This window comes from Daphnia magna, linkage group LG7 (assembly GCF_020631705.1).
Source record: "Daphnia magna isolate NIES linkage group LG7, ASM2063170v1.1, whole genome shotgun sequence".
Lineage (NCBI taxonomy): Eukaryota > Metazoa > Arthropoda > Branchiopoda > Diplostraca > Daphniidae > Daphnia > Daphnia magna.
The window spans coordinates 11,438,830-11,704,327 of record NC_059188.1 but is presented as its reverse complement, the minus strand read 5'-3'; the positions used below and the strand labels follow the sequence as shown (position 1 = coordinate 11,704,327).

General features: G+C 40.7%; 38 protein-coding genes, 8 long non-coding RNA genes and 1 other non-coding gene across 111 annotated transcripts in view; 24 read left to right on the top strand and 23 right to left on the bottom strand.

Annotated features, from left to right (window-relative positions):
• The window catches only part of LOC116926385 (MAP kinase-activating death domain protein), a 12,082-nt gene extending 2,725 nt beyond the window's left edge, over nt 1–9,357 (bottom strand). Inside the window, exons 1-23 of one of the 2 annotated variants that reach the window (XM_045176138.1) lie at nt 9,172–9,357; nt 8,016–8,529; nt 7,814–7,946; nt 7,514–7,724; nt 7,278–7,435; nt 6,235–7,207; nt 5,981–6,167; nt 5,795–5,896; nt 5,477–5,727; nt 5,273–5,410; nt 4,996–5,196; nt 4,666–4,920; nt 4,293–4,599; nt 4,112–4,228; nt 3,894–4,036; nt 3,666–3,824; nt 3,387–3,602; nt 3,074–3,316; nt 2,850–2,996; nt 2,512–2,786; nt 2,241–2,457; nt 1,904–2,176; nt 1,663–1,842 (exon numbers count right to left, since the gene is read on the bottom strand). In XM_045176138.1, the coding sequence (XP_045032073.1) occupies nt 1,663–1,842; nt 1,904–2,176; nt 2,241–2,457; nt 2,512–2,786; nt 2,850–2,996; nt 3,074–3,316; nt 3,387–3,602; nt 3,666–3,824; nt 3,894–4,036; nt 4,112–4,228; nt 4,293–4,599; nt 4,666–4,920; nt 4,996–5,196; nt 5,273–5,410; nt 5,477–5,727; nt 5,795–5,896; nt 5,981–6,167; nt 6,235–7,207; nt 7,278–7,435; nt 7,514–7,724; nt 7,814–7,946; nt 8,016–8,403 (5,274 nt within the window). In that variant the 5' untranslated portion in view covers nt 8,404–8,529; nt 9,172–9,357. Of the gene's footprint in view, nt 1–1,662; nt 1,843–1,903; nt 2,177–2,240; nt 2,458–2,511; nt 2,787–2,849; nt 2,997–3,073; nt 3,317–3,386; nt 3,603–3,665; nt 3,825–3,893; nt 4,037–4,111; nt 4,229–4,292; nt 4,600–4,665; nt 4,921–4,995; nt 5,197–5,272; nt 5,411–5,476; nt 5,728–5,794; nt 5,897–5,956; nt 6,168–6,234; nt 7,208–7,277; nt 7,436–7,513; nt 7,725–7,813; nt 7,947–8,015; nt 8,530–9,171 lie in introns of both variants that reach the window. The other variant, XM_045176137.1, reaches the window with a different exon arrangement.
• An 825-nt stretch (nt 9,358–10,182) lies between these two features.
• LOC116926396 (helicase domino) lies at nt 10,183–14,877 on the top strand. Of its 2 annotated transcripts, none has more exons than XM_032933278.2 (12): nt 10,183–10,557; nt 10,631–10,960; nt 11,022–11,348; nt 11,421–11,716; nt 11,781–12,108; nt 12,175–12,327; nt 12,402–12,710; nt 12,773–13,079; nt 13,172–13,425; nt 13,509–13,706; nt 13,779–13,937; nt 14,049–14,877. In XM_032933278.2, the coding sequence occupies exons 1-12, from the start codon at nt 10,447–10,449 to the stop codon at nt 14,133–14,135; spliced, it is 2,859 nt and encodes a 952-aa protein (XP_032789169.2). In that variant the 5' UTR covers nt 10,183–10,446; the 3' UTR covers nt 14,136–14,877. The 2 variants fall into 2 exon arrangements, with proteins under 2 accessions (XP_032789169.2, XP_032789170.2); XM_032933279.2 differs by having other exon boundaries at nt 10,184–10,557; nt 13,509–13,691.
• On the bottom strand, nt 14,749–17,656 carry LOC116926448. Of its 2 annotated transcripts, XR_004396094.2 has the most exons (3): nt 16,959–17,305; nt 16,227–16,398; nt 14,749–15,314 (listed from the first exon to the last, which is right to left on the bottom strand). It is a non-coding gene; the product is annotated as an uncharacterized LOC116926448 (long non-coding RNA). The 2 variants fall into 2 exon arrangements; XR_004396093.2 differs by having other exon boundaries at nt 14,749–16,398; nt 16,959–17,656.
• Nucleotides 17,657–17,970: 314 nt separating this feature from the next.
• On the bottom strand, nt 17,971–28,244 carry LOC116926414 (thyrotropin-releasing hormone receptor). Its single transcript, XM_032933301.2, has 5 exons — nt 27,395–28,244; nt 20,015–20,318; nt 19,461–19,566; nt 18,981–19,074; nt 17,971–18,915 (listed from the first exon to the last, which is right to left on the bottom strand). Exons 1-5 carry the CDS (start codon nt 28,160–28,162, stop codon nt 18,745–18,747), a joined length of 1,443 nt encoding a protein of 480 aa, XP_032789192.1. The 5' UTR covers nt 28,163–28,244; the 3' UTR covers nt 17,971–18,744.
• A 4,306-nt stretch (nt 28,245–32,550) lies between these two features.
• On the top strand, nt 32,551–33,624 carry LOC123474314. Its single transcript, XR_006648935.1, has 4 exons — nt 32,551–32,715; nt 32,785–32,954; nt 33,022–33,284; nt 33,359–33,624. It is a non-coding gene; the product is annotated as an uncharacterized LOC123474314 (long non-coding RNA).
• Nucleotides 33,625–37,698: 4,074 nt separating this feature from the next.
• LOC116926418 (leucine-rich repeat-containing protein 15) lies at nt 37,699–44,537 on the top strand. The gene is made up of 7 exons (XM_032933305.2): nt 37,699–38,221; nt 39,999–40,217; nt 40,754–41,156; nt 42,067–42,123; nt 42,302–42,402; nt 42,507–42,714; nt 42,991–44,537. The coding sequence occupies exons 2-7, from the start codon at nt 40,068–40,070 to the stop codon at nt 43,335–43,337; spliced, it is 1,266 nt and encodes a 421-aa protein (XP_032789196.1). The 5' UTR covers nt 37,699–38,221; nt 39,999–40,067; the 3' UTR covers nt 43,338–44,537.
• Nucleotides 43,285–46,693, bottom strand: LOC116926401 (sodium-dependent serotonin transporter). Its single transcript, XM_032933285.2, has 10 exons — nt 46,551–46,693; nt 46,380–46,476; nt 45,996–46,301; nt 45,800–45,936; nt 45,497–45,741; nt 45,238–45,428; nt 44,935–45,062; nt 44,636–44,848; nt 44,140–44,292; nt 43,285–43,633 (listed from the first exon to the last, which is right to left on the bottom strand). The coding sequence occupies exons 1-10, from the start codon at nt 46,647–46,649 to the stop codon at nt 43,430–43,432; spliced, it is 1,773 nt and encodes a 590-aa protein (XP_032789176.2). The 5' UTR covers nt 46,650–46,693; the 3' UTR covers nt 43,285–43,429.
• A 274-nt stretch (nt 46,694–46,967) lies between these two features.
• On the bottom strand, nt 46,968–48,840 carry LOC123474750 (N-acetylgalactosamine kinase-like). Its single transcript, XM_045177298.1, has 7 exons — nt 48,706–48,840; nt 48,470–48,637; nt 48,107–48,414; nt 47,878–48,035; nt 47,564–47,819; nt 47,318–47,510; nt 46,968–47,249 (listed from the first exon to the last, which is right to left on the bottom strand). The coding sequence occupies exons 1-7, from the start codon at nt 48,834–48,836 to the stop codon at nt 47,081–47,083; spliced, it is 1,383 nt and encodes a 460-aa protein (XP_045033233.1). The 5' UTR covers nt 48,837–48,840; the 3' UTR covers nt 46,968–47,080.
• A 149-nt stretch (nt 48,841–48,989) lies between these two features.
• LOC116926425 (carbonic anhydrase-related protein 10) lies at nt 48,990–67,487 on the top strand. 22 transcript variants are annotated; one of them, XM_045177314.1, is made up of 20 exons: nt 48,990–49,130; nt 49,197–49,240; nt 49,383–49,763; nt 49,833–49,902; nt 49,967–50,023; nt 53,755–53,924; nt 54,183–54,492; nt 57,218–57,268; nt 58,681–58,817; nt 60,407–60,604; nt 61,165–61,260; nt 61,327–61,393; nt 61,473–61,627; nt 61,916–62,047; nt 62,226–65,275; nt 65,352–65,913; nt 66,006–66,139; nt 66,210–67,119; nt 67,174–67,317; nt 67,382–67,487. In XM_045177314.1, the coding sequence occupies exons 7-15, from the start codon at nt 54,450–54,452 to the stop codon at nt 62,295–62,297; spliced, it is 951 nt and encodes a 316-aa protein (XP_045033249.1). In that variant the 5' UTR covers nt 48,990–49,130; nt 49,197–49,240; nt 49,383–49,763; nt 49,833–49,902; nt 49,967–50,023; nt 53,755–53,924; nt 54,183–54,449; the 3' UTR covers nt 62,298–65,275; nt 65,352–65,913; nt 66,006–66,139; nt 66,210–67,119; nt 67,174–67,317; nt 67,382–67,487. The 22 variants fall into 22 exon arrangements, with proteins under 22 accessions (XP_045033249.1, XP_045033253.1, XP_045033248.1 ...); XM_045177318.1 differs by having other exon boundaries at nt 49,383–49,767; nt 57,221–57,268; XM_045177313.1 differs by having other exon boundaries at nt 49,383–49,767.
• Nucleotides 67,488–67,929: 442 nt separating this feature from the next.
• On the bottom strand, nt 67,930–69,679 carry LOC116926433. Its single transcript, XM_045176782.1, has 4 exons — nt 69,671–69,679; nt 69,599–69,623; nt 69,511–69,543; nt 67,930–68,745 (listed from the first exon to the last, which is right to left on the bottom strand). The coding sequence occupies exons 1-4, from the start codon at nt 69,677–69,679 to the stop codon at nt 68,084–68,086; spliced, it is 729 nt and encodes a 242-aa protein (XP_045032717.1). The 3' UTR covers nt 67,930–68,083.
• A 536-nt stretch (nt 69,680–70,215) lies between these two features.
• On the bottom strand, nt 70,216–85,479 carry LOC116926391 (ATP-dependent DNA helicase Q5). Of its 14 annotated transcripts, XM_045177284.1 has the most exons (28): nt 84,767–85,479; nt 84,486–84,679; nt 84,280–84,404; nt 84,059–84,223; nt 83,819–83,995; nt 83,568–83,750; nt 83,255–83,472; nt 82,946–83,191; nt 82,688–82,888; nt 82,417–82,627; nt 80,920–82,342; nt 80,281–80,854; nt 78,095–80,219; nt 77,760–78,022; nt 77,528–77,656; nt 77,304–77,437; nt 76,230–76,430; nt 74,718–74,964; nt 74,470–74,635; nt 73,961–74,399; nt 73,357–73,625; nt 73,155–73,268; nt 72,857–73,062; nt 72,586–72,753; nt 72,274–72,484; nt 71,915–72,177; nt 70,529–70,599; nt 70,216–70,398 (listed from the first exon to the last, which is right to left on the bottom strand). In XM_045177284.1, exons 2-12 carry the CDS (start codon nt 84,592–84,594, stop codon nt 80,772–80,774), a joined length of 3,141 nt encoding a protein of 1,046 aa, XP_045033219.1. In that variant the 5' UTR covers nt 84,595–84,679; nt 84,767–85,479; the 3' UTR covers nt 70,216–70,398; nt 70,529–70,599; nt 71,915–72,177; nt 72,274–72,484; nt 72,586–72,753; nt 72,857–73,062; nt 73,155–73,268; nt 73,357–73,625; nt 73,961–74,399; nt 74,470–74,635; nt 74,718–74,964; nt 76,230–76,430; nt 77,304–77,437; nt 77,528–77,656; nt 77,760–78,022; nt 78,095–80,219; nt 80,281–80,771. The 14 variants fall into 14 exon arrangements, with proteins under 14 accessions (XP_045033219.1, XP_045033212.1, XP_045033211.1 ...); XM_045177277.1 differs by having other exon boundaries at nt 77,760–80,230; XM_045177276.1 differs by having other exon boundaries at nt 76,230–76,436; nt 77,760–80,219.
• LOC116926415 lies at nt 71,583–77,841 on the top strand. Its single transcript, XM_045177297.1, is given in 23 exon segments — nt 71,583–71,725; nt 71,826–72,219; nt 72,280–72,530; nt 72,601–72,718; nt 72,794–72,889; nt 72,948–73,096; nt 73,168–73,336; nt 73,404–73,511; nt 73,567–73,718; nt 73,787–73,928; nt 73,998–74,143; nt 75,117–75,400; nt 75,403–75,533; nt 75,593–75,840; nt 75,907–76,024; nt 76,113–76,208; nt 76,272–76,420; nt 76,503–76,671; nt 76,736–76,843; nt 76,900–77,048; nt 77,117–77,258; nt 77,335–77,445; nt 77,519–77,841. Coding segments are annotated over 23 exon segments (3,669 nt in total). The 5' UTR covers nt 71,583–71,606; the 3' UTR covers nt 77,639–77,841.
• Nucleotides 78,385–80,774, top strand: LOC116926420 (palmitoyltransferase ZDHHC15B). Of its 2 annotated transcripts, XM_032933307.2 has the most exons (10): nt 78,385–78,520; nt 78,592–78,618; nt 78,689–78,783; nt 78,850–78,970; nt 79,036–79,262; nt 79,335–79,464; nt 79,521–79,647; nt 79,990–80,157; nt 80,297–80,427; nt 80,510–80,774. In XM_032933307.2, the coding sequence occupies exons 1-10, from the start codon at nt 78,391–78,393 to the stop codon at nt 80,545–80,547; spliced, it is 1,194 nt and encodes a 397-aa protein (XP_032789198.1). In that variant the 5' UTR covers nt 78,385–78,390; the 3' UTR covers nt 80,548–80,774. The 2 variants fall into 2 exon arrangements, with proteins under 2 accessions (XP_032789198.1, XP_032789199.1); XM_032933308.2 differs by lacking the exon at nt 79,990–80,157.
• A 151-nt stretch (nt 85,480–85,630) lies between the features above and the next one.
• Nucleotides 85,631–88,085, top strand: LOC116926411 (heparan sulfate 2-O-sulfotransferase 1). The gene is made up of 8 exons (XM_032933300.2): nt 85,631–85,989; nt 86,070–86,318; nt 86,402–86,521; nt 86,589–86,699; nt 86,761–86,909; nt 86,969–87,098; nt 87,183–87,343; nt 87,404–88,085. Exons 1-8 carry the CDS (start codon nt 85,631–85,633, stop codon nt 87,565–87,567), a joined length of 1,443 nt encoding a protein of 480 aa, XP_032789191.1. The 3' UTR covers nt 87,568–88,085.
• On the bottom strand, nt 87,514–92,502 carry LOC116926405 (5'-nucleotidase domain-containing protein 3). 4 transcript variants are annotated; one of them, XM_045177291.1, is made up of 14 exons: nt 92,434–92,502; nt 92,193–92,312; nt 92,003–92,117; nt 91,743–91,912; nt 91,494–91,661; nt 89,881–91,428; nt 89,569–89,744; nt 89,270–89,503; nt 89,052–89,183; nt 88,826–88,983; nt 88,550–88,736; nt 88,343–88,483; nt 88,096–88,247; nt 87,514–87,987 (listed from the first exon to the last, which is right to left on the bottom strand). In XM_045177291.1, exons 6-14 carry the CDS (start codon nt 90,032–90,034, stop codon nt 87,783–87,785), a joined length of 1,539 nt encoding a protein of 512 aa, XP_045033226.1. In that variant the 5' UTR covers nt 90,035–91,428; nt 91,494–91,661; nt 91,743–91,912; nt 92,003–92,117; nt 92,193–92,312; nt 92,434–92,502; the 3' UTR covers nt 87,514–87,782. The 4 variants fall into 4 exon arrangements, with proteins under 4 accessions (XP_045033226.1, XP_045033228.1, XP_032789180.1 ...); XM_045177293.1 differs by lacking the exons at nt 92,193–92,312; nt 92,434–92,502 and having other exon boundaries at nt 92,003–92,121; XM_032933289.2 differs by lacking the exons at nt 91,743–91,912; nt 92,003–92,117; nt 92,193–92,312; nt 92,434–92,502 and having other exon boundaries at nt 91,494–91,666.
• A 4,302-nt stretch (nt 92,503–96,804) lies between these two features.
• LOC116926459 (cytochrome P450 4C1) lies at nt 96,805–99,710 on the top strand. Its single transcript, XM_032933348.2, has 11 exons — nt 96,805–97,110; nt 97,181–97,290; nt 97,362–97,452; nt 97,527–97,724; nt 97,859–97,925; nt 98,164–98,381; nt 98,455–98,558; nt 98,626–98,694; nt 98,762–98,930; nt 98,996–99,175; nt 99,239–99,710. The coding sequence occupies exons 1-11, from the start codon at nt 96,897–96,899 to the stop codon at nt 99,418–99,420; spliced, it is 1,602 nt and encodes a 533-aa protein (XP_032789239.2). The 5' UTR covers nt 96,805–96,896; the 3' UTR covers nt 99,421–99,710.
• Nucleotides 99,711–101,462: 1,752 nt separating this feature from the next.
• LOC116926461 (cytochrome P450 4c3) lies at nt 101,463–104,017 on the bottom strand. The gene is made up of 11 exons (XM_032933349.2): nt 103,729–104,017; nt 103,549–103,658; nt 103,190–103,475; nt 103,053–103,119; nt 102,861–102,987; nt 102,684–102,795; nt 102,505–102,608; nt 102,373–102,441; nt 102,132–102,303; nt 101,885–102,064; nt 101,463–101,814 (listed from the first exon to the last, which is right to left on the bottom strand). The coding sequence occupies exons 1-11, from the start codon at nt 103,925–103,927 to the stop codon at nt 101,654–101,656; spliced, it is 1,587 nt and encodes a 528-aa protein (XP_032789240.2). The 5' UTR covers nt 103,928–104,017; the 3' UTR covers nt 101,463–101,653.
• Nucleotides 104,018–107,523: 3,506 nt separating this feature from the next.
• On the bottom strand, nt 107,524–110,307 carry LOC116926463 (cytochrome P450 4c3). Its single transcript, XM_032933350.2, is given in 14 exon segments — nt 107,524–107,612; nt 107,734–107,902; nt 107,973–108,126; nt 108,128–108,153; nt 108,210–108,378; nt 108,439–108,507; nt 108,567–108,670; nt 108,741–108,858; nt 108,918–109,044; nt 109,137–109,203; nt 109,291–109,479; nt 109,546–109,636; nt 109,707–109,816; nt 109,877–110,307. Coding segments are annotated over 14 exon segments (1,605 nt in total). The 5' UTR covers nt 110,058–110,307; the 3' UTR covers nt 107,524–107,581.
• A 913-nt stretch (nt 110,308–111,220) lies between these two features.
• Nucleotides 111,221–118,570, top strand: LOC116926464. 13 transcript variants are annotated; one of them, XR_006649780.1, is made up of 17 exons: nt 111,224–111,365; nt 111,567–111,675; nt 111,861–111,950; nt 112,026–112,070; nt 112,143–112,285; nt 113,164–113,347; nt 113,414–113,687; nt 113,843–113,913; nt 114,363–114,444; nt 114,729–114,825; nt 114,957–115,072; nt 115,197–115,291; nt 115,355–117,376; nt 117,469–117,634; nt 117,712–117,793; nt 117,911–118,198; nt 118,276–118,570. It is a non-coding gene; the product is annotated as an uncharacterized LOC116926464 (long non-coding RNA). The 13 variants fall into 13 exon arrangements; XR_006649778.1 differs by having other exon boundaries at nt 117,869–118,198; XR_006649781.1 differs by having other exon boundaries at nt 117,469–117,793; nt 117,911–117,994; nt 118,073–118,198.
• Nucleotides 111,353–115,408, bottom strand: LOC123466539 (cytochrome P450 4c3-like). Its single transcript, XM_045177288.1, has 15 exons — nt 115,186–115,408; nt 115,016–115,125; nt 114,846–114,936; nt 114,747–114,785; nt 114,465–114,620; nt 114,322–114,388; nt 114,137–114,263; nt 113,965–114,061; nt 113,795–113,898; nt 113,661–113,729; nt 113,423–113,594; nt 113,183–113,362; nt 112,965–113,118; nt 111,794–112,883; nt 111,353–111,666 (listed from the first exon to the last, which is right to left on the bottom strand). Exons 1-14 carry the CDS (start codon nt 115,406–115,408, stop codon nt 112,829–112,831), a joined length of 1,644 nt encoding a protein of 547 aa, XP_045033223.1. The 3' UTR covers nt 111,353–111,666; nt 111,794–112,828.
• Nucleotides 118,571–122,988: 4,418 nt separating the features above from the next.
• Nucleotides 122,989–125,970, bottom strand: LOC116926402 (cytochrome P450 4c3). Its single transcript, XM_045177289.1, has 14 exons — nt 125,813–125,970; nt 125,449–125,714; nt 125,278–125,387; nt 125,098–125,188; nt 124,989–125,027; nt 124,665–124,820; nt 124,523–124,589; nt 124,325–124,450; nt 124,150–124,247; nt 123,980–124,083; nt 123,835–123,903; nt 123,590–123,761; nt 123,350–123,529; nt 122,989–123,287 (listed from the first exon to the last, which is right to left on the bottom strand). The coding sequence occupies exons 2-14, from the start codon at nt 125,645–125,647 to the stop codon at nt 123,118–123,120; spliced, it is 1,581 nt and encodes a 526-aa protein (XP_045033224.1). The 5' UTR covers nt 125,648–125,714; nt 125,813–125,970; the 3' UTR covers nt 122,989–123,117.
• Nucleotides 125,971–126,427: 457 nt separating this feature from the next.
• Nucleotides 126,428–129,500, top strand: LOC116934248 (cytochrome P450 4c3). The gene is made up of 14 exons (XM_045177290.1): nt 126,428–126,545; nt 126,624–126,696; nt 126,926–127,114; nt 127,265–127,374; nt 127,572–127,662; nt 127,730–127,930; nt 127,997–128,063; nt 128,127–128,253; nt 128,310–128,382; nt 128,448–128,551; nt 128,606–128,674; nt 128,760–128,928; nt 128,984–129,163; nt 129,230–129,500. The coding sequence occupies exons 2-14, from the start codon at nt 126,669–126,671 to the stop codon at nt 129,382–129,384; spliced, it is 1,563 nt and encodes a 520-aa protein (XP_045033225.1). The 5' UTR covers nt 126,428–126,545; nt 126,624–126,668; the 3' UTR covers nt 129,385–129,500.
• Nucleotides 129,501–130,026: 526 nt separating this feature from the next.
• Nucleotides 130,027–130,656, bottom strand: LOC116926455. Its single transcript, XR_004396106.2, has 2 exons — nt 130,544–130,656; nt 130,027–130,455 (listed from the first exon to the last, which is right to left on the bottom strand). It is a non-coding gene; the product is annotated as an uncharacterized LOC116926455 (long non-coding RNA).
• A 367-nt stretch (nt 130,657–131,023) lies between these two features.
• LOC116934506 (cytochrome P450 4c3) lies at nt 131,024–134,850 on the top strand. The gene is given in 17 exon segments (XM_045177295.1): nt 131,024–131,231; nt 131,625–131,821; nt 131,900–131,969; nt 131,971–132,001; nt 132,173–132,263; nt 132,343–132,507; nt 132,510–132,542; nt 132,607–132,673; nt 132,734–132,860; nt 132,921–132,990; nt 133,063–133,169; nt 133,230–133,298; nt 133,393–133,562; nt 133,666–133,844; nt 133,916–134,187; nt 134,264–134,468; nt 134,536–134,850. Coding segments are annotated over 14 exon segments (1,467 nt in total). The 5' UTR covers nt 131,024–131,231; nt 131,625–131,637; the 3' UTR covers nt 134,020–134,187; nt 134,264–134,468; nt 134,536–134,850.
• Nucleotides 134,851–134,874: 24 nt separating this feature from the next.
• LOC116926406 (cytochrome P450 4C1) lies at nt 134,875–137,858 on the top strand. Of its 3 annotated transcripts, none has more exons than XM_045177294.1 (13): nt 134,875–135,044; nt 135,228–135,368; nt 135,481–135,601; nt 135,798–135,888; nt 135,946–136,146; nt 136,209–136,275; nt 136,337–136,463; nt 136,524–136,596; nt 136,659–136,762; nt 136,821–136,889; nt 136,945–137,113; nt 137,168–137,347; nt 137,413–137,858. In XM_045177294.1, exons 3-13 carry the CDS (start codon nt 135,506–135,508, stop codon nt 137,568–137,570), a joined length of 1,335 nt encoding a protein of 444 aa, XP_045033229.1. In that variant the 5' UTR covers nt 134,875–135,044; nt 135,228–135,368; nt 135,481–135,505; the 3' UTR covers nt 137,571–137,858. The 3 variants fall into 3 exon arrangements, with proteins under 3 accessions (XP_045033229.1, XP_032789183.2, XP_032789182.2); XM_032933292.2 differs by lacking the exon at nt 134,875–135,044 and adding an exon at nt 135,078–135,138 and having other exon boundaries at nt 135,481–135,590; XM_032933291.2 differs by lacking the exon at nt 134,875–135,044 and having other exon boundaries at nt 135,165–135,368; nt 135,481–135,590.
• A 372-nt stretch (nt 137,859–138,230) lies between these two features.
• LOC116926407 (cytochrome P450 4C1) lies at nt 138,231–140,716 on the top strand. Its single transcript, XM_032933294.2, has 12 exons — nt 138,231–138,434; nt 138,565–138,674; nt 138,883–138,973; nt 139,042–139,242; nt 139,305–139,371; nt 139,437–139,563; nt 139,619–139,691; nt 139,754–139,857; nt 139,919–139,987; nt 140,043–140,211; nt 140,267–140,446; nt 140,513–140,716. Exons 1-12 carry the CDS (start codon nt 138,254–138,256, stop codon nt 140,668–140,670), a joined length of 1,530 nt encoding a protein of 509 aa, XP_032789185.2. The 5' UTR covers nt 138,231–138,253; the 3' UTR covers nt 140,671–140,716.
• A 73-nt stretch (nt 140,717–140,789) lies between these two features.
• On the top strand, nt 140,790–145,581 carry LOC116926409 (protein RRNAD1). Of its 3 annotated transcripts, XM_032933298.2 has the most exons (10): nt 140,790–141,033; nt 141,114–141,922; nt 141,989–142,139; nt 142,209–142,332; nt 142,392–142,565; nt 142,636–142,825; nt 144,119–144,314; nt 144,377–145,133; nt 145,192–145,293; nt 145,363–145,581. In XM_032933298.2, exons 1-6 carry the CDS (start codon nt 140,929–140,931, stop codon nt 142,728–142,730), a joined length of 1,458 nt encoding a protein of 485 aa, XP_032789189.2. In that variant the 5' UTR covers nt 140,790–140,928; the 3' UTR covers nt 142,731–142,825; nt 144,119–144,314; nt 144,377–145,133; nt 145,192–145,293; nt 145,363–145,581. The 3 variants fall into 3 exon arrangements, with proteins under 3 accessions (XP_032789189.2, XP_045033231.1, XP_032789187.2); XM_045177296.1 differs by lacking the exon at nt 142,636–142,825; XM_032933296.2 differs by lacking the exons at nt 144,119–144,314; nt 144,377–145,133; nt 145,192–145,293; nt 145,363–145,581 and having other exon boundaries at nt 142,636–142,930.
• On the bottom strand, nt 142,571–144,596 carry LOC116926410 (tRNA-dihydrouridine(16/17) synthase [NAD(P)(+)]-like). The gene is made up of 8 exons (XM_032933299.2): nt 144,363–144,596; nt 144,196–144,304; nt 144,085–144,135; nt 143,823–144,018; nt 143,503–143,751; nt 143,250–143,436; nt 142,964–143,191; nt 142,571–142,893 (listed from the first exon to the last, which is right to left on the bottom strand). The coding sequence occupies exons 1-8, from the start codon at nt 144,594–144,596 to the stop codon at nt 142,705–142,707; spliced, it is 1,443 nt and encodes a 480-aa protein (XP_032789190.1). The 3' UTR covers nt 142,571–142,704.
• Nucleotides 144,744–145,865, bottom strand: LOC116926422 (palmitoyltransferase ZDHHC1). The gene has a single exon (XM_032933309.2). It carries the CDS (start codon nt 145,863–145,865, stop codon nt 144,744–144,746), a length of 1,122 nt encoding a protein of 373 aa, XP_032789200.2.
• A 642-nt stretch (nt 145,866–146,507) lies between these two features.
• On the bottom strand, nt 146,508–147,987 carry LOC116926429 (cytosolic Fe-S cluster assembly factor NUBP2 homolog). Its single transcript, XM_032933330.2, has 6 exons — nt 147,695–147,987; nt 147,506–147,621; nt 147,348–147,436; nt 147,175–147,284; nt 146,993–147,104; nt 146,508–146,920 (listed from the first exon to the last, which is right to left on the bottom strand). The coding sequence occupies exons 1-6, from the start codon at nt 147,708–147,710 to the stop codon at nt 146,542–146,544; spliced, it is 822 nt and encodes a 273-aa protein (XP_032789221.1). The 5' UTR covers nt 147,711–147,987; the 3' UTR covers nt 146,508–146,541.
• A 165-nt stretch (nt 147,988–148,152) lies between these two features.
• LOC116926424 lies at nt 148,153–149,867 on the bottom strand. 2 transcript variants are annotated; one of them, XM_032933313.2, is made up of 3 exons: nt 149,544–149,867; nt 149,357–149,459; nt 148,153–149,248 (listed from the first exon to the last, which is right to left on the bottom strand). In XM_032933313.2, the coding sequence occupies exons 1-3, from the start codon at nt 149,632–149,634 to the stop codon at nt 148,399–148,401; spliced, it is 1,044 nt and encodes a 347-aa protein (XP_032789204.2). In that variant the 5' UTR covers nt 149,635–149,867; the 3' UTR covers nt 148,153–148,398. The 2 variants fall into 2 exon arrangements, with proteins under 2 accessions (XP_032789204.2, XP_032789203.2); XM_032933312.2 differs by having other exon boundaries at nt 149,357–149,462; nt 149,544–149,865.
• A 937-nt stretch (nt 149,868–150,804) lies between these two features.
• LOC116926387 (mucin-5AC) lies at nt 150,805–155,381 on the bottom strand. Its single transcript, XM_032933260.2, has 4 exons — nt 155,217–155,381; nt 154,838–154,946; nt 154,633–154,768; nt 150,805–154,563 (listed from the first exon to the last, which is right to left on the bottom strand). Exons 1-4 carry the CDS (start codon nt 155,265–155,267, stop codon nt 151,038–151,040), a joined length of 3,822 nt encoding a protein of 1,273 aa, XP_032789151.2. The 5' UTR covers nt 155,268–155,381; the 3' UTR covers nt 150,805–151,037.
• A 122-nt stretch (nt 155,382–155,503) lies between these two features.
• Nucleotides 155,504–157,822, top strand: LOC116926452. Its single transcript, XR_006649769.1, has 7 exons — nt 155,504–155,970; nt 156,054–156,155; nt 156,219–156,739; nt 156,811–156,951; nt 157,015–157,086; nt 157,156–157,493; nt 157,636–157,822. It is a non-coding gene; the product is annotated as an uncharacterized LOC116926452 (long non-coding RNA).
• Nucleotides 157,823–158,013: 191 nt separating this feature from the next.
• On the bottom strand, nt 158,014–167,057 carry LOC116926384 (mucin-3A). Of its 4 annotated transcripts, none has more exons than XM_045177263.1 (6): nt 166,912–167,057; nt 166,757–166,844; nt 165,155–165,242; nt 164,945–165,050; nt 164,314–164,836; nt 158,014–164,283 (listed from the first exon to the last, which is right to left on the bottom strand). In XM_045177263.1, exons 2-6 carry the CDS (start codon nt 166,775–166,777, stop codon nt 158,272–158,274), a joined length of 6,750 nt encoding a protein of 2,249 aa, XP_045033198.1. In that variant the 5' UTR covers nt 166,778–166,844; nt 166,912–167,057; the 3' UTR covers nt 158,014–158,271. The 4 variants fall into 4 exon arrangements, with proteins under 4 accessions (XP_045033198.1, XP_045033199.1, XP_045033196.1 ...); XM_045177264.1 differs by having other exon boundaries at nt 158,014–164,268; XM_045177261.1 differs by having other exon boundaries at nt 158,014–164,836.
• LOC116926445 lies at nt 165,028–191,302 on the top strand. The gene is made up of 23 exons (XR_006649768.1): nt 165,028–165,260; nt 165,360–165,468; nt 165,565–165,731; nt 165,793–166,108; nt 166,179–166,294; nt 166,403–166,577; nt 166,690–166,995; nt 167,054–167,356; nt 167,419–167,526; nt 168,632–169,241; nt 169,305–170,180; nt 170,237–183,334; nt 183,393–185,058; nt 185,136–185,347; nt 185,444–185,681; nt 186,058–186,183; nt 186,282–186,573; nt 186,644–186,908; nt 187,090–187,244; nt 189,325–189,416; nt 189,803–190,554; nt 190,614–190,878; nt 190,954–191,302. It is a non-coding gene; the product is annotated as an uncharacterized LOC116926445 (long non-coding RNA).
• Nucleotides 187,032–188,746, bottom strand: LOC116926427. Its single transcript, XR_006649765.1, has one exon. It is a non-coding gene; the product is annotated as an uncharacterized LOC116926427 (transcript).
• A 5,760-nt stretch (nt 191,303–197,062) lies between the features above and the next one.
• LOC116926383 (unconventional myosin-XV) lies at nt 197,063–228,730 on the top strand. Its single transcript, XM_045177271.1, is given in 48 exon segments — nt 197,063–197,715; nt 198,159–198,278; nt 204,723–204,811; nt 204,945–205,008; nt 205,153–205,262; nt 205,782–206,117; nt 206,238–206,415; nt 206,691–206,814; nt 207,016–207,170; nt 207,313–207,398; nt 207,489–207,594; nt 207,668–207,802; nt 207,900–208,097; nt 208,171–208,260; nt 208,325–208,482; nt 208,550–209,486; nt 209,559–209,917; nt 210,022–210,191; nt 210,292–210,599; nt 210,983–211,156; nt 211,410–211,549; nt 211,632–211,721; nt 211,814–211,915; nt 211,983–212,165; nt 212,167–212,302; nt 212,374–212,794; nt 213,023–213,175; nt 213,673–213,854; nt 214,169–214,351; nt 214,534–214,722; nt 214,976–215,047; nt 215,187–215,402; nt 215,474–215,863; nt 216,338–216,424; nt 216,504–216,635; nt 216,723–216,851; nt 216,921–217,036; nt 218,743–218,887; nt 221,632–221,749; nt 222,544–222,662; nt 226,269–226,322; nt 226,324–226,445; nt 226,524–226,848; nt 226,926–227,139; nt 227,211–227,710; nt 227,793–227,997; nt 228,082–228,215; nt 228,273–228,730. Coding segments are annotated over 48 exon segments (9,600 nt in total). The 5' UTR covers nt 197,063–197,103; the 3' UTR covers nt 228,507–228,730.
• Nucleotides 228,731–229,345: 615 nt separating this feature from the next.
• Nucleotides 229,346–229,889, top strand: LOC123474748. Its single transcript, XR_006649766.1, has 3 exons — nt 229,346–229,524; nt 229,579–229,722; nt 229,784–229,889. It is a non-coding gene; the product is annotated as an uncharacterized LOC123474748 (long non-coding RNA).
• A 4,188-nt stretch (nt 229,890–234,077) lies between these two features.
• On the top strand, nt 234,078–237,033 carry LOC116926416 (medium-chain acyl-CoA ligase ACSF2, mitochondrial). Its single transcript, XM_045177273.1, is given in 13 exon segments — nt 234,078–234,238; nt 234,363–234,549; nt 234,604–234,732; nt 234,794–235,044; nt 235,115–235,236; nt 235,314–235,405; nt 235,464–235,612; nt 235,681–235,849; nt 235,917–236,024; nt 236,080–236,231; nt 236,300–236,441; nt 236,512–236,622; nt 236,693–237,033. Coding segments are annotated over 13 exon segments (1,857 nt in total). The 5' UTR covers nt 234,078–234,119; the 3' UTR covers nt 236,819–237,033.
• On the bottom strand, nt 235,436–242,423 carry LOC116926368. Its single transcript, XR_006649767.1, has 12 exons — nt 242,265–242,423; nt 241,992–242,087; nt 241,820–241,906; nt 240,264–241,541; nt 240,032–240,160; nt 239,808–239,941; nt 238,734–238,934; nt 236,673–237,144; nt 236,475–236,609; nt 235,870–236,138; nt 235,668–235,781; nt 235,436–235,578 (listed from the first exon to the last, which is right to left on the bottom strand). It is a non-coding gene; the product is annotated as an uncharacterized LOC116926368 (long non-coding RNA).
• Nucleotides 237,398–240,347, top strand: LOC116926441 (medium-chain acyl-CoA ligase ACSF2, mitochondrial-like). 4 transcript variants are annotated; one of them, XR_006649762.1, is made up of 14 exons: nt 237,398–237,557; nt 237,668–237,854; nt 237,914–238,042; nt 238,102–238,349; nt 238,416–238,533; nt 238,620–238,715; nt 238,776–238,924; nt 239,007–239,175; nt 239,240–239,347; nt 239,404–239,552; nt 239,621–239,762; nt 239,839–239,949; nt 240,023–240,210; nt 240,316–240,347. XR_006649762.1 is itself a non-coding variant. In XM_045177266.1 (13 exons), the coding sequence occupies exons 1-13, from the start codon at nt 237,436–237,438 to the stop codon at nt 240,140–240,142; spliced, it is 1,848 nt and encodes a 615-aa protein (XP_045033201.1). In that variant the 5' UTR covers nt 237,398–237,435; the 3' UTR covers nt 240,143–240,347. The 4 variants fall into 4 exon arrangements, 2 of the variants coding, with proteins under 2 accessions (XP_045033201.1, XP_045033202.1); XM_045177266.1 differs by having other exon boundaries at nt 240,023–240,347; XM_045177267.1 differs by having other exon boundaries at nt 237,401–237,557; nt 237,677–237,854; nt 240,023–240,347.
• A 1,093-nt stretch (nt 242,424–243,516) lies between the features above and the next one.
• Nucleotides 243,517–244,951, top strand: LOC116926337 (telomere length and silencing protein 1 homolog). Its single transcript, XM_032933192.2, has 6 exons — nt 243,517–243,797; nt 243,862–243,976; nt 244,043–244,197; nt 244,269–244,472; nt 244,529–244,662; nt 244,726–244,951. The coding sequence occupies exons 1-6, from the start codon at nt 243,652–243,654 to the stop codon at nt 244,902–244,904; spliced, it is 933 nt and encodes a 310-aa protein (XP_032789083.1). The 5' UTR covers nt 243,517–243,651; the 3' UTR covers nt 244,905–244,951.
• On the bottom strand, nt 244,850–247,518 carry LOC116926307 (zinc finger CCHC domain-containing protein 8 homolog). The gene is made up of 6 exons (XM_032933150.2): nt 246,850–247,518; nt 246,645–246,779; nt 246,357–246,538; nt 245,976–246,285; nt 245,782–245,904; nt 244,850–245,477 (listed from the first exon to the last, which is right to left on the bottom strand). Exons 1-6 carry the CDS (start codon nt 247,273–247,275, stop codon nt 244,971–244,973), a joined length of 1,683 nt encoding a protein of 560 aa, XP_032789041.2. The 5' UTR covers nt 247,276–247,518; the 3' UTR covers nt 244,850–244,970.
• Nucleotides 247,519–247,675: 157 nt separating this feature from the next.
• LOC116926288 (insulin-degrading enzyme) lies at nt 247,676–252,544 on the top strand. The gene is made up of 17 exons (XM_032933124.2): nt 247,676–247,835; nt 247,958–248,042; nt 248,100–248,287; nt 248,360–248,479; nt 248,564–248,944; nt 249,011–249,213; nt 249,276–249,476; nt 249,551–249,792; nt 249,858–250,053; nt 250,115–250,224; nt 250,300–250,444; nt 250,512–250,648; nt 250,716–250,902; nt 250,988–251,099; nt 251,183–251,428; nt 251,499–251,545; nt 251,683–252,544. The coding sequence occupies exons 1-17, from the start codon at nt 247,691–247,693 to the stop codon at nt 252,148–252,150; spliced, it is 3,213 nt and encodes a 1,070-aa protein (XP_032789015.2). The 5' UTR covers nt 247,676–247,690; the 3' UTR covers nt 252,151–252,544.
• A 1,028-nt stretch (nt 252,545–253,572) lies between these two features.
• LOC116926347 (ferritin heavy chain) lies at nt 253,573–254,791 on the top strand. Its single transcript, XM_032933206.2, has 4 exons — nt 253,573–253,754; nt 253,904–254,187; nt 254,279–254,395; nt 254,522–254,791. Exons 1-4 carry the CDS (start codon nt 253,604–253,606, stop codon nt 254,669–254,671), a joined length of 702 nt encoding a protein of 233 aa, XP_032789097.2. The 5' UTR covers nt 253,573–253,603; the 3' UTR covers nt 254,672–254,791.
• A 1,343-nt stretch (nt 254,792–256,134) lies between these two features.
• Nucleotides 256,135–257,674, bottom strand: LOC116926355 (ferritin subunit). Its single transcript, XM_032933213.2, has 5 exons — nt 257,513–257,674; nt 257,328–257,437; nt 257,029–257,181; nt 256,779–256,910; nt 256,135–256,517 (listed from the first exon to the last, which is right to left on the bottom strand). Exons 1-5 carry the CDS (start codon nt 257,580–257,582, stop codon nt 256,359–256,361), a joined length of 624 nt encoding a protein of 207 aa, XP_032789104.1. The 5' UTR covers nt 257,583–257,674; the 3' UTR covers nt 256,135–256,358.
• Nucleotides 257,675–258,235: 561 nt separating this feature from the next.
• On the top strand, nt 258,236–260,208 carry LOC116926352 (ferritin heavy chain). Its single transcript, XM_032933210.2, is given in 7 exon segments — nt 258,236–258,396; nt 258,471–258,629; nt 258,693–258,799; nt 259,295–259,351; nt 259,353–259,463; nt 259,592–259,708; nt 259,827–260,208. Coding segments are annotated over 6 exon segments (672 nt in total). The 5' UTR covers nt 258,236–258,396; nt 258,471–258,499; the 3' UTR covers nt 259,977–260,208.
• The last annotated feature ends 5,290 nt before the right edge of the window (nt 260,209–265,498 follow it).

The window sequence follows — 265,498 nt, the reverse complement described above, 5'->3', positions numbered from 1 at the left end:
CTTTTGACGTTCGTACCACCGAAACCGCAGGTCAACAAAGCGCATCCTGCTGTTTAGTTGAGGAAATACTGTACGTATTTCCGGTTATCAAAATAGTCAACTACACAAAACAAATGATGCATGTAGCAACGCTCCGATTCGCTATGCCATCGGGGGAAAAAAAAAATGCCATAAATAACCACTTCCGGACCCAGTTTTCTCGTGGTTAAATGGCAAGTGGGCGCAAACAAACAAAAATAGAGAGGGAGATGCAAAACAAAAATAATAAAAAAAAAAAAGTAGACAAAGGACAGCGAGGTTTTTTGAAAATTAATTCAGCGTAGGAATGTCGTCCTCGCGTTGCACGTCAACGGGCATAGCTCATAAAATCTCATTGAATTACTCATTTTCATTAATTTTGTGAACGACAATAGCGAAATATGAATACGTTAAAATATTGTAGAACAGACGAATTCAAATATAGTAAGAAGAGAGCCAAATACAAAAGACTCAACATATCCAAGTTGAGTTTGAGCAAACTAATAATCATCATCTTGCCATTTAAAGAGAGAAAGAGAAACGTGTTGCAAGATTAAAGACGAGACAGAGAGAAATAAAGAGGAGAGAGGGAGATGGAGGAAAAGACTGAACAAACGGCTACGAGCAAAACATCAGTGATTATTTACTTGCTGATTTTTTTCTGAAAGAAAAAGAGAGAAAGGTTTTCGAACTCTTTGTCGTCAAAATCAACCCAAAAAAATAAAAAATTAAGAATAATAATTAAAAAAAAAACCCAAAAAAAAACGCAGCGACGTAGAATCATAAACTATTGATATCCATAAACAGTAGAATCAGAGTAAAGTAGAATGAAAAAGAAAATGGACAGACATTGTTTTACCTATCATATAATAAATATGTAAGAAATGGTAAAAGATTTTTTTTTTTTATGTTCCAAAAGAAATAATGTATCATGCAACTTGTGTGTTCACGTCGAAATCGAAATAAATGATGATTATTTCGTCGATAGGAAAACAAAGGAGGGGGAAAAAAAAACGAGAAAAGATAATTCAATTTAACGTTAGACTCCCGCAAGTATTTCAACTATCCAACTCGTTAAAAAATGGAAAAATGGAAAAACAAAATACAACGGCGGAATTGATAGATTAATGGTTGGTCATGTGGATATTATTGGACTTCACCATACGGAAACATGTTCGAATGGCAAGAACGGCGACATTTTATCATCGTTGCGATGTCTACGTTTTGAAGATATGTTTTACTACTTTAGAAACATCAGTCAATTTTGAGAGGGTCCTTACTGTCTAAGTTTGTTGATAATATGAGCACAGCAGCAATAATAATGACGACGGTCGAGCGAGGCATTGACTTGAATTGACTTCATGATATCGAGCTCACAAATTCTGTAATCTATTGCATCATGCTTGACTTTTTTCAATTTTTTTAAACTGCCAATTCCTCGCCGACATAAAAACAGACGGAAAAACGAATGAACATATCTCACAGCTGAGCTGGCAAGTAAGAATTTTGCAATATCTGGCAATCTCACAGAAGATATCAAGACGCGATTCGAAATGCTCAGCGAAAAAAAAAAAAATAATAATAATAATAAAAAAAACAGACAAAAGATGGAAAAAGACAAAAGAATTAGAGATAGACACTTACTTTGCTGTTGGCGAAGAGGAGACCGACACCTTCGATGCACACTTGTAGGAGACCACCTTCACCTGTCCGTAAATCTTGAATGGGGAATTCTCCACCGAGTTCCATACCAGGTAAAGCTCCAGCGCCTCTAGCAGCAGCTCTTTCCATTGCCTCTTTGATGCAGTAATACAATGCCTTGCACTGCGATGAAAAAGGGGAGAATTAGAGAAACGAACGGATACGATATCAAAAGATGCCATACCTTTTTCGTATAATACTTGTGAAGTTGGGTTTGCCCGCCATTGCGTCGCCAAAGACAGAGGATCTTCGTTTTGGGACTGTAGGTCATGTTAACGATACGTTCAAACCACCAGCGTTCCATAATGGCGCCGCTGACAGCCCGCAGAATGAGTCCGTCATCTCGAACTTCCAGGAAGCGCAAATCACCTGAAGCATCGGTCCCTACCTGAACGGTGAAACTATGCCTGTGCATTTGACGTGAAGCAAACGGCTTCAAGTCGATGTCATTGCCTCTCTGCATTCGGCCAATAGTCATGATTATCATTGGTTTTTCGAAGACGGAATGAAAGTGATATTACCAAATGTTCAACTTGATCCAAGAGCTGATGCACTTCGTGGCTATAAGCCAGTCCGATATGAGATTTGCCTAGCAGTCGCCTCACTTTGCGTTTCAGCTCCGTTTTATCGACATCGACCATCACCATAAAAGCCACCAAGTTATAAAGCAACGTTGAAAGCAATCGATCTTCTTCGTGTTCCAATCTCTTCCGTTCCGTTTCGCTCAGCGATTTATACCTAATGAACAGTTATGAAATGCTTGGTGTGCAAATGGAAGATGATTTGTAATACCTTTCCATCATTTCACCAGGTCCTTGATCCATCCCGACTAAATCCCTTTCCTGGGACACTGCATCAAGGAAAGCATCTTCCCAAAATTGACTCTGATCCCACAAACTGGATCTATCCTTGCCAAGAAGGCCCTCGAAAATATACATTCGCACGGATTCGGGACTTGGAGTGCCGGCTGTCGTTACCATATTGCCAGCATGATAGCGGTAGCCTGTCGTAATGGAAGATTTCGATGACCAACCAGCCGCATTCTGCCGGACGAAACCGCGAACAACCTAATAAATCAATTGCTTAATAAATAAAAGAATTTTAAAAATATTTTCAATTTGTGTTTTCACCTGTTGTTGATCTGGCTCTCCATCCGACATGGTGCTTCTAAATGATTGATGGGAGAGTTTCTGACGGTAAAAGGCCGGATTGGTAATGATACTCCCAGCCTCAGAAGCACTGCACGATCCTTGCCCGTCGCCGCTTGCAAGGCTAGTCTGAAACGTTTTCATTAAACACGTGTACCATTAAATGCTGCACGGAAAGAGGGAATTGATTTTTTTTTTATTTTTACTTGAGATTCCCCTTGTAAAGAGAGCAACATAAGGTTTCGTTTGCGCTCCAACAGTTCACGCAGTATGTCTGGATTGCCTGGCTCTGGGCTGGACGCGTCACTTCGTGACATTCGAGATGGAACTGGTGTTCCAGCTGCTTCCGGTGAATTGCTGTAACTTCTGTCTGACTCTGTAGCCAAAACACTAGTCCGTGGACTATGAGGTGACGGTAGGTTTTCTCGACTGCCCATCGGACTGCCACGCTAAAAACATTTCAAAAATTCACAATCATGTGCAACACTGCGATATTCCACCACGTAAAATCCGTTTTACCAATGACGCTTGCGCAGTGCTGAGGCTGGTTGAAGCGAAATCCGAAAACTTGCCATCACTCACGTCTTTTGTCCAATAATGGGTGTGAGCGATTTCCAGCAACTGGAAGGAGGATGCCATACCTCCAGAGCCGTGATTGATGTACGTCTGCTCCAGACCTGCGGTGACAGCTATCAACATTTTCAGCATTCCCTTCCACACAGCACGACTGACGCACTGTTCAAACAAACCAATTTTAATGGAAGTGTCGGAAAGAATTTGTAGAGATTCGTGCATTACCACATCGTCAATGTGTTCATCAGGACCAATCTTTTGATCGAGCGTCTTGTTGAGTCTACTGACGACGAGATTACGATAGTTTTCATCTTCCATCAATTTCCGGATTCGGTTCAGCTTCAACCAACCCACACCTTCTCCTTCTATTACTTGATTCACCGCCTGTACGTGAAATCATCGTGTTTAATAGGGGCCGTTTGATAACCATTTAAAGAATGATAAATTACGTACATCTTTCAGTAGCGTCTGGCTATCAATGGCGTTGGCTGAGCGATCACCAATCTGCGATGGCTGGGCATTGTCGGGTCGTTTGGGCTTGGCTGACGAAGTGTGTCGTATCAAAGAGGATTTCTCCACTAAGCCACGTCTACTAGCTGATATAGTATGAAATGTAAACACATTATTCATAAAATGTAATAGTTTAACCGGTTACAAAACCTGAAACTTACTTCTGGGGAATGGGCCAAATGGTGGCTGTCGCTCTTTAGACCGTCGAGATGAATCTTGCGGATGTAGACGGAAAGGTTGGGGAGCATTTTGTTGGCTACGATTGGAACCTTTTGAACCTAGAATTTGGAAGTTAATTAGAATGAGATAAAAGAAATCCTGGTTTTGAGGATAATTTTTTACCAAATAAACCGCTAAACATGCTTGTCGTTTGCGCCGCTAATCCATTGAGTTCGCTACTGACGCTCGAAAGGAAATCTCGTCCACCTGACAGACCATCACGCTGACTACTGACACTGTCGCTGCGAACGAGTTTACCGGCATGGCTGACTGGTTGAGGCTGTTGAATCTCTTGTTGTTGCTGCTGCAATTGAGCCAGTGGTGGTTCAGAAAGAGTAATGGAACTACGCGATGTGAGTGAACCTAATGATCCTAAAGAGCGTAATCCAGCTGAGAGATTGCTAGACGATTCTCGAGAGCTTCCCAGTGCCTATTGGGACGATTAGAATCGAAAATCACCTTTGAATTGTGCACCGACTAGTTCATTGACATTTACCTTTAACAACCCTCCTTTAGCTGCAGCGTGCTTTGCACTTTTAGTAAAATCTCCGATTGTATTCTTACTAACAGCCGTTATGTCTTCTGAAGCTTCTTTAAGAGTTCGTGACGCTTCCTGGACACTTCGGCTGGCCTCCTCTGCCGCCCTGCGAGCTCCAGCAGTAAATTGTTCTAAAGTAGATGGATTGAAAAACCCATCTTCGCTTGTTTGGCGTGCAGCATCTGAAATCTTCTCTTTGGCTTGAATCCGAAACTAAGGTTGAATGAAGCAGAAAATAAAATTTAAGTCGTCATATTCTAAAGTAAATGGTAATGCACTGGTCATTACTTTGTCCATTTGGGCCAATAGCTTTTCTTGGCTACTTTGTCTTGTACTCTCACGAACAAGATCCTTAGCTTGGGACGCCAGCTGTTCAAATAACGAAGTCTGGCTGCTTTGGCGATTGGCGTTCCCGGAATTGTTGGAGCCACTGGAACCTGTACTCAAAGATCGATCGGTCATCACGCTGATGCTAGATGGCCTCGTAATCTTGAAAATGTAAAAAAACAAACAAAACAGATGTTTTAATCGTCGTTACGTAAAAGTGGCGATTACAAAAACATACTATTTTCGAAGGGGTAATCTCATTTTCCAAAGCAGGGACGCTATCAAGCGACAAGTTCCTGTTGGTCGTTGACTCCTGACTAGCGCTCGGTACCACAGTGTCAGAGTCGGAGGCGTTAAAGACATCGTCAGTCTTATCCTGTTCGTTAATGAACCCATTAAAATAATAAAGAAAAAGATTTGAACAAATTTCATTATCTCATACCTCTGAGATATTACGAGGTTGGGGGGCGACGGTCTCGCTCTCGGCGGCCAACTCAGTCTGGATGCCGTGAGATGATCCGATAGAACTTTGCGATGATGACGAAGACATAGACTCAGGCTGGGAAAAGGCTGATTCGTTTAACTCTAACCCTGGTCCACCACCCGGAAGCTGTAAGGTAGATGGAGGGCGATAGATTGATTTGAGATCAATTCCACTTGACAGCGTCATGGGGACCGCTTGAAGTGCAGGGCCTGACACAATACATCGCAGTTAGAGGTTTGTCTTTTAATCATACTTAAATCATGTATTCGGACTAACCAGGAGACGCATCGGGTGTTCGTTGTTCAGACACGAGATCACTTAAGGATGAATAAGATGAAGTCGAACTCCCTCCACCTTCAGAATCCGACCCACTTTCGTCTATAAAATGAAATTGATGAGAGATATAATTATCTCTCTGATTAGAGTTCCCAAGAATACCGGTTTGAATTTGATCGTGTTTGCCTAGAGAGCGGAGAGCGCTGTCCATTGAACTGGCCTCGTCCCAAACGACAAACTGCAGCGGTTCGTATTGTTCGCTGAACCATTTGAGTTTATCTCCGATAATGGCCGGATCGAAAACGCCCGTTTGAACACGGAGAAAGGCCACGTTGGTCGGCGACAGACTCCATTCTGCCAAAAATTCGACAGCCTGTCAAGAATGTATCACCGTTATTCACTGCAATCCCATAGAACAACGAAGACAAACAAAAACTTACCTGAGTTCTAGCAAACTTGTGGAGGTACGGCCCAGCTCTCGGTCGTGATCGGAGGAAGCTGTTAATCTGGAAGGCTACCACAGGTCGTGGATACAACCGTAGGGTTCGAGTGTGTTCAGCGAAATTGGCCAGCAGATTCTGAGAGTTGAAGAAACGTACCATTGCCACTCTAGTGGCAATATCCACCGAATCGACATCGTTGCCATAAATAAACGGACTAAAGTGGCCTTGGCCCATTTCCGATGACGCAGAGAAATCATGACTTCCACGATGATGCTGTTGCTGTTGATTGGCCACATTTCCGCCAGGTCGAATGGTTTCACCGCTCATGCTTGCTAATGCTTGACGCAAATGATTACGTAAAATGCTGCATTCGGGTTCGGGTAGCGGTGGAACATCATCTGCCCTTGAGGGGACGCTGATGCGGTTCGAGTCTAGATCGATAAGCCAGACGTCGTCGGGCAATTTGAAATGTTTCTTGTGCTGGAAAAACGTTCCCGAAATGCCGATGATGTAAGGCGTTGGGGCTAGCAAAAGCTGTTCGGCACAGCTCATGCAGGTTGGCAAGAGTGGTATGACGGGAAACATATACTCGAGTGGATAGAGCATGGTAACAAAGGCCAGCACGGACATGGAGAGGGCATTGTAGTCGCGTGACTGCATAATCACCTTATGCTCGAGCATGATGAGAGACAAAACCTTGAGACAGGTATCGACGCCTAACAACTCCAAAGGGAGATGCAACGGGAAATCGACCATGGGGAAACGGGTGTGGTCGGGTAGGGCAAACACCAAAGGTGTTGGTTGGAGAGAACGAGGCAAAATTTCAAGTTCCACTCGCGTTTTGCCAGGTATAGGCACCGGAGCGCTAAGAAGACGAAGGATCCATGTCTCAATGTCACGAACGTCATGAAGCACTATAGATGATGAAGCTTCCGTTGTTTGGCCCGTTAACAACCCCCATACCGAGTCCCTGATTAAAATTTGACATAAAATCATTACCATTTTATGTTTTGCGAAATTTGCGCAATGAGGAAAGATACCTGGATGTTAAACGAGAGGCTCCGAGTCGTTTCGGGGACGAGTTTTCGTGACAGGCGTCAATCAGTTTTTTAAGGACGACAAGGCACTCACGGAAGAGGGTAAAGAAAGGATGGTGAGACAGGAGGCAGATGGAGGTCAAATATTGATTACGTGAGCGCTATAAACACACACACACACCCGTAAAGAGATAAAAAAATTTTAAAACGAAAAGATTAGTTTTATTTAACAATTTTACCTGTCTCCTCCGGTTGGCTCTTGGCGAAGGTGGTTGAGATCCCCCACTTTCAGAGTCTTGACCTTGATTGGGACCCGTCGGTCCAGCTGAATGAGGAGGCCATTTGACACCCACAGATACACCCCCAGAAACCGGATCAGCCGGGTGATAGCGATGGGCACTAGAGCAATCTCGATCCGAATCGCTCGGCGCCATCGTACTCCGCTGGTCGCTTTATCGTACCAAAATATTTTCATTGACTTTTTATGGTTTGCAAAAGCTATTTTTATAAGCTCCCAGCTTTTATGATTTGCAATTTACCTGGAAAAGGCGGAGTCGGAACTTCTGTGAATGGAATCCCTCCATGAATCACGCCTTGATGAGACGGACGTTGTGGACGGAAGACGTTCTACAGGCCGGAAGAAATTAATGCACACGCCATACCTCGTCTTTCCTGTTGTTAGCGAAAAGATGACGAGAGAAACCTTTAGAAATTGAAAGTGGAGAACATTCAATTACATACCGGAATCCTTATCGGTGAGAGTGAAGACGAAGGAATCAATATCCCTTCGGTGGTCTCCAGGACGTCGGTTGCCTAGGGAGAGGCAACCTTCCGGCTGGCAGAAATAGACCATATCGAGCGGTAGAGGAAAATCGGCGTGGTCATCGATCGGATATCGACGCAAAAGCTCGGGTGTCACCGACGTTGCATGTCCTCCGCGTGCAGATGCATTTAATGGAGTTGCTGACCCAATAGTTCCACCAGAAGGAGGAGGAGCTTTGCTACGTGATCCAGCAGAGTAGCTGGCAGGGCGTCGTGATCCAACAATGGCCAAATAGTCGATCAATCGTGGGCAAAAGTACTTCTTGGTGGCGTCGCAGCCACCACTGCCTCCAGCCGACGACGCCATTACTTTGACCCACTTGACTTGGTCTTCTTGTTTTCCTCTCCTTTCTGCTCAATTATTTGCAACTTTGGCTGCAAATGTCGCGCAAATAGTGCACTTGCTTTGGCAGCAACGTTGTCTATCGATTACCTGAATCCCAGACCAGCCAAGTTTTTTACATTACAAAGTTAAAATCAGAAATTGAACCTGTGTGCATGCAACACACATTATGTGGATCACAAATTCATCGTAAAACTTCTCGTTCTCATAAAACAAACACAACGACAAATAATAGAATTCTTTTTGGTTTTTAACATGTCATTTGTTTCACGCGTAAAGGGGTAGAGAAAAAAAATGGCGGTTGATCTCGTTTTGCGGATAAGCAATCATCACCGGATGCTGAACAATGACGAAGAAAGGAAAAACAGTTTGGGTGAACGTAGTTTACTAGTGATATGCCTTGTTACTGAGTCTGTACGCGTGTGTGTGAAACAAATGGCCAGGCATACAAACGGCTGTACGATGAGGGGAGGGAATGGTGGTAGCCATGTTGGCGCTCGTTTATTGATCGGTTACCCCTGCTCTATCTAGACCAACACGTCATCGCCATGCATAGAGTCACTTACACAGACAAGTTATGATGAGAAAATGTACACAATAATGATATAGTTTTCACAATTTACAACTCCCCTAACTGGTACTTGCTTCAAACATTAAAGGAAACGTAAACGATGAACGACTAATAGCCCCATCAATATGCAGGCTTTTAACGACTGAAATGACACAACTTACCTTGGTTTGATGGCTGCCATCTCCACTGATGATGGTGTTGAGGATTTCAGTCTCACATGAATCGAGGATTTGGATATTCAGAGTCTAAATTGTCAACTGTTCGTAATATGTCGAACCGATTCACATCTGGCTCGTTGCTCAGAATGCCCGCCCGAAGACTGCAACCTGCTTTCTCGTCATCTTTCCTTTATGAGCCACAGGGCGGCGCGCGCAGGCGCCTTGCAAAGCCCCATATTCGTCTGAAAGTTGAAAGGAGTCGTAGTCGTTATTATAACATTTAGAACATTTTATGAAAGCCAATGTAAAAGAAAAAAGATTTAAAGAAAAGGCCAGCGTCTAAAGGTCCTTCGACTTACCAACAATGGTATCCAGTTTACTTCATTAAAGATTTATATGGATCGTACTAAAAAAACGTGGGAGGAGACAATATTGTTAAATTCTGTTCACGTTGTTGACATTTCCGGAGAGCACAACGTCGATCTTCAGAGAACTTGATGACGTCAATTCAGCTAGTGTGTCATTAACGTCAACTGCGGGGATGGACTGTTGGCTAGTCGACGAAGATTTATGTCAACGAGAAATCTTCGGCTGTTTATACCAAGATGGAACGTCGTAGCAGAACCCAATCGATGTAAGATCGATAGCATAAGCACCAGGCTAAATGAAAAACGATGTATGAACCGAGGCGCTCAGTTTCTATCGAGTTTGTAATTTTGTAGTTTGATATTAAACCACCAAAATGTCAATTCGTCGCTCTTAAAATTCATTTTTAATATTACCATAAAAATCAGGATAGTTAAATGCAATCAATCTTTTTCGTACATCTTTAAAGAAGGCAAACGCAAGTAAACCAGGAGATGGACTATGCGTATCGATGAAACCTTAAATAAGCATTTTGTTTTTTTAAACAAGTAATAATCGCCAAAAAAAGCAGATGGTTTATTTTTATTTTTACTGTCGGCGTGGTGCGTGACTGCCAGTTTGACAGCCGATTTGGCATCGCTGGGATGGACTATTTACTCCATCTAGTAGTACATAGGTATCTAAATGCAGGTTTCAGAGTTTCTCTGATGAAAAAGAAAAAAAAGAAAACAAAAAAAAAAACAACAAAACCATAAATAGATAACGTTTCTGGTTTAAAGTTAATTTAGATTCATCCTGTGGTTTGAAAGCTTCGTTTGTTTTTCAATGTAAAAAGCAGCGTGTAGTGTTGTGTTGCGCGGACGTGGTCGAGCTTGGAACCGGATTTCGGATGTGTTAGAGGATTCGTTGAGCATGGAAAATACCATCACCAAGCTCAAAAATGACAAGTCCTCTTTTTCTAGTGTTTTGGATAAATATTCACGGCTTCAGAACGAAAGGACACGATCTGACAATGCCTACAAGGTAAATATTCATAGTAGTCACTGTTTTTGTTGTTTCCCGGAATGTATTACATCCATGTTTTGGTTTATTTCAGGATGTCAGGTTATCTGTCAACCTGTTGGAACGATTTGTACATGGGGAATCCCTAAATCAAGTAGTTATCACACTATACCCAGGGAATGAAGGCTATACACTAGCCTTGAAGATACATAATACTTTGGAGAATGAAACTGCACGAATTCCTTATGAAGAAGATGAGCTCCTAAATTGTATAGAAAGCCAACAACTTCCACCTGTCTTAGTTGAGCTTCTTGAGGAGGCAGAAGCTGATGTTTTCTATGAAGGTTGTGTATTTGTAGAAGTGAAAGACCTTCGAAATGGTTTGAAGCAATCTTGGAATGTACTACTTAAACCTTCCCCTCAGGTTTGTTCCCCAAAATAAGTTCTTGCATTTCCACCTGATAAATGTTTACCTTCTTTTTTAGACTATTTTAGCTGATGCACAGCAGATCTGCCAGGAACAAGGTTGGGGTTCAGAAGAACTGATCCAATTGGAAAGCATACTGTGCATGGCTATGGCTGAACCATTGTGCTTGAACCCCAATCCTTCAATAGGAGAACTGGCTGTGAACAGAGACAGCACATCTAAGCAATTACATAGTACAGCCTTACGTCGCAATAGAAGGAAATGGTGTGAAGGAAGGAAGCGGAAGCAGATCGAGAGTAGCCCAAGTTCTAATAACGATTTTAAACTTCACGATTTTCTCAAAAAGAAATCTCTGCTGGGACGAGGCATACCTCCAATACTTCAGGTATTCCAACCGTGAAAAAAAATCTATCTATGCGCTTCCGTTTTCATATTTGTATTGGAACCCTTCCTTTAGCAACCACAACAAGATAAACACGGTATGCCGTCATCATCCTCCTCAACTCCTTCCGTCCAACTGGATGTTTCGGATGTCTTAAGATTAGCGAAACCTCTGGAACGACCCAAAGAAACTGGCGATTGTTCCATGATACCCTGTGAAGAGTACTTGTACGAGACGGATCGGGTAAATGGTCGAGTATATCTAGTTCGTCTAACGATATTCCAGCGGCCAGCCATTGAGGAGTTCCTCGGTCAACTTTATGTTGATCGAGATTTCCGGGACGGCAAATTGACGGGCGGTGCATCTTGCATGTAAGTTTTCACCTCAAGTGACGCAAATATCGATAGTGCTCTAACAAAGTTTTGGCGCGAACAGGTTTACCTTGGGTTCAAGAATACACGTCAATCGTTACATTCAACAGTTCACGGAAATCTTTACGGAGGAAGGCCGCAAGTCCGTCAAGATTACTCATCAAGTTCAAGGCCATCCACCTCGGGTCATGTATACTCAAAGCATGCGAGAGAAGGAACGACTTAGGGAAAAAGAAGAAAAACAGCAACAGCTGTTACTACTACAACAACAACAGCAGCAGCAGCAGCAACAACAGCAACAGCAACAGCAACCTACAGTCGTCCAGCAATTACCTGTTAATAAAGATGCAACAGAGACTCAACCAGCGAACACAGCGCCAATTCCGAACAAGGTTTGTTGGAAATTGATGGATCGCAATTACATTTTGTGATTTATACTTGATTGGCTTTCGCAACAGACGGAGAACCACCAAACCTCGGGCACCATTACCAAAACGGCCTTACTAGAAAGTCTCAAGTCTGGCCAGGTCTCACCAGCCATAGCTACTTTAGTTTCCACCCTCCTTTCTTCGAATCCTCAGCAGCAGCAGCAGCAACAACAACAAATAAGGGTATAATTATTTTGAAGCATTCCAGTTCATCGAGTACTTCAATAATAGTTTTTTTTTTCCTTATTAAACAACAGCCTGCTGCTGCAGCAGTTGGCCTCAACGCCAATGTTGTGATGGCCAACGGTCATCACCATCAGGTCCATCAGCAGCAACAAAGTTTGCTTAGAACCCCGGCTGCTGTAAGACCTGCAACAGCCGTTACAGTGGCGTCTGGGCCCGCTGGATCGGGACCCAATGTCCAGTTGGTTACCCAGTCATTTAGCCTACAGCAAGGCCAGCAACCGCAGTTGAGGCCCAATACTAATGTGCGTCCCACCGCATTAGCCGCCCTCTTGACAAATTCAAAAGTGACGACATTACCTCCTAACATATCTCCAGGAAAGGTAAATCAACAAGTTTTCATTTGACCAAAAAACACAAACCTATCCTCTTTGATTGATTACAGGGGAAATTCGTGGCTATTGATGGTGGCGTTAACGGCTCAGCTGGCGCCAGCGGAGGGAATACTATTTTAATGGGTCAAATTGTCCGACCGATCGCCAGCGGAGGGGCAACTCCTGTTTTACCTTCGTACAGCCAAGCCATTGGTCAGACAACTGCCGGAGCGACGGTTGTCCGAACTATCCGACCTGCTATCCCTGCGTCAACGGCCGGAGTAGTAAGGCGTACCACGGAAGCCGTCCTAGTAAATGGATCAGGGGGTACGCAGAGGTTTAGTTTGACTGTACCTGCCCTTTCGGCATTACTAGCAGGTATTGTCATTTTGTTTTAATTAGAAAAAAAAAAAAAATAAACAGTTAGATAAGAATTTTTTTTTTTTATTTGTTCTTTTCTTAACTTACAGGAACGCCTTCGGCCGATAGTCCCGGTGCTAATAATGTGGCTTCTAGCCAGAATTCTCCTACCCTGCTTGAACGACTGCAACAGCAGTCTTCTCCCAGTAAACCGATGGTCCATGCCTTAAATAATAATCATCATCAAATGCACACTATCAAGCCAGGCCTGAACATGAGCAATAACAACCTGAACGTGCAAAGTATTAACCTAACTGGCGTGCAAGGTGCTGTTGCCAACCTCCCCACTCTACAAAGCATACAGGTACAATAGGAAAACAAGATGATGTGTCCCGCGTAAGCGTAAAAAGAAGAAAATAATTCATTCCTTTGAATTTGCTGTACTAGGTATCAATTCCAGGATTGGCCGTCCCTCTCTCACTCTCCCTAGCTGTTAGTTCCAGTTCGGGTACGACGGGAAGTACAACCGTGACAACTGCTGGGATGGTGGGAAATGTGAGACTGACGACTACGGGAAGTCTCGCTGGTACTGGCCAACCCATTAGCATCCCACTATCCGTCCTCCAGCAGGTGCTCAACCGCTCAGTTACAACACAATTTGCTGTCGATGTTTCACGGATAGTTTGTTAATAATTCGCATGATTTAATTCTAATCAGATTCCGAACACTAGTGGAAGCACGGGCGTACAATTAATGAGCAGCGTTGCTAACAAGGATGGAACTCAACCTCTTAAGGTTGCAGTTACAACTGGTGCTAGCGTGGCTCAACTGTCTTCCGGTGGACAAAGTTCAGGGTCCTTATTGGCCCATCAGCAGGTATGTAAAAAAAAAAAAGAGTTGCTTATTTTTGTTTGTTCGCCAGTTTAGCGGGAATCTCATACTTTTGCCTGTTTCATGTTTTTGCTTCCACACTCATAATCGCCACAGTTGCAAATGGCTCTACAACGCCAAGTGCAGGTGCAATTGCAGCAAAAAATGGCCGCCAAACAGAAGAGTAAACCGCCCAACAGCTAACCCTGCGCCCCTTTGTTTGGCAGCTTGCCTTTCCACTCTCCTTCTGTTTATTTTCTCTCTTTGGTCTATCCTCTTTTGTTTTTCTTCTCTTCCTGACAGTTTGACCACTTTTGCTCTTTCGCAATGATAAAATCCCGGTCGTGCCGTAACCGGATAAAGAAGCCGTCACATAAAGAAAAAATGCTCCTTATTTATATTGAAGATGAAAGAGAGAGAAAAAAAGAAACAAAAACCGTTGTATATTGTTTTTATCGTAAAACTGGGGGGAAAAAAGGAATAAGCCGACCTTTTTTCCCCCCTAAATTCAATATCTTTCTCTGTATCCGTATAGGATGGATCCTACTTTTAAACTTCCCAGTTCTGCTGCAAAAAAATAGAAGGAGAAGCTTTAAAAGTAGAGACGTAATGTAGAGATAATGATTGAATATCCCACCAATTGCATTGTTGAGTCGGATGTTACAAATTTATATGAACCGTACCTCATCATTTTTGCCCTTCACATTTTTTTTTTCACTCATTTTCAGTTACATTTTTTCTCTCTCTTTTCTTGTGCTGTCCTTCCAACGTATTTCATGTACTGTAATATCGTTTGGGTTTTTGATTTGATGCCATCCCTGTTTCCAACTCTCCCTTTTTTTTTTTTGTTCATTGTTACACACAAACAGACGCAAACGTACATAACCATGGTTTTTTTTCTTAGGGCCTTACAAATAAAAAGAAAACTTGATGAACGAACAGTAAAGGAAAACCATATCAAACTTTAATGTCTAACACTTTCCGAGCGACTCATAGGTTAAAATGTCCCCCCAAAAACATTGCAGGCGAATCAATCAAGTGCAAATTATATTTAGCTAATCCTAGGGGGGTACGTAGCAACAGATAATTGGTTAGCTAGGGGGGGAGCAGTGTATATACAAACAGCTGGCAAACGAACAGTTCCCGCAGTCAGATTGGATGCAATGACGGGTTTATATCTACGTTAAGATTCGCACAGCTGGCGACAGTTAATTCGTTTAACGATTGGATCAAGCACAAACAATCTAGAAAAGCTTTTTAAAAGAAAAGTAAATGAAAGAAAACAATCTCTGATCTCTGTAGGTACTCCGTTGTGTATAGAGGCCGTAGGGGTCCCCGTATGCCTGAAAACATGTGTTCGTCTCGGTCCCATTCCGTAGAAACCTATCGACAATTGGAACCCGAAAACAAATGGTTAATTTATTTCGTGTCCCACCCTTCAGGAAGAGCAAAACTTTCTACTTCCTCCGCTACTAATTAAGGGCTGTGTGTTTGAAGTTATGGTTGATAAACTGTTCACTGACTGTGTCTCACGTCTGTGTATGTACAATATCTCTGCTTGTATTCCAAAGATGTAATATTAGCAAAGGATATGAGGTCTTTTATTGTTTGTTAACGGGCCATGTCTTGCATCTTTTGTATTTTTAAACAATCCGGGTCATGGAAGTTGTAAAAGCAACGCAATTTGTATAGTACAGCCTTGACAAGAGCGCAGTATTGCGTCATAGCTCTTCTGTTTACGCCTTTTTTTTTCTCGTGTAATCAAACGCGTGATTACGTGTAATACACTAGAAGCTTTGTAGACATTTCACCGGATTAATTACTTCTAGTGACCCGGTTAACTGCACGTTGCAAGCCACGGGTTTTATGCATGACACTCTCGAAATGAACAAAAATGCAGCGGAAATATAGATTTCCCTACGAATCAAAACGATGCGGATGAATCATTTACGAACGTTTCATAACGAGCACATTCTTTCCTCAACGAACTATAGAGTCATCGTCATTGCAATTTGGCCAAGTTGGCCAAATTCCAATGAAGACAAACCCACTGATCTCGCGCTGTCGGGATTTATTCGTCTGCTTTTTCTTATTAGTTTCTGGAAAACATGGGGATTGTCGTTTTTATGTAATCCTTACATAATGTTTGGATATACACTTAAAAAAAAAACAGCCATCTAATAGATATTGGAAAAGGGTTGCGCAAACAAATCGAATGATACACCAACTGGGATCTGGGATTTGTTGCCCCACCCCCGTTTTTTGAAGTGGATTCGATAACACGAGATACATCACCTAGGGAGCTTGCTCGCAAAGAACTTGTGACATGTAACAACAGCAATCTCCTGGTCAATTCTTTTGGACAGAATGTCGGCATCGATTTTCTCAGTTGTCTGGATTTGCATCGACCGAGTTTCCCGATTTTCCACGTCGACGACAAGATGGTCGTCAACAATTCAGCATTCTTCTAATTTAAAAAAAAGGTGAATTCAGTCTGCGAATTCTAAAATAGAAAGTTCATTCAATGACTTCCTGTTGGCGAACCAGCGTGAAATTCCTGAACACACTGAAAACATAAACGAGCAAAGTTTTCGTACTCTACAACACACGATGGTCTTGAACTAAAAGAGCTCAAGACCATCGTGTTTACATTTCGGTCTCTTTTGTGTATACCTCTTCACGATCATCACACACACACACACACACAAAAAGAGTTTGGCCAACGCTAACAGAGAAAAACAAAACTCGTTGATCCCTGCCCAACTTTTTTTAGTTCGTTTACGTCACGTTTTTCTTTTTTTATTGCAAAGTGTTTCGTGTGGAACTTAACGTTGAGTGACAAATCTAGTAATTTGTTCTGCAAAAAATGTGCAGTAGCACTAGAAGTGAGTCACTTGGGGACACACATGTCAAGGGTTATGCAATTTGTTTTCATTGTTCTAATTACACGTCACGTTTTGTTTGTCAAACTACTTGGAATATCATTACAGTTAACTTGGAATGACAGAAAGAAAACGACTTGCTTACCTTGAAATCTTGTCTGCTGAATTTCATCTTAGATTTAAAGTTGATTTGACACAACACTGAGCGAGAAAGGTAAATGACTTTTTGTGAGATGTTTATTGGGATTTTTGCCAAAGTTTTGAATCATCCACCATAATTTTCTTGGTGACACCATCACTCACAATGGCCGACACGAGAAAGACTTAAGACTCACTGAAAATGTATTCCATCGGTATTTCCTCACCCCACCTTTTCTTTTTTTTTGTGGAGAAAACCAAGGTGATGATTTACATCTCCTATCCTTTCATTTTGTTTACTTCTCCTCCATTTTTTATGTTTGATTTACCCAACACATTTTCAGCTTTTCTCGAGGCAATTATACCGATGCCTAATGACATTCAGGAATAATATGGACTGCCTAGTTGTATATTGTTGAACTAAAATATCATTTCAAAGAATTTAAATGTTTGTTTCTTTGTAAGACGATGCAAGTCGGCCTCATTACCCATTTCATAAATTTGCATAAAAAGGTTTCTTCACCTTTGTTTCACCTCGATCAGGAGCACTGCCTCATTTGCATCGAGAGAAAAAGGATCTTTTTCTCGATCAAAGTTTCGTATCGTTTCATGAAATTGCAAAAAGGAAATCATTCTACGTCGTTGGCTTGCTGCATATTTAATTTTTATGATTATTCAAATCGATGATCGAAGCAACCCACGCATCAAGTAGAGTGCCAATCGATTAGGCCTCGTAGTACTCAGGTTATAAGACACGTTTTCGTTCAGTATACACGAAACTCGAATCTCGGAAACCAATGGCAGCCATTTTGTTTCTCTGTACATTCTGATTTTTATTCGACTTGCCATCAATGGTCGGCCCCTTTTTCTCAAATAGTTTCTGCTTCATTTTTCTTGCTTAAAAAAGAAAACAATCCGAGAAAATCTATGCCTTTTGGCCAATCATTCGATCCCTTTCTGAGCGTGGGTTTTCTATCAAGTGTTGCCATGGTGAATCTGCACACACAAATAGAACAATCGAAACTGACACAACGTGTATTTTCGCTTCTTTTATTCGTATCTCTTTGATGAGCTTTTCCCTGCCTGGATTATACATTCAGGGGGGGGGCTTTGAGGAACATTCAACATGAAAGCTGTTGATACACACCAGATAATATGGCTCTTGCCAAGCAAGGAATTGTCGCATATTTTTGGCAATCAAACATATAAAATCACGCTTTATAGCTCAACAATGTGGCGTGAGGTAGCAAAAGACCATTGGCTCTTGAAAGGAACATTACAAAGATTTTAAGGTTGTATTTTACCTATGGACTATATGCCGACAAGGAGGAATGGTTTCTTTGTCGGATGCGGTTTTTGGGGCAGCATTTTTAACATACGCCATCAATGGGGAAGATGGGTGGGGCAGTTACGTAACAATAGGGACTACGAACATTACATAACTTAAAAACGTCGTGTGTGAAAATTGAAAGAACACATAAGAAAATAATTTGTTCTCGAATTTGTTTTTCTTCTTTCTTTCTAGGATCGCAGAGACATTTATCACATTGTCGCTTTAAATCATGCCCATTTTTTTGTTTTTTGCAGCAAAAGAAATGAACCATAACTTTAACTGGATGAACAAAAGACAATTTGCACATGACTTTTGTATTGGGGACCAGCTGGCCATGGAGGATAAGAATAACTCACCACCGGAAATGTGTCGCTTCCGTACGAGTTTTCTGTTGTGTCCTCCCTCCTCTTAACGACTTGCCAGTTAGTTTTCTATATAACCGTACAATGTGTGTCTTTTTTCACGGATATGGTGGATGGTTAGAACCCGTGTAACGATATCGTATCCCGATGATGGAGCGTCGCATAGCGTCGCGTTTGTCTCGTATCAGACGACACAAACAATGCCGGAACGTCGTACCGCAGGTGGAATAAAGAAGAAAATTGATGGAGAAATTGGTGTAGTAGAGTAGCTATTATTATTTTTTTTAAATTCAAATTTTTAATCGTTGTATTGAATTTGTTTTGATTTGTTTACCATAAAGAATTGTTGAAGCAGCCAGGCCGTGGAACTCACTTCCGAATTGGAGCCGGAAACTTCGCTGATAAACACTTGCAGTCGAACGACGTAACTGACGTGCGTGAGACGATTAAGTTCTGATTAGATTCTGATGTTTGCTAACAAGTCGGAGATTGAATGGCAATTTTGAAAAAAAAAAAAAAGAGGCGTGGCAAGATAAAAAGAAAAAAGAAAGAGAGTAACAGAACACGGGCTTGAAAGTGGACTCTGATGGTTTGTCGCCGTGGACCATGTCCGAGTACATGACTTTGATTTATCGTCCGTGTCTTTTATAGGAAAAAATATAGGGGAGCAGAAATATAAATAAAAGATTTCGGGCGTGGCATTGAATAATGGCTATTTGGTCGCAGGATCCATTAACTGCGGATCATTTCACGTTGATTGCCAAACTACAATTCGACAACACGAACTGTCTTTAATCATAGAAGTAGAACTTACCTGGGAAGATTAAGCATGATGAACACGGTCGAAATGAGTAGCAACATCTTCGTTATCGAATATTGGATGCGTATGGATAAAATGTTGCGGTACTGCAATTTTTCTTCTGCAATTCAATGAAATTTTTAAAAGTTTAGTTTTTTTTTCAACGAATGATCACATGCCTTAACATAAAAATTGAAAGAAGAAAACTTTTGAAATTAAAGTTTGTTGCCAATGCCGTGCGGATATGAATCCGTCGGCGGATCAAAAGACCATTGTAGCAAAATTCCTTCATCTCCTTTTTATTTTTTGATTTAAAAAAAATAGGAACTCGATATTATTGAAAAGCTCGCCACAAGGTTCAATAAGAAAATTCCAATCTACTTCGAAGCCCATCTTTTTTTAAAATGCACTCTAAAAACTAGTTCAATCCCGCCCCCACTGAAATGCATGACACGGTGCGACATATAGACCGTACGGATTTAGAGATGTGCAATCAAGCCAAAATACGCGGCCGAATTCAAAAGAAAAATATTTGTGCAAGGTGCGGATTGATTCCGGTAAAAGCTTACGCGTGCAGATTTGACTGTCGTGACTGGCTTCGTGAGCCGCTTGCTGATGGATAGCTACTTGATTGACCGTGACTTTGTTGACGGAAGCACATCCGCCGGCCACGGCGGCATTGGCTGTCGATCGTTCCAAATGTCCAGGGCTACTGACGCTAGTCGATGCCGCTTCAACCGGCACCGAATTGGCCAGTTGTTGGGCGTGTAAATTGCCATTACTGTTGTTGTTGCTGTGATGCGATGGATTGGACACGGATCCCTGGCCACTGTCACGCTCTTGCCAATGCTCCGTCATTCGTATCGTTTTCATCTGTCAATCAATCAGTAACGTTAGTCATCGCCGCAAATATTTGGGATGCCCAGTCAATCAATAAAAACTCTTGAGTTTATAGAGAGTCTAGATCAACGAGACTCTTTTTAGATTTATACTATACCCATTTGCAAAACAAAAAATCGAGCTGTTGCTGGGAGGGCAATCTAACCGATTTTGCTGTCACAAGTTGGTAGAAATATAATTGGACGTGTTTGTCTGTGAAGGAGGTCTAATTATAGTACGGTGATGTCGTTTGAAATAGACTTTTGAAACGTTGAAATCATAAAAAATCAGCAAGTGGGGGGGAGTTTGAAAACGCTGGCTTCGTATACATCGCGTTTCACGCTTGGTTATCTCTTGGATGCGGTTAAATCAATGCTTCAAAGATATGTCGTCCCAGAGTGTTCAGTAGCTCTTGAACACAATCAGGAAACGACTGATCTTTCCGAAATTGAGGGACGCAAGTCGATGGAATATACGAATTTAATTAACGAAACGTTAACGTTGACAAATGAAAAACAACACATCTGTGCAGTGTGAGATAACTATTGATTTTCCATGAATATCGATGCGAAAGTTTATATTGAAATTCCTAGAAAACCAACATTCATAAATTTTCATTTTCCATTTAACTTTCTACTTTCCCTATAAAATACGTTCATGTATAAACGAATGGTCCTTTTATTCCACAACAAAGGATCGTAAAATAAAAGAACGTTTGGCTTTTGAAATCAATTTATTTCGCGAAATCGAATCATTCTTTTAAGAGATTCGCGATTCTATTCAAGACTTTTAAATGTCAATGTTATTTATGAAAACTTTGCTGCGCACAATTCAATGTTTCCCATCAATAAATAAAAATGCGGAAAAGATGGCGCGTTTTAGTTGAACTCGAATGCTTCCGTTTGACTGAACGATGGGATTCTCCCGGCTCCTACGCAATCGATCGGCCTCCGTGTAGAATGACGACAATCCTTACCGTTGGATTCCCATTCCGTTGTTCAACGTGAGGGGAGATTATGTCCACTATATACCCTGCGCGTCTCGCTTAATTAAGCTCTCGAAATTTGCTGTTGACGCCAATGACTTATGAAACTATAGATCCCAACACAATCAGAGCCCATAGGTCCCGCTTGTATAGGGATGTGTCTTATTTAATCTATCGCGATGGGACAAGTCCCGAAATAGAAATGCCATTCTCCGACTCGTCGTATATATACAAAGTATGTTGTTCGCAAGAAACATTGATTATGTCCATTATTGGGTGGCCTGGAGTTTTGCTCGTAGAATTTTTGAATTTGATTGGATTGTTTTATTGATAATCAAACTGGTTCGATGGCGAGTTTGATATATTGAATAGATCTAGTTATCACCAAGGTGATGGCTTTTTTATTTTTTAAAAGGACAATATCTTCGTCAAGCTGCAGACTATACAGAAGGTTACACTTGAAATGGTGATCATCCCATTGCCGGAGACGATGTTGCCAAATTGGACCCTATTGTAAATAGAAAATTGACCCCACCAAAAATCACGATTTTTTCCCCCTTCAATTCTTTTATTTTTTTTTTTCGCAACCAAAATTTAAAGAAATCAATTTAAAGCTGTCGTTTTGCAACCTAAAAAGAAGGATGTGGGCGAGCGGAAGAAGACGTGCACAAAAAAAAAAAGGCTGAACACGCAAAGTCACCAACTTTCTTTCTGCGCCAAAGTGTTGCGAATGTCCTTCTGTTATTTACAAAGGGGGAAAAAAAATGGCAGGATTTGGGTGAAAGTGTCGAAAAAAATCAGCAACGTGTCCGCTCATCTGAAATCTGCCAATGGTTATTTATTTAAAAGGAAAAAAATCAAGAGCGATAGAATCCAGCTTCGTGAAAAACGACAAACGCAGCAGCTGATTCTATTTAAATATGTCATCCACACACACACACACACACAGAGTGATGCAATATGCAAAAAATTCCACTTTTTCCTACTGAAAAACGTCTCACTTGCAATTCGTTATTGACATGAACAGATCAACTTTTATGTAGAGCATAAGAATATCGTGAAAGTATGAAGCTCTGCTGACAGGAATTCCGGAAGGCATCAGACAAAAAAATAAAAATAAATCTAAATGATGAGAGCAAATGATAGGAAATATTCAAGCCGCAGAACGATGTCACGCAAAAGGAAAAAGTGGGGGGGAGGAACGGAACTGTTCGATCGATGACAAAAAAAAGAAATTCCTTGTCGTCTATCCGGGGTCCGCCTTTGATATCGGCCAAGATGGCGTCTTAGGTATTTAAAAAAAAAAAATAATTATTATTTTTTTTATTTTATTTCTTCATCTATCACAAGGTTATATAGGAGAGACCAATAAACTTGTGATCGTCTATAGCCTTTAGCTATTGGACTGCCATCAATTCCCCCCCCCCCTTTTTTTTATCTTCATTACATTTGATTGGTTTATTTAAAAGTGCATTTTCATCGCTTTATTTTTTTTTCGGGGCAGGGGATGGCGATCAATAAAAATACGACAGGGGAGGGAAAGTAATCTGGAACTGTTCCAATATGTCGGGCCAAAACCAAAAAGGTCATTGCGAATCGGATAAATCTTTTTCATGTTTATGTGGGGGTTATGAGGTCATTTGAAAAAATAAGAATACAAATCTTTGATTTTCAATCAATTATCAAGAAAAGAAAACGGGAATAGAACCATGTCCGTGAAGCATTTCGAGACACAGTTACAGTGGCCTTCTTATGAATATTCAAACGTGACTGAGCGTGAAATAGTAAATAGGGTCGCGGTCCATATCCCTTGAATATACGATAAACAGTCCAGCTAAAAGTTTAGTCCGTCTGTGATCCGCTGCGTACAAACTTTTGTGGTGGCGTTCGATGTACGCAGTTGCATCGAATATAATTTAGACAATGGTAACCGAGAATACACAAAAGCCGTTTAGCATTGCAAGGCCGTGCATTTTAATCATGTCGAGAATTTCAACAAGAAACAAGACGGGGGAGGACAAAGGCGTATGCAAATCCGTTGTGGGATTCAATTGTCCAAAAATTCATAGAGTTACGAAGAGAGACTAATGATGTCCGGACTATATGCCATTTATAGTGTGACGGAAATGAGCGGAAAATGATTCGAGCAACGTTGCCAGACGCTTCTGTTTTTGACTGCCTCATCATTTGTCACTTTGAAAATGTGTATCAAATATGCAGCAGATGACTTATGAGGACTGCATTTCATTTTGCATTAATCATTTTTTTTTCGGGGTTCAATTAAATTTGTTGGCAACGGCGTGTGGGCGTCTTGAAATAAAACGGATACAAGTTTTCTTTCATCGCCCAGCAAAGTTTGCCCACTTCATCGCCCCCCCCCCTTTTTTTCTCTCTCTCTTCCTGCACAGCTTTGTAACACAAAATATTTATCGGAAATCTTATTTACCTGTCGCGCACAGCTAACTCAACACGTTGCCCGAGGCAACAACTTGCGAGAGACGCCATTAAACGTCAAGTAACAACATTATTGTTTCGCTTTCGGATTTAAACTCGCAAATTTAAAGAAAATGTGAATCCGATTGAAAGGAATCGCTTGAATTTTTCATAGTTAAATCGCGATGGTCGTGTTGCGTTCTGATGGAATGGGTCACGTGTAATCCCCCAACGAGCGGGACTCGTGCTCACGTTGCTCTTGAAAAAACTTGCACGAGTAAAACTAGTGAACTGTTTCTTAGGAATATGACGGGGGGTAGGAACATTTCTGCCGAAAAAGAACAAAAAAAAAAAATTCAGGATCAATGGCAAAAATAAAAGGATTTTGGAATTGAAACGAAAATGTTTGATTAAAAAAAAAACAAAGAACAATAGGAAATTATTTCTTTCTATGAAATTGAATTGTGATATTTTTGGCGTGTACGGGTATGTTACGAAAGGATTATAGAGCGGGACTTATTTTCCCGAGCAGATGGCTTATGGGATTTCGATGCGGGCCTTAGGCGATGCATTCATCATCTTTAAGGCTATTAGATTTTTAATGATTATTGAATGCCGAAGAGCTTTCTCCCCGATTAAAAAGAAATGATTTTCAACTGGCCAAAATCGTTCCTTTTTTGCACAATTTTCGCAACAAATATAGAACGGGCCGAACTAACTGACTATAGGCTCTTGTAATGACATGTGCCGTTTCTCTATGATGCACCCGAAATTTAAAAAAAAAAGGGAGGGGCATTGACCTTCCAGGTCTGCAAGTCAAGCGCGCAAAAGAAAAACGAGTTGCACTGCATTCTCGTTTCACTGGGGACTACGTCTTACGAACATTATACGTTCCGCAATGCCTTTAGATAGAAAAGTCCGCAAGGACGTAAAAAGCCGCGATAAATTCCCAAGCAATTTTCGAGAAAAACATTTATTGACAGTCTCTATACGGTTGACATTCTGCACAAGAGTCTTCAATTATGCATAGAGCGTCGCGGGAGATCGGATGCTATTAGTCACGTTCCCGCAAGGAGCATACGCCTATTGTATAAGGAATGAGAGGCTCGTTCTTGTTCAATATGGCAGCCGCGTGGAACGCTGGGTGAAACCGCACACTGACTAAAATTCACGCGCTTATTTAAAGACTATAAAGATATATAGTCTATTTCATTTCAATCCTCGTTGCACGCATATTGACGGCAATGGACGGCGGCCTTGCACGCGGTTAATCAATTTAAAATTGGATCGCGCTGGGACCAAATTTTTGTTTTCAACAATGTTAATTGAAATGAATGGGTGAATGTGTTGTTGTGAAAAAAAGGGGGGATCTCCGGTGTATAAGCTGATTGAAATAAGGAACTTTTCTCATGCAGGTTGTTGCTACTTCTACGCTGGACGACAAGAGGTTAAAAATAAATCAGTTTTTTTTAAAGAAATTAAAAGAGTTGCTCGGTGACGTAAATTTGTTGTTGCTGTGGTAATGTTTGATTCTAAAAATTTATTTACTTTTTTCATCTTTCTTATCGAGATGGAAATAACTGGGGTGCACCACACAGCGGTTTGTTTGTTGCTTGTAGATCCAACATGAATTTCTGTTTGGCTTTACAGCAACAGAATGAGAAAACCCAAAGGATCACATTTTTTGAATTATTCCCATGGACTCTACGGCAAAATTGAAATGTTTTTTTCACGTAAAAGATGAAAGACATGACCGTATTGGCAGTCAATGTTCCAGATATACGCATCCCGTGTTCAATGGCGCATTGAAGCTGGACAAACACAAAAACGGGGGCACAGTGCACTGGTTACCATGTCCAGCACAGGAATTGATTAGACCAATAGAAACGTGGCGTGTGTATTTGAGAGAATCGTCATTCTTACTAGGATTTATAGTAATCCAGCGTTTTGAATGTCATGGAGGAGAAGCTGGACTTCTCTCTCAACCAAATGCTAAGTGGAATGTGAACATTTTTGGAATTAAAATGATCTTTCCGAATTGGATGTAATTGCCCGCTGGACCAACAATACGATGAGTGGTGTGCTTGAAAAGAGATGTTCCATATCCATCCCGACATACTAATGACGGGACCAACAAACCACTCGCGGATGCTGTGCGTTATTGTCTTTTCTATTCTTTTAGCCAAACGACATATATATTTTCTTTTGATCATTTTGATGACAGTCCGTTTCTCAGACATCAAGCGGCGAAAAAAAAAACACTAACAGCTGGGATCCTGATCGATTACATCTTCTCTCTTTATGTTTAGACCGAGATTTGGTACGCCAAACGTAACGAATCGTATAAGCATTTGAAATCTCTTTTTATTTTTTAAAACCAAGAGACGTTGACAAAATACTAATGACACGTGTCTAGTGTTTCACTTCAGCCACAGGAGGTTAATGAGGCTCATTGCTGTATATGACACACACACACACACAAAATAGAGTGTCTTGTTTTACGCGGGATCGAGTTCGAATGACATTTGTTTTGAAAGTAAGGGTGGAAATAAAGAAGCTCTTACGTCACTGAAGATGTCCTCGGGGAAGTGCCAAATTTAACATTTGAATTTAAATGAACTGTCCGCGCAATCTTTTTCTTTTGTCTATCGTCGGTAAGCCCTTTCATTCGTTTGATCTTTATCTTTTTTCTTTTTTTAAAAATCTACGTTTCCAGGGAAACAAGGAACACATTATTTTTTTTTTTCTATTGCAATCGATCGTTAACAAAAGCCAAACTGTCAACTTTCAGCTGCTAAACAAAAAACAATGATATCGTTGGTTTAAAACGATGTTGGCAAGCGCTACGATCGCATGAGTATCAAGTTTGACTTAAGTTACGCAGCTTGATGTTGATGACTATTCAACTTATGTTCTCTCAATGCTGCCAATTAGGCCCGAAGACGTCGTGGGCGTCGATAGAGATGCAAACGTTGTCGGGGCACATTGTTAGCAACGATTTCCGAGAAAAACGCAAACCATATCCTGTGTAAAACAAAAGGACGTTCACCGTTTTTATTAGAGAAAGGGAAAAAAAATCTTATTTAAACTGTTGATTATTAAAAATTGCATTTCTCTCTCTCTAGAGGGAGCCTCATCCCTAAATAAAAGAAGGAGGATGTCCTGGAACGACAAATCCAGTTTTCTGGGCAAACGAGACATCCAGCACATCAATCGAATCAACAACTTTGTTTCGGAGCGGGCCACTGGAAAGAAGACGAGCAAATAAAGTAGAAGAACAAGATTGAAAAAAGTCAGTGTCTGAAAGCATTTCGTTTGAATCACAGATTTTGAATATAAATTTAAAAACTAAACAAAAACGTGTACAATTTTTTTTTTCGGGAGAAATGCGGCCTGTTATGAAAGTGCGCAGTAAAGAAAAAAAAAAAACAGGATCAGATTGACGTTCGGGGGGGGGGGCGTCTCTAAAAGTTATGAACGAATTCGTTGGCTGTGACTTCAATGCGATCGTACCTCGTTTCCATTTTGATGATTCTCAGAACTCTATTCAGAACGATGGGCTACTTGAAATATTATTCATAGGCAAAAAAAAAAAAAACACGCCCTGCTCCATGCAAACAACTTAACCAGAAGATAATCAAAGTGAACTGACTTGGATGTGTTGGGCCGATGAATTGTTGGATCGTGATTTCTTGCGGTTGAACGTCCGGCTGAAGACGATCAGATTCTTGGCGATGAGCGTGTTCATGACAACGATCAGAATGAAGGGGATGACGAGCGTGAGGATCGTGTCCAGTAGATTGACGACGTGCATGAATCGGTAATAGGCCGGAAGCAGATCGCAAATAGATTTGCCTTCCGGGCCATCCGTTATTCCGGCCGTAAAGAGCGAATAAATGTGGCCAGAGAGTGTGGTGAATGACAAGACAGAGATGATGATCTTGGCTCTGCGTACCGTGCACATGTACGGCCGTTGCAGCGGATATTGGACGGCGATGAGACGTTCGATCGTGAACGCCACCGTCAACCACACGCTCAGACACGAACAGACGCTGCTCGTGTAGACCAAGGCCTGGCAAAAGCCCTGCCGATTAAACAAGTCAACACCGACGTGATTGAGCCAAACGACTAACAGGGTCAACAAAAATCCCAGGTCGGCCAGGGCCAGCGCTGCTAAATAATAGCTGGAACTGCGCAACTTGAGATGGGTGCGCGTGAAGACGAGGAAGTTCAACGTGTTGCCAACTACACCGAAGATGATGATCACGGCCAAATAATAAAAATTGAAAAAATCCAAACATTTCAGTGCCAACGCGAAGCTGGTGGACACGTTTAACGCGGACGTTGACGAATCAACGACCGTTACATTGTCGCTGGAATTAAACACGAGAGGCGGCCCACTGTCCGTCGCTGACTCCATGTTTCGTTACTTCCTTGTGAAAGCCACAGCGTCCCAATATGAACTGGCAAGGTGTTTGCCAGTCTCAGATTTTTTTTTTAACGACATGACCAGCTCCACCCACTTTGCGCACGCATGCGCAATCAACGTGTTGATTTGAGCGCCTATATGGTTAACACACTGTTGATGGAATAGATCGCCTTTCTATCGGGGCATAATCAATGAAAAAAAAATTTTTTTTTTATATCGATCGGGAACTGCGTGAGTGGATTTCTATTCCGGAATTTTTTTAAAAAGGGGGAGGGGACAATTGAGCGATTACGCGTGTGGGGGGATTCAGTTGTCCTGTGTAGGTCTGCAATCCAGATGAGAAGGAAATAACGTTGAAATGCGAGAACGTGTAAGCCAACAGCTGTTTCCATTTTGATTGTTAGCTTCTACGCATTTGATGCACGTTTGGGGATTTATCCGAATCAGCGGTTTGTCAATGATCTGTGCAAAACGATCCTTGTGTTGTCCGATGTCTGATGCTTCTAAATGTTTTTGGTTTTGTTTTCTGTGAAAGCTTACTTTACTCGGCATTCGACTCGTCTAGACAGCGTTGAAAAAAGAACGTTTGATTCTTTTTGCTGATGACACGAAATGAATTTTTTAAAAGGGATCTTTGTTTGGCAGAAAAATGGGCGGAAAGTTAGAGAGAATCTGCATAAAAACGTTCCATAATTTAAAATCGACTGGCTTTTCTCCATTATTCCGCACTAACGGAATATTGAAATGATACTTTCGAAACGCATGAAAAAGAAATGAAAGTCTCGACATTTCAAGGATTGTAGACCTTTTTTTTTTTTAAAGAAGGGATTCAATGACATTTTCATCCGCATTCGGGGGTCCACGTGAGTTGAAATTCAGATGCAAATCACATTAAATGTTACAGTTTTGTCGCTTAAGTACCCTTTGCCCACCATTGGACGGCAATTTTTGTTTCATTTTTAAATGGAAAAAAATGTGTCGGCATTCATCAAATGTCGCCCTTAACTCTTCCCGGGGGAGGCAGTGGTTGAAAAATGAGCCGACAAGGCAGTGGGAAAACAAAAACGTTTCGCAATTCTCCAGGGCAAACAGGTGTGAAATGATAACGCAATACAAAATAAAAGGGGGGATTCAAGGACGATCGATTTTTGCAGTCAAAGTTTAGGGAAAAGTGAATCGTGGGAAATAAAAAAAACAAAACAAAACACCCCCAAAAAAAAAAAATAAATTTTTTTAAATTCTACAGTTTGAAAAACGCAATAGCCGAGTGTGAAGCCGTATGCAAAATTTGTGGCAACATTTACAGGTAGGAACCCTCCCATTTTCCAGTAATAATTGTCTACGCACTTGCACGTTCTTCGTTATATTTTCATTTTAAAAAACAAAAAAACTTTATATCGCAGCCATGTCTGAACATCCATTTAAAAAAAATAAAACAGCCTTTTGCTTTTAAATTATGACGTAAGGACACTCCTTTTTTAAGCATCGTCGCGCGCTAAATGTCTGTCGAGCAATGTGTCGCGACGCCAAACAAGGCGCAAGTGTCGACTTGCTTTTTACCTACCTCTGCCAGCTCGAGAATTTCAAGGCAAAATAATAAAACAAATCCTTAATTACTTTGAGCTCGTAAAAGCACAAACACGTCTGCAGCATTTCTTAAATTTTCATAGCGAAACTCTTGAGGGATTTTGTCGAGTTACGGCCCTACCTTACACAGAGCAAGTTAAGTCTTTTCACTAATTGTTATAACGAGCAAAGAAAGCGCGGCCTCGTGTACATCATTTTTTTTTTTTGTTTTGTCTTAAAAAAAAACAAAAACAATGCTAGTCGCTGAGTTCGCATTTTCAAACATAAGGCTATGTCTATACATTGTGTGTTATGTGTATATGTAGCTACTAATATTTATGTTTGCCTAACCTTCTACTTGCAGTCCGGGCTGAAACAAACAAACGGGCGGAGTAGGAACGCTGTGCAAATAATGAAAAAAGGGGGGGGGGGAAGACATGGAAGACATGCAAAATTAGTGGATTAAATGCAGACGTAGAACAGGGAGACTAAGAAACAAAAAGGCAACTTGTCAACGTCCAGTGAAATAAAAAAAAACACAACAAATTGCACTGGAAGTAAAAAGACGATACGCGTCATTGCGCTTTTTTTGTTGAGGCAGTCGGAACGGAGTCACGGACCGGCAATTTTAGCTTATCTAAATGGCATCAAAGAATCATCTATTATGATCAAGTCTCTTTCGATTATTCAGATGGATATGGGGGGGGGGGGTGGTGGTAACTTTCGTTTTCCTCACTTCCTCCTTCTCCGGATGTATAAATGAACAAAGTTTCAGGATCATTTTCTTTATTTATGTTGTGTCGGGGACAGCTAAAAGGAATAATTAGATAGCATTTTTTAATAGTCCTTTAGAAGAAGGGCATCATTTGATCTCGTTATCTTTCCTATATACAGAAATTGATGTTTAACGATGTAGCCATTTGAGGTCTACGATTTTCCTTTTTGCACAAGTTCGTTTCAAGGTCCCTGGGAATCTTCTTTGAATTAAGAGGCATCACGTGAAACAAGTTGGTTAGCAATCATTTGAACTCAAAAAGACCTGCACGTCTCGTGTGGATCTTTAGAACTTGTTATTCACAAAAGGGGAAGCTACGGATTACGGTCATTGTCGATTAACGTGCATAAGAAAAAGATGCAAAAATGACTCTCATTTGTGATACATAAGTACATTAAAATCAGCGTTTTTCTTTTTCAATGGAACGTAATTTTGTTTGATTTGATCAATAAACTTCTTCTTTATTTCGGGACACGAAAACAACAACAACATGGAAACTCACTTTCGGTCCGAGACCTGAGGACCTGGGCACCCACCGACATCTTAGAGCAAAAAGCAATATAGCAATTTACTGGAAAATTGGGTGGTTCGATAAAAGGTCATTAGTTCAAATTTACATTGAAAGAATGGGAGGATCCATTAGGGCCGCAATTGTGTGGACAAGAGCCAAACATCGGATGTGATAATGTCCGCGTTATACGTGCACGACTGTGTTGATATTGCGATTTTTGCCGGCCAATTTCCGGGTCGATAACAGCAGCGTGCAGCTGTCAAATGAAAAAAAAAAACAAAAGACAGAAATCAAAGAGTGTTTATACTCAATTGAAATGAATGAATGAAGTGCATCCATTTCGGGAAACAAAAGTTTCACGCGGCATTTTGTTGAAATTCTAAATCGTCGTTAGCGTTTGATGGAAAAGTTCCTCTTTTCTCTCGGACAAAGTGTTCCATTAATTTAGTAGTTTAAATCAATAAAGTAATGTATATATGGCTCATGTGAATTGTGATTCACGTTTTAAAGGCGTTCGCTCGTTTGATTCCGTTGCGTTCAACATTAAATTCCCATTAAAAGTGAAAGCCAACTGCTTCTTTTTTTTTTAAACCATCAGATTAACAATGTATTGGTATGAATCTCGTTCGGATTCTTTTGGCCGCCATGTTTTGCATATCGAGAATAATTGAAGCCCTTTTCTTTTGGTGTTTTGCTATTTGCTTCTGACAATTCACGCAATTTTGACACGACCTTTAGGCTTTGCATTTATGTTCGTGTATTTTCCCAGACGTTTGGCATTATGGCTCTTCTCCGAACAATCCCAACAACGAAAATAGAGGTTGATTTTTCTTTTTTTTTTTCCGCCGCCTGTTCGTGCACGAAATTGGATGAAGATGTTCTCTTGATGTTAACGTACGTGACTTGTCGTAGCCTTGCGCCTTCTTATTGCCTCTGGATTACAATTGTTATGATATTGCTTTCTTTTTCTACTTGGAGGTGCCGCACGTGTCGACTCCTCCCATTGCGCCAACCCATCGTGTTTATTTGACTTTCACGCCGCTAGATGGCATCCTCGATCAATTCACGAACGCAAAACTCATCGTTTCGAATTGTTTGCTTTCGTTTAGAATTTCCCTAAATTTTTAGACGATTTGAGAGACAGTCGAGTACTCAGTTGAGTTTTGTTTGATCACGCGGGTTATGATTCTGCAATTCCACGAATTTTGTTAAACGTAGTTAATTACATTTCCAGTGAATCGACTAGAAATTTGCGTTTCACGTTTATATTAAGAAACTTAACGATCTATCATTTAATTAGAGAAATTAATTCTTCCGGCGGAATTCAATGATCCCTCCACAATCACCTACGTCCTACAGTTGTCAACAGATGGAGTTCAGATCGCTAAAAAATAAGGAAATGTTTTTCTTTTCTTGATCCTGCGGGACATCCATACGTATGGCAACCGGTTTTACCAACATTTATTTTTTCTTTTTCCAAAAAAAAAAAAAAAATCTCTACTCTTTCGCCATCTAGCGGTCGATCTTGAACTCGGTTTCTCCCTTTATTATTTCCCAAGTGATTTATTCCCTTTATTATGTGCAGTCGAAGTGCTCGCGTTGCTGAATCCCTAAAACAGTGCTCCTGCAGTCCGGCTGATGTCGGTCAAATTGAATTCAACATGGGGAAACCTAATGAAAAGGGGAAGAACGGTAATTAGAAGAGTGTTAACTTGGTTGTTTTACTTTCTAAAATGGAGTCTGCTTTTTATTATGTGTTAGGTTTGCGTTTACGAGAGATAACAATAGTTGTTACGAAGATCGGGATGTTGGAAGGAACGAGAAGCAATTCTATTCTTTCCAATCTGTTCCAGATGTTTTGTCTTTGAAACCGTCATCCCTAACTGAACGTGAAGAAGAACTTTCGAGGGGTTTTCATCAGTATAAAAAGGGTAAATCATTCTTAATCAAGGTCCCCCTCTGCTTTAAAGTCTAACTAGACATGTTTTGTTTCCGTAGGAGACTATTAATTGATGGTGAAAAGTGAGAATGTTTTCTCCTTTCGTCAGCAAGAAGACCCTAATAATCTGGACAATTGTTCCATTGAAAATACACCACCAATTCAAACTGCTTTTCCTGTAGCAAAACAAAATCTAGTTCTGATGGTTGTGCACCCATAAAACCTAAAGCTGTGGAACACGAGCCATCAGTCTGTGACTTCCTCCACTTCAACGAACTGAAATTTTGGCATCCAACGCCAACAATCCACTATGTATTCCTCTGTGAGTTATTCAATTCTAATTTGAAGCAAAGAAAATCTAAAGAAACTAACAGAACCACATTTGATTTGCTCTAGATTGCTATTTTATTGCTGACATAGTACGTCACGTTAGGGACGTCAGCAAGACCAATTGATTACATCGGCGATGTACCCACTGCTCCATGCGCCTCTCCTTACGGCAAAGATTGTTTCAGCATCATGTCCTACGGTCCCTCGTCACTACAATGTCACTCAAGTTTTCGGCTGTTTTAGGATGAATGGGACTTGCCAGTCCCTACTTTGTTGTGTAAAATGGTTGAATTGGACCCTGGAATGAAAAAATACACCTATTCAATCAACAATTCTTTTTGAGATTCTCCTTTGCTGGTGCTTTTTGAAATAGATACAGTCAATCACGTCATGTTAATTGGAACAACTCCGTTTAATTTAATAAAGGCGACGCATGTGAATTCCTTTTCCGTGATTGTTTAGCTTTTAAGCGTTTTAAGAATTTGACTGTCGACAAAATGCTTTCATTGTATTTTAAGTATCATCGCAAATCTTTGGGTAGGTAGGCGCACACCTCTGGACAGAATATCTGCGTGCCCTATCATATGTATATCATCTATCGTGGAACGTAAATTTAAATGAGTCCCACGTGCACGTTGCAATATGAGCGGGAGGAACCAAAGTTTTTTAAAACCTGTGAATGAATTTTTAAAAACCGGTTTTAACGAGTCAATCACGCATCGCATCTTCCGAACATGATTTTTGTTCAAATGCGTTAAAAGTTCTTATTGCTGCTGTCTTGTGGTTTGATTCATAATTGGCACATTACTTTCATAGTAAAGTAATATGGTCCTGCCTTGAATTAAGCTGAAGTTTACGTATATTTACACATTTTCTCTTAGTACTCGTTGGAATTCGCAGGCGCACTAGGTAAAAAAACCGAAGTTCAAGATCGACCGCTAGATGGCGAAAGAGTAGAGATTTTTTTTTTTTTTTTGGAAAAAGAAAAAATAAATGTTGGTAAAACCGGTTGCCATACATACGTGATGTCCTTTTGTTTACGTCTTTGCCGTCATAATAAATACATTACCACATTGTGGTAATAATCTCGAGACACATGGTGCCCTCTCCAGCAATTTTTTGTTTTCAACGTCAGACAAGAGGAAAAACAAAACAAAACAAAATGAAGTGCTGAGATAAGAAAACAGACGCACGGGCGACAACTCCATCATTTACGATCGAAATTATTTAGCTGAAAACATCTTCTCGCCAAGGGTCCGTTATTTTGTGTGTGTGTGTGTTCAGCTATTTACGTGCTGATATGCTAGACATGGATAAACTAGCTGCTGTCATAATTCACCGTGAGTGTGCGTACACACTCACGCTATTCCAGAAGGAAGAGCATAATATAGTGACAGGTTTACGGTCACGAACTAAGAAAGAAAGAAAGAAAAAATAAAAAATTGCTGTAGTGTTTATTATTCGTGTGTTCCAGCGCGCTGTTCCTGGTTCCGGTATAATATGCACTAAAATTTTATTAGTTATTTCCTCTCAGCTTTTCTTTCCGTTTTTTGCAATTTATTTTGTTTCTATTCATTTCGCCAATTCTCGGATTAACTTCCGAATTCATCCCTTTTTTTCAAGTGTTGATGACAGCTGTTCTCTTAAAGCACTTTAAAAAAAGAAGGCGCTTATAACCTGCGCTCAGCTTTCCCACTAAACACAAAGAGCGGCTTCGTAGGGTAACAAAAAGAAGGGGGGTGGATTTAAAAAAAATAAATAAACAGTTGACGATCGTAGCGTTTCATTCACCCTCCTGCCGAAAATCTATTAATAATCGTTACGCGTATGAATAGCGACATTGTTTGCACTGGTCCGCCCTTCCAAAAGAGAATAACAATGCGGATGCATATAGTAGCACCTTTGAACTTTTTAACGCACTCGTATGGTAAGGATGAAAAAAAAAAAAACATTTTTCTAGATGATGTGGGTCCTTTGTGTGTCTACATAAAAGAGTGCACATACTTTGCAAAGTATAAAAGAAATTCGAAAAAAAAAAATTATAATCGATCATTTATCGTAGACAATCAGCTGAGCTTTTTTGCATATAGACGCGTGCGCTCATCAATAAATAATAATAAAAAAAAAAACGGGGATGATGATGCTTGTTGTCCCTTGATCGTCATCCATCAACTGATTATCGAACTGTTTTGTTCAATCACAATCTGTTTTGTTCAAATGAAGGGAAGTTTAAGTTTCGTTTTTGATCTAGTTTATCTTATTAACATCATCAAGAAAGGGACACGTATATATAACATTCCGCTATTATAGAATGTTTTCGGGTAGGGGGGGATGAAGCTATGCGACGGTCACATCATCACGGCAATCGCGTTCGGGAAATCAGTCGGCCGCAGATAACGTGACAGCGCCACTGCTGATCTATAAGTCGTTTACCCTCTGCCGCCTTTTTTCTCGCCGCTTTGGTATATAGTTATGCGTCATTTCTATAAATATATCCATTTTTTTAAAAAGAAAAAAAGCCCTAACTTGGGAATGCTAAAAATATGTGGAGCTGCTGCGTCCTGCATTTCCCATTTAAATGTTTTTTTTTTAATTTTATTTTTCACGTTGATTGCATAAAAGAACGTTTTTATTTTTTGAAATTTAGGGAATAACAATTGAAATGCGAATGATGCATTTATAATTAAAGCGAGGGAGTTTAGTTGACAATCTCAATCATTGATTTTCAATGATCTATACAAAAGAGCGCAGTTTAGGGAGAGTAGGAAGAAAGAAGGGCGTTAACTGACGGGAAGAAGGCGGTTGTACACGGTAGTTTGGGGCCGGCTGTTGATGTGTTACGTCATTATCATCGCCCTCGCGGTTAATGTCGTTAAACAAAACAAAAATGATAAACTTTTTTTTTTCCCATTGAAAAAGTGGACTGTGGTAGAGTCAGTAATCTCGGCCGAGTCGTATAACTCATCACCATAATCGTAGTAATATACACACACTGCTGCGTGATGAATAACTCATTCGCCTCTATATACCCATCGGCCGCATATATTTTAGAACCCCCCCTTCCCCTCTATTTTTATGAGTAATTTGTCTCCCTTTTTGCTGCTGGATGGCCTTCCGGTATAAGGTGAAAGGGTTAGATCCATACCAGTCTTATTCATTATTATTCACGTATTGTCTGAAATAAAGCCCTTTATGCTAATCACACACACACACACACAAAATTCATTAATATTCATGTCATCAGTGATCTTCCGGAGAGAAAAAAAAACAAAAACAAATTAGACAGGATAATGAATTCACTATAAATTATTCTATCGCTTAGCCCTTTAAGCCAGAAAAATATCCTTGAATTTTAATTAGGCATATAATACGTACGTTTCTTATTCATTTTTAGACGATGCGCTTCAGCTGGATGATGTCAACGCCACTGAGATTCTATAATCTTCCGCTGTCTTGCGCAAGCGGTGTATACAACAAAAGATGCCCTATACAGTTGCATGTCTTAAAATGAAGGAAACATGCCGCCATTAACCTTTTACGCATGAACCCTCGTCCTTCTGGCCAACGAAACAAAACAGGGTGTGTCCGTTAAAGCCGCCCAAATTGATGATCAAGTGCGCGGGCAACCCTCTCTCGATATATATTTATTCCCTGATAAGTGGAGAGGGGAGGACGACCAACAGCATCGCCAAAGCTTGTGTTAGCAAGCATCAGAACGAAGGAAAACAAAAAAACACATCTGCCAAATGCCACGCCTTTAAGGCTGTTGATGACCTCACACACGATCATTTTCCTCGCACGAATTATGAATAGACAGCATTTTCTTGAATGCAATCAAGAATGATTTGATATGGCGTTCTTCAGCGCGTGTGTACATTATTTATTTTTATTGTGTGTGTGTGTGTATTTGCAAAAGGTTTTCAAATTAGAAATCGTCGTCATATTGCAGCCTCGTCATCATCGCTGTCAAATAAACAGCCCTTTATGAAAAGGAGACGGGAGGGGGGTGGGGGGTGGAGGCTATTCACAAAGGTAAATAGAACGCGATAGCTGTAGAGTATTGACAGTTTTTGAAAGTACAAAGGCAAAGTCCGCCAGTCATTCGACCCACCAAGTTTTCTGACGTCAACTTTTCCTCCCGGCTATCGAAAAAAAAAAAAAACTCTTTTTATTTTATTTTATTTTTTTTTTGCCATTTAAAAAAATAATCGTGAATTTTATGTAAATGTCCCACTGTGTAGTAGCTATAGTATATAGTAGCTGGATACGATAGCCCCGTTGGCGGAGTGCGATGCGCAGGCGCAAAAGAAGAAAGTCCCCACAGCTATTCAGCATATACGGCTGGGCTTCAGGACCTTTTTTTTTTAAAAATAAAAAAGGAGGGGAGAAGGGCCGATCGGTCCCGTCAAACTGCCAGAAGGTCAGACGACTCCGTAGCTATCGCAAGCGTGTTGCGTCTCTGTTGTCCCGAAACAAAAAGCTGTTTTTGTTTTTTTGAATATTGTTTTGGAAGGGAGAGAGAGAGAGAAAACTCGTATTGAAATTAGGAGAAAATTATTTAAATTTCAAAAGAAGACGGACGACATCCAAAAGAAAAGGCCCTCAATGTTGTGATGTGTTTTTGAATTCCCGCCAAGTTTCAAGTGTTCGTTTTTTACACCGAAACGCGTTTAGTTTTTTAAAAAATACTGAAACAAAAGAAAAACGGAAATTTGTTCGACATTTAACCTCCACCATCAAATTTGATTTGTTTTTTCTCTTCTTGTTTTCCCGTTTTGTGTGTGTGTGTGTGTGCACGCGTGCCGTCACCAGCTGTCAACCTGTTGGCCCCCACCCCATCGAAGCCTTCAAGTCATCCCGAGAACGTTTAAGTGCTTTTACGTCATCAACAGCTGATCGTCTTCAAACAAAAGACTGGACAAATGAACGGTAAAGATATTTAAATCAGAATTCTTGTCATAAATTAGAATACAAGTCTTTCATCGTGATTAGACGTCGATATACTTCAGACACATAAAAAAGAAGAAAAAGGCCTAACTTTTGTTGTTGTGGTTGTCGAAACGGCCCGTAGCGGAAATACAGAATGTATGGTGGTATAACAATCAAACAAAGTTGATGGGGAATGAAAGAAAAAAAGAAAGAAGAACTTTGGGGAATGTTGCCATACATATTTGTCTTTGAATGGGAAAGTGGCAAGAGGCTCCCCGCCATATAGTGGAGGGTCTCTGTCTACCAAATAAGGCCTGCGCTTGGCCAAATATCAAATTTTGTAAATACCCCCCGACGCTTTCTAAAGCGTGTTCGACGAGTTGCATTTGAAAAATATTTCAGACTAAAGCTTGTTATACACTTCATAACGTGACTCGAATTCCAGTTAAATGGCGGTTAAGAAAAAAGAAGAAAAATCTCAAACAGTCGAGATGTAGATCTTCATTTGTTTTCAGGTCTGGCGAATCGCCAATAAACAATCGATTTTTTTGTTGTTGTTTTCGCTAATTATAAACAATGCGATTGTTTATCGCACTATCCCTACACGCTGCCCTACAAAGTGAATTTCCGTGTTGATGGCCAACACGCAGCGGATCGATAAAGTAAACACCTTCTACGTTTGTTGTGTTTGACAGCCCAACTATATTTCTAGGAATGCCACTATTTTTTATTAGTACGGCCTAAATAGAATCAATTTTCAATCTTAAGAAAAAAGAAAGAAAAAACAGTGAAGAAGCCATTCGAATTACGAGCGCGTGCCGACCTACTTGATTTTTTTTCTTTTTCTGATTGATTCAACAGACGACCATGCCCATATCGTTCACGAATTTCTCTTTTTTGAAACCACCATTCCAAGAAACGATGATGTAAATTTCTCCTCATGTGTCGAATGACTTTATAGAGTTGCCACACATAATCAAAACAAATGTATACTGACCCCTTCTTTTCATTGTTGCTGCTTCGAACCATCGCATCCGATTTGGAGATGCGTCCATCCGTTAAATTATTCATGTCACAGCGGATGAAACTTTGCTTCAATGCGAGACACAGTTGCCCCCTTTTATGTGACAATCGAAAGCGGGGGGAATTAAAACGTCAGTAGAAGGGGAAGTCGAAATAACAAACACAATTTTTTTGGCATCGATTTATAGACGCCGCTATCGAATTGCTGATTTTAAAAACAACTTTCAAAAAAAATGATTATGAATATTTAAAAAAATATATCGTTAATAATATGCGCGGCATTTTTTGTGCTCAACTTAGCGTGTGATTATGTATGTATCTGATTGCTTATTCCCCCCATGGGCACATTATTTAATTTCATCCTTTTCCTTTTCGTCACCCATTTGCAACTGTCCGCACGCACAGCAACGAAATTGATCACGAAAACGAATCAATGGTCCTTTTTTTTTTTAAATAAAGAGAAATGTATACACGATGTTCTTATATAGGGACACTCTTTTTGTTGTTGTTGTAACACTAGACATATCGAAATTGATGGTGGGAGATTATGGCTTCACCGATGATTCGGTTTCATTCTAACAAGCGCCTTTTGTTTTTACTTGACCCCTCACATTCAACGGCTTCCACTTGCTCCCAATACCAACCCCTCAAAGGTCGAGCCTCTCCAATAATAAACAAACTGCTGTGTTAACAAGGCTCGTTTGTGCTCGTTAGTGTAGGCAAGACTAATGATTGACACGTGTGATTCATGCAGGGCGCAACGGTTAAACGTGGATACGTTGGATCACCTTTAAAAAAACGAAACAAAAAATTGGGGAAAAGGATGCGGCTTGTCGCGAGCAACGGCCGCATTATTTTGGCCGTTTTGCTGCTTGTTCAGCGCTGCTGTGACGCAATGCAAGAATTACAAAAACAGCAAACGCAGCAACCTTACAACTGCCCGAAGGAATGCATCTGTTTGTCATCGACGCAAGTGAGTCCACCTTTTTTAAAATTAAATGCTGTTTATCGGTAAGACGTTCTATACATTTTTTGGTTTAACTAGCAAAACAATTGACAACTGACAAAATAGGGGCAAAAATAAAAGTTGCTTTTTTACGGCTTACTCACGCGTGAGCGCTCTTGCGGATACAAAAGAAAACTTTTTCTAAAATTTAGTCATGACATAAGGCTGTCACTGTCTCAGGATCGAGCGGTTTTTTGAATGCTAATTTTTGTTTTCCCCATTTCTCGGCATTTAATAATAATAATAAAAAAAAAGAGATTCTTTGAAGTCTTAAAAAATAAAAAAGGATAGTTGAAAGGAAACTTAAACAAACAGAAGAAGAAGAAAAAAAAAGATAGTGAAACTTGGTGAATGTTCTCTCAACCAGCCACCAGACATTTGATATAGGATATCCGTTTTGGTGAAGAAAATTTGCATCAATAACACATGCAGTGTGTGAAAGAGGACGCGTTTTTCGTTTCTAAACATTTACATTGGTGAAATCCCCATTTGAAAAACAAAAGGTGTTGTGTAACGGCGGAGGACTGAGCCAAATTCCCGACGATCTACCGCCGTACGTGGAACACCTTTCGCTCATCAAGAACAACATCCGCCAGTTGAAGACGGACGCTTTCCAGCGCTACAAGACGTTGCGTAAACTCTATTTGGACGGCAACGCCATCAATCAAGTGCAGGCGTTCGCATTCCGCGGCCTCGGCCGTCTTCAGGAGCTGTCCATGCAAAATACTCCGCTCGACAGGCTCGGACAGTTCACCTTCTCCGGCTTGCATAATTTGAGCCACCTCTACTTGGCCAACAATCAAATACGGCGCATAGAGAGCTACGCCTTCGCTGGCACTTCGTCCATCCGCCTTTTGGTGCTCACCAACAATCCGACGGTCCGCATCGATTCATCCGCTTTTGCTGGTAAAGAAAGATCCGCTTTCAGTCTTTGTTTATACACGTCAATGTCTTGATTCCCAAAACAAAACAAACAAAAAAAAATGGGATGGAAAAGTTTGGCTGTGCGACGGGGATATCGCCACGAAGGTCTCATTATTCAATTATCAAAGAGACGCCCCCTGCCTTCGATAGTTTGTAATTGTTTTTTTCTTATATACGAACGAAGGTTGAGTGCAATCTTCTCTGTCGTAACACTACAGGGCATATCGTCTGAAAATAGGGGGTGGCAACCATCCGTCAAAATGACAAAGGCCACTATATTCTATAACCTCCCCCCCACCTTATCTTTTTTTTTTTGTTGTGTTGTTGTTGTTTGAAAGGCCCCTGTCCGTGTATAAGTATAGCTTGTAAATAACAAGGTACTCTGCACAGTGAAAAAAGTTAAACAAAAGTGGTGCTGGTGGAGAGTTGGATCAAACGGATCAGATTAAGAACAGACACACGGAACCCTTTTCCGGGGAGGGGCAGAGTAATAATCCTTTGCGTAATCAGGCGTATCTAATCCTAATAGCATCGTAATGAAGCTGTTTTAGCGAATGAGTCGATTGATTCGTTCATTTTTTTGTTTTCGAACGCTGGAAAAATTCAAAATAAAAAGATGTTGGAAAAAAAAGGAGGGCATGACGGATGATATAAACAATGGCTTTTCTATTTGTTACATGTTTACATCTAAACTACGTAGGTAAACTTGACTTCTAATAGGGTTGTATTTGGTGGGCAAAGAATTTTTCTTTTCTATTAAAAAGAAAAAAAAAAGCTGATGGATTAGCAAAGACCTGACTGTGTGAAAGCTTTTCTTTTTCGTATAGGAATAAGAAAACAAAACAAAAAACAATTCGATCTATCCGGCTTTTATCTCTTTTTATTTATGCAGGACTGAGTGATGTTCAAATGATTTATTTGCCTGCCGGCGTCCGCCACCTGGAACAAGGTAAATAATGCTGCACCACTGATTCGTTCCATTGAATTTATACTTAAGGCACACAAAAGGAATGTCTATAACATTCGAATGATTTCCACCATGTTTTTTTTTTACGTTTACCTGTTTCCTTTGATGGCTTTAACATTTTGCCGCTTGCCGCTGATTTTTCCTTTTTCAAATGTTATAGATGCTTTCAACGGACTGTCGATGATCGGACATTTAAAACTGGCCCATTTGGATCTGCAGTCTCTCAATAGTTTCGTCTTTCGAGGCTTGAGGCATGTACAGGTAACAATCCCCTAAATCCACACCAATAAAATCAAATCAAATAAAACCGTTTCTAACTTGGGCTCTTAAAAAAAACCCCAAAAAATCACATTTGATTTGGACAGCTGTTGAGTATTCAAGAAAGCGATTTGGGCGTGATCCGACCGGGCGTTTTTACGAATATGAGCAATATCGGCCGTCTGAGTTTGACCAACAATAAAATCGACGCCATCGAATCGTTTGAATTGACGGCCGATAACCGCGTCCGCCAATTCCATTTTATCGGCAATCACGTCCTGGATTTGCCTCACGGCCGCGCTATCCACATCCAAGGTATTTATTTTCTTCTTTTCGAATGCCCTTTTTACACAAGAGAAGGTTGTACGGGACATAAATTCTCGTTCGGGAGGAGGCCCCATTTTTGTTGATCCCATCGGTTGGGAGGCGGAAATAAAAAAAAAAGGGACGTAATCCTCCATGGGCTTGTTCTTGAATGTGTCAAAGTGATGTTCCACTATTTAGTAGATTACGTTGGAACGCCAGCAAAGTCATTTCTTTTTATTATAATTATTTTTTTTTGTGGGGGGGATTGGGAAAAAAAAAAAAAAGGTGTGCCAATTGTAAACGCATCCAACAATCATTTCCCTTGTGATTGCCACATCGTCAGCTGGATGAAATCAGCCATGTTCGCTAATCAGAGTCGCGAGCGCATGATGGCCAATAATTATTGCATTTCACCGTACGAAGTGCACGGCAAATCCATCCAATCTGCTGCGGAAGAAGCTCACCTCTTTGGCGGATGTGCGGACGACGATCCGCCGGAACGTACCGTCGCGTTGGAAACGACCAAACCATCGACTTTGTTTAGCAGCAGCAGCTGTTCATCAATGAACGGACAATCGATGACTATTTTAATCGCATTGTATTTATTGTTCCAACAGTTTGTACAGTTGTAAATAATTCCATCGGTGAAAACTTTGGATTTGAATATCCCCGATGTGGCCAACAATCAGGGAAAGAAGTGAAACCAACAAAAGAAGGAAAGTGATCAATAATAAGCGGAATAGACAGCCGAGTCGCTGGCTAGTATAGTGGCGCTTGAATAGTAAGTGGAAACGGGTCGGCTGCTGGACACGCGTTCCGGCAATTCGTAGATGGAATTGCAGTCGTCGTCGGATGCGCCAACCGGAAGCTGCGGACGCCGATACAGCCAGTCCTCATAGTCTGACTTTTGCCATAACTCTCGCCACTTCTGTACAAAAACAAAAAAAAACAAACAAATCACACGATTGGCTTTTGTTTTTTTCCGTCTGCCAATAGAAGACACGCACTGGAAAAAAAACAAAAACTTTGGCTTGGAATAAAAACTTAAGTTCGATCGGGTTCAGTGAATCATTCATCCCTTCTCTGTGTCTGTTGTCTCTATTGCTCTTTTCCGTTCTTCTCTCTTATTGTCAAAGAAGAACAGTTGGTAGAGGGCAGGGGGGTGTATAAAGTTGTCCAGTCAACTGACCTCTACCCTCCTTTATTTTTATTTTTCGTCTACTGTTGTTGTTATACCAACGGATACTAGCCACGATATCCCCCTTCACATCGGCGACAATTCATTTATGATGCTGGATAGAGTTTTTATAGAGATGGCCTTTTCGTGCTTCTTTTGTTTTTCTCTCTTTTTTTATGGCACGCTTCGTCCACAAGTTTTGTGTCTGCCTGAAAAAAGAGCTACTAGAGTCATACATATAGATTGGTGTATAGTACCTTGGTGCTGGACAAGTGGCCGTAATGACGGGCGACCAAGTAGAACGGAGTCAGCAGGATCGAAACCCAGGGGAAGCATAACAGCAATTGGCCCACGATGGCCATTACGTTGGTGTTGTCGGCTATTCGCACGCCAGCGTCAACGATGCACATCTGTTGCAAGGCATTTCTCTTTTTCAATATTATGCGATAAAGCTACAAGATACACTATACATACAAATCATGTTTACAAAATACATTTCGAGAAATTTACTTTCCGTACTCTTTCGCATTTCTTGTTTGCTCCCCCCCTCCTTCCCTTGTAAAGTTTTATGCATTTCCCGCTATTTATGTATACGTGTGTGTGTGTGTGTATACAACCGTGTGCTGTACAGCAATAAATCTATCGACTAATCCCATTGTTGCGGGCAATAGAACTTTGGGTGCCCATATCGAAGGAGAAACACGAGGATCATCGTCGAAAATAGACGGGGAAAAAAAAAGGAAATCGACTTACGAGCAACATCAGCGGTAGGACTGCGTTGTATGCGACAAAGACGTAACTTTGACCTCGGAAGGCTAGCTTGCATTGGCCAGCAAATTCGACCATGTCTACCATGCTGCTCGGTCTCATGCTGGACACGGTGGCCACCAGGACGAGGAAGATACCTGCCAACGGTAGTGTGCAGCCGGTGAAGGTCTCAATCGTGGCTATGTATAACTCTCTGCTCTGTGTTTTTTGGGGTGGGGGGGATCATAAAATATGAATGAAAACTAAAAAAAATTATGTTGATGAATGAGTCGATGATGACGTACTTGCGTGGCCATGGGTAAGCAAATGACGTAGAGGAAAGCGCCAACCATAACAGCCAACACTGGTCGCCAGCTCAAATTAGAAAAGGAAGTGGCCAGCATGTTGCAGATAAAAATCAAGGCGTCTAAATCTGTCGACGCACAGCGTGCAGGATTTCGTTTAAGGGAAAAGGATTTTGAATGATAGAAAAATAAAGCTTTATTATTGTAATGATTCACAGATGGCTCTGCCAACTTGTCGGCAGCTGTTTAAATATTGAGAAAGCGCGCGCGGCTTTTCTCCTGGGGTGTGTTACAATAACTCACTCAACAGAAAAACAGCAACCAAAAAGATAATCGTCCATCCTTCACCGGGCGGATGTTGTTCACTGACTCCAGTAGAAATCGCTTCTAGAATAATTTCTGATCGATTAGATAACAGAAAGACGGTTGAGCAGCTCAGCACTAACATCAGTCCAAGGGTAACAGTGTGACATGTCACCAGAACTATGCTTGACCTATTGTAACAAAGTCAACCGTAATTTTAGATCCTCAAAAGAACAGGTAAAGTATTAATATGTAATACTTAAGACAGTCCAGTTTATGTGTGTTCAGACTTGCCAGGAATGTAATGACACCAAAGCCCAAATTCAGTGAAAGTGCAGTATCAGCAATGGCTGTTATCCACAAGGGGACTGAAAGCAACTTTTGCCATGATGGTGCAAGTATGACTGCCAATCCTGTATACATTTGTGATGGATCTGAATAGATGGCCCTAACCACAAGGATGGCGACAAGTGTCACAGGTACTACAGAAGTAATGTAAGAAACCTGTAAAAAGGGTTAATTATTTTGAAAAACATTTGAATTTCTAGGAGAATCTTAGTACCTTGCTAATGAATTTTACTCCACAAATGACTGCAAGGACTGCAAACACCCAGGTAATTGATAAACTAATAACTGTCAAGGCATCCAACTGAGTAAAACCATACATATCTTCTTGCAGGTCAAAAGTACTGTTAATGCCTGAATGGGAACTGAGGTTCATAAAATGCCTACTGTCAATGAGTCTTAATGAGACAAACCTTTGACATCGTCACCCAACATCAGGATGATTGTTTTGGATATTGGCCACATTCCTGATGCAGTAGCACTTATAGCTTTGTAAACACTGCTACACATGAGGAAAAATCCAATGCCAGAAAAAACTGGTCTCAGATTGTTGATGCCAAAAAATTTGAGTGGGCCCATGCCACTGAGTTGGCCAATGCTTATCTCAAAAAAGAGAAGTGGTAAGCCCACAAAAACAATGGAAATCATTCTGGCCAATAAATATGCGGCTCCACCATGCTGGATGCATGATGATGTCAGTCGCGTCCAACTAGCCGAATCTATGTTACACATGGACAATCAAAAGAAAATTCAACCTGTAACTTGGAACTTTTTCAGTTTAAATCTTTAAACATTACCTAAAGCAAAACTGAAGATGGCGACGTAAAAATCCCATTTGCATCTCCAATGCACTCTACATCTTGCGGGATTTTTCACAGGTGACTCCCATTGATTCTACAGCAATAAAAAAAAAACACATTCAAGAATGATTCACTCGTAATATGCGTCATCAACATTGAGTAAAGTACCAGTCTACTAATATTCGAACGCCTAGGGAGTGACACAGGTGCAGCGAGCGTCAACGTTGAGGTATTGCGCTCGGCAGCCAGACGCGCCCTTGGCAACATATCAGGAGCCTAGAAGAAACTGCAATGAAATATTGAGAGATCTATCAAAGAGGCTGTGAGACAAATTCACCGACCACCCATGACCTCGCAGCAACCCTACCCTTCAGGCAATAGTGATAGACGTTAATGTGATTTTTTTTTAACCAATCGCTACATTGTATTTAAAAGGTATTCCCCATGGCATATGGGGGACAAGAAAATCCCAACACCACCCAACAGAATAGCTGTGCATGTGAAAAGGTAAAGGTGAACACGTTTATCAAAGGATGAATAGAAACGTCTGAAAAACACATGAAATTAATTGTGATGCTGGAATGGTAAAGGGGAATAAGGAAATTGTACTTTTTTAGTGACAAACTTGTTAGAATTTCAAGGCAAAACAGCGTAAATGGAGACGAATAAACTCTAAAAATATTAACTTCGTGATGCATCTAGAGATTGAAAATAGCTGCTCCGGAACCAGGTTGGGTGGCAAACACGATCTCATCCAAGTCGCGACCACGAGCAGTCGGCAAGTTTTTGTAATAATTTTCTTTCAAATGATCAATAAAAGACTTTACTTCATTTTCAGGCACCAATGCGACCATACAGCCGCCCCATCTAAAACGACCAACAAATATTATGGCTCGATGCAAATTTTTCTTTTATAAAAGAAATAAAGGAAATACCCTGCTCCCGTCAATCTTGCTCCCAAGCAATGATTACGAGATACTTCTACGAGATTATCGAGCTGCGGGTGACTGCATTCGTACAGATCGCGACAGCTGCTATGCGAATCAAACATCAGCTGTCCTAACTCTTGCAATGCTGTCACCGAACCGCTGTTGCATATGTCGCGGAACTGCCACACTCTATGGGCTTCTAAAATTTAAAGATGTGTTATTTTGATCACATGACCACGTGAAACGTTCAACCTTGAAAGACGTGAAGCGCCCTTTGCCGTAGTTTGAAAACGTTGACGTCTTTCGTATTTTCAGACAGGATTTTACTTTCCAGTTGCGATTCTGTCATTTCGAGTAACTTGGACACCTCTTCCTTGCTGTAGGGATCGTCATGAAGGTAAAGCCCTGCGAGAGAAGCCATTTCCGGTAACGTCTTATTGAGCAAAAACTGGACATCGGCCAAGCGCGTCACCGAATCTGGATTTATTCCATGTATTCGTGCCAGCACCTGTACAGATTACTTTGATTTCCTAGTTGCCCTTTGATCTTTGAGGCCTTTCGTTTACCTTGGCTGCCAAACGACATTCCATGACTCGGCAGTTGAAAAGCGACGAAGCTGCTTTGTTTACCTCAGCTAAACTGTGAGCGATGACAAACACCGCTCCCGATGGTAGTTTTGTATCGTGAGCTCTGAGCGGATTAAATTCAATTAGTTTGGCAGTACCTAATTGAATGATGTACACAAAAATGTATTAACTGGGCATTGAATTTTGCTGTATTCTACTACGAAAGTACCTTGCGTGGCTAACATGGCAATTGCTTGGTCCATACCTCCACCCTCAGTGCCAATGTATCTTTCACTCCGTGCGCAATAATCTGCCAATTCTTGTTTCTTGTAGACGAGACCATTGACATGCGCAAATGCTAACGCAGCTGCACAGACTACTGCGCTGGAACTGGACAATCCAGCACCAGGAGATATCAACCCATGAATTCTAGCACTTAAACCCTTAAGCTTGTTTTTTGATTTGGAAGAATTCTCCATGATGCCTTTGACTCCGCACAAACAGTATTTGAACCAATGGGGTACACCTTTATCAATGCTGCAAGAAAAGCTATTAGTTTCTTATTGGCTTAGGTTAGTGCTTGTTGTCTTACTCAAAGTTCATTATTTCACAGCTGTAATCTTCATATGCTGGGTTGACATTTGAAAGCTCCAAATGTTGATCCTGTCGGGGTTTAACTGCCATCAGGATTTCTTGATCAATTGCCATGGGGAACACAGCATAACCACAATAATCAATGTGTTCTCCAATCAAATTTACTCTGAATTGTTTTGATGAAAAAAATCATAGGACTTCTACACTGACAAAATGAACTTTTCTTTTCTATACCTTCCAGGCACTCTTGCAATAAATTCGGGTGGAAAACCATACTTCTTTTCAAAGTCTTTGGTGAGTAAGTTGATCTTTTCTATAAGTGAGCCTTCCAAACTATCTACTGGGACAACTGGAGGTGTATCCATTTTCCTACGAGCTAAGAGAAACCTTTCGAAACATGAATGAAATAGTTTTAAAGAGACAACAAACGAGTCACTTTATTACCTCAGAAGTTCCTGGGAGGGTAGTAGACCGTTTCCTCCAATACAGAGTTTAAATTAAAAGTGAAACATTCTTTTGGTGACGTGTTTTTTATATAATCTAGTTGTCAACAAACTCACGAGGAGACATTGTTGCCAAATCAAAAACAGTGTCAAAAACGGCCGCTAGATGACATTGGAAATACATTCGCGTCTTTTGGAAGTTCCTGAACGAAAAAGGTAAAATGGTTTTAACTATGCTTGTTGAATGCGAAGCTTCCACGACTAAAGTTTAACCCTTTTTAGCGTTTTTGAAGAAACATCTCATAAATCACCATTCGTAAATTGAGGTATTCACGCAATTCATGATTTCGTCAGGAGTTGTTTAGTATTTTCTACCAAAGAAAATTCTGCACTTTTAATTTTTAATTTAATTTAGTTTTTTAATTGTTTATTATTTGCCTATTAGTAAGTATTAATTATTTTTTTAAGTCTAGGGTTTTGGTACCCCGAATTGGCAATGTCCCGGTCATTCCCATCCTTCTGGAATGGAAGCACTGGTTGCATGGAAGTCGTAGATGCAAGTCTCATAATATATGCTCATTAACTCGAAGCTAAGCTACTGTCATACGTGGTTCAAAGAATATTTTTGCTCATATAATTCTATCTTCAAATAGTGCAAATGGTTTGTGATAATTATGGAAGGGATTTAAGAAAAGATGGTTTGAGAAAACAGCAAAAATCTCCATTGCACTTCGTGATGGCGAACACGTGTTCGGTGTTCGATTCCTCGGTCATTACTCGTCTTTCCAAGTATCAACGAAAATTAGATGCTTCTTCATTCTCATTATCCGAGGACATCGCAATCATATTGTAGGTATGAAAGGTCATAGGTTTTTTGTTTTTTTATTTTCAATAGATACGACTGTTTTCGTTTATCAGTGCGTGACGGAGAATGGAACCAGGAAATGTGGTGACACCATTGACCTTTTCCAATCCGCTGAAACACTGCGTAAGCTATGGACTTGAGATCAAATGACATAGTAGTTTGAGTTTAATTATTCTAATTCATATAGATACCTTGGTGACAAAAATGAACTGCATGAATGTTGGAAAAGGAACGCTGTCTAAAGGTAGGCAATCTAAAAATACCTACAGCTTTTGAACAATCTTCTACCTTTAACCTTCCGTTGCAATGTGAGTGTCACAAAACTTGTGTTTTTTAAAATTTTGTTGCTAAGTTGGATAGTGTGTAATCGCGTCATCTTCCCTTTTAAAAATTAAGGCACAGTACCGACTAAAGAGGGGGAAAAGACGCGTGCTTTAAAATCAAATTAAAGATGAAAAGGGAAACGTGTAAAAAAATCCTGCAATGTGTCGAGTATCGATGATGAAAAGGCAAAAAAAAAAAATCAAGGGTAGCTGAAAAAATCCTTTTCCAGTGTCTCGTATAACAACAGATTAGCTCCATCAACAAAAGCCCGGCTGCCGCTGGAACCTTTGAAATCTTTGATTAGAAACTTTTCTCCCCTGGAAAAAAAAAAAAATGAAGGGAAGCTGGGATAGAAAAACTCTTTCTTTGTCTATGCCAGTAACACACGTTCGATGTAAATCACCAAGCGTAGGGTTCTTTTTTCTTCATCTTCTATGATTCACTGACTTTGATCAAGCGCCGCCCTTTTTTTTTTCTACCCTAAAAAAAGAAAAATCTTTTCTTCCCTGTCGTCTCCTGCCAGCCTTTTTTCGCTAGCGACGATGTCTCGCTGGCCGTTCCTCCGCTACACTGGGTGACCGTAACTGAATCAGGAAAAAATGTCTGAAAAAAAAGGGACAAGAAAAAGCGTCGAGTAGCGCCGAGCCACATAACGAATCGTGTCTAGTAGACTTCATCACTTATTCATGTACCGAATCCACTCGCCTTCCCATTTTCGTCCTTGTGATTTGCTCGTCTCCCTCTTTTTTTATTTTCCAATTTCTTTTCTCTTTCGCCCGTTTGACAGAAAAGGCACAATTTTCGTGTGACCCAACAAAATTGGAGATGATTTGTCCCTTGATTGGTTGCCCTTCCAGTTTGGTCGTAGACTATAGGTATTTCTCTGCATTCGTTAAAATGCAATACGGTTTTCACTGTGCGTGTGGGCAACGATCGAACGAGCGCGACGCAAGCAGTTGTAGATAGAATCTTCCATTTAATTCTTAAAATGATTAGTGCTGAACACACTCCATCCTCATCGTTTGCTGCATTGACTCTATGTATACCGAACATGGAGCAAGGGGAAGGCAACGGGTAATAATTGATGGAACTCGAGGACCGCCAACCGTGCCACGGTGTTTAATGATTCAACGAGGATTTAAGTTGCCTTCCAATCAATATATTGGCAGGCCATCTCTTATATCTTTTCTCTCGTTTGTCCCGCGTTCTCCGAGTACGTGTGCGTCTTTTTTGCTGTTTTCATCCCCGGGCAGCGCGGCCAATCATCGATTATTGACGCACCAATTATTCGGTTTACCGACTATGGACGTCACTCTCACCGCACAGATATGCATAACACATCGCTCGGCAGCAATGGCCAACATAACGCAGCGTCCCCACTCAGATGATCTAATGTTATGCCCAATAGCGTAACGACCGTTTTGATTCTATTCCAACTTAAAATTCGTTCAAAGAAAAATGCAAATACTTTTTTTTTTCTAAATTTCCCTCTGCTGGGATCCGTTATGATTAGCGCTCCGTTCTCCCTTACCTTCCACCAAAAGTTTGGGTTGTGTGTAACATAGAGTAGAGAGCCAAAGCTTGTCAATTAAAGTCGACGATCGCCATTTTCACGTTCGAATATAGAGATTTCGCCTCACTGTGCAGATCTGCGCACAGAGTATCTACTTGACTCTTAAACTTGTTTTTTTCCTTTTATAGACTCTCGCTGGCATTATCAAAGCCACTTTTTGTTGTCGCGGGAGAAGGGTCGCATCTTATTCCCCAAAGGCAACAGAAATGGTGACGCATCTAACGAGAGGAAAGAGCTTTCTTCTCAATACACACACATGTGTGTGTGCGGATCCGGTAGATACCTATAGATAATTTACGCAAGTAGTAAAGGAAAGGTGTGCGCGCGGGTGTCTTTGCCACCTATTCGTAAAGTTGCCTAAATGGATCGTTCGTCAGGAAAGCAAAGAGAGATGGGTGAGGGGGGGGGGTAGATAGTTTCCGGAATCGAATTCGCTCCGCGCACTCTTGACGTTTCCTTTTCTTTCTATTCGGTTGGTGGCATTTTGCTCCGTCACACGATCCCCCGCGGCCCTCTCGTAACTAATAACCGATGATTTGCCCTTTTTTTTTCGGCTTTTCTTTATTTACAGTTTGTGTCCGTGAGGAATAAATAACACTTGAAAAAAAAAAGGAATTTAAGTTGGGAAACCCCGTAGAGTTGGCCTCGAAGTGTCAGTCCGTTGCGTATAGAGTGAGCATACACACAATCGGTGCCGGCCTCCGTTCCAGTCACGTGATCTCCCCTCACCTGCCGAATAATTTTTATTTTTACTTGGGGGAAGGCAAAGATATTTTTATTTATTTTATTTTATGTTGTCTTATGACAAAACACAGCGGGTGATCTCCGTGATGTAGCAAACACACGTCGATCTGTACACACCGTTATGTGTTTTAACAGCTGTTCCGTTTTTCACCGGTGTGGCTTTCTTTCTTTCCATCTCATTTGTTATGCAAATTCTTTCCAAGTTTCTCTGTTGTCTTCGCACGTTGTTCTAAAACGTTTTTCTAATTTCATAGTCGCAGGTTAGAATTGTTGACGGATAGCTAGGCCAATGTAAACACGTCGTGAAGTTATCCTCTTTTTTTTCGTTTTAAGAACTTAACTGAAGAATAGTGTTATGTATAAGAAACTATGGACTTTGATTTGTTTGCGCCTTCTTGTGTTATTGTAATCCCATTGACGCCAGGCGCATCGAGAAGCTTGCCTTTTGATTAAAAATGTCTGGGACCTTTTGATTGCTTAGTCCGCTCCTTAATGGGTCGTAAGGGTTTGGCATCCATCAAACTCTGAAAAATCTCTCTTTTTATATATATCTATATATTTTGTCTCGGCACAACGTTGCGTAGTTGAGAGGGGAAAAAAAGAGCTCTATTGGGAGCACTTTGCTTTGAATCTCAAATCGAAAGAAAATCAGACACAACAAAAAGATAAAAAAATACGGTCCCAAGTCATTAGCTATACGCCGGTAGTTTCGGCCCACAGCAACCAACTGTAGTATTTTATTGTTGCAAGTCGGCACGCCCAAATATTGCGGCGGGTCGCCATTTGATCAACTTTTTGTCTCTCAATCTCCTAAACTATATTTATGTATACAGTCGTGTGTGTGTGTATATATATATTGTTATGGTGTAGACGTGATGAACGTACAGAATCGCGGATGTTCTTGTTTCTTTCCGCCGTTGAGTCTGTCTATTCTTTCAGATATTTTGTTTTGCCTCTATTTCCGATAGAAAAAGCAAAGGGGATAACTTATTGATGATGTGCGTGTCGCTTCCAACTTTGATTCGCGATCGGTAGCTAAAGATTAGAAAACACGACAGTCATCTGCAGATTCGTTTGTTTGTTTTTTTCAAATTAGAGGTCAATGAAACAAATATTGTTTCTTGGTGATCTCTTCTGTTTTTCTAATTGATTATCGTAATCGTTGTATTGTTTACTTGGATGGCTATTAATCCTCTTTGGTATCCTACCCAAAAAAATCGCTATGAATCATAAATGTGTATGATGGCTACACGTACCTAATAATTTAGTCTTTCTGCCCAGCCATCATTATCCATGCTTGGTTTTTGTTTTACTTTTCCTTTCTGGATGAATAGCGAACCACGACCCCCGAGGTTGAGTCTCAAACACCGGAACCTGCGTGTCAGTTTTCTATGGAACCACCTCACCGCCATAGACTTCTTTTTGGCTGCCGCGTACTAGCGAGGGTCTATAGAACTTGCATCTTGCATGGTGGGCCATCAGTATCCTCGACGTCGTCGACAAGGTAGCACACAACGCGCTCCACCTTTTTTTGTTTTCTATTTCCCTCGTAATCTTTCTTCAGTCGATTACATTTGTTGTTCTTTTTGCGAGGTACTTTTCTCTTTTAAGTAAATGATTTCCCCTGTGTGCCGCCTTCGATGAAGTTGATTCCAGATTACCTGCGTTTTCAACACACGTCCAATAATTGTTTTTAGAATATTACTTTTTCTCCCTTTTTATTGTTATTGGACATTAGATTGCTCCTTTTTTCTGTTTGCAGAAATTGCCCAAAATGGGTCAGTTTGAATAGTGATCGGCCACTTAAGTGCGTGCGTGCGTGAGCACCAGGTGTAGCGAATCTTCTCGCTTTATTGGTCGACATTTTTGTGTGTGTGTGTTTTGTTTTTACGTGTCCTTTTTCTGGAGATCGCCTTGCTTGTCCCTGCGTGTCTTGTGTGTCGGCGCGGCAAAGGGAAGAAGAGCACGTGTGATTTTTCCCGCGTGATCGTGCCGTATCATTTCCCCCTTGCTCGAAAAAGAACCTGCCATGAAATCTCTGACAGCGTTCGTCTGTTTCGTCGTTTTACCAGGTGAGTTGTTTGAACGTCACGTCTAACTGACGGCACTCCATCGATCGTGTCGTGTTTTTATTGGAAGATTCTTATTGAATGTCATCCATTTACCTGGTTGATGTGTACGTCTTAGCCGTTTATTCGGAGAATAGTTGACATTTTGCAAGTTGCATGAAACTTTAACTCGATGTCGAAACCTCCTAGTACTAAAGAATTATTGACGTAATCTTCGTAATCTTTCATCATTCGTGGGGGTTCATATCTTGCAAAGCAAATCCTCTTTTTTTTTTTTTTAGTCATACATTTTAAAAGCTTTCACCGATGCAAGAGGTAGTGCTACTAGATTAGCTTGCTGGCCTATCATTTTTTGTTCTTTTTTGTATCATCCCTTTGTGTTTGATGTCTGTGCAAGAGGATGGGGTTGGGAGGAAATCTTATTTATTCTTCTGTCTATAAAAGATTCAATCATCGATCGTAGGTAAGCGCAAGTACGACGAGCTCTACCTTTTCTTTTTTTTTAAATGCACAGTATTTCTGTGGTATCTCGTAATGATGATGATCGGATAGGTTTTCTCCATATCATTGACCGAAGTGGTACAACTTTCTTGCCCCACTTAATCAACGTTTGTTTCACGTCATTAAGAAACGGATGCGTCCATACAGCCGTTGTTGTTGTACCCAATAGCGGCAAGGAAATCAACACCGTCCATCAAGGGCGTCGGCTAGTGCGATATTTTGGCTTCCTCCTCGTTCATCTTCAATTAAAGTGACTACCTGCCACACGACTATCCTTTTTTTTGTTTGTTTATGTTTCGGGAGGAGTATCGGTACACCTAAAAGTGGAGGAATAATAACAAAAAGTCGATGGATTATAGATGAAAGCGCATCTACCATTTGATATAGATCGTACGTGTAAAAAAAAAGGGGGGGGGGGCGACGATTATTCACCGCGAAATGGGAGAGAGCCTCATCGTTTTTCATCATTAACAATTGTTCTTTCCTTGCGGTTGGTGGGCGTGTGTATGCGCTCTTTTTACCGTCCCCTAATAAAATAAAGAGATGCGCTAGTGTTGTATATCTTCCGCCGTATTACCTCCCCCTCCCCTTTTTTTTAATGCCCTGGCAGATTGGCATGCGTACAATCACATTAACGTGTGTTTTCCTCTCCCCTCCTTTTTTTTTATTGGTTGAAATAAGCAACAGCCGTTGTTTTCCTTCTGCGAAATCCTGTCTCCCGTGTGCGGAGGACTCTTGTCGAGTTTCCATTCTCATTCGTCAATGATGTCGAGTTAGGAATGGGGGGGGAGGGGGATTTCGTGTGTGTTACGGGAGTGGTACGGCAGGAAGATGGAGAACAAAAAGTCCGGGATTGAATACCGAGACAATCAAACGCAGAACCGGTTGAAACAACAGAACAAGGTGAACGTGCATCCGCCACACATCCGATCGAAGGGGTACCGCGAATCCGATTAAGAGCTTTTCGTTATAAGTAACTTTTTTTTTCTTCTTGTTCTCTTTTGGGAAGATAAAATATCGTCCCTGGTCTTGCAGGAAATCAAAGGTATCGCACACGGGGAAAAAAAAAAAAGAGACAAAGAGTGAGCGAGATGGAAAGACCGGTGGGTATTGCATTTTGTGCCCGTCTATTGACGGCATCGCCAGAAGAAGGCCGCAGGAGCTGTAGAGTCACTGGCCGTATTCGCTTGGGGAATCAAATGGAAATGGGAGTCCCGACCCGCCCCGAACGTCCGAAGTAAAACGGAAGACGTTTTCGTTGTAATGCACTTGGAAAAAAAAAAAATCTACTAGTACTAGTACTACTGCAAAAGTGTTATGCTATTACTCTCTACACTACTGCTGGTGATGTGTGGAAAGAAAAAAAAAACTTTTATTTATTTTTTTTTGGGGGGGGGCGTCGGGGTAGTGCAGATAGTTCTTGTGTGCCATTTGCTGCCGGCGAGTGTCTGTGAAAAGTCGTTTGATCTTTTACCCACGTAGAAACTACTGGCACTAGTACTACATTTATATATAGTCTAGTGTATCACCTTCTATGCGCTTACATGCGGGCAGGGAGCAAGATGGACAGAATAGAGTATTATAGCAATACACACAGGGAGGGGTAGCGAGTCCGTGTATGGATTTATCCCGAATAAATCCCTATATCTCTCAATGCTTGTTCGTAAACTTCTCGTCGAACCTATTTCTCTCTTTAGATCATGGAAATCCAGTTCGCTCTCTGCAGTATTATTGCCATGGTAGTTTTATAGGTTGGAGCCAAAGCAGTTTCAGCAAACACAGTTGCTGATTGGTATTTATCCCTCGAGTATTTTGAGAGCATCTTTATTTTTCTTCTTCTTTTACTCTTACCGATAGCTTCAAACTTTTTGACACGTTCGTAGGAGGGAATGAATAATGTAGCCTTTTTTTCCCCCTCTAATGTTTGATTGGATCAAGAAGGGGGGAGTATACCTTTAACAATCCAGGACAATCAAATGATTCGCCTCCTGGTGATTGTTTATCCCTTCTACTCGCTATCGCCAACTGCTGTTTGTCTATTCTCGTCTTGTTCGTCTCTGTTGGCCCCGGTACTTAGTCGCACCCCGAGGATTTAATTATTAAATTAATCCACCCCGTGTTTCTCCTCGTTGCTGTAACCGTGTTACACGGCTTTCGTCTGCCTGAGCACATCTGAACCGTTTCTTCAATGATTTTTTTTTCTTTTCTTTCTCCATTCGATTCTCAGCAGGATCGCTGGCCAGTTGGGAGGAATGGTGGACTTATGACGGCATTTCAGGTAAACATTTTCAAAAGTTTTCTTTTCCATTTTTTTGGGGTTTTTTAAAGTCATTTACAATTCATCCGTGTGTGACGTGTTCAAAGGGCAAAAAAGTGTTTAATGTCAAAGACACGTCAGCCTTAGTTTTAAGTTAAGAAAAAGCAACCAAACAGCAAAAGATTATGATTAAAACTTTTCATGTTTTTCTTAATCATAAACAAGACACACACACACACACAAAAAAAGAGAGAAAGGACTTGTATCAGATAGTGCTGGTGTCATGGCTCCGTTGTCGTTATTGACACATCAAACATGCTTTCTATTGTTTGCCACGTATACCCCCTTTTTGTGTGTGTGTGTGTGTTTTTATTTTTCACGAGTGAATATTTTATTTATTTTTTGTTCTTGTCGTCTTTGGTCTTTTTCACGACCCGATGCTGTTGGCAAGGGTATTGTTCCCTTGGTTGTTCAGTCTTGGTTGACAATTGCGAAAGAGATGGTTTAAAAAAAATAATAATAATAAAAGACATGGGTGGGGGATTCGCACGTGACTATACACGTAAGAGGCCCTCCCTAAATCCCTCTTTTTTTTATTCATTTCTTTTGATGATGATGCTGCAAAAGCAGATGCTGCCAACACAAAATTCTCTCTCCCTTTTTTTTTTTTTAATTCCCTACCGTTTTGGCTCACAAAAGCTTTTCTGCTCACCTTCTTTTTTTCTTTTTTTTTTTTGGTGGGTGGCCTTACACAAAAGAGGAGGAGTAGTTGAAAGAAGAAGAACCTTTTGAAAAAACGAAAAGATTTGCGTACTGGCTTTGACTCAATGATGGCTTTCTCGATCATCATCATCACAGGCTATAGGGATCGTTATATTATACGCTATGGATAGAGGGGGAAAAGAAAATTGTTTTGATTTTGAAATGTTCCTCTTTTTATTTTTGCTTGAAAAAAGAAAATGAAGCGGATTCATAACGTCCAAAACTCTCAACGTAAAATCTCTATAATATCCTCCTCGCCCCATCTTTGCCCCTCCTCCCAGACGTGTATACATGTTTGCATAATAACGTGGGGCAATATTCGCTATGCAAAATAAAAGGGCGGATGGCGGATGTTCAAATATTTCCTCTTCGATTCTTCTTGTAGAGATCGAAGATGGGGGGAAAAAAAAGTTTTAAGGATATAAATCCCTACTTTGCGTATCCCTTTTACTTTTACCCGCCCTGGACCTCTGGATCTTTGCGCATTAATAGTCCTCACAAAACTTGATGAAATATTTGAAGAACGCAGTGGGTGGGCGTGTTTTAATAACTTTATTCAAAGGAATCTTTAAAAAGAAATATGCCCGTCCCCCCCTCCCCAAAGTGCTTGTGGTTTCTTTTTGCTACATTTTACAATAAAGATAAACAAATTTTTTTTTTAATAAACGCAGGTCCGTCATTTTGGGGTTTGATCAACCCGCAGTGGATGTTATGTAACAAAGGCAGGAGGCAATCACCCATCGATATTGAACCTGCCAAAATGCTTTACGATCCGAATTTACGGCCACTCAGCGTCGACAAGCACAAGGTACGCCTTTTTTCAACACACAGCCGTAATGAATAATTTTATTTCTAAATATTCGGAAGCGGGGAGGGAAAAAAAAATCCTAGCCCACCCCCCGCGTGAACAGAATTTACCTTACGAGTCACGCGCCCCTTTTTTTCTTTGTTAGGGTTAAAAGGCCGACTAGTTCAAGTGATTTGAATATCTCGGGGAGTGACAGAGATTTGGTTGTACTAAAAAATATATTTTTCTGCTTGTGGGTTAGATAATCTTGTATTAAAATTCCCTGACGTGGCACCAGCCTCAGACACTCGAACAAATAACAAAAAAAAAGGGGGGGGGGAATCAATAATCGACACTTTCGATAGCTGAAGGACGAAGGTTTGATGCGGATGAAGAGACAGAGAGAGTGAGAAAAAAAAAGGGAATAATTTTTTCTCAAAAGCGAGGGGAAACGTAAAAGAAAGAGACGCTCTGACCTTTGAAATCTTTTTGAGAGATCACGATTTCTTTTCCCTCTACGCAAGCGTTTCAAAATAAAATGGAGCAACAAAAAAAACGATGGAGGAGTGCAAGAATGAAAATTCGATTTCTCGTCAGTTTCCTTGGTGTCGTTCTTGGCAAACGGAACACAAAGCGAGACACGGTAGGCTCTCTTTCACGAAATCTGGATCTGAATCTTCTAGTCTAATGCCAAAAGAAAATCGGGGCAGAACGTTTTCAAAAAATACGAATGGCCTCGCAGCTGCGGGGTCACGATCCCATTCAAAATGAGATCGCGCTGGGCGATGGTATGACCTGGAATGGGGGTTATCTTTCTCCATTTAGCGGTGGGACAAACTTTTAGAATCAAGCCGATTGCACCGTTGTTTTCTTTTTTAAATAAAGCGATTGGATGGGCTTTTTTTTTTAATGTATTTTTTTTTCTTCTTCTTGTGAGGATGGTCGTTCACTTATAACTATCCTATCAACTAGGATTTATCACCTGGTTCGCTTATCAGCTCTCGAGAATCCAATATCTGCTGATACGTAGACTTAAGATTTTTTTTAAATCTTTATCTTTGCCGCGTCAACGTTTTTTTTTTCCCGAGTTTTTCTTACATTTCTTGTCTTTTTATTATTTCGAAAAAAAGAAAAATGGCGTTGCGGAATAATTCAATAAGAAAAATTGTGTCTACTTTGCTGTTGCTGCCGAATGTTGATTTATTGTTGTAGTCCGAGGGTTCTCAAACAGCCGCACTCGATCACAAGAGGTGAGACATTAGGGACGTTGGGCACGTACTTTATACGTACACACGCACATTTTTCTCCTACAGGAACTAGTGAGGATGTCCGTGCGTGAAGGGACGCGGGAAATGAAAATAATTTAATGAAAAGAAAAGAAAAGAAAAGATGGAGGGACAGGGGTAGGAAAGGACGTGAGGAACGTGTGGAAAATGTTCACACACACACACACACAGGGGCATGGGACTTGTCCAGCAAGGTCTGAGTCAATCAGTCTTATATTTAGCAATCTCGTTGTAACGAAAAAGAAAGGAAAATAATGGATACTTTAATATTTTCTTCTTATTTTGATGATGTAATTCGTTTATGGATGATGACGTCCGTATTAGGTCTCTGGAGTCCTGCACAACACGGGCCAATCGCTCGTTTTCCGTCCAGAAACCGGACCCAAGCATTCGCTGGCCGTCAACGTTTCTAGCGGACCGTTGGCCTACCGCTACCAAATCGAAGAAGTCTTTCTGCACTATGGCACGGATAATTCGCACGGTTCTGAGCATCGCATCCAGGGCAGCGCATTTCCGGCCGAGGTAAAAATTATTATTATTATTTATTTTTATATACTCATCCACGCCTACGTGTTGTATTCCCCGCATTGTAATTCTAGAATTTTCAATGTTTTAAAATGCCATTAAATATTTTTAACGCCCTTAAATGGGAAAATCAATTCGATCCTTCACGCGCTCATTTCCCTATTCCTTAATTAATGAAAGAGCAAGGTGTCTGAGTACCTTACGCCTTGTGTGTGTGTGTAGAAGAACGTGCTTAGGTATCCAGCAAAGGCGAAACGTTGAAAGGGAAGTAGAAAGTGACGCGTAATCAACTCGAGAATTTTATTTATTTCTTGCGTTCCAGTCTGTTTGAAGAAGGGCGGCAGTGGTAAAAGGTACGATGCGTTTAAAGATGGAGTGCCACTAACGATAGCACGTAAAGCGAGCAGGAAAAGCGGAATGCTGGTCTGAACAATATCTGAAATTTATGGACGTAGATTTTTGTTTAAACCCTACGTGGAATTGTTGAAGGCCCTTGACGTGTTTTGTTTTTTGTTTGTTTAATGAATTGCTTATTATTGTTCTGTCCGTTTGAATAGATTCAATTCTACGGCTACAATGCGGAATTATACGCCAACGCGTCCGAGGCCCGGCATAAATCGCAAGGGCTTGTCGCCATCGCAGTCATGGTCCAGGTATTCTTTCGCTTTTCAACTGTTCGATTGTGTCTGCAAAATATCATCAGTTGATTTTTATTTCAGATCGGCGAGACTCCGAATTCAGAATTGCGTTCGTTATCGTCTCTTTTCGGCCAAGTCATCTATCGAGGTTTGTTTTTTTTTCTTTCTGAATTTCAGAACGATGAACACGTAAATTTCCATGGTTTGATGATGTTTTGCATAATTAGGGCAATCGGCCGAATTGCGGCATGTCTCTCTTCACGCCCTTTTGCCCGAGACGGACCATTATATGACTTACGAGGGTTCTACCACGCACCCCGGCTGCTGGGAAACCACATCCTGGATTATTTACAACAAACCCATTTACATTACACGCCAAGAGGTAAGGAAAGGTTTTTCTGCGGATGCAAAAGGGAAAAGGGATATAGGATTTTCTTTTTTTTTTTTTTTTTCCTATCTATTTTATGTTTTATTCACGTATTCAACTAATCAGGTTGAATATGTGTCAGTCCAAAAAGGCGCATTGCAGCCATTCATCTGTCATATTAACACGAAAACTTTTTTCTTTTCACTTTACTACGTGTTTCTTTTTTTCCTTTTTTATATCGGGTTAACGCCGTTCTCTTTCGTGAAACGAATCATGATTTTCAACTCGGGAAATAAATAAAAGTTGTACGCCCTTCGTCGTTTGGTGCAAGGAGACAGTGAAACGCCTAAGGGCGCACTAGGCAACAATGTCCGGGCACTCCAGCCGCTCCATCACCGCACCGTCAGAACCAACATTGATTTCACCAATTCCATGGTACGTATCTATTTATGTATAGTTTTCTATAGTGTGCAGCATATCTACTTAAAAAAAAAAATGCAATAGTCTGATCTATTCAAAATTTCCAGTTTTAGACATTTTTCTTGCATTTTTTTTTTGTGTTGTTGTGGGTTGGAACATGGGATATGAAATTGTTTTGTTGTGTTGTTGCCAGGAAAGGGGCTGCGTTACGATGAAATCTGACTTGTCGTACAAGGCCAATTCGTGGAACATCGCCACAACGTGATCTTATTTATTTATACAGCACGGACGCTAAACTGTTAGGGGAGTCGTGGTTCCCCTATCAGAAGTAAACGTCATCTTCTTTCGTTGAACTCGTGACTCAGACAAGGGGGAAATACTATGATCAATTATAGGTCAATTTAATTGCGCTGAAATTGTCTTTTGTTGGCTGGTACCTGGTATGTACTTTTTCCTTTTTTATTTTATTCAATGGGAATCGATAATTTGCAATAATACGATGACGTCATCCCCTTCTATTTCCTCTTCTCCGAAAAAAAAAAAGAATCTTTTATTTGTCTAACTGTGTGCACTTTCCTTCCTCTAATTCTGTTTGTACATATCTACAATACATACACTCACTCACTCACTTTCACGATGCGTATATTATCAAATTCTCCGTATTCCTTGCGTGTGTGTGTGTGTCAAGTATTTGCTTTCCATATATCCACACTATACTACATTTATTCTAGATATCGATTGGTTGACAGGTGCCGGGAAGTTTCAATCAACACCTGGCGTCTTCCACCTCGGGTCATCACCGCGAAGGAAAAAGGTAAGGACCCAATTGATACCCTACGTACCGTGGCTTAGAAAAATCTCGAAATTGAATTCGCGTTAGGCTCGACTATACGAGGCCGTACAACTGGCGAGTTAGTAACAAACTGTGTAGGATGAGGAAAGGTTGAGAGGGAATCCATTATTCTAATGCTCGAAACTTTTACGCTGCGTACGGTGTCGAGTTATGATGGCAACATTTCGAAATCAATGGACTGTTCGTGATGCGTCTCTCATTCGTGTATAGCGTGTGATGTTGTGACATTAGAAACAAAAGTAGGAAAGAACCGTCCGACGCGTCCGTTTTTTTTTTTGCTCAACCAGAAGACACGGCGATAAAAAAAAGAAAAAGGTGATGAGGTGGGGGTTATCAAAAACTTTCTTTCCCTTTTTTCCGTGTCTTGTTTTTCTTTTATTTTGATGTAATATTTGCCCGACTCCCGCACGATCCTTCTTGGTCGCAAAGGAGGAGGAGAAATGTTAAAAGAAAAAACTTTTGTTTTCAATGAGAAAAAACGTGATGAAGTATTTTATCATTTCTAAATATACATCTAAAAACATGAGTTCGTCGACAGTGGCCCTGTAGAAAGAGAAAACTTCTGTTCCGAACACGCCACAAACACTTTGAGGTAGCACGAAAAAGCGGATTGAATTAAGAAGAAGAGTCACGCAGATAATAGTTAAAAAAACTGAATAACCTCCACCCACCCACCCCTTTTTTTTTTAAAGGGGAAAGGATCTCTTTAAAAAGTGGGGGGCCTCGTATGCAGAATTATTTATACGATGGGAAAGGAATTCCCGCGGTACACACAGTGTCGAAACGGCTTAAAACGGTTTTAGCATGTTTGGCTTGTTGACGACATTTATTATTGACTTGAGTAGTGAAAAAAAAACATAGTAGGACTCGTGGAACAAAAGGCCATTATTGGTGTCCAGTCTTTTAAAAACTGAAGTTTTTAGCTGAATTTTATTTTATTTTTTCCTACGCGTAGGAGTATAACGCGTGTATGGAAAGTTATCGATTTCTATAATACCTGGCGAACGGAATAAAAACAAAAAGCTTAACTTGCTACCGGTTTTTCTGCGCTTGTGAGGTTTAGCTTGTCTTTCTATTTAGGTTATGTCTATTTGTTTTTCCCTCTACCCGTGTGCGTGTTGTTTTTTTTTTTTGGTTTTTTTCCAAAAATGAAAGCACTGGCAGTTGCACATTTTGAGGCGACGTGAATGAAATGAACAAGTTTATCATCGGGTGCGCGTCGGATGGAGCGCGGCTTTTGTTTCCGGTCGAGTCGCAACCCAATTGCCTAACATGTTGAATTTATTCCTTTTATCTTTTCGTGTTTCAACCGAATACCTTTTTTTTTTTTTCCCTCCCGCTTCCTCTTTTAAAATGTATCGACATATCGATGGGATCTTCTTCCTACTTCCATTTTACTAAAGAAGAAAAAGAAACAAAACATAACAAGAAAAACCTCTTGAAAAGTTTGTGTTCCCGATGGCAGTTGACTTGTGACGTGACCGGCATTTTCAACTTTTGTCTCGTCGTTGCTGATCGTCGCGAACAAAAACTTTTCTTCTTTCACGCACTTCCTCCCCTTTTATATATATATATGTAGTATATATATATTAAAGCACACATACTGTGCGTCCATATCTTCAGGGAAAAAATAAGAGATGGACTGCCAGCAGTTATAGGGTTTTGATGGATTAACAGGCCAACTGTTATTGTGTCGCATTCTATCGCATTTATATGTAAGATGTCATCTGTGTCCGTATAGAAAGTGAACACTTTTCTCGATTGCTTTTATTCTGTGCGATCGAATCAACGTCTCTTAAAGTTGTCTTTCCATCTCGAGCCAAAAAAAAAAAAAAGAGAATTCTTTTCTACAGCCTCAATCTATCGGATGAGCGCATTTGATGTGCACGCCAATCATCCTTTATCACGGCAATTGATAACGTCAATCTTCGTGGACCTTTTCTTTTTGCGTGTGTCTTTCGTAACATCACCTTCGTTAAATTTGTTCATCGATGCGTCGTCATGATGGACCGCATCGATGTACATGTGTGCGACGATAAAAAGCAATGGCGTACGAAAATAATGCATAGAGACAGTATAGCACCTATCGAGTTCACCTTTTTATGCATACACATAGTTTCAGCGAAATGGAAACGCAAGATTTTTGGAGATGATGCGTCTATTCAATTTGTCCTCGGCATCCCCACTAGCGATGGTATGGTAAGATTTTCTCTCTTGTGCCTTTTTGTATTACTGATTTTTACATCACTCTCTTCAATTGTGCATCTTTGCCGTGCTGTATAGGTATTCATAGATGTGGATTCGAAAATGTCTACCCCGAAATCTGGAGATAGCCCACGTTCACATGAAGAGGCATACGATAGATTGAATCACGCCTCCTTTGCAAAGAGGTAAAGATTATTCAAGATGAAGAGCCATCGTCACGTGGAATTGGAACTAAAGTCTTTCTCTCTTTTTTTTTTCCAGGAACACTCTGACACCTTGAAGTCAGTCTAACATTGTGTGACTAAAGTTTTTGGATGAACATGGCAGTGTGGACGGAAAAACTCAAATTGCCGCTTGTAAAAGAGAAAAACGTGTGTCGATGTGGTAGGTTCGTGCTGGCGAGCGGGTAACCATGTCCATCGCATGGTTTCAAAGTTCATTTGACTTAGTTGTACCAGGTTCTCTAATTTAATAATTCAACTAATCTTGCGTAAACTCGGGATAGTTATTTGACGTTGGACGAAGTTGCGAAGAGAAAAGCACAAGTTTAATCCCAAAAGTTTGGGTTTATCTTCTGAGGATGAACTGCTGCGAAGCAAAGACTTTCGCGTGTGGGAGCTGATGACATCTAGCGTAGGAAGAAATGCTTTTTTACGACATTTAGAAGTTTTCCGAGTTACGATTTTGTTTCCTATATCTTCTACAGTTTTTGCTATGACCTAAGCTGCTAATCTAATGCTCTTCAAGTTTACTGAATCGCAAATTCTTGGCAAATCAGACAGTACCAAAGCTCTAGTGATGACGATTTTGCCTGTTTTATCAGGTAAGTCGAACTAAAATAACAATAACATAAAAAGCACATCCCCACATTAATGTTCTTTTAAATTCAATCTGATTGCTATTCGGGAGCTTTAGGTGTTCCAGTTATGCGAAGAGAATCAGCCATAGATTATGCGAAATTTGTTTACTGTGACGAGAACTTCAATACAAAACTGGCGGCCCATCATTTTATCGAAACCGTACAAGATTAAAACATTAGACCGTGACTAGTAAGTAGTTAATAAGTCTCATCACGGTCAAATTTAACCTCAGTATTGCTTTTCTTTATGCATTATACAGAGGATTCGACGTTACTGTTTCTTTGTTTTTGCCATTTTAAGTGGGAATAGATACACTTTGGAAATAATATTGATAAAAGGATAGAATGAGTCAACGGTACCACACATGGTCGGAAGACGAAGGTTAAAGTAACAAAAATGAAACATTCGCCTTAGTTACAATGTCTAAACCCATCTTTGAATGGCTCCTGCAAGTCCAGCATCGCCAGTAGAGTGCAGTTCAGCAACGATATCAGCTTGTCGCGTTGCAGGGACGCTTTTTATTTGATTGACTATACCATGAAGGAGGAAAGGAGGAGGGGCGACTCTCATAAGGCCCTGCAGACAAAAGTGTCGAGATGCTGTAATTGCCGTTGGCAATAGATTAGTTCTTTTTTTCGTCAATAGATGCGTAAGAGTGTTTAGCATATCTGATATTGACACTGATCGCCGTCTAGCGGAAAATCTGTTAGAAAAATAAACCCGACTTTTACTTTTTTTCAATTACGTGTACATAACTATAAAACTACATGATTTGTATTCGAAATTCAACGACAATGTGGAAAATTTTGTTCAATTTGACTTGGAAGAAACAGTATGAGTTATTTTTTTACAAGAAAGTCGGGCTTACTTCGCTTATGGAAAGGTGGGAAGGGTTTCAAGTTTCGTTTCAAAGTGGGTGGCGCCTTGACCATATTTTCTAGACATCTAGGGGAGAAATAACTAACTCCATAGGCATGGACATGTCAGCTATCCCGTCATAAGTTTCATTTCGCGTGGCTTCGGACTGAGGCTGGATGCTTAAATGTACGTGTCTCCTCTTGAAATTCAGGATGGATGCTTAAACAGCCGCCTCTCTTCTTGAAATTCACCACCGATTCCGTGTTTTTTGAGTTGCATCTTTGAATTCAATCAATGCAGAGTTGTCACAGGTATTATGGCAAAAATTCATGTCAAAGAAACATTGTACCACATTTATTTTAAAGTTTTAAAGGAGGAGCATGGCTTGGCTTTGCTAACACGTTTTCATTCCGTTAGTCTAATACACCCATTTTGTACTAAAGGTGATAAGTAAAGAAAGTAGTTCTATATAATCTTTTTCCCTATCTAGATCTCGTAGATTCTTGGAGGTGACATTATGTAATGTTAGAATTTATTGTTAACAGATAAAAGTTTTTGTAATTTTACTTTCAGGTCTTCGGGATGTACCTGATGTGCTGTGGTGGCTGCAGAATCATTCAGTGACAGAGAGGAATGCTATTGTTGTTCTGTTAGTTAAATACAAGATTTCCAGTATTAATCTTGCATTGGTGGATTATTAGCTCACACACAAGAAACAAAGACAAGTTCAAGATGAATTTGGTCTTGACATTGTTCTTTACTGGCTAGTTGAGTTTGTCACATCTGTCACAATCATCATCTGATGATTCGACGATCGATTCCGTCGTTTCGATTCTGTCACAATCTCACGTCACATACATTGCAAGTCAAGGAAACCTTTAGTCTGGAAGATTCTTTAACAGTTGTTGTTTGATGGTTCTTTGGGGGGTTTTTTAAAGACAAAAAGTGAATGTCTTAGTTGGATTGTAAAAATCGACGGTTTGAGATTTAGTAAAATCGATTGATAAAACGATTTATCAAATTATAAATATCTATAATTTTAAAATATTTTATATCGTTAAATGAAATACAAAACGAAGTAAATTAAATTTGAATTGTTTTTATTGTCCCACCTCCACCCAACAATTCCGCCACTATTTTACATAATTTACATTACATACATTATTACATACATATAAACACATACAAATATACATAAATATACAATTAACAAGTTAACCCGTTGGCTGCCAGGCCATGCAACCCGTAGGTTGCTTAAACTACTATTGCTACGCATCACGTCAGAAGGATCGCGAACAAGATGGGACTTGTCCGAAGACAAGTCCGGGCTGGCACGGTGATAGAAACCATTCCGGGAATGCACACCCCTGGAAATCTATCACCGCGCCGACAAAGAGAAGTCCCTACTGGTGCATTGCCTACGGCGCCAAAAGGCGCGGCGACTGTTCCCCCCATGGCCATGGGGCAGAACAGCGCCCGGTCCCTACAAGCTACAAAAAAAATGGGACGCAAACGGGGTGGCAGCCAACGGGTTAACTTACACATAACAATACAAATACAAAACAAAATAATACCAAGCCGACGATCCACGATGAACTCCTTCCATCGCCGTGGGCTGTCTGCTAAGCTGCATCCTTTTTCGATGGACTTTTCCGTGAAGGGCGAATGCGAAGACGGCGATAGGGCAATGGCGAAGGTAAAGGCGAAGACGGCGGCAATGGCGAAAACGGCGATGAGAGGATGGAGAAGGCAAAAGCGAAGACGGCGATGAGATGATGGAGAAGGCAAAGGTGAAGACGGCGATGAGACGCTGGAGATGGCAAAGGCGAAGACGGCGATGAGACGATGGCCAAGGCAAAGGCGAAGACGGCGATAAGACGATGGCCAAGGCAAAGGCGACGATGAGGCGGCTACCAGGACTGTCTTTTTTATTGACCCTGTGTAATAGATGTAAAGAAATAAGATAAAATAACAACACAAGAATAGATAAAAAAGAGATCAAAGTATGATTATGGTTTGCTAGGATTTTAAAAATGACAAAACTTAAAACAAAAACTAGCTTGAGTTGTTTCCTAGAATTACTGGGAGCATAATGATGAAACTGAATGAAGGCAGGGAATGCTACTTCTGTAAAAAAAGAATCTTTTGCTAAATGATTATCAAACATTCCATATCTTCAATCTCCTTTCAACAAGTATGTCACAAACAGTTGTCATAAAACTATGCTAGTTGAATGAAGATTCAAGAAGTTCAAAACAGGGAATCTAGTACAACTGAAGTATCACAATATTGAATACAAAGATGAAAAAGGTTATTAAGCCATTTAGTTCTCTAGATATAGATAAAAAAGGCAGATATGTTAAATAGTAATAGCTCAGCTAGGAGGCTCGAGCATGAAACAGTTCAGCCAATCCTTTTAAGTCTATTCATGATTCTATGCGAGAGACTCACTGCCAAGTAATACTCTAGCATAAAATTTGCCAATAATATTTCTGCTATGCTCTGAAGAAGAACTGGGGGACATTAAACCTTTGAAGAATCAGAAGATTGCATTTTCAAAGCACCAGCTGAGCATTGGCTTGCTTGCTACCTGCATTCAACTTATCATTGCTGGTTAACATAAGAGGCTTCCACCTTCTTAACTCTAAAAGTAAAGCAAAATAGTAACGCCTGGATAAAAATAATGATTACAGGTTACTTACTCGTTAGTATAGATGCACAAAACAAGGGAAAAACTTGAAAAAACAACAGAGCGAAAATGTTTACATGTCTACGTAGCTAATGGCGGACATGACAGACGACGGTAGCGTTCAATCTTTGAGGTTTTAATGCGAAGCAACAAAGGTTTTAAAAACCTTATACAATAGGCATTCTGGAATATGGAACACACTCGTATATGATCAACTTGATTTTTAACTTAGGGTGCCTTACTGTCTTTTATGCACGGAATTGTATTTTCGAAAGTGTACCGGAAGTAACGAAGAACTTCAGAACTACAAAGCACACAACGAAACGAATCAGAGACTTGTAATCTCCACACAATTTGGGACACAGCGAAAAATTTTTATTACCAAAATAAAAATACTGAATTTTGGCCAGATATGCAAACTTTTTGGTATGTGATCCTAACACACGAACTCTACTCCAGATTGTGTGAGAATCCCAAAAATGCGGTTCTTTTTTATTGCAGAGACTGGTTAGTATGGCACAGAGAAGAAGTTCCCTTTCATCTCTGGTGTGGCATGTAAATCTGTTTGTTTGGGTTTCAATATGGACTGAATTACAACTTTGTAAAATTTGTTGTCTTTAACTGATGGATATAGCCATGGTGAAATGTTAATTGTGATATTACATTAAAACAAGCAATGAAAAGATGTTTAACAGTTAGCGAGATTAACGTCATTAGATGTTGTTTGATGCTGTATTGGCATTTGACCATTCTCTACATGTTTTCTTTTTTTGCAATTACCACTGTAGGGAGGGAGCGGGGATACATTTTATCACGAAGGAACAATCCAACGTGGTTGTCTGTCATTGGTTTATGATCCCTGGCGTCTTGCTGTCAATCTTGGTATCCTGCGATTCTTCTTCTAATTATATCCAAATGAGAAATGAATGAAAAGGGTAAAAAAAGGAAAAACAGACAAATAAATGAAAAAGGTTGAATTTGGACGGAAAGACCAACATCTACTTAATATAGCAGATCCGAATTTACTATACCAAAGATGGAAGATGGGATGAATTCACGACAAATTATCGGATCGCTCGAAGTGGGATTGGCATATTTCGAACTAGAGATCAAATAAAACGATTAGTAAGACTTGTTTTCCGAATTGTTTGCTTTAAATATTTTGTTAAAAACAAATAATAAAATATTGCAAGACGATTTGTTCTTAACTTTCAAAAGATTTCCATATGAAATTATATATATTCCAAGTTTGTTATTATAATATAACTTGTTGTAATGAGAGATCTGACATGATTCCTTTTCACTTTAAGACAAAATGTTTTAGTACATGACACATTCATCACAGACTACGAAGTATTCTGTGCTTTCATCATGCCATACGGTACCATGCTGTTTACATGACAACACATACAATGTTCTAGCGAAACAGAATTGCAACTATTATAGCTAGTTCAGAAGAAAAATTATAAATACATTTACTATAACGCATTCTAAACAACTCCACCATAATAACTAGCGCTACTCATCATACTGATGTTTGCACATATTGATTTCAACGGCATTTCGAACCTTAGGTTATCATTCCCTTTTCTTTACGTTAAGGTGCTTCAATCAGGAAATTAGTAGCAAAATCAATTCAGTATCGAAATCTTTCTTGTAAGTTAAAGTCCGGTGTTCTTCGTTTTTAGTGGCATGGGTATTTCCTTTTCATACTAATGATCTTACTAATGTCTTAACACGGAATGAATCTAGCGTATTACATACATGGTTCTAAGCTTCTGTTGAGGAGCGGAATTTCTGTGTTGGGGGGGGGGATACAGCCATTTAACTTTGAACCGGATGCCAGAACATTTGAACATTCCCAGATGCCAGAATTAAATACTCCGCATGATCTTGGCATCTGAGAATTTTGACTTAAACAGAAGGAAAACGTGAACTTTGGATTGTTTGAAACACCATTGAAATCAATACGAGCGAACGTGGATTCTGATAAACAGTGCCAGATAACGGCTCAGAGGAGGGGCTTAGAATATAAGATAGTAAACACACTTAATCCATTTTTTTTTACAACTCGCTATAGTAGCTGCAAAGCTGTCCCACTGTAACATCATGATTATGTGTGGTCATGCAAATAGTATGGTAATGTCCGCGGTGATAAAACTGGGCCAAACCAACATTTTACGTCGTCAATTGAAAAGAAATCATATTAGATTTTTCTTCACATCAAGGTTTGATTTGCATTTCAAATACGATACGATTTTAAGTTCACTTCCTTTAGACATTAACAACTTTCCCTCATCTATCTGGGGAATATTGTTAACAACGTAGAGATGACTTTGCATTTTTCTCAAGGGTATTCGGATGTCAAATAAAAGAAAAACTCAAAACCAGTTATTTAAGTGGACCACGAGATGTACCTTTGCTCAGGCTAACTTTGGGTCAATTGTTGCAACAAGCTGCGGATCGGTTTGGAGACCGAACAGCTGCCGTATTTGTTCACCAAGACATCAGAACTACGTTCCATCAAGTGCTGATTGATGTAAGAATAAGTGAATATTCGAACTTGACTAGAAGTAAGCACTGTTCCATTCAGGCAGATAAGGCAGCTGCTGGACTTCTCTCATTAGGATTAAACCGTGGCGATCGGATTGGCATTTGGGGACCTAATTCGTATGAATGGCTGCTGACACAATGGGCGGCAGCAAGAACAGGATTAATACTTGTAATCCTGCGTATTGCATTTTTTAAATCTATAATACATAACATTTTCACTTACTATCAGGTGAATATAAATCCGGCGTACCAGGCTGGAGAACTACAGTATGCGTTAAACAAAGTTGGAGTCAAAGCCTTGGTTGTGGCAAAGACGTTTCGAAAAACGAATCTCATGGACATCTTACGTCAGATAGTTCCACAGCTTTATACATCCTGCACCAATAATCAACAAGAACTTGTCGATGAATTACTAATCTCAAGCCCTCTGGTACCTACTCTAACAAGAGTGATTGTTTTATCAGATCATGTACAAAATAGGTCAGTGATAAGTTCTTATCATAATCTGAATCGATTATAATTCACTATATCTTACTTAACTTGTTTATAGTGGAGCTTTACGATGGCAGGATTTGATGGATTTGGCCACTCCAGCTCTGATCGCTGAAGTCAATAATCTCCAGCGAAAGATTCAGGTGGATGAACCGGCTAACATTCAGTTCACTTCGGTAGACCACCATTTTTTTTTTTATCATTTTGCCTACTATCAATTACCATGATAAACTCATTCTTTTTTATGTCAGGGCACGACGGGAAATCCCAAAGGAGCAACGCTTTCACACTCAAATATTGTCAATAATTCCTACCTTGTTGGAATGAGAGTCGGGTATCACCAAAAGGTATAAATGCTTGCGAGATTGATTGGCAGTAGTTTTCAACCGTAGTTTCCTTGGTCAGCCGCACACCATCTGTGTTCCTGTTCCACTCTATCACTGTTTTGGATGCGGTCTCGGGGTGCTGGCTGCTGCTTCACATGGGGCTACTTGTGTTTTTCCCAGTCCTGTCTTCAGCGCTAGAGAGGCAGTCAAAGCAGTTCATAATGAGAGGTTCAAAATTAAATATATTTTGTAAAAAAAAAAAAAAAAGGGCAGAGTAATAACATACTATTTCATTGAAGATGCACATCTCTGTACGGAACTCCGACCATGTTTGTCGACATCCTAAGCTTGCCGGATTTGAAACAATACGACCTGAAAAGCCTGTCCACAGGTATTATGGCTGGAGCACCATGTCCGGAAGAAATAGCCAAAGGAGCCATAAATGATTTATATATGAAGGATTTTGCGGTATCTTATTAAATACCTACATTTAATGGTCGTAGATAATGATTAATTGCTTAAATTTCCCACAAAGATTTTGTACGGAATGACGGAATGCAGCCCAGGTACGTTTGTTACGTTACCGACAGACAGTTTTGAGGTACGGTGCTCCACTGTTGGCTATCCTTGCGAACACGTCGAGGTAACGTGCTTGTTTTACATCCAACTTGCTTCATAGATAACGGTTGAATTTGAAGGTAAAAGTCGTCGATCCTGCGACCAATGAAATCCTACCTATCAACACTCCAGGCGAAATCTGTACAAGGGGGTACAATACTATGTTAGGTTATTGGAATCAACCAGACAAGACCAAAGAAATTATCAGCGAGGACGGATGGATAAGATCCGGGTGGGAAGTGCCATTCTTGGCATAACTATCTCACCCCTTTTAACTGATTTTGTTTTGGGCAATATTAGAGATATAGGAGTTCTTGACGAGAATGGGTACGGTAAAATTGTTGGAAGGATTAAGGATATGATTATACGTGGAGGAGAGAACGTTTACCCACGCGAAATTGAGGAAATCCTTCACACCCACCCTTCAGTCCAAGAAGCCCAGGTAACAAAGTGAAAAGCAAACATTAGTCCTACCTTAAATAAACATTGAAATTTTGAATTTATGAAATAGGTTGTAGGAGTTCCTGATGAAAGACTGGGTGAGGAAATCTGTGTTTGGATCCGTTGCAAGTCTCAGACTACTGCCGATGCTATCGAGTTGAAGAACTTCTGTGCAGAAAGGGTAATTATTAGTTACTTCCATAAATTATATCACAAGTTTATAACTAATATGTTTGTGTTGAAAATGACAGATGGCCTATTTTAAAGTTCCTAGATATTGGATGTTTAAAAAGGAATTTCCCCTTACGGTGACTGGAAAAGTACAAAAATTCGTTATGAGAGAGCTTTCTATAAAAGAATTAGATCTTAAAACATAAAGAGCGGATCTTCTAAATGGTGCAAAGAATTTTGTAGCTTGTCATATGGTCACATTGAATCGTCCCAAGCGACTTCTAACATAAAATGACGAAACCTAACAAAAATATATATATATATTGAATTATTTAGCATGGAAAGGAATAATTTTTGCTTCAGTCTCTTACCCTATTCACCCCCTTCCGAACCAATAAAATCTATAGTTCGGTATTCTCACATTGTTGTCACCTGTTCTTTTATTTCACTTCTGATACATCTTTTGATCCACGATGCAATGCGTCCTTGTTTCTGCTTTGATCGCAAATAAATTTCGTTTCCTCCATAGTTAGGCATCTATTAAAATACAAAGAATAAAACAAAAAGATTAAGTATTAGAAAATTACGGAAACAAACAAACAACTTTGTGATTTCATACTCAAAAGTTATTGCACCCTTCACGACGGTAGCGTTGCGGAGAGTCGACCGAAGGTTAAGCAACTACCACTCAGTGCTACCAGCATAGGCATTTAAAAATAGAAGTAAAGTTGCAAAACCATACTGTTAGTATCACTGTGCCTTGAGAGAAAAGCTGTTTGTAAACACGAAATTCAACCAGTTGCTGCAAACGCAGTCACCGCAGACGCCATGCTGACGGGTTATCTTCGAGGTATTGATAGGTTTCTCTATTTAAGGAAAACAGCAAGTTCAATTCCTTTAAGGATTGCATTAGAAGGAAATAAACGCAGATCTATCTACACAAATGAAAGGTACACGTAAAACCTTTTATTCCAGACCCATATTTAACTATTGATTGAAAACAAACGATTCCAAAGAGTTCTAATACGTATTGGGAACTGACTTTGCCCTTTATTCCAAGGACATCTAGCCGCCAGCAACACGAAAAACTTAAAACGAGCTATTTGAGTGGACCACGCCATATTCCTTTGCTTAGGTTAACCTTGGGCCAGTTGCTTCAGCAAGCTGCGGATCGATTTGGAGACCGGACAGCTGCTGTGTTTGTCCATCAAAACATAAGAAAGACATTTCATCAAGTGCTGATTGAAGTGGGATCGGATTTTTTGAATATGAAAAAAGTTCAGCGATTATTATTATTATCTTTAAGGCCGATAAAGTAGCCGCTGGACTGCGCTCATTAGGTTTGAAACGTGGCGATCGGATCGGAATCTGGGGTCCTAATTCTTATGAATGGCTACTGACGCAATGGGCAGCGGCAAGAGCAGGACTGATTCTTGTAAATACGTGCTGTTTTCCTTTTCCTGAGCTAAGTCTAATTCTTTTGGAAAATCAAAGGTGAACGTGAATCCCGCATATCAAGCTGGAGAACTACGCTACGCGCTAGAAAAAGTTGAAGTTAAAGCTTTGGTAGCGGCCAAAACTTTTCGTAACACGGACCTCATAGATATCTTAAGCAAGCTGGTTCCGCAACTGGATCGACAAGGTGCCACCGATAACGTTTCCAATGGTGAACTCCGCGTTACTAGCGATGCGGTACCAAGCCTCGAACGAGTGGTTGTGCTATCAGATGAACCCCAAAACAGGTTATTTTCTAACAAGTAAATCGACAAATGGGCCTAATAAACGAATAGAAATTGGCTTTTTACTAGTGGGGCGATAATTTGGCAAGATTTAATGAACATGGCGACTCCAGCTCAGGTGGCTGAAGTTCACAATCTTCAGCGAGAAATTCAGGTTGATGAAGCGGCTAACATCCAATTCACTTCGGTAAGATTTTTTCTTCTCTTGGCTTTCAAATAGATACGCTTTGTTTGTTTACTTAAAAAGATTTTTTTTTTTTTTTTTTTTACCTAAGGGAACAACAGGAAATCCTAAAGGAGCAACACTTTCCCATTACAACATTGTCAACAATTCTTATTTTGTTGGACTGAGATTAGGCTATGACAAAAAGGTAAAAAAAATATATATTTACCAGATAAACTAATTAACTGGAACAAGGTGATGTTGATTACAGCTCCAAACGATTTGTGTCCCTGTTCCACTGTACCATTGCGCTGGATGTGTGGTTGGCGTATTAACCGCAGCTTCACATGGAGCAACCTGCGTTTTTCCAAGTTCTGTCTTCAGCGCAAAGGAGGCAATCAAAGCAATCCATCACGAAAGGTTGGTATTCCTGAAACTCAAACACAATCAATTATTTGAATAAAAAGGTAGAATTTGCAAATTTGAAAAATCAACAACAAAGATGTACAGCCTTGTATGGCACCCCTACAATGTTTGTCGACATCCTCAATCTACCTAACTTGAAAGAATACGATCTAAAAAGCCTGTCTACGGGTATTATGGCTGGAGCACCGTGTCCAGAAGAAATAGCCAAAGGAACCGTAACTGACTTGAACATGAAGGATTTTGCGGTACCTTGTTAAATAAGCTATGCTTCCATGTTTCAGAATAATGATTAGTGCATTTTAAACGAAGATTTTATACGGAATGACGGAATGCAGCCCGACGACATTCATGACATTACCTACGGACAGCTTCGAATTGCGCTGTTCTACAGTTGGCTACCCTTGCGAACACGTCGAAGTAAAATGCAGGTTTTAACACTCAATTAACTTGATCAATATGGATTCAATTTTCAGGTGAAAATCGTCGATCCACAAACAAATGAAATTCTGCCTATCAACACCCCAGGAGAAATCTGTACAAGAGGATACAACACTATGTTAGGGTATTGGAATCAACCAGACAAAACTATCGAAGTTATCAAGGACGGATGGATACACTCCGGGTATGATATGCAATTGTTGCCAAAAGAAATTCGCCATTTTAAACTAATTTCGTTTTGAACGAACCTAGAGATATTGGAGTACTCGACGAGAACGGCTATGGTAAAATTGTTGGAAGGATTAAGGATATGATTATACGTGGAGGAGAGAACGTTTATCCACGCGAAATTGAGGAGATCCTTCACACCCACCCTTCCGTCCAAGAGGCACAGGTTAACAAAATTCAGCCTCAACATAATATGACTTTGAAATCTTACCTCTGCTTGCACATTTTTTTTAATGAGTTAGGTTATAGGGGTGCCTGATGAAAGACTAGGTGAAGAAATTTGTGCTTGGGTTCGAATTAAGTCCCAGGCTACTGTAGATCCTCTTGAACTGAAGAATTTTTGTTCTGAAAGGGTAAACATTGAATTATTTAATTGCTGAATTTGTATAGCAGCTTAATAATCAAACATAACTGTGTGAAACACAGATGGCTTACTTCAAAATTCCTCGATACTGGGTGTTTAAAGACAAATTTCCCCTCACTGTGACTGGAAAAGTGCAGAAGTTTATCATGAAAGACATCTCCATTAAAGAGCTAGGTCTTTAATAATGGGAAATTTGCAATCTAAAACAGTGGAAAAGGAGTAAAGACATCATCACCTTACATCGATGGCGGTAAAAAATTACTGAATTATCAAACATACGACGAGAACACGACAATAACTTACCTTTTGACAATTTTCACTTTCGATTTTGAATACTCTAATTGCCGTTACAAAGCTTGGTAATAAACGAAAGAAACTTAAAAAAGACAACTGTGACCACACCACGGAGCGCGCCGAAAAAATATTTCACACCACGTGTTCAGAAGAAAAAGTATCCATGAAGCAGGTTAGGACTGTTATTCATAATCGTCCTGAATCCTACACATCGCTCGCTACAACCAGCCTTTCCTTCGAAAATCACAACTTCATCATGATTTAAAAAGTTTCTAACAGGTTAACGATCATTTTAATTCTTTTCATCAGTCGAAGGTCTTAGATCTTGAGATAATCTTCCTTACCAGACAGGGGACACAGAGCACAGACACAGGTGTGAACTCGTAGAACGCAGACTACCTTATGAAATTTTGTGTTCATCGGGCGAATTTCCTTTGATTTTGTCATCTGGCAACTATGCCGCTTTCATTCAGGTATTATTGGGAGTTTGGGACTAGTGTTAGAGACTTAGGGGAGCACTAAAATGAACTGTCAGTTTTCTGTTTGTATTCATTAACTGGAAAATATTGATATCAATGTGTCCATCTTCATCACGTTTTTCATCTATAAGTATTTGTATTAGTATTAGAATTCGCAAAAAATGGCTGGAGTGAACAAGTTCGTCAATAGTTGTGTGGCGTGTGGTAATGCCCTAAAATGGATTCCGGTTGTTTTTATAGTTACTGTCATAGTATGGAGTTACTACGCGTATGTTGTTCAACTTTGCTTCAGTAAGTATATTCTCAAAAGTCCCGGAACTTAATTGGTACATTAAACTTTTCTCTGATTTGTTTTAATGCAGATTTTTCTGTATCAGTTGTCCAGCAAGGTAATAGTTTATCTTATATTACAGACTTTCTCATACATGTGCAATAAATTTCACTTTTTTATTTTCCCAGTTTTTTACCTCGTGATATACCATGTTTTATTGGTGATGCTTGGTTGGTCATATTGGCAAACCATATTTACCCCAGTTGGGACAGTTCCCAAACAAGTAAACACCCATTTCACACTATATTGAAATAAAAGACGTTTGTTCAAAATTATCATTGATAAATAGTTTAGGCTGTCAGCTGCAGACCTAGAAAGGTTTGAACAAGCAGAAGGTTTAGAAGCACATCAGCAAATACTTGAACAAATTGCAAGAAATTTGCCGGCATTGACAAGAACACCGATTGGACGTAAGTTCTTTCTGGTTATAGATGAGTTAGTCTTACGAAAGTAACAATGTTCAAATATTTATTAGCAAGGTACTGTGAAAAGTGTGTCCATATCAAGCCCGATCGGTGTCACCATTGCAGTGTTTGTGGTGTGTGTGTTACAAAAATGGATCACCACTGTCCATGGGTTAACAATTGTGTTGGATTCAAGAATTACAAATTTTTCATCCTTTTCTTGGGATATGCATTCATCTACTGTATTTTTGTTGCATTTACGTCACTGCCCTACTTTATCCAGTTCTGGAAAGTACCGGTAATGCTTGCCATAAAAGGTCATCGAAACGACATTTCGAATTTTAATTTTCAATTTTTTTTTTTTTTACAGAATGAAGTTTCGGGCACCGGCAGATTCCACGTTCTTTTTCTTTTTTTCGTATCGATAATGTTTTCCATTTCTCTCGTTTCCCTATGGGGTTATCATATCTACCTTGTATTGCACAATCGGTCAACACTCGGTACGTTGTTTTCAGCACCGTTTACAATGAAGGTTGACTAATTACTACTTTTTCAGAGGCTTTCCGTGCGCCCATATTTCGCAGTGGCCCTGATAAGGACGGCTTCAACCTAGGAAAGTATAACAACTTCGTCGAAGTATTCGGTGACAGAAAATCCCATTGGTTTCTACCAATATTTACAAGGTAGATATCAAACTCTTTTCTTTTTAACGCTTGGCTTGATGTACTTAAATTCCGCAGATCTGGGAACAAATGCTTTTTATATTTTGGTTGCGTTATTATTTGTTTTCATCATTTTCGTTCTGTAGTCCATGGAGCCGGATCCTTCATGTTTCTGATTTAGGATACTGGCTGTGTAGTGCATACATGTATTTAATCAGGGATTACCTAGTATGAAAGTAGATGTTGTTTTCCCTGTAGACAAGGCGATTGATTTGGTTAGAGTTGCTTATTGTTTTGTTTCTCATCTTATTTGGCTACTGTTTGCTTTTCTTTTATTCCATCTTTTTTTTTAAACATTTTTAGTTTGGGCGATGGCATTATTTATAAAAGTTGTCATCTGGCCACGCCTATAGTAGCTTCCACGCCCACCACAATCTACAGTTCTATGGAAACTAGCTCTCCTCTTGCTACTGCTCACACCTTGTCTTCTCATAATCCCGACCCTCAGCACACGACGGAGATAGCTGTGAAGTACGCTTTTCAGTATTTTTGTTTTCATGCCTGTTGTTCCCGCTTTAATTTCTTGAGTTCCTCTAAATTATATCTAATTCATAGCTTACACTTTGTAATTTGGGATTACTCAAAATTCTCTACCTTTGTCTTGATTTAGCATGGGTGATGGAGTAACCTTTCCACAACGACATATGGATGAAGATGAGGACTCGCTGTTGGGCGTGAGAAGCCAACGCTGGATGGAGGAAGGTGGCGCTGAAAACACTCGTCTCGAAAATAATCCTTATCGTAAGATTGCAGAACCTATATCCTTCCCCCCCCAAATTTTAAACATTTTTAAAAATACTCTTTGTTCTCATTCCTTTTTCAGATGTAGTGAACTTGGACCCTCTAGTTCAAACAGCTTGAAGATTCTTTTGTAATGGCCTGTGGCGGTTTTTCTCTCATCATACACGAGCTTGATTTGTGTTCAGATTGGGAGAAATACATCATAGCGTTTTTTCCTGTCCGACGTCCGAGGGCTTCTCCCATTCATACGTGCAATTTAATTTGTCAATAATTCCGTTCCTGCTTTCTTTTGTGTATGTGTGTGTATGCGTGATGTAGATAAATATTACAACCCAATTAAAGTATTACTTAAAATCCTCTTCTGAATTAATCTTTCCGCCTCGTTCTTGGAAGAACTTTTCAATAAATTCTTTTACGTCAGTTTCGCCTGTTGAGAATAATTTTAAAAATTTAGAAAAGTAAGTTAAAAATGTTTAAAAAATGTTGATTTACTTGTCAGCGGAGGGGTCAGACTGCGGATAACATGCGACAAATGACGAGCCAATGCCTTAAACAGGTCGCGTGAACTGATTTTTTTCTCAGCATAATGAGGCATAAGGCATCGTATTACCAAGTTCGCTATGTCTTGCTTGCTTTTGTCTGGAGAAGACGTACTTTTCTTTTTCTCCGCAGAACCGCTACCGCTTTTTGGCTTTTCTGCAGAGCCGCTGCTACTTTTTGGCTTTTCTGAAGAAGCGCTGCTACCTCTTGACTTTTCGGCAGAGCTGCTGTTGCTTTTTGACTTCTCCGCAGAGCTGCTGCTGCTTTTTGATTTCTCCGCAGAGCTGCTGCTGCTGCTTTTTGGCTTCTCCACTTTCTTCACAGGAGTGAGTGACGAACTTATTTCTTGATCGTCTTTCGAGGACGGTTTCATTTTTTCATCGGACCTACTACTACTTCCTCCACTACTACTTTTAGGCTTTTCAGTTTTAGAGGGTGTGACGCCAGGCTCAAGCTTAATTGGTTTTTCATGTCGATGGCTGTGTTTCTCCTTTGTGGTTGTTTCAGTGGTAGGCTGAATTGTCGGTTTTTCTGTTTCCGTTGCCGTCGCTGACGTGTCAATTTCTGAATTATCTGGTTGCGACTCCAACCGTTGCTTCTTGGAGGTAAAAAAGCGATCTAGGCTAGTCTGGCTCTCAAGCGAGCGTTTGGAAGACTTGTAAGAGGTTCGCTTCGAAGATGTTTTCGGTGACTCCTTCCCCGGACCATTTCTTGATTTATTCGAACGATCTAGGCCACTTGTTGAATCTGGTTGCTTTACTATCAAATCCGCGCCTGTAGACTTGCTCATAAAGCTTAATTGGGTTGACAACCGTGCTTCCACTTCTTTAGCTCTGGCTATAAGGTCTGACTCCGAGCTTGCAGGTTTCGGAGGAGGAGGGAGCGTGGAGAACGGAACAATACCATTCTCACTGGCTACGAGTCTAGAGACCCGCTTTTTCCCAAATAAACTCGATCCCACCGGCGAAGCAGGAGTTTGAACTGAGGAGTCTTGAACAACTTCGAGTTTTATCGGTTTATCTTCGGCAACGGCTGGAGTTGCTAACATCATTTCGGAAGCTTTGACGAAACTGGAACTACTGTTTTCTGTATCCAGGTCAGAGGAAGCCCCGGAAACTGCAACAGCAGCTTCAGGTGCATGCACATACAAGTTAAACTTGTCCGTTTCCTTTTTAATCTCGCTTGTGAGCAACGTCATTTTACGGCGATATATTGTTATAACCGTTGTAGCCGAGAAAACCGCGTATTCGATTTCTAATGCACGGAGCATTATTTCATCTTCACTGAGGTTTGGCAGATCGGGTTCAACTTTTCGGGCTTGAACATAGTTTTTCCATAATGCCTCTTGCAGCAGCTTGAAATAGCTTTCGCGACTCTTAGGAAACATGAAAAATCATATTGTTTTAAGTAAATGGAAAATGCTATTAAATGACAAATAACTGCACTTACAGTGATCTTCAAACCTGCTATTTTGATTGAGGTAGATTCAGCAGCTGTTAACACTGATTTTCGAATAGCTTCAAGTTCTTCGGGCGTTATTTGCGGTGCATCGTCACTACCGCCACTCCCTCGTCGAATTGAAAATTGTTTCGCAATTAAAGAATTTTTGTCTTTCTTTGCTCCACTTTCTTCTTTGTTTTTGCGATAGTAATCCGCTTCCCTAAATACTCAAAATTATATTATTTAATTGATTCTGAAAGAACAAGGTTAAACTAATTACTTCTCCTGCCCGCGTCGCCCGCCACCGTATAAATCACTGTCGTCGTCAAACAAGTTAAGAGACGGAATTTTCCCAACGTCGGAAGAGAAGAAGGCTTGAGTTTTTTGTTCGGTATCCTTAGGATCTAGGCAGAAATCACACTTTTTCTTGCAATCTGGTGGTTTGTCACCAAAATACGAAGAGAATACCCCATGACGACATCTGAAGCAAGATTGTTAGCTTTAAAACAAAGTATGGACAGTGGGTCATAGTTCTTACTGGGGGGTTTCGCAATAGCGAACCATTGCTTCATAGCTCTTCATGGTAAGCTGTGCTTGTTTCTCGTATTTTTTTCCTTTTTTTGACTTCTTGGCCAGGTCTTGCTTCAAAAGAAACTCGACAGAATTACGTTCTTTACGAGAGTAGAAGATTCTACAGCCGGCAGGCTTTCCGTCGCGGCCAGCTCGTCCGGATTCTTGATAGTAACCAGCAACGCTCTGTGGCATACACCAATGCGCCACAAACCTAGGAAGACTCCGGCGATGAAAATATGCGAATGCAAAACAATGGCTGATTTAAACGCCCTACCTCACTGATGCCTTATCTACTCCCATACCGAAACTGATTGTGGCTGTAATGACAGGAATCTTTCCCGTCATCCACTCGTCTTGGACGGCTGCACGCTCTCTGTCTTTCAAACCAGCGTGATAAGCTTTCGTAGGAACACCCTTGGTGGTAAGAATTTCAGCCAGGGTACCAGTAGTTTCGCGTGTCCGACAGTAAATAATGCCGCAAGGTCGGATTTTCTGTAATAATAAAAAACGAAAAAGAAAACCCGACAGTAAATTTGCTGAAAAAATTAAACGTTTAAGAACATCAAACAGCGAGACAAATTACTCACTAAAGGTTGAGTTTCCCAATTATCTCCTAGCCATTCAGAGGCGTAGAGCGCTAGATCCGTTTCCGGGTCGGCGGACGTATTCTGAAACACGACGTCGTAAAACAAATTTGGCCGAAAACAGGAGGTTTTGAAACGAGCTACAGGGGCTCTAAGAGAGAGTTGCTCGTAAATGTCTTTTTCAACCTACAGAAAAAATAAATTCTTTCTAAAACATGGTCGTATTAATACAGACTGCTTAACTGCATCATTACCTGGGCCGTTGCAGTGGCCGTAAGCGCAATGCAAGGGATATCCATGTACTTTTCTCTAAGTTTTCCTAATTTTAGATAGTCAGGTCGGAAATCGTGCCCCCACTGGCTCACACAATGTGCTTCATCAACCACAAAGTAAGAAAGCTGTTTATGCTTATGTAAATGAGCCAAAATTTCCTATTTGAAGAAAGAGGAGTCTTAATATTAGTCATATTAACAGCCCAAAAAAATCTTATTTACCTGAAAACTACTAGTAGCAGCCTGCTCAGGAGTAATGTACAACAACTGAGTGTTGGGGCACTTTGTTTTCAAGTCATTACAGACCCTACTTCTATCATCTGCAAGCATTTTGGAGTTGATAGTCTCAGCTACAATCTTTCTTTTTACTAAATGTTCAATTTGATCCTAGAAATGGATAAAATTAATCAGCAACTCTCAAATAAAATTTAATAAGTGAATACTGTTATCAATGCTAATAAGGGTGATACAACTACAGCAACACATCTTTCTTTTATCACAGCAGGGAGCTGGTAGCAAAGTGATTTTCCCGAACCAGTCGGCATTGACACAAAAACATCACTTGACCCTGAATGAAAACGGAATTTTGAAATATTCATACAAGTTAACCACAATGTTGTTGTAGTGATTAATATGAATCAACACATACCTTGGATTGCAGCCAACACTGCATCTTTTTGAAGGGTACTCTTAAACTCAGTATGCCCAAATTTTTCCTGGAGAGTTTTATGGACAGTCTCTAACGTATCGTTCCCCATGACTACTAAGTACTAGGCAGTTTCAGATTATTAAAAACGTTGTTTACGTCGTCCCAGTGCTTTCCTCTTGAGTCTGGGAGGTAGACTTGGGACGTGAAAATGAACAATACGATTTACATTCTTTAATTCTCAATCTGTACAAGGGTGAAATATTGGCAATAGGATTTCATACCGAGAGTTCTAAATTTGATCCAAAAGAAATCCTAAGTCGGCCAGCAGTGTTTCCCATGCTGCTGTTTGGATTCCGCAAGGGAAATTTTCGTCTGCTAGGTGTTTGGGGTAAAAAATTATGCGGAACTACCTGGATTTTACCTCCAATATGAAAACAATTAATGCATTTCAATTAAACGTTCCTTGAAACAAATAAGTCCTAGCATAACACATCATTTTTTGCAGGAGAAAAAATGTTAAGATTTTGAGTTTGAAGCGCTTTTCCTGCAATAGTTGTGAAACTTTACGGTGTGGCAACTACAAATTGTAGAGACGATTTCGATTGAAAGAACCGATGTAACTATTGCTGAAATAAGGAAAAGGTTTCTTTTTTTTTCTAACAATAACTATAACTAGGCAAAAGATTTAAAAGAGGTCCATGTGTTGGAACATATTTCTGCCAGGAACGAATCCAATTAAAGTGATAAGGCGTCGCTTTAGGGCAGTCACGCAACGTAACGAGACTCAACAGTTCATGTAACAATGAGATCTGCTGGACTCCTTTTTCACGCAAAAAAAAACCACTGGGAAATTAATCTTATAATTAACAACTGCGATTGCCTTCTTTGTCGGAGAGAATATCGATTCAAAATGTAAATCGATAGAGGAAAAGCCTCGCCAACATTATGGTTGTTAAGGCTGTTGAACCATGTCTTCTTTAAATAAAAGATGACGAGCGACCCGCCGCGCGCTCGTTTGCTTTCCGTTCGTATAGGCCCCGCTGAGTCTTATTCCTTTTTTCACCTTCAGTCTCGCTCGAAGAACCTTCCTCTCCCCAAAGTCTGTCTACCGCCTTCTTCCTCCTCCTTATCCCCTACACGGAACGATGAAAAAGAATAGAAGGAGGTGGTCACTCACCTCGTGCAGCACGACTCGCGAACGCGCTTATATCTTCCACTCCATCAACCGGCTTTATACCTTTCGTACTGTGTTGGTGTTTTGCTTGGAGCTTTATTTCTTTTCTTGGTCTTCTTGCTCGTCGGCGGCAGTCGTTCTCCAGACAGAGGATACTCCGCCTGCCATCCTGCTAGACGCGTCTAGTCTCTCTCATTATTATTGTTGCTTTTCCGAAAGTGTTTTGGAATTCAAGACATTTACCAAAAAGGCAATGATTTTAGCGTTTCGAAGATGGTGTTGGAATTCACGTTGCGAAAGCAGCCCTCGAAGAATCACCCCAAAGAACAAGTAAGTCTTTGTCATTTTAGAGTCACACAGCTACAACCACCAGGTCTTTTACAGAGCATTTGATTGATCACTGTTCGCAGATTCCTTCCTTACGTTGTTAGTCTTGTGGCCATGAAGCTGACAGTCATGATGCTTCTAGCGTCCAATAAGCGCAGCCATCCGCAAAGAATGGGAGCTCTGTCAGCTGATTACTCATTGACGGTAACGGCGGTTGACACGGTGGGGAAAGATGAGATGAACAACCGACGCTACTGGCAAATGCTGGAGAACTTGGAGGAAGCGGAAATTGAGGGAACAGCAACTAACCGCACACACCCTTCCTCCATTTGGTACGGTCAATATTTCTCTACACCAAAAATGAAATGGCTATCTTTAATACAGTCTATTCTACTTCATTTTCATTGTTTTGCAGGTTAATTTATAATCGAGTACCGAGATGCGGTGGGTTGACGATGGTTTTCCTGATGAAGGAATTGGCTAAGGTTAACAGATTTGCCCATCAACGACATCAATATAGGACTCCCTGGAACAGGTGATGTATCCTTAACGAGAAAAGAAATGCTATTCTTTATAATATTCTATCGTTTAAATCAGTATAGGTTGCTAATTGAAGAAGAAATGAAAAATTTGGTTACGTGGTTCGAGTATCAACACCAAGCAAAAAGCTATGACCGTCATTTCCTCCATGTCAATTTCACTCGGTTTCAGCGGTTTGTAACTAATTGAAAATGTTAAAAAGAAACGTACAAAAATTATTTAACAAAATGTTAGGTATACTAAGAATCTACGGCCTACTTACATGAACATTGTGCGTGATCCAGCTGAGCGAGAATATTCGGCTTTTCGTGGAAGGAGGTCGCAGGATCCACTTCAGATCACTCAAGAGATCAAACGAAGGGATGCAGCCGGCGCTGGAACGGGTTCGTGATCGAAAGATGGATCTTCTTGTCCATCAGTGTTGACATTTTCATTGATGTAGGGATGGAATGGTACACGAAATCATTTGACGACTGCATTCTCGATGAGGATGAGGAGTGTGCCTTCAATTCGTCCGAGTACACCTTCAGCCGTGCGATTCCGTATTTCTGTGGCCAGGATCCTCGATGCCTGTAATACTACAACTGATTTATCTGCAATCGCGACAAACGATTCGTAGTTTTTTTGTTTTTTTTTTTCTTCATCTCTTCTTTCAGTGTTCCTCGCAGCCGGTGGGCACTACAAAGAGCTAAATTCATTATTGAACACGAATACTCGGTAGTGGGAATCCTGGATAAAATGAACGAGACGCTACATGTCCTCGAGCGTTACATACCGCGCTTCTTCTCGGGTTCTGCGAAGATCTACTATAGTAGAGGTAAGCGAAACAGTTGAGTCATAACTGCGCTTTAATGGCTATAACAATGTTTTGCTTTAGGTTACGGCCGGCGGCACGAAAACCGTTACATTAAGAGTAAGCCGGCTCTAAGCGACCAGGTGTTGGCTAAATTGAGAGATTCGCTGTCAGACGAGTACGAGCTGTACGAATTTTGTCAACAGCGATTGTATCATCAATACCAGCAAACCATCAACACACATTAAAACGAAGTTAAAGTCACTTCCGATCGGCTGCGAGAACACAGAATTTGCTTTGACTAAAACCATGGAAGTTTAAATTAGAAGTCATCACAGAGCGAGGAATAACCTCTCTCTTTGCAGCAAAAAAAGGGGGTAAAGAGCAGCAAATGTGGCATCTTTGTGTGTGTGTGTGGAAGACCTTGTTGGGTCCAGTCAAAAGAGAGCTTTAGTTTCGTCATTTAGACGAACCAAGATCGGTATTCGTGCGGTAGGGCACCTCTTCTAGCGTAAAAAGTGTGTTTGGGGGAGAAACGCAATAAATTAGTCACGTTTGACGTGTAAACGTCGGCAAAGCGAAAAAGACGTCGTGAGAAGTACGTAGGGTTGTGGTAAGTTCGAAACAAACTACCAAACTGTTTGTTGAACACATGTTTTGTTTCTTTCCTGTAATAAAAAAGAAGTAAACAAAAAAAATATATACATTGTCGTCTAGTTAAGACGAAGGACGCCGAAACAAAATAAATAAACAAACTAAAACACAATGAACATCACCTGAGCTCATCGCGTTCGCCAATCCAGTGCTTAATAAGTTGTTGTGATGGCTCGTCTTCGACGTCTTGATGCTCTTCAATCAACTGTTGTAAGACTTGAAGCCAATTGACGTGCCACTTGAACTCTGACTTATTAAGCGTTTTAATCTCAGACTGTACACAAAAGAAAAAGATGTTAATAACTATTATTTCTATAGTAATTTCCCAGAAGAACAGGGCGGTCTTTCGATGAAATACTAAGACATTACGGTAAGCTCTTTGATGATTGCACCAGTTTTCCAGCCGTGCACTAGGGAAGCGTCTGCCAAATCAGTATAGGGATGGTCTCCAAAATAAAGCACTGATCTGCCCTTCCAGCCGGTCATTCCCTGTAATTGCCTGACGTTTCCCTGAGGAGAAATATCTTTGTTTTTCTATGTACTTCATGTTATCTCTGAATGCTATGATCATCTTACCTCGCAGTAAACTCGTCCTTTTTCTAGATTGTGAACTTTATCCCATACATGATCTTGTTGGTGGAGATCATAAACCCGAAATGGGCGGTTCTCATCAGTAAAAAATTTAGGTTTTCGAGCTTGCACTATTATAACATCAAAAATATCTCGCCAATGCTCGCCGATAAGATATTGCATGCCTTTATTTCTGTTGGATAGATCAAATGAAAAGTAAGTGGTCTTTTATAATAAAAGGACAAATATCTGAAAAACCATTTTATGAACAAAAGTACTTACACAAAGTTGAATGGGCTGTTCGTAACAAGAAATAGCTTTTTCCCAGCATTAATTAGTCTATCAAAGAATAGCTCCAAAAGAGGATCTTTCTCTAGGTAATCCTCAGGATTTTTCTGCACAGTTTGATGCATAACTGGATGAATACTCTGCACTGCACTCTGTTAAGGACAATAGAAGTATTTGAATAATGTAGAGCATTATAACAGAGGTAAACATTTAGGTGTACTTTAACATCTCTGAAGAGAATATCAGGATGGTAATCTAAATTATTATTCACAAAATATTCCGTTGTATTGCACAGCAATGACATTTCTGGCACCGAAAATAGGTCAGCAAGGTGGGCCATTTTTGAGGAACCCTACAAACCACATAAATAGTATGAATGTAACAAAATATACAGCACAAGAAGATTATTTTTGTAAGTAATAAACACAAAACCCGAACCTGCTGGGATCCATTGTGAACATAGGACTCAAGGTAATCTGCTGGAATATAGTGTTGTCCATACAAGTTCAGGACATCTTCATCAGAAAGTGGTGTAAGACCCCTGTAAACGCATCCCAACTGAATTTGATGGAAGGAGTCAACCTTAAGAAGTAATCCTTTTCCAATGTCAAAGTGAAGACCCCTTACAGCAAAACCTGGTTCGTAATTCAGTTTCATGATATCTGAGGGATACTAAATCAGAGAAGTTATTGCAAGTGTAAAAAAATCTGGCAGTAGTAATGATGTTGTGTTCTTACTTTTAACTTCCTGACAAGTGTTTCTCTGCCAAGGTTGTAGATAAGGTGATCAACTGACTCTTTATAACAAGCCAGGGTATAGTCATAATCAAACCCATACACAGAAACTTTGTCTAGGTCTAGTTCATTTGTGGCAAACACTCCATCAACATCAACATCTGGAGGTGGTTTCTTTCCTGAAGGTAATAGGTTTAATTATCAGTACGCTGCTGTGAGAACTTGCTTAATGCAATTAATATACACCTACAAAAGAAAGTAATATGACATATTATGCAAAAAGAGCTTCACTGCTAGAAATAGACCTCCAGTTACCTTTGCAATATGCTTTGGCATTTTCATATGCATTTTCTAAAAATGACACATTAGATAAAAAAGATTTTTGGGACAGAGAAAAAGTTGGTGGCAAGGAAAAGTACTTTGGAAGATGGAGGGTTTTTAAAATTAGTTTTCTCATTAGATTACACATTTCTCTTAAATGAAAAACTAAAATCAACGTGGTAGCGGATGTTATGCCAGTTATGGGTTCTGAGCTGATGTTAGCTATTGCCAAGTTGATCAATTAAATGTTTGTTTACTAGGAAACTTCCAAAAGTTCCAATTAAAAAAATAAAAAAATAAACACAATAAAACAAAACAAAAATGACTTAAAATTTGTGAGCAGTAATCTTCTGCAACAACCGAGATACACGGAATTAAAAAAAAAAAAAAGGTTTGAACACACAAGATGGAAAAAAAATTGATTTTCGCGCGCATTAAATAATAATGTCTGTTCTGCACGGGAATAGCTCTGATTGGCTGTAATCGGGCCATCCACAAACCCCCCACCCCGCCCCAAAAAAGCCAATCGGGGACGATCGGTGGGACTATTTCTTCACCAGTACGGGTCGGGGCACACTAGAGAGGTGGCCCCGTGAGCCCTAGCGATTTTTTAAAAGATGGCGGAACAAATGGCACCACATTTTAAATAAGGAACTTTGCATGAGGTCACTTCTAGCACGACGATCAATTACGCTCCATAAACAATCAATTACTTTTACACCCCGATTAAAACCCAAACGAGTATGGGGGAGGGCGGTCAAAACAAATGCCCCACACCCGAAAGCCCCGCCCCGAAATGCATCCCCTAATAGGCAAAACAGCACCCCGATTAGCGCAAGACCGATCCCTAGTTCCCCGTGATATGGAAAATAAACCGTAAACAAATAACACGCGTGCCGCGGAAACACCCTGTTTTTCAAATGTCAAAATAATGAGTAACATACGTACATGTCACTTGTTTGACGGTAAATCTACTCGAAGTTTCCATATTCCCCCCCCCCTTTTTTTTTAGTATCAGCAGTGTTCAAAACGGTAACGGCTAATACGATTTGATACTCGCCAGAAATTACAATATACCTGGTCAAACATAACAACGATCTAGGGAAATTTAGAACAATGGAAACTTTAAGAAAAGAAAGAACTTGTTTAGTTTTGCTGTAACTTCCAGTGGGCTGGATTTACAGTTGCTGCTCTAGACTGAAATTGCCTCTTATCACGCAGCTTGTTTCCCATTCGTTACTTTACTTGAGATATCGTAACATGTAGGAAACTGGTAATGATGAAATCTGAGAAAAAAGATATCATAGCTGTGATTACCCTGTACAAAACCCTATAGGTAGGCATTTCCGATCAATGCTGTGGTTTTACAAGAATCGAGGGGCTGTTTTGAAGTACTAGTGCCAGTTACACTGCAACGCAGCATTTCCTATTCGGTAAACAGACCTTCCATAAGATTCCCAATTTTTTTTAATTTTTTTTTGTAGTTTAAAATATCCTGACATGCTTTACTCAGTTGGTCTTCAGAAGGGAATGACACAATGCCTATCAAATTAAAGTAACAATTAATTGCAATTCCCTCCGCCTAGCCGCAATCAATATACAAGTACCGCTGCAGAACTGTAGGTATTGTTTATGTTTAATTCTGCGGTTGTCCATTTGCTGGTTTGCCTCGTAGTTAACGTAAACTTTCTGCAATAAAATTTTTGCTCGTTGCTTCCATCTCACTTGCGTATCGAGGAATGTCCACGCCGTAATAGGTATTTATTGGTGATTGTCTGCTCTCCAAGTAGATCATTATTGAGATATTAAAACCAGTTAAAGGATAACAAATGAATGTAAAAATTATCAGTTTTTACTTTCTTGAAGTTTCCAGTTGAGACACATCAGCACATTATTCTCTTTTTTTAGTTTTTTTCACTTCTTTCTGTGGCATGTTTAATTTCAACACACACCCAATTTTGCTCTCCTGAACTGTAGATTCCAGAACAATTGATTTGCATTTTCTTTTCTAATCTGCATTTTGTTCCTAAAAATAATTTTTTTTCATCATACATGTTGGAATCTATTCTTGAAAAGGATTTAGGTGAGAAGTTGATAGAAATAATACTTCACATACATTATTTATTGGCATATGGCAGAGATATTGCTTCTCCAATAGAAGATGATGTAGAGGAGGAGTTGCAGGAGGAAAGGAGTAAGCAGATTTAAAAAAAACTCATGGTTTAAATCATCTGTCTCAAAAATGACAAGTAAAAACCATTAGGGTCTTCAATTTTCCTTTTTGATTGAAGAAAGAAAGAGTATACCTGTTATTAATGTAAGCCTTCCTCCCCAAAATCCACATGTTCAATTGGACACTAATAGGCAGCCTCATAGCTTGTTTTAACACCACGTACACTTTCACCTCGACAAGATTCTGAATCCTGCTTTGATTCGAAAATGAAATTCATTAATGCGAGGAACGAAATGCTCACGAAGAGTAGGAATTTCCATTTCCATCAATAGATAGCATACACCAACGTAAGGATACATAAATTATAAACTTACCTCAGATCAGATTTTAAAAACCGACCAAAAGAAAAGAAAACTAACAATAGAAGAGAATTTGAGCTGCGACGTTGCCGTTGTTTTTACAATGCATCGAGAGTAAGAAAATACCACGTAAATTAGGAATTCGAAAGAAAAACAACTAAACAAGACAAGAACAAGTAGTTCAATTTCTTTCAATTTTTTGCGTTTGTTTTATCCACCATAAATTTGACGAATGCAATTCTCTGAAGGCAAAACAATTGGGTAAAACAACAGTGGGACTCAAGTAGCTTGTCTTTACCCTTCAATAACAAGGTTAGCTACACTTTACAGTTATGAAAACAACACTAAGGTAGATATGTGAAACCTAAGCATCATGTAATTTGATTTGCCGTTTCGATGAAATGGTGAGACGAACCGATCGCCGGTGATTACAGGAATTGTTTGACCGCATCGAAACATGGCTGAAACATGATACTTTGAGCGTTACAAGAAACTTGATGTACTTGGGTACGTATACATAAATGAAAATATAACTTACCGAAGTTTATTTTACCTGTATTCACTTTTAGATTTCCATTTCCAAGTCTGCCCCATATTTGAAAAAGTATATGTAAAAATAAACGGAAACGTATGGCAGAATGTGACTGACGGATACGCAATAATTTGTAGCAATCCTCTCATTGTCACACATTGTTCTCACATTCACGACGAGTTGAGAGAAAGTGCTGTCATCGACTCACATTTCCTAAGGAGGAGTTCTGCAAATGCCGCCGGAAAAGCAAGAATACTCAAAAAGAGAAACTGATGGCTCATCGAAGTATGCAAGGAATTTAGGCAGAAGATGTTCAGAGACGCGGGAACAGTTACGTTCACATGAGATACACACAGGATTGAACAGCACAACAGAAACCGTACATTTACGTAGGGGCTACACGTTTTGCTTATTTGGGTTCTTACACACGCCCCTATATTCTGAAAAAGAAGGGACGCAAGCAGGAAGTGAACTGATGTTTGAACCACTTGACTATTAGACACTTGTCCGTATTGTGAAGCCCGAAAATGGGTTATTTGTGGGAGAAAAAAAAATTAGCAGAACGCGTACCGTTGGCACGCAAACTTGACTACGTGAGTACTATTTCTCACCGGGATACGGTCGGGGCTCATAACTCGTTGGATGATGACGTTATCTGACAAGAAACAAGGCACTCGCTCATGCGTGTGTTGCGTTGCTTTGCTGGGATGACGTAATCGATTACCAACGCTGTCCTTGCACCAAAGGTATGTTGCGATCAGAGTCACGCTCGATCATTCGCGATAGCCAATACAAAGAGATAAAAGGATGTATATGCGCAAGATTTTTTAAAAACTTGTTTTTGGTATGTGCTGCACGTCTCGTTTATTCACCGCTCGTTTTTTTTTAGAAGATGCGACATGCGTGAAGTTTAGTGGAGTGTATTTAAATGGCCGCCAAGCAAAGGCAGGAAACGGGATTTTGCGTGACTTGTACAGGCAATTCGTATAATTTTCGGGGATATTTAGGAATTGAATTTGTTATACTATTAATTTTGTTGGAAATTAAGTAAAGCCTTCCGGATAAATTTTTGTGTTCCTTTCTCTGCAACGTTTTTCCCAAAAAGAAACTTGCGAAAACTATATAAGAACTGGAGGCAATCTATGCATGCGGATGTTAAATCGTTCAAGCGACAAAAGAAGAACTTTCTCTGGTGTAATAGAATAGCCATTAAAAATACCGTTTAGCTACTACTCTAAAATACAAAAGTATTGGTCGTATATTGATTGAGGGGAAAAAGAACAAACCCCCCAGAAAATAGAAATAAACATTTTGTTTTTAAATTTTCATTTTGCCAACGAGAATGTGTACATGCCAAGTGATGAGTAATCCTAACAGTGTTGGTGTTTATAATTGAAAAAAAAAATACTTACGGTGTATTTAAGGATGGCCACTATTCAAACCCAGTAAAGAAGCGAAACAAAAGGCCATAGTGAGATCCATCAAAAACAAGACAGAAAGCGTAAAATGAATAATTTCATAATTTATTTTCTTAATGACACACCCACACAACAGACATGAAATTACACGTGTGTCGGTTTGCTCAACGGTAGACAAAACTAAATGCGGTTAAGAAAAATAACATTAAACTGCACTTTTTGAGCGCATTCGTGCCTGCCAGCAGGTGGGGGGCTCATTGTACATGGAACCAATGCTTTATAAACTTTCTAAATATAACGTTATGTGAGGCATCATACGTGACCTGCTCACAATACTTTACTGAGATCGGAAATTCATTCTACCGGATTTTAAAAAAAAAGGAATTGTTTCGGTGCGGATGTCCACCGCAAATTGGACGTTGAAAGTATCATTAGATGCGCTATGAAAATCAGGAACTGTATAGATCCAACATGTTTTGTTCCCACCGTTTGGTTCCGCCGGTGCTACTCTATGTGAAAACACGTCCGCATTACCGAATTATTATACGAAAAATAAGTAAAAGATCCATTGAAGATGGTCCTCTTACACCTACGCATAAACCAGCTGCTACAAGCAAATTCGCTGACTAATTCATGTTTGAATTTTCATTTCTCTTTCTCTGTTGTTTCCACGCAAATGCCACGTTCTGTACGAACCCATTGAAAAATGTTATTTCAGACTCGAGGGTCCTCTTGGGTGCATAAAGTTCTTATACGTGTAGAATAGTACTCCGTCCTACAAGATATTTAAATCATTTATATACATTTATTTAGCTTTCTAAATAACAGCTGTTTTTCTTTTCTATTGGCTTTTAAATATGTCATCAAACAGAAAGGCGATATAATTTTATTGGATATTCTGGGCTGTTTGCTATTACACCGCTGCCAGCCGAATGTCTATTTTTCTTTGGCACGTGATCAGTCGAAATATAATTGACAACCGAAATTCGAATGCGCTTTAGCGTCTAGATAACCGCGAGGAACTTTCAAGCCGACGCAATCAAATTCATATTTATGGCAGCATTAACCCATATTAATTTTTAGCGTGCGTTGTTTTGTTTTTTTGTACGTTCGCCAACTCAGCTAGATTAAGTTGATTTGCCACGTTCCTATAATTTCCAAGTACATCACGTAGGCACCGAGCGGAATAGGTCACGCAAAACCCTCCAAAAAAACTCATTAATCTTAAAGAAATATGCGTGCCATTTTTCTTCTGCCCACACAAACTGTTAATGCAACAGGATATCGTTCCATAAAAATAAAAAATATATTATATAGGTTTAATCATCGGTGAAAAACACAAAAGACAGTATAAAGATGTACAAAAGATGGGGGAAAATTGCTGCTAATGACACAGAATAATAACAACAGAGTGTACTAACATTTCGTTCAACAGGGTAAGTCTGAAAAATAGAAAAAGGGAGAAATAAAGAATGATTGGTTTAATGATAACCAGCTGACAGCTCAACTAGGAAGAATGGCCCTTAGGCATTGACAAGGGCGCAATGAAAAATGTAGGCCAGCAGGAGCTTTAGTCCGTCTCGAAATGGAAGATTAAGAAGGAAAAAAAAACACACAAGAAAAAGAAACCTCAAGTCAAACAGTCTATGCAGTAAGGCTACTCAATGTCAAACAAACCACACACTAGAATGAAAAAAAAAAGGGATGACCAGCAGTTAGCGCATTAAACCATATTCAAATTTCGTCGACTTGAACGAACGAGAGAAAAACGGATGACGTCACCGGACAAACGTTAAGACAAACAGTCGTAGGTGAAATGACGGTCACGATGGATCAATATAGTGTCATCATAAACAGTTGTAAAACAAAATCGTTTTTATAGTATAGCGCAAAATTGCGCACACGACTTTCACCTACAGGTTTCCTCTTTCGGATTGTATCGTTTTTTATTATCGGATAAAATTATTCTTTACACGAGAGAGTGCCCGTTACGGCTGCGTTATGATTATACAGCTGCAATTGGCATTTTTAAAATGTGATGATCAAGCAATCCATCGATGGAAGCTTCACGTTGGGTCACCTACTACGTGGTTTGTCCCTGTTTTTCCACCATAACATGCGCATATAACTGTTGCCACAATGGTGTAGATATGCAGTATAGTATACTAACACGCACCTGTTGTTTGTGTCATAACTCGTCCCAATGTATGCAATACGACTTACTGTTATACTCTTCCCATTGGGCGGTCCCATACGATGTAGATATTGTGTCCTAGTTTCTAACGTAATATACGAGAGCTTCTTTTAAAGAGGCTAGAGAGAAAACAGGCCTAGCCTCTATAATATAACTAAATAAAAGATGTGTGTGTATTCGTATAGGACCGTAGGGGAGAAACCGAGGGGGAGGAAGCCGAAAACCAACTCACACGATAAAAGAAATCGTTCAGTCAGCAACGATCCGGCCGTGTGTCGGGTTCATATTTTTGTACGCGTCTTCCATTTGCGTGCGAGTGCGCCGTGCGAACGTCATGCTGTTTCTGCTACCTGTGCACGGCTTCTACCTGCAATGGATAAGTGGCCTCGGATTTAATTGGCCAACGTGGTTCGTGTTGACATCGTTCATCGTTATCGCTTGGTTATGTTGGCGTAATTCACGATTCGTGCGCCTCATTAGCGCCATACCGAGTCCGAAAGGAGTCCCGATCTTCGGCAACATTCTTCAACTGAACGTTGGTCAAGTTGGTATGTTGTTTTTCTTTTAAATCTTTAAAGTGAAATGGAATTGATAACGTCTTACTTTGTGGTTTCAAAGAATTTTTAAGAATCGTTCATCGTGAATGGGTGGAGAAACACGGACCCATTTATTGCGGATGGGGCGGTTCGCGTGCCATCGTTTGCATAGCCTCTCCTGAATTAATGGAGGTAAAAATGTCCCTATATTTAAATCTATGTCCTTAATTATGACTGAAATCTGTTTTTTAAAATCAACATAGCCGATCCTCGCTAGCCAGAAGCTCATCACAAAAGGCAAAGAATATTCTTACCTGAGCAGTTGGTTAGGCGCTTGCATGTTTCTGACAACAGGTATATAATTATCAAAGGTGTACACATCCAAAAATTGCTCTTTTTAAAAATCAAATGCGTGTGAATTATGAAAGGCAAACGATGGAGAAGCCGCCGTCGTATGTTGACACCTGCTTTCCATTTCCAAATTTTGGAGAATTTCTTCGACGTGTTCAACGATCAAAGTCGTCAATTAATCAAAGAACTCGAAGCAGCTGCCGCTTCACCTGCTGACGATGGATCCGTTAACGTCTACAAGATACTAACGCAGTGCGCTCTGGATATTATCTGTGGTTAGTTGTTGGCCTATTTTTATTCTTTTTCTTATTTCAAAAAGAAAAAAAAAGGAACAGAACTATAACTTAACTTGTTTCTGTGATTGCTTCCAACATATTATGCGTGTTTATATAACGTGCGTGTGTGCCAGATTCGTCAATGGGCCGTCAGGTGAGGAAGCGAGAAGAAACTAGTGGCTACCTGCATTCCATAAACAGGTAAGAAACACTATGTTCTGTGTCACATCGCCGGAGCCCCCTTTTATTTTTTCCTTCTTTCGTTTGTTACCAAGTCCATTTTCTTTTGAAGAAGTTAAAAGGAATCTGACATCTTTCCGTTTAGTATAAATAAGCTTTGAAGGGAACGGGATAACATAAACGGGTTAATGTTATTCAAAAAAAAAAGGGGGGGGGGAGAAAACAAAATTCTTTTTATTGCTTTCTTTTTTTCTTGAAGGATAACGCAGTTAACTATGGAACGGAGTCTGAGACCTTGGCTAGACAATGACGTCCTTTTTAACCTGACGGCATTGGGTCGCGAGAATCAACGGTGCGTCAAAGTGCTGCACGATTTCACTAACCAGGTTATACAGGATCGCAAGAAGATGTTGAATAACAACAATTTAATTGACACGACCATTAGAGACCACGAAAAAATCGAAGAAAATTCATCGAGTAATAACTTTAAAAAATTTCTTTTTTATTGCGTTTTAAATTTTATTATTTTTTTTTTTTACTATAAAAAAAGAAAGGAGATTGGCTTTCCTTGACCTGTTGATTCAAGCGTCGGAGAATGGAGAAAAACTGAGTGATGATGACATCCGCGAAGAAGTCGATACGTTCATGTTCGCCGTATGTTTTATTAATTGTGATGAATTCAATCAGACGGTTTCATTGATTTGTGGGGTGGTTCGATTAGGGTCACGATACGACAGCCACGGCGATGAGTTGGTTTCTTTATTGCATCGCTAGGAATCCAGACGAACAGGTAGACTCTTCTCGTTCGGCTACGTGACTTCTCATCTGACTCTGTACTTTTGCATCCACATGTCTAGAAACTATTGTTCGACGAAGTGGACGAAATATTTGAACACAGCGACCGCCAATGTACGCCTCAAGACGCGGCCAACCTCAAGTACCTCGACTGTTGCATTAAAGAAACTCTGAGGATGTATCCGAGTATTCCGGGCGTGATGAGAACCATCACGGAAGAAACTGAAATTGGTGATACAGATCATTGATAATTTCCTGACTTGCATCACAACGTCGAATTTATGCTAATTAAACAGGTGGATACGTTTTACCGGCGGGATTGTCCGTAGCTTTGCTCATTTACGGGATGCATCGCAATCCGAATGTTTACCCAGATCCCGACGTGTTCAAACCGGAACGATTTCTACCTGAACAGAGCGCCAGTCGACATCCGTACGCTTTTATTCCGTTCAGCGCTGGCCCTCGTAACTGCATAGGTAATTTTCTGTTGGTTGTATAGATTGCGAAAGAAATAATTGCCTTGTTTGCTGGTTGAAAAGGACAAAAGTATGCCCTTTTCGAATTGAAGGTGGTCTTGTCTTGGGTCTTACGCAAATTTGAATTCTCATTGGTTGACCCGACGAGCCCACCGGTCAGCGCTTCCAGCGAGATCGTGCTCAAGCCACTGGACGGTATTCACTTGTCGGTGAAATCACGTCAGCCCTGCTCAATTGCCGTTTAAAATAAGGAACTCACCGCGCACATTCAAATATATCGTGACACAGGTGAAAACGAATTGTAATGTTATTATACCGGTACAACAATTTGATTAAAGAAGCCAGGTAAATTTGAATATCAAAAAGCACACTCATGACATTCAAGAACAAAAAATTCGATTTACATATATGAATAGATTTTGTTTGTTTTGAAAGATGCTTATGACATTGCGTCTATAATAATTATATGCATATTGACTATGTATTCCACTGAACGTCCCACACACAAAGAAATAAAATTGAATATTTCGTTACACTCTACATAGTCACTCTCTATAGTGAGAAACTGTAACGGATATGCTGAGTCCGTTGCAATCACCATTAAAAATCGATCGGGAACGACCGCATTCTCGACATTTTTGCTCTTGATTATTCACGTACATGCCGGAAATGGACGCAAAGCTGGTGCGGTCATCGACTTTGGCAGTGCGTCTGTGTCAACCTCTAAAACAAAAAAAAACTCGATGTTAAAAAAAAAAAACGATGTCCAAATGTATACCGTCGATATCGTGCAATAATCGTGTACGTGTTTGCCATACGGTTCTGTGTAGAGATAGACGACCTCATTTTTTGTTTGTGGTATGTTTTTCCCAAAAATCACTTTGGACAAAACTTCTAGACGCATGTCTAGAAGAAAATGGAGGTCACAGACGTGGGTGCGTCTTTCACGTTGGACACAAAATGTAGAGAGAAAAACAGTTACACCATCGTCCTATTTCTATTTCACTGCATTTTAACATGCACACTTCAAGGTATAATAGCCAAGGTCTTTCTATGGGTCTAATCATCTACCCATTCTGTTGAATGATCTTCTATTCAAGTCCAAGGTTCTCGCAGATCTTCCGACCACCGTACAAAGGTGTGCAGTTCTCTGTTTTGATGCGAACCGAAGCATTTAGCCGTGGGAACCTGAAAACATTTCTAGATTATTTACGCTGTTAACTATCAGTGAACAGTGAACGTTAACGTTTCTAAGAACTATATAAAGCATTCGCATTTCAGAAGATTGAACCCGGAGACTTTCTAACTTGACAGTGAAAGGAAATTGAAACAAAAAAATTGGTTGGATTTCAGAAATAGGAAATGAATTTCTATTTAAGTGGTTTTACAGTTGTCACGTTAGCAAAAGACATTTTCGCACACAATGTTATGCGAGAGATAATGATCAACCTTGTCTAGGGTGTACGTACGTGGGTGATTGATATGATAAAGGACAGGAAATGTCACGTCCACTGACATTAGACTATCAACAAAGTTTAATTACATGCACAATCTTTGCATATCCTTTTATGACTTTCACTGTTTAACCGACGACCTCCTTAGAAAGTCAACTGTGTAGAGAGATTTTTTTTTTATGTGATGCGTGAAAATGCGTGAAAGAAAGCGCCCGCCCCTTATAAAAAGAGAGTTGGTATATATATAGTCCTATCGCATATAAACACAGAGGCTGTCACACACATACAATCATCTGTCAGATTAAAAGGCAGATATCATACAGTGAAAATGATAAGTGTATAATATACCATATGGCTGTGATCTAAAAAAAAAAAAAAAAACCTGTTTTGATCTCCATCTGTTACATACCTTTTTATCGTTTCACTTTCTCGATACGAAAAAATATGGCGAATCGAAGCATGTCGAAAAAGAGAAACTGGATATGCGTCTCCGGTGTGTTTTGCTTTTTTCACGTCACTCAAACATGAAAAAAAAATTTCTTTGAATTGAAGATCAACGGGAAAACAAAGAATAAATTTTGTTTAATTTATACTACGGTAGACTCTATTGTGTTTGTCTTCGAATGTTTCGTAATTATTCAAGCAAACAGTGGCAGTCTGACAGAAGTAAATGGGTACGGCAGCTCTTGTTTTGCATCATCACAGTTCAACAATGACGACATGGGGAGGATTTCCCCATCAAATTATTCAGCCGTCGCTTCCAGAAAAAGAAACTTCTTTTGGGGACGTATTCAAATTCACGGGTTGACACAATAAAAACTGTGTTGCCATCATTTTCGTAAAACATTGTTTATTAACATCAGCTTTTTTGTGTGAGAGAACTTTTATGAATAAAGACGTGTGACATGAATGAAAATCAGTTTTCAACAAAGGACGAATGATAAATGCACTGCGTGATGAACGTGTAGGATAACAGAAATGAAATTGATCGCAAATAACTGTTTTGAACGAATCAGTTTACGATTCACCGTTTGGATACAATCAGAGGAACACCGTGTTTAGGTTTCAAGACAATCTCGCTAGACGGGATGATCATGGGCTGTGAGGAATCGGCCACACTAAACCGGAATCGACGCATCAGATTAGCCAAAACGATTTTGGTTTCTAGAATTCCGTATTTTTGCCCTGAAATAAGAAAAATGCCACTTGAGTTTTTTCTTGAATCGAACCATAATCGATCAAAAATGAAACTGACCGATGCAATTGCGTGGGCCAGCGCTGAACGGAATAAAAGCGTAAGGATGACGTCCGATACTGTTCTCCGGAAGGAAGCGTTCCGGCTTGAAGGCTTCCGGATCGGGATAAACAAGCGGACTGTGGTGCATGCCATAAATCATTAGAGCAACAGACACGCCGGCAGGTAGTTTGTAGCCACCTGTTGAAACGGAACACACATTTTTGGGTTACGCAACTGACGTCTTATCTTAACTATATTATTGTACCAATGTCGACATCTTCAGTTAGGCATCGCATAACAGCTGGTACGCTTGGATATAATCTCAATGTCTCTTTGATACAACATTCCAGGTATTTGAGCTCAGCCGCGTCTTGTGTCGTGCAAGGACGTTCCATGTCCTCACCAAACACCTGATCCACCTCATCCATTACCAGTTGCTTTGCACGTGAGAAACGAAACGAATCAAGGGAATGAATTACATGGGAGATGTCTAATGAATAAGTTACCTGATATTCGGGATGTCTGGCGATGCAGTAAAGGAACCACGTCATGGCCGATGCTGTGGTATCATGTCCCTGCCATTGTCAATTTAATTTTTGAATTAAAATGTCTATAAGTTAACGGAATACTAATATTACGGCAAACATAACAGTGTCCACTTCTTCTCGGATGTCATCATCGTTGAAATCGGGATTAGTTTCAGACGCTTTGATCAGTAAATCCAGAAAGGCTAATCTTTCCTCTGTTCAAAAAGGATACCCAACATTTTCGTTTCGTGTTTTTTATTCGAATTGATTATTGAATAAGAATTTAATACTTGGGGCGTCAGTTTTATCTTCGTTGATGTTATTGTTAATCGATCCATCGGTCGTGTGTTGCTTCAACGATTGCGCTTCTAAACGCAGAGCTTCGCGACGGTCCCGAATGACCTGTCATTTGAACACGGTCATTTAAAGGCACGATGTTTGAAATTGATTTTTGAATAATGTATCACCTGATTGGTGAATCCGTGAAGAGCTTGGACGCAGCGTTGGTTTTCACGACCCAACGAACTGAACTGGAAAATCCAATCGAAGGTCAGCCACGGTCGAATGCCTCGTTCCATGACAATTTGCCCGATTCTATGTCGAAAAAGGGCATAGTTTTAGTTTAAAAATTACAAAAAAGATTCACGTGCGTGTATCACCTGTGAAGATTTTTAACGTAGATCGCCTTTTCTTCTTCACTACGCGTTTGCCGGCCCATGGAACTTTCTTTTATGTTTCATTTAACAAACAGTTTTTATTAGTAGGTTTCTAAAAGTCGAAGGTCATCGGGGATTACCGCAAATGATATCCAGGGCGCATTGCGTCATTATTGGAAAGATGTCAAACTCGTTGTCGCCGTGCGTTTCGATCGCCCGTTCCAGTTGTCGCGCGCAGTCGATACTTTTCTCGTTGAAGACGTCGACAAAACTATTGAGGATCTGGAAATGGAAGGCTGGAGTTAATAGACGTCGTCTGCTCTTCCATCGGCCACCTGTCGTCAAAAACATGCAATTGCCCAGCCAAGGGCTCAGGTAACTATATTCGCTCGCTTTCGTGATGAGCTTCTGGCTGACTAAGATGGGCTTTAATTAAATGAAATAGAATTTAAAGCGCAATTTATAATAAAAGATAATTTTTTTTTTCATTTTAAAATACCTCCATGAGTTGGGGTGATGAAATGATGGCCACTGGACGAAACCCACCCCACACGCGATAAATGGGTCCATATTTTTTGATCCAATCAAAATGTACAAGTTTCAGAAATTCTGAAATCAAAACGAAAATTTACTTCTTTTTAAAACCAGATTTTAATTTTCACTAGACACTGAGACACACCATCAAGGTCGACGTTGAGATCTAAGAAATTGCCGAGGAAAGGTAGAAAATCCGGTCCGGGAAGTGCGTTAAAGAGACGCACGGTTCGTGATTGACTCCACATGCGATAATAGACGATCAATAAAAGAGTGAGAACAGTCCAGGTGAATGAGCCCCATCCGAGCCACGAATAACTGGCCAATGTCAGCACGGCAGACATTTCTGCGCTGCTGCTCTTCAGTTTTGTTTGCCAATGTTGTTACCAACGAATTCGATGTTTGACTAACCTCCGACTGCAACTGTTTGCCGCATTAAATAGGCAAACTCTTGCTGCCTTTCTGTTTACTTTTATTTACGTGCTAAAAAAAAACTAAAGACGAAACTATCGAATCCCTGAGGAAGTTGCGCGCATTTTTCGATTGTAAGGACAAGCCGCTCGAGTGGGCAGGTCTTCCAGCAGGAACTTCTGCCCGCCCTGTGCGTACGTGCAGCTTAAAGATGTTGGTATCCCAAGTGAAAGGAGGAGGAGCATTCCTTTTCCACTTTCCCCTTCAAAAAACTAAACAACAGAGTCCAGTGTCAAACGCTAGATCGTCTTTTCGTGTGAGCCTTGCGTCTCTAATATATGCACAATAGTGAAATAGCATAATTAATTACAATTTTTTTTTTTCGACTGGATTCCGTAACAGAAATGAACGGAATGCTTCGCCAAAGCAAAAAAGGGCTGCGACATTCGAAAATAACTTTCGGGTCACGGTGTTGTTCATCCGGACACCATTTTTCACTTTCACGGGGACATTCTATTTTCTCTATGTAACATTTCGTGTTGGGTTTAATCGATTCATTCTATTCCAGTTTCCTAGTGAAAGAGAAAGTACTTTATGAAAATAAGATGATAATGGTCACGTGAGGTCTACGTCTCGAAGATCGCAAGTGTGTTAAATGAAACGGGGGCTTGTATATCTTAAATATAATTCTTTTTGGTGTAAAGACAAGTGAACGATGGCATTTCATTAATGATTTGCCCTTGACAAAGGTTTTTCTTCGTTGTCATTTCAAACCAAAGAAACAAAAAATCCCCTAATTGTTTATTCATGTTTTGTTGCACCAACCAACAAAGGAATTTCCTGAAAGTCAAATGAAATAGTTGAATTTCCTCATGGAAGATTTCGCAATTGATAGTCAAGGTGAATGTCGAGTTCCGCCTATTCGACGTGTATATAACTCAAATGTTACGACTGCTTTATCGGTCAATGTTTTTTTATGGCCAACAACATTACGGATGGGGAAAAGGGATGGTTCACTTTGAATAAAGACTTTGAGAGATTGCATCGGTTGCGTATTTTTTTTTCTTCAAGGTGCTTCCTCATGTGAAAACACAGGCGCTTGTTGAAACCGTGGAAAATGTTCAATCATTTAAACCGGATAAGTTCGAGCTGTTTGTCCCGGACAAACGGCGCTTTTCGACATTGGCTTTTTGTCAGCTGAAACCAGAATAACCAGAACTCCGCTGTGTGTCACAGACAATAGCGGTCCTTTTTTCCAGGTGATTCATAATCAGTTTCAAGGCCGGGATCCTGTCGTCTAGTCAGTCGAAATTGAAACCAATAAATCCGTTGTTGTTTACCTTGACCATTTTTGTTTGATATTCCCAATGCGCGCAGCCCCATCCCTACCGTTAAAAATGATGACCGTTGACCTTCCCCTGCGTAAATATGAAACGAGACTGTTGACCAATTTAAAGCGAAAGTTATTGGTCAATCGTGGTAGATATGATTTCATAACTTCGTTTTGTTTTGACATTGTTTAAATGTTTGAAAGGAAAAGTGTGTACGGATGATTAAATCGTGTAACTTTATGCGAATATCGAAACAGTTCTTTATATCTGGCGATATTTTGTGCAACGTGAAGAGTAGGATCAGTTTGCGGGACCCGAATTCCCGCGAATGAGGTCGAAACTCTCTCGGCAAAAATGTATTACGGCTATCGTGCGCAAAACAAACGATCAAGAATTTCCGCAGTCATCCACGTTCGTATTGTCACATCGTGAAAATTGTAGGGAAGCCAAAGATAATCGAATTTTTTAAAGTTTGATTGTTTTCTTCTTCGTACTTTTTATACCTTACCTTCTTTCGTTCCTTTCACATTTGATGCGGGATAAGAGTTTCGAGCTTTTACTTTCGTTCTTTTTTGTTGTGTGCAGTATGACATGCGTGACGTTTCTCCAGTTTTTTTTTTTTATCGATTGTTTAGAAAAAACACGGCATATCTTTAGCAAAATCGGATTTCCATAAATTTGCATAGCACGAAAATCGCTGGCAAGAGCGATTGCACACTCATATGCAACTCCTTAAATCGAAGTTTGAAAAGCTGCGTCTAGTGGCAAAGGCTGATATGCTAATTTTCGGCTTCTCGACTTTTCCCTAACGTTACCCAGCATCGTGCGATCTATAGTATATATAATAAGGAAGGTGACCATGAACACACCATGTACGGTACTATAGGAAAATTCACCTTGACTGTTAAACGATTGTTACCTTGGACCTGTGAATGATCCTGGCATGCAAAGAATCAACCACATACGGTCAGAAATCTACGCTGTTTGCATACAATTATTGTTTCCGATTCAAAGAAGTTCTATCCAGTTATAGGTGAAATATCTTTACGAAGAAAAATTTCCAGTCGTTGGTGCCTAAAATAGAAGAATCAAATCCTTCAAAAAAAAAGGACATTAAAAGAAAAACAATTTCGCTTTCATTTCAAACGTATTCACAATTTCAAAACGATGGGAAATCAAGACTTCCAGACGTAATCGAATCCTTCGTGTCGGTTTGCCTTCCAACTGCGTTTGTTTTTGTTTTTTTTCCAGGTAGAGCTATAAAAAAATAAAATAAAATTATTTAAGATCCTGGAACATGTTGTGCTTCGAAACTGCACAAAAAGAATTTATTGTTTCTGTTTTCAGGGCCAACTCCAACTTTACGATTGACTTGCGGTTTTCCTAAAGGATTTGTTGTGACATCGTTAATAAGAACCTCCCAAAATTGCACTGAAATATTTAAATACTTGCCATCATTTTCGGTGTGCCTCAAAGAGTTATACCACTTTTTTTTTAAGGAAAACGTCTTTGACCTTGTACTGTTTTTAAATGTACCAACGTTCATTTCTTCGACATAGACGCTGAATTTCTTACAGATCATCTGCCTCTTTATTCAACCGATTTAAAGGTGTTTTAATTATCTATAGGTGCATACCCACATTTTAATTATCTTTCATTCCAAGACGTCCTCCTTGTTCGTCGTCTGTCCCATTCACTAGTTGTCGTTATCGACCTCTTTAGATCGATAGTTGGAGGATTTGCCGGAATAAAAAGCATTTTCCCTTATGTTCTATTTTACCACCGTCTACGACCTTGACCAAAATCGTTTTTTTTTTTCAGGAATTTTGTTATTCCAACGGAGGTTTAGAAAACCTTAGTAAAAGATCACCGCGCCCCTTTTTTTCAGGGTCAGGTGGGGCACAGGTGGCATACAGCCATCGGCGGTTGGTCCTCTTACCTGCCTTTGAAACGTTTTCGTTTTTATTTCAAGGTCGTTTTACCAAACATTAAAAGAAAAACAAGAAAAACAGAAAGATAATCGTCAAAATAATAGGAATCTCTTCTTTCAAACCACGCCTCTCTTTTTTTCCACCTGCAACTAAAACTTGAAAAACGAATGGAAATGAGTTACTATACTTTAAAAAGTACCAGAGAGATCGCAAGTTGTCGCATAACCATCCTTATTATGCCTATTGAATTATTGAACAGTTTTAACCTTCAGCATTATCGGTTTATTCTCTTGTGCGGATTACCTTTCGTCTGGGGAATAGTGGGCTAAACTTGTCTAGACACGTCACTAACACCCCTGTAATAACGAACATTCACGTCAAAACTCCCGTATGAACAAATTAAGATATTCGCAAATGATTAACGTCACTCGCTTATTGATTAGTTCAATGACGTCATAGCAAGATAACACGTTTCACCTTTTAGCAGATCGTTTCTTAATCACAAGGTGAACGCCGTGTTTGGGTTTTAGCGTCACTTCGACAGACGGAACGAAAAGCGGAGCCGATGGATCCTTGACGCTAAAATGAAATCGGCGCATCCAATTGGCCAGACAGACTTTCAATTTAAGAATAGCGAATTTCTGACCTGATAAATTTTCAATAAAATTCATTTTTTATTGATAGAAATGACGTAGTAATTGCACACAAGTTTTTACCGATACAATTGCGAGGGCCGGCGCTGAATGGAATGAAAGCGTATTGATGACGAGCGATGCTGTTCTCCGGAAGGAATCGTTCCGGTTTAAAACATTCAGGATCTGGATAGAAAAGAGGATTGCGATGCATGCTGTAAAGCATTAACGCAACCGTAGCTCCCTTTAGGTAAATTATAATCACCTGGCAAAATCAATTCAACATGTGTATCTCAATTGTATGAATGAAAATTTCAAAACCTGTTTGAACGTCTTCTGTCAGGTATCTCATAATGAATGGCACAGGTGTGTATAGCCGTAAGGTTTCTTTTAAACAGCATTCTAAATACCTGAGCTGGCCCAAGTCGTGCACTGAGCACGGACGGGTTGAGTCATCAAACACTTGCCTCAATTCTTGCATTACCAATTTCTGCGTGAAAAACGATCGCAATTCATTTCCTTTGAATTTTTAACAATTATTCTTTATTACCTGTTGTTCGGGATGTTTGGCCATCAGGTAGAGGCACATTGATAAAGTAATTGATGTCGTTTCGTGGCCCTATGGATAAGCATTTTTAAATTCCCTGCCTCCCACTGAATTAAGAGTTTCACTATTACCGCCACCATAAATAAATTGACTTCATCTTTGATGTCATCTTCGCTAATCATTTCTCCATCCTCAGATGCTTTGAGAAGAATGTCTAAAAGGGCAGGCCTCTCTCCTAATGAAAAATATTTTGATTTGTATAACAACGTTTGAACTAAAGAAATTATTTATTATTTGAGTTGAACTTGATTGATAAAGATGTTCTCCGTGATTCACGATGTCGTCCTGCGTTTCTTGTGGTGCACCTTGATCACGATATTTCTCCATTTCCATTTTAAGCCATTCACGGCGATCACGAATTACCTGTTGACAAGTTCCAGTATCAGGTTCAAATCAAACAATCATTTCACGTGAAATGTTACCGCATCGGTGAACGAGCGTGCGGCAGCAACGTAATGTTTGTTTAAACAACCGAGATTGGTTAACTGGAAAAGCCAATCGATTCCAAGCCATGGCTTTACTAAACGTTCCATGAAAACCATTTGAACTCTGTTAGACAACGTATACTCATTAAAGTTATTTATAATTTTAGTAATTGGACCAGGAATCAACCTGTCGTGAGACAATTCACGAAAACTCACTTATGAAGGTTTTGGAAGTAAAGATCTTTTTCTTCTTGGCTTCTTGTCTTGCGACCAATGGAACTTTCTTTCAAGATAATTGAAAACATTATTGCTATTATAGTTGACTCTTTAAAGCAAATCTTATGACTATGGATTTAGGTTAGCATTTTACCACAGAGAATATCTAAAGCACATTGCGTCACGATTGGAAAAACGTCCAATTCGTCACGAATGTCAAGGGCGTGTTCCATTTGGCGTGCAGTGTCTACACTCTTTTCGTTGAAAATATTCACAAAACTGTTGACATGTTGAACGTGGAATGCCGGTGTTAGCAGACGGCGGCGATTTTTCCATCGGTCTCCTGTAATAAAAAAAATGGTAATAAGGTCAAAACCGAAATCAGAAATGTTCTGTGTGAACATCTCACCTGTTATTAGAGCAAGGCTGTTACCGATAAATGCCTTCAGCAGTTGATATTCCTTTGGTTTAGAAATAAGTGAATGACTTCCTAAGATTGGCTACGCAATAAAACAAAAGGAAATTTGAATTTATTCCACACAAAAAAAAGAAACTTGAATTTGAACGCACTTCCAGTAGTTCAGGTGAGGCGATGAAAATCACTGGATGGACCGTGAACCACGCACGGTAAATGCTTCCGTATTTCCTTACCCAATCACTTGTTAAAATTCTCAGAAATTCTAGGATTAATCAACGGTAAATTTTTATCTAATTAAAAAATCAAATCAGGTGTATATTACCATCATAATCGACGCTCAGCTCGAGGAGGTTGCCCAACAAAGGAAACTGTTTAGGCCCCGGGAGCGCGTTCACGAGCCTTACGAATCGTGAGCGAATCCATATGCAATAAAAAATGATTGGTACAATAAATAGGATGAACCAGGTGCTCCATTTTATTCTGCAAACGTCAATGCCAAACATAATCACACACCGAATTGTGCCAGGTTCCAGTTTCCGACTGAATTTGTGGCATGTTCTTGTGCTACTCCTACAGGGCGGTGTTTGAATGAATACGTAGCCATCACGTATCTATTTTGTGGTATGTAAATTGACGATGACCAATTTGTTGTTGAGACATGATGCAAATGAACCCAATGCCCATCACACACAGTTTTGTTATCTCGGTGAGTAACACTCATTAGGTAAATCATTGGGAAAGGCTGTGATTCTCTTGAGGCTTCATAACGTTGAAAGTTCGATGACAATTATGTGTGGAAAAAACTAAATTATTATTGCTTAACTAACCTAATATGATGGGGCAATCCGATGGTTTTTGAATCCCATAGCCAATATCAATATCTCTGGTAATTTGTTTGACTTTGGCGGTCACTTGTTAATTGCGAACTTAAACCCCGATACTGGCCCATTAAAACAGGTCCTCCTTCACTTGCTATTGCAATCGACACTTCTCTTGAATTTCAAACGAAAGATGCAAAAAGCATTTTTGTCCCGATTAAATGTTTATTGAAGGTATTAGAATTGTTGAAGGAAACTAGACCTGTATGTGTACGAGTTCAAGACCGTAAAACCAGTTGGTCCGTTAACCTTCCTCGTGCTGTGCAAAGTTTGCGACCTTATGGTCCTAGTGATGCAAAAGCTTTACGGGTTAGTGGATTGGGTTATTGCGCGTATTCTTTTGGCTTGAACTGAAGTCATCTTGATTACGCAGTTTAACTGTTGCGCAGTTTTTGTTTACAACTTCCCTGTGTCTGTTTTATTTTATACTAAAATTGAAGTGATACGGTTGTCGTTAGCTGTGGTGTGTAGTGTGTATGCGAAAACAAAAGTAACATTTGCAATAAGTGATTTGTCTATGCTAATTTTTGCTTTTTAAACAAATTTTGATAGCTGACTCATCGCCTGTTGGCAGCCGTTTTCCTACCCAGCCCCCCAGTGCACAAAAGAAAATCGTCGAAGTTTCGTTTTGTTTGAATTCCCTTGGGTAATATAGAGGAAGGGGTATCTAAAAAACAAAATGTTTTTTTTTTTTTCGAGGGGTAAGGGAAAACGTCGAATATTCATCAGACTATTTAATAAGGCTCAGAGATTGGCCACCCACAGGCTTTCACAATTCGTACCCATCCTCTTACGTTAGGGTATGATCTGGTATGGGTAACGCAAATTTACAGAGCATGGTATCCAATGGTTAGTTGTTTTAGGCCACCCGTTCAGTCGAGATGTCAAGTATTTCGGTCCAGATGGAAAAAAACGTTCAATTTACTGTTGTAGGTATTTATTTTCTTTGGATTTATTACTGAAATTCTAAGGTGGTTAATTCATGTTAGAAGCGTTTGTTTTATCATAAGTTTATTGACGTGAAAAAATGTAATTCATTCAGAGGTAGGAAAGAAGAAAGGTGAATTATTCTTGTGAGGCTGTAAGAGGCATTTGATTAACTATGCTACATCTAATACAATTTTGTTCTTGCAGATGTTCGTCATGCGTTCGAAGAGGCGTAGACGAAAAGCCAAGGAGAAATTGGCATAACAATTTTGGCTCAGACTGTTACACCGGCATTTCTTCACCTTAGCTGCTAAAGGTAAAACAAATTTTAAGTTTTCTAAAAACAAACTTGCTGTACAAACTTCTTTGGTCCTCTGAATAATTTCATTGTAACTTCTGAAAAGCTGATTGCCTTTTTCTTGTTTGAACATTACCTTTGCCCTTTGATTCCAAAAGTGTTAGCATGAGCAACAACTTCATTAGTAACTCATTTTTCTTCAGACTATGTTGAGCAGCTGAAGGTCATCAGCAAAGGGACATCGTGTCACTCGTTACTTCCGTCGTTTGTCCGAAAACGTCTGGTCAGCTCCGGTATACTATATTCAAATTTTAAAAGATTGTCGTTTAAGGTAGTTGTACAAATAATTCTGTTTGACCTTTCGTTAGATGAACTGTGAAAAATTTGGTGAAAATTGTTCGCGTCAGCCATTCGTAAGTTATTTTCGTTAAATTCTTTCGAATGTTTCAATGAGCAAAGTCGTATTTTCTCCGGTATTTTTATAGTGACGTCGATCTCGGTATCGCCTTGGGTCTCGATGATTCGTTCAAATTCAGCTGCGCAGATTGGGCTCTTCTCGTTGAAGATGTCGATGAAACTGTCGTAATTCTGGAAATGGAAACCTGTCCGTATAGCAAGGTCATTTTAGGTAACGCTAATTTGTACAAGTAAATAGAACACGTTAAGGCATTCTACTGGAGGGGAAACTGGTTTGTCAGGAAAATGTTGATATTGAATAACCTGGTGTGACTATTCGGCGTCGGTTTTTCCAGTGAGCACCTGTTGAATAATAATATGCGATCTAAGGCATTTTGGGTACGGGATTTCCCGTTTCAATTGTAACCTGTTGACATAAACATAGAGTTGTCCAGCCAGTCACTCCTACGTCTGCAGTTTTAAACATTTACATGTCTAAGATTTCTTCTTAGTATAACAAGGCGTATCGTTGTTACAATAATGATTTTATTGTGGGAAAATGTTAGTCAGCTTTGCTGCCATGTCGTCTTAGACGTTTTCCAGATAACTGAAGCCACCGGGTACAGTTTCTGTTTAGTTATAGATTCGTGGGTGAAAGTATATCTTTCATAACCACTTCCTTCGCTGTTCCCACCTATGATGTGTCTACTTTTAACTTTTTTTTTATTATTATATTTTTTTTTTACTCATTTCGATTGTTTTAGCTGTACAGGTTTTATATGGTAGATAGAAACCAGAATTTCAAGTTAGCTACTGAACTCATGGAATTGCTATAAAAAAAAATAGAAAAAAGGGTGATTTGACAAGAAATTCGGTTGTCAGTAAAAAGAAAATGTTATGATTTATTTAACCGTTTAGAAATAGCGAGACGAACACCATGTTTTGGTTTCAACACGAATCCTAAATCAGGCGCGTCTGAAATTACTTGATCAGAGACGGAAAACTCCACTCGACGTAACATGTTGGCGAAAACTACTTTCAATTCCAGCATTGCATATTTTTGACCTGAATTGGAAACGAATGAACAATCTTCTGCACTATATCATTTAGAATAAAATCAGTCGCTCACCTATGCAGTTACGTGGTCCAGCGCTGAACGGAATGAAAGCATACGGATGCCGGCCAATGCTGTTTTCTGGGAAAAATCGTTCCGGCTTAAATGCTTCGGGATCCGGATAAACACAAGGATTGTGATGGATTGCATAAAATGACGGAACAACTGTAACCCCGGCTGGTATTGTGTATCCCCCTATAATTTGATTAAGTGCAATTTAACAGCTAATTTGTTTCATTTCACCAGGTGTTGTACCTATTTCAACGTCTTCCGTTAGACTTCGCATGACGAACGGCACGCTCGGATAGAGTCTCATCGTTTCTTTGATGCAACATTCCAAATATTTGAGTTCAGAAATATCCTGGGTAGTACAAGGACGATCCTGATCGCCACCAAAAACTGAATCCAACTCGTCAACTATCAGTTGCTTCGTCATGAATCGAAAATTGAATGAAACAGTTTGACAATTTGAAGTTCGTAATTGATGCATTACCTGATGCTTCGGATGTTTAGCAATGAGGTAAAGTAACCAGACCATGGCTGCAGACGTTGTGTCGTATCCCTGTGTTTAATTGGGAAACATTTAGACATTTTGTGCAGTTAGAAGATAAGTCAATTGACAATTACAGCGAACGTGATTAAATCGATTTCTTCTCTGATTCCGTTATCATCCAGGTCAGCGCCCTTATTGGACGCCTGTATCAGCCAGTCTACTATGGCAAATCTGCTCTCTAAAGAAAATCCAGGTATCGGTTGAAAAGCTCAGACAGTATAATGAAATGGATCGAGTTTTCTACTTGATTGAGGTTTTCCTTTTTCAATCTCACTGCTTTCTATCTTATCGAAACATGTGTTTGGGTGTCGTTCAAGTATTTCACGGCGATCTCGTGTTACCTGTTTAGATGGCCTTATTAGTTTTATCTTAAAATACTTTTAACTGACAGTTTACTTTGCAGAGGTGTGATTTACCTTTTTCGTGAAAGCGTGAAGGGCATTGATACAGCGTTCACTTTCACGACCAAGTGAGCTCAGCTTGTAAATCCAGTCGTTTGAAAGCCATGGTCGGTTGACACGCTCAACGAAAATCTGGCAAATTCTACCCCATCAAACTAAACAATTAGAATTTTAATCGAATAGTATTACGTTAAACTGACCTGTGAATGTTGCTAACATAAATTTCTTTTTCCTTTTCGAGTTTCGTTTGCTGGCCCATCGCAGTTTCTGTATGGTATTCGAAATGTTTACGACCTCAGAAGTTATGACGTCGATGAAACTGTGTACGTATAAAAATTTATACCACAAATTATATTTAAGGCGCATTTTGCCATAAGATGAGTAACGTCGATTTCGGTATCGCCTTGCGTGTCGATGATTCGTTCAAATTCAGCTGCGCAGTTCAAACTCTTCTCGTTGAAGATGTCGATAAAATTGTTGTGATTCTGAAAATGGAAACCTGTTCGTAGCAATTCCATTTTAGGTTACATCATTCGTACGTGCTACATAACACGTAAACCCAACAGGAATTTGATTCATGTGAAATAAAGGGATTTTTTTTATTTAGGCAAAAAAAATGTATAACCTGGAGTAACTAATCGGCGTCGATTTTTCCAGTGAGCACCTGGAGAATGATAAAATTTCAAACAAAGCCATTTGGACAGGTGATTTTAACTTTCATTACCTGTTGATGTAAACATGCAATTGCCGAGCCAGTTACTGAAATTCAAATAGTCGCTTGATTTTGTGATGTGTTTAGAACTGGCTAATATTTTCTGCGTCCAAAAAAAAATAGAGAGACCAGTAATTACCAACAAGGAAGGTGCGCAGTTGGCAGGAAGCTAATGAACATACCTGTACCAGCTCCGGGGATGAAAGGGTCACGAAAGGACGTGTGCACAGCCATACACGGTAAATCGGTCCATACTCTTTCACCCAATCAATTGTCATCATTTTCAAGAATTCTGCAACACGAACGAAAAATTCATGACGATCATTGACGCAACAAATATTCAAACACCTACCTTCATTGTAGACATCCAAATCGAGAAGGTTACCCAATAGCGGCAACGGCTTCCGTCCAGGTATGGCGTTGATGAGTTTGACGGTTCTAGATCGACTCCATTTCAAGTAATAAAAAATTGCTATTGCAAGTAAATTCAGCCATATTGAAAGGATCCATTTCATCCACAGAAAGTTAACGCCAATATAAGAGGATGACGTGTCTTCAAAATTCAGCCCGTCCATGGTGAACGGACGATGTGAACTAATCTTCGATCTGTCTACGGCCTTCACTTATAAGCAGTGTCACAGGTAAGGCAGGAAAAGCATCTATCCACTTGATTGAGCTTCCTGGTGTTGTGTCTAGGTTTAAAAGAAAAACATTATAGATACGCGAAAGTTCTTATCTGTGTCAAAGGGTCAAGTTTTCCGTTTGACGGGAATTCGGAGAAATTTTCGCTAAAACAAATTCATTTTCGAATAAAAACTCGAATGCAGTAGTCTGCACTAACAGATCAATCGAATTACAGCCTTGAGTTGAGTCAGTTGTACAAAACGTAATAGAAACAATTTTCATAGTTTTCTGGACGGGTTGTGACAATAAAAAAAAAAATTCTTAGACGTGAAAATTGAACGAGGTTATTGTTAAATTAAGGTATAGAAATTCATAGTCGAACTTGGGGATGACATTAGCATGCGAGAGAAAGTAGAGACTATAAGGATTTCCTTGTTTGGAATTCAAAAACATCACGTAGACACCCCAACATTTACGGTGTTCTTCTCTTGTTGTTTGAAGACTTTTTCATTACTAATGTCCGATAGATGAACATCACGACTTGCAAAGTAGGACACGCTTGACGAGCAGGAACGTCCCACTTTGAAAGCCCGTTTCAAACATCGCAATGAAATTAAACAAAATGTGTAAAATAAGTTGGAGTTTTGTTTGTCATTTGAACGTTTGAATTCACTTTCAATCGATGCAAAGAGCACTTTTTGTCCCTGAATGCGTGATTGAAGGTCTCGAGTCTCTTTACCCATTTGAAAACTAGACACGTATGTGGTACAAGTTCAAGACCGTGACTCGTAAAACCAGTCTGTCCGTTAAGTGTATAAAGCCGTAGTGTGATTAAAAGGCTATTCATCACTCAATTAAAGAGTTTGCCAAGTTCTAGCAAAGATTCTATTAAATTTCACTGTAATTTGGCAAGGCATTTCCATCTTTTGAGAGCAAACGAAAGTCGAAAATTTGAATTTTCACGAGTAACAAACTAACTTTATTCAAAAGACGTTTTAACTCTAATAGTCAGAATTCATGATTGGGCTTACTGTCTGCTTGAAATGTTGATTCATTTACCTGCAATGTTGTGTGAGACGTAATCCGGATAACTGACACCAACAAGGTATGGTCTTAACTCAGTTATATAGCTCGTTACAGGAAATCGGGCGTGGCGTTTTCAGACATTCTTGCCAACAGCTACAAGGAAAGTTACATCATAGTAACGAAAGTAGCCATAAAATAATGTGGCATCTATTTCGTACATGTCATCAAATGATTTGCCAGTGAAAAGTGATTGACTTGCTTATTTAACTAGCCATAAATTTTATATGGCTGTGTGATATCTAATACACTTGGTCAAGATAAATAGCTTACGGTATAGTGCATTTGATTACTGCACGTATTCTTTTGGTTTGTACCTCTTGATTAATTAGTTTACGTATTGCGCAGTTTCTTTTTTCCCCCAAAATTTAAGTGAAATGTCTTTAGCTGTAGTGAAGTGTTATGCAAAGAAATTCATGATGAGAGAGTAATGGATTATGTTTGTATGCAAATTTTTGTTTTCAAAAACAGAAATTTGTTTTGTTGACTCATCGCTTGATTGACAGCAGTTTTCGTACCCAACCCCAATGCACAAAAGAAAATCGTCAAAAGTTTGTTTTTTACTAATCCTTTGTCTTCGTCCTTGGGGTGTTGTAGAGGGAAGGGTATCTAAAAAACAAAATGTTTTTTACGAGGGGAAAGGTAAGGGAAAAAAGGTCGAATATTCATCAGACTATTTAATGAGGCTCAGAGATTGCCCACAGGCTTACACAATTCGTACCCATCCTCTTACTTTAGGGTATGATCAGAGATGTATATGGACAGACCATGTTTTTCGTCATTAGTTGTTGGTCATGCGCTTGGTCGAGATGTTGTATGTAAAATTTCTAATGCAGGTATTGATTTTCGTTGAGTGTTTTTACTAAAATTCTACGACGGTTAATTCAATCAAATGTTTCTAAATGTGTGAAAATTTCTTCTTTTTTAGGTGGTGGAGGAAGAAAGATCCATTCTAAAGGTGTTCTGAAAACCAATGGCGATGCAGTGTGTTTATCCAGATCCCCGAAGCATTCAAACCGAAACGATTCATTTCAACGATTCGGCGACAACAGCAGTGGACGGTTACATTCTGTTGGGCCTACGTGATTGTACAGGTGAAAAACTGTTTTTCTAGCGCAGAAGTTTGTTAATTTGTTTAAAAACCAATTAAGTTAAAGAATGCTCGAAATAGTTTTCGACAACCTCGGGTTCGGTTTTCCGTTTTTGTTCCAATAATATCTGATGTACCAGATTTAGGATTCATTTTGAAGCAGGTGGGCTCGTCTCGTTTTTCTAAATGGTTAAATAAGACATAACATATTTCTAACTGATGTGGATTTCTTGTCAAGTCACTTTTGTTCAAATTAGAAATTCATGATTTCGTTTACTAGTATGGTACATTTACATGGTTAGAACAGTGAAAAGAATGGATTCGTTAACTTTAATTCAACAAAGTGCAACGAGGAATAAATCAGGTGGGTAAAACTCGTAAGAATGTGGTATATAACTCGTTCAATTTTGATCAACGAAGTAACTGATAATGGGCGAATCAGATTCAGTATTCGGTGAAGATCAGGATCGTACTTGTACTACCCTGGATGTGTCTGAACCCAATCGTTTGGCAATGTTTAATCAAAGTGATTGTGGTACTGGGATAGAGACGGACTACGTTGGCATAGGTAAATAACCTGTTGAACCAAGCAAATAACCTTATCTTGAAACACAAGTTTTTTAATTGTACTAAATTATATTCCAGGTGGATATGTAATACCGGCTGGTGTTTCTGTATGTTAAGCAACTCGCCTCAATCCGGATCCTGAATCATTGAAGCTGGAACGGTTTTCCTGGGGAGTGGCATTGGCCGCCATCTATATGACTTCATTCCGTTCAGCGCTGGTCCAAGTAATTGTTTTTATTCTAGAAAAGATTGTTGTGTTTTGAATTGAAGTTCAAAGTATGCCATGCTTGAATTGAAAGTAGTGTTTGCTAACATTTCACGTCGTGTGTAGTTTTCCGTCTCTGGCCTAACAATATAAGACGCATTTGTGGTAGGATTGGCGTTGAGATCAAAACACGGTGTTCGTCTCATTATTTCTAAATGTTTGTGTAAAGCCAAACATCACAACCTTATTTACGACGAAAGGAAGCGGCCATTATGGATTTTTGATACCCCCTCCCCTTAGCTCCGGTGTATTAACAAATTATCTACCTAGAAAAAGGTCAGGGGGAACACAAATGTATGAAAAAATAAAAATAAAAGTATCAAAGGCACAAAGCGAAAGTCAATCACTTAATGCGATTAAATCACACGACGATCCGACTGGAATTTTAGTTGGACCTTTGCAATGTCCCTCATTTATAAAATGTTGCTCAGTTATCTCTTGTAATAAGAGATAAATGCTCTAATATATTTTAACCATCATGGACAGTAATCGAATAATTCCCCACTCTTCTCGATTCCATTTCGAGTGCCATTGTATAATTCTTAATTATGCAGTACCATTTGAGAAAATAAAACGCAACGAGTTATTCGGAACAGAATCCGTTTATTCAGGGAAAAAATTATTTTTGACTGACAAAACAGTGCTTTGAAGGCGATAAACAAACTTAAAAAAACAAAAGAAAAACGCTGCAATGAACAGGGGTCAAGTGGGACGGTAGAAAATGCGCTGTTATTAATTGATCGTTTTTCCGATAAACGAACGAAGGTGATTCAATTCACATTTTCTGCAACTTTGAAAAACTTCGTGTCGGAAAAAAGATACAATTAATCCAAGGAGATTTCAGTCCACTCCTCGGAAGCTGGCCCACTTTCAAGATCCAGGTCCGATTTTGATTTCCATTCATTGAGCTTTCGTGTCGTTTTCATCTCCGGTTGATTGTTAGCGTTTGCAGAAGAAACATTTGCTCCCGCATGCGTCAAGAAGCTTCGGTTCGGTTCCATTTGGGGTTTGAACTGCGAGTTCCGACGATGCTGCTCCTTGCTTTCAGGTAGTTTCACGCTCGGAGGTGTCGTTCCTTGAGGGCCGTACCAAGATGGGGGACTTGGAGATGATCTTGGACCATCAGATGAGACGGGTACACGTTTAGGGGCTAATTGTGTGCCGTAAGCTCCGTCAGGAGGTGGCGGAGGCATCGCTGCCGAATTTAGCCCATTTCTTGGTGATGACATCGGTCCTTGCTGCATTTGTCCCGATAAAGGTGTCTCATATGCTGGCCTGTTTTGGTCCGTCACCGTTAGAGTCTGGTTGTGAAAGATGCGGTTTCCATCATTTCGTTTACCGTTTGGAACAGCATAGGTATTCGGATTAGCGTGACCTATTTCTGATTCGACGGTTACGTGGCTACGGCTAGTCCCGCAGAAAGATGAGACCGACATCGCTGCTGGCTCATTTCTTTGCGAAGGCACGGATAATCTTCTTGGACCATCAGATGAGACGGGTACAAGTTTAGGGGCTGATTGTGCGCCGTAAGCTCCACAAGGAGGTGGCGGAGGCATCGCTGCCGAATTTAGCCCATTTCTTGGTGATGACATCGGTCCTTGCCGCATTTGTCCCGATAAAGGTGTCTCATATGCTGGCCTGTCTTGGTCCGTCTTCGTTAGAGTCTGGTTGTTTCGTTTACCGTTTGGAACAGCATAGGTATTCGGATTAGCGTGACCTATTTCTGATTCGACGGTTACGTGGCTACGGCTAGTCCCGCAGAAAGATGAGACCGACATCGCTGCTGGCTCATTTCTTTGCGAAGGCACGGGTCTTGATGGATGCATTCGTTCTGCTGACGTGGTAGATTCAGTCTCGTTTTGAGGTGGTCCCCGAGCCTGTTGATTATTGGCCTGATTTCCTTGGTTTCCGTTAAGATTTGGGGTACCATACACGGCGTGATCAATGTCCGTTCTAGCAGCGGAACTCCTGGCTGGAGGTGGAGTAGATTCATTTCTTTGCCAAGGCATGTGACTGGGCTCCATTTTTTTTGGCAAAATGACCCGTTCTGAATGTTTCTTGTGCTCCTGAGTTTGGTATTGTTGCAGGAGCATAATGGAGTTAACACGACGAATTTCTTGGTTTTCTGTCTGCAATTGCATGTTGCCTTGTCGTAGAAAAGCGTTTTCTATGATTATTTCTTCATACCTACGCAAGAATAGATTGTCTATTTCCAGGTTATCGGAATATTCATTCCGCGGCTGAGGTGAAACCTTCGGCAACGGACCGTTGGGCCCTTGGGGTGGACATGCATTCTGGGTTTTGCGGAAGCCAAACGCAGGGGCCTGTTGCCGTAGATGATCATAAGCAGTATTACACGTCGGTTCATCGTATATGTGTTGATCGGTCGAAACATTGCTGCCAGGGCCAAACACATATTGATTACCAGATGGAGGAGAAATTGGAAATGAGCCGAAAGCCGTCTGGGACTGTACTGGGATGGGTGGCAATGGCCGGCGTGACATATCCTGCTTGACTGCTGGTTCGGGGGAACTGTCTACTGACTCTCCCAACATTATCGACATAACCCAAGAAACAAGTTTGGTGAAGTAAGACATCATTTTGGATTGAATTTTGTCTTCTTGAAGCGAATATGAATAAAAAAATGAAATCACGGGATGTGTCTATATTGAATTCGGCTAGGATTCAGCGACTCACATTTGGAGATGTGGTACATTTTGTTTAATTTTAAAGATTAAAATTCAATGGAATAACATTCAATTGTACCTTTTCTCAAAGCTAAATTTATTTCACGTACTATTCAATCATTAATCAGTTTAGAAATAATAGTAAATGTCATAAATATTTGGAAAATCATCGTTGTTGATGCTGGCTATATCGATGCATATGGTTTTCATGCAGCCTTATTGTTGCTAGCGCCACCTGGTGTGTTGTGCAATCTTCCGCATTTTTTTTTTTTTGCTAATTACTTGGATAAGTTAATAATGCTTTTATTGGCTTCAGTTTTAAATATAGTATGAGAATGCTTCGTGAAAAAAAAGAACAGACAAATGGCATGTCGGTTGACGTTCACACAAAGTCGTTTTCGTTTAAAGTCGTACTCGATCGCCCCGAGGATGGCCTTTGTAACCAACATTGCAATTATCTCAGAGTTTTTCTATCGTTTCGATTACAGGATAACTGTTGTTTGTTTTTGGCCAAACTTGATTTGATTGCTTCATAACAATGTCAAAGTGACAAATTCCTCAATTTTTTATTTTGGTGACGTTATCTATAGTTAAAGAGCGTCGGACCAAAATTAGTCCCGTTCTTCAAGACGCTGGCCATCTATTTCGTCGTTTTCATTCCGGAGGACAATCCATCCCTCTTCGCCATGTTCCTTAAATGTTTACCGATCCTAAGTCTCTCACTCTTCGTGCTAATGCACGGCATGAGTCTCGGCAATGAGTGAGTTATTTTCGCCAACAATTGTTTTTTTTTTCCTCATCTCGGTGCAGATGTACCCGACCACTGTGCTCAAGGCTGTTTGTTCACCTTGGATAGAAAAACTAGATTAGCACTACATTTTTAAACGTCTATCCCCGTATCGCCTTGCGTCTCTATGCTTCGTTCAAATTCTGCCGCGCAGATCGAACTCTTTTCGTTGAAAATGTCCATAAAACTGTTGTAGTTCTGAAAATAGTTCGTACCAAGGCCATGTTACGTTACATCCATTCGTAAACAAGCTAATAGAACACGTTTAAACGGTATCGCTTAGAACGGATTTTTATATTAATTAGAGCGAATATGAAAAGGCTATTAGTCATTCTGCCGGAAAGACTCGAAAAAATGCAAAAAAATGAACAACCTGGAGTTAATATTCGGCGTCGAGTTTTCCAGTGATCACCTGGAGCGCAATATTAATTAAATTGCAAACAAAGCAATTTCGGCAGGTAATTTTCACTTTCATCTCTTACCTGATGACACTATAATGGAATTGCCAAGCCATTCACCTAAAGTTAAATAGTCGCTTGCCTTTGTGTTGTTTTTAGAACTGGATAATAATTGTCTAAATCCACAAAAAAAAAAAAAAAAAAAAAGAACTGACTAATAATTACCATCTGAATAGCTGTGAAGTTGAAACGAAAAATGTTACGTACCTGTACTAGCTCCGGGGGTCACAAAAGGGCTTATCTCTTCACAGAGAGCCCAACACTTGTTTCGATTCATTCGAAACGATGACACCTTCACAACAACTCGACATGCTTGCAGACGCTTTCATCTCGATCTGAACAGAGTAATAGAATACTATATATCAGAGTATTCTATTACTCTGATCTGTAGTACCGTTCACTTACACGTTGGAAGATCGAACTCGCAACACTTGTAGAGAACGTGGTAGTCTGTAGGTTCTTCTTCCGCCTCCAACCGGGGTAGGCAGCCAAAAATCGTGGGATGATCCTCTTGGAAACCTGTGTGTAATGCTGCAGTAATAGTTTTACATCTTTACACGGAAATTGCAAACGATTGTTGTTTTTAAACACGAATTTATTTGCTCTTGGCCATTCATTTCATTTGTATTAGCGTTAAGTTGTTACGATTACATAGCTTGAATTTTTAACGAGATGTATAGAATAATAAAATTTGAATTTCGATTTAATTGAAATAAAAAACGGTTATGATTTATTTAAACGTTTAGAAATAATCAGCCGAACACTATGTTTTGGTTTCAAGACCAATCCTACCTCGGACGCGTCTGACATAGCTGGATCAGAGGCGGTAAACTGCAACCGACGTAAAAGATTAGCGAAAACAACTTTCAATTCCATCATTGCATATTTTTGACCTAAATTGTTTTAAAACATATTAACAATTTTTTCGACTACCAGAGTTTAAACAATCACTCACCTATACAATTACGTGGGCCAGCGCTGAACGGAAGAAAGGCATACGGATGACGACCGATGCTGTTCTCTGGGAAAAATCGTTCCGGATTGAATGCTTCGGGATCCGGATAAACGAGAGGATTGTGATGGATCGCATAAAATGATGTAATAACTGTAACACCTGCTGGTATTGTATATCCACCTATGATTTAATTAAGTACAATTTAACAGCTAACTTGTTTCATTTTAACAGGTTTTGTACCTATTTCAACGTCTTCCGTTAGACTGCGCACGAGACCCGGCACACTCGGATAGAGTCTCAGAGTCTCTTTGATGCAACATTCCAAATATTTGAGTTCAGAAATATCCTGGGTAGTACAAGGACGATCCTGATCACCACCAAAGACTGAATCTAATTCATCCACTACCAGTTTCTTCGTCGTAAATTGGAACACTAATAAGTTATACAGTTTAAGAAGTTAAAAATGTTCAAAACTAATGCATTACCTGTTGCTCCGGATGTTTAGCCATCAGGAAAAGAAACCAGATCATGGCTGTCGAAGATGTGTCATATCCCTATTGTTTTATTTAGTATTGAAATGTTTTCTCTTAGTCGTTTGTGCAAGTAACATAATCCAATTCGTATAGTTACACCAAATGTGATGGTATCGATTTCTTCTCTGATTCCGTTATCATCCAAATCGGAGCCCTCATTTGACGCCTGTATCAGACTGTCTACTATCGCAAATCTGCTTTCTAAAACAATTAATTTATCGATCACAACCTTTTTTACGACATTTTTACACTTATCAAAATGTTTACCTGACAGGGGCTTCTCTTCTTCAATCACACTGCTTTGTAACAGATCTGGATTTTTCTTTGTACACAGTTCAAGCATTTCACGTCGGTTTTGTGCAATCGGTTTTTTAAGTGGTAGGCCTTTTAATTAAAACCAAGGACAGTTTTTTTTTCAGTGGATTAAACGAGTTAGATAACCTTATCGGTGAAAGTGTGCAGGGTATTGATGCATCGTTCACTTTCACGGCTCAGTGGGCTCATCTTGTAGATCCACTTGTATGAAAGCCACGGTCGCTTGACACGCTCAATGAAAATCTGACAAAATCTAGATTTCACAAGAATAAATAGAAAATATCATAAAAGAATTTTTATTTTAGTTAGAAGATATTTAACTGACCTATGGACGTTGCTGAGATAAATCTCTTTCTCCATTTCAACTTTCGTTTGTTGGCCCATTACAGTTTCTTGATAGTTACGAAAATGTTTACGACTTTGCATGTTATTATATCGACGAAATCGTAAATTTTAAAAAAATTTACCGCAAATAATATTTAAAGTGCATCTGGCCAGAAGACGACTAACGTCTATCCCCGTATCGCCTTGCGTCTCTATGCTTAGTTCAAATTCTGCCGCGCAGATCGAACTCTTTTCGTTGAAAATGTCCATAAAACTGTTGTAGTTCTGAAAATGGAAACCTGTTCGTTGCAAGGCCATATAACGTTACATCCATTCGTAAACAAGCTAATAGAACACGTTTAAACGGTATCGCTTAGAACGGATTTTTATATTAATTAGAGCGAACATGAAAAGGCTATTAGCCATTCTACCGGAAAGACTCGAAAAAATGCAAAAAAATGAACAACCTGGAGTTAATATTCGGCGTCGAGTTTTCCAGTGATCACCTGGAGCGTAATATTAATTAAATTGCAAACAAAGCAATTTCGGCAGGTAATTTTCACTTTCATCTCTTACCTGATGACACTAAAATGGAATTGCCGAGCCATTCACTTAAATTTAGATAGTCGCTTGCCTTTGTGTTGTTTTTAGAACTGGATAATATTGTCTGCATCCACAAAAAAAAAAAAAAAAAAAGAACTGACTAATAATTATCAACTGAATAGCTGTGAAGTTGAAATGAAAAATGTTACGTACATGTACTAGCTCCGGGGAAGCTAGAGTCACAAAAGGGCGTGGACCGAGCCATACACTGTAGATCGGTCCGTACTTTTTCACCCAGTCTATTGCCATAACTTTATAGAATTCTGCAACATGAGCCAAGTTCAGTTTTTCACTTTCATTGATGAAGAAGTGATTGACACCCACCTTCATTATAGACATCCAAGTGTAGAAGATTGCCTAATAGTGGCAACGGCTTTCGTCCAGGTATGGCGTTCATGAGTTTGACGGTTCTGGATTGGCTCCATTTCCAGTAATAAAATACGGCAATTGCAGGTAAAATGAGCCATATTGATAGGATCGCTTCTGTCCGCAGACTATTGGCGCTATTCAAAGCGGATGACATGCCTCCCGAAATTTGGCCCAACCACAGTGCGACCAACGATGTGAACTGATCTTCTACCTGCCTACGACTGCAGTTATGAGCGTTCACAGGTCAAAGATTTAATGTAGCTAGGAGTTTTTATCTTAACGCACTGATTTTACTCAGGGAAAATGTTAGTCAGCTTACCTGCAATGTCGTGTTGGACGTATTTTGGATGACTGAAACCACCGTGTACGGTTTCGTCTTAGTTGTACATTCGTGGGTGAAAGTAAATTTTTCGCAATGGCTTCATTCGCCGTTCTTTACCTGTGTTGTGTTGTCTACTATCTCGTTAGACGTAAATTCAAGTTATACAATGCTTTCCTTTCCATTTTTTAGTTGTGCAGAAATGGAAAGGTGGTAAACAAAAACCGGAATTCCTAGAAAGCAAATTTGTATTGCGAAGTTGTACTAGGCGGTTTTGTATGCAAACTTTAGTTTTGAAAGACACATTTGGTTTGCTGACTCATCACTTGATTGACAGCTATTTTTCGTACCCATCCCTAATGCATTAAGCAAAATCGTCAAAACTTCGTTTTTTTGTTTGTTCATTGTTTTCATCCCTGGGGTGATGTAGGGGGAAGGGTATCTAAAAGAGAAAATGTTTTTGTTTTTTTGTTTTGAGGGGAAGGACGAATATTCAACAGCCTATTTAATGAGGCTCAGAGGATGGCCCTAGGCTCTCACAATTCGTACCCACCCTTTTATTTTAGGGTACAATCAGGTATGGCTAAACCGTATAAATAGAGTACGGAATCTAAGGTGCCATTAGTTGTTTGTTATTCGCTCAGTTGAGGTGCCATGTCCTCTGTTCCAGATGGACAAAACCATTTGAATTACTATTGTCGTTTCGACTTTAATTTTCTTTGAGTTCTTTACGGTAATTTTTTGATGTATTGATGTTAGCAGCGTTCGTTTAATCAAACGTTTGTCGTGATCGTGAAAATGTCTGCATCAGGTGTCAGAGGAGGCATCTTCCAATCCAAAGATTTTCTGAATAGGAATGGTGATGTTACCAAGGTTAACAACAAGTAAATTTTAATTTGTTTACAAAATTTTTTACATTGATCTGTTGGGAATGTTTCTTGGACTATCCGCTACGTAAAGCTACGAAACATCGTCACATGAAATTTACATAGGAAGCAACGTTGTCATTTTTGTTAGTATCTTTTATTCACGCAGCGTTCGTCTGGGTAGTTGTCCTGGAGACGCGAGTCGTGTCTTACCCTTTTTTCTTCGTTCCTTCTCTATCGTGAATAGTTTCGATGTTGGCGTATGGCTTCTGTGCTGCCGTCGGTGCTGTGGGATTGATCCTCCTTCTGGCCTTACTAGGATGGTGGATTTATATTCACATTTCGCCATTTCATGTGACAGTTGGTCGGATTCCTGGTCCCAGGTTCTACTTGCCTCTTTTGGGCAACATTTTGGAAGTCGCCGGAGGACTAGATCGTAAGTGAAGCCTTGAATCTTTTCAGGGGAACTATGTGTGGTAGTGTTCTTATTGTTGATTGAATTGCTCTCTAATTGTGGGGCATCGGAGTGAGTTATAGTTGGAGGCTTGTTTAACTTAACTACGTCTAATTCCATTTATCTTCGCAGATATTCTCCGTATTTTTCAAGAAACGTGGACGAAGAAGTATGGAGAAATTTACAGAATTTTCCTTGGCTCGCATTGCTATGTCGCCATATCTTCCCCTGAACTGCTAGAGGTAAAGATTTTAATGTAATTAAACTGACAACTTGACGTACAAACTTTTTTTGGTAACCTCATAATGTGCAGCATCTTCTAACTTTATAGCAAAGTTGGTTCTTATTTTTGTTTATGTAATTGTTTTAAATGGAACTCACTGGCAACAACAGTACCAGTATAAACAAGACTGCTGTCAGTAACCAGTATTTTCTATAGACCATTTTGAGCAGTCAGAAGGTCATCGATAAAGGAGTATCATATGATATGTTGCTTCCTTGGTTGGGGGCCGGACTTTTAATCAGCTCCGGTAAGGCGAATGTTTATCTTGTAAAAGATTGTCTTCCAGTACCGGCTATTCTATTTAAATTCGGTAGGGGAACTGTGGAGATCCCGGCGCAAACTGTTGACACCAGCATTTCATTATACGATTTTGAAAAGTTATTTCGAAGTTTTCAACGAGCAGAGTCGCATTCTTTCCGGGATTTTCGAAGGATTGTGTCGGTCGTTTCCCGGAGGTAAAGGAGAAATCGACGTCTACCCGTACATTACAAGATGTTCTCTGGACATCATTTGTGGTGAGAATATACGTTTAAATTTTAGTGTAAATTGTAGGGTATTGAATTTTTTAAATGGTGCAATAGAGGCTTCAATGGGAACAAGAATTGAAGCACAGACACAGGATTCTGATTATGTGAGAGCAGTGTACAGGTATTTGAAAATAGTTATGATTGAAGGCACAGTGGCACGGTTTCATTTTATCTCAACTGGTAGGATTGGGCAACTCATACTGGAAAAGATGCTACGGCCGTGGCTGGAACATCCGTGGGTATTTTCAAAGTCGGCGTTGGGGAGGGAGCACGATCAACTGCTAGGGACTCTTCATGCATTTACAGACGGTGTAGGTCCATTGTGTTAATTTCTTTTAAATTTCAATTGATTTTTTTCCTGTTCTAGGTGGTCAGGGAAAGACGCAAGGCTTTATGCGAAGAGGAAAACAACGTGCCGGAAGAAAGGGAGACTGGGTTTAGTATGCGGAATAGGACAGTAGTTTGATGTGGGGTATTAAACTAATTTATTTGTGTGTTTTGACAGGGAACAAATTGCCACTTCTCGATCTGTTGCTTAAAGCTTCGGACGATGGGAAAGTTCTGTCGGATCAGGATATACGAAATGAAATTGATACCTTCATGTTTGAGGTATACTAAGTCATTTGGATTGTGTCATTTTCTGTCCTTAATGAAATTTTAAAGGGGCATGATACGACTACATCGCTGATGGCCTGGTTTCTGTATTGCATGGCAGTCAACCCTAAATGCCAGGTAATACCTTGTTACAATTATTTGATCTTAAGCCTTGGTTTACGCATGATCGTAAAGACGCTTGTATTGAATTCATTTGAAATAGGAGCAAGCTTTTGTGGAGTTGGATAATGTATTTGGGAATTCTGAAAGAGATTGTACTCAAGACGATATTCCTAATTTGAAGTATCTTGAATGCTGCATCAAGGAAACATTGAGACTCTATCCTAGCGTTCCTGCTTTTGAAAGAAATGTTATCGAGGATATTGAAATCGGTGAGTTCGGCGTACGTTTTAAGTGTTTGGCTAATTTTGTCTTGTTGATTGTCAGGAGGCTTTACCATTCCTGCCGGATGCACGTTGGGGTGTTTGACTGTTGCCACACATCGTAATCCAAAAGTGTTCCCAGATCCTTTGGCTTACAAGCCTGAGAGATTTTTACCGGATGTGGCAGTCGGGCGACATCCTTATGCGTACATTCCGTTTAGTGCTGGACCTCGCAATTGCATTGGTATTTTAGTATTCTCCTATGGTTTATAATTGTCATAGTGCTGTATAATATTATAATCTTATCCAGGACAACGGTTCGCAATGTTGGAAGGGAAAGTTGTGCTATCAACTCTACTTCGCCGTTTCAAATTTGAAGTGTGCACAGCAAAGCCACCAATTCCTTCGACTCAACTCATTTTCAAGTCCTTGAATGGCATTAATTTGGTGGTATCTCTTCGTTGAAAACATTCAGCTAAAAGATCGGTGCTCCAATTAGTGGTACACTCTGGAAAGGTTTCTAGTTTCGAATTTAAGATTTGCCTTTTTCATTAATACATCACAGCACGTTCGTGAGGTTATTAGGACTACATATTCTTTTGTTCGTATTGGGACCGTTATGTCATACCGATTTATAGTTAGGTGAATTTCATTGCATCACGTTGCTATAGTATTTAATCGAAACGTAACCAGCAATACCGATATTCTATTGTACAGCTCGTTTGGAAACAACGACTGCAATTATAGACATTCACAGGTCAAAGTAGGTGAAAGTTAATCCATTTCTTTCCATATGAATAAAATGGTCTAGAAAGTAAATTAGTTGTACAAGGACTCTTCTGATTGTCATCGAAACAAAAGTCCCACTCGTCCACTATAAGTTGCTGGATTAAAGATGGGTGGATTTAAAATTAAATGGGATAATTTAATAACTAAAAGCTTTTGATAAATGCTGATGCCTGATCCTTCGGTTAATAACATTTATATATAGGTGATAAGTATAGGTAAAGTAACCAGATCGTGACAGCAAAAGTATTCCTGTGTTTAATTGGGAAATATGTAAACATTTTGTGCAGTTGAAAGATAAGTCTATTGATAATTACAGCGAACGTGATTAAATCGATTTATTCTCTGATTCCGTTATCATCGAGGTCAGCGCCCTTATTAGACGTCTGTATCAGCCTGATTCAGTGGTTTATTACTTGAGTTTCGCAACTTTCTATTTGATCTGGATATTTCATGGTGAATCGTCTGAGTATTTCACGTTGATCTCTTGTAACCAGTTTAAAACTATTTTCAGTTATTTATGTATAAACAGGATAGGTTCCGCGAAATCAGACGTGTTGGGTTATGTTATTCGTGTACGCGTAAAGAGCATTGACACAGCGTTGACTTTCACGACCCAGTGAGCAGAACTTGTATATACAGTCGTCTGAAAGCTCAAAACAAAAATTTTGTACTTTCTATTCCATTAAAACGAGATTATAATGATAACACGATACCTGAAACTTTACGTTTAGAAATTTACGCATTTGGCTGTAAAGGGAATTTGTGAATTTTAACTGATAAAAATTATTTTTTCAAAGATTTAACGATATTTTAAGACGAGATTTAACACGATTACCAGGATTAAAGGTTTTTAAGCAGGCTTGCTGTCGGCTTAAATGTTGATTAACTTACCTTCAAAATGAAACGTGTAATAATATCTTTAACTATAGTAAAGTGTTATGCAAAAAAAAATAACAAAGCGATTTTTGAATGCAAATTTTTGTTTTTCAGACAAAACTTTTGATGGCTGACTCACCGGAATGATTGACAGCAGTTTTCGTACCCAGCCCCAAAGCACTAAACGAAATCGTCAAAACTTCGTTTTTTTCTTTTCCCCTTGTTTCGTCCCTTGGGTAATGTAGAAGGAAGGGGTATCTAGAAAAGAAAATGAATGTTTTTTTTCGAGGGGAAAGGTAAGGCAGAAAAGGGATGAATATTCATCAGACTATTTAATGAGACTCAGAAGTTAGCCTTGGGCTTTCAAAAATCGTACCCATCCTCTTATTTTAGGGCAACATCTGGCATGGGTGAGCCATAAAAATAGAGCATGGAATCAGTCATTGATTAATCGCACAGTTGATGGGTCGTGTTCTCTGATATAGATGGACGAACACATATTAATTTCTATTGTCTTGTTGGCTTTAATTGTCTTTGAGTTGGTTACTGTAATCCTTCCATATTTGATCGAAGTAGGCAGCGTTCACTTTGGCAAACGTTTATCGTGAAAATTCGTGCATGTTTGAGAAGAGAGATCCATTTTAAAGGTATCGTTGATCGTTAGCTCAGAAAAACTTGCTAATTCAACTAGCGATATTTTACATGGGTGTGTGATATCTTTTCACCTTATTAAAAGAAATAGCTTACGGATTAATGAACTAGGTTATTACGCGTATTCTTTTGCAATAAGCATTCATTTATGCTAATTTCTAGTTTTCGTCGTTGTTAACTCGTTGCTTGGTAACTGCAGTTTTCAACCATCCGTCACGTAAAGCTAATATTGTCATGAGAAATGATTTTCGTAGGAAGCAAAGTTGTCGTGTTTATTTACGTTCTGTATGCACGCAGCGATCTTCGTAGACGACAGTTTCTCGAGGCTAAAGTTCTTGAAACGTGTGTCGTGTTTGACCCATTTTTCTTCGTCTGTCTTTTATCGTTAGCTCAACAGGTTCGATGTTGGCGTATGGCTTCTGTGCTGCCGTCGGTGCTGTGGGATTGTTCCTTCTTCTGGCCTTACTAGGATGGTGGATTTATATTCACATTTCGCCATTTCATGTGACAGTTGGTCGGATTCCTGGTCCCAGGTTCTACTTGCCTCTTTTGGGCAACATTTTGGAAGTCGCCGGAAGACTAGATCGTAAGTGATGTCTTAAGTGTTTAAAGTTTATTATGAAAGAACGGAACAGGGTGGGCTAGTGGCAATCACTGTATACAGATGTTCTCCATACGTTCCAGCAAACGTGGACGGGAAGATACGGAGAAATTTACAGAGTATTCCTTGGCTCGCGTCGGCATTTCTTCACCTGAACTGTTAGAGGTATGGATTTTAACGTTTCGATAGTTCGAATAATATCGAGGTTTTTGCAGGCCTAAGTCGATTCACGTTTACTTGTTTAGTTTGGGATAGAACCTCTTCTGTGATCGTTGTTGCTTCCAAGATGGCTAGAGAAAGCAAAGCCGTTATCAGTAATCATATAATTTTCTCCAGACCATATTGAGCAGCCAGAAGGTCATCGATAAGGGAGTTTCGTATGACACATTACATCCCTGGTTGGGACCCGGACTTCTAGTGAGCTCCGGTCAGTAAAATATCCAATCTGGTTTTTCAGGCCCTTTTTCAAAATCAAATTGTGTTTTCTTCCATTTTGAATTTGCTAGGAAACCTGTGGAGATCGCGACGAAAGCTGTTGACACCAGCCTTCCATTTTAGTATTTTGAAGAACTATTTTGAAGTTTTCAATGAGCAAAGTCGCATTCTGTCCGGAATTATTGGAGAAATGTGCAAGTCGTTTCCAGGAGGGAAAGGAAAAATGGATGTCTATCCGTATATACGAGATGTTCTCTGGACATAATTTGTGGTGATTATTCATCGTATCATTTTCTTGGACTTTTACTATTGTCAGTTTTTTTTTAAAATGTTATAGGCTTCGATGGGGACAAGGATTAACGCGCAAACACAGGATTCTGATTATGTTAGGGCAGTCTGCAGGTGAAGATCTCTAAATTTTCGAGAAGCTGGCTGGTCCTTGCAATTTTTCCGTGTTAATAGGATTGGACAGCTCTTAGTGGAGAAGATGCTAAAGCCGTGGCTGGAACATCCATTGATGTTTTCACTGTCAGCATTGGGGAGAGAGCACAATCAACTGTTGGAGATTCTTCATGGGTTTACAGAGAATGTAAGTCTTTTGCGTTAATGTTAATGTTAAACTCTAACTTGTTCTAATTTTTGATTTTAGGTGATCCGGGAAAGGCGGAAGACTTTAAGTGAGAAAGAAGACGTGGCAAAAGAAATGGACACTGGAATTAGTATGCAGAAATGAAGGTTATTGGAAATGTTTGGACTCATATTTGTTTTTTTTATTGGACACTAATTTATAGGAAACAGATTGCCCCTCCTCGATTTGTTGCGTCGGAGAGCGTCGGATGACGGAGGTGTCTTGTCAGACCAAGATATAAGGAATGAAATTGATACTTTCATGTTTGAGGTATTTTTAAAAGTTTGACTTCAATTGTGCGGGATTTTCATTCTGTATAAAATGTTCAAGGGACATGACACCACGACTTCGATGATGGGTTGGTTTCTTTATTGCATGGCAGCCAATCCCGAATGCCAGGTAAAATCTTGTTACGACATGTGGTAGAATTTGCTGTTGTTTTAGGCCTTCTTTCAAGCGCGATGCTAATTTCTATGCATTTCATTTGAAATAGGAGTTAGCGTGTATGGAACTAAGCACTGTGTTTGGGGAGTCGGAAAGGGATTGTTCTCATGAGGATATTCCCAATTTGAAGTATCTTGAATGCTGCATCAAGGAAACATTGAGACTTTATCCTAGCGTTCCCGCTTTTGAAAGGGATGTCCGCGAAGATATTCATATCGGTAAGGACTGCGTACGTTTTAAGTGTTTAGTTAATTTTTCCCTATTGGGTTAATGATTAATAGGGTATAAAAAGTAATAAGTATAATAAGTATAATAAGTATAATAAGTATAAAATTCCTGCCGGATGTACGTTGGGGTGTTTTTCTTTTGCTACACATCGTAATCCGAGAGTGTTTCCAGATCCTTTGATTTTCAAGCCTGATAGATTTCTTCCGGATGAGGCTATTGGGCGGCATCCTTATGCGTACTTCCCGTTTAGTGCTGGACCTCGCAACTGCATCGGTATTTTTAGTGTTTTTTTTTTTATTGTTCCCAATTGGTATAGTGTCGTCTAATTTTATGATCTTATCCAGGACAACGGTTCGCGATGTTGGAGGGGAAAGTAATTTTATCAACTCTACTTCGCCGTTTCAAATTCGAAATGTGCAGAGCAAACAAGCAAACAAGGGTGTATTAGGCCCGAGGAAGTTCTAGATATCTATCTATTTCAAGAAGACATGGACTGTTATGGTAATTCCGGAAGAAACAGGAGTTCAACGCAAAAAATTTGACTCATCGTCCCGGCGCAGTTTTGCCTTTTCCAGTGAAACGCCTCAGGTGACAATGTCATCAGCAAGATAACTTGGTAACTGGTCACGGTGTAACAAACTGTCGGGATAGAATTTTCTTGTTCAACTTTCTAGTCGTCGTTTCTTTTATAGGGCTGCTCGTGATTTTTGCCTGTATTGGGTGGTGGATTTACATTCGTACTTCACCTTTTCACATAGCAGTTAATCAAATTCCGGGAACGAAAAGCCAATTCAGATCATTTGCTTTTCAAGCCTGATAGATTTCTTCCGGATGAGGCAATTGGGCGGCATTCCTATGCGTACTTCCCGTTTAGTGCTGGACCTCGCAACTGCATTGGTATTTTAAATGTTTTTCAATTCTCTACAATTGGCATGGTGATGTTAAGTATTATGTTCTTATGTAGGGCAACGATTGGCAATGTTGGAAGGGAAGGTTGTTCTATCAACTCTACTTCGCCAATTTAAATTTGAAGTGTGCAGTGCAAAGCCATTAATTCCTTCAAATCAGCTTATAGTGAAGTCTGTAACTGGAATGAATTTAATGGTTTCTTGTCGTTGAAGATATTCTACTAACAGGTTAGTTTTCCAAGTAAAGTTATGGCAATTGCCGAAAGGCTGTTTTGCTTGAAATTTGAGCTTTACGTTCTATTAAATACAATCACTACACTGGTAAGGTCGTTAGGTGTCACCTTTCCAAGTAAATCATGTTGTTTACTGTTTTACAGTTAAGGTGACTGCTTTACTTAAGGTTGTCGCAGATATCTCTCACGCAATTGCGTATTTGGGGTTTTCCTTTTGCTGTTCAAAGTGCAAGAAACCGGATATGTTTTTACCTCGAAGGAGTTTTAGATACGCCCGTCTACTACAAGATGGCATGGGTTGTTATGATGGTTCAGCAGGAAACGTGTGTCAAGTAAGTGTGTTTCTGTATTACGAAGTAAATTTGACTTATCATCCCGGAGTTGTGTTGTGTTCTGCCATGAATGCCTCAAGCGGTAGCGTCAAAGGCAAGATAACTTTGCAACCCGTTAGTTGGTGACAAACTGTCTGGAGAGAATGTCCTTGTGTAACCTTGTGGTCTTAATTCCTTCTATAGGATTGGTCGTGGTTCTAGCTTGTATTGGATGGTGGATATACCTTCGTACTTCATCTTTTCACATAACAGTCAATCGTATTCCGGGACCCAAAAGCTTACCATTTATTGGGAATACTTTCGAAATAGCTGGAAGACTTGAAGGTAAGTAATTAACATAGAAAAATGTATGCGTAGTTTGGCGTATACACGAGTTCAACGCTTAACGGAAAAGTAAATGAGATTTCGAAGTTAAATGTTGGAATTGTGTATTTAGATTTATTCCACGTCTTGCACGAGAAATGGCCACAAGAGTACGGAGGAATTTATCGATTTTTTGTTGGTACACACTGCTACGTCCTGGTTTCATCACCAGAATTTATGGAGGTAAGTCTTTGGTAAGTGAAAATAAAAGTAAGAAAACATTTTGAAAGATAAAACAAAATAAGTACACACGGCATAAATTCCAAGGTTTTAAGAGATTATACAGATGATTGCTTCTGGTGCTCTTATTTTGTTTCATTCTGCTAAACTTGATTAATTGTTTTATCAGCATCTGTTGTAGGCATGAGCTAAAATCATCTTGTCTTTTAGACTGTTTTAAGCAGCCAAAAGACAATCGACAAGGGTTCGTCGTACGACCAACTAGTCCCGTGGCTAGGGCAAGGGCTTCTTATTAGTCCCGGTAAAACAAAGTCGTAGGTTTCCTAAGATTTTTAAACGTGATAGCAATTTTTTAAAGGGGATCTGTGGAGATCACGTCGCAAAATGCTGACGCCAGCATTTCATTTTTCTATTTTGAGTAACTTCATCGAAGTCTTCAATGAACAAAGCCGCATTCTTTGCGGAATTCTTGACGCTATTTGCGCTTCCTTTGCGGGAGGAAAAGCAGAAATAGATGTCTACCCGTATCTCACAAAATGTTCCCTGGATATTATTTGTGGTAAACGACTTCGCTTAACGTTAATGTCAGATCGCATTAATAAATAAAAGTTACATTATTAGAAGCTGCAATGGGTACAAGAATAAACGCGCAGACTGAAGATTCTGATTACGTCAATGCAATTTATAGGTAATAAATAATACAGTAAATGGGATTCTGCATTTTTTAATTATTTTTCCGCGTGTTCTAGAATTGGGAAGCTATTGATAGAACAATTCCAAAATCCCTTCATGAGAAATCCGACCATTTTCTCATTTACGGCTTTAGGAAGGGAACACGATCAACTACTGAAAATTCTTCACGGATTCACTGAGAACGTACTTTTAGAGCTTTTACTTACGTAACGTTTTATTTACCAATTTGTTAACCTTTACCAGGTGATCCAAAACAGGCGAAAAATCTTAGACCAAAAAGTCAATGACGAAAGTGAACATGGGTCAACTGGAATAAGTATGCAACAAAAAACAAAAAAGTTACTTGTTTCATTCCGTTTGACAAAATATCTTAAACAGAAAATCGGCTGCCGCTTCTCGATTTGTTACTTAAGGCTTCAAATGATGGCAAGGTCCTTTCTCCGCAGGACATCCGGAATGAAATTGATACTTTTATGTTTGCGGTATTTCAGTCACTATGTAATGCGTTGATTATCCGTAACAGGTTTGTCGATATCACAGGGGCATGACACAACATCTTCGTTGCTCGGATGGTTTTTGTACTCCATGGCAGCCAATCCGGATTGCCAAGTGCTAACCTTTGTTTGATTGCTTGTAATGTGTAATTGTAAAGCTCTGCTTGCAGGAGAAGGTGTGGAATGAACTTCAAAGCACATTCGGAGATTCGGAAAGAAATTTTAATCAAGAGGATATTCCTAATCTGAAATTCTTTGAATGCTGCATCAAGGAAACTCTGAGAATGTATCCTAGTGCCCCAGGGTTTGAAAGAACTGTCGTGGAAGATATCCAGCTTGGTAACCCTAATGATTTTCCATTGTTACTAACACTAATTTTATACTCATCTACAGGCGAATATTTGGTACCAGCCGGATGTACTCTAGGATTTTTGGTTTTCGCAGCACATCGAAACCCAAAATTCTTTCCGGACCCTTTGATTTTCAATCCAGAACGATTTTTTCCGGATGAAGCAATCGGACGGCATCCATATGCTTACGTGCCATTTAGTGCTGGACCTCGCAATTGCATAGGTATTGCTTTTTAATTTGGTTGTTTTATCTGCGTCATGAGATTTTGTATAAATTTCCATATCTAGGACAAAAATTTGCGCTGTTAGAGAGCAAGACAGTTCTGTCTACGCTTCTAAGACGTTTCAAATTTGAAATTGCACCCAACGCCAAGCCACCTATTTTATCCGATCAGTTAACTCTAAAATCGATAAATGGGATAAAGTTACTTGTATCCCGTCGTTGAAACATGGTTTGTGGAGAAATTATGTATACGAATGGTAGGGTGTGCGTTGTTCTGTTATGCACCAGAAGTAACACAAAATACCTTAAATATTTTACAGCAATTAAGTTTTACTAAGACGGTGTTCCGTGTAGCAGACTAAAATTTTTGATTGAATGTTCAATATTCAACGAACAGGTCTCTTTTTCAAGTAGATTCTGGTAGAATTATGGCAATTGCTGGAATGCTTTTTTGCTTGAAATTTAAGCTTCACGTTTTATTTTTATACAAATCTATACACTGTTAATGCTATTTGGTGTCATCACCTATTCCACCATTCTTTCTAATTAAATTATGTTTTCTCGCTTTAGAATTAAGGGAATTGCTTTGCTTCGGGTTGCTGAAGCTGGTTACTGCAGAATTTTTTTTTTTCGTATTTCGGTCGTGGTTTGAAGTGCGAAAAAGCAGATGTGTATTTAGCTCGCTGAAGTTTGAGATGCGTACGTCTATTTTGAAATGACATGGGTTATTAGGATGGTTCAGCAAGAAGCATGAGTTCGGTAAGTGTTTACGTGTTGTATCATTCAGTAAATTCGACAAACCGTCCCAAAGCAGTGTTGATTTCTGCCGTCAAACGCTTTGAGCGATAGCGTCCATGGCAAGATAACTTAGCAACCGGTTAGTTGGTAACAACCAGTTGGGATAGAATGTTCTTGTGCAACTCTTTTGTCGTCGTTTCTTCCATAGGATTGCTCGTGATTTTCGCCTACATTGGTTGGTGGCTTTACATTCGTACTTCACCTTTTCACATAGCAGTAAATCGCATTCCTGGACCCAAAAGCTTACCATTTATTGGGAATACTTTCGAAATAGCTGGAGGACTCGAAGGTAATTTAACGTCATAAAATGCTTGCTTTATGTGTCGTATAAACTGAATTAAGCGTTCAGTCTCACGAAATAGACAATTAACGAAAAAGTAGATGGGATTCAAGATTATTATTTAAATTTTTTCATTTAGATTTATTGTACATCTTGCAAGAGAAATGGCCACAAAAGTACGGAGGAATATATCGATTTTTTATTGGTACTCACTGCTACGTCCCTATTTCATCGCCAGAAATTATGGAGGCAAGTCTTTTGGGTTGTAACAAGTTTTTGAAAGATAAAAACCAAATAATCACGCACAACACAAATCCCACGCTGTTAATACTTCGAGTATTTGTTTTGTACAATCACACCCGTAGCTCTTATTTCGTTTTCATTCTGCCAAACTTGTTTACTCCCGTTATCAGCATCTGTCGAGGTCATTACCTAATGTTATCATGTTTTCTTTTAGATTATTTTAAGTAGTCAAAAGACGATTGACAAAGGTTTGTCGTATGACCAACTAGTCCCGTGGCTAGGGCAAGGACTTCTCATTAGTTCCGGTAAATCAAAAGCCAATTTTTTTCTCCGAAAATTCAAGATTTCTAATCGTGATTGCGTTTTTTAAAAGGGGACTTGTGGAGATCGCGACGCAAAATGTTGACGCCAGCATTTCATTTTTCTATTTTGAATAGCTTTATCGAGGTCTTCAATGAACAGAGCCGCATTCTCTGTGGAATTCTTGATGATATGTGCGCGTCTTTTGCGGAAAGAAAAGCAGAAATAGATGTCTACCCGTATCTCACAAAATGTTCTCTGGATATTATTTGTGGTAGACGATTCTATTAGACATTGGTATCAGATCCCGTTGATAAATAAAAGTTAAATTATTAGAGGCTGCAATGGGGACAAGAATAAACGCGCAGACGGAAGACTCCGATTACGTCAATGCAATTTATAGGTAATAATAGAACACATCAAGCACGGGATTCTACCTTTTTTAAATTATTTTTTCGCGTCTTCTAGAATTGGGCAGTTATTGATAGAACAATTCCAAAATCCCTTCATGAGAAATCCGACCATTTTCTCATTTACGGCTTTAGGAAGGGAGCACGATCAACTACTGAAAACTCTTCACGGATTCACTGAGAGCGTACGTTAAAGCAACTACGTAACGTTTCGTGTAAAAATTTTTTTGCCTTTACCAGGTGATCCAAAACAGGCGAGAAATCTTAAACAAGAAAGTTAATGACGAAAGTGACCATGTGGAAACTGGAATTAGTATGCAAACAACAAGATTTACTAATTTAATTCGATTTAACATTAACCTCCGAAACAAATAGAAAATCGGTTGCCGCTTCTCGATTTGTTACTGAAGGTTTCAAATGATGGAAAGGTCCTTTCTCCGCAGGACATCCGGAATGAAATTGATACCTTTATGTTTGAGGTGTTCCAGATCATCCAGTTTAAGGCCTTTATTATCCGTAACATGTTTGTCGATATTTTAGGGGCACGACACAACATCTTCGCTGCTCGGATGGTTTTTGTATTCCATGGCAGCCAATCCGGATTGTCAAGTGCTAATCTTTGTTTTAATGCATGTAAAATGTTACTGCAAAGTTCTGCTTATAGGAGAAGGTGTGGAATGAACTTCAAAGTACATTCGGAGATTCGGAAAGATATTTCAAACAAGAAGATATTTCTAATCTGAAATACTTTGAATGTTGCATCAAGGAAACTTTGCGGATGTATCCTAGTGTTCCAGGGTTTGAAAGAACTGTTGTAGAAGATATCCAGCTTGGTAAATCTAGTAATGCTCAGTCTTACCATGACCATAATATTATACTTATTTATAGGCGAATATTTGGTACCAGCTGGATGTACTCTGGGATTTTTAGTTTTCGCAGCACATCGAAATCCAAAATTCTTTCCTGATCCTTTGGTTTTTAATCCAGAACGATTTTTTCCGGATGAGGCAATCGGTCGGCATCCATATGCTTACGTGCCATTCAGTGCTGGACCTCGCAACTGTATCGGTATTGTTTTCCCATTTGATTGTCTTTATCAGAGTACATCTGATTCTATGTCCCTTTCATATCTAGGACAACGATTTGCTTTGCTAGAGAGCAAGACGGTTCTGTCTACACTTCTAAGACGTTTCAAATTCGAAATCGCACCTGACGCCAAGCCACCTATTCTTTCAAACCAACTAACTCTGAAATCCGTTAATGGGATAAATTTACTTGTTTCCCGTCGTTGAAATATCGTTTATGAAGAATTAAAGTACACCAAAGTTATATTTTGCATTTTTCTTTTTGTTTTGTATAGAAATGAGTTACACACAAAATCCCTTTGATGTTAAGGATATTTTTTTAAAATTAGGACAAGGTTCTGCACAGCAGACTAAAATTTATGTTTATTTCCCAGTACTACACAACATGTGCTCACACCGCTAAGGCAAATCTCGTGCGAAGTTTTCTTGTTGATGTTGGTAACAAATCAAGAGTAGAATTTTATAATGGTTTTAACATTAGGATCTGACTGTCATGCTTTGCAGCATCAAATAAAAAATTGCCATATTTTTTTGAACAGCTACAAATGGTTGACAGATTCGTTCGTACTTGTAAGCGGATTCATTTAATTATTTATCTACACTCCTTTATGTTGTCCTTGTCTGTTATTAATGTGTTTTCCTTATTATAGGATTTCTTTTCTGAAAACCATTGGGCTAAACTACCTTCCTCATGGGCCCACACTCTAGATTTACTTTCTCTCGAAGAGATGGGCAAATCTATTCTAAGCCCAGATGGACTTTGCAGTACAAGCAAGTTAGTTCTCCCACTATCCTTGTTAGCCTTCAAAGCTGCTGCAAAAAGCCTGGCATTGGAGAGGACTGCCATTACCAGTTTAGAACAAATTATCAGTTATTTGAGTGAGCTGGGATTCAAGAATGCCACACAGCAGAGTGGTGTTTGGGTCAATCCCAGCAGTGAATGCAAGCCAACAGGAGCACTTGGAAGCTTAACTCAAGTTTTTCATAGACAAGTTAAACCTAAAAAGCAACATGAATTATATAGGATGGGTCAGTGTTGTGCCACAATATCTGAAGTTACCAAGTGCAAAACTGTTGTAGATGTTGGAGCGGGGGTTGGACATTTATCTCGGTTTTTGAGTTATGGTTATGGGCTTGACCTCCTATGTTTGGAGTGCGTAGAGACATTTGGTTCAGCTGCAGTCAAGCTAGATGGTAAATTAGAAGAAGCCTGTGTGAAACTGGGGATTGCGAACATCACAACTCCAAAACACATAACTTTGACACTAAATCCTAACACAAGCAATTTGGTGGAATTACTCAATTCTCATGGATTCAGTCAAATCAGCGCTTGTGGATTGGTTGGCTTGCACACGTGTGGCGATTTAGGACCCACACTCATTCGAAATTTCGCCGTTGATCCTGGAATAAAATTCATCCTTGCCATCGGTTGCTGCTACATGAAAATGTCCCTTGACCGGTATTTGCTGAATTCATGTCATTAGACTTACACGACCTATTTAAAACATACAAAAATACTAACTAGAACATCTCCAGTTAGAGGGTATCCCATGAGTAACTTTGTTTTAAACCAGCTAAAGCCGTCGTTTGTTAGTTACGAAGCGCTGGAAGTCGCGTGCCATGCGCTAGAATCATATTCTGATCGTTTAAGCGATTTCGAATCAAACAAATTAAAAGTTCGTTATCTTATTTTGTATCTTTAGATCAAATGTATCACTTGTTCCAATATTATAAATCTTCAATAGGTTCATTGCTACCGAGCTACTTTGGAGACATTGTTGCTCCAGTTAGAGCCTCCCCTTAAAAGAGCGGGATTACGGGGCGTCAAGAATGCCCATCTCATGCCATTCGAGGAATATGCTCGCAAAGGTACTAAAACTTGCAATTCTTTAATTCAATTTTTTATTTAATCATTTTGCTTGTCATAGCTGTTGACAAAATGGACGTTGTGCTAGACGAAGGCGATCTTTCGTCACAATACATCCAGTCATGTTTGGAACAATGGCAGCGTGTCGTCATCTTTTACTCGTTAAGGCTTATGGTGGCCCCTGTTATTGAAACAATTGTTCAATTAGATCGACTTCTCTATCTCGCTGAACAAGGTAAATAAGTATAACAGTCTGTATATTATCAGAGAAGATGTATTAACAATTTTGTTTTGTATCAACCAAGGTTGGTGCGGTTGTCTTCTTCCACTGTTTGATTGCCGATTGTCACCAAGAAATTTTGCCCTGCTTTGTGTCAAACCGGAATCGAATCACTGCTGACATCATTTGAACTATTCGTCACTTCCGTTAGATCCCTCTGTTCGCCATTTCGAATTTCCTTCCGCCTGGCAGTCATCCCTGCATGACCCTCACAAGTCAGTTTTTCAGTTTCGCACTTTTTTCTGCAACAAGTTCTGCACAGTTTGTGTTCGCACTTGACTCCCTGTAAAACAGAAAAATTAAAACAAAGTTTAGAAGGATATCTTCTACGTAGCTGTATGATTTATGATTACAGGAAGATTCGAGCACTGATTGCACATAACAAGATCCTGTCTTGCGAGGCGTGCCTGTTTCTTAGGATTTCTTGCTAGTTTCGCAAGCTTTTTCAGCTTGTTTTTAGAAAGAACACCCTCAGGCTTCTCTTGGCCGTTATCCTCTTCCTCGCGTTTTCTTTTAGCCTCGTCTGCCATAATTAGCTGAATTTTCTTTTTGTGTTCCTCTGGCGATGGCCTAACGTAGGGCTAAAATTTAGATTAATAATAATTTTTATAATAACAGCTGCGCATGCGAATGACTCACTTGACAATGCCAGGGCGGGAAAGGTAGACGGGAGGACGGGTGATCAGCCGGAGGTGTCCATGGCTTTAGTCCTTGCTGATATGGCGTAAAATGTTTTTCCAGTTCAACAACTACTGCTTTAAAATCCTCAAGATTCGTTCCATCTACTAAGGCTTGGCGAAGGTGAAAGCACTCTTCCAGCATCAAACTGCGGAAGTATGGAACGAATGAAATATAGGCAACTTTATTAGGAATTTGGAATCAAAATATTTACCAATGATTGAAAATTTTGAAGAGATGCCCACGGGCGTAGGACATCGGGCACGGGTAGCGTTCAACGAGATCGAGGTATTCTTTACCCATATCCCAGACTAGTGGTTGAAGATTGGCAAAAAGAGCGGGGTTGGTCAGGTTTCCTTCGGCTATCATCACTGCGTCAGCACCGGTGCTTTCTAGACATCTTTCTACATCCGACCAGTATTGAATATTTCCATTAGCTATTACGGGTATATTAACGGCAGCTCTGATGATAAGAAAACACAACGAGAACGTTTAAGTGGTTACGTAAATTCAGGATCCATAAAATAAACTTACTTGACGGCTTGTATATGTTTCCAGCTGGCCAAGCCAGTGAGTGGACCCTTCTGCTCTCGTGTTCGGCCATGAACGGTCAACGCGTAACAGCCCGACTCTTCCAGCATTTTGGCGTAAGCGATTGATTTATCAATGTCCTCAAAAACACGCACTTTGCACGTTATCGGTACGCTTAACTCACGATGGATTAATTTCACTGCATGGATAAACACATTGCCGATGAGACTCTCTATATTTATTACGTGATTCAATTAGAACATACCCATTTTGCTAATCAGATCCCATTCATCTTGCAGGAAGGCACCATAATGTCCTGGAAAAAAATTATGACATAGAAGCCAATTCTTGAACTCTGAACGAGAAATGTTTTTACCTTTCTTTGCAATGCTCTGCGGGCAACCAAGATTCAGATCAATGGCGTCACAATGCTGTTCTGCCATTTTTGCGGCTTTCAAGAAGATTTCAGTATCATTGGCGCAGAACTAAACAAAGGTAAATGTCAGAGTTTGTTGTACTACTAACACTGATAATAAAACTTACTTGAGCAATTAAAGGTCTATCTTCCGCACACGATTCAAGGTGTTCGCGACGGTAGCGGGGTTCTCGGATGAAAATTCCGGCGTTCATCATGGGCGTGTAGGCAAGTTCGGTTCCATATTTACGACTTAGCAAGCGCCACGGCAGTTCGGAGGCATCAACCATTGGAGCCAAGATACGTTTTGGTGAATTCAAAGTCTGTCGCCAAAACTCCCACGGAGTTAAAGGAGGAGGCATATTTCTTATTTCTGGTGCTGCTTAAGGCGGATCTTTTTACGGTTTTCTAGCTTTTTAGGGAAATATAGGTAAAACATTCATTTAAAAATTGCAATTAATTCTTTTTTTTTTTTTAAATAACAGTTGTAAGAACGCAAGAACATTGATTTAGGCGGGTTTCAACAAATGTTCTACAGACGTGGAGGGCTCACGCATTTTCAAGTTAGTCCATGATTCGTGGGACGCGTCTTCACTAGGCGAAGTGCGAATAATTTTAGGCAATTTGGGCGTTTGTTTACAAAGCTTATTAGAATTGGAAAGAGGACTGATTTGATGGTCGTAGGGCTGGATGGCGGAAGGCGTGGAAGGGTAAACGGAAATCATGTTGTTGCGAGGGTGACGAAGCAGAAGACTAGATACCCCCATTAAACCGCTTGATACAGTGAAGATTGGTGAGGCTAGATTTGACTGTTCGCGGTTCGTCTGGCCACGGCAAGATGTATAACAAGCAAAGCAAGGGAACTGACTCCACCATCGCTTTTTGGAATTTTTCACTAGGTAATTTGGAGGATACGAGTTTAATTCCTTGTCTAACTGTCGTCGTATGTACTCATAGGTTGTCCAACCGTTCCACTTGATGTACGCGTGAAAGGCACATAAATGAATCAGTAAACCACTTCCGAATGCGCTCAAAAAGAAGAAAATCATCGACAAAAAGGTAAATAGAATGGGATCGAGATTAGTATTCAGGAAAAGAGGATTGATGCAGGTCTGACTTATCTTGCAGGTGTACAGTAAACTGATTTCCACAACACATAACAGGCAAATGATAACACACAAGATGCAGGCACTTGTGATTGATGTCACAAAGTGACTATAATTTCGGCTGCCAATGCATTGGTTAAGCCACTTGCAATGGTGGTCGAAACCTTCAATGCACTTGTTGCATAAGCTGCAATGCTTGGTTTGCAAACTGGAGAGGATTACATCACACCATTGGCATTTTTGTGCATTGAACTTATTTGCCTTACTCCCAAGGTCTTCACAATTAGACAGCGAGGTGACCAGCATTGAACCAAGAAGAATAGCCAAAAGTAGAGCAAGTAGGGGTTGTAGAGGAATTTGAAAGGGCAATGGCAATGAAGGGATCTGAATAGTGTGAACAAAGAAAGCAGCAAAAAATAGAAGGCTCCATCCTATTATCTGTTGAGGATGCAAAGGTGGCTGAAAACCATGCTTTCTTTTCCAGTCAGAGGCTTCCTGTGGTTTCACTTTGTTTTTTCTTTTCATATCACTGAGTTTACGTGCTGTTTAGTTCTTGGAAAAAATGGAACCCTAAAGTTTTCACAGCCAACATCACACCAAAGACTACCAACAAAAGCTACCGAGAAAAAGGCGACGAACTTGTTTTTCTGAGTTGCTGCCATGGTAACAAATGTTTCTATGTACATAGTTACCACGGTTGTTATCGACATATTGATCATAAGAAGACAGAATGCCATCACATTGCGCTCACCTGTCATGTGGTTTAGTGTACTTATTGTTGCGCTAAAAAGCTTATTTTTTGTAATATTTTTTTACGTACGCATAAGAAGTGGAACATATTCTTTCTAGTGAAACATGATAACTAAAAACTATCATGTGTCTTTCGTTTAAAATGCAGAAAAATCAAATTGAAATGCTTACCAAATGTTGACGTCTCCCAGCAGACTACAGTGATTTAACGCCTGCGTTGCCAAGCATTCATTCATGGCATAAATAACAACTAATGATGAAGAATTTTGAAGATGAACCGATGAACTGACTAAGTAAACAAAAACAAGTTGTGAAAAATCTTAGTTTTGACTTTTGTTGAATAATTTGTGGGCAAGTGAACACACTTGTGATGAACTATAATCTTTTTAACAACAAATTTAGTTGGAACACAACAAATGGTGAAGAAAATTGCAAACAAAATGCAGAACATTTATTGGTTCTCTGATACATTTTCCTGTTGTTGGATTATAAAATTTTTGACTATGCTAATGAATGTTTGGGCTGCTACTGATTCATTAAATGATGTAATGAAATTTTCTCCACATTCCATGGCTTTGGTCAATTTGGGATCAATAGGAATTCGTCCGAGAAAGGGCACTTTACCCATCTCAGCTAGAGATTCCCCTCCCCCGTAAGAGAAAATGTTTGTGCATTCTGAACAATGTGGACAAACATAGCCGCACATATTCTCTAAAATTCCAGTGACCTTCAATCCAGTCTTTCTGCAGAAAGTTAATTCTCTACGAACATCTCCGACAGCCACTGCTTGCGGCGTTGTCACAAGGATTGCGCCGTCACATCTAACGCTCCTATGCGATCCATGATTTTCATAATTATCAAAATTTTGTGAACGTTTTTTGTTCTAGTAGCTGTAATCATACTTAAGGTTTTCCATAACTGAAATGTGTTCGTCTGATGTTCCAGGAGGAGTATCAATGATCAGATAATCCAAATCTTGCCAATACACATCAGTAAGAAACTGCTTGATCATAGCTTTACATACACAAAAGAGAGTGGCAATGTATATTCTTTTAACATAATAGACTATTATGAATAACTATACCTGTTTTTTTGGGCCCTCTCCAGACAACAGGATCATCTTTATTTGCTAGTAAAAATCCAACAGACATTACTCCTAAGGTCTGATCAGGAGTGGTATATACTGGAACCCACCTAAGCTTTGAGGATAAGAATTAGAAAACATCAAAAATACAAATTAAAACTATCTGAGATTACCCTTGTGCACATTGATGAACAGAGCTGTTTTCTAAGCCAAGCATCCGAGGTATGCTAGGACCACACAGATCAATATCTAACAGCCCAACCTTATGCATTTATGAGAAAACTGTGGTTGAATATTACCTTAGATTACTGGGAAAATAATACATACTTACTTTAAAGCCACAATTCTGAAGTGTTAGGGCCAATTGAGTACTAACTGTTGATTTACCTACTCCACCTTTCCCTGATAGAACTAGGAAAATCCTTTTTACATTCGGTAAGATCTGGGCTAAAAATGAAGGTAATCTTACTCGACACATTCCTTATTGATAAATAAATAATTTTTAGTTCATTAAACCTACCGTTTTCTGAAGCCATGTTGCAAAAAAGCTAAAAATATCCCAGTTTTCTAGTTGTTCTTGTTTGTTATGATTTGATTTTCCTGCAGCTGACATGCGACACAGTGAACGTTGCCGGTTTGACTGATTAAAACAGCTTTTATTATTTTTTTCAATTTGTGGAACTTGTGTGTAGTGTAGTTGGTTGGCAGCCCAATTATGTATTTTTTCAAAATATAAATACATCCTAAATGAGTTTTGTGCCAATATCCAGGTAATAAGTTCTACCGGACTTCACGACATTGCCAATGAGTCACACGACACGAGACATCACTCGTGCTCATTCCATATGATGTGATTGATGGCGAATAATGTAGTTCCGTTTTCTTTCTTTTCATTACTATGCGAATAACGTATTTCCATTTTCTTCTTTTCATTAGTACATTCAGTAACAGTTTAGTAGTAGATTCAGATCTTTCAGATGGTGAAGAATAATCCCAAAGTTTATTTAGTATAAAATAAACCTACCCTAATAAGACATCATTGCACCCTTGCCCTACGGCAGTGTCGACACGTTTGGAGTAGTGGTAAGCATTTTTGCCTTTACATTGGTTTTACGGATAAGATTGGCAACTTTTTGAATATTGTCTGCCTTTGTTTGACTTTTTTGTTGGTTAAGACTATTGGGTAAACGCGTTTGGTAGTGATAGGAGAATTCTTTAAAGATGTTAGTCAAGTGGAGAGGATTTGAAAGGGTCGCTATTTGCAAAGCAGGGAGACGTTTCGTAAGGACGTAGGCAGTTGTTTGATTCTTCGTCGAAAATGAATCCAGCTGAGCAAGAATAAAAGGACAAGGATTTTGCAATACCGTTACCGTAACACTGGTAGAAATTTCGGCAATCAAACGGGTATCGGCGTAGAACACCCGACGAACAATCCATTTGGAAGTAATCGGGCAATTCATCAGCAATAGGATTTGATACGTGTTGCTCACAGCTGGACTCCTCTGGGAGTGAACACCTTGACGTAGCCTCATTAAACACCAACCCTGGAGCACAGGAAAAAATACTAACAGATTGCAGGTAACACTGATAAAAACGGTTGCAATCGGAATTGGGAAGTCGGTAGAATTTTTTTGAACTGCAATCCATCTCCATTGTCGGCTTTACGAGGTCGGCCGTTTCCACCACTTTTTCAACAGCTTCAAGCACTTGATCATGTGAATTTTGGGAGCTCGTTTCTAATGTGACAGGTTGCAAAGAATCAGTTAAGGGTACAAAAGATATCGCCAGAGGTTTGATGGATGTCGACTCCAGGAGAGTGTTAGCTCCGCCAACAGCGCTGGTGGATGTGGGTGGAGGAAGGAGTGTCAAACTATCAGCTTCAGGGTCAGCTGGAGAGGAAGGGAGCTCAGTTGAAAAAGAATTTTGAACATTTGAGATGAAGGTTAGTGCGGTAGGAATGGATGCTTCTTTTGGCAAAACGCAAATCAAGAGTTTCTCATCGAATTCAAGTGCAGGTGGACATGCAAATTTAAACACTACAAAGTTTTTCCCATTTCCGGAATAATCGACGCACCTAGGGGGGGACAAAATGGCATAAATCTATCGTTTTAATGGGCGTGCTTGCATGAAATTTCAAAAGATCATTATTCTTTACAGATTTTGATCTTGAACGATTCCTTACCTGTAGAATTGAGTAGCGTCCGTTTCGTTACGTTTATAACCAGCCTCGCTACAAAGACCCGCTTTGTCGTAGAACCTTTCTGTATGTTTTTCGATTTTGCGTTCTACTACACAGACATACAAAAAGGAATAAAAGAAAATTGCTTAATATCTCAGCAAAATCCGTCCAAAATTATTCGTAAACTCACTGTTGTTGATGCTCTCACTTTTAGCCTGTACGATACTAAATATTAGCAAATAAATCAACGCGTTCTTCGTATTGTAGATAACAAATTTCATTGTTCTCGATTATGTCTGTATCAGCTCTTTTGCAATACCGTAGCTAGGTCGCGCAGCGAAGAGTACTAACTCGAAAAGCTCGATTTCTTCTCTTTTAAATGGTGCAGATGTGCTCTGAAAAGGAGCTAAAAAACAAATTCAGTTCGAGTCGATGCTGAAAGATAGTCAGTAGTGTCGGCCTTCCCTTCAGGTACGTTTTGCACCATCAGTAGAACTAGACTAAACCGATTTGCAAGCGGGATGTCTGAGATGCTTGCGTCGTTTATCTTTTGTGGACTTCACCTCAAAGACAATTTGCATTTCTTATAGTCACGCCAATGACGTGTTCTATCCGGATTTGGTACTTGAACAACATTTAATTCAGATCGTTTAACATCTCGTGCAGATGAGTTCAAACGTGTAGACAACCCACTTCCTTGTATTTCAGAAAGGAAGGGGGGGGGGTTAAGGTACATGACGTCATGTGGCATTGAGAACACCTGGGGTCTTCTTTTGAATTTTCTGCAATTCAGTACCTTCCTACATAAAAAAATACTTCGTACGGTGGAGAAAATATGAAATGGGTTTCTGATTCGTTGATTAATGGTAGCTTCCTGGTTTAGCCGGATCTTATCTCTTTTACATTCGAATACGCCGACCTATACTGTAGTGTCTTCTTTGACCTTCATTGTACGTCTTTTGTGTGAGGTCAGGGTGTTACTTTCTCATATGAAAACGTATTGAATTGTCCAACCATTAAGCCGTCGTTCAGACCAAATAATGTTTAACGCCCTTTTCTTTAAATTTGACACTAAAAATACGTCAGTAATAAAAAAGAAGCTGCTTGCAGACTCGTTCGTGCGCAAATATCGTCGTAGCTCCGGGATCAAGAAACGACCTTTCAAGGACTAATAAAATATATTTGAGTTGGAACCTGAAACCTAAGCACTTAAAGAGAACCCACAACAAAATTAAACCCCCTTCTTTTATTTTGGTAACGTTATATAGAAAAAGATGCAAGTTTGTGATAGGGGAATATTTGAACCGTTTCGATAAATGTCTGGCGTTTTTGTTACCTTGAAAAGCCATATTGAGGAGCTAAAAATATCGTATTCAATTTACTTCGCAAAATTGCATGCGCTATTGTTTTGTTTCTATGGATGTCGTGGTTTTAAAGTGAAACTATTTTGGTTGCGTTATTAATCATATGTTTATTCAATACCTTCACCATCGCATATTTTCCATTTTTAAGACAACATTAATGATACATCCATATATGTTCCAGTACCTTGTCCACATAATTGATAAAATACGAAGAAACATGAAGCGGTTGGGTATTATTAGTAATAATTGCCGGTGATTTCCTGGCTTTGGATAGTGTAGTGCCATGAGCGGAGGATTTGAATTCACGGAGAGGACTTGTTTCATTCTGGAATCTCAGAACTGGCGCTCATACGAATTGCCAATTGATTTTGGAAAGCTCCTCGTCTGCCATAGTGGGGTAACGTCAGTGTACCTGGTTCAGCTAATCGTTTTCTTTTGGAAATAGTTTTTGTTTGCTCTTCAAAAATGGCAATTGATTTTGAAATAGAAGAATCGGTTCCGAATCTGTCTAGTAACTGGGAGGGTGATTTGAAGAAATAATCTTTTACGTTACAAGACAAAGTTTCGGAGGGTAGCAGACATCTCTGGGAAGGCTCGTCAAAAACTAAATTAGCCGCACAAGCGTAAACGTTCATTATTTCCTGCCCATCGTACTTGAAGCAGGTGTAAAAATTTTGACAATTGAGGGGGTATCGATAAAGATTTCCGTCGCAGCTAAGTTCTAATATTCCGCCAAAGCTATCACCAGAATCAGTTGTAGAAGAAATTGAAGAATTATCCCGACAAACAGTTTCACTTGGGAGTCGGCAACTAGATGAAGCATCGTCGAAGTAGAGTCCTGCGTTACAGAGGAAGACGTAAACTTCCCGTGTGTCGCCTTTAGTGATACACTGGTAGAATCGTGAACAGTCGAGCGGATATTGGAGGGGTTTTTCTGATGAGCAATCAATTACAAATGGGCCTGTAGGTTTTGGGGTTGGGGTTGTTGTTGTTGTTGTTGTTGTTGTTGTAGGTGTTGTTGTTGTTGTTGTAGGTGTTGTTGTTGTTGTTGGAGGGGGTGAAGTTGAAAAGTCATCAATTCCAAGTAGCCCAATTACACCATTCGCACTAGTTGAAGACGACGTAGAGATCAAGTTTCGAATCACGAAAGGTGCTCCTCCAATAGAGTTGATAATTTGAATGCCGCCTCGATTTATTAAATCAAGCACTCCAACTATACTTCCTTCCGTTACAGTTATTGACAAATCGCCTGTTGATGTCCTATTGGATTCCATCGGAAGAATGGTTCCATCAAGTCCAATTTTGACGACACTGTATATCGTTCCAGAACCAAACGATATTGAAGTAGTTGCCGTCGTGTAAAATCCATCACCAAGATGTGTCACTTTCGCATTTTTAACGTCGAAGAAACCGAGCATCTGACCAGGTAAGATAGTAAAATTTGATGTAGTTCCATCTTCATTCACCGATACAACTCCTTGTCCTGTGTTAGGAATAATGACGAAAGAGTTTCCGGACGCAACAGATGGTGAGGTGATATTATCGGAGCGTTTGCGTGATGTAATTTGGACAATGGCAGCAATAGTCTGCTGTTGAATTTCCACGTCCGTTGAAGTGCTGACAATCGATCGAGACAAGGTAAAATTTTCACTAAAATAAATTGTGCCGTAGATGCCAACCAGTGATGGGACTGGGGGTGGTGAGTTCGTAATAAGCAAATATCGAGTAGAAAAGTATGCCTTCCCAATTCCGGTTACTATTCCTTGACTCGAGAGAATGAGTTCTCCAAAAATACTTCCAACTGGAACCGTGATGGTGGTTTTGGCGTTAGTGTAGATGGGATTTTCAAGACGAATCGTTCCATCGGGACTGGTGAAAATTGTGCCAAATTGCGTTCCAAATGGGAAAGTAAGTTGGGTCGAATTGGTGGTGAAGTAACCGTTAGAGATTCCGGAAATTGCGCCGCCTTCCGTCTTCGTGACGATTCCCAAAATTCCTCCGGAAGGAATCGATAAGGTGGTCTGCTTGATGGTAGAACCATCTTCTTCTATGACGATGATCTCACCTGAAACAAGAATGGCGCTGGATGAACCTGGCGGAATGACGAGTTTTTCTAAATTCGTTAACGGCTGTTGGTAGTTCAAAAAAGTTGGATCTCCTATCCGAAGAATTCCGGCTATCGATTCAAATTGCTTCCTATGTGAATTTACATTGATCACCCCAATGTAAGTTTCACTTGCTGATCCTTTAATAAGTTGGGTATTAACAATTTCCGCGCCTATTTTTGTTATAACGTCATCACTCGAAGTCTGGATGATTCCGGCAATGCTGTGCGTTGAAGTGAAGACACTAAAAGTCGATGTCATCGAAACACTCGAAATTCTTTCCATCGTTCCATCCGTGCGAATTTTAAATGTTGAAACGATGCTTCCAGCTGGGAACGTGATAGTTGTTGTCTCAGAGGTATACATTGGCTGCACGAGGTTCGTGACGCTTCCGCTTAAGCCAGCAGGGGGTTGGATTACCAACAAAGTTCCAGGTGTCAGCGAAATTTCTGTTCGTGTAGTTGACGATTTTTCAACCAATGTGATGTTTCCTAAACCTTCTTTAGGGATGATAGCCAAACGGTCTTGACTTGAAATCGGGATGGTGTAGGGTAGGCTTCCGTTTGATTGAATGTTATCACTCGATTCGCCTACTACAACTATTCCAGCAATGTACTGCTGGCTGCTATTAAAAGCGTTTGATGTAGTGGAGACAACTGTTTGCAACGTCGTAACGTTCGAAAGAATTGCAAACGAAGCCCAAATCGATTGCGATTCATTTATTACCATGTATGCCTTTGTGAATCGCCAACCTCCAAGTGTAGTTACTTTGTTCCCTGCCAGAGTTACTTGTCCGTAAATGCTCATTTCGCGCACAACTACCTGGCTTGTTGAAGTAGTAACGATAAGCGTTTTTCGTTCAACGATTTGACCTCCGGTATCTAATTCGATTATTTCGTAAGTTGTAGATGGTGGGAGGGTTATTTTGGTTGAGTTTGTAATGAATATCCTGTTTGCAATGCCAGTAACCTCTCCAACGTCTTGCTTTGTACTTATCAGAAGTATTGCCCCAGATGGAAAAGAGGTGTTAATTGCTATCCGCCCGCCTTCTATAATAACGACGTTGTAGCTCCCGCCACAACTTGTTAGTCCGGATATACTGTTCGGAGGTATGGATACATTTTCGATTTTCACAGTTTTATCTATGTCCGCATCCTGTACTGTCAAAGTTCCCTTGCAGTTCTCTGTAGATGTTGGGGTAGGGTCGGGAGTCAAGATGGGCGTTGACGGGGTAGTCGAGGTGGTCGTTGACGGGGTAGTCGAGGTGGTCGTTGACGTGGTAGTCGAGGTGGTCGTTGACGTGGTAGTCGAGGTGGTCGTTGACGGGGTAGTCGAGGTGGTCGTTGAAGTGGTAGTCGAGGTGGTCGTTGACGGGGTAGTCGAGGTGGGCGTTGACGGGGTAGTCGAGGTGGTCGTAGTACACGGACGCAGCGTGAACCTCGGTTGCGCACAATTAGAGCCTTCACAATTTGTTATTCCGGAGATCCCGTTTCGAGGTAGGTTACCGGCGTCCTGTACAGTAAAAGGTTGCTCGCAGTCGTCAGGGCCTGCTGGGTTAAACGGAGTAGTAGTCGGTGTAGGAGTAGACTGCGTAGATGTTGTAGTCAGCGGGTCAATTGAACAAGGCGTCACTAACATCCTCGGTCCTAAACAAAGGGAGTATCTGGGTTCGAAAAAAGTCCCTGGTCCGCACATGAAGCGGAAAAAGGTGTATTTTCCATTTCGGTTAAAATCAACACACCTAAAACGCATGTCAATCATCATTTTATTAGGTAACACTTCCATTATTAGTTATGGCGCTGAACATCACCTGTAAAACTGGGCGCAGTCTGTTTTATTTCGAAAAAAGCCGGCGTGAGCACAATGTCCCTCGGTATCGGGGAAGCCTCTCATATCGATCATGGGTTTCATAGTTGGGAGTTGTAGGGTGATATTTGGGACAACCCCTAGAATTAAAGTTAAATAATAGGTAATTGAACAAAGATTATAGATTTTTTAAAAGAAAATCTTGGTACCGTTCCGTTGTAAAACCTGTTCGCTATCAGCGTCAGAAGAAATAGGCGAACAATCCAAAACAGGGAACGTCGATAGGGCGATAATGCAACATACTAGCAGGTTCCGTGTCTAGAAAATTCGATACCAATAAAAATGAATTTAATATAGTTTGTTTTGTCGATTGGCACTAATTTACTCTGGTTGTGAAGGAAAACGAAGAAATGTGCCTTTTTCCAAAATACTTAAAACGCACGGCCTTAAAGGTTAAGTTTCTCATTGTAGTCGTACCTACCCGACGCATAACAAAAGTAAAACAAGACAAAAAAATCTAGTTCCGACTTAAACTTAAATTTTTTTTTAAAAGAAACTTATTTTTAAAAATTGTCAAATTAAATTTACCTTGTTTTTTGTAGATTTCTGGACGAACGTTTGAAGCTGTTTTGCTGCCATCCTAACCAGATGGATGGACGTGGAGCAAAAGTCTCCCTTACAGTTCTGTGCTCCACTGTAAAATAAGCTACCTCGACGATACCGGCCGAGAAGTCGAAGTGCAAAAAATTGTCGATGGAACTCTCTTTTTATACGACAGACACAAAAGAAAAGGCAAGTGCATCATTCAAGTCCATCAGCTGCATTTCCTTCTTTTTTTAACTTACGTAACGCAACTGATTATTCGCAAGTTGGGTACCACGGCGAGCAGACACATTCTTCGAGAATTCGATAGCCGTGCCGCGCTTCATCTTCGTAAGGAAACCCGCATGGGGCAAAGCGTAGAGAAAACGATGCACATGTTTATGTGCTGTTGTTCAGCACGAGTCAAGGCCAAGCAAAAAAACACCAGCAAGACATGACGTATACACAGTCAGGCCGCCGATAAATAATTCCCTCACCTTCGAAATGTGACCGTCCATCTGCCGAACGGACACTATTGTTTATTACGATGTGTCTCGATGCTTTAGATATACCTAGCAACACGCGGTGGCCTTTCGAATACCAACCTGGGCAGTCACGATCATTGCAAGGATACAATGCAATTATTGTTGACCGCGCACGAGAATGCAAAGAGGACCTTTTGACATCGTGTACAGCATGATGAAAGGGTGTCCCATCATGGCAAAGTCTTGCCTTTCTTTGTTGGTTTTTGTCACTTTGAGTAAGAATAATGAAACAATTTCGTCTTTGGATAACCGTTAGTCTAAACAAATGGTAATTTTTTATTTCTGACTATCGATTCAGGTGCTTCATGCTCTTCATAAATTTGGTGGATAATCGAAGTTGAACATTGGACGTCATTCGAATTTTAAAATGTTTTATTTTAAAGATAATCTCCACCAAAAAGTAAGGTCAGAATATGTCGGACTGGTCTCATATTTCTTTTATTCTTTTATTCATTTCTTTTAGGTGCCCTCATGGATTTGCATCCTCAATCGAGTATAGAATGGTATTTGAAGCCAGGTGAAATTTAAGAGGATAGATCCAAGGACTACGACTCACCTTTTGTAATAATTCGCTCGAGATAACTATCGGATTTCGGAAAGGCACTCCTTCAGTGGAGTTGAAAATTTTTTCCATTATGCTTATAAATGAACTTTTACGTGCCAAACTGCCAACTAAAGCCTTTTTTTTTTATTACAATGATCAAGGACCCAGTCAGCATCGTTCCATTGAACTCCGTTCTGAGAAGGGATTCGCAGTCGATACTTAATTTGATGGTGACGTGTGTGCCTGATACCTGCCAGCATTCCGCCATCATGAAACCGACAACTGGCTTCGGTAAGTCACAACGTTTTGAGGCAACTCTGCTTTATCAGAAGTACTGCAAATATTGGCGTTTTAATTGTGAAAACGAGTTTTCTAAATGGAGTGGAATAATGCAGTCCAAGTTAAACTCAAACTTAACTTGTAAACATGGAGATTGGCAGGTTTTTAAATTTAAATTTCAAATGATGTGTTCATGTAATGCTTGTTAACTTTTTCCCGCTGTTTGATAAAGGACTTCCGAGACATGTTCCTAGTTTTTCGTGGTAATCAATTACACCGTTCTGCTGTCACAACGCATTTGTGTGGGCGTGTGGAACTAAGCAAAAATAGCATGGGGATTTCAGCTGATCTGTTCAACGACCGGACAATTACGGTAAGTCTCTTTGTTAAGGTCAGTTTCTTCAGTAAACGATTATTATCCTATTTGTTTACATAGCGTATAGAGACAATGGACAAAAATTGAGATACCACAAGATTCCTCGTGACGGGCCATCTTTTTTTGTTAATGGTAAACAATTGTTGTAGCTGAACTACGTAGAAACATCTTCTTTATGTAAAAAAGCGGCCTTTATGTAAGTGAAAAACGCTGGCGTGCAACTGCATTGACTGGAAGGAAGAAAAAAAACAACCTACAGCTGTCTTCAGCGAACTATGGAACAAATGGATTCGATTAACTACTCTCCAAAAAGAAAACATTAGCCCTTAGTCCGAAAGATGGCATTGCTACTTGACCTTGGAAGGTTTCAGTAAAAGAATGTTAACCTGGTCATAGCTAGTTCGTGCAATGCCTTTCACCCTTATTGGTTTATCTTTTCAACATCAAATTGACATTAACTTGATCGCTGTTCCATTAGCGAGCAAGAAAACCGTCGCACATACTAACGCCAGAGTTGGGATGACACAATCCTTTTCCAGGTTAGTTTTTATTAAAGCTGCTAAAGTAATTCATGCCAAGAACTATCTTGTTTATCTTTTAAGTGATAAATGTATGAACTGTTTCGTTGTTCCAAAACAATATCTTTTAGATTAATTCGGTGCATTTACAATTTACTTTCAGCCACGATAAGCAGAGCTAAGCGGGTTCAGCCATCTCGGCAGCATCTCTGATTCATTTTTAAAACCCGGATGCAAAAGTTGTACTTAAAAAAAGTATAGGAAGCCAATGAGGAATTGAACATCAATCATCCAGGTGACTATTATGACCAGTCTCATTAGACTACAATTTAAAATCAAATAGAAATGTTGATAATTTTAATTGCGTAACATAATTTGTATTTTGAAAAACAAATTAGCTGTGATTTATTAAGGATTTTTACCTCTGAAGTTAATGTGAGACATGTACCCTTAAGAATCAATTAAAAAACTTATAGAATATGGAAAGCACACGTTTCTTTGGCGTATTTAAGTAACGAAATTAGAATAAAAAGAAAAGATATCGTGACGCTGAATTGTATTTTCAGATTATCATTTCACGACAAAACAATCGGGACAATCTCTATGGCCATGAGTTCACAATTCGCATTATAGACAAAACTTACCGAAATGCACAGGAAGTATCTCTCCCCCTTTTTTTTCTCTTTTCTTTTTGATTTTAAACTGGTACCGAAATTGCCAGACTATGTAAAATATATTGCATTTTTTTTTTTTTTTTTTACTTTCACCATATAGTTTTAAAAATTGTTTCATTTAATTCTTATTTGTTTTCATTTGGCTTGCTTTGACCGAAAAGGCTTTTGGAAAGAGGACTAATGCGGACGCCGTAAACACCGGAGTCGAAGAGCCTTGGCCTAAAGTTACCTGTAACAGTCACTGTGGATTTCGACTCTTTTCCTTGGCGGAGCTCCGTATGGATTCGACGCTGGTCAACCTTTTGCTCCGTCTCTTCAGTGTACCCCATTTTCCTTTTGGTCGATCCTCTTCCCGTCTGATGCGGTTGGCTAAAAGAAACTTCAGAAACGCTGGAACTGGCCGACAGAGTCTTCTGCTGGACAAGAGTTCTTGAAGAAGGAATGAGTGATACGACATCAATTTTCTGCTTCAGCTGGAAGAGAATAGACGGCGATCTGAAAAGTTTGCTGTTGACGGCACATGAGGAAGCTTCGTTAGGCAATCGGCATGTCCTGGATGACTCATCAAAGACCAATCCCGTGGCGCAGGAATAGACGTAAATGGTTTCTTGGCCTTTGTCATTTTCAAAACATTGATAGAAATTGTTACAGTTCAGCGGATAGCGGTAAAGGTCGCCCGAGCAGTTGATTTGGAAAAAGCCACCAACTCCTTCAGAAGAGCTAGCTGGATCGGTAATCGAAGTGATGTCATCGCATGCTCCTTCAGACGGAGTCAAGCACTGAGATGTGGCTTCGTCAAAGACGAGTCCTGGAGCGCAAGGGAAGATGTAAACAGTACGATCTTCATTCTCTCCGTAACACTGGTAGAATCGAGAGCAATCGAGTGGAAATTGATGGAGTTGGTTAAGTGTGCAGTCGATGGCAAACCCTGCGATCGGAGGCTGCGGAGTTGTAATGGCCGGTTTGGATGTAGTTGTAAATAGAGCAGAGGCAGACCCTGTGATATCCAGTAATCCTACAGAACCCACTGAGCTGGAAGAACTGATAGATGTCAGAGTTCTAGTGATGAAAGAAGCCCCGCCAATGCTGGTGATGACACGACGACTTTCAGATTCAAATTGAATGATACCCACTGTGCTTCCGGATGCTACAGTGACGGTAAAACTAGCCTGAGACGTACGTGTGAATTCTGTCGAAATCATCAGACCATCCGAGCCAATTTTAACGACTCCGTAGATTGTTCCTGCTCCAAACGACATGGCAGTCGTTGTCGTCGTGAAGAATCCATCGCCAATGTTGGTTACAATCGCCCCCTGGGCGTTTAGCAGAGCAAACATCTGTCCAGGTAATATGGTGAAAGTTGATGTTGAGCCTCCTTCATTAACCGTTACAACTCGTTGTTCTTTGTAAGGTATGATACCAAAGGAGCTAGCTGCTGGTACCGCCAAGTCACGCTCGGATGCGAATTGTTCATTGACTCCCAGTTGGATGATGGCCGAAATTGTCTGGGGCTGAGCAGAAAACTGGGCAGAGCTAATGACGATAGACTGAGACAGTTGGAATTGCTCCCTGAAATACATCACGCCGAAATTTCCCAATACAGCAGGAACGTCAGGACCCGTTGAGTCGCTGACCAGCAAGTTTTCGGTGGTGAAAGATGCTGCCCCGATTCCAGTCACGACATTCTGAGCCGAAAGGACGATCAAGCCGTAAATACTACCAAGGGGAACGGTGATGGTTGTTTTATCTTTGGTAACAATGGGATTCTGTACGATCATGGTTCCATCCGGTCGTATCATCATGATGCCAAGTGTTGCTCCAGATGGGAAGGTGATTTTAGTTTGGCTGGTTGTGAAGTAGCCGTTTGAGATTCCGCTAATTTCACCTCCTGTTGTAGAAACCATACCGAAGATGCCCCCAGATGTGAGTGAGAACGTCGTTTGCCTTGAAGACGTTTCGCTTTCTTCTGTTACTTTAATGTCGCCGGATGCCATGATGGCACTCGTAGAATCCGCAGGGATCGGTAGAGTCTGCACTGGAACAGCTGATTCTTGGCGGCTCAAAAATGTGGCATCGCCGACCTGGAGGAATCCAAACAAAGACTCGACTTGGGAAGTTTCGACAGAGTTCAGATTCAAAACTCCAAAAACAACTGAAGCAGATGATCCGGTAAGCGTTTGCGTACTAAAAGATCCAGTTCCAATGTTTTGCAATGTTCCAGAACTCGTCGTGCCAACAAGTCCTACAAAGCTCTGCGAGCTAGTTATGATGGTGAACGTAGTTGTGAATTGAACGACTGAAACTTGGATGAGTTTACCATCAATTCCAACTCTAAAAACGGAAACGGAGCTGCCAGCAGGGAATGTTATGGTCGTTGTTGCGGATGTAAACATGGGTTTGACGACATTTGTGACAGTGCCTACTCCATTGCTCGGAGTGAGGACGCCGAGGAAAGTTCCAGGTGTGATTGTGAATTCCTGTTGATTTTCTCCAACAATTGTGACAATACCTTTTCCACCTTGTGGTATAATAGCCAACACATTGCCGCTGGGAACGGTCAGATCTTCCGTTGGTTGCGAAGACTCAACCGGTCCACCTACAGTAATGAATCCCGAAACAAATTGCTGGTCTCCAGTAATGGCAGTGGAAGTAGTTGTGATAACTGTTTGAGAATTAGTCGTCGTGGTCGTTGGTTGAAGGACTCCGAAAGAGCTAGTGGTTGTACCGGTGGTGAAATAGGATGTGGTAAAAGTCCACCCACCGATGGTAACAACTCTTTGGTTGAAGAATTGAACCGAGCCGACAAAAGTGTTGGTTGGTACCGTTAATGAACACGTTGATGTAGTGGTAAGAATGGTTTGAGTGCTGATGATTTGGCCAGTAGCTCCTACTTTAACAATCGAAAATGTCGTTCCAGGTGGGAAGGATGTAGTGGTCGAGCTCGTTGTGAATAAGCCGTTAGCAACATTGTTCCATACTCCACCGGATTGGGTGGTATTGATGACCAGGATTGCGCCAGCTGGAACAGACACTGTAGTTTCGCTGGAACCTTGTTCTCTGATTACAATTTGAGAACCAGTTCCTTGGCTTACTACTCCCCAGGTGCTGCCAGAAGGTACGTTGATAGATGGAGTCACTTGTTGAGTATTTTGAATGACTTCTTTTTCCCCAATCGTCAGGAAACCTTTAATGTCATCAGCCGCGGGCTCCGGAGTTGAAGCAGTGGTCGTTATTGGCGAGCTGGTGCTGGTTACCACTTCAGGTGTGATGGGTTCAGACGGTACAGGTATCGTCACAACTGGAACAGTTGGGACTGGAGTGACCAAGCCACCGGATGGAGTGTCTGGTGCGGATGTGATAGGCGATGGAACAATTGTTGTGGCACTGCCAATGTCAAGAACAGCTGCATACCAGGTAAATTCGCTAGAAGCAAGAGGATTTACTGTGTTCATGATTTTAATTGCAAATGGAGCTCCACCGATGCTGGTAATGATGTTTTTACTGTCAGTGGTTTGTTGGATGGTACCGACTGTGCTTCCTGGACTAACAACGATCGAAATGACGCTTTGTGCTGTTCGGGTGAATTCAGTTAAAATTATTTGTCCTTCCAAACCAATTTTGATAATTCCGTATTGACTTCCAGGTCCAAAAGACAATGTCGTGGTGGTGGTCGTGAACAATCGATCGCCAATGTTAGTAATGGTGGCATCTTGAACGTTGAAGATGGTGAATAACTGGCCAGGTAAAACTGTGAAGGTCGATGTAGCTCCTCCTTCAGTTACCGTCACGACTCCTTGACTTGCCCTAGGAATAATTGCAAAAGAAGTGCCCGATGGAACGGACAGTGAAGAGACTGAATCAAAAGAATCCTTAACACCAAGTTGAACAATCACGGAGATTGTCTGGAGTTGCTGTAAAACAGAAGCTGAATTAATGACGGTCGATTGGGATAGCTTGAATTGTTCGCTAAAGTAAACGACGCCAAAATTGCCCAATGTTGCTGGAACGTTCGGCCCGGTCGAGTCGCTCAGAAGCAAGTACTGAGTCGAGAAGGAAGCAGAGCCGATTCCGGTCACTACGCCTTGACTGGAGAGCGTCAACACACCGAAAACGCTTCCAACTGGAACGGTGATGGTTGTTTTGATTGTTGTATCAATCGGTTGTTGAAGGCTCATTGTACCATCGGGCAAGATGATGACAATGCCGAATCGTGTGCCGAATGGGAACACGAGTTGCGTAGTGGTCGTAGTGAAATAACCGTTCGAAATTCCAGTAATTTCACCACCGTTTGTCTGCGTGACGATGCCAAGAATTCCTCCGGAAGGAATAGAGATTGCAGTCTGTTTGATCGAAGTGCCATCTTCTTCCGTGACTTTGATCTCGCCCAAAACAAGAATTGCGCTCGACGTGCCCGGAAGAATTTGGATTGTTTGCACATTGGTGGTGGATTCCTGGGGACGCAAGAAAGTTGAATCGCCAATCTGAATAATGCCCGACAGCGATTCGACTTGGGTTACGTCTGGTTTCGGATGGATATTGACAATACCGAAATAGATGGGTTTCGATAATCCTGCGACCGGCTGTGTGCTGAAACTTCCAGTTCCGATATTGCTGATGACTCCAGTGCTAGTGGTAACAACCATACCAACAACGCTTTGTGTTTTCGTAAACAAGGTGAACGCTGAAGTGAGCTGAACAAATGATACTCGAACTAACTTTCCGTCAACTCCGACCTTAAGAATCGATACAGTGCTGCCAGCTGGGAAAGTGATAGTTGTCGTGTTGGATGTGAAAATGGATTGGTCGACGTTGGTAACGATACCAGCTCCGTTACTAGGAGCCAAGACGCCGAGGAAGGATCCTGGAGTGATAGGGAAATCAGTGCTGCTTGTTGAACCTTCTTCAATCAAAGTGATGATTCCTTGTCCGCCGTGCGGAATGATGGCAAGCAAATCTCCTCCAGCAACACGAATTTCTTTCGTGCCCTCGGAGGGCACGCCTTGTGCTCCAACAGTGATGATACCTGAAATGAATTGTTGATCGCCGGTGATGACAGTTGACGTAGTTGTGATCGTCGTCTGAGAAGAAGTCGACGGTGTGGAAGGCTGAAGAACTCCAAAGGAGCTGACTGTTGTATCCGTGGTGAAGTATGTCGTGGTGAATGTCCACCCTCCGATGGTAACTACCTTTTGATTGACAAATTGAACTGAACCAACAAAGCTGTTTGTTGGAACGGTCAACGTGCTAGTGGATGTAGTGGTCAGAATAGTTTGCCAGCTGATTACTTGACCTGAAGGTCCAACTTTAACGATGGAGAATGTTGTTCCAGGTGGGAAAGATGTGGTGGTTGAATTAGTGGTAAACAACCCGTTGGCAATATTGCTCCATGATCCACCGGTTTGGGTGGTGTTAATCATGAGGAATGATCCTGGTGGAATGACGGAGAATGTCGTCTCGCTCGAGCCGTCTTCTTTGATGACGATTTTGGAACCATCTCCTTGACTTGTGACTGCCCAAGTGACGCCTGGAACAACAGTTACGGTCGAAATCAACTGTTGAATCTGTGTGACTTCTTTCCCGCCGATGGTGATGAAACCCTTGATATCTTCAGTTGGGCTAGGAATTACCACTGTACTGGGAATGGTGATGGTAGTCACGGGCGTCGTCGTAACGGCGGGAGTTTCAGGTGAAGTGACCTCTACTACCGGAGCAATTGAAGACCCTTCACTTATCGTTTCAGTTGTAGTTGTAGGAGGAGGCTCTGTTACGATGACAGTTACAGTCGTAGTTGTTATGGCTTCTGTCGTCGATGATGGTGTAGGTGGGGCTGCAGTAACCGGTGGTACCGTGACCGGTGCTTGAGTCGGTTTAGCAGGTGCAGGGTCAGTCACAGGGGCCAGGGTAAATGGAGGAGTTGTAACAGGGGCAAGGGTAGGTGCAGGGGTAGTAACAACGGGTACCGTTACGGGCGGTGTAGTGACCACAGGTACTGTTACGGGCGGTGTAGTGACCACAGGTACTGTTACAGGCGGTGCAGTGACCACAGGTACTGTTACAGGCGGTGCAGTGACCACAGATACTGTTACAGGCGGCACAGTGACCACAGGTACTGTTACAACAGGCACTGTTACAACAGGCACTGTTACAACAGGCACTGTTACAACAGGTGCTTGAGTTGTGGTTGTTATGGCCTCTGGGGTAGTGGTAACAATCGGTAATGTAACTTCTGGCTTCGTAACAGTTGGGATTGTTACCACTTCAGGTGGGGAAGTGGGGATAGGTGCTGCTGGGGTGACAGGAGATACAGGCACGGTTACAGGGGCTTCAGTTGAACTTATCACTACGATTGGAGGAAGATTAGGTTTCGTTGGGGTTGGGGTTGTGATTACAGGAATCGTCACAGTAATTGGTGGTGCAGTGACAGGTGGAAGTGTTGGTGTAACAACTGGAGGTCTTGCTGTAGGTATCGTGGGAGGCGGCGATGGTGGTGCAGGTGGTGCGGGTGGTGCAGGCACACCAGGGTCCATGGGCTTCATGCTAACAAAGAAAGCGTCCAGTTGATCTTTAGGGCACGGTGGAACTGACAACTCAGGGCCAGTACAGAGTGACCGGCTCTCATCAAAAACGGCCATCGGTCCGCACATGAACCGGAAAATGGTGTGCTTTCCATTATTGTTAAAGTCGACGCATCTGGAACGTCAATCAAAAAGTAAGATATTTGAAATGACACAAACCCTTTTGAAAAATTCTGCTTTCAAATTGAAAATGTTTTTTTCTTTATAATGTGTGATTAGATACCTGAAGAACTGAGTGCAGTCAGTCTCGTTACGTTGGAAACCCGCACCTTTGCAGACAAAGGGCTCAGTATCCGGAAAGCCTCTCATGTCGATCATCATAGCCCGAGCTGGAAAATTTGCATTTCAAATAACATGTCCGTGTTTATAGTTAATTTCATGGATCTCCACGTTTCTTTTAGTGCGTTTCGGTTCTAAACGTAGTTATACTTACTATGGCGGCTCAAAATTCTGTCTGCGTGGGTGACCCTGCAGGAAAGGGAAAGCGCCATCAAGAAGACGAGACATCCCATCAGCCGTGACTTTTTAAAATGAAAAAGGTATATTAATTTTTTTTTTTTTTTTCATTCTGTTGGCTTTAGCATCTCGTTAAGTAGATGCTCTTCACAGGAGTCCTTATTCGTTTGTTATTTTTATAGCGAACATTAGGTCGGAATGCCTTGATAGCAATTTTATAGGCGCTGTTGTTAACTTGATTGCCTTACGGCGGAGGAGGAAGAAAGAAAAAAAAGAGAAACATCTTCAACAGTAATGCTATCTTCTTATTTCTTTTCTAATCAAAAACATAATTTCAATGAATAATTCAGATTTCGTTAATCTAATCCTTTTTCTGTTTAACTGAAGTGTAAAAATTCCGGATTGATGCCCATCTCGAAATGGAAAGATGTACAGGAATTTTATCAACTTTCTTTGTGTCCCAGTGACATGGTTGACAAACAGTTTCGTTGTCAAGTGGGGAAAGCGCAGACTCCCCGATACGGATCGTGTGTGGTGAACTCCGTACAAGTTTGGTAACAGACACAGATGGAACTGACAAAAAACTTAAACGGAATTTGTTTTTTTACTTATAAGGATCTTCTAGAAGCCGCAAGTGGCGAGTTCTTTGGGCTCGTCTCTTTCGCAACACGTTAACTGTGAAATGAAACAAAGTTGTTTCTTTTCACAGACATCTCGAGAACTTAATAGCCCAATATAAAAAAAAAAGGGTCTTGGCTTACGTGTCCCTTTTGTCCTCTGGGCAAAACCCTTAGATGCCAAAAAAAAAAAGGCACCTGACACGAGATTGAGATTTGATTTATGTCACTACGGGTGTGCTGATGGAACTATGCCCTAAAGCTTGAAATTCGAAATTGACTGTCAATTACCGCGTATTCTTCAAGGACAAAAGGTAATTTTTTAAAAATTTGGTAAGAAATTCAGTGATCAAAAGAAATGTAAGGAAATCATGAATCATGTAGGCATGAACAATGAAGATAACACGCACCCTACATTAAAGCAATGTGAATCGGCCCGTGGGGAGCCATGTCGTGACTAGACTTTTTCGGCCTACCAGACCCAGGAGGAAAGGAAAAATGTACTGTAGGCTATGTTTACATCAAAACCCGCCTCCCTTTTCTGGACGGCATATGGTTGTTAGAAAAAAATATTTGGTATTTTGATCAGAAAAACTTTTTCCCTGCAGCTGCCGGCCAGCCTTTGCTGGAAGACATTTGCGATTGAGGAACCCGACGTCGATAAATCTTTTCCCAGACGCCCAGCAGCGTAGAGAAGAAAGAGAAAGGGAAGGTCAACACTGTGTGTTGATTTCACTTTCGCCCCAATGCCCGACTCAGCGCTTCTTCCCGTCTAGCCAACCGGTAGGCGGAGCGTGAAAACCCTCAACAAACTTCGAGATAGTTCGCTAACTGACGCTAAATTACCTACGCCCATCTGTCGTTTTTGTGTGTGTGTGTACATGTACTTTTATAGATTCACGCAACAATTGCACGCAGCCGTTGATACTACAAGGAAATCAAGTAATAATTGCTTAACTTACCGGCAAGGGCTTGGCTATCATTTTGCTGGATTTCTGGTAAGCCGCAATATGTGAGATGATTAAGAATTTTTTTTTTTTTCAAATCTATCTTTAAAACAACAACGAAAGTTAATAGACGTTAACTAATACTTAAATTTTAAATGAAATTGATTTACCTTTTAGCTTTGAGCCGAGCTGTTGGACTATGGCGGAGGTGCGGGAAGATGTTTCAGGAGGAACCGTATTCGAAAAACGCTCAGGTCTTTATTCGTCTCTTTAGTGGATATCCTGTGCCTTTATATAGCCAAGCCTTTGCAGTAGGAGGTGTGCAGTGTATGCGTCTAAAGGATGCACCATCCAACCAATAACACGCCCGTAAGGTTGGCTGGTTTGCTGGTCGCGCGGGTCAGCTTTTTCGGATTTCTCCGGTTGGGCTCTCTGTTGAGCCAGCGGCGATAGAGACTCGAAGAAGATCCAGCGTTTTCTATACAGTATCTCATCTCCTCTCTCTCTTCGGATATTATGTCTGCACCAACAAATCCAAGGCCAACTGGGCTCTTCAACAAGAGACACAAAATAACCACCATGAAGTGGAATAAGTCCAAAACGATCACGTACGAGGTACTTTTGTTGTAATCCATTCTAAAAAGCTGTTTTTTTTTTCTTCTTCTTTTTCCAAGTAGCCAATCAAATAAGTCAATGTTTCGCCATATGCACGCACTAATGGACTGATAGACACAGATTGGAAGCTCGTCTTGGCCTTTCGAAGAAAATGGACTTTATACCTGATGGTGAGTAACTTCTTTTTAATCTCCGAGTAACCGAGTAGAATTGTTACCGTCTGTCGAGTCATGTCACCAGATTTATAGGCATTTTTTTTTTCTTTTTGAATTGTTGCATGTCATCAGTACTCGGTATGTGACTATCCAAGTATCCAGTCACTCTTACTTTTTTTTCCTTTTTTTTTTTTGCTTGACATCCATTTTCGTGTGTTGCTCGCAAGGCTCGCAGACGTTCAATGTCGGGAATTCCTTGATACGCAAAAACAAAAACAAGAGAAATGGATTTGAAGAAGATGTATACATTTTCCGCTGTTAACAGCTATTCCAGCTTTTTTAGAATTTCAAGTTTGGGAAATGTAAAAAATATCCGACTCCAACGACAATCCGTGTAGTCTCAAACTGTCGACGCAAAAGATGGGGCAGCTTTTTGTGAGTGTGTTGCCAATCTCAACTAAATATAGGATAGCGAATGGGCGATAAAATGTCATCCGCGCCGGACGATCAATCAAGGAAGGGAATGTCGCGCATTTCCTGCCGCAATGTAAAAAAAAAAAGTATATCCCATTGTGTTTTTGGAAAAGATGTTCGGTAGTTGATTGGCTAACACGCAATTGCAGAAGGTTATCATCTAATCTTGGATGAGTAAAGGACAATACCGATCCGTTCCATTTCAGGATAGGGTTCGTAAACCATAAGAACATCAAGCAGTGTATCTTTTTCCTTACGAGTTTCCTGCCAAAAAAGATGCAAAATCCTTTTTGGTTTGCATGTTACATTCACCTCTGGAGATGTTACTTTTTTTTTTCTCGTCGATTTCCAAGGTTATTTAACGTAAATGTTATTCACCTTTTGTTTTTTTTTCGGGTATTTCTGATGTTTTTTTTTCACCGGCCGCCAATGTAAAAGTAGGGAGAAAAAAAAAAACTAAGTTTGATTTACGATCCCCACGAGCCTTATGATCGTCTTTTCCCTTTTCAAAATGGGCTGGTGTCCAAGCAAAACTCACTGTCGATTTGTCTAGCCCTTGCTCAGCAACAGTTGCATAAATGTACCGTGTAACCCAAAGCACCTTCGAATCACACATGAATATCTAATAGCTTTTCTTGTTTTCCAGCAGTTGTCACGACACCCCGTAAGGAAAAAAGCAAGATCACAACAAAGTTAAACAAATTCAATGATTCTCAAAGACTCGTGTCATCTGCCATTTTTTTTTTTTTTCTTTCTAGGTTTTGGTTTCGCTTGACAGACTTCCGCATGTAGCAACCATCGGTTTTCCCGTTCACAACGAAAATCATAATCCATATATCATGTCATATTTTTTTTCCCCCCCTTTTGTCTTATTTTTACTGGAAAATTTTCAAATCCTTGAGCTTTTTTTTTTTTTTCAGTTTCAGATTGTCAAGTCATAGTCTGCACCTGTACAGCGGTCCCGCAGAAAAATAGAATGGAAATATCCTTGCCAAAAAATCTGAAGAAGATTTCGCTGTACAGTATACGAAACATCTGCAAAATAACGATGCCTTTCACCATAGCGAACACGACCCATTGTGACGATAGCAACGTATAATATTGGGAAGAGAACGAAAAAACCTTGACCGGCAATTCATAACCCACGGATCAAACGACAATAAACAAGAGACCTGTTCAGTGCCGGACCATAAAAAGAGGCGATATAAGAAAAAAGAAAAAGTAAAGAAGAAAACGTTGGCGGAGAAAACTCTTTGGTAAGTTTTCAGGCGAATTTTTCCTGCTTATATCGGTCCGATTTTATTAAATAGTCTGTCCAGTATAGTTCTACACCTAATCGATCATGCGGGAAAGCTGCGCTTCCTTCAAAGGGGAAAAAGGAATGATACTGAAGAGAGTGACGCGCGCGGGTTTCCATTTTCTGCCCATAAATTAAACATAAAAATATGCAATTTTGCAACAAGCATTTTTAGGTCATCGCTCTTCGACCTTATTATTGCACTTACGAGTGGGACGGGAAACGAGTATGCTGATATCTTACAAACTGACAATTCTAATGGAAAAGCCATTTTGATGAAATTGTTTCCTCTCAATGAAAGGCGAAAAACAGCCGAGTCTTGTTGAAAGAAACATGTGACCTTCTGCTACTTTGCGGTTGAAGAGGATAAAAGAAATAGGTAGCGAAACTTTCACCTTCTCTCGTTTAGTAAAAAATAACTGGTTGCGTGACGAGTCATCGGAATTTTCGACAGTTATTGCAATCACACCGATGCTACTTTGGTGAACATCGTGGAATTGTTGAGTTTGTGTATGCCATTTGTCATCCGGACGAAAGCGGCAAACGCAGAATAATATTTAAATATCACTTGTGCAATAAAAATTGTCTTAGTTTGGCTGGGAAAACCCTAAAGAGGGGGGAAGCGTGAAATTTTTCCTTTCGAAAATCTCTTGTGCCATTTTCTTTGCCTTTCGAAAAGTAATTTGATGTTTGTTTAATAAACAAATGGCCACTCCTTTTAAAGGTGCAAACAAAAAACTAAAGTGTCAATATCTTTTTCTTTTACATGTGCTGTATGGAATCAACACGACGACCTGATAACGACGAGGTGGGGTATCGAACAATTCGTCATCTGTCACGGATCACGTGACCGTTTTAGCCATCGATCACCATCCATCTTGTCCCTCGCTATTCCGAGGTATCCAAACGATTAAAGGTGTATTTGAGTTTGTATAGTTCGTTCGTTTATTTTAGGAATTGAAAATCGAGATGAAGAGATAACCCGAAATCAAGTGATTACCAGCACAATTGCTTCATTTCAATCTTTCACCTGTGTGAATTGATAGAAATGACATTGTCACTTGGAGCCGGAAAGAACTCCAAATGTGAAAACACTTGTCGACTGTATAAGAACAAGTCGTGAAATCGAAAATATTTACTTGGCAAAAATGTGTGAGGCTATTTTATGTTCCGATTGGCGAGAAAATCTTTTCATTGTTTGGTTTAACACCACACACACAATTGGAAAAGAGGTTTATTCTTTTAGAAAGTTCGGTAGGTGTTCCAGGTGACCAGTTGACGAGTCACGAAGTAAAAAATGTTATTAGCTCTGTCTCGCCCACAGTGCCTCCCCCCAGGTCACATTAGAACAAGAATGGAGCCACCACACAGTGAGAATCATCACTTTCGTAATAATGATGTATGAACGAGGATGTTCAGCTACGTCTTGTTGCTGTGCTCATAGCCATTCTTCTAGAATTCCTACCCCTTTTGCTCTCAAGGTATGGAGTGCTTTGGGTAGGGAATAAACACAACATCAATTCATCATAGGGATCCCTCTTTTTTATGGTTTTGTTTGGGCGTCGTTGGTTTTTGCTGCCACAACACGCGCTGGCGTGTTGTTTTTCTTTCTGGTATCACCTGCGTGATGGATTCGTTTATCTGGAATCTGTTGCCATCCCTTTTTGGTTGGTCCTCTACTCCACCTATTAATTTAACTTGTCGAGTTGGATGTCGTTCTAGTTCATCCTTCGTGTGCGATCTCTACGCAGACATTTGGACGTTTGCCAGTAGATAACTAAAGAGACAGTCTATCTTATATTCCCCCTTCGTCATAAATGCATCAATCGCGTCCGAAAAACTTTGAATGGGGACAACGTTTTCCGCTTTCACTCTTTCTCTTTTAAATTTATTTATATCTTTTTCTTTTTTTGCCGAGGGATAAACAAAGGAATTCGTTTTCTAAGGCTCCCTTTTTTCTGCCAGCTCATTGCTGTTTCCAGGGAATCTTTTCGCTAATCAGCTGCAAGCTATAGTGCGTAATATACAGTCTCCTTTTTATTCTTTTGCCGTTGGCAGTAGAGTTCTCTTCGAGGTCGGCCAATACGTGTGACGTAATGTTCTCTCAGTCTAGCACAAAGAGTTACCGCTGGCGCACACCTTAAATTCCCCTATTCGGCGTGCCAGGTGCTTATCAGTTCTGATAAAGAAGTAAAAGGGAAATTACTTTTTTGCAACAGTGAATTTTTTTTTTTCACTATTCAAAGTGTGTGTGCCATATAAGCCCACCATCTATTGGCCGTCTATTCAACCTGATGGTCGAAACGTGGTATTCCCAAATCCTTCGTGGAAAGGTGGAAGAAACCAAAACAAACAAGTGAATAACGCAAAACTTAATGTGAAAAGTTTTGAGTTTTGGACGCGTCCCACGCAAACCGAGCCTGTCAGCGTGATTATTTCCTTTTCTTCCTGTGTTACGCTAAATTGCACCGTTTCTAAGTGAAGCTCGTCTACCTTTCGGCCCTTTAGTGCTCGCCGTGGTGAAGATGTCAACAACGTATCGGTAAGTGGTTAAATATCTCTATGCAAATAGTTTTTTTTTAAAAATGAGATTCGTTACGTAATTAGTTTTAGCTTTTGGCCTGTAGTGCAATAGCTGTGGGACTGTGAATTTAATTCGTAATCAAAGTGGAAAGTAACAAACGTGAAAATTGCATGTATTTTAAATTAAAAGTCTTTCAGGATCAGAAGGTTTTGGTAAGTTGCTATCGTCACTTACACTCGGAAGCAGAACTGTGCGATCATCACGTCAGAAAGACTTGTCTAGTCGGGGGTCCGAACGCACGACTTTCACGATGGTAGTCGTACGCGATAACCACATGACCAACCCAACACGATAGAAAGTTCTTTCTACACTTAGTGTATAGTTGCTCCGCTTGGGGGAGCAGCCGTTTCTATAGGACTTTGTTTTTGTTTTTTTCATATCATTAAAAGATCCAATTGGAATTGATCCAATAATCCTATTGCCATAAAAATAGAACTTGGAAACGTATATTTTGGCGACCGACATCATTTGTGGCTATTTACAAGTATTTTCGAAACAAAAACGGTGGGGAACACAAATCGATTATATCACACAAGAAACGCATCGTCCAAATCAGCAGAGATCGAAAAAACGTTCATAACTTTTGTAAACGACGATGTGTTGATCAAATTGGCACATATGCGAGTACACCCTTTTTTTTGTGTGTGTGTGTCTCTTTTTTTTACAATAACAACGTAAACATTTAACAACCACAAATGAAAACGACAATGCGACTAGACGTCGTGAAGAATGTCTGAAACACATTTGAAACACCATCATCATTCTGAGCATTGGTTTCTTTCCTCTCTCCATTTGTTTTTGTTTTTCTTTCATTGTTACAACAGTTTGGTGGCAATCCAAGGCAACTGTCCATGACGGAAATAGTGCCAAGAATCGTAGGCCAATTTGAGTCCGAGAACAGCAATGGCTGCGACTTCCACGTAAATGATTGAATGGAGGATCGATATGTTGCGTTCGTTCATTTCGGCTTCCGACGTGGCGTTTCTCAGGTAGTTTGGATCGTCACACACTTGATTAGGCAACAAGTGTAACACTGGAATCTGTACGTATCCGAAAGTAGTTTTTTATTATTATGGCCTTGTTTTCTGATTAGACTTTTTCATTTTATTTTGTGGGCTTACCTTTTTACCGTCTCGCGAACAAAGTAGTTGAGACGAATCGTTGACGACGTGGCGGTATTTCCATAGCCAATCCTTAATTTTACAACACAACGAATTTAAAAGATTAGACGGACGATTAGCAATTGCGTAAATGTTTAATTGCTTAAACCGACCCGAACTCTTGTGGCCGTGTTGCAATCGCATTCCCACGAGTTGTTGTACAGATAAATGTACTTGAACTGGAACTCGAATGGAACTTGCACAATATCATCCAGCGGAATCTGAATGGAAGAGCGATGGGCGTTTAGAGTGTTGAAAATCAAGTTTTTAAAAGACTAACGTACCTCGCTGGGTGTGATGAAGTTGTGCCGCAAACTGAATCGGCTAAAATTGCGCATGAAATCCGATCCGGATAAATTGCGGATCGATTCGATTCTGTTGGAATCAGCGATGAGAACCTTGAGCGGTGGATTGCCGTATTTAATCACCTGATCTAAACTCGTCAACTGCCTTAGTAAAAACAATCCAATTAAATTTGTATTATTTTTTCCCCGCCGCAATTCAAATTCGTACGTTGTTCCCGCTGACGTCAAGTTCGTTGGTAAAATTTGGGAGCTCTGCAGGTAGTGACGTCATCTGTCTATTCGAACAATCGACCTGCACCGTGTAAGATCCTCTGCCTCCTATGCCCGCGCTGACGAATTCGCAATAACAACCCGATGTCCGGCTACGACATTCTGCTGCCACAGTCTGCGTATCGTTCAACAATGTTTACGTTTTTATGTTTTCAAATTCAGACGGTGGGGACAAAAAACAAACAAAAGTGTACCACAAAAACTATTTTATGTTGGCTGACACTCAACCGTGATCCGTCTTGCCCAGTTATGCAGGACAGATGTCAGTTGGTGACGGCCTGGATGAAGTCCTTTTTTTTTTACCTTTTTGTTCTTTTCTCTTTTGATGATTGAGTAGCTTAAGTCGATCCAAGATTCTTTGTGCTGCGCGTCATGACACGTCAAGCTATCGCCGTTGAGTAGCACGCCCTGTTCGTGCAAGGTCAGTACCCACTGGAAATTACCCTGGCAGTCCCATTCGTTACCTGGCGACATTCGACGTGAAAAGTGGATCTATTATTCTTTTTTTTTTAATGTATCGATCGATTACACGTAGCCCAGAGACCGACTACTCGGCCATTTGAACGTTAATGATCGTATCGATCTCCTTGTTCTCTAGCTTTGCGATGATGCCAAACTGACCTGAAAGTTCCAGGGTAGACAAACGACTGTTCCCGTTCATCATTGATATCACGTCAGGGATGCGGTCCAGTTTGTTGTTGGCTAAAATCAATATTTCCAGCTGGACCGACTGCTTGAAGACATTCCACGCGATAAAATCGAGACGTGAATTGTTGGAGAAATCCAATTCGATCAATTGCTGCGGAACTGGCCATTGTTCTGCCTGTTCTAAATGGCTGTTGCGTATGGATAACTTTCGCAGGGCTGGATATTCGCCTTCAAAGAGTCCCGATTCTTTCATCGTTTTAAACCGACCCTCGACGATATTAAGGCTCACAATGGACGCAGAACAATCGGCCAGATAGTCGCGTGTGAAATGTGACACTTTGTGGCAGGTCAAGTTGCCCATCTGAAGATCGCATCCATTTCTACAGCAAAGGCACGCTCGCTGCTGATTGAACTGAAAAGGCCTTGCAGCTTTATTCCAGCTGTCACCGCTAGAATTGTTGATGCCGATGACATTGACGAACGCGGAATGGCTGACTGAAGTCGTAGTAGATAGGTCTGGATATATCCGCCGCTCGCTCTGGCACGTTGCGTTTACAAACACGAGCACTAGCCATACAATCCGAATGGTAAAAAACTCGCCATCCGACCTCGCCATGCTCTGTGACTAACGGTATCTCTTCGTCCTAGAAAAACCAGAAATTAAATGAAACATATATTTTTATTTTCACGATTTTCCATGTTTCATGTTGAACGCGAAATTGAATATTTTGGTATCGACGAATAACGGCGCTGGATGTTAAACGAACCGCGTGGGGAAAACCAGGTTTCAATTTTTAATATGTCCTTTTTTTTTCCCCCCCGATTCTTATTGATTCAGAAAAGACATCAAACAGTCACACCCATGTATGGCAAGTTGGCGTATACAAAATCGATACAGTCTGTGCCAGATGTTTGGCCGTCGGCCTACATCTGCTGTGCAGTCTAATACATGGGGGCTTTCTTGTCGACACAATAAAAAGGTATATAGCCAAAATGGTATAGCGAACAAGGACAACCTTTTGTCACACTTAGCCGCGGCTGTCTGTCCGTTCCCGTCCGTTAACGATTTGTTATTAGATAACAAATGAGCTTCTTCCTCTCGTTACACAACCATCCGCGAAACATGTGGTCGATTAACCCACCAGTGGTTTCGTGGAGAACGAATGTCGACACTTGTTCAATTAGAAGTAAAAAAATAATAATATGAACAAACTCGGCCGGAAATGCAATATAACTTTAGCCGTTATACCCAAAAAAGGATTTCGAGGCATAGATTTTAACGAGCAGAACTTCCCTTGCGCGTTGGAATGCATCGTAAACCTTATGGGTATTTTTCCTGCTTTCTTATTGCGTATATACAAATCCCGTCGCACCTATTCCGGCGCTGTCTGTTGCCGATCGGAACGCATCCAGTATTTTCCCATTCGTATGCTAAACAGTCGGCAGTTAGAAACTTATGACTAAATATAAATCAGCTGCTCAGATGGGTTCCATATTCCTCTACAGTTTTTTTTTTTTAAAAGGCACTGGCCGCGTTTCCGGAAAAGGTATAACTTCCATTTGTCTGGGGGTCTTGGGTTCTTTCCATTAAACCCCCCTGTTCGGGCACAAGGTTCGAGAAAATAAGAGGCTTTACGCTGTGAAACGTGACTGGACTAGTTTATATCTGTGAGCCCCGGCATGCCTGTCGAATAAATGAACCGTTTGCGACCTTCGAACTCAATTTCCGACATTCATAGAAGAGCCAAGGCTGCGAGACTTTGATCTTCTCATTAAATAAGAAAATCCTTCTTGATTAACAAAATTGACCATTTCAGCCAAATGTTATTTCCCCCCTTTTTGGTTTAATGCTGTCCATTTTGTTTTGTCTTTTCCTGTGCCTGCAACGAATTCCAGGTTGCGCTCTTTCCAGCTGGCGTCCGTCCATAAATGGGTCAAGGGTGGCTGTCATAATAACACAGACTGTTGTACGAGCAATGTCACTCACAAACGGGATCTTTTCCCCCATCTGTTTTCCTTCTTTTGTTTCGTTTTCCAGACTTCTTGACATGTTTCGCCATCTATACAGTGTTGGTGTGTTTCTGGACAAGTTTTCTTTTGACCATTCGTTAGAGTCCGGTTCCGCATGGAAAGCTGTCTGGTATTGTTTACAGTCACGGCCTTGTGGTTATCATAACGTAACACTCATCGTCGACACATTTTTGTGTGTGGCACGGTGGCATCGTGAAGGATGGCGCTAAATTTACGATTACGTCAAGCTTATGACGTTATATAATCCCGAATAGATTAGCCTTGCATTATAGTATACTGTACATATATTTAGATTTATTATCTTTAAATGCGTATCAATGACGTAATTGCTTCAAACATGGGTTTTTGGAAGTTGACAACAAAGGACTCGGTACGACAGGTCGCATTCAAGGACTTAACCGTCTGTCGGTGTATACTTGCGTGTGGCCTATACGACGTCTTTGGGCTGTGTAAATATAGACGATGGAACGCTTTCCGGGAGAGAATGGCATCAATAATGTCAAGAATTTCCAATCTCATTGCCCTTGAAAAAGCAACGCCCTCCCGCCTCCCAGATTGACACGTCGCCTTGTTTCTTGCTGACGGACAGTTTGGCTATTTTTATTTCGAAAATGTACGCTCAACTTCTCTAATCGCAAACTGTGCTTCTTTTGTGCTATTGTCCGTGTAGTGAAAGTTGAATTGAGAGAGCCCGAAACAAATGAGAAACACCGTTGGGGACGAATAGATAAGAGGGAGGTCTCACGCGGAGAAAAGCCAGCCAACTTGATAAACAATCGCGTTCAACGCAGCGCTGTTGATTAGACAGCACGTCCTATTTGACGTGTGACTGTCATAAACAAGAAAATGACTTACTGCGTTACACATTTCTCGATTGAAAACATAACGAGCGTCGACAATTGAGATGCACAGAAAGGAGTAATCATATACCTAGTGATGGCACAAAAGATAACAGACGGGCAATTTTCAGGAAGTATCCCTTTGATGAGAAACCGACACATCGGCGTCGCACGTTACACTGAAAAAAACCAATGTCACTTAAAATAATAACGACTTTTTTTTTTTCTGATCAGAGTACGAATGGGTGACGTTATTTGTGGTTAAGGCCGCACTTACGCGGATGTGTGTTTAACCGCAACAAGAACGAGATCATGTGTGTGATTGCGAGAGATAAGCTCTCTCGGCGACACAGCAAGCTGTTTCCAACGAGTAAATGCACTGTGAGAAACATTGTCGGTACTAAACGGAATATATATATATGCCAGACACTATACCACTCCCGGTGTGCGTGTGTGCGTGCTCCGGCGCATGAGCAGTAGTGAGCAGAGCTCCTATAGTCTCTGGCCAGAACCTTTACAGTCCCAAATGGGCTAGGCGAGAAGCCTCCGCCGCTAGGTAAAATAAATAAATAAATTTTAAAAGCAAAAACTTTATGCCTGCGGCTTTTAATTCTTTTCGGGTTATGATTTTCGGTATAGAAAATCCGTAAGATGAAACAGCAACTTTATTTATGAACTTGGCTTTGCCGTGCTTTTGTTTGGGGCCATGTATTCGCTAATGCCACATACTTTGTCTTTGTTTATCTTTGACGCAACCTGCAGCCGACACCAACTGTCAATATCGATCGATTATTAATAGGATTTCTTATCGCTGTTTGAGTTGAACAGATATACCTTTCACTCGCCCATTTGTATTTGTCTTAGTGACGAGGTGATTCACCTTGAACTATCGCGCACGGCCATAAAATCCGATTTCCGCACGCCAGCTCTGATTTGCATAAACATTGTTAACGATGCGCAAACTCGTGACTGGTTGGTGAAAATGCGTGAAATTCCCGTCTACGTCTACACCAACTAAAAATAGTGCCGCACGAACGGCAACCTTGTCTACTGCAGCATATACACATTAGATAGAACTCTAGCACCTCTCTCGAATCTAAAGAATAAACAATCAAACAATGCGAGCATTTTCGTGACGTGGCACATTTTTTCCTTTTTTTTTTTTTCATTTTCCTACGTTTTCTCAGGGTCGGCCTGACCGGAGCCACCGTATAAACACGCGATTTTATGTTTAGTCTTCTTTTTTTTTTGTGTGTACTCGGCGTGCGCGTTTCAAACCGCAGCAGCTCTCGACTCAGAAAGCAAAACTTCAGGTTATTCCTGTTCGTTCCCTCCCTTCCCCGAGGATCAATTGAATTCGTTGTATAAGATTTCATTAAGATGACGGAATGATGTAGGCAATATTTTCTCTATAGAAATGGGCACAGAGAGGCTTCCAAACCGGTTTCACCTTGACTCGTCTGGTCCTTTTGAAACATAAAAGAAAAGAAAACCAAAAAATGGTCGAAAGATTGTAATGATGTTTTTATTTGATGCTTTTCATTGGCCATGTTTGGTGTGTGTGTGTGTGTGTATATATTTACAGTATCAAAGAGTTTTTTTTTTAAATCAAATAAATCGTATTCCGGATCGTTCTTCCAGTGGAAGAAACCGGATTGCTGTTTTCTAAAAAAAAAAAAATAATAAGAGGAAAGAAAAGGGAAGCAATGGAGGACGGGCGACAGCATCAAACTTATTAAAAAAAAAGGGGGTGGATTGATTTCTAGTTTTTTTTTTTTCAGTATCTTCCTGGAAAGTCTGGCCGAGTAGGTAAATAACAAAACTTCCAAATTAGAAAAAAAAAGAAAAGAAAAAGAGAATACTTTTGATATTTACACAAATGACAGTGGCATATACGACACAAAATGGTGGAAATAGCAAAAAGCCAGAACTTAAAAGAAACATGTGGCTGGACGAGTAGTTTTTTTGTTTTTGTTTTTTTCTTTTCTTAAATGTAGAAAAAAAAAAGGTTTAAATTTGTCGACAACGCACAGGAGAGCCCCAGTTGCAAATAGCTCCAACCGGATCGAAAGAAAGACGTGGTGGACAGGTGTGCACCCATCCGCTAATTGGTTCGGTTTCTCCTCGGCCAGGACCTCGTGCGCAGTGAACGAATTTCGCGCAATTTTCCGGATAGGCAAAATTGCCAACGTCGTAACAAAAGACGCGTCCGTCTTCGTCGATTTCTACTACGTTACCATTCACGCTTTGGCCTACGGGAACTCCTTGCTGGAACACTTCTGCATCACCTGTAATATCATCTTGATTGACGGTCGGTCGGCTGACATTCAAAAGTGCAGCGGGTCGGGGCGAAACGGGAGACACTGGACGTCTGGAAAATTCTTCACCAAGAGGTCGATTGATTGGTGCTGGAATGGCGATGACGATCGGAGCACGTGGTGTGGGCGTGGTCGTAATAATAACCGCAGTCCTGGTCGTCACTGGTGTCCTGACGGTCGTCGATTGTCCCCTGGAATTGAGCGGCCGGCGTCGTGAAACTACTCTCCGTTGGGTGGTTGTTGTGGGTTTCTCTGTGGTTGTTGTCGTTGTTGTTGTTGTAGTGGTCGTCGTCGTTGCGTCGGATAAAGCGAAAGGAGATTCGGTGTCAACGTAATCGAGCGCTAATTCTTCGTCGAAGGCAAAGATGTCCGCAGGGTCCGCGTCCGCTGGATGGTCGAAGATGCTGGACGCCGTGGTGCTGCTACTCGTCCCTATTTAAGTACATTCCAATGATTTTTCAATTAGATAATAAATACTAAGAAAATGAGATTTCAAGAGTCTTTTCGTGCGGGGTCAGTCGAGTCGTTTTTGCTCACCACCTGAGTTTGGTCATGACCGTCCGATCGTAAAGACCAGTCGACTGCCGGCAGTCGAGTCATTTGAAAATTGTGAAACTGTTGATCAAAATACTGTTCCAACGAAGTAGTTGGATCGCTGTTGCGTCCAGCCTCTGGAACAACGTCCGGCGTTACAACAGGCACGTCCGGAATGACATCAGGCACGTCCGGAATAAACGTCTGTTCTTCCTCAGCGGCCGGATAGTCGTAGGACGGGCTATTATTACTACCGTCTGATGATGGATAATCCACAGATGGATCGTCAACGGATGTTTCCTCTACAGTGGACGTGAATCGTCGGTTGGGAATGTCGTTTACGTCGTCGGTCAATTTCGACCCGACCAGCAAATGGCCCGACATGGCCACTTGCATCACGTCATTGTCCGTCATTGACAAATGGTCGGGATGGGCAGAATCGGACACGGTCGTCCTGTACGTCGATCGTCGCCACACTGTGTCAAGTGGTAGGTAGTCACAACGTCACAAGACAGTCGTTTATACTAAACTACTTTGATAACATCGTTTTAGGACCTCATTTTTACCTTGCGGTTGAGCTGTGGGGGACGCCTCTTCAGTGAGGATGACGATGGTCGGACGGGCACGTTCTGTCGTCGTTTCCACTTCTTTTACCTCTTCAATTCTATCAGGTAAGACACACAGAATTTCATTTATTTTTCCTAGCCTTTATTACGACCCGTAAAGCCCCCACCCCCAACTTTTTGGTTTAAGAATTTACGGTTGTTTTTTTTACACGTACTTTATGGTCTGATTGCCTGGCCGTCTCCTTTGCAAAGTCGAATATTGCGGGGAATTGGGTCTGGCCTTTCGAGTGGAAGTTTCTTGCACCGTCTCGCTTTGTTCGCTGTTTTGTTTTGTTTTTCAAAACAATAGAACCATTCATCAGCAATTGGCGGGATTCGTTTTTAAAACACAAAAAGGAAGAAGCCTCGAGCGTGTGAAGATAATCAACCGATTCTCTTTTTCACGCGGCATTTGTTTTTTTTTTTTTGTTTAGTTAATGGTGCGAAAAAAAACTTACCGCGTTGAAGACGGGCGGATAACCCTTTCAAGAGCTTGGCGTTGAGCCGAGCTAAGACTGATGGATTGGCCGTCCTCTTTCCGGCCGCGTCCCGACCCCGTATTCTTTTCTAGCAACTGTTTCACAGCATCAACGCCACCTGTGACCACACATTAGAAACCGTTAAAATTTTTTCTTCCTTTCCCCTCATTATTATTATTTATATTTGCATAATAATAGCGCGTTAAAAGCGTTCACGTGAATACCTAAATCGGTAATGAGCTGCAGAAGCTGTTGCAGCTCGTCGGGTGTGGTCTCCGCGTTTTTGGATAATGGCTGCGGTTGAATTTCGTCGACGTAATCGAGCGGTTCGGGTTCGGCAGTTGTTGTTGTGGTAGTTGTTGGCCGTCTGGTCGTTGTCGGTCGGGCCGTCGTCGTCGTCGATAGCGCTAAAAACGGTTTGACGGTGGTGGTCGTTGGGGCGCTAGTTCCCGTTTTGCAGATGACGTTCGTGGCGTAATCGCAAGAGTCGGTGAACTTGTTGAAATGCAAACCTACATAACGTGACACGACTCTTTTTTTTAAATAACAGCTGGAATTGAGTTGGAAAAAACAAACGGGAATAACTCACCTGCTGGACAGGTGAAGATGTGGGATACCATACCAGCGGCCGTGTCTAAACACCAGAAGTATTTCTTACAATCTTTGGCGTTCGGGTAGAAACCTTCTTCCTTGCACTCGAAATCGACGATCGATTCGGGGGTGGTCGGTGGTTCGGGAGTGGTGAATGGATTGAAATCCGCTTGATTGGCAACCTGAGTTGTCCTTCTAGTTGTAGTGGACGGGCCTCTTGTTCTATCGCTGTTGGAAGTCGGTCGTCTCAACGACGACGGTCGAATTAAAGCGCTGAAAACGCAATTGATTTAGACCAACAAATCAATCTTTTTCTCAAATTCAAAATTGAACTTACATTGTACTCGATGTGCTAGCGTCTGAATTGCGGTCTTCGATGGCGTTGATCGGACTGATGGGAGGTAAAGTCTGGCCGTACAGAGCGGCTTTGGCAGCCTCGATCAATGGATACTTTCGCCCAGTGCACTGGCCTCGGAAGTCATCGTTATCGATCGACCAGAACATGATACCGCCCAGGTCATTGTCTACCACATATTGCGCCTGTAGATGACGTCACATTGAGGCAAGTCCAGCCGACCGTGAAAGAACGTGAAATGTTACCTTTTTAGCCGCCATTTCCTCGTCGTCGTAACCGACCCATTCGAGCGCGTTGTGAGCGAAAGGTCCAACGGCTTCCGGGTCGGGTTTCTCGACTGCCCAATTTTCAACTCCGATTTTCTCGCAGATTTCGTAGTAGGCTAAATAACCTTTCTCTCTCGTAGCTTTGCCCGCTTCGGCTGGCCCGTCTGCCGGACTGCCGAGCTCCGTCATATCGGGATTGACCAATCGGAACGATCTGCCGTAGGTCGGAATGCCCAGCACCAGTTTATCAGCCGATGCTCCGTTGAGCAGGTAAATCTGAACGGTGGAGTCCTGAATTGTTTTCGTGACGAAAGACATTAGCTTTGCTTATTAAGGATGACACAAAAGCAATTCTTACGATGTTGAGCTCTTCATTGGGGTCAAAGACGTCCTCGAAATTGCTGCGGGCTCGCAGCGGGGCGTGGTGATTGACCTGGGGTTCAGTGGCGACGTGATAATCGTAGCTCAAAATGTTGATGAAATCCAGATCTCTAATTAAGCAAATGAAACCTTTGCCCTTCTTCTTTTGCCATTTAAAAACAAAAAATAGAAACGTTACCTGTTGAGCGAACGAATGTCGAAACCCAATTCGATCGTGTCCACACCGGCCGGGACGGCCATGGTCAACAAAAGCCTTTCTCGATTGCCTTTTTCGTTGTTAAAACCGTCTCTCAATTCCTGTTTTTTTTTTTTTTTAATTTCCAAAGCACATTGATTAAAATATGCTAATCGAGTAGACCCTTGGAATTTTGTTTCGTTCTGAATTGCGACACATGGGTGGGGTTGTTACCTTGACAAGTTGGGCGTAATTCTCCCTGTCTGCAGGTTTGCTACCTTCGCGAGATGCCGGATATTCCCAGTCGAGATCAAGGCCGTCGAATTGATGTTGACGCAGGTACTTGATAGCTGATCTGACTAAATTCTGACGCGTCTCAGGATCAGCCACCAGTTTGGAGAAACGAGCAGACCCTTCGTTCCAGCCACCGATGGCCAGCAAAGTCCTCAAGTTCTTGTTGTGGGCCTTGAGACCGTTGAATTTGGCGTAACCCCCTGTTCACATTATTAAGGTAAACGTTTAGAACAACATGTCCCCAGTGAAGTCATCAACATTTCGAATAATAGCAGAGATGGGGGGGTGTGTGAACAAACCTTGATCGATGTCTTGCCATTTGTCGAAAGGTCTCAGGGTGAAATCGTTGGTGAAACCACCGAAAGCGTAGATCAGATGAGTGCACAGGTAAGGGTTGATATTTTGAGGCAGGAATTTCGCCTGTCCAGGACGATAAGCCGACCAATTAGCGTAGTAACAAACGACGCGCTTATTGTTCTTGGAAACGGGGCTGATGGCCTTGGCCGTTGGTCTTTGCGCCATCACGGAAGACCATACTAATCCATTATAAAAAAACAAGCAGACATTGTTTGAAAAATCAATTTTTAAAACTAAAAATTTCAAATTAAAATTTCATTACTTGTTATGAGGCAGATGACGGGGATAATCCAACGAATGTTCGCCATGTTTCTGTTTTCTGCACGTCACGCGGAACTGCGGTATCACCCAGAAACACTTGTGCACCTGACAGACGATCAAGCCACACTGAGAAACTAGCGGACGGTAGCAAAAGCCCCACCTCTGTAAAAAAAAGAGACGCCAGGAAAAAGAGAGAGAGAAGAGAAATAAGGATCGAGGTCAATGGGCCAACAATTGCAGCACAGGTACAACTTAGAGACACACACCAACAACTTGATGACGACTTTGATTGCTATACGCTAGATACTCCTATAGGGTATTAGCTAATTTATTATTATTTCCCTACCTAAATGAACGTTCTTTTCTTGTTAACTCGTCCGTGAAAACAAAAAACACGACAATGATTGGATAACAGACGGTGCGTTAAACCGCAACAAGGCCTAACGAACTCTTACACAACGCGCATATAACATATGCGCGTATCTATGCAATAGATGTAGGCAACAGATAAAACGTTTGATATTTATCTTCTTTTAGATGATTTTATGCTCGCTACTCGTATAAAGATATTTCAGAAATTTCCTGGTTACAGGAAAAAAACAAAACAAAAAGACTTGGTGCTTTAAACCGTACACCGCAGCAGCCGGTGCAAGGTTAAAGTACCGCTGAGCTCTTCTCGCGCACCTGTTGCTGCCTCCTCACCTACTACTCCACTTTGTTTGAATGAAACAATTGAAGCTAAAAAAAAAGTTGGCCGTTTATTACGGGTTTTTACCTACAAGTTAGCTGAGAACCTTTTATCTTCGGCTTGTTTTTTTCACATCACCTCAGCACCGCATTTTTCGATTATTTCGTCAGTCTGACGAGAATGTTAGTGAATGATCTTTTTGTGCGTAAACGTATAGTATTAACACCAATGATCACTCCAAAACCGTTGCTCCGCTTTTACTATCGAGGCTGATAGAGAGATCTTCTGCCTAAAGACGATAATATATACCGTTTCCACGTCGTTCCTCGAAGGCTTTTTCTTTTCTGGTTTAAACGTGATTGGATACGAGTGAGTTGTTGATGTGCGTTGTGTGTTACTCCTTGAGGGGGGGCCTGACGTCTTCGCTCCAATTGACAAATATATACGTACAGTATATATTATTTTCCGACACAAATAAGAATCTTTTCAAAGGAAGATGTCAAAGAAAATAGGATGTTGGTGTTCTGCTTCCCAAACGGAGAGAAATTTATCTGTACACGCGTCCGTCACGAATGCAAGACCGTGACCGTCCTACATAACGCGAAATATGGTAGACAATTATCCGACTTTCCCTGGTACGATATAGTTTATTAGGATAGATATGTTGTTTTTCAACTTGTTCTTTTTTCTCTTTCTTTTCGTGAAACAAAAGGCGATGATGCAACAATGCGAGAGAGTTAAAAGCTCTCACTACAGTACATACCATTTTTAACTGCCGCAAAACGTTGGAGGTTTGCGAAAGTGAAAGGAAACGCTTACAGAAATTATAATTGAATGAGAGACCCTGAGAGTGAAGCATTTTGTCCCAACCATTTCCTATCAACGCCCTGGAAGAATCCCTTCGTTTTGGAACCGTATATATTAGTAAACCTGTTTGGATGGATTATGTTGTTTCCTAATATCCCATATAATTTAAAGGTTTCTCTCTCTCTCTTTCCTATTTTTTTTTCTTTCTCGTAGAGTTTGGACGTCCAGTTGCGAGGCTCTATCGCGCAATCGAAAGTGAAAGGTTCCAGTTTGACGTGGCTTGTGAGCTACCTGGTTGGTTGACCGTTCAACGAAAAATAATGGCGACCATCCCAACGATCGCCTTCTCGCACAAAGTATCAATTAAGGTCGACCTCTCTTTCGTTAACAAATAATCGGCTGGACGATGAAAACACCTGAGGAAACCGAGAAAACCGAGCTAAATGGAAAGGTAAAGAAAAACCGAAATGAAACTCGATATGATATTCTACGCAGACATAGTAGAAAGGAATAGAAACAACTTTGGATAGAGAAAGACAAAAAAAAAAAGAGCGAGGGAGTCGTTGCTTTCCATTTCACTTGACCCACTTTTTCCTGGCCGTGCTGTTGTACTCCCCTCTCTTATAACATCGTCGCCTTGGCCATCACACACAGCCATTCGGTTGATTAAAAACTATCTAATTTCTACCGGAATATACGGTCGAAAGGATGGCGGACAATGTCTGAACGTTGAAAACAAACAAATTCAATTCGATATCGGCCAAGAAGAAGACGAGCAAATGCAAATGAACGTATAGTCGATCTCTTATTTTCCTTCTTTGGCCCAGCATGCGGATCTTGAGAGAAAGCAGCAAAGGTTTTGTGTGACCTGCTTCGCTTTCTTTCTGGTGTATTTCATTTCTTTCTTTTTTCCCCTCCGAGATATCGCGTGAATACGTGACGAACTCTATCAGGTACGGCTCTTATTTTCTAATTTGCGCAATCGCAGAGACTATAACGGTGAGTTTAGACGAATGGCATTATAAAAAAAAAAAAATTCGTACCTTTTCAGAGAAGAAGAGGACGCACACACGCAAGGACACGACAAACACACACACACACACCGAGGGAGAAAAGAGAAAAAAACAAAAGAATCACACGAAAGAGGCGATGGGAACCAGGTGAGAAGCGCACGGCTGCGCACGTCGAAGTGGAGACGGGTACTGAAGAAGCCCGGCCCTTGTCCACCAGCAACAGGGTTCGATAGGAGAAAATGGAGGTGGGGAAAAGAGAGAGAGAGAGAACAAGAGGAGGGTAGTACTACTGGAACGAGAGAGGAAGTGTTTCCAATTGGTCAGAAACAAGTGCGGTTTTTGTTTTTTAAAATAATATTTTTTTTCGCAGTCTTTCGAAACGGTTTTCTTTCTTTTCTAGTCTAACATTCCGGTTGGCCGAAAGAAGATCAACTGATGAACTGTGTGGCAACGGGTTTAAAAAAAAACAAACAAAAAAGGGAAGCAAAACAATACCCACCAAATAAAGGAAAACAACAATAACAACCGGAGAGAAACGAGCGACAGATCGAGACTATCCGAATCGCAAACTGGCAGAGAGAAAGTTTGTCGACTTCGTCTTATCTTTTAACCCAATCGAATTCTTCTTTCTTGTTGTCGTCGAGTGTCTATTATACACACAACAGGTAATATGCATTCGATTTTTTTTTTCTAATTTTGAGTTGTTCTCTCCATTGTTTCTTCCTGAATGACTATCACCTTCCGCCAGGTGGTAAACCCCATGATTTTCTGTCTATCAAAATAAATAATATGCTGTATATGTATATTTTTTTTAAACTAAAAAGACATTGGTTGAATCGTTCACAGATGGCAGTCAACGGTCCAAGTTTTCTCTTTTTACCTGCTGCAATAGACACAGGTGTGTGTTTCATTCTCTACCTGTCGGAAATTGGCAGATACTCAAACCTCAGCTCAATTCAATTGTTACCTGCGAGGGATAATTCATCAATTTCTTCTTTATTGTAAGTAAAAACAATCTACTGTTCGAGGGGGGGCATTTTACAAGTTATACCGTGAGAAACGGGATAAGGAAGGGTTAGAGAACAACCCCCATTTTTTTTTTTTTAGGATGCACAGCAATTGGGGTGTGGTACGTAGTTTTCTTACTCCTCAAGGGCTTTTTCGTTTTAGAAATCGACAACCACAAAAATGCAAACGTCACGTAGAAGAATTTGAATTCCCACATTAGGCGGCGTCCCTTTATTGCAAGACTGGTTATCGTTCATGTCCGATATTTTTATGGTTGATATCGCACTAAAAAAAATAAGAATAAGAAGAAGATCGCAATAACCGAGTTCCACTTTCTTATCCAACGACCGTTTAAAGCTCGAACAAGGCCACATAGCCATTCCTTTTTTTCAAAAAGAATATCGGCAAGGGTATCACACCTCGCATTATTTCAGGACTTTGCGCATTTAATGCTGCCAATTAAAATTTTAAAAACCAAAAAACGAAACAAAATTGGGAACAATCGAGTAACAACGTAATAAACTAAATTTTTTTTTTTCCCGCTTCTCATTTTGAACATTAAAAAATTTGACATGCGTTTCATTCGTTATAATAATGTAGTCCCCGTCGGAGCTTGTGGTTGTACCAGGCGATCTCGTGAGCCGCGTAGCCCATGCCAAACAGATGCCTAATGGAGCCTTCTGAATAAGCGTTGATTTTCGAGTCGAAACGGACCATGCCGTGCTGCTCTTCCATCGATCTGAGAAGACCAACCAGCCGCTGATAATCCGTGATGTTGCCTTCGAGCGGTAGATGCACTTCGAACGGCCATTTGCCTGACTTTTTCGAGCATTCCGGAATCGAGGATGTCGATGAGAACCGTCCATTCATCCTCCTCGATGTCTATCTTAAGGTAATCAATGAAGCGGTCGGACGCGTGCTGTTTTTCGGTTAGCAATTTATCGTAAATGGTGGACAGAGTTTGGACGTGCCAGCCGTCATCGAATTGTTCTTCGTGGTCACCCAATCCCAGGTGGAAGTAGCGAATGTTTGAGTCGTTGCGTTGGCGAGTGGTCATGTTCAAAGACGGATCGAAGGCGTACACGTCACAGCCGTAACGATCGATCATTTCCTCGAACGACCAATCATTGTTGATACCGAACGAGTAGACAATACATTTGCCGGCTAACGGCATTATTTCCGGGTCCATGCAGACGGCCTTCTGGCCGTCGATTCCAAACAGGAACGTCACGCCACCAAAGTATTGAGCTAAACGACACGACGATGCATTGTTCCACCGAAAGTAATCCATGATTTGTTTGGCCGTCATTGTGTTGACGTCGATGGCGCTCCAGTCCGTCCGGCTGTTCATCGATAGACACTGATAGAATGGAAATGCGTTCGGGACGCGTCGGGAAAGCAAAACAACAATGGCGAAGGCTGTAACGAGAGCAGCTATTAACTTCTGTTTTGGGCACGAAGACGAAATTCTGGCAATCGAGCGGATCATTTGCATCGCCAGCTTCTTTCTTTCCTGTTGTAATCGCACACACACAACAACAACAAAAAAGATTTGACATCAACAATTTCTTTTTGAATTTCAGTTTTGTTTGTATCTTTATCGGGGAATATAAAAAATTGGTTGGGTGGATTTGTCAAAAAGAAAAAAAGTCCGGTTACTTTCAGTTTAGAGAGTTGACTAGGAAAATCCAAATCAAACGAGATTTGCAACTGCCTTTTTTGTTTTCGGTCACGGTTCAGGGAGAAAGCTTATTTGGTTAAAACTTGGGTAATCTTCAATCGACTTTTTTTAGAAAGAAGAACCTGCACTGACTTTTAAATCCTTTAATTTCTTTTCTCCCCTTGATTTGAATGTTAAAACTTAAGTCAGCGTGATGCTGTTTTCCGTAGAGATGTTCACTCACGGCTTCCTGCTTTCACGAACATCAAACGAGAACTACACGTTGATCTACGGTCGGTTGATGCAACGGCCAATTATTTAAACATCAATTCCAAATCAGCTGAGCTACACACACAGATCCCCGAGCGTATTTTGATTTCTTTATTTTAAAATTTTTCCTTTTTTTTACTTAGAAAAAAAGCAAATTTCATCCGAAGGTTGTGACGGAGTAAGCCTGGAGCCTTCAGAATGCACCATCGATGAAGAGATGCATAATATTTTAAAGGTTAGTAACTTCATACGAAACAATGGACGAGTTCGATAGCATCTTTCCAATGTGGTAATTTCTATTCGATTTGTTGAGGAATCAGTTGGAATGGCATTGCCATATACCTTCTATAAATACCCCAGCTAACACAAATCTGAAATGTCTGTGTGTGTGTTTGTTGCCTGTATTTCCACATGTTTACATGTCCATGGGCGAAACAGAATCCCCCCCAATGCATTTTTAGAATTTTTCAATCTAAAACCTTGAACCATTTCGTTATTATGAAAATTCTTTCCTTCAAAGCCTTTTGTGATTTATGCACGGTACAATTGTATTTATTAAAAAAAACGACAGTTTTAATGTTTATCGATATAAAGTAGATGGTCAATTATCCATAATAATAGGAACTATGATTTCGCCGGAGTCGGTTGTTGTACCAGGCCAGCTCGTATGCCGCGTAACTCTCCGACTGGAGAGTTTCCATCCACTGTTCCGAAAATGGATTTAACTTTGAATTGAAGCGGATCATGCCGTAATTCTCCAGCGATCTGAAGGATGCCAATTAACCTGTGAAATTCGTCAACATTTCCTTTGGGTGGTAAATGGATCTCGACGCCCAACTGGCGCACTCTGTCCATCATTCCCGATTGAAGAATTTGAGGTAGTGCAGCCCACTCGTCGCTTTCAATGTCGATTTTCAGGTAATCGATGATCCTGTTGGAACCGTGGCGTTTCTCCATCGCCTTGTAGAAATCGGAGAGTGGCAGCAGACGCCAACCTTGTTGGCCTTTTATCTTTCTCAAGACCTTCTCGCTACCCAATCCGTAACGATAGAAGTGAATTCTGTCTCCACGGTCATGGTCCGACTGTTCCATAGAACTTTTTAATATGTTACATTAATTTATTCATTTTTTTTTAAACATAGCATTTTAAAAACAGCCTTACGGATCGAAAGCGTATACTTCGCATCCATATTCGTCCATGGTATCCTCGAAGGACCATTCGTTGTTGACGCCGAACGAATAGACCAAACACTTGCCCTTGATTGGACGCACCTCTGTATCAAGGCAAACGGCTTTCTGTCCGTCGATGCCGAAGAGAGCCATGGCACCTCCGAAATCATTGGACAGACGACACGATGAGGAATTGCTCCACTGTAAGTAGTTAATGATGTCTTGTTTCTTTAGAGCTTTGACAGCACTCAATTTGCTCCAGTCTCTGACGGCAGATGGGTCGCTATTCTTTGCGATGAACAAGAGGAAAACCAATGCCAATAGAAATGAAATTTGCAACAATGACCTAACGAATCTCCTAACTTTGTTGAAAGAAGCCATGTCGATCTTCACTGTTACGACGACTGGATGCGTCTGTTTGAACGACGTTGAGGAAACTCAAAGTGAAAAAAAAAAGGGGGAAATATCCCCGAAAAACTCATCAACCATGTCGAATTTTTGAAATATTGGACATTCTTTTTTCCAAGGTATTTGTCGAAATAGATTTTCATCTTTTTTGCATTGTTTTCTGAAATGTTTGTTATTTTTTTCTATTATTACAGAGCTGGAAAAGGAATGAGAGACCATAAATCAGTCGGTCAAATGTTCAACGGAAATGTTACACGTACACGCCGGTGTGAAAAGAAATTTCCATTTCCTGCCGAAATGACGTTCCGGCGATTCACGAAGCCACTCGTCGTTGTTGTTTTTTTTTTTTTCTTTTTAAGAAGCTAGCGGATGCATTAAGGTTTCTCATGAATTGTGACTTGATGAATATATTGGACACATAATAACGTTATGCATACAAACCAAGCTTTCCCGTTGTTAGTGCGGGGTTGTCAGAACAGTTCAAATTTCCCGCTCGATTCGGCAGAAATTCCAATGAATAAACGTGACCGACTGAAACAATAATTGAATTCGTTAGATTCCGCTGGATAGCTGTTTCGAATTTTTGTTTGGCTTACGTGTTCACTTATAACATTTGGGAAAGGGATTAAGACGAAATTTCGTTGGCTCGCAGGTATAGAGAAAATGAAAGTTTGTTTCTGGCAACTGGAGTCTTATCGCAATAGGTGTTTTTTTTGTTTTTTTTTCCATTCCATCCCGAGAAAGTAATAACCTTCGGCAGCTCATAGGGCGATTCTCAAGAAATGATAGAACCATATCTAGATCACGTTCCTTTCTAATTCCAACGGTATAGCAATTAATGGTAATCCGCAATCGATGCACAATGTAACGGAGCTCGGAGAACAATATGGATGGTGTTATTCGGTGTAAAATCAGTAAGTACAAAGGCCGTTGGCTATGGCAACACCTCTTGAGACCTTTCGTACTTATCCATCATCCACGAAAAGCAAACGATTGCAACGGGAATGATTCAAACTCTCTCGTGTAAACACCTTCCAAAAGTGGAAGAAATAGGGCAAAATGATTAGGCAAACTAGCTGTTTTTTTCAAATTTTAAGTCAATCAAAGTCTACGAGTGAAAGGGAAAATGGTACTAGCGTGGGTCACGCAGTTTTTGGTATGTAGTAAAACCAAAAGACCCCACCCATCTAATATTATTTTACAAGCTGGCTCTTTGATCTGTTCCATGTCCGAATAAGGAGACAAAACGGGATTTAATCAAACATAGATTTCCACATTTTCTTTTTTCACCATCGTCGTGGCAACAGTGAACGCTGAACATTTACATCTTGGCAGATCTGTTTTTTAATTTTCTTTTTATGAGCGAAACGAACGGTTCGATGCCGAAAGGCAATTCTGTTTTTGTTTTCGTTGAAGAAGGTCTTGCAGACGACGGGTAAACAATGGAGACGGGACATGGAACCACCTGTCGGCGAAAGGAAGAAGCCAAACAAGTACAGAGCCTCCATGCGGTTGGGGGAGAGAGGGCGCGCTCAGTTGTGCTCACACCTTTTGGCCAGGAAGAAGTCCTGTTGGGGGGCTTGGGAGAGAAATAAAAAATTAACCGACCACTACCGAAAAGAGTCGGTGCGGTTTTGTTTCTCGTCTCCTCCTTCCTTCTTCCTCCAGTTGTTCAGTTTATCTCTTACGCTTCAAAGGAGAAGTAAGTTATTGTCAAATGTGCTGCGTTGTGGCTTGAATTTGTTCTGCTCGTTTCGGACACTGATTCACCCGACCACTACACGACCATCTTCCCATTTCAGCTGGTGATTTGCTAGACATTACACGCTAATGAGCTTTTGGCTGTCGTCGCAGTTAGAACACTGCTGATTACATATTTTTTTCAGACAATCCATCATCACGTGGTTTTTTTTGTGCTCGTCTGCAAAGAACAAATTCATTTGCGTTCATCATCAAGTGTGTGGTGATTTTAACGACTGGTTTGCTCTTGTTTTTTTGTTTTTTTGTCTTGTCAGTTAATCGAAGAAAACTCATTCATCCGATAACTAGTGACGAGAATCGAAAGTTTTCTTTTTTGTTTGGCTGGGACCATCACAAGTTCTGTGTGTCTGCATGTCGGAGGAAGAAAATCTCGAGCACGGGTCAATAAGCCAGGTAAGCTTTGCCCTTGGGCTACTTTGACTCCCCTCTGTCTTTTCCAAGCTCCCACCCCTAACGAAAATGAAGAAGAAAAAAAAAAAAGGCCCTCGACTTGTTTTTTTCTTCTCCTTTCTTTTCTTAGACATAAACATCTGTGAAGGAATGCGTATGCCCACGAGAAATATTCACAGGCATTTACCTTTTTGTTTTGCAATTTTTTTGTTTTCGACATGCAACACGTAGTTGCACAATGTTGTCAGATTGTGACACGTCCTTTTTTTTTTTTTTATTCGAAAACAAATAAATCAAAAAGAAAAGGAAGTCTGTCATCGATTGAAAAAAAAACAAAAATTTTCAAGAACTTTTGGGTGGGCTACATGTTCTCCTTTTAATTTTTCGGGATTTCAACTACGGGGCGTGAAATGCAGAACGTGAGAGAATTTATTCTCACCATCCACCTCGAACCGCCTCCATCTTTGTTGCCTCTCTGTGGCCGACGTCGGCCTTAATCACGTCTTTGTCGTAGTCTTCCCCTTCCCTTTTCTATTACCAACTATTTTCGTACATTTTATGGTGATATTCTTAGTAGCTCAAGGGAGGGAGAAAAAGAAGGTAGACTGGAACTAAACGACCCTGGTCGAGGGAAACGTTTCCTTTTCAAGAACATCATCAAGTTGAAGGGGAACAAGAAGCAAAAAAAAACATCTTTTTGTCTGACATTTCTTCTATTATCTTCTTGTATTTTTCTATCTTTTTTAAAATTAACAGCCCACCTTTTGAACTAAACGTCTATAAGTCTTTATTCTTTAGCGTGGTAACGGGCGTACCGTGCGAAAACCGATAGTCTCACAGACTTTCAACAAAAAAACAGATCCTGCCTTTTTTTTTTTGTAGTCCACCCCCCAGGAGTTGCGATGTGAACGCCAAGAAATTATACATTCAAAGAGTTCGTGTCCCGTTTTCTACGATTATTCAACCTCAATAGCAAACGGTAGTCAGTACGTTACCAAGCAATTTGTGTGTGTCTCTGTATTGACACGGACGATTCTGATTTTTTATTCGACACGACGACAACAAGCCATTTCCGGTTGATATGAGACATCCGGCCCATTGCCTTCCGTGTTACTCTCGCAATAAGTTCGGTCAATATATTTTTGTTGTTGTTGTTTCTTCCGGGGGTAAAATATCGGTGTGCAGAAGTCAGAAAAACCATTAACGCTCCTGGCTGTATCGAGTGGTCGCCTCTCCCTCAGGTGTTGTGCTTTTCTATTTTTCCTTTTCTTTCTTGTACTGACTGCAAGGAAAGAAGAAAAAAAAAACACATTTTCATTTGTAATAATGAAGTGAGCCCGCAGCTCTTTTTCCGTTACCAGCGATCAATACGAGAATGTAATAAAACAAAAAAGAGAGAGAGAGAGAACGTACGCACACACACGAAATGTTATTGTAATTTTTTTTTTGTGGGAGGGTCTATCACGTTGGAAATCGTGCGTGTGATATTCTATGACGAACTGAAATGAAAGAAGAAAAAAAGGAAAACATTTGTGAAATGGAATGCCCCGTTGCAGTGATTTAGTTTACTTCAATTACAAGTGAAATGCCTCACACGTGTGCCGTTTGAAACCTGTTTTTTGGCATTGACTAAATGCCAAACTTGTTACGTCACGTCTATTAGTTTCCAACCAAAAAAAAAAAAGGGGGGCAAGTGGTGAAAGTAAAATTACTATTCGAAAATTGAAAAAAAAAAACGTGGCATTTTGTCGATGAGGTAATTTTGCAACCAGTTAAATCCTTTTAACTGAAATTGATGTGTTCTATCAAACGAATGTGATTAAATAGTCAATCCTTTAACTGACCGTTTGTGTTTTGTTTCTTCCCTATTTGATCATTCCTACAGGGGACGATGACGAAGCCCTAAAGGTGTGTCGTTACGTTGTTGCGGTGGCGGCGGTGGTCTGTACGTGAGACGGAACTCCTGCTGCTTCGCAATTTTTGAAAAGCCGGCCCTCTTTTTTTTTTTTTTTCCCTTATCCGATCGTCTACTGTCCATCCGGTGTCTTGGGGGCGTTCTTCGTTTCTCCCGCGTGAATAGGAGACACATTCCAAAATGGCCGCCACCAAGGTCAATCTCGAAAAGGTAAGACCCATTACGCTAGTCTTCCTCGCCTGCCTTTGAAATTGTTTATTTTGATTTGGTGATGTGCGATGTTGTTGTCGATAAACAAATGCCGGGCATTCATATCACTACGAGTGCCTTCTTTGGCCGTTAGATGGCGCGCAGGTAGTTTAGTCAATCGTTTTCTTTCAGGGGCCGGATTTTTGTTTATTCAAAACGGACACGTTCGTGCGTTCGTTCAACAGGAACGAACGACGCTGATCGTCGCTATTATGTCGTCACGCGTTTGTTTGTTTTCTTTCATGATGGGGAGGAAAACATTCCTCTTCTACCGGTTGCCGATATCTCGACGGTGACATCTTCTCACTCGATTGTCCTAAAAGAAGTTCCCACAAGTTGAACGTTCTCTGTATTATTTGATTTCTCGTGTGCGGTTGGCAAGACGGACAAAATGCAAAGAGGTAAATAACATTGCCACCGGGCAGTGATTTTTTTAAGTGGCAACGTTCGAAGTTGAATACGAGACGTCCACTTTAAAATAAAAAATAGTTAATGGGAGTGGACTCAGGCTGGCCGAATTGCGGCCACTGACAAAAACCGCGCTCGATTGATAGGCTCCGTTATTCAACCGTTCCAGCCTCTTAATTTTTTTTTTTTTCATTTTCTCCAAAACACGCGCGCAACAATGGAGACACAATTTTTTCAATTGGAAATTTCTTTTTTTTTTCCGGTCATTTCAACTGATACACTAGAAAAGAAACGGAATCAAATGAGTGCGCGGTTGACGATTTCTAGCATTTTCGTGTGTGTGTGGAGACATTACGTGGCTAGAAATGTTTTCATCACGCGAATTTGATGCTGCCCTGTCCGAAATGCGGACGGGGGGGTTTCACGTTCACGCTCGGTTGAATAAACGCGTCTCATTCTCATTTTTGTAGCGCCGGCTATCGTGAATCGTAATGGTAAAAATATTAAAAACGAAGAATGAGAAGTCGTGAAAATGGATATCGTTGCTATACATTGTGGCAACACCTGTTCTTTCCACCTCGACTCTGGAATAACACCGGCCCCAACATATCTAGAAGGGGACATTCTTTTTCATCCTTTTTATTGTAATAGTTCCCTTGAGTCATCTTGGACTATGTTTTTATGTTTTTCTTTCTCGTCTGTCCTTTTCTTGTTTTTTTTTAAATAGGCAAATACTCTTTTGGATGAATGTGTCGTAGATTGAAATGGAACTGGAAGGGCGAGTTGAGCTAACATATTCCAGGGCGCATTGACCATCAGTTTTTGGTCATTTGAACTTTAAATTCTTTTGAATCCCACCTTGAACAAAAAGCTTAAATTTGACTTTTGGAGGCCACCAAATGAATGTCGCGCTCATGTCCGGAGGAATAATAATAATAATAATAATAATAAATAAAGCTATACACAACACCCACCAAAAAAAACACACAAACAACAGTAGTTAACTAGCTAGCGTGTGTGGTTTTTATTTTTGCCCCCTTTTCTTTCTTTTTCGCGGTTTGTTCATCCTCGTGTCTATACGGTTTGAATTCAATGGTCCGGTCAGTGACATTGAACCAACGGCTTTTGTACACGCGCTATGTAGAACGCCTTATACACACGTATCTTATATCTCCTCCTGTATACACGTTATCTCCTGATATTTAAACAAAAAAAAAAAACGTGTGGGAGAAGTGTGAGGAACAAGAAGAAGAAGAAGAAGAAAATTATTATTATTTAAAAGAAAAAACCTTGTTTTTGTTTGCCCAGGAGGGAAAAATGTGAGATCGATTCAATTGAGACCGGGGCTGCTGTAGTGTCTGTTACGCTCGTTGCTACTCGTTTTTTTTCTTTCTTTTTCTGGTCATCTCGTCACGGTCTGCATTTTAATATTTTTCCGAGTTTTTTTTTCTTTTTTTTCTTTCTTTATTTCTACCCCGACGTTTGTACTTGGTCGATGGAACCAAGCATTCGGATTCTGGTGACCAATCTGGCCGGTTGTGTGCGCGTGTTTTCCTATTGTGTGCCGTGTTGTGTTTGCGAATGAACGACACAACCTGCAGATTTCCGGGTGGATTAAATGATGGAGCGTTCGGAGAAGAACGAACGTGTGCCACCTCAGCGTCGGATGAGTTTTAATTACAAATGGGACGTTCAACAGCAAAGTGCTTCCGTTAGTTTCTCGAGTTTTGGTTTGACATTTAAACGGCCGCTGGATTTATTGGATGAATCGTTTGAGCGTTCCGACGGATCGGCTCCCGTGTCGCTCATCCACCTCAGTCAGGGCCAAGTTTATGCAAGACAGGATCTGATTGACGCCCAACAACGGGCGACGCTGGGCGACCGTGAGAAATGCCATCATTTTTCAATCGGCGAATTCTTTTGTCCCAAGTTAACGCGCGGTCAGTCCGAACGGCGGCGGACGGAGGCCGATCCGTTGGATTTTCCATTATCGTCCGGCAGTTACGTTGATAGTGGCACGGTCCGTTTAACGGAGAAGCGGCGATTCGATCCGCTATTATTGGAGGATTACGCCGACCAGCAATACTGGCAAAGGCAGAGGCAATTTCCCGTACGACACCGACCTCTGCCCAACGCGCCATCGTCGGCAGTCGATGACCAAGGCAGCAATTTCGATGCCACGCAAGACAGGGACGTCGACGAGGAATACTTTCACTCGCGCCACCTCACTCTGGTTGTTAACATACCCTATCCGTTTCGGCCAGCTGGGCCTCTTTTTTTTTTGTTGTTGTTGTTGCTGCTGCGTGTGTGTGTGCAATACCCGTGGCATGACCGCCGCGATATTTCGAAAGTTAATGATCAGACCAAAGTTCTTTTTTTTTTTCTGTTCTTTGGAATCCTTTTGTGGCGAACGTTTTTGTTTCTCCAAGTTTTTTTTTTTTCTTTTTTGAAGGGTTTGCTTTGTTTTGTTTTATGATGGAATTTTGATTTGCCAGCAGCTGTTGTGTTATGGTAGATTAAGAAGCGTGCGTAATTGCAGCACATGGGCGTGGGGTTCGTTTCTGTTCAAAATTTAGAATCAGTTTCTGTGTTCGTCGATGTTTGTGGGATGCACGTTGGCTCATTAAAATTCGTGTTTTCGCTTGATTAAAAAATGATTTTTTTTTTATTTGTCAGGGAGAAATGGTGTGGTTCGATCCGTGTAATCTTGGATATATGCTACCTGGCGTCGTGACCGAGTATCACCGATCAGCTCAAGTGGTGACCATCCAATCAGCAGCCAGTCCATCTAATAAGGTAAGATTCGAATTGATTTCGCCTTTATGATTAGAAGAAACGCTGTTTAGCGGTTGCGTTTGAACAAGCGTTTTTGCGTGCGTGATTTCCTTGCTTGTTGTTCACTTCCGCCACGCTAGATGGCAGGACGGCCGTGACTTGTCCCTTTTTTTTTCTCTCTCTCGCTTTGAAATCCAAAGTAACTGGTGGTCGCAGAACGACTATCAGTGTTAAAAGGAAAAGAAGAAGACGGGAATAATGTATGAGAAGAGAAAGGTAAGAAAGGGATGAATTGCTTGAAAACAGTCGAAAAAGGAAAAGGAGGTCACGGCGTGTGTTGTTGACCCCTGCCTCAACATTCACGCTGACTTGTCAATTGGCTATTTATCGGGGAGGGGGGAGGGAGGAAATGAGAATGACCGCGATTTTCCCTTCCGCCGCTCGTAAATAACAACAATAAAAAACAAAACAAATCGCTGACCAATGGCCAGTGGTGCTGGCCAACGACTTCACAACTTCATTGCCATCACGCTCACGGTCCAAGTTCAAAATGATGTGTATTTATATGAGCAGAACTCGACACACCTGAGTCTTCCATCTCATTTTTTTTTAAATGATCGTTTTATTGCCGATTTGCACGTTATTAGTATTTCTTTTTCTGTTTCTCTTTTGTTTCTTTTAAAGATTATTATTATTCGAATATCGCGTGCTGTTTTCTCGATTAACTCGCGCATAATTCTGGCCATTTTTATCGTTCTTCGCGTTTGACAACGCTCAGGAAATGCGGACAGGTATAGGAAGAGACTCGGGGGGTGTTTAGGAGTATCTCAACCGTCTCCACTGTCCCGTCTGATAGCGGCTGAATCTGCTTTGAAAAATCTTATCGATTTCTAAGAGAAACATGTAGCAGCTCTCACAAATCCGTGGCAGTCAAAACAGCTAAAGAGATGTCGAATAGCTTTTGTGTTATCCAATGCTAATGTTGTTTATTCTTTCTTAGTTTTCTTTTTTTTTTTAAATGTTTCGGGACTAAAGGAGAGAGAGAGAGATTTATGACTGGAGGAGCTTTTTCGGACGGGCCAACTGGGTCGTCAATCCGCTCCGGGGAAGAATATTCCTTTTTTTTTTCCTTTTTGTTTCTTTTTATGTTCACGTACGTACACATTCCATAGTCATATACCTTATTTTTCTTTTCTTTCACGACGTTCGAAGAAGAAAATATTTTTCATTCCAAATGGTTTTAGAGGTCCGAATCGAGCAGCAGACGACACATTTTCTCGTGTGTGTCTGTGTTTGCTGGTTTCAAAGTTCACGTGTGTCGAAATGCCGTAAAGTCGTTTTCTTTTGCGTCGACGTATTTAAATATTCGGTGGTTAAATTTGGTTTTCCATGACAAAAAAACAAAACAAAAATAAAACGGTGGCCGTGTATTTTTGTTTTCGGCCGAGCTAACAAAAGGGAGATAGAGAGAGAAATCTGTGCCGCGTCTTTCACCTGTAGACGCGTACTTGATCATCGTTATAGAATGCACCTCCGTTGCGTTGTTACCCCCCTCCGTCTTTCTTTTTTCCAAAATGTTCGTCGTTTTTCTTCCTGTCGGGATTTAAAAGAAAGGAAACAAAAAAAAATGAGACTAGCTTCTTATTAGTTACTTGATTTTGTTTTTTCATTTTTTGGCGGGGTCTTACACGCGCTGGATGTCTCTCTACTTTCTTTGGAGTTTATTTCAGTGCCAATAAGGAAAACAAAACCGAAAATCTTTGGCGTTTCACTTCGCCGTTCCTTATTAGATTATTCTACAGTATTGCACGCCGCCTCTTGTAAATCAATTGCGGGTTTCGTTTTTTTTTTGTTGATAGTGTCCTGAGAAAAATTCCGGTTGATGACAAAGTCTTTTTTTTTTTTAAATTAAATTTCGTCCTTGGTCACACACACAAAAAAAGAGAAAATTCGCGTTTCCAAGTCTTTTGAAAATTGAATAATAATGTTGGCGAGAAGGGAGTTCTCTTCTGGCTCAGCGTGGATGTACATTAGCTACTACTTTCCACACACGCACAATAGACCGTCGGTATTTTATTTTTCTTCTTTTAACGAGTTTTTTTTTCTTTTGGTGGATGTCCGCCTTCAGCTCTGAAAAACTTTCGCCCGGCCGAAGCAACCAGTCGAGAAAAAGAGAAGGAAATGGATGTCTAATGGAAGTGTGTAAGCCAGCGAAAAGATCGGACTTTAATAGCCGAACGCGGCACTAGTTGCAGTGCAGTTGCGTGAGGTCGGAAGATGGAGCGCTGTCTGGCAAATGTCAGAATGGCTGCTGTGGCGGAATGAAACAGCCGAACGGGGTCGATTAATGCAGGCCGTTAAATAAAAAAAAAAAAAGAGAGAGAAAGTCGATAAAAAAAAAGAAAAGAAAATCGTGAAATTATCGATTGAACATTATTATTTTTTTCGGCTGAGGATGATTATGTGTGTTGATTATCAGCTTAACTTGATTCCCTTGTTTGTGCGTTGCGTTCTTTTGTTTGTGTTTATCGCAACGTTTTTTTTTTTTGTTTTGGTGACGTCGTAATTGTTTGGAGAAAAATTCTCATGGAGCCAAACTGAAAATAGAAACGGAAGAGCGCGGGAATTTTTAAAAAAGAAATGGAAATGAAAGAGACTTTTTTTTTGTTTTGAACAGAACCAAAGTGTTGAAATGCGCTTTTCACCGCTTGCGGGGCGCAGGGAATTATGTATTACACCTACAATGTACAACTTGCGTCATTATTTTCTCCTTTCACTGTGCAATGATTGGGAAGATGCAAATTGCCCGAAACTACAAAACAAAAAAACAAAACAATCTGAAATACAAGAGCAACAAAACAAAACAAAATAAATAAAAACCACGAAATGGCAAACGACAGAAAAAGAAAAAACAAAAACAACCGCCGCTATATCCTGACAGTTTTCTTTCTCGGTTGTTGTAGTATAACGGTCAACCAGAAGATTAATTGCGCATACAATCCCTTTTTTTTTTTATTTATTTTTCTTTTCATGCTTGCCAAACGACAATGTAGCAACGTACACGGGATATAACTGTTGCAAACCCCCACTTTTTTAAATATTTTGTTTGCCCACACAAATGACCCACTCGACGCATTGTGTACACAAAGTGCGACGTCGTTCTATTCCGCCAAATGTTTGTTGTATCAATGAAAAAAAAAGGAAGATCCGCCACCTCAATTTTTGTTTTTCTTTCTTCTTCTTTTGCGTTCTGGTCAACTGAGCGGAACATCGGACGCAACTTACCATATTCCGCCTAGCGGCAATGTTTAAAATTCAGTCTCGCATCAAGACACGGATTGGAAAAAAAACAAAACAAACCAAAACAAACAGTGAAACGAGTGAGAAAAAGAGAGAGAGAAGGAAACGATGAAGAGAAAGGGAGATTCCTTTTTATTTTTGATGGACAAACCTTATAGGATATCATAGTTTTCGTGCCATTTATATTTTATTCAATTTTTCCTGTGGGGATTTCTTAAAAAAAAAAAAAAACTCTGATGGAGTAACAAAAAACAACAGAGAGAGAGAGAGAGGAGGTCTTTTCCGTTAGACCTTCTCTTTCTTGACTGGAGGCGGTCGTCTACTCGATGGCCATTTTCTCCTTGAGCTGTGGCAGAAGAGAGCGCGCGTGCCCTGCTTACCTGCTCACCTGCTCTTGACAGTAACTCGCCAACCGAGCAGGTGACAGGTTGTGTGTTAACAAGCTCCGGCTGGATGGAAGAGAAGGTTTTTATTTGTTCGACTAAAGAACAAAATTAAAAAAAACAAACAAACATCCAGTGCGGATTGCCTCCGTATTGTGGGAGCGTGTCTGTCGTGGATAGTTGGAAACAGTTTGAAACAAAATGAAGAACGTTAGTGTCGATCGGCAAAGCGATTCCATCGGAACGGGGCCGGAAGACGTGACTTCATCTTCGCAATCTTCGCCCCGCTCTTCCGTCACATCCAGCGATAGTTTACTGGCCTTAGGTGAGCTGGCGTTGGATGGGAACAGGAGTGATGAGACGGCCTCTTTATCTTCTCCGACCGTGTTGGAAGTGTCGGTCGATCAGTCGCCATCCGGCATCGCTAATGGCAGAATCCGTCACGGCAAAACGTTACCCATCTTTCCGGGATATCTTCATGAAACAAATCAGCCGTGGACGGCGTCTGTCGTCCGTGTCCAACACGCCGGACGGCGATCGTTCGCTGGAGAAGAAGAATCCCAGTAAGAAGAAGCGCAAAAAGAAGAAAAAGGATAAGACGGGCGGCACTGGATGCGCTGGATGGCTGGAAAAGAAGAAGAAACGCAAGAATTCTTCTGGAGAAACTACGGGCGCTTCGTTTAGCAGCAGCGCAGAGAGTTCTAATGAATCGAGTGATCAGCCTCCGCCCTTGGTCACGCCACGGGAGATGCAAGAAAAAGTAGTGGAGGAGCAAGAAGAGGAGGATGACGAGCAAACGCAGTACGCCACCGGCTCTGTTCGAGGCGGAGGAACGTACACAAAACGGCCGACTAGCTGGACGCATGTAGATGACCTCGACGTTGATAGTCTTCATTTGAGTGATCCTATGATGATCCGGATTGCATCACTTGCCCGTTTAGCTCTGGATGTCTTGATAAGAAACGTAAGCTGCACCTACTCCGCTTGTCCGTTTCTACCCCCTTTTTTTTAAATTTTCGTGCTCATCCCACGCTCCCGTCGCAATTGTTTTGAGGTTGTCGGCAGGTTGTGGTGTAGCCGGACCAACCGGGCAGTCCCGTTTTTTGTTCTAGAGCGTGACAAGGACTTTTTTTTTTGAAGAGAAAAAGTCAGGTTGCTCTAATTCACACATAACATCCGTTAAGAGCCTCTTGCACAGTCAGGGGTAATAGTATAGTTTCAACAATTTATTGAATTTTCTGAGTCCTCCCCCTCGACAGTCCCACGAATGGACAAAAGAAAATGTTTTCATGTTAGGAAAACTGAATTTTAGTTTTTTTCTTTTTTGTTTTGCGCAGCTTTCCGAAGAATTGTTTTCATTTTGTTCTTTACCAAGAATCGGAATTGATTGAAACTGGTGCGAACCAACAGCGAGTGTTACCTTACTGTTGAAGGCCGTCTACTTTTTTGTTTTGTTTTTGAGTATTCAATGTTAAATGATGTCCGATTTGGTGACGGAGAGAGACATTTCTAGTAGCCCAATCTCTGGATAGAAAAAAAAAAACCCAAAGAGAGGCGACGTAGAAAAAAGCATCGGTTAAAAGTCGGATTAAATATTCCATACATGTCGCACACTTTCAGATATGTTCTTTCGAGTCGGTACTGTTTTGGAGCGTGGAAGGTCGATATAATGTGCGTTGCTCGAAGAAGAAAGGAAACGGGGTCACGCTCCATTTCGGCTCGTTTGAATGTTGTTTTCACGGCATCCAGCAGGCCAGTCGCGTTCACATTGTAACGAGCTGTTTGGAGTATTAACTTAGTATTTTATTGGCCCACCCGTTGGCCGAGACTGCTCTGACCGCAACAATAACAGGTGGAATGTTGGAAGATAAGTCTTTCATGCAATTTATAAACTTCACGGGGTAGAATAAAGACGGAATTGCTTAGTGTGTGGAAGTCACGCCGGCAATTCTTTTTCCTCTTTCTTGATGGACGGTTAGATCCAGACCGGCGTGTCTCGAAATGGGATCGCCTTTTTTTTCTTTCTATTTCATACAGAAACATTTTCCATCCATTAAAATTCTTTATTTTTTTAAAGTTATGGCACGACATACTGTGTCGATATTGCCCAATTGAATATTTCTATTTCAATCAACTAAAAAAAAAACCCAACTGGATAACTGCACGTTTTTTTTCGAACTCCAACTAAAGAGAACCTGTGAAATAAGAACCAGGTCAATCAGATCTGCATTTTCATATTTCCAAGACCCCCCGAATAAAAAAACAAAACAAACGACATTGAAAACGGATAAGAAGGAGTTATTGCTATTTGATTCGTAAACCAATCCAGTTTTCTTTTGATGACAAGTTTTTTTTTTCATGGCTGGCCTCCAAAAAAAACAAAACGTTGAAAAGAAAAAGGGGGTACAACAAAAATGCCACAACTCGATTGGTAGTGAGTTTTTCACGAATTTGAAAAAAAAACTCGTTTTAAATCGTCCCGCCTCTGCACGTAGACGCTGCAAAGAATTGAATGAGTTTTTTAAATGTTCGAATCGATATTTCAGTAACCGTGAAAACCGAGCATGTTTATTTCTTTTCCTTGTGGTTCTGCTCGTTAATTTGATTGTTAATATCTTGGTGGTTTTCATCTTTATTATTTTTTTTTTGTAGCTTTTAAATTATTTACTGCTAAATAAGCGTTAAAAAAAAAATGTGTTAACAATTGAGCTGATGACAACTAATGCGCTATTGCTTCATCTGATTTCTATTGATGCTAACGTTGTGCGTCTTTTTATTGCAGCCGCAGACGTTCACGCTGACCAACTTGAGCAGTCTGAAGAGACGAGAAGAACTGGGGAAAGATGGTGTCGAGGACATGATCGCCATTTCGTAAGTTCTTTTCTTTTTTCTTACTAATTTCATTGTACCGTTTTTTCTGTGTGTTCGAAACATCGTTGCGAATACGACTTAATAACCGACATCGAATCCGGTTTTTTCTTCATTATCTTTTTCTACTTGAAAGGGACTTGAATGAAGCCTCGCTGCTGTGGAATCTCAAAGTCCGTTATGACGCACAAAACATTTACGTAAGTGAGACATTTCAATAATAAAATAGAATGATACACACTCCTATCTCTGTCCTTTTAATTTTTTGATTCTTTGAATTCGAAATAAGTTATTTCCAATTTGTTTAAAACGGAATTCGAAATCTTTCTGTTCGATTACAACAGACTTACACTGGAAACATCCTCGTCTCCGTCAACCCGTACAAGATGTTCGACATCTACGGATTGGACATGGTGAAGAAATACGAGAACCAGATTCTCGGCACTTTACCACCGTGAGTTTCTTCTACTTATCTATTTATTTGTTTTTGGCTTTATTGGTTAAACAAAAAATGGTGTGTGGTATTGTTCCTCAGCTGTCGGCTGTTGTTAGCTACGTTTCAATGAATGGCTGACCACATTCCTTCCAAAATAAAAATCTGGCCGGACTTGAAGGGGAAAATAAACCTAACTGTAAGCGTAACAAATACAAAACCAGTATTTGTAGACCGCGCAACAGCCAACCGCGTTGCCCGAATTCTATTATCTCCTGCTCGAAAGTCAGAACGGATGAGAGTCGAGGTCGAACAGCAACATTTTTTTGCTTGTATGTCTTCGTCTATGAAAAACAAATCCTTCCCCCCCCCCCAAAAAAGGAAGGATTTCATTTTAAAAAATCAAAAATCAAATCAAATCAAACCAGTTATTTGACACACAAAACCCACCCTTGAAAGAAGAAAGACTCCAACGTGCCAGTTACTTTGTTTTTGTTTTAAATAGATAATTCAAGTTTTGTTTCTCGTCTTTACGTTCAGGCACCTGTTCGCCATTGGCTCGGCAGCTTATGGCCGGATGATCAGCCGGGATGTTCCGGGCGGAGAGCCACAGGTGGTCATCATCAGCGGCGAGAGCGGAGCGGGCAAAACGGAGGCTACCAAACTCATCATGCAATACCTGGCCGCTGTGAACAACAGCAAAGTGCCCGGTGGGAGCTCCTCGTCGGCGGGATCGGCTTCTCGCTCATCATCGTCCCTCGTTACGGAACAAATCCTGGAAGCTTCGCCGCTGCTCGAAAGCTTCGGCAACGCCACGACGGTGCGCAACGACAACTCGTCGCGCTTCGGCAAATACACGCAAATCTTTTTTAGAAAGTAAATCATCCGCTTGTAAATTTCGCACCAACGTAAACAATTTGTATACGTGGGAATTAAGTTTCAATTCTGAGAAAAAAAAAGAGAAGGAACTAATCGATCGTCATTTTCGTGATGTAGTGGAGCGATAGCCGGTGCCAAAATCACGGAATACCTGCTGGAAAAATCGCGGATCGTGACTCACGCAGCCGACGAGCGCAACTACCACGTCTTTTACGAGATGCTCAAGGGTTTACGTCCAGAAGAGAAGGAACGCTATGGACTAACGGCTGCCGACAACTATTTCTACCTGAACCAGGTACGTTTGGGGGAAGAAAGACGCGACCCTCGCAAAAAAAAAATGGAGCACGCGCATCAAAGTCAACAGCGAAAACCACTTGAGAATTCCTTTCAAGTCGTTTCTGAGAAAGAAAAAACGGGTTGAACAAGAAGCGACCACCGTTATAACTAGAGTCTCAGAGTCATGATGGCAAAATTACTCGCCACTTATTGTTTCCTGCTACCTTTTTTTTAAAATGTATTTTTGTGGAGAAATGAATGTTTCTAAAAATAAAAATATGGAACGCTTTTTAGGGAGGCCATTGCGAGAGCGCCACCAAGCACGACGGTCAAGATTTCAAGACGCTTTTGTCGGCTATGCAAATTCTCGGCTTCAACGCCGAAGAACAGGACGTCATCTTCAGGATTTTGGCTTCCGGTATTGTTGTGTTTTTCAGTTCGTGTTGTCCTTTTTCTATCCTGGAATTCGAGTGGCACCATTCTTGCCGTCACGACCGGGCCCGGCTGACTCTTTGTTGCCCCCTCGCATCCAAGCGGATGAAAGTCGTCAAGATCTCACATTTAATCATCATCTATTTATTTAATTTTTTTATGATACTCTTCATCTGGAACACCAAAGTGCTCCATCTGGGCAACGTCTTTTTCCATCGCGAAGCGCTCAAGCACGGCCAGGAAGGCGTGAAGATGGGCTCGGATGTTGAAGTGCGTTGGGTGAGCCACCTGCTCCAACTGCGCATGGACGGCATCGTCGCAGCTCTCACCACCAAAACCACCGTACGTAGCTCCTGATTTGATAAGCCCTCTATCGCATCAACTTTCTCTTATAGTTTCACCTGTACAATGATCGTCTCCCTCCCTCTCTCTTTATTTATTTTCATTGAATCTCACGTGCACGTCACAAATTCGGCTGCAACAGGAGGCCCGCAACGAGAAACTTCACACACCTTTGAATATTGATCAAGCCCTTGATGCTCGAGATGCCATAGCTAAAGCTCTCTACAGGTATAGGAGTGGTATTATATTATTTGATTGGAGCGTTCCAGGCAATTGCGCTATGGAATATAAAACTGTATGTAACTCTCTTGCGCGTAGTTCGCTGTTCGGATGGCTGGTGAATCGCGTCAATTCGATCGTAAACAAGGGCGAGAGATCGACGTCTATCAACATCCTTGATATCTTCGGCTTCGAAGATTTCCCCGTAAGTTTTCTCTTTTCAGTTCAAGTGGAAATTGATTATTGATTGAATGTGATTTGAATTATGGAACGCGCAGGAAAATAGCTTCGAACAGCTGTGCATTAATTACGCCAACGAGAACTTGCAGTTCTACTTTAACAAGCACATTTTCAAGCTGGAACAACAAGAATATGCAAAAGAACGTATCCAGTGGCAGACCATCACTTTCACCGTAAGAAATGAAGGGTGGCATGTGTCATTGTTGTTGTTCTGTCTGTTTCACACGTTACTGACGTTTCTCTTTCTCTTTGGCAACGACTGGAACAAAGGATAATCAACCCGTGATTAACTTGATCGCCAAGAAACCCATTGGCGTTTTGCATCTATTGGATGACGAATCCAACTTCCCCAAGGCGACTGATGCCTCTTTCCTGGAGAAATGCCACTACAACCACGCTCTCAACGAGCTCTACTTTCGACCGAGAATGTCTTCGATGGAATTCGGAATCAAACATTACGCTGGACAGGTCCGTAGGCTTCTTTTTTTTCCTCATTCAAAATGGATAAAGAGTGCCCAGTCAATTGCTATTTGCCTTCCAGGTCTGGTATAATGCCGATGGCTTTTTGGACAAGAATCGTGACACACTACGACCTGACGTTGTCGATTTGCTAATCAGCAGTCGAATCCAGGTGATATTTGATTAATCAAACGACAACTAGAAAGGGGTTAATTCAAACAATTTGTTATTCTCAGATGTTATCGAGAATGTTCCAGGAAATGAAAAAAAGCCACGAATCGAGCAAGGTGCTTAATCGAGGCGATGGCCGATTTGTCACCATGAAACCTAGAACGGCCACAGTCGCTGCCCGTTTTCACGATTCGCTCCAGGCTTTGCTCGAATCCATGTCCAAGTAAAATCTACAAGTTTATGATTTCAACCTAGTGACATTTGTAATTCTTGTTGAATGCCTTTCGCAGATGCAATCCCTGGTTTGTTCGCTGTTTGAAACCCAACAGGGAAAAGTTGCCCATGAGCTTCGACCTTCCCGTGGTGCTGGAACAGCTGCGTTACACCGGGATGTTGGAAACGATTCGCATCCGCAAAACGGGCTACCCCGTTCGCATGAAATTCCATCAATTCATCGAACGCTATCGCTGTTTGCTGACGAGACGCGAACGACGCAATTTGGCCCGTAGTCAAAATCCGCCGGGTCCAGACGTTTGCCGCATTATGCTGGACAGACACGCCCAGGGTGATCAATTCCAGCTGGGCACCAGCAAAGTGTTTATGCGTGAAGCAGTCGAACAGCAAATCGAACGTAAGCGATTGGATCAAATGCGCGATGCAGCCATCAAGATCCAGCGGGCCGTACGGACCCATCAGTTGAGGAAGGACTTCCTCATTCAACGACGAAGTGCGGTGGTGATCCAGGCGTGGGTCCGTCGCTATCAGGCCCGCAAAAGATTCAACACGATCCGAAGAGGTGTGATCCTTGCCCAGGCTCAATTCCGAGCTACTCGTCAACGACGACTGTACAAGGAACTGAGACAAGAGTTGCAACGGAGAGAGGCTGAACGCGTGACAGCTCGTGAATTCAGCATCAAACAGCAGCAGCAGCAGCAGCAACAACAGCAGCAAAATCAGCACAACCAACAAATCCAGCCGCAACAAAATCCTCGTTCCATCGCCAACGATTTGGAACGCGAAGCTAAAGCCCTGGCTGGATTCAATCATTTGGAGATTCCGGCTGAATTGGCTTTCATTTACAGCAAACTGGACGACTGGCAGCCCATCCATTCTGAACGAAACGTCGTTAAAGTTGTGGGAGCCGTTCCATCGTCCGACCGTGAACGCGAACTGCCTGACGATTTGGACCATCACGCCTTCACTAAATTCACCAGCATTTACTTTAAGGTTCCATCTAATTTGTTACTTAACATTTTCTTGAATGATTCAATTTCATTACCGTTTATTTCCTCGTTTCAGTCTCATTTGTGGGGCTCAAAGAAAGATCCCATTCAAACGCCTTTACTACCCAAGAATTCCGAGGCGGACACGGCCGATTCGCTGGCCATCTTCAAGCTGATTCTCCGTTTCGCCAACGGCCCTAACGCCGGCTCAGTCAATGGCAATCAAGCGCAATGGAAACGCGAAATGGCGTTGGGAAATTACATCGTTCACAAAGGCATCGTTCGTGAACAGTTGCGCGATGAAATCTACTGTCAAATTTGCAACCAGACATGGCGCAATGAAGACCCTCAAGCCGTGGCACGATGCTGGTATCTGATGGCCAACTGCCTGTCAGCCTTCCCGCCTTCTCCCGTCCTCTACAAATACCTGCTCAAGTATATCAGCTGACGCCATTTTTGCTTCTGTTCCCTTTTATGTTTTGTTTGTCCACTTTGCACGTTGAAGCTTCAATTTTGCCCAAATCTCGTTTGACGCAAAGGTACGTGTCTGATCACGCTTACGATGGATATCGGGCCATCTGCCAGCAGAAATTGATGCACTCCTATGCACTGGATCCGCCTCTTGCCCGAGCTTATCCACCAACGGTGATGGAATGGAAGGCAAACCGCAAATGCGTCAATATGGCGCTCGAAGCCCGCTACCCTGACGGTATTCATTACGGAACTGCATATCGATAATTACGGTTCATCAGGGGAAACTAACTTTTCGGTGGTTAATGATTTGTTTTTTTATTTTGCACTGGGAATAGATGAGAGTCGACATGCAGGTGTGGAGTCTTGGTCAACAGCTGAGAGTGTTGCTTCGCTGCTGATGCGAGCCAGAGGCTTAGAAGGCAGCGAGGCAGAAGGGTGGACAGTGAGCATGGCTCAAGACGACGAGTTTTTCGATCTGAACGGCCAGGATTTCGTGTTGGACGTTGTTGCCGAACTGGAGACGCCACCGGCCTTCCCGATCCATAAAGGTGGACATTTCCTGAATTCTCGGAATGAAAACGAATCGCCTTATGCTCACGGACAATCGCGGACACCCAATGGAATGTCACCATCGCGAAATGGGGTAAGTGTTCATTTTCGGCAACAATCTTCGTAGTAGAATAACTACCGATAGTGACCCTATGATTTGTCAACTTATTGAGACTACGTAGACGTTGATTATCTACTGAAAATTAACCTCAGTTTTCACCCTAATTTTACGTACGCCATTTTCTCCTTTGACCCGTCCTTCAGTGCACGTTTTTTCTCCTCTTCCCGAACCTAACAAATGACGAGACGCCTCACGCATTACGACTTACCACGTTAATTTTTTTCCAGTATAATATGAGAGAAAAAAAGAAAAAAAAAAGCTTTCTGTTCTGTATTTTCTGCCTTTGTGTCTGTCCACAATCCAAAATAACACCCGGCTTATTGTCGTCCTATTGACGCCCTGCGCCGTCCAACCAGCAGCAACGGAATTCAAAGAGACAAGGCCGTGCGCAATCGTCGTACGCCGTGCACCGCGATGAGCCCGGTCGGCGCAGTTCGGGTGCCATCATCGGTGGCAAGCGTTTCTTCAAGAGCGAACAGAACCGCTCCCAGGCCAAAATGAGTCGCAGTTTGGATAACCTTCTCCACGTTGTGAGTCTCTCGACTAATCAAATGAGAACATAAAACAAAAATCCCTTTCATCACATCGTCATAAAATTCTGGAATTTAAACAATCTAGCCGCTTTTTTCCTGTTCCAGCTATTCGCTTTCCACCGCTCCGTGTTGCACGTTTGATTTCTTTAGTATTTGCATGCACGTCTCCTAACCAAATTCGTAGATGTCTCGGGTACATTGAATATCAAGATGGCGGGATTCCCTAATTATTCGTCTGAATGTATTTTAGGAATCGGGTAACGAGGCTGAGATGACCAGTAAAATGGGTTTGTCACGCAGCAGACTCAACGACAGGTACCGCTCAATGGACAAGCTCAAGGCAAGCAACAGGAGTTTGCTAGTCCAACGCTCGGAGAGCCACCGTCACAGGTGAGTAGAAGCAATCCAGTTTGAGTTGATCACCCTGTTTAATTGTGAAATGAAATGTTCGCTTCTTTTCAATCACTTCCAGTGCTGGTGGGCATCACCCGAGACCTGCCACAGCTGGTGGAGAAGCTGAGTGGAGTAAACTGGGACTGAGCAGCAGCGCACTCAACAGCAGGTAACGTGACGTTGCAATTTGATTTTCATCCGAAACAAATAGGTGGAACACGAGAACGCAATAACAAGTTAATCATTCGCGCAACGTGTTAGATATTTTAGCCAACAGAATCTGAAAGCTGGAGTTAGGGCAACAGATAGCGACTCGTCCGAGCCGGACGAGAAACCAAGACGAAAGAAGTCGTCCAGCTCGAGGTAAACAAGATTTTTTAATGAACAATTTCTTTTTGAAATGATCGTTGAATACAATTCTCAATTACAGATCTAACGGCAACACGCCATCTAAGAGAAAAGGCGGACGAAATGCAGATGAACGGACGGATGGAGGAGACTCTGACACAGGGGAGGACAATGGCTCTGATCTAGACAATTGTCGCCAACCCGCCAAGACGGAAGAGTATTACAACGGCCGAAACAATGGCCGATTCATCAAAGCTCCGCCACCACAAGCTAACGGCAAAAAGGGCAAAGGGGCCGTCCACAGTTCGAGGGCCTACATCGAGACCCGTAACGCTTCCGAATCGAAAGAACAATTGGCTAAATCTTCGGCCATGTCTGACACAAGTGAAACGGTTTCACTCAGTAAGTTTTGAAAGCCCTTCGCACATTTAACGTTGGCACCAAAACCAAGTTTCAAAACATTTTGTTTGCAGCGTCTGCACGTGCGTCGAGTTCGTGTTCCATCGCAGTCGTCGGACGTGGATCAATATTTGGATGATTTGTTTATGCCCGTCTTGGACGGCAATATCGACGAGTATTCCGATGCCCGATCGTTGGCCGCCTCCATCAAAGGAGGCCGTGTCAAACGGAACGAGCCTGCCGATGCGTCTGATTTCGTCGACAGCATCATCGCCAACATCCGACCGGATGAAGATTTGAATGGAGCAGATGACGTGATTTCATTGGCCGCAGCCATTCAGGGCGGTGGCAAAGGTTTGAAGGATCCCGGACAAAATTATTCGAGCCCGTCTCGCGAGCCGGCCTTCCAGCCGATTGGCGTCAACATCGGCACTCCGCAGCAATCGCTCGGTCTTATGTCACCCTCGCCACTATTGATGCCGGGATTCTTTGGAGGTAGGGACAGATTAGACGGACAATTTTTTAACTCTGGGCGTAGTACTAACGCTCACATATTTGCAATTCGTGAATGAATACCAGTTAACTCGAATCATGTAATGATTATGCATATCTCAATGACGATTGTAAAACAGCCACACACAAAAAAAAAGGATCAGTGTACTGATCTCCTTCTTCCAACTGTCCTTTTTTGTTTCTCTCTTTCTTTGTCTGTATGTGATCCAGCTTACGCTGGGCTGCCTTTCCCTATGCCAGATCCGGGACTCAAGTACTTCAACGAGATTGCTTCGGTCCAGCAACAACAGAGCTCGCCCATGCAGCCTTTCTCTTTCCCCTACACCACCAGTAGTCCTCTACCTTTCTTTCAATTGCCTTCAGGTAAACATTTCAAAAAGAAATGGCTAAATTATAGAGAGAGAGGGGGCCAAACAAGAAAATGGGCCAACTAGAAACAGATTTTTTGTACCTCGAAAATGAATCATTTGCCAAGCAAAAACATCGTTCCAGTGACCACATCACGACTTTTGTTTTGTTTTTTCCTTTTACGTTTTTAATGTTTTTTTTTTTGTTTTTTTCGTTCATTACAAATGGACTAGAAATGATGGAAGAAAAAACGTCCACGACTTTAAATGACTTAATTAGAAGCGTTTTACTTGAACTAACGGCCTGAAAAAGAAAGGCGGGCACTTAACCACTTCTGTAGTTCGTTGTGACTTTGTTTTTTTATTATTTTCGACTAAATGGACAGCATCAATTTTAATTTAATGAACGACTGAATTTTATTTTAACGCCACGCCCCACTCTCGGCTTTTAAAAAGATAGAAAGGAATCATCTTTTTTTTTTTTTTTTTAATTTCACTTTTAAATTGATTTAGGATTTCCATCGATGGGAGCCCCCAATTCATCAAACAGCGGTGGGCCGGCTAGTGGCATGGATCACGCTTCAATGCAACAAAACCTGAGCCGAGCTTTCCTGCAATCGGCCGTCGCTCAGAACATGCAAATTCAGCAGCAATTGATGGCCCAAAATCAAGCTCTCCAGCAGCTCCTCAATACGGTACTTAAATCATCAGATACCAGTAGATCAAACTTCAATAGCCTTTAGAAATTTCACACATTTCCAATCTTTGTAGCTCTCGACTTAGTTATTTATTTGCACGCATTTTTCATCCTATTTTTTATTTTTATTTTTATCATTATTATTCTCTCTTTCTTTTCCTGGAACGTCTTCGTTGCTTTTCTCTTGTCTCCTTTTCTTCTTTCCCTCCGTTTCCCCTTGTTTTTGGATTCTCTCTCTCTCTTTCCGTTTGGTCTATCGGACACGTCCCGCCCTCCTGGACATTTGTTAAATGACCGTCTTGCATGAGCCAGCCGGCCCTACTCCACCCATCACCACTACCACCTTCTACCGTTACTTCTACTCCTCTGATTATGACCGTTTCGCCCACGTCTCCCGCCTTGATGCATGTCTCCTCCACCACGTCAAAGGCTCGTCCGGACGGTAAATGGCGGCCAGCAAAGAAGGAAGCTGGTCATGATGAGGATAACGAGCAGGTGAAATCTTTCTGCCAACCAAAACGAAACAAAAAAAAAAAGAAATGAAAATGATTGCGCTTGTTGAGAATGTGAAATATATCGTAGGAACAAAACAAAACAAAACACGAGTCCGACGTTACGGACTGTGACCATGGAACGGTAGCGCAATGGGAATGTTAAACGTCTTATTTCATTTCCAGAGCGGCAGTCGAACAGTCGACATCCAAGACGATTCCGATCTTTGGCGCATCGAGGGGCCCTCAACGGCGCTGGCCAGGAGCAGTTCACGCGGTCAAGGTGATCAAGTACCCGCTCCCATTTTGCCAAAATCACGCAGGGAATCGGGACTACCTGTTCTTGAAGCGCGTCAGTCGTTTTCGCGCAAGCAGGTACAGCAGTGATTCACTTGTTTTTTCTTTTTCTTCTTCTTCTTCTTTTAATTCCCCCTTACCAATAAGAGTTGGGTAGTTTTGACCTGGGTAAGGCCACGCGTCTGCTGTGTGGATGTATTGCCTGGTTGCGGTGACGTGTTTCCTTATACCATTTGAATTCCCCACGCCACACATTTTTGCACTTTGCATGACATTTCGTTTGTTTGTTTGTTTTTTTTGTGTTTTGTTTTTCACATTCGGATGTGCACAGTCAAGCGACAAGACACCCGACTATGTTTCTGCACGCAAATTGAGCCTGAGTCACGAACCGACTGTTTTCAAGGTGAGTTTAAATTGCAGGTGGTTCTGGGTTTTTTTTTTTGATTTCCGCCCAGGAAACGCTGGATGAAAGATGTTTGGGAAAATAATTTTTTCATTTGATGGGATCAAACTTTTAATGTTCTTAAACGAATTTGAAATAGGGGGCTCCACCTCCACCACCGCCACCTTTGCCGCCCGAGCCGATCTTCGGCGATCCGAACGCATCACATCATTTGATGGACACTTATGGACGGGCCAAAACTGTCCGTATCGGCAAGTGGCGATGGCCACCAGCTCGTACTGATGACGATCCGGCCGCTCCTCAGCTCACCGGAAGCTTCCTCGAGTTCAAAATGCAACAGAATCAACGGAGAAGGGTATTCAGAATTTGTAATTCTTAAAAAAACAAAATTTAATCAAATAAATAATAACAATTCTCCGGATTTAGTCGCAAGAAAATGGCCAGCCCTTCGAAGGCGTTGAATGGGATTCTTTCGACATGGAATCGGAGGAAGTGAAAACAGACGACGATGTCAACGAATCGTCTAACCCAATTTCGATGTTCAAACATCGCGAGCGCAGCGTCAGTCCCGTTCGCCAACTGAGGGACGTGAAAGCGACGCCAGGAAGTATTGGCAAACTGAAGATCAGCAGCGAAATGAGGGCCAAATTGGAGCTGGTGACGATTGCTCATCAGGCAACAACGAAACCGTCCAACGAAAGACCGCCGGAATTGAACGATCGCGCTGAAACGGGCGGCGTCCGGAAGCTGGAAGACAATCGCCGTCTAATGTTGCAGCAGCAGCTGAGCGGAAGAAAATGGGATACGGTCGAAGAAGTGGAACGCATCACCCGTAGGGTTTCGTGCGATGAAAGGACCGATTTGATCAAAGCCGTTCATCAGAGACCTCCCGTTAGTGATCGGCTGTCTTGTGTTCTTTCAATTCAATCGTTTCAATGTTTGTTTTACATGTGTCCCCCCAGGCTGATCAGGTGGATAGAGGCTCGTCGAAGTAGTGACATGTCTTCATCCAATACGCGATCGTCTCAGTTCGAAACGGCTGTCCAGCGGTCATCTTCTCCTCCAACCACTTATTATTCCATGCAGTAAAAAGAAAAAATGAAAAGAATTTGTTTATAACTTATCGGATTGTCCTGACCTAGTTCTCATTTATTTATTCATTTTTGAAGGGATTCCAACGCTCAATCGTTGTCCAACGGACTGGAACCGCGCCTGCTGGCTTCATTTCCATATCACGAAGAGCAACGTAAGACGTCCATTGATGACGAACTGGCTGCAAGGGCCCTGGAGAGCATTCACACCAAGTTGTACGGGCCTTTGAATGCGCCCTTTTTTACGTACAATAACGTGCCCTGGACACTTCACGTCCGCAAAGAGGTAAAACGCATTCCACCGCCTAGACATTCCGTTTGAAAACGATGTTAATTTGCGGATTGTGCCCCCTTCGGTTTTCCAGTTGTTTTCGCCGTCAGAAAATGCATTGGTTCATCCACTTGGACTGCACTTGATATTTTGCCAAGTCGTCCAGGATACGTACAACGACGCCTGTCTCAGGATCAACCGTGACGATCGTGCCAAGATGCAGCAGGTATAGTTTTACATTTCATTGGTTGTCTCTGTGGCTTGTTTGTTATCTAGAACGAATGATTTCCATTTTTCTCCTATTTTGGAGCAGATGTTGGACAATTACGGCATCACGCCCGAGAACGCCACCAATGGCCACCACAAAATTACGCTCAAGCGCAACGTTGTGGAGATGGCTAAAGAATGGCCGCTCTATTTCGCCCGTCTTTACCCCGTTTCTGTAAGTTGTTATTCTTCATAATCCATTGTTGATTCGCAACGCTGATATCATTTTCAATTGTTCCGCTAGGGGACTCGACAACACGCCGACGTTCAATTCTTGGCAGTGTCCCATTCTGGCGTCCGTTTGGTTAAGCGCCAACAGAACGGCCAATCAGAATCGTTGCACGTGCTGCAAGCCTTCGGGTAAGAGACACACTTTCCACCAACATTCTTTAGATTTAAATCTGGTCCTTTTTCGATGAATTGGCTGTCAAGAGAAGGTCCTGATATATCGCACCCTCGTCGTTTTGTAGTTAAGACGAGTTACCCGGTGACCTTTACCTATTGTAACCGGTTGTTGTTGACAGTCGTATCAACTCTACTTGTTTGAACTTAACGGTGGGTTGACTGCACTTGTTTGCCAGTTAAAAAAAGGAAACAAACCCCCCAAAAAGGCACATCTGTTTTACGTAAAGATACACGAAATAAGGGCCATCTCTATTGAAATTCTGCAGCTGATTCTTTTTAAAATGGGTCTCTTTTTTTCTTTTTACCCGCCCCGGAACAAATTGAATATCTTATCGACATAAATTGCGGAATGGCTGCCTGTTACGTGGGCTGTTGTGACAGAAAGAGGCGGCCCTCCTACCGGGTTTCGGGATTTCTTAACATGGCAGGCTCCCAACTGAGAAATTTGCTAAACCAATCAACATCTTCAGCTTTCCCTCGAACTCGTCTTCCTTTCGGATTTTTCTTTCCGCGCCCAGGGGATCTTTGTGAAATCCCCCAGACTCTACATTCATCTGACGAAGGAAATGACTCAACAAGCCCTTGAATAAAGACCCCGAAACGTTGATTGTTTCCCAAAGAATTGACACATCGCGCAGACTAAAACGCACCTATTTTTGGTTTCTTGGTGCCGTCATCCTATAGTTTGACTCATTTTCTATATACCTGTTCATCCGGTTGTCGTCTCCGGTTCTTGTTTTTTTCTTTTACCCTGTCGTATGTGAGGACAACCGTCGAGTTCAAGCGGTGCTCAGCGCTACTGAATCCACTTTAATTTCCTCATTCGTCAGACATTTCTTTTTAAAAAAGCTTCTAATGAAAATAACCAGTCCACGATTAAAGGTCGACCGCCGGTTTGGAACCTTAAAGGGAAAACAAAAAAGGTTAATGATCCTTTACCCACATATCCGGTCCGTTTTTTTTTATTCTCTTTTATTCGAATTTGGATAAAAGAGAAAAAAAAAGGAATGCTCTTTTTCCTATAGAACAATTGCGTGTATGTTTTTTTGTTTTCTTTTATTCACGTGTAGTTTGTTTGACGTTGTTACATCCTGTTGGATTGAAGAAGGCAAAAAAAAGGATGAGGCTATTGCATAAACAATACGTCGTGTGCGTATGTGGGTATGTCACACTCAAAAGAAAAAGGCAAAAAAGAGAAAGCGAGAGCGATGTATATAGGTGTATTATTCACTCATTTTATTATTGCGATCTTATTTCTGCGTGGCGCATCGTATCAGTCGTTCCTTTTTTTTTTTGTTGTTCCTTTTCCTTTATCTATTTTGTTTTGTGTTTTTCTTTACCTGTTGGCTTCTCCATGCCACCGTCCGTGAAAGCGCTCTGTTGCACGGTGAGTTACACACCCAGAGAGAGTAAGGGAGAAGGGGAGGTAGGGGCCTATTGGAGCCAGTCGCTTATTCACCTGAGCACACGAGTCGAGTCGTCACTCTTTCAACTGAGACTAGCCAAGTTAGACGACAAACTGGAAGCTTCTCTTTGTTTTCAATTCAAAGTGCTTACGTGTCTTGTGAGTTGTGTCTCCTTGGAGGCCATTCGACGAAAAGTGTCCATTTTTTTTTTAAACTAAGATTTCTTTGTATTGTTTGTTTTTTTCTGACGTGCAGCTTTAGTGATATTTTGAACGTGACAACTCCGCGATCGAGCAACTTGCAGATTACTCTAAGAACTGGCGGACCGTTGCAGTTCTACACGCAACGAGCCACCCTCATCAGAGATCTCGTTCATCGCTTCGCCAACGAAGCCGAAAAGGTACGTTCCATCAGCTGTTTGCTTTTTTCATAGTCTATTCCAAGTATTTAGACGTCACGTTATAGCGAACAAACAAACAGAAATGCCGAAAATTGCGATGATTCTTTTGAAAAAGCGACCGACAAGTTTTTGCTTTTCTTTCTCGTTTTTTTTCTCATAATGGAATAAATCAGCCGAGCCCAAACGTGACCGAAGCAAATAAAAATTACAAAAACAAAACAAACGTGCAGGAGGTAATTGAGCGGGGGTAGTAAGGTGGGCCGAGCTCTTGTAATGCAAAGGCACGTCATCTTTTTCTTTCTTTCTTTCTTTTTAAAAGGCCTATATTTTAAAGCTTTGGCATTCCGACAGCCCAACTAGAGGGGGAAAAAACAAACTGAATGATAAATTATAGGCACGTAAAATACATTACCCTGAGAAGTGGAACTGTTAGCCGATTCGATAGGGAAAGAACACGAGGAAATGAAAAATCATGGAACATAAAAGCGAATAATGCCTTAAGGATACAGCCAACAGGAGCGATAACTAGTCGATGGAACCAATCAAAAACTGAAGCAAACGAGTTGCTGGAATTTTCTTACGACAAAAAAAAACAAAACAAACAAAAGTCTGCAGGAAATGTAACAAGGAAAATCTTCCTTGTTGCATTAGCATGATTGGAAAATTAAAATACAAGGGACAAGGGAGCGTTCACCGGATACGCTTGTTTCCATCTCCAAGTTGCCCCAACTCGTTCGACAACTCTTTTCTACTACCGTAAAACAAAATATTTGCCTCCCTACCGTTCCAGCGACTGTGGGCTAATCTCGTACGGGTTGGTAGCTTTCTTACGAAAGAACTTAACACGAATTTCTCTGAACAGGTTTGTTCACTTCAGTTTTTTACCGATATTCAGGTAAAATGGTGGGCTGATTTTAAATGAAAGTTTGTGCGGTTGTGTTTTTTGTTTTTTTATTTTCGAAATCTGCATCGTTTATTGGCCGAACTGTCTCGTCATGTTTGGCCGGCAGGGATTCGATTTTAAGGCCAACCTTATTAAATGCAGAGTGGTACCCTTCAATTATCTTAACACCTTTAGAAATAGTATGTATATTTTTTTTACTGAGCAACGTAATGCACACTTCCCCACGAATAACAAAATCAAAGTGGTCAAGCTTGTCTTTGCGGCTGTGCGCGGTTCGTTATTAAAACTAGTCTACTGCACCTGCGGTTTGGGACAGTGCGTGAGTTGTATTGCCATCACGATTAGGGCGGGGTCCGCAGCATGGCCTCTAGCTTCTTTATGGATTGTCGGTGGGGGGTTGGGATCCGATCTCTAATAGGCCGCCATGTATACTTGAAAATACATGTACTGTGTAATCATTAAGCCATTTTCTCAAATTCCATTTTTGAGACTTTCACCCAACTCGCTCCCCTCGTTCGCAATCTTTTGTGTAACCGAAAACAATTACAAAAGGAAAAGATACGATCGTCTTCAATAGGGCCTTCCATTTTGAAGTGCATCCGCACACTAACTCAACCAGTAGAGTCCTTTTTCAGTCCTCCATTTAAGGATGGCATATTGTAGGAGCCAAACTGGGAGAACAGAAACACTTTCTATGTTTACACAAAATTAGTGAGGTATGACAATACCTCATTGACACGAGTGAAAGCTGAGTGTCGAGATTAGCATGCGCACTGTATCGGTTTTGGGCTCTGTGTTGATTGGGGCGTGAAAGAAATAAATCGGTGAAGGGGAGTAGGCATTGCTTAAATGACGTCACACTTGACGACAACAACACAGCTGGTGCACGATGGGAAACAGATGCTCAATTTGCGTCCAATCGAGACAAGGCGAAACGGTTTGTTATCGCCGATAGTTATCGATTGATGGCTGTCAGATTCTCGGTTGTTCTCTTTTGTTTTCTCTTCATCAATCTCGTGCCGGCAATCAAGTGAAATGATGCAACCGATCGCAGCAGCTTCCTTATTGATTATCTTTTATAGCGTTTTCGATGCTAGACTGGGCTTGCTTTCTCTCGATAATCCTGCGACTCTTTTTTTCCTACATTGAATGCAGATAAAAGCCTTTTCATCGTCTTCACTCACAATTTGCGACATACAAGGGCCATGTCAACTTTCTAAAAAAAAATAAATCATTCACCTAAAAAAACCTCAATTTGAAAATTGTATAATAATGAAAACGTAAAAAGAAATCGCTATAGAACGGAATCGTTCAATCAAAAGCTTCGGGGTTCATCCACCGCACCTCCCCAAGTGTTTTAATTTCGTTAGCGATCGTCTCTTTTACGAGATTGCTCTTGTTGTTGCTTAACACGATACACGAGGATACGCGTAGTCATAAAGACGGATTTGGGTTTTTGATCTTGTTTCAATTAACGCTCTAACGGGTTCTATTGGAAAGATGTATGGGAACGTTTCATTCTCTTCAGAATTCTTTTCCATTTTGGTGGGCTCGTTCCTTTTTTGTGTGTTCTGGTTTGACGTAATTGCGCTGCTGTTCTTCATGAAAGGATTATTCACAACCGCATTTGGTGTTTTCACGATCGATTCGGTCGAGTTCCGAAGATAAACGCACCCTGGCGGTTTTTGAATTTTTTTTTTTTCGTCTTGCGGTTTAAAGTGACGCATATGCCATCTGATGTCGTAAAACGGCGCACTCTTTTATACGATCCATTTTTTTCTTTTATTTTGAGCTGTTTAATAATCAATCATTTTAATGTGATTATTACTGTGTCAAATAGGAACCGTTAGAGTATGTGAAAGCGGTGGCCAATTACGTCACTCGCGAATCGACCCTTCTCAGTTTTCATAAAGGAGACGTCATCCAGGTCGTCCGCGACGAGCAATACGTCGACAAAGGTAAGACATTGTTTAACCGAGTTTTGCTTTATACGTTATAGCACTTAGATTGGCGATCAAATTTTTGTAGAGATTATCATTTTGTTTTTCGGTTTTTATTGGCTCGAGGCCATCCCGCTATCTAAGAAAAGCTATAACTATTTTTTTTTTATTTCCTTCGTTTTAATTCTTTGAGTGATATTGCCGCATATTTTATTACGACATTCAATCTTTAATAGTTTTTTTTTTGTTTTTGTTTTACGTTTCACTTGGGTTTTTGGGTTGTAATGGAATTACAAGAAGTTTTGATGGCACATTCAATCGCAACGGGAGTCGCGGCAATGGCAGCCGAGCGTTTCTTCCATTTTTTTTTTTCAGAAGGGGATTGATTGAAATCACGTAGAGGAATGCTCCGTTATATTCATGGGTTGGTTCGAATTCGGGTCAAGTAGGTCTACATAATGTTGCAGCACGAAATACAAAGTCATTTTGTTCTTTTTTTATTATTATTATTTATTTATTTTTTTGGTTAACCGGAGAGCCCCCTAACGTGCGTGTGTGTCAAATGGCTGCACGATTTGATTAACGATACATTGTGATTTGACGGGGAAATGATTGCCCGCATATGAAGCCTAGAATTGAAAATTGTATTTCAAACTGGTGTTTTTTTTTTATTATTCGCTCTTCGTATGTTGTGTGCAACAAAATGTGTTTCGCTTTTGAAAACGACTGTTGGAAAATGATCTCACGGTCGGATGATTTATTTCATATGTTTGTCTTTTTTCCTCTTTTTTCTCTGCAATTTTTACAAACAGGCTGGATGTTTGGCAAATTAGACGGCCGCGTTGGAATTTTTCCGGCCGATTACGTTGAACCGATGAGTCGCGCCGAGGCCCGCAAGATTTCTGCATCTTCATCGCGCCACACCAATCAGGTACGTCGAACTCTTTCCTTCATTTCATCCTGGCTGTATTTTCCCCCTCATCCAAAAACGCAGACACCCGTCCCTCTTACCTCAACAACTTCCGCACTGGTTTCCTCAGAAGTCACCCACAAAAATGCTAATGACGCTTGACGATCATTTGCTCAATGTCCTCAAACGATAATCGAAGTTCCGGTCAAGGAAAAAAAGGCTTCGTATTTTCTCGTAGATCACCTCGTAATGCGAACAAATTCCCGCCCGTCTAAACGATCCGTTTGGACGGAGATATTCTTACTCGCCAACATCACACCGGGTCATCTTTTTAGCGGCTAACGGTATCGTCCGCTCTGCAGAAACGTGCAAGAATTGCGACTGATAATCTCACGAAACCTGCATGCCGCCGTAGCACAGATGGTCAATAACGACAGCCTGATGTGTGTGCATAGTAGTAAAGAAAAGAAAAGGAAAAGAAAGAAAGAAAAAAAAACGGAATCAAGTGTAGATGTACTTACACACCGGCTGGCCCCGTCTTTCGGTGTGTAAGAAAACGTTATGAGGAAGAACTTTCGTTGAGCTTGCAGAACAGCTGTCGATGAGATTTTTTCCACCTTGAATTCTGATTATGTTGCGGCCCTGACGAGCCAGTGATCGTCGGAAGAGCATCGGCGGTGGATGTCATGTCTTCAAACTCTCTTTTACAGCTGGAAAATTTCTAGTTAAAACAACGAAAAGAAAACGGAAAGGGAAAATGATGTCTGCAATGAGTGAATCGAATTTGAATCCAACCCGATTGAAAGGGCATCATCGTGTGCGTTTCGAGCAATCGTGGGTGGAATTATCGTCATCGTTACGCAAACGGACGGCCCAACGCCGAACGGCTATTACGGAATCCGAACGCTCCGACTCTGAATGGCTTTATCGGAGCTCGTCGGGCTCGGAATCGAATTCTTCGTCTGCTATTCACCTGCAATTGTAAGTTACTCTGCCAAAGTTTTAAACACACACACACACACAAAGAAGTGCCGGGATGAAATGCAACCTCGCAACTACACGATATTTGATTTCCATGGTATTTGTCTGGTTTTTATTTTTTATTTTATTTTTGAATTTATTTGTTATCCGCTATTCGAAAACGTGATACGGCATCAAATTTAATCGGATGACACGCATCTATAGCGTGTCAAAGAGAAGTCGAATTTTTGAATCGGGAATTTCAATTCTTTTTAAAATTCTGGATCCAACAGTACATTTTTTTTAACGTGTGTAATTTTATGGTCGTACCTTGAATGTTTATGACTAAAGGAAAAAAAAGAATCACAGTTATTCGATAAATCTGAGTGGTGAGGTACGCGGAGCTTTTTCTTTTCGTTCATTGTCGTGAAAACATGAGAGAATATAGTTCGGGGTTGTAGACCCGGCACTTTTTTCTTCTTGACACAGAAATGCAAGGCACATAGAGAGGAGAAGAAAAGAAAAAAACGTCATGCTCGATTGATGTTTCTTATTGTATTTTCATATTTTGTTGAAAAAAATCCAAACAGTAACGACAACAACGAAAATCTTGGCAATTTTAACGGTCGAACACCTGTTGCCGCACCGGCTCTCATCTCCTACGGCGCTGAAGAAGGAGGAGCCCAACTGCGAATGGCATCACTAGACACACAAGTAGGAGAAGAAGAAGAACGTCAAGAAGGGCTCCAGGGGCTGTTTAAGAACCCCGAAAAGCGTACGTTTGTAGCACCGAAGCCACCCGTGCCGGTTGAGCGGCGTCGGCAACGCTCGCAGAAGCCGGGCGACGAGAATCGCGTGCCGGCCATTCCGACCATTAGCAGCAGCCTCCCGTCGGAGCAAATAACGGGGCGCCAGATAGTGGACTTAACGATCAATTCGCCCTGGCTGACAAGTGCCGAAACGGCGGCGTTGGCTCACTCGGTCACCGTATACGACCGAGTTAAGACGTGCGAACAAGAGCGGCAAGAACAAGAAGACGCCGCAGAGTGGCGTAAGAACAACAAGAAAGTTCACAATCAATGCGGATTCTTCCGGCAAATCCTCTCGGAGGAAGAAGTGATCTACGACATGCCCAATCATTACAAATCGTCGCCGGAACCGCTGCCGGTAGAAGAGGCCATTTACACGGAACCGTCTTTGCGTTCAGTGTGCAGCAGTACGTTGACCGGTTTCGGCCAGAGACGGCCCACGCTCGGTGCGGTTGCGTCATCTGGCGATGACGACGTTCGTTGAATCGTCTCATTATGCTGATGCGTTTGAACGTTGCGTCAGTTTGCTAGACCACAACTATGAAGAAATGGATTTCGATGAAGACGAGTGCGAAAGACATCCGTTCCCTCTGCCGATCGAATCGAGCGACAACACCGAGTCCGGATTCAGTGACGGAAGCAAGAGTAGCCGACCGGAAGGTTATTCCTCTTCAGACAGTGGGGCCAGTCTGACGATTCCGCCCGGATTGGCTCGATCCAGGGCTGCTTTGTTTGAATCTATCGCGCAGGCTAACCGACGCGTTATTAGTCCGCGCGGATCAAAGAGATTGGTTCAAGCCCTCGGCCCACAATTGGCCCTCTATTCGATGAATTCTTTGCCGCCGGCGGAAGTATTCCAGTCGATCAGAACGAAGAGCAAAAGCTGCCCGCCTTCGTTGAATGCCGTTAACTGGTCGATGGATGCGTGCGTCGAAAACGACGGATTCTTCATGGAATTCGCCAATCAACGCATCGCTTTACCTGACCCAGCTAGCCCCACAACAAGCTGTTCTTCACTCCCATCCGGAAGCGAGGCATCGTCAGCAGAAACTGAACTAACTGACAGAAGCAAATCTAGCCGCAAAGTTTCGTTCGTTTTGGGACCTGGCAGGTCGACGACCAATCGCCTCTTGTGTCACAAAGTTGTGGTGGACGAGGAAGACCCACCTTTGACAGCCCGCAAGGGAAAGTCTATCAGCAGTACGTCAACGTCAAGTTCGGCTGCTGTCAATTTTGCCCGTTTCTTCAAGCAAACATTGACGGTCATCGGCCGTTGTGGCACCGAAAGTCAGATATCTGATAACGATAGTCTAATTTCTCATCCGGCGGATGATCTTTTGAGTCAGTCGGACTTGGAAATGTTCTGCAAATCGAGCAGCGAGAAGCGTTTGCGAAAGGACAGTGGGATGGATATGACGTCTCCGGACGCTTCGCTGTGTGACAGCACCCTGGACATGGACGACATCGATGCAGCTCTGGCTATTTTAGGAAATCAAGGCCAAGGCTAAATCGCGTCATGCCAGCAACAAGCCGACCGAAGCGATCCAAAATGTTGGTTCCGACGCTTGCTCTTCGTCTTCGGATGGAAGCGATATGGATTCCAGCAGCTGCTCGTCCACTAGTTCATGCGAATCCAGCTGCAATTTGACCGACTGTTCAAGTTGGACGGGTGACTGCTGTTGGACGAGTGAACATTTAACTTCGTCTGATGTAAGCGAAAGCAATAAAGGGGAAATCTGATGCCTTGGAACCAACCACCGACCCATCCATGTTCATCATTGCTTTGTTTTGCCCTCATTTACATCATCTTCCATCTACAACAATTGTTGATATCTGTCATTTACTCTGGTCTTTGTAGGATGATTTATACAGAGTGGGGGCAGTATCACCCGGACCCCACCACGACACATCGCTTGGATATGACCAGTTCAGATAACTCCCGTTTGGACGATCCAGGAAGTCCGACTCAACCTAACGATGGGAAACATTCTCTACTTCAATTCGCCCTCTACCACTTCCGGCAAAGCCCAGAAAAGTAATAAGAAGTTTTCCTTACTCTCATCAGAGTGCAGTACAAACATTTTTTATTTATTTATTTATTTTTAAATAACAGATTCGAAATGTTGCGCCATGATGACACGCTGCGTTCCGGAATTGGCGACATGCACAACGTCAGCAAATCTGAGAAGAAGAAGAGCAAAAACAAGAAATCAAAGGACCGGCCAGAGTCAGTGGCCGGCGCCGACTGGACATGGAAAGAACAAGTCGATCTGGTCAAGTTCACTAAATCACCTATTCAGGCTTCACTTTTACAACTGGACTCGAACGAACTCAATAAGTTGGCTTTGGAGGGTTTCCTTTCCATCATGAAGTACATGGGTGATTACCCTATGGCCAAAGGACAATCCGAAGTTGATAGTGTATATACCATTCTAATGGTACGTGAACTGGAATTTGGATTTAGCAAAAACGAATCGGGCATTCCATTAAATGTGACCTTTTTTTTTATTCGTAGAACTGTCATAAACATGAAACGCTTCGAGATGAGACCTACTGTCAGATCATGAAACAAACGACTAATAACAAGTCTTCACGTCCGGATTCCTGCCAGCGAGGCTGGAGACTCTTTTCCATCACAGCCGCTTATTTCAGTTGCTCCGAAGTGTTGAAACCTTACTTATTCAAGTACTTGGAGACGGCTGCTTATGATAAACGAAGAGCTTACCACGGTACGTTACGCAATAAATATTAGAAAGAGTTTGTTGAGAAACAAATTAAAAACTGCACATTTCTTTCATAGGTACCGCAATGGTGTGTTTACAGAACTTGCGCAAAACTCTGCGCTATGGTGGCCGGAAGAATGTGCCCAGCATCGAAGAAATCACAGCAATAACGGCTGGTCGCAATTCGAAACGTCAAATGTACAGGCTTCCTGGCGGTACGGAGCGGGTGATAAACACAAAATCAACGTCAGTCGTCCAGGACATAATCGAGGAGATTTGTGGAGTGATCAACGTGCGATCCGAACAGGAAATGGAAGAATATTCGCTGTATTGCATCGTGGAAGGTGATACGTTCACCATGCCACTGGCGCGTGAAGAATACATCCTCGACGTCACTACTGAGCTGCAGAAGAATCAGCAAGTCTACTACCTGATTTTCTGCCGTTCCGTCTGGCACTATCCAATGCGTTTGGACAACGCTCTGTACATCGAGATCGTCTTCAATCAGATTGCTCCTGATTATCTCGAAGGTTTATTGCTCGTCATGCCCGGCGAGCAAATTTCGCAGGACTGTGTTGTAAGTTGGTATCACTTTAACAAATTCAAAGTTGATGTAATAAAAATGCCGTTTTTTTGTTTTGTTTTGTTTTAAATTATAGTATGACATTGCAAAAGTTGCTGCTCTGCTTCATCGCGCAGCAGATTTAGATCACATGCCTACTATGAAAGAGACCAAGTATCTGTTACCGAAGCCTGCTCTCTCTGTTCGCGACATCAAACCTCCACAGTGGGTCAATCTGGTGCAGAGCTCGTGGAAAGAAGTTGAACATTTCAAACCGTCTCAGGCCAAAGCTCAAGTTCTAGGTCTGTCTCTCTTTTTCCTGCCTGTGTAAATTAAAGCCATGATTTTACAACTAATGAAATTGCGTTTTACTATGATGCTTACAGAGGTGTTAGAAAAGTGGTCGCTTTTCGGTTCGAGTTTCTTCGCCGTCCGGCGCGATGCAGATCCGGCCGAACGATCTGAACATATTTTAGCGCTCAACCGGAATGGTGTTCACTTCCTTGACGTCATTACCCACGTAATTTAATTCTATTGTACTTGGGGAAACGTCATATTGATCTTCGATTTCTAATAGGAAACTTTGATGCATTATCCTTATTCCGAGGTTATATCGACTCGCAAAGTCAAATCGGAAGAGGGTCCCCTTTTCCTGGACATGAAGTGCGGAAATTTGATGCAGCAGCGCGTCACCCGCATCCAAACGGATCAAGCGCACGAGATATCCCGCCTGATCCGGCAGTACATAACCATCCAGCAACGCATTCAGCAGCAGAGTGTTAAGGAGGAGAGTAATTTGGCTTCACGCTGATTCATTTTGCCTGATTACTAAATATCTTGGTAAATAAAGATAAATGCGCAAGCAGAGTAATGAAAAAATAAAGAAAGATTACAAAAAAAAATAAATATAAAATAATGAACAAACATTGAAAGAAAATTCTTTCATCTTAGCCCTCTTTGAAATATTCTACGCTCCTATCGGCAATTGTGTAATTTCTTTGTAAGATTGGGACTAATATACCATTTGTCATAGTATGAGAAGTGTTCTTTAGTTGCGATTTTTAATACATATCGCAACATCTCATGCATGAAATTTCTGTGTTTTTTTTTTCGTTTTCGTTTACAAGCTTTTCATTCCGTTTTATTAAAATCTCGTAAAAACTATAGTTTATTAGTTATTCAATTTCAAATTTTCCCTATGAGATTATGTGAAAATGACATGTACCAATTGTACCATCGACCCCGTTTTTACGATATTTCTCTCAACAGCTGGCGATAGCGGTAATAGAGGTTCACTTACAGCATTTTGTTTTCATTTATTTTTTAAACGGGACATTTAACGAGAAAACCAATGACCAAATCAAAATTACCGTTCAATTTTGGTTACACCGTGGGATTTTTGTCGAATTCCAAGAGATGTCGTTTTTTTCATATTTTGACAAAAAGTTGAAAATTTAGTTCAATTTGACTTGGAAGAAACAGTATGAGTTATTTTTTTACAAGAAAGTCGGGCTTACTTCGCTTATGGAAAGGTGGGAGGGTTTCAACTTTCAAGTTTCGTTTCAAAGTGGGTGGCGCCTTGACCATATTTTCTAGACATCTAGGGGAGAAATAACTAACTCCATAGAATTTTTATGGGCACGTCAGCTATCCCGTCATATGTTTCATTTCGCGTGGCTTCGGACTGAGGCTGGATGCTTAAATGTACGTGTCTCCTCTTGAAATTCAGGATGGATGCTTAAACAGCCGCCTCTCTTCTTGAAATTCACCACCGATTCCGTGTTTTTTGAGTTGCATCTTTGAATTCAATCAATGCAGAGTTGTCACAGGTATTATGGCAAAAATTCATGTCAAAGAAACATTGTACCACATTTATTTTAAAGTTTTAAAGGAGGAGCATGGCTTGGCTTTGCTAACACGTTTTCATTCCGTTAGTCTAATACACCCATTTTGTACTAAAGGTGATAAGTAAAGAAAGTAGTTCTATATAATCTTTTTCCCTATCTAGATCTCGGAGATTCTTGAAGGTGACATGTAATGTTAGAATTTATTGTTAACAGATAAAAGTTTTTGTAATTTTACTTTCAGGTCTTCGGGATGTACCTGATGTACTGTGGTGGCTGCAGAATCATTCAGTGACAGAGAGGAATGCTATTGTTGTTCTGTTAGTTAAATACAAGATTTCCAGTATTAATCTTGCATCGGTGGATTATTAGCTCACACACAAGAAACAAAGACAAGTTCAAGATGAATTTGGTCTTGACATTGTTCTTTACTGGCTAGTTGAGTTTGTCACATCTGTCACAATCATCATCTAATGATTCGACGATCGATTCCGTCGTTTCGATTCTGTCACAATCTCACGTCACATACATTGCAAGTCAAGGAAATCCTTTAATCTGGAATATTCTTTAACAGTTGTTGTTTGATGGTTCTTTGAGGGGTTTTTTAAAGACAAAAAGTGAATGTCTTAGTTGGATTGTAAAAATCGACGGTTTGAAATTTAGTAAAATCGATTGATAAAACGATTTATCAAATTATAAATATCTATAATTTTAAAATATTTTATATCGTTAAATGAAATACAAAACAAAGTAAATTAAATTTGAATTGTTTTTATTGTCCCACCTCCACCCAACAATTCCGCCACTATTTTACATAATTTACATTACATACATTATTACATACATATAAACACATACAAATATACATAAATATACAATTAACAAGTTAACCCGTTGGCTGCCAGGCCATGCAACCCGTAGGTTGCTTAAACTACTATTGCTACGCATCACGTCAGAAGGATCGCGAACAAGATGGGACTTGTCCGAAGACAAGTCCGGGCTGGCACGGTGATAGAAACCATTCCGGGAATGCACACCCCTGGAAATCTATCACCGCGCCGACAAAGAGAAGTCCCTACTGGTGCATTGCCTATGGCGCCTAAAGGCGCGGCGACTGTTCCCCCCATGGCCATGGGGCAGAACAGCGCCCGGTCCCTACAAGCTACAAAAAAAATGGGACGCAAACGGGGTGGCAGCCAACGGGTTAACTTACACATAACAATACAAATACAAAACAAAATAATACCAAGCCGACGATCCACGATGAACTCCTTCCATCGCCGTGGGCTGTCTGCTAAGCTGCATCCTTTTTCGATGGACTTTTCCGTGAAGGGCGAATGCGAAGACGGCGATAGGGCAATGGCGAAGGTAAAGGCGAAGACGGCGGCAATGGCGAAAACGGCGATGAGAGGATGGAGAAGGCAAAAGCGAAGACGGCGATGAGATGATGGAGAAGGCAAAGGTAAAGACGGCGATGAGACGCTGGAGATGGCAAAGGCGAAGATGGCGATGAGACGATGGCCAAGGCAAAGGCGAAGACGGCGATGAGACGATGGCCAAGGCAAAGGCGAAGACGGCGATGAGACGATGGCCAAGGTAAAGGCGAAGACGGCGATGAGACGATGGCCAAGGCAAAGGCGAAGACGGCGATGAGACGATGGCCAAGGCAAAGGCGACGATGAGGCGGCTACCAGGACTGTCTTTTTTATTGACCCTGTGTAATAGATGTAAAGAAATAAGATAAAATAACAACACAAGAATAGATAAAAAAGAGATCAAAGTATGATTATGGTTTGCTAGGATTTTAAAAATGACAAAACTTAAAACAAAAACTAGCTTGAGTTGTTTCCTAGAATTACTGGGAGCATAATGATGAAACTGAATGAAGGCAGGGAATGCTACTTCTGTAAAAAAAGAATCTTTTGCTAAATGATTATCAAACATTCCATATCTTCAATCTCCTTTCAACAAGTATGTCACAAACAGTTGTCATAATAACTATGCTAGTTGAATGAAGATTCAAGAAGTTCAAAACAGGGAATCTAGTACAACTGAAGTATCACAATATTGAATACAAAGATGAAAAAGGTTATTAAGCCATTTAGTTCTCTAGATATAGATAAAAAAGGCAGATATGTTAAATAGTAATAGCTCAGCTAGGAGGCTCGAGCATGAAACAGTTCAGCCAATCCTTTTAAGTCTACTCATGATTCTATGCGAGAGACTCACTGCCAAGTAATACTCTAGCATAAAATTTGCCAATAATATTTCTGCTATGCTCTGAAGAAGAACTGGGGGACATTAAACCTCTGAAAAATCAGAAGATTGCATTTTCAAAGCACCAGCTGGGCGTTGGCTTGCTTGCTACCTGCATTCAACTTATCATTGCTGGTTAACATAAGAGGCTTCCACCTTCTTAACTCTAAAAGTAAAGCAACATAGTAACGCCTGGATAAAAATAATGATTACAGGTTACTTACTCGTTAGTATAGATGCACAAAACAAGGGAAAAACTTGAAAAAACAACAGAGCGAAAATGTTTACATGTCTACGTAGCTAATGGCGGACATGACAGACGACGGTAGCGTTCAATCTTTGAGGTTTTAATGCGAAGCAACAAAGGTTTTAAAAACCTTATACAATAGGCATTCTGGAATATGGAACACACTCGTATATGATCGACTTGATTTTTAACTTAGGGTGCCTTACTGTCTTTTATGCACGGAATTGTATTTTCGGAAGTGTACCGGAAGTAACGAAGAACTTCAGAACTACAAAGCACACAACGAAACGAATCAGAGACTTGTAATCTCCACACAATTTGGGACACAGCGAATAATTTATATTACCAAAATAAAAATACTGAATTTTGGCCAGATATGCAAACTTTTTGGTATGTAATCCTAACACACGAACTCTACTCCAGATTGTATGAGAATCACGAAAATGCGGTCCTTTTTTATTGCAGACTGGTTAGTATGGCACAGAGAAGAAGTTCCCTTTCATCTCTGGTGTGGCATGTAAATCTGTTTGTTTGGGTTTCAATATGGACTGAATTACAACTTTGTAAAATTTGTTGTCTTTAACTGATGGATATAGCCATGGTGAAATGTTAATTGTGATATTACATTAAAACAAGCAATGAAAAGATGTTTAACAGTTAGCGAGATTAACGTCATTAGATGTTGTTTGATGCTGTATTGGCATTTGACCATTCTCTACATGTTTTCTTTTTTTGCAATTACCACTGTAGGGAGGGAGCGGGGATACATTTTATCACGAAGGAACAATCCAACGTGGTTGTCTGTCATTGGTTTATGATCCCTGGCGTCTTGCTGTCAATCTTGGTATCCTGCGATTCTTCTTCTAATTATATCCAAATGAGAAATGAATGAAAAGGGTAAAAAAAGGAAAAACAGACAAATAAATGAAAAAGGTTGAATTTGGACGGAAAGACCAACATCTACTTAATATAGCAGATCCGAATTTACTATACCAAAGATGGAAGATGGGATGAATTCACGACAAATTATCGGATCGCTCGAAGTGGGATTGGCATATTTCGAACTAGAGATCAAATAAAACGGTTAGTTAGACTTGTTTTCTGAATTGTTTGCTTTAAATATTTTTTTTTAAAATCAAATAATAAAATATAGCAAGACGATTTGTTCCTAACTTTCAAAAGATTTCCATATGAAATTATATATATTCCAAGTTTGTTATTATAATATAACTTTTTGTAATGAGAGATCTGACATGATACCTTTTCATTTTAAGACAAAATGTTTTAGTACATGACACATTCATCACAGACTACGAAGTATTCTGTGCTTTCATCATGCCATACGGTACCATGCTGTTTACATGACAACACATACAATGTTCTAGCGAAACAGAATTGCAACTATTATAGCTGGTTCAGAAGAAAAATTATAAATACATTTACTATAACGCATTCTAAACAACTCCACCATAATAACTAACGCTACTCATCAGTACTGATGTTAGCACATATTGATTTCAACGGCATTTCGAACCTTAAGTTATCATTCCCTTTTCTTTACGTTAAGGTGCTTCAATCGGGAAATTAGTAGCAAAATCAATTCAGTATCAAAATCTTTCTTGTAAGTAAAAGTCCGGTGTTCTTCGTTTTTAGTGGCATGGGTATTTCCTTTGCATACTAATGATCTTACTAATGTGACATCTTAACACGGAATGAATCTAGCGTATTACATACATAGTTCTAACCTTTAGTTGAGGAACGGAATTTCTGTGTTGGGGGGGGGATACAGCCATTCAACTTTGAACCGGATGCCAGAACATTTGAACATTCCCAGATGCCAGAATTATATTCTCCGCATGATCTTGGCATCTGAGAATTTTGACTTAAACAGAAGGAAAACGCGAACTTTGGATTGTTCGAAACACCATTGAAATCAATACGAGCGAACGTGGATTCTGATAAACAGTGCCAGATAACGGCTCAGAGGAGGGGCTTAGAATATGAGATAGTAAACACACTTAATCTATTTTTTTTACAACTCGCTATAGTAGCTGCAAAGCTGTCCCACTGTAACATCATGATTATGTGTGGTCATGCAAATAGTATGGTAATGTCCGCGGTGATAAAACTGGGCCAAACCAACATTTTACGCCGTCAATTGAAAAGAAATCATATTAGATTTTTCTTCACATCAAGGTTTGATTTGCATTTCAAATACGATACGATTTTAAGTTCACTTCCTTTAGACATTAACAACTTTCCCTCATCTATCTGGGGAATATTGTTAACAACGTAGAGATGACTTTACATTTTTCTCAAGGGTATTCGGATGTCAAATAAAGGAAAAACTCAAAACCAGTTATTTAAGTGGACCACGAGATGTACCTTTGCTCAGGCTAACTTTGGGCCAATTGTTGCAACAAGCTGCGGATCGGTTTGGAGACCGAACAGCTACCGTATTTGTTCACCAAGACATCAGAACTACGTTCCATCAAGTGCTGATTGATGTAAGAATAAGTGAATATTCGAACTGGACTAGAAATAATCACTGTTCCATTCAGGCGGATAAGGCAGCTGCTGGACTTCTCTCATTAGGATTAAACCGTGGCGATCGGATTGGCATTTGGGGACCTAATTCGTATGAATGGCTGCTAACACAATGGGCCGCAGCAAGAACATGATTAATACTTGTAATCCTGCGTATTGCATTTTAAAAATCTATAATACAATAACGTTTTCCCTTACTATCAGGTGAATATAAATCCGGCGTACCAGGCTGGAGAACTACAGTATGCGTTAAACAAAGTTGGAGTCAAAGCCTTGGTTGTGGCAAAGACGTTTCGAAAAACGAATCTCATGGACATCTTACGTCAGATAGTTCCACAGCTTTATACATCCTGCACCAATAATCAACAAGAACTTGTCGATGAATTACTAATCTCAAGTCCTCTGGTACCTACTCTAACAAGAGTGATTGTTTTATCAGATCATGTACAAAATAGGTCAGTGATAAGTTCTTATCATAATCTGAATCGATTATAATTCACTATATCTTACTTAACTTGTTTATAGTGGAGCTTTACGATGGCAGGATTTGATGGATTTGGCCACTCCAGCTCTGATCGCTGAAGTCAATAATCTCCAGCGAAAGATTCAGGTGGATGAACCGGCTAACATTCAGTTCACTTTGGTAGACCACCATTTTTTTTTACCATTTTTTTTTTACCATTTTGCCTACTATCAATTACCATGATAAACTCATTCTTTTTTATGTCAGGAAATCCCAAAGGAGCAACGCTTTCACACTCAAATATTGTCAATAATTCCTACCTTGTTGGAATGAGAGTCGGGTATCACCAAAAGGTTTAAATGCTTGCGAGATTGATTGGCAGTAGTTTTCAACCGTGGTTTCCTTGGTCAGCCGCACACCATCTGTGTTCCTGTTCCACTCTATCACTGTTTTGGATGCGGTCTCGGGGTGCTGGCTGCTGCTTCACATGGGGCTACTTGTGTTTTTCCCAGTCCTGTCTTCAGCGCTAGAGAGGCAGTCAAAGCAGTTCATAATGAGAGGTTCAAAATTAAATATATTTTGTAAAAAAAAAAAAAGGGCAGAGTAATAACATACTATTTCATTGAAGATGCACATCTCTGTACGGAACTCCGACCATGTTTGTCGACATCCTAAGCTTGCCGGATTTGAAACAATACGACCTGAAAAGCCTGTCCACAGGTATTATGGCTGGGGCACCATGTCCGGAAGAAATAGCCAAAGGAGCCATAAATGATTTACATATGAAGGATTTTGCGGTATCTTATTAAATACCTACATCTATTGGTCGTAGATAATGATTAATTGCTTAAATTTCCTACAAAGATTTTGTACGGAATGACGGAATGCAGCCCAGGTACGTTTGTTACGTTACCGACAGACAGTTTTGAGGTACGGTGCTCCACTGTTGGCTATCCTTGCGAACACGTTGAGGTAACGTGCTTTTTTTACATCCAACTTGCTTCATAGATAACGGTTGAATTTGAAGGTAAAAGTCGTCGATCCTGCGACCAATGAAATCCTACCTATCAACACTCCAGGTGAAATCTGTACAAGGGGGTATAATACTATGTTAGGTTATTGGAATCAACCAGACAAGACCAAAGAAATCATCAGCGAGGACGGATGGATAAGATCCGGGTGGGAAGTGTCATTCTTGGCATAACTATGTCACCCCTTTTAACTGATTTTGTTTTGGGCAATATTAGAGATATAGGAGTTCTTGACGAGAATGGGTACGGTAAAATTGTTGGAAGGATTAAGGATATGATTATACGTGGAGGAGAGAACGTTTACCCACGCGAAATTGAGGAAATCCTTCACACCCACCCTTCAGTCCAAGAAGCCCAGGTAAACAAAGTGAAAAGCAAACATTAGTCCTACCTTAAATAAACATTGAAATTTTGAATTTATGAAATAGGTTGTAGGAGTTCCTGATGAAAGACTGGGTGAGGAAATCTGTGTTTGGATCCGTTGCAAGTCTCAGACTACTGCCGATGCTATCGAGTTGTAGAACTTCTGTGCAGAAAGGGTAATTATTAGTTACTTCCATAAATTATATCACAAGTTTATAACTAATACGTTTGTATTGAAAATGACAGATGGCCTATTTTAAAGTTCCTAGATATTGGATGTTTAAAAAGGAATTTCCCCTCACGGTGACCGGAAAAGTACAAAAATTCGTTATGAGAGAGCTTTCTGTAAAAGAATTAGATCTTAAAACATAAAGAGCGGATCTTCTAAAGGGTGCAAAGAATTTGTAGCTTGTCATATGGTCACATTGAATCGTTCCAAGCGACTTCTAACACAAAATGACGAAATCTAACAAATATATATATATCTACATTGAATTATTTAGCATGGAAAGGAATAATTTTTGCTTCAATCTCTTACCCTATTCACCCCCTTCCGAACCAATAAAATCTATAGTTCGGTATTCTCACATTGCCTGTTCTTTTATTTCACTTCTGATACATCTTTTGATCCACGATGCAATGCGTCCTTGTTTCTTCTTTGATCGCAAATAAATTTCGTTTCCTCCATAGTTAGGCATCTATTAAAATACAAAGAATAAAACAAAAAGATTAAGTATTAGAAAATTACGGAAACAAACAAACAACTTTGTGATTTCATACACAAAAGTTATCGCACCCTTCACGACGGTAGCGTTGCGGAGAATCGACCGAAGGTTAAGCAACTACCACTCAGTGCTACCAGCATAGGCATTTAAAAATAGAAGTAAAGTTGCAAAACCATACTGTTAGTATCACTGTGCCTTGAGAAAAAAGCTGTTTGTAAACACGAAATTCAACCAGTTGCTGCAAACGCAGTCACCGCAGACGCCATGCTGACGGGTTATCTTCGAGGCATTGATAGGTTTCTCTATTTAAGGAAAACAGCAAGTTCAATTCCTTTAAGGATTGGATTAGAAGGAAATAAACGCAGATCTATCTACACAAATGAAAGGTACACGTAAAACCTTTTAATCCAGACCCATATTTAACTATTGATTGAAAACAAACGATTCCAAAGAGTTCTAATACGTATTGGGAACTGACTTTGCCCTTTATTCCAAGGACATCTAGCCGCCAGCAACACGAAAAACTTAAAACGAGCTATTTGAGTGGACCACGCCATATTCCTTTGCTTAGGTTAACCTTGGGCCAGTTGCTTCAGCAAGCTGCGGATCGATTTGGAGACCGGACAGCTGCTGTGTTTGTCCATCAAAACATAAGAAAGACATTTCATCAAGTGCTGATTGAAGTGGGATCGGATTTTTTGAATGTGAAAAAAGTTCAGCGATTATTATTATTATCTTTAAGGCCGATAAAGTAGCCGCTGGACTGCGCTCATTAGGTTTGAAACGTGGTGATCGGATCGGAATCTGGGGTCCTAATTCTTATGAATGGCTACTGACGCAATGGGCAGCGGCAAGAGCAGGACTGATTCTTGTAAATACGTGATGTTTTCCTTTTCCTGAGCTAAGTCTAATTCTTTTGGAAAATCACAGGTGAACGTGAATCCAGCATATCAAGCTGGAGAACTACGCTACGCGCTAGAAAAAGTTGAAGTTAAAGCTTTGGTAGCGGCCAAAACTTTTCGTAACACGGACCTCATAGATATCTTAAGCAAGCTGGTTCCGCAACTGGATCGACAAGGTGCCACCGATAACGTTTCCAATGGTGAACTCCGCGTTACTAGCGATGCGGTACCAAGCCTCGAACGAGTGGTTGTGCTATCAGATGAACCCCAAAACAGGTCATTTTCTAACAAGTAAATCGACAAATGGGCCTAATAAACGAATAGAAATTGGCTTTTTTCTAGTGGGGCGATAATTTGGCAAGATTTGATGAACATGGCGACTCCAGCTCAGGTGGCTGAAGTTCACAATCTTCAGCGAGAAATTCAGGTTGATGAAGCGGCTAACATCCAATTCACTTCGGTAAGATTTTTTTTCTCTTGGCTTTCAAATAGATACGCTTTGTTTGTTTACTTAAAAGGATCAATTTTTTTTTTTTTTTACCTAAGGGAACAACAGGAAATCCTAAAGGAGCAACACTTTCCCATTACAACATTGTCAACAATTCTTATTTTGTTGGACTGAGATTAGGCTATGACAAAAAGGTAAAAAAAAATATTTACCAGATAAACTAATTAACTGGAACAAGGTGATGTTGATTACAGCTCCAAACGATTTGTGTCCCTGTTCCACTGTACCATTGCGCTGGATGTGTGGTTGGCGTATTAACCGCAGCTTCACATGGAGCAACCTGCGTTTTTCCAAGTTCTGTCTTCAGCGCAAAGGAGGCAATCAAAGCAATCCATCACGAAAGGTTGGTATTCCTGAAACTCAAACACAATCAATTATTTGAATAAAAAGATAGAATTTGCAAATTTGAAAAAACAACAACAAAGATGTACAGCCTTGTATGGCACCCCTACAATGTTTGTCGACATCCTCAATCTGCCTAACTTGAAAGAATACGATCTAAAAAGCCTGTCTACGGGTATTATGGCTGGAGCACCGTGTCCAGAAGAAATAGCCAAAGGAACCGTAACTGACTTGAACATGAAGGATTTTGCAGTACCTTGTTAAATAAGCTATGCTTCCATGTTTCAGAATAATGATTAGTGCATTTCAAACGAAGATTTTATACGGAATGACGGAATGCAGCCCGACGACATTCATGACATTACCTACGGACAGCTTCGAATTGCGCTGTTCTACAGTTGGCTACCCTTGCGAACACGTCGAAGTAAACTGCAGGTTTTAACACCCAATTAACTTGATCAATATGGATTCAATTTTAAGGTGAAAATCGTCGATCCACAAACAAATGAAATTCTGCCTATCAACACCCCAGGAGAAATCTGTACAAGAGGATACAACACTATGTTAGGGTATTGGAATCAACCAGACAAAACTATCGAAGTTATCAAGGACGGATGGATACACTCCGGGTATGATATGCAATTGTTGCCAAAAGAAATTCGCCTCTTTAAACTAATTTCGTTTTGAATGAACCTAGAGATATTGGAGTACTCGACGAGAACGGCTATGGTAAAATTGTTGGAAGGATTAAGGATATGATTATACGTGGAGGAGAGAACGTTTATCCACGCGAAATTGAGGAGATCCTTCACACCCACCCTTCCGTCCAAGAGGCACAGGTTAACAAAATTCAGCCTCAACATAATATGACTTTGAAATCTTACCTCTGCTTGCACATGTTTATTTATGAGTTAGGTTATAGGGGTGCCTGATGAAAGACTAGGTGAAGAAATTTGTGCTTGGGTTCGAATTAAGTCCCAGGCTACTGTAGATCCTCTTGAACTGAAGAATTTTTGTTCTGAAAGGGTAAACATTGAATTATTTAATTGCTGAATTGGTATAGCAGCTTAATAATCAAACATAACTGTGTGAAACACAGATGGCTTACTTCAAAATTCCTCGATACTGGGTGTTTAAAGACAAATTTCCCCTCACTGTGACTGGAAAAGTGCAGACGTTTATCATGAAAGACATCTCCATTAAAGAGCTAGGTCTTTAATAATGGGAAATTTGCAATCTAAAACAGTGGAAAAGGAGTAAAGACATTATCACCTTACATCGATGGCGGTAACAAATTACTGAATTATCAAACATACGACGAGAATACGACAATAACTTACCTTTTGACAATTTTCACTTTCGATTTTGAATACTCTAATTGCCGTTACAAAGCTTGGTAATAAACGAAAGAAACTTAAAAAAGACAACTGTGACCACACCACGGAGCGCGCCGAAAAAATATTTCACACCACGTGTTCAGAAGAAAAAGTATCCATGAAGCAGGTTAGGACTGTTATTCATAATCGTCCTGAATCCTACACATCGCTCGCTACAACCAGCCTTTCCTTCGAAAATCACAACTTCATCATGATTTTAAAAGTTTCTAACAGGTTAACGATCATTTTAATTCTTTTCATCAGTCGAAGGTCTTAGATCTTGAGATAATCTTCCTTACCAGACAGTGGACACAGAGCACAGACACAGGTGTGAACTCGTAGAACGCAGACTACCTAATGAAATTTTGTGTTCATCGGGCGAATTTCCTTTGATTTTGTCATCTGGCAACTATGCCGCTTTCATTCAGGTATTATTGGGACTAGTGTTAGAGACTTAGGGGAGCACTAAAATGAACTGTCAGTTTTCTGTTTGTATTCATTAACTGGAAAATATTGATATCAAAGAGACTTAGGGGAGCAGTAAAATGAACTGTCAGTTTTCTGTTTGTATTCATTAACTGGAAAATATTGATATCAATGTGTCCATCTTCATCACGTTTTTCATCTATAAGTATTTGTATTAGTATTAGAATTCGCAAAAAATGGCTGGAGTTAACAAGTTCGTCAATAGTTGTGTGGCGTGTGGTAGTGCCCTAAAATGGATTCCGGTTGTTTTTATAGTTACTGTCATAGTATGGAGTTATTACGCGTATGTTGTTCAACTTTGCTTCAGTAAGTATATTCTCATAAGTCCCGGAACTTAATTGGTACATTAAACTTTTCTCTGATTTGTTTTAATGCAGATTTTTCTGTATCAGTTGTCCAGCAAGGTAATAGTTTATCTTATATTACAGACTTTCTCATACACGTGCAATAAATTTCACTAAATTATTTTCCCAGTTTTTTACCTCATGATATACCATGTTTTATTGGTATAAAAATATTGATTAGTATTTCTTTACTAGAACTGCATGAATATAATTGCTTATCCTGCAGCAAATTTGTTCTGGAGGGAAAATGTTGTACAAAACATAACAATTAAATTTCTATAGGGAAAACCAATTAGCAGAATATATAACACAGCCATATGATTACTTTCCCAAATTAACTTTAGGGTGTGATGCGGAAAACCCTTTATTAGTGAAACTGTCACCAATTCCCATTGGTATAGACTTCTTGTACCTATATCACACACAAAAGAAGTTACTATCACATTATTTGATAAGGGAACAGAATGTTGCTTCCTTGCCAACCCTACCAACCAGTTTTGTTGCATTGTACTTGTATTTAAGTGCATGCAAGCAAAGTTAAAAAGCAAACATTCTTGTAGCTTTAGACAGGTACTTACAACATAAAGTAGAAGAAGCAGGATTTCTTAATCTATCACATGATTTGTACCATACAGTTTGTCATCCTGATCAACTATTATGTAAAACTTTGTTAAAACATAATGAATTCACCTTTCAAATGTTAGATCCAATTGATTCAAGATTGTTCGATATTGATTATAATTGCAAACAATATGGCATGGAAGAATGATGTTTAACCTGTAGAGAAATGCAACACAGTTAACATCTGGAGCCAAATCATTAAAAAATCAAGCTGTTCGAGATGGGCTAAGTACTTATCTACATTTTATTCAAGCTGTCATTAAAGAGTAGCTTTCAAAGGAAGATTAACGGGTATTAATCCCAACTTCAAAATCGGGCTTCCGTTGGTTCGTGTTCTCTAGGTAAGGCAAACCAAAATAGGTAAAACGTGACTATGCGTCTCAGGTGTAGCTCGTCACTTTAGACGGTAGATATTTATGATATGATGAACAAACTGTTCCCATTATCCATGCAACCGCATCAGCTGAAGTTCAGCAACACCAGAAAATGAATAAAGATTTATAATTTCATTTACCTATCAAGCATTCTTTCCCTCATGGGTCGTGGCACGTACGCCATGAACTCTGCTGGTCACATACTGACTTACGTTTGATACCACCTAGCGGCAAAATAAGGAAGCCATCAAGTGGGGAAACCATTATCCCCATCTATCGGAAAGTTAACTTAGATCCCTCATCCCTATTCCCTATAGAGCAAGAGCGAAGCGCCTACCCCCTACTATTTTACGAACGCACCCTACTATTTTAAGAGAGAAATTGCGGCTGGCGGCCATGTTTGTATCTCGATGTAAACATGGCTTCCAGCCGCAAAAGCTATCTTAAAACATAGCCTTCTCTATTTAGGAAGCCGAAAGGAACGCTATCGCTCACGTGTGGGAAAAGTGAAGCACATTTTGCTCACCTTTCCTCCCATTTCCCTTCCTCCAAGTGGACCCACGGGAGCCATCTGGTGATAAAAATGATGTAGGGGGGGGGGAATCACCCGGATTTATGAGCGGTAATTTATGAACGCCCCATTTATATTTTGCCGTGAGGGATTTTAATGACGATGTTACACGGAACGGCATGCATTCCTGTTTATTGCATATGTTCATTCGCAGCCATTCAACACGTGCAGCCGTACAATAAAGTTTTTTTTTGAACGAATTCATATCGATCGAAAAGTTAACTTTTTAAAATCGCCACTAGGCGATAAAACGGCTCCCGTGGGTCTACTTGAAAGATGGGCAAAATTGGAGGTAGGGAAGCCAAAATTGCTTCCAAAAAAAGCCCAAACCTTTCGGCTTCCTAAATAGAGAAGGCTATGTCTTAAAACACCAAGGTGCGCTCGTAAAACAATGGGGGTACGCGCTTCGCTCTTGCTATTTTAGAAACTTATAATGTCTCATTTTTTTTATTCTGTGGTTTTACCATGATATAATAGCAAGGTACACGATCGCCGTGATACGGTGAATACAAGGTCACTGGTAAGACTAACCCCCTATGGCTGAAACGGTGCTATCGGTGCAGCACCGATTATAGCACCGTTCCGCACCGAAAAAAGAAATCCCCGCACCGAACTTCCCCGATTCATTTTTATCGGGGAAGCTTAGCGGTATCCCCGATTAGAATGTGATCGGGGCCAGAACTCGGAACGTCTATCCCAGTGCCAGAACCAGAGTCATAGATTATACTTTGTAATCTGTAGTGTGTTTGTAATCTGCCAGAACTATCAGATGCGCATGCGCTTTCCGCTTTTCAAAATTTAAATTCTTAACAAATTCGTAAAGGCCTTCCTCGTCGACATACGGCAACACTGTACTTCAAGGAAAAACAAAAGACCTATAGTCAGAACTCAGAAGTTTCGTCTGAATACGAAGACGCCGTAAAGTGAAAAAGAAACAAAACAAACAAAAAACAAAAATGGAAGAAATCGGTAATCGTGATTCAAGCAATGTTGTACAAGATTTCAAATTCAAGAAACCTAAGAGAAAGCCTCTGAGACAACGCATTGATGTTGAAGGAAAAGACGAAGATCCTAGTGATGGTAGTGATGAAATCGACGTATTGTGAGGCATTTCATTTCAATCGTGTTTTACATTCAAAATTGTAACAGAATTTCATGGCTTATAGAACCAAGTTGGAAGAAACAAAAGAGTTGCAAAAACTGAGAGAAAGACCTCATGGAATCAGTGCTGTTGCTTTGGCACTTGGAAAAAAGATAACTATTGAAGAAGAAGTTACAGTGGTGAGCCTATTTTTGTTTCTGCAGTAAAGAAATTTATTATAAACTAATTGAGTCTATGAAATAAAGACTGATCCATTTAAAGTCACAACGGGTGGAATGGCTGACATGAAAGCTGTTAAAGCTGGGAAACAAAGTAGTTCATTAGTGGACGATGCATATGAAACTGGGATAGGTACTCAGTTTTCAGTAGAGACAAACACTCGAGATGAAGATGCTGAAATGTATGTAAACGTGGGAGCAAATGTTTTAAGATTTTAACCATAATAATTTTTAACAACATATTACTTAATAGGATGAAATACATTGAGGAACAGCTTGCAAAAAGGAAAGGTCTAATGCAAGAAGATGAAGATAAAGCTAACAAATACTTGACGCCAGAGGAGATAGCCTTTTCCTCTGTACCTGAATACCTAAGGATGAAATCTAGTATCCAATCAGAAGAAATGTTATCCAACCAAATGCTTAGTGGGATTCCAGAAGTTGATCTAGGCATTGAGTATGGCAACATAACACATGAATTAGTTTTGACATGACCATCTGTTTCTTTTCAAGGGCAAAAATTAAAAACATAGAAGCAACTGAAGAAGCCAAGCAAAAGCTACTACAAGAAAGATTGAGGAAAAAAGATGGCCCATCTATGTTTGTCCCAACTAACATGGCCGTTAACTTTGTTCAGCACAACAGATGTGAGAAGCAGTTTCATATAAACTTCTCATCAGTCAGTTTCTAATAATTTCCCTTATCCCTAGTTAACATTGAAGAATCAGGTCCACCACGGAAAAAGCGTGCAGAAGCTTCTGTTAAACCAGTCGTCAGTGTTCCTGTTGAGTTACCTAGAAGAATAGACAATGCGAGTGGGAAAAAGGAGCATGATAAGGCGAGTGATGATTTTTATTTCGAAAAGTTTCGACGTCAGTTCCGAAGATGATAATGGTTCAAAATTTTGTCGAGGAAATATATACATTTTCAATCAAATTCAGAATGCTTGTTTGCATTATTTCTTGTTGAAGACTTTCCTTACTTTCTGAAGAAGAGATCGCATCTTTTGAAAAGCACCGGTGCTATTTGGAAGATTTTCATACAATACAAGTTCGCCCATAGTCCCAAAGCATCCATTTTGCGCAAATTTATCTCTTGGTGGCAAGGTGTTGTAAGGGGAATATCGTATTGAGACCGGCGTTCCCATTGCCAAAAGTTTGCTTTTTTTCGGAGAGAGGTTCTGGTCGTCGATATTAGTGCTTTCATCCTTCACTGGCAACTCTTCTGACAAAGGAGATGCAAGATTGATTGTTTGAATAGATCTCTCTACGACGACTTCATTCGTTGGATTTTTGGATTGGCTCTCTTCCAAGCTGCAAACATCAGCAAAATCGCCGGATACTTCGATGGTCGGATTTCGAACATCATTCTCTTCGTTATCATCATCCTGATCCAACTCTGCAAGTAAGGCCTTGCGCTGCTCTTCGAGGTCTTCTATGGATGTGTCCATATCAATAATATCCTAAAAGGGAATAAATATAATAAATAAAAATAATAAATAATAATAATAAATAATAATAATAATAATAATAATAATAATAATAAATAAAAATAATAATAATAAAAACAAATAAATAAATTGAATAAACATAAATACAATATAAAATAGCATAAGGTAAAAAAAAAGGATTATAGCAAAACAAACAAACAAATGAAAAAAACGGAAAAAATAATAAAGAAAAAAATGAAGAAATACACAAATATATTTTTTTTTTTATAAAGGGGAAAAAAAATTCCGTCCATAATTTGCCGAAGAAACTACTAACCAAAATGGTGCCAGAATCTTCTGTTGAATTTATCTGCGTATTGTTATGCATCTTCAAATTCCCAATGAGTACCTCTTTGGAATTGTAATCTTGCATGGGAGGAAAGTTCAAATAACGCCATTCCTATTATTGATTCATTAGAAAAGTAAGATACAATGTTGTTCCTATTTAACTAAACATTTAAATTATCTTACATCACGCACACCACGGTCAACCGGAACGTTGAAGCCAGGATAGTCAATAATTTCGTCATAGTCATAAGTTACTTTTTGAATTCCTTCCGTTGAAGATGAGGTGGCTGATGCGAAGTCGATCATTTCTAGTCCAGAGGAATACTGTTTTATATGCTCTATCCATCCAGGGGGATATCCCAAAATCCGCATTTGATACACATGTAACGGAATATCTGAGCTTCTTAAGCCAAGAGCATTCCGTAACTCCTTACTGATGACGCCGGGAGTAAAATGATCGAATTTGCTAGGTTTGTCAACATGATAACGATTCCTAAAATAATTCAAGTTGTCAATTAACTAACACATGATAACACAAATGACGCAAAAAGTATTTCGCATTACATCCTTGGCTGATGCTTCAAAAACATAGAACGGTTTTTTGAAATTTCTTTTTGGTTTTTTGGAAATGGGCAGTTCATCATGGTGTGGTCACCTGAACAATTAAAGCATCTATTGTCTTGTTTAGTGCCATCTCCCGTAGAGTATACTGCATCTTCTTCAGATTTTAGAGTTGAGCTGAACTCCTGAATAAGCAGGGGTGGAGTAACCCAATTACAAAGCAATCCAATAAAGGTTTTAGTTGGAAAATTCCATGAATTGGTATTATTTTTTAGAACTATAAGATAATACTCTTGTGAATCTTGGACCCATTGGTTTCTCTTTGCTTTCTTCTGGTGTAGTATCCAAGCAAAACATTCCAGATGCATCTTCAAAGAAAATTATCCCTGGTTTATTATCATTGGGTGGAACATTTTCCTGAACTGCCTAAAGAAATTTAGTTTATCAGTCTGAACACCTTATAAATTTTCTAAGTAATTTAAAAGTTAAAATTTACAGAATGGTCATTTTTGGTAGTCAATGTTTCACTTGGTGTTGTGTTAGCAGATTCTGATCTTAAAACAGGTAATGAAACAACTGGATTTTCACTAGAAAAAATTATCTCAGGTTCATCATCTTCTTGCTCTTCTTTAACTGGAGTAGAGGCTATATCACTAGGTATTATCTCCTTTTCATCATCTTCTTGTGCTTCTTTAACTGCAGTATATGCATTGTCACTAGGTCCTGACAATGAGTTCTCAGATATAACTTGGCAAGATTCTCCTTTTATAAATAAAACTTGTGGCTCATCTCCGCTGCTCACTTCATTACCATCTTCAGAACCGACTTCATCGATTACAAAAAAAATTTCATGGTTATCACAGTCACCTATTTTAACGGTGGACTGTTCGTCTGTTTCGTGCTTTTTTCCCGGTGACGACATTCGAATAACACCAACCACGCAAATTCACTGTTAGTTAAGCTGTTGGGAAATGTAAAGAAATTCTGGTGTCTGCTTCGAGGAATGTACACGTCTGTAAGACAGGAATGACAAACATGCCCGAATACCGCAAACTTCAAGAATAGAATATATCAAACTGTTAAGAGTTTCACAGTTAACGAAAAGCTTCAGTACTCTCGTCCTTTCGGGTTCGAAACCAATGGCACTGGCAGACTAAGCTTTTTTATTTTCAACATCGTCTGCCAATCACCAAAAAAAAATTCGTAATAACAAGGTTGCCCAAGAAACAAGGGAGCTTATTGTGGCTCTTAAAAATAGTAATTTTGTACTTTTCAATAAATTAGGCATATAAAATTTTCTAATAATTTATGTTTTACGCAATATTATTGAAAAGAAAATGATCCTCAATTCAAACCGTCAAACATGCAGATGCACAAGCTGTTTGTCGCAGACGACAGCAAATGAAGATTTTAAGAGTCATCAAAAAATAGTAGTACATCTTAAAATTTTACGAAACTTCAAACCGTATTGCTTCTTGACTGGTTCGTTGATGCGCCCTATTTGTTATCTCTAGATAGATGTGTTTACTTAAAAGTTTTGGTCTAAGTATAAAACCACGCCTTCTTTTTAATGCGGATGCTATTTTCTTCTTTTTCCGTGGTAGTCGATATAGTTAACTTTGCTCGAATATCCTGCAAGGTGAACTTGCGGTCCAAAATATTGTTTGGAAATTTGACCTTGCTTACCAGGTAATTTCAGCTCTAGTTTGGTTCTAGAGCCTTTGCTACTAATCTATTTCTATTCAGGCAAAGTTCTTCATCACCCATAGTCAAAATGGATGGAAATCATTCTTATAAACGGTGGGATAACATAGTAAAATCTGAGCAAGATAAAAGAGAATACAGGGGACTAATGTTGAAGAATGAGATGAAAATTTTACTTATAAGTGACCCTTCAACTGATAAATCTGCTGCTGCTATGGAGGTCAATGTTGGTATGTAGTTCTTTAGTTACATAATGATGGGTACTTATATTTTTTAGTAATTTTTTCCCCCTTAATTATTAGGGCATATGTGTGACCCCCATGACTTACCAGGACTTGCTCACTTCTGTGAACATATGCTTTTTTTAGGAACAGAAAAATATCCAGTAGAAAATGAGTATCCACGATTTCTTAGTGAACATGGTAAAAATGAGATCATTAGCTTCTTATATATTAGTTTATTAAAAGTTTGTTTGAATTCCAATAAATTTGGTTTTTGTCTTTCAGGTGGAAGTTCCAATGCTTTCACAGCCTCAGATCACACCAATTATTATTTTGATGTTGTTCCCCTCCAGTTATCAGCTGCGTTAGATCGTTTCGCTCAGTTTTTCCTTACGCCGCTATTCACTGAGAGCGCAACAGATAGGGAAGTCAACGCCGTAGATTCCGAACATGTCAAAAATATCCCTAGCGACGCTTGGCGTCTTTCGCAGCTCGACAAATCGACTTCTAATCCCAATCATCCTTATTCAAAGTTCGGTACTGGTAACAAAGACACGTTAGACACAATTCCCAAAGAAAGAGGAATACAAGTTCGCGAAGAATTGTTGAAGTTCCATAAGAAATGGTATTCGGCAAATTTGATGTCCTTAGTTGTCTTAGGGCAAGGTAAGTAATTTGTCCGTAACTACAAGTTCTATACCATCAATACTTACGAAATCGTGCTTTATTTAGAGTCACTAGATGAACTTGAAAAACTCTGCGTCGGATTGTTTTCCGAAGTTGAGAATAAAAATGTAGAATCACCTGAGTGGAAAGAACATCCGTTCGGTCCGGAAAACCTGCAAGTGAAAGGCCTGGTGGTCCCAGTCAAAGATATTCGTAACTTGAATATTACCTTCCCTGTACCTGACATGAGGGAACATTATGAAACCCAAGTGCGTTAATAATTATTACGAAGATACGTTTTTACAACTAATTGATCTCATTTGTTTATAAGCCGGAACGTTACCTTAGCCATTTGATTGGACACGAAGGACCGGGTAGTTTATTATCCGAACTAAAGAGTCGAGGATGGGTCAACTCGCTCATGGCAGGAGAAAGCAGCGGAGCTAAGGGTTTCGCCTTTTTCGGAATAAATGTCGATTTGACTGAAGATGGTATTGAGCATGTTGACGACATAGTAACCCTAGCTTTCCAAGTAAGATTGCTTTGTTCATTTCCAAATATTTTTCTTTTCTTCTACAGTACTCTTATGTTTCTTTTTTTCCTTAGTACTTGAATATGTTAAGGAAGCTCGAACCTCAGAAATGGGTATTTGATGAATTAGAAGGTCTTTCCAGAGTGCAATTCCGCTTCAAAGACAAGGAAAAGCCGCAGTCATATGTGTGCAGTCTAGCTTCGAAGCTTCAGTACTACCCCATGGAGGAAGTCATTAGTGGCGATTACTCTTTCAAAGAATGGAAACCAGATTTAGTCACATCTGTATTAGACATGCTGACACCAGAAAACATACGGTTGGTCATGTCGAATGATTTATTGCATACAAAACTTACAGATTTACTTTGTTTGTGTGACTTAGTATTGCTGTAATAGGTAAAAAGTTCGAATCTGTTGCCGATTCGAAGGAAGTTTGGTATGGGACGTCATACAAATTGGAGAAGATTGACTCCAAGGACATAGAAGCATGGAAGAATGCTGGGCTATCGGAAAAGCTGCATATGCCGCACCGTAACGAGTTTATCCCTGAAAAACTCGATTTAGTGACCAGAGAAGAAGTAGCCAAGCATTTGAATCATTCTATGCATGCGTTTGATGAAGCAATTCTTTTTTTTTTAGCCTCAGCCATGGCCAATCATCTTAAAAAACAGTCAACTGAGTCGCGTGTGGTTCAAACAGGATACCGAGTTTCTGCTTCCCAAAGCGGTAGTCTACATCGAAATGTTCAGGTACCAACAACAACAAAATTTCTTTCAAAAATACATCAAAGATAAACCTAAACATTCTTATCTATAAAAAATCAGTCCTATAGCTTATTTGGATCCTTTGCGCTGCTCGCAAGTTTGTCTGCTCGCAAGCTTGTTCCATGATGCTTTAAATGAATTTACCTATGCGGCTGAGGTTGCTGGATTAGGCTATGCTCTTCAGAGTACCAAATATGGCCTCCAGGTTAGCAATCAATTTCTATTCCTCTTGGAATCTAATCCAATGCTTCTTTTTCTTTCGATTGTGAAAGCTGAGCCTCAAGGGTTACAACGATAAGTTGCCAACCCTATTGCAAAAGTTGATTGAAAAGTTGACAACATTTACGGTCGACCCCCAACGCTTCAGAATTCTTAAAGAGTCTTATGTTCGGGCATTGCAAAACTTCAGGTAATAGAGTGAACGTGAAATAGAAAAAGAAATGCATTTTGAAATCTTCACGCTGCCATGCCGACAGAGCTGAGCAGCCATATCAACATGCTACGTACCACACGAACATGCTTCTAGCGGAAAGGGCCTGGTCTAAAACGGATCTACTGAACTCCACCGATGATTTGACAGTGGAATCACTCCAGTCGTTCATACCGTTTCTCTTTTCCCAACTCCACCTGGAATTCCTATTCCATGGAAACCTTACTAAGCAGGTAGACTTTAATTCTCTTGGTCTATTTCAGAAGATTAGTGCGAATGGTTAACATTTGATTGGATTTCAAAAATTTATGAATACAGCAAGCCATGGACATGGTTGATACAGTAGAATCGGGCCTCAAAACTCATTTTGCTACTAAACCATTGCTTCCGTGCCAACTGATCCGCGACCGCGAAGTTCAAATGAATAACGGTAAAAGTGACAGTATTAACGCACATTCTGTTTCATTAAGCACTAATGTTTCGTTCATTGTTTTGTTTTTGTTTGGACGTCAGGTGCCAACTTCTTGTACTGTGCTGACAATGATGTTCACGCCACGCACTGCGTCGAAACGTACCTACAACTCGGCTTAGAAGACAAGCGCTCCAACATGTTACTCGAACTTGCCATGCAAATCCTGAAGGAGCCTTGTTTCAATGTCCTGCGTACCCAAGAACAATTGGGCTACATCGTCTTTAGCGGCGTGAGAAGAGCCCACGGTGTTCAAGGCTTACGCTTCATCGTCCAGTCTGAAAAGCCACGTATGGAATCAAACAACTCAAGTCGATTTATAATTTTGTCTTTAAATTACGGTTTTATGGAATAATATAGCAACCTACGTGGATGGACGCATAGAGGCATTCCTGCACAGCATGGAGGTAAACAAATTATTGATCTTGGTGTCGCAGCTTAGTATCGATCAGGACTTGTAAAGCTTGATTGTATTGACCCGTTTCTTTGAACGTTCCCCCCCCCCCTTTATGCTTTATTTTCATTTTGTCACTGTTTATTTTAGCAAACCTTGAAAGATATGTCGGCCGAAGAATATGAAAGACACAAGACTGCTCTAGCCGTGCGGCGACAGGAGAAACCCAAACAACTAAGCCACCGAGCCGTGCGTTACTGGTCAGAAATCACGACCGGGCAATACTTCTTCGACCGTGACGATATGGAAGTTGAGGAGCTGATGCAGATCACGCACCAAGAACTATTGGACTTTTTCGCTTCATATGTGTTTCACCAGTCACCATTGCGCCGTAAAATGGCCGTCCATATCCTGGCGTCGAACGTTTCGCAGGAGAAGGCCGAACCGGTGGTGCACACCAACGGAGGCGTCACCTTATCGCAGCCGCCGCCACAGATCAGAGAGACGGAACTCGTTGAAGACGTGGCCGCTTTCAAGAAAAGCATGCCTCTCTTCCCTTTGGCTACACCCATCGACAAAAATAGTGTTTTGGCAGCGTCAGCTAAAGCCAAATTGTAACTTTTTATGATGTCGTATCAAAACAGCGCTTTTTCGTTAAAAGTCCAGGAAAAACTTTAGGGAAAAAATTATTATTATTTTTTTTTTTGCCTTTATTTTTTCTCCAACTATTTGATATAAGTTTCAGCGTAACTTTCAATCGATGGAACCAAACACACTTTGTATTCCACTTCTTAGTGATTCTTCTTCTGAGTAATTGATGACCAGTAATGGCTGCAACTATTCATTCGTCAAATTTTTCTTCTGTTTTTTTTAATTTTTTTTGTCTTTTGCTCCCCTCTTTCTTCTATTAATTATATCATTACAAACACACTGCTGTATTGTCGAGAGCTATTAAACCCCTTGACACCTATTTCGTCGGGTTTAAAGTTAATAAACACACTGATAAACGAGACGGAAGCTTTCGAGAGGTCATTCGAGCGTCCCCCAACACTGTGAACGTTTCAGTTTCATTTCAAACACGATATTGTTGTTGCTATACTTGAGACGGCCATACGATCTAGAAGAGAGTCCGTTAGTGTTCTAGGAAGAACTTCGTGCATCGTGTTGGCAATCCTGGCATTGTTGTCGGTTGCATGAAAATACTCGTGTTAAGTAGTCGTCGGCAAATTGCTTGACAAGAGCAAATCGAAAAGCAAAAAAAAAAAAGCGATTAGACGTTGTACACTATTGGAAAAAAGGGAGAAAAAAAGGCGTTTGTGACGACCCCAATATCCGACTCATATGGCCGTCCCTTTGGGCAGCTGGTGCAATAATCGATGTTGGGTCTTGTTGGCTGGGTGACGTCTTTTCTCCATCTCGAGGACCGAGATCCAACGTATGAAGTGAGGCACCGTTTCACGCGTGCATGCCGTTGACAGGTCGCTGAATAGGCGTGGTCACGGGAAATTGAAATGATTGGATTGGCATGAATTCAATGAAGGACAAAACATTTCCGTCAAGTTAGATTCCAAGGTGGGTATATATGCAACCGGGCGTGGACGGGGACACGTATGCCATATATTCGTCGAGTCAAAGGATCGATTGTTTCTCAACTGATTATCATCTCCAACATTCCCAGTCGTTTGCCTTATATTGCCGTAGCTTCCCAAATCAAATTGAAAGCGACTTTTTGTCAAATGTTCTTTTCTTTCATGTACGCTCTGAGCCCGGCGACCCTGAGTCCAACGAAACTCAATTGACTCAATTGCAGTTGATGATGATTGACCACTTTCTTTCACAAAGGTTGTGTATCCTGCAAATGGCGGCCTCGGTGCTGCAAGACTAGCCGAACAAGAGGACAATATATTTCTTTTGTTGTAAAAGAGAGAGTTTGTTGCTGTGCAACCGATAAAAACAATTTGGTGGCGGATTTACTCGGCTTGTTATCTGCGGCTCACGGAGACACGTCCTTTTCGTTCCTATTTCAGCCATAACGAGCGAATGGCAGATCATCAGTATACACGCCAAACATATGGCCGGAATGTTCATGTCTCAAATTGCCGTCATTTTAGTGGCCCTGTTCGGCTGCGCCAACTTAGTTCATGCGGGCAAATGTTCCGATCATCTCCTCTCACTGAGCGCCGACGGCTGGAGCGATGGCTATGAATCCGCCAGCCAATACGGTAAGGCTTACATCGAAAGTTTTCCCTTTGATCTAAGCAGCTGGGAATACTCGCTCTTATACAAATCTAATCTGACGGCAGAGTCGCTCTTCCTCATCCTTCTTTTTTTTAATGCACCGTCTCTTTTCTATTCACGTGGAAACAAATAGATTTTTCAGCTTGCACGGCCGTCTTCAGCACGTTCGAGAGACATTTGCCGCAAGTGCATAATTTGATCAACGAGCACATCGCTCAAAGCTTCGTTTACTCGATTATGTCGAGCCACTTTGACACGGACGCTGAGAACCGTTTGGGATTTGCTAAGTACCTGGACCACCTGGCCGATACAATGTGGCACGATGCCATCGCTCTAGTCAAGTACACTGGAAAGCGAGGCAGTTCCGTTGCTCCTATCCTGGACGATGAGAACACGGGCCTTCGTCTTTCCGCTAATGTGAGATGTCCTGTATAGACAATGAGATCCATTAAAACAATTGGAGTCGTATACGTATAACATCCGTACATTTGTGTACATCTCGTTGCAGTTGAACGACGGTATCAAACCGTGGACTGAAATTGAAGCGCTCGCTTTGATCCAGGATCATCACCACAATTTGGCTTCCAAGATTCATCACCTTCATGGAAACACCCGAGATACTTCCGTACGTTATTTGCCTCACTTCCATCCGAATGATTTGTTGTTGTTTTTTGTTTGTTTTTTTACATTTCCTTATAATTCTTTATTGATTTTTTTCTGTGTGCTCTTGCTCACTTTCGGGGTATTACAGTTTAGCCATTTCCTGGAAAACCAGTTTACTAGTCAGCACGTTGAACGCATCCGGGAGCTTGCAGGTCACATGACCAATTTGGTGCCCATGTACCAGGAGACGAGCGGCAGCGATTTGGCTCTTTACCTTTTCGATCAGTCACTTGCCTAAACGTGTGTGTGTGTGTCTTATACAATTCACAAAGTTGTTGATGGTTGACACATAATTGCCATCCTTCGCCGACTGTATAGTTTAAAAAGAGAATACATCAAAAACGTGTGTTAACCTCAATTTGTTTTTGAACACCAGCTGCGTTAATAGTTCTTGTCGTATCGTGAAAACGCAAAGCATTTCTTATTTGTTTTACAACTATCGGATATCGTTTGTGGGAACCGTAAAGTCTGCCAAATGGGTTTCCCACGCAGGCCACCCGAAAAATATCCATTGCCTGCGAGTTCCCTTTTCTAGCCAATCTATCTTATGCCATTATACGAGGCGGATTTATGTGCCTACTAAATTTTCACATGCCTCTTTATTGTTTGGAGCTGCCACCAGGGTTTTGAATTCGTTTTAACCCGTTCACAATAGTAATCGATGATAAATTACACGGGAAGGCGTGATCAAAATGCGTGAGCAAGTCATCGAATTTTTCTTGGCCGTAATCACGCACCATGTCTCTCTTTCTTTCTGTTTCGCGGTGTCTTTAAACAAACACGCTGGACATCGTTATTATTTATAACGCAGGACTATACATTTACAGGACCCCCCAACAGGGGAAACGCAAAAAAAAAATCGGTTTGGGGCGGGAGGAAAACAACAGACTTACAACACGCACGGCTGATGTTTCCCTTGGTTCCGTGTACGCGTGATAAAGCCAATCACGACCGAAGGGGGGGGGAGGGTGAGTACACAAGTAAAGGTCAAAAATTCTGTGTGTGTGCAGCATCATCAAAGCAAGCGACGCTCATCGATTGTGTTCAAGATAAAGCCGATCGATTGTTGGCGTGATGATTTATGAATTATTTGATACAATGCTTTGCCTTTGTTTTCCATCAGTTACGCGGTGTGCGTATAAACCGTTCGCTTGTCGTTCGGGAAAATAAAAGCCGACCGTTTTTTGCGGTGGTCTCTGCTGTCATTATGCAAGACTTTTTTCTCTCTTTTTTTTCCCCATTAAATATCTCCCTGACGTTGAAAGTAACTCTGATGTTGCCGAAGTGAACGTCAATCATCGATCGAAGGCGTACATCCGCACATATCTCAAATGGAAAGATGAAAACGGGGTATAGCTTCACCGCACTCTGCCCACGCGAATATAACGACGCACTCTAATGACTTGCGGGATAGGGTGAGGGGACTGGAAAAGGCAGGCGGAAGCTGAGCATTTCAAGACTTAATGCAAGCAGATGCGCTTAACAGAACCCCCAAAGACTTTGCGAGTAATGTTTGCGAAGCGCAGACGACGTCCCAGGGAAATGATGTAATTCCGATGCTTATATATATACTGCGCAGAGAGAGAGAGAGAGGATCCATCGAGTCTGTCAACCATAAATTAGGAAGTCTGGTTTCTGATGATCGACCGACCATTTATTTTTGATTGAAATCATTGACCGTGAATCACACGCAGATGCTTGTTGGGGAAATATGGAAATGTGTATTGTTCCAGTTGCGATTACGCACTTACAATAGCATGACTTGTTGGTGTTGTTGCTAGTTAAGATTTGTTTGTTTTTTTAAACGAGACTACGAGGGGTGTAAAAGAATAAAGGAAAAACGACGACCGCAATGCAGCGCGTCGTTGAAGTTAAACTGGAAGTGTTCGTCCACTTGTCCTCTCTATTGCAGTTTGGCACCATTTTCAAACGGCCTTTGATTTGGACAAGTTGTTGTCAAAGATCCATTCGCCAAGTCTCGGCTGCTTCCGGAGCACGCCCTGCAGGGTGTTTGCCAGTCCGGCGATGTTTCGCTGTCCCTTGAGTTGCTCTTCCATAAAGTCACCAGTCAAGTAGTCAGCCAACTATAGAAACAGGAAAAGAAAAAAACAAACGAGAAAAACAAACAGAAAGAAAAAGGTTAAATTTAAGCGAGTGCGAAGATTTGAAGAGACACAATCGTGGCCTAATACTATAAGAACTATACGTTGATTGGAGGATATACATCATTCCATTACCGGTGTGCTATACATACGTGTTTTGCCTACACTTGAAACTTTGGGTTGCACAATTCACGTAGACAGCTGTGCACTCTGTGCATGAAATGTAATCAAAATCAAACTCACTTGATGGTCCTCAGCATCGGCACAATAGTCGATTATCTTCTTGATGGACTCGGTAACGTCTTTCTCCATCTTCAACGCTTGGCGCAGAGCAGACAGCGAATTTTCCCATTCGTACTTGCCGTTGAGGGGTTCCTGTCACAAGATGGAGATTGCAATCAGCGTTTTTTTTTTTCTTCAAGGGGATGACAAGCAATGATCAAAGAGACGAGTGGGGGTTTTAGCCAACTAGAGGAGGCAACACTGTATGTACCAGAGATGAAGGTAAGATGTCAAGTTCGTTGTGTCCTCGCATACGAAGGTAACCGAGCAGTTTCAAACCGTGTTCACGTTCTTCCGAAGCGCTGTCGAAGAAAAAATCGGCCAAACCTGGACGCTGAACAGCGTAATGATTGGCCCAGGCCGCCTGTTATTGTGCAAAGAGGACAACAAGAAAAAGATGTTAGCTGGAAATGAAACAATGCCGGGCATTCTTGGGGGATCCATGGTGATGTCCGAAGACAAAGTGGAGTATAGTAATATATAGTATACAAGTTTTCATTTGTAACATACCATGGCCAGGTAAGTAACAGAAGCTTGGAGTTCACGCTTGATGTGACTGCGGAGATGGTTGAGACATGTGACGTTGTAGGCGTAATCCTGGGCTGACACTTTCTCGGACGCTGCATTTCAATAATTGAAATATTAGATAGAGCATCAAATTTAGAGAGAGGCCAGTTAGCAAAACGATGATGTACCATAAGCTGATTGAGTAATCAAGACCACCAGCAGGGCCGATGCCGTTGCGGAGAAGAAATTGAGCTTCATGTTGGCACTGTCGATACTTTGGTTAGAATGATGTCAAATCGAAAAATATCAGCTTTTGTAATGTTATACTTTGTGGGCCGAGTTGCAACACAGCTGCTTTTGAGTGTTATCTATTTTCCACTGGCGCGTGTGTTCCACGACACACACACACAATGGTAGGCAATTGTGACAGTATCATCAACATCCCTGGCAGCAATGTCCTAGCAACAGAGCAGAGCCCTCTGACTCTACATTTCCTTCAGACAAATTTTTCTACATCTTGGTACGGTCCCCTCTGAAATAGAATCACGTCGCGACAGAACTTTGCCCTTCTTCTTTTTTTTTCACAATATATTTTTTTTTCAGTTTTCCCTTTTTTTTTAAACAATGCTCTCTTTTTCTCCCCTCTCGAAACGGGTTTGCATATTAATGTGCGTGCAAGGGGGGGAGGGCTACTGTATGGTTACAAGGTTTTTGTTTGATATGGATTGAGTGGCAGCCTGAAATCGTTTATTGTGTTCCGACCCTCCTGCCGGGACGTTTGTTTTCTTGTTCTGTTATTTATTTGAGGCTTTCTTTCTTCATTATTTTTGTGCCTTGTCATTTGGACCGATCCAACCGGAAAATCGAAACGATTGTCCTGCTGAGGGAAGACTGATAATGTTTGACTTGCCTTGTTTGACATTTTTTCCCAAACTCTTGGCCAATAATCTAAGTCGTTTTTCTTATCAACTTCTGGCACGCTGATGTCCATCGCCATATGACCCTGTCGTGACCAAACGCCGTCATTCCTCGCCTAGTCGTTGGTCAGCCACCGTCCGTCAACAATTTTCAAGTTGCCATTTTCTATTTGCGTTTGCATCGCAAACCCAATAATTTCTTATATTCTTATTTGTTAATCGTCGTTAGAAACGACATTCACATCGAAAGAAACTACCATGAAGTCAGTCGTTAGCATTTTGGTCTTGATCGTAGCCTGCGTCCGTTTCGCCTCGGCTGCCAAATGTTCCGATCACATCCTGTCGTTGAAAGCCGATTTCTTTAGCGAAGATGATGGCGGCATTTACGGTAATATTGTTATTGCTTCAAATCACAGTTTTTTAATCTTTGAATATGTTGGTGAAATCACAGATAGGACTGCCTGCTCGGCTTCGTTCAGCAATTTCCACAAGTACACACCGCAGGTTCACGTCTTGATTAACGAACACATCGCACAGAGTTTCGTCTATTCCATCATGGTAGGTTATTTTTACCTTGCGACATTATTCATTAGTGAATTAGTATTACTAAATCTCATGCTGCACATCAATAGCCGTGATATTCTGCATTCATTTCATATGTGTGCTGATAATTATAGACTATAACACCCCAAGTATATAACGAAGCCGTTGATGGCATACGATACGCGACTGACCATTCGCTGAATTTTCTAATTTTATTTCCGCCCATTAAGACGAGATGATTTGTCGTCTTAGGCTTAATTCTAACGTCTAGGCTTTCTCCTTCTTAATATCTCGTTACACCATGATGATGAAGCCCGACTCGTATAAATTGGTTATTCGATAGCCATTAAGACGGGCCCAAATCAGTTGGGCCGATGTTTAGATAATTGCCATCATTGACGTGTACTGTACACGACCTTTGCTATGCCCAGCAGTTAAATCACGAACGTATAAGTTATAACAAGAAAAGCTTCCTAATCGTGTAAGTGAACGCCGTTTTTCCTTAAACAGTCGAGCCACTTTGAGACGGACTTCGAGAACCGTTTGGGATTCAGCAAGTACATGGACAGGCCTGGCCGATACCATGTGGCAACATGCCATTAGTCTGATCAAGTATGCTGGAAAACGAGGAACGGGCGTGGCTCCCGTCGATACCAGCAACGGCCTTTCCATCAAAAACGTAAGGGCGAACTTGTGTGTGTGTTGAGATCTGACTCTGTTTAATTCTATTCGGAACTTTCTTATTTTTTTTTTGTCATTGCCCAACTCACGGAACACGACTGCCGAATACAAATTCGACATGTCAAGTTGAACAATGGTATCAAGCCATGGACAGAAATAGAAGCCTTGGCATTGGCTCTCGATCATCACCAAACGTTGGCCATCAAAGTCCACCAACTGCACAGTTCGGCCAAGGATGCCGCCGTAAGTTATGCGCTCAACTTTGATTTAACTTTCTGATGCAAGTCGGAGATATCTGACTTTGCTGTGTTTACAAACGTTGAACTAACAATCATTTTTGTGTTTTCAAATCCAACTCAAGTTTGGAGATTTCTTGGAGAATCAGTTCGTGTCCGATCACGTCAGCCGAATTCGTGAACTGTCTGGTCATTTGACTAATCTCGTGCCGATGGTTCAAGAAGAAAGCAGCAAAGATTTGGCTCTCTACCTATTCGACCAGTCGTTGGTTTAAAGAAGAAAAAAACAAACATCACTTGCGTGTGTGTTCAGCTATCAACGAAGCAAAAAAGGTTGCTCTAATTCTTCTAAACCGTATGCAAACGGCCTTTTAATTCCACCTTCCAAAAATATTGATTGCTCCATCGTAGATATTCTGCTGACAGTTTTCCATTTAAATTGGCCTTTACGTTTTTTTTTTTCATTCAAAACAAATGGGGGCAAAATAAACTTCCTTAGTCAGTCTATATAGAGAACAATTGTGTGAAACGAACTTTTCGACGTCTGATTGCGCGCAACTTAAACACAAGATTTTAATTGCTATACATACAAGAAAGGCATCTACTTTTTTTTGTCGAGTATGTTCTATATTGGCGATGATTATAGGAATTTGTGCGTGCATGATAATAAGAGGAAAGCATCCCTTTCATCATTCGTTCAATAGCGTCGCCGCCGTCGTGCCTCGTGATAATGCCAATCAAACGCGCAAAGGGTATACACATCGCTGTACAAAAGGGGAGTCACGTCTTTTGCTATATCATGAAAGGTTCCACACACAACAAAATGAGACTACTGGAATCTCTCTCTTTTTTTGTGTGTGTGTGTGTGTGGGGGGGGGGTTCTCTGTGCTGCGCATTGACGAGCGTGTATAGAAAAGTCACGGAGTCGTCAATTTTATTTTTTTTAAAGCAATAGGATTTTTTTTTTATCGATAACGAGTAGTAGGAAAGGATATATAGCAAACGTGCCAGACACTGATCGCGATTGGCAAGCTCAGCGCATCCCTGGGAAAGAAAGAAGCCTCACCGTTTGAAGGATTTCCAAGGCTTCCGTCTTACATTCAAATCGTTTCTTTGGAATATGTACATCTATACACAAGTTAGGGCGTGTATTCTACGACGAGCTGTACACGACATTTTCCTACACATACAAAAAGAGTTAGTCTTATAACTATCAAATGGTAGGGGGGATTTTTTCAGAATAAAAAAAAAAAATCTTTAGCTCTGTGATATTGCCAGAAGTTTCCCCTCCAAAAAAAAAAGGGAAGAAAAAAAAAAAAGGGATTGACTATAGTATAAAACTGAAGACTAGAAACGAGAGAAAAGAAATGACGAGAGAAGAGGGCGTCGAGTGCAAAGCTGGAGAGAAACAGCAGCTGCAGCGAACTGTATTGATTATCCGCTCCGATGGTATTTCGAGTGATGGCCGAGTCACATAGACTTGGGCTATATCTACTTGAACGACAGTCTGTTTTTATATATATTAACACTATATAGTAGTGCGTCTAACTGTCTCGTTTCTTTTCCTTTCTCTATGTATTTCTGTATATCTAATACACATCCGCATAAAATCAACCGGCCTTGTTTCTTTCCTTTCCGAAATAAAATGAAAAAAAAAAAAGACATGCGTCGTCGTCGACTTCTTTCGAGAGGCAACATCAACTTTTTATTGTGAACGTTCCTCTTAATACACCACAAGAAGATGATGGGCTCCGCAAAACTTGATGCAATGAATCCATGTCGCTTGACGACAGCCGGAAAACGAATGGGGGGGCCTGGACTGCCGCACAAAATACCGAGATGGAAAAGCGAATGATTGAGCGTGAAGACGGATGTGTGTTATGTGCACTCGGTCGATTGTGCTTCTACTTCTTTAAGTCGTGACGCCAACAAAGTCGCCATCATTAAATAGAAAACATCCGTCCAGACATCAGCCGTGGAACTCTCAATAGCTGGCCGTGTACATGTATCCCACGTATGTATGTATAGGGAGACGGTATAACAGCTGACAACGTGATAGATAGCCGTTAATTAAGCCCCGCAGATGTCGAGTTACTAATGAAAGAAAGAACGGTCTGTGTGTGTGTGTGCGGTTGCGTGCCTTCATCATTTACTCTCTGCCATCTTGTTAACGTATACAAACTTAAAGCCTCTCTCTCTCTCTCTTTTACGGATGGATATTACATTATTCTGCTATCTTTCGTGAATAAGGCTAGGCTTCCTTTTATTTTTTAATGCGCCAACAATTTCGATTGTCAACTGTCACCCATTTTCTGGTTGCTAACGTTGGTCCCTTTTGTTTTATCTCGTGATACAACCAACCCGAGCGGCATCGCTGATGTTCTTCTGCATATATTCGGCAACGCATGGCGGAGACGATGCGGGCATATACGATATACACAGAGTCCCTGTATGCTCTGTGTGTATAGTATTTATTCTGCCACACATAAATACATAACATTTCATCGCTATCTTGGCGAAAGTTGACGCCGACTTTCAACCGGCTAGAAAAGATTGGCCTGAACTGCGGTCCACCCGGACGCTGGAAACGAATGCGGATTTCAGCGCCAGTCTCTCTCTTGCTCGTGCCACCCCAGCTCGAAACTTCTTGCACGAGCTCACGCTTTCTCCAGGGAAACATCAATAACTACGAGGGAGCACCTCGTTGGCGCACAAGGATACACCAGCCACAGTATACAGACGGGCGTGAAAAAGAGGAAGAACAAAACAAAAACAAAACAAAACAAAAAATGTTTCCTGTTTGCTTGTGCTGATGGTGTAGTAGCTGCGTGACCCTGCATATCAACGAAGAGCTATCCGCCACGCTGCTCGCCATTTGGCAAGTTGTGATGTGCACATGACCTACGGCAGCAAGAAAACTCGAATCAATTAAGAAAATGAGTTCGGGAAACTTGGTGGCTGAAAATGTTTGGCGCCGGTTGAACGAGGTCGTTTGCCTCGCACATTCCAAATGGAATAACAGCATAGGAATTTAAGAATTGAATTGGAATTTGTTTATAATGGTTTGTCAATTAAATGGAAGAGATTGTGATTTGAGAAAAGGACGTTTCTCCGATTAGAGTATAGACCCTTGGATTAACGGATAATTATCAATGGACAGATCCATTTTTGCGAAAAGAAAATCGCATGAATAATGGCACCGCCTCATCGTTAATTTGTTTCGTTTAAACATGGCACGAGCGGGATTTCTCCATGCGCATTTTGAACGCGTGTCTTTTTTTTTTGTGCTCCACGTGGCGGAACCCACTTTACACGAGTTTCAACTCGTGTGTGCAACGAATTTGTTCACGCGGTAAGCCCGAGGCATCGTGTTCTTGCAGATGTTACTAGAAATTGTTCGGGGAAAAGGAAGAAAAATAAAGAAATTCTTGATGGTTTTATTCAAGAAAGGCTGAACGAATAACTTAAAGAAAGACGAGACTTGTATATATCCAGTCAACAGCTCCACTCTCGCTGATAGACGGCCGGAGCCGCCAACCGGAATCGTCGGTTCCATCTAATCCACAAGATAACTATAAAAGAAACGAAGCCAGAACTAAAATTTAAACCAAAAAAAAAAAAATAGATCTTTACATTAAACGAATTTTCTTTCTCATTTAGCCCAGAGATGACATGAGGATTTCTTTTGCAATCAGCGAAAAAAATTGCCGTTCAAATTTTCAAAAGTTCTTGGAAAGATTCTTTTTTATTTTTTTAATCTTCCGCCATTTTCAGCGACAAGAAAACGAGTCGTATACCTTTCCCAACTGATGTTTTATTTTACATGGAAAGCCCTTGGATCTTGTTTAGTTTTACGTCACTTGCCTTTCATAAAATATCCGCCTACATCCCGCAAGGAGTGTAGGATAACGTAACCATTTGTATTCCACGCCACGACCAGCGACACATCAATTTGGAACCAATTCTTTCAGTTGTTATTTAGACTTGTCAAAGTTGGACTCTTTTTTTTTGCCTATGGCAGTCATTAGCGAGTGGAACTTTATTTTTGATGGAAACCTTCAACTCGTCCATTTGGGATTTTTCAAATTCACGGGATTCAAAAGTTGATGGTTATATGCCCAGTGGGCTCCTCGCTCTACGAAGGATATCTCTTAAAAGGCAGTCGAATAAAAATGCTGGAAATAGTTGTGGATTCGTTGATCAATAAAGATAATGTGGGTTAGAATGGCACGAATGTTTTTGGCCGCCTGGACTATTATAGAAATCCTGGCAAGAAATCGAAAGTTACAACGACGGATTACACGTCGTCCAATTAATGAACGAAAAATGAAGGGGCTAGTCGATTTTCTATCTTTGGCTATCGGACTTATTAATGACGATGAGTTTTATGGCTCCATTATATGTACGTTTGTAAATCAGGTGCACCCAATCGATCGATGGCAATCGAATTGCCAAAGCGTGAACGTATACGAGGGTTCGTGATCAGATACTGCAGAATACTGACATGTCTATAGTAATTATCGGTAAATAAAAACGGGATTTCTTGTTGTGTGTGTGTGTGAATAATTACGATATGTATTGATTTGTATATAGATTTAGAATAGATCTGTGCTGGATTTGCTTCTAAAATTGTATATGATGGTGAATGATTGGAGCGATCGATAACGTTCTGCGTAAAGAGACCAACATCACCTTAATAATGTATGCACGCCATAACTTTCATCCACATATTAAATGTACACATCTAATCAAACATCTTGTCATTTTATTCTGAGTGTTGTATTATGCGATTTCCACGGAGACGGCACGACGTTTTGGCTGCGATGAGTTTCTTTATTGCACGGGCGTGCCCTGTCCGGAATACCAAGTACGCCCTTGACGTTCAGTTGTTGGATCATGTGCTATTTAAAGGTGTCCTAATTGATTTTTCTCTTTCGCCTAGCGAATTTTTTTTTTTCATATTTGTCGTCTATACACTTTGCTTTCATCGGGAAGTTTCCACGGTTGCAACGGTTCTATATTAAAATTCGAATCAGTGCCTCTGCGGGCGGACGCCAACGTTTTATGTTTGATAAACACGTTTTCATCTTAAATAAAACTAACAACCCTACATGCCATTCGCTTTGAAATAATCGATAATGCTTATATACATTTGTAGATTGGCGAACAAATTATCAAAGTCCCGCGAGAAATTCAAGGATTTTCCACGAAGGAATTATGATTGCCCTTCGCATCAGGATGACTTCATGATTGATTGCTCCTCGTCAGAGCGTTTCGAACATCAAATTCGCAAAAGCGTAGCTCTTTTCACGTTTGCCAACTTGTTAGGATACTAAAACATTTAAATAACCAACGAAATGAAACATGAAACAGTGGGCAATAACAGTTTGATCGGTGATAAACTTCTATGCAAGCGTATAGTTAAAACAAACAACATTAGACTATGTAAAAGAAGCAATGAAAGAACTTGCTTTATGGAAAGGTCTTGTAGGATTTGATAACCGTGTACATAGAAGGAAAGAGAATCTTTGGCAGTTGTGGACCGTTGATGAGTCGAATGAAAATGCGAAACGATCTTTTTATGTATAGACTACGTCAAAAAAATAAAAGAGCCCTGGATGACCAAATGCGAAGCAACGAACCGATCTACAAGAAATGGAAGATAAAACGTTCAACATCTCGTTTTATTGCAACAGCCATAAACACAAGATATTTCCAACACACTTGCCTTTTTTCGTGCTCTTCGTGACCGACGCTATTGGCCGACATGTTTCGTACATGATTTTCTCGGTCGCAA

Excerpts from the sequence above, each read along its gene's own strand:
- LOC116926418 (XM_032933305.2), top strand. The coding sequence starts at position 40,068 with ATGCGGCTTGTCGCGAGCAACGGCCGCATTATTTTGGCCGTTTTGCTG. Across the intron at positions 41,157-42,066 it reads CGATTCATCCGCTTTTGCTG|GACTGAGTGATGTTCAAATG; the intron begins GTAAAGAAAGAT and ends TTATTTATGCAG. Across the intron at positions 42,403-42,506 it reads GAGGCTTGAGGCATGTACAG|CTGTTGAGTATTCAAGAAAG; the intron begins GTAACAATCCCC and ends TGATTTGGACAG.
- LOC116926410 (XM_032933299.2), bottom strand. The coding sequence starts at position 144,596 with ATGCCTCCTCCTTTAACTCCGTGGGAGTTTTGGCGACAGACTTTGAAT. Across the intron at positions 144,019-144,084 it reads GGATCTGATTAGCAAAATGG|TGAAATTAATCCATCGTGAG; the intron begins GTATGTTCTAAT and ends TTATCCATGCAG. Across the intron at positions 143,192-143,249 it reads TCCCGCCCTGGCATTGTCAA|CCCTACGTTAGGCCATCGCC; the intron begins GTGAGTCATTCG and ends TCTAAATTTTAG.
- LOC116926459 (XM_032933348.2), top strand. The coding sequence starts at position 96,897 with ATGCTGTTTCTGCTACCTGTGCACGGCTTCTACCTGCAATGGATAAGT. Across the intron at positions 97,725-97,858 it reads CGCTCTGGATATTATCTGTG|ATTCGTCAATGGGCCGTCAG; the intron begins GTTAGTTGTTGG and ends CGTGTGTGCCAG. Across the intron at positions 98,931-98,995 it reads CACGGAAGAAACTGAAATTG|GTGGATACGTTTTACCGGCG; the intron begins GTGATACAGATC and ends CTAATTAAACAG.
- LOC116926425 (XM_045177308.1), top strand. The coding sequence starts at position 49,997 with ATGTTGGAAAAGGAACGCTGTCTAAAGGTAGGCAATCTAAAAATACCT. Across the intron at positions 60,605-61,164 it reads GCAGCGCATTTCCGGCCGAG|ATTCAATTCTACGGCTACAA; the intron begins GTAAAAATTATT and ends CCGTTTGAATAG. Across the intron at positions 61,261-61,326 it reads CCATCGCAGTCATGGTCCAG|ATCGGCGAGACTCCGAATTC; the intron begins GTATTCTTTCGC and ends TTTTTATTTCAG.
- LOC116926420 (XM_032933307.2), top strand. The coding sequence starts at position 78,391 with ATGGCTGGAGTGAACAAGTTCGTCAATAGTTGTGTGGCGTGTGGTAAT. Across the intron at positions 78,784-78,849 it reads TTGGGACAGTTCCCAAACAA|TTTAGGCTGTCAGCTGCAGA; the intron begins GTAAACACCCAT and ends ATTGATAAATAG. Across the intron at positions 79,263-79,334 it reads TCCAGTTCTGGAAAGTACCG|AATGAAGTTTCGGGCACCGG; the intron begins GTAATGCTTGCC and ends TTTTTTTTACAG.
- LOC116926405 (XM_045177291.1), bottom strand. The coding sequence starts at position 90,034 with ATGTGTAATCTAATGAGAAAACTAATTTTAAAAACCCTCCATCTTCCA. Across the intron at positions 89,504-89,568 it reads CACTTGTCAGGAAGTTAAAA|TATCCCTCAGATATCATGAA; the intron begins GTAAGAACACAA and ends TCTCTGATTTAG. Across the intron at positions 88,248-88,342 it reads CAATCATCAAAGAGCTTACC|TCTGAGATTAAAACGCTTAA; the intron begins GTAATGTCTTAG and ends TTTTGTGTACAG.
- LOC116926337 (XM_032933192.2), top strand. The coding sequence starts at position 243,652 with ATGGAAGAAATCGGTAATCGTGATTCAAGCAATGTTGTACAAGATTTC. Across the intron at positions 243,977-244,042 it reads TTGAAGAAGAAGTTACAGTG|ACTGATCCATTTAAAGTCAC; the intron begins GTGAGCCTATTT and ends TATGAAATAAAG. Across the intron at positions 244,663-244,725 it reads CTTTGTTCAGCACAACAGAT|TTAACATTGAAGAATCAGGT; the intron begins GTGAGAAGCAGT and ends CCTTATCCCTAG.
- LOC116926288 (XM_032933124.2), top strand. The coding sequence starts at position 247,691 with ATGATCCTCAATTCAAACCGTCAAACATGCAGATGCACAAGCTGTTTG. Across the intron at positions 248,043-248,099 it reads AATTTGACCTTGCTTACCAG|GCAAAGTTCTTCATCACCCA; the intron begins GTAATTTCAGCT and ends ATTTCTATTCAG. Across the intron at positions 251,100-251,182 it reads CGAAGTTCAAATGAATAACG|GTGCCAACTTCTTGTACTGT; the intron begins GTAAAAGTGACA and ends TTTGGACGTCAG.
- LOC116926396 (XM_032933278.2), top strand. The coding sequence starts at position 10,447 with ATGGAAAATACCATCACCAAGCTCAAAAATGACAAGTCCTCTTTTTCT. Across the intron at positions 11,349-11,420 it reads GCATACCTCCAATACTTCAG|CAACCACAACAAGATAAACA; the intron begins GTATTCCAACCG and ends CCCTTCCTTTAG. Across the intron at positions 12,328-12,401 it reads AGCAACAACAACAAATAAGG|CCTGCTGCTGCAGCAGTTGG; the intron begins GTATAATTATTT and ends ATTAAACAACAG.
- LOC123466539 (XM_045177288.1), bottom strand. The coding sequence starts at position 115,408 with ATGGACGGGCTGAATTTTGAAGACACGTCATCCTCTTATATTGGCGTT. Across the intron at positions 114,062-114,136 it reads TTCACGCTTTCACGAAAAAG|GTAACACGAGATCGCCGTGA; the intron begins GTAAATCACACC and ends CCATCTAAACAG. Across the intron at positions 113,363-113,422 it reads AACGGAAGACGTTGAAATAG|GGGGATACACAATACCAGCC; the intron begins GTACAACACCTG and ends ATCAAATTATAG.
- LOC116926391 (XM_045177279.1), bottom strand. The coding sequence starts at position 84,594 with ATGGGGAACGATACGTTAGAGACTGTCCATAAAACTCTCCAGGAAAAA. Across the intron at positions 84,224-84,279 it reads CCTTATTAGCATTGATAACA|GATCAAATTGAACATTTAGT; the intron begins GTATTCACTTAT and ends ATCCATTTCTAG. Across the intron at positions 82,889-82,945 it reads CGCTATTGCGAAACCCCCCA|ATGTCGTCATGGGGTATTCT; the intron begins GTAAGAACTATG and ends ATCTTGCTTCAG.
- LOC116926411 (XM_032933300.2), top strand. The coding sequence starts at position 85,631 with ATGAAAAAGAATAGAAGGAGGTGGTCACTCACCTCGTGCAGCACGACT. Across the intron at positions 85,990-86,069 it reads AGAATCACCCCAAAGAACAA|ATTCCTTCCTTACGTTGTTA; the intron begins GTAAGTCTTTGT and ends CACTGTTCGCAG. Across the intron at positions 86,700-86,760 it reads AATTTCACTCGGTTTCAGCG|GTATACTAAGAATCTACGGC; the intron begins GTTTGTAACTAA and ends ACAAAATGTTAG.
- LOC116934248 (XM_045177290.1), top strand. The coding sequence starts at position 126,669 with ATGGTGATGTTACCAAGGTTAACAACAA. Across the intron at positions 128,064-128,126 it reads TATGTGAGAGCAGTGTACAG|GATTGGGCAACTCATACTGG; the intron begins GTATTTGAAAAT and ends CTCAACTGGTAG. Across the intron at positions 128,254-128,309 it reads TTCATGCATTTACAGACGGT|GTGGTCAGGGAAAGACGCAA; the intron begins GTAGGTCCATTG and ends TTCCTGTTCTAG.
- LOC116926347 (XM_032933206.2), top strand. The coding sequence starts at position 253,604 with ATGGCCGGAATGTTCATGTCTCAAATTGCCGTCATTTTAGTGGCCCTG. Across the intron at positions 253,755-253,903 it reads TGAATCCGCCAGCCAATACG|ATTTTTCAGCTTGCACGGCC; the intron begins GTAAGGCTTACA and ends GGAAACAAATAG. Across the intron at positions 254,396-254,521 it reads GAAACACCCGAGATACTTCC|TTTAGCCATTTCCTGGAAAA; the intron begins GTACGTTATTTG and ends GGGGTATTACAG.
- LOC116926384 (XM_045177261.1), bottom strand. The coding sequence starts at position 166,777 with ATGATAGCCAAGCCCTTGCCG. Across the intron at positions 165,243-166,756 it reads TGATAGCCAAGCCCTTGCCG|TCACGGCTGATGGGATGTCT; the intron begins GTAAGTTAAGCA and ends CATTTTAAAAAG. Across the intron at positions 165,051-165,154 it reads CAGAATTTTGAGCCGCCATA|CTCGGGCTATGATGATCGAC; the intron begins GTAAGTATAACT and ends CAAATTTTCCAG.
- LOC116926424 (XM_032933312.2), bottom strand. The coding sequence starts at position 149,634 with ATGAAATTTGTTATCTACAATACGAAGAACGCGTTGATTTATTTGCTA. Across the intron at positions 149,463-149,543 it reads AAGTGAGAGCATCAACAACA|TAGAACGCAAAATCGAAAAA; the intron begins GTGAGTTTACGA and ends ATGTCTGTGTAG. Across the intron at positions 149,249-149,356 it reads GACGCTACTCAATTCTACAG|GTGCGTCGATTATTCCGGAA; the intron begins GTAAGGAATCGT and ends GTCCCCCCCTAG.
- LOC116926461 (XM_032933349.2), bottom strand. The coding sequence starts at position 103,927 with ATGTCTGCCGTGCTGACATTGGCCAGTTATTCGTGGCTCGGATGGGGC. Across the intron at positions 102,988-103,052 it reads TACGTTAAAAATCTTCACAG|AATCGGGCAAATTGTCATGG; the intron begins GTGATACACGCA and ends TTTTCGACATAG. Across the intron at positions 102,796-102,860 it reads TTCACGGATTCACCAATCAG|GTCATTCGGGACCGTCGCGA; the intron begins GTGATACATTAT and ends TTCAAATGACAG.
- LOC116926355 (XM_032933213.2), bottom strand. The coding sequence starts at position 257,582 with ATGAAGCTCAATTTCTTCTCCGCAACGGCATCGGCCCTGCTGGTGGTC. Across the intron at positions 256,911-257,028 it reads ACATCTTACCTTCATCTCTG|GAACCCCTCAACGGCAAGTA; the intron begins GTACATACAGTG and ends ATCTTGTGACAG. Across the intron at positions 256,518-256,778 it reads CCGATGCTGAGGACCATCAA|TTGGCTGACTACTTGACTGG; the intron begins GTGAGTTTGATT and ends CTGTTTCTATAG.
- LOC116926307 (XM_032933150.2), bottom strand. The coding sequence starts at position 247,275 with ATGTCGTCACCGGGAAAAAAGCACGAAACAGACGAACAGTCCACCGTT. Across the intron at positions 246,286-246,356 it reads TTGAAGCATCAGCCAAGGAT|GAATCGTTATCATGTTGACA; the intron begins GTAATGCGAAAT and ends GAATTATTTTAG. Across the intron at positions 245,905-245,975 it reads TTGACCGTGGTGTGCGTGAT|GAATGGCGTTATTTGAACTT; the intron begins GTAAGATAATTT and ends AATCAATAATAG.
- LOC116926441 (XM_045177266.1), top strand. The coding sequence starts at position 237,436 with ATGCTGACGGGTTATCTTCGAGGCATTGATAGGTTTCTCTATTTAAGG. Across the intron at positions 238,043-238,101 it reads CAAGAGCAGGACTGATTCTT|GTGAACGTGAATCCAGCATA; the intron begins GTAAATACGTGA and ends GGAAAATCACAG. Across the intron at positions 238,534-238,619 it reads CTAACATCCAATTCACTTCG|GGAACAACAGGAAATCCTAA; the intron begins GTAAGATTTTTT and ends TTTTTACCTAAG.
- LOC116926406 (XM_032933291.2), top strand. The coding sequence starts at position 135,188 with ATGTCCTTGTGTAACCTTGTGGTCTTAATTCCTTCTATAGGATTGGTC. Across the intron at positions 136,890-136,944 it reads CAGCCAATCCGGATTGCCAA|GAGAAGGTGTGGAATGAACT; the intron begins GTGCTAACCTTT and ends CTCTGCTTGCAG. Across the intron at positions 137,348-137,412 it reads TGGACCTCGCAATTGCATAG|GACAAAAATTTGCGCTGTTA; the intron begins GTATTGCTTTTT and ends TTCCATATCTAG.
- LOC116926433 (XM_045176782.1), bottom strand. Across the intron at positions 69,544-69,598 it reads ACGCTACCGTCGTCTGTCAT|TTTTTCCCTTGTTTTGTGCA; the intron begins GTCCGCCATTAG and ends TGTTTTTTCAAG. Across the intron at positions 68,746-69,510 it reads TTGTGCATCTATACTAACGA|GGTCAATAAAAAAGACAGTC; the intron begins GTAAGTAACCTG and ends TCTATTACACAG.
- LOC123474750 (XM_045177298.1), bottom strand. The coding sequence starts at position 48,836 with ATGGATACACCTCCAGTTGTCCCAGTAGATAGTTTGGAAGGCTCACTT. Across the intron at positions 48,036-48,106 it reads TGCCATGTTAGCCACGCAAG|GTACTGCCAAACTAATTGAA; the intron begins GTACTTTCGTAG and ends TCATTCAATTAG. Across the intron at positions 47,820-47,877 it reads AATGTCGTTTGGCAGCCAAG|GTGCTGGCACGAATACATGG; the intron begins GTAAACGAAAGG and ends TAATCTGTACAG.
- LOC116926402 (XM_045177289.1), bottom strand. The coding sequence starts at position 125,647 with ATGTCATCCGCTTTGAATAGCGCCAATAGTCTGCGGACAGAAGCGATC. Across the intron at positions 125,388-125,448 it reads CTTGGATGTCTATAATGAAG|AATTCTATAAAGTTATGGCA; the intron begins GTGGGTGTCAAT and ends CTCATGTTGCAG. Across the intron at positions 124,590-124,664 it reads CACTTTAAATATTATTTGCG|AAACTGTAATGGGCCAACAA; the intron begins GTAAATTTTTTT and ends GTAACTATCAAG.
- LOC116926414 (XM_032933301.2), bottom strand. The coding sequence starts at position 28,162 with ATGGAGTCAGCGACGGACAGTGGGCCGCCTCTCGTGTTTAATTCCAGC. Across the intron at positions 20,319-27,394 it reads CATCGGCCCAACACATCCAA|ATGAAAACGATACGAATGAC; the intron begins GTCAGTTCACTT and ends ATTGATTGACAG. Across the intron at positions 19,567-20,014 it reads CGACAGTCAAATCTGCACGC|AAGAAAAATTGCAGTACCGC; the intron begins GTAAGCTTTTAC and ends ATTGAATTGCAG.
- LOC116926407 (XM_032933294.2), top strand. The coding sequence starts at position 138,254 with ATGTTCTTGTGCAACTCTTTTGTCGTCGTTTCTTCCATAGGATTGCTC. Across the intron at positions 139,243-139,304 it reads TTCTCTGGATATTATTTGTG|AGGCTGCAATGGGGACAAGA; the intron begins GTAGACGATTCT and ends TTAAATTATTAG. Across the intron at positions 140,212-140,266 it reads TGTAGAAGATATCCAGCTTG|GCGAATATTTGGTACCAGCT; the intron begins GTAAATCTAGTA and ends ACTTATTTATAG.
- LOC116926387 (XM_032933260.2), bottom strand. The coding sequence starts at position 155,267 with ATGGCAGCAAAACAGCTTCAAACGTTCGTCCAGAAATCTACAAAAAAC. Across the intron at positions 154,947-155,216 it reads AGAAATCTACAAAAAACAAG|ACACGGAACCTGCTAGTATG; the intron begins GTAAATTTAATT and ends CGAATTTTCTAG. Across the intron at positions 154,769-154,837 it reads ACAGGTTTTACAACGGAACG|GGGTTGTCCCAAATATCACC; the intron begins GTACCAAGATTT and ends CTTTAATTCTAG.
- LOC116926409 (XM_032933298.2), top strand. The coding sequence starts at position 140,929 with ATGGTTTTAACATTAGGATCTGACTGTCATGCTTTGCAGCATCAAATA. Across the intron at positions 141,034-141,113 it reads TGACAGATTCGTTCGTACTT|GATTTCTTTTCTGAAAACCA; the intron begins GTAAGCGGATTC and ends TCCTTATTATAG. Across the intron at positions 142,140-142,208 it reads TCGAATCAAACAAATTAAAA|GTTCATTGCTACCGAGCTAC; the intron begins GTTCGTTATCTT and ends AATCTTCAATAG.
- LOC116926401 (XM_032933285.2), bottom strand. The coding sequence starts at position 46,649 with ATGTTGCCAAGGGCGCGTCTGGCTGCCGAGCGCAATACCTCAACGTTG. Across the intron at positions 45,429-45,496 it reads CATAAACTGGACTGTCTTAA|GTCAAGCATAGTTCTGGTGA; the intron begins GTATTACATATT and ends TTGTTACAATAG. Across the intron at positions 45,063-45,237 it reads GGTTGCTGTTTTTCTGTTGA|ATTTAGACGCCTTGATTTTT; the intron begins GTGAGTTATTGT and ends GTGCGTCGACAG.
- LOC116926429 (XM_032933330.2), bottom strand. Across the intron at positions 147,437-147,505 it reads TTCAGAATTGTGGCTTTAAA|GTTGGGCTGTTAGATATTGA; the intron begins GTAAGTATGTAT and ends TAAATGCATAAG. Across the intron at positions 146,921-146,992 it reads TCAGTTATGGAAAACCTTAA|GAGCGTTAGATGTGACGGCG; the intron begins GTATGATTACAG and ends TGGATCGCATAG.
- LOC116926422 (XM_032933309.2), bottom strand. The coding sequence starts at position 145,865 with ATGAAAAGAAAAAACAAAGTGAAACCACAGGAAGCCTCTGACTGGAAA.